We start from the raw sequence: 273,447 nt of genomic DNA on the forward strand, positions 1-273,447 counted from the left end.
ATTACTTCATTTATACTCAGTAATACCCATTAATACTCATTATTACTCATTATTACCTCCTTATTACTCATTATTACTCATTAACACGCATTATTCCTTCATTATTCCTCATTATCACTTATTAATACTCATTATTACTTATTAATACCCATTGTTATGCCATTATTACCCACTGATACTTGTTATTACTTCATTGTTAATCATTAGTACTCATTAGTACTCATTATTACTCATTGATACTCATTATTACCTCATTATTTCTCATTAATACTCATTAGTACTCATTAATATTCATTATAACTCATTTCTCAATTGAAACTCATTGATTTTAAATATATTTTCTGTGGTGTATTTTCATACTGGTCCTGAGTTTTCTCTGTTCACGTCAAGTTGTCTGGAACAATAACGTCATGCACCTTGTGATCTTGATTTCTCTTCTTTTAATTTCTTTTTCTTTTACTCTCTCTTTCTCTCTCCCCTTCATCTCTCAGATGTGAACTCTGAGTCATCCCAGGTCCAGATCTTCTCGTGCTCTGGCTGTCCGTTCTCCATCACCTCTCAGATCTTCTTCCACAAGCACATAAAGAGATGTCACCATGATGAGTATGTCAGACTGTTGAGGAGTGGAGAGATCAGATCAGAGAATCTCATCTCCTCCAGCAGCTCACAGCACCATGGAACCACATTAAGTTCCTCTAACCCAGCTCCCACCAGGAAACAGAGGGAGACAGACAAGCCACGATCAAAACACTGCTCCCAGTGTGGGAAGAGTTTCACTACAGGGAGTCATCTCAGAACACACCAGCTCACTCACTCGGGAGAGAAGCCATTCCCCTGCTCCTAGTGTGGGAAGAGTTTCACTACAGGGAGTCATCTCAGAACACACCAGCTCACTCACACAGGAGAGAAGCTGTTCCACTGCTCTCAGTGTGGGAAGAGTTTCACTACAGGGAGTCATCTCAGAACACACCAGCTCACTCACACAGGAGAGAAGCAGTTCCACTGCTCCTAGTGTGGGAAGAGTTTCAGTTGGTCAGGACATCTAAAGAGACACCAGTGTTGTAAAAAGAGTAAAGAAGTGGAACTTCAGATTCTCTTGATATTGGGACAGTGATGTAATAGAAGTGTAATGTTCCAAACATGACTGATGAGTCTTTCTATAGACACTGTTGAACTATTCTGTTGTCAAAGTACTGTATTATTTTACACACATACATGTATTAATCATATTGTAAAGCAGTGGTCTCCAAGGCATTCCTAGTCAATCGCCAAACATTTCTATAAAACAACTAATGATAAAGCCTTGCATTCCTACTTTTTTTCTGTCTCGCGCTTTTGCCGGTAGGTGCACTTGTTTCAGCTGCCCTGTGTGCCTGGGTAGTCGAAATGTTACCATTTTTAACCATTTCATGTGTCTGAAGGTACAAACTCTGCCTACTCCCCGTGCCCAGTGATCAAATCAAGTGCACCTTGCACCTAATACCGCTAACCAATCAGATTGCTCAGATCACCATGTGTCTGCAGCTTCCTTGTGCACACAGCAAAGTAAATTGATACTGTGATTTCAAAATGTCTAAAACCATGACTAAAGAGAGACTACAGCAAAAAGCTGCTGTTTTTATGAGTGAGTTCATGTTTATGGCCTAGATTCAATCAGATCACGAATTAACCGGCGACAGCCGACACCCGCATAGCTGATGTTTTGGCTGAGATTGAACTGCATTGGAGCTGTCAAATCGGTGAGCAGCTGCTCTTGTGATCATCGTCTGGATCGCGTTAGAAGTTCAGAATGAGAAAGTGTAGGCTATACAGAAATAATGACACTCAAATTGAAAATCATTAAATGGTGTCGATTACATCTCGCATTCCAGTGTTTGAAATTGTAAACAGGGCTGCATGAGATTTCTCTTAATGCGACTTTGTGCCTTCAATGGCAATGTCCACTTTAGGTATAATGCCTGGAGGCTCTTGTGGATTTAACAGCTCAAGTTCCAGCTCCGGCACCACCAAAAGAACCGCTATGCGGATGTTGGCTAAATTAGATCTGACTGAATAGAGCGCTACGTTTTTATTCAGCATTGTCAACACTTTTTATTCAACACTAATAAAATGAAAAATGCACTTAATTAACCCCGCTCGCTGCAACAAGCACTGCAGCTTCAATGAATGAGCAGGAAAGCGTACCGATAGTCTTATTATTATTAGCTGTGTGTTTTTAATTAACTGGTTAGAAGTGTAAGAACAAGATTTACTGTATGAGGCAGAAATAATGCAATGTGAATCGAGTTTCACCATCAGCTGGAAGACCATTTTGGTCAGTCTTAGTGAAGGGGGGAAAGCTGAGGGGCTGTCCGACGGTGAGAGGCAGATTGTAATGAGGTCTGTGTGTAGCTTGTGTAGAGGAGTCAGGCGCAGGACAGCAGATATGAGTAAATAAACTTAATTTACTCAAAATAGGCAAATACAATACAATAAAGCAAGCCCACATAACGGACCGTATAACATACAAACAATCACTCACAAAAAAACATGGGGGAACAGAGGGTTAAATAATGAACAAGTAATTAGAGAAGTGAAACCAGGTGTGTAAAACTAAGACAAAACAAATGGAAAATGAAAAGTGGATCGGCGATGGCTAAAAGGCCGGTGACGTCAATCGGCGAACGCAGCCCGAACAAGGACAGGGACCGACTTCGGCGGAAGTCGTGACAGTACCCCCCCCTCCCCCGCGCTGACACCGAACTCAGGGACGACCCGGAGGACGATGCGCAGAGCGATCCAGGTGGAGACGGTGGAACTCCCGCAGCAACGAAGGGTCCAGGAAGTCCTCCACTGGCACCCAGCATCTCTCCTCCGGACCATACCCCTCCCACTCCATGAGGTACTGAAGGCCCCTCGCCTGACGCCTCGAGTCCAGGATGGCTTGGACAGCATACGCCGGGGCCCCATCGATGTCCAGAGGGGGTGGAGGAACCTCCCGCACCTCAGACTCCTGGAGTGGACCAGCCACCACCGGCCTGAGGAGAGACACATGGAACGAGGGATTAATACGATAATCGGGGGGAAGCTGTAACCTGTAACATACCTCGTTCAGTCTCCTCAGAACTTTGAATGGCCCACAAACCGCGGACCCAGCTTCCGGCAGGGCAGGTGGAGGGGCAGGTTTCGGGTCGAGAGCCAGACCCGGTCCCCCGGTGCGAACACCGGGGCCTCATTGCGGTGGCGGTCGGCGCTCGCCTTCTGTCGCCTCACAGCCCGTTGCAGATGCACATGAGCAGCGTCCCAGGTCTCCTCCGAGCGCTTAAACCATTCGTCCACCGCAGGAGCTTCGATCTGTCTCTGATGCCAAGGTGCCAGACCCGGCTGATACCCCAGTACGCACTGGAAAGGGGAGAGGTTAGTGGAGGAGTGGCGGAGTGAGTTTTGGGCCATCTCTGCCCAATATGACCGCAGAAACCTACCCACATCCTGGTTTACTCTACCCACATCCTGGTGAAAACCTGAGGTGAGGCTGACCGAGACCCCAGACGTTCCATGAACACCCTCCATACTCTGGATGTGAACTGGGGACCCCGATCAGAGACTATGTCCTCAGGCACCCCGTAGTGCTGGAAGACGTGAGTGAACAGGGCCTCCGCAGTCTGTAGGGCCGTAGGGAGACCGAGCAAAGGGAGGAGATGGCAGGACTTAGACCAGGATTGTGGTGTTGCCCGGTGAGGGAGGAAGATCCGTGAGGAAGTCCACCGATAGGTGTGACCACGGCTGTTGTGGAACGGGGAGGGGTTGTAACTTCCCTCTGGGCAGGTGCCTGGGAGCCTTGCACTGGGCGCACACCGAGCAGGAGGAAACATAAACCCTCACGTCCTTGGCCAAGGTGGACCACCAGTACTTCCCACTAAGGCAACGCACCGTCCGACCGATGCCAGGATGACCAGAGGAGGGTGACATGTGGGCCCAATAGATCAAACGGTCGTGGACAGCATACGGAAGGTACAGACGCCCAGCTTGACACTGGGGAGGAGTGGGCTCTGTGCGTAACGCCCGCTCGAAGTTCGCGTCCAGCTCCCACACCACCGGTGTCACCAGGCAAGAGGCCGGAAGTATGGGAGTGTGATCTATGGACCGCTCCTCTGTGTCATACATCCAGGACAGTGCGTCTGCCTTAGCGTTCTGGGAACCTGGTCTGTAGGACAGGGTGAAAACAAAACGGGTAAAGAACATGGCCCTCCTTGCCTGGCGAGGGTTCAGTCTCCTCGCCGCCCGGATGTACTCCAGATTGCGGTGGTCAGTCCAGATGAGAAAAGGGTGTTTAGCCCCCTCAAGCCAATGTCTCCACGCCTTCAGAGCCTTGACAACAGCCAACAGCTCCCGGTCCCCCACATCATAGTTTTGCTCGGACGGGCTGAGCTTCTTCGAAAAGAAAGCACAGGGGCGGAGCTTCGGTGGCTGCCAGAGCGCTGAGAGAGCACGGCTCCGATCCCATCCTCTGATGCTCTCCCTCCACTGAGACTGATCATCAGATGCAGGCACCATCAGTCCAGTAAGATAAAGAAAGCAAATTGTTTCAATTTATGCTCACTCAGCTGTGCCTCACAAGTAATACAACAAATTATCTATAACCAGTGGCTCACATACCTCAAGTTTTGAATTTAATTTTAAAATGGAAGAATAACAGTGGCAAGGCAATTCTAGCATAGCCAGTATGCAGTGATAATGTATTGGGCCTACAGTCTATTGCACAAGCCTCATTGCTACAGAACTGCTTTTAAATTGGTCAATGTTGCATTGGCTTACCTTACATTTTGTTTAATCATGTTTAAAATCATTCTGAGCGGTATTTTAACTCAAAGTGATCTCGGCTTAGAAAAGTTTGGTGACCACTGTTTTAAAGTATGAAAATGTAGAGAATGAAATCATACACAATTTATACATGTACTGTATATAAACAGTAACTAAAATATTTATTGTGAACTGAAATGTATACACCCCAAGTTACAATACCAGTAAAATGTTTGGACACACCCACTCATTCAAGGATTTTTCTTTATTTGTATTATTTTCTATATTGTAGAATAATAGTGAAGACATCAAAACTATGAAATAACACATATGGAATCATGTAGTAACCAAAAAAGTTTTAAACAAATCAAAATATATTTTATATTTGAGATTCTTCAAAGTAGCCACCCTTTGCCTTGATGACAGCTTTGTACACTCTTGGCATTCTCTCAACCAGCTTCACCTGGAATGCTTTTCCTACAGTCTTGAAGGAGTTCCCACATACTATGCTGAGCACTTGTTAGCTGCTTTTCCTTTACTCTGCGGTCCAACTCATCCCAAACCATCTCAATTGGGTTGAGGTCAGGGGATTGTGGAGGCCAGGTCATCTGATGCATCTCTCCATCACTTTCCTTCTTTGTCAAATAGCCCTTACACAGCCTGGAGGTGTGTTGGGTCATTGTCCTGTTGAAATACAAATGATAGTCCCACTAAGTGCAAACCAGATGGGATGGTGTACTGCTGCAGAATGCTGTGGTAGCCATGCTGGTTAAGTGTGCCTTGAATTCTAAATAAATCACTGACAGTGTCACCAGCAAAGCACACCCACACCATCACATCTCCTCCTCCATGCTTCAGGGTGGGAACGACACATGCGGAGATCATCCGTTCACCTACTCTGCGTCTCACAAAGACACGGCGGTTGGAACCAAAAATCGCAAATTTGGACTCATCAGAACAAAGGACAGATTTCCACCGGTCTAATGTCAATTGCTCGTGTTTCTTGGCCCAAACAAGTCTCTTATTCTTATTTGTGTCCTTTAGTAGTGGTCTCTTTGCAGCAATTCGACCATGAAGGCCTGATTCACGCAGTCTCCTCTGAACAGTTGGTGTTGAGATGTGTCTGTTACTTGAACTCTGTGAAGGACTTATTGAGGCTGGTAGCTCTAATGAACATATCCTCTGCAGCAGAGGTAACTCTGGATCTTCCATTCCTGTGGCGGTCCTCATGAGAGCCAGTTTCATCATAGCGCTTGATGGTTTTTGCTACTGCACTTGCAGAAACTTTCAGTTCGTGAAATTTTCCGTATTGACTGACCTTCATGTCTTAAAGATGGACTGTCATTTCTCTTTGCTTATTTGAGCTGTTCTTGCCATAATATGGACTTGGTCTTTTACCAAATAGGGCTGTCTTCTGTATACCACCCCTACCTTGTCACAACCCAACTGATTGTCTCAAACGCATTAAGAAGGAAAGAAATTCCACAAATGAACTTTCAACAAAGCACACTAGTTAATTGAAATGCATTCCAGGTGACTACCTCATGAAGCTGGTTGAGAGAATTCCAAGAGTGTGCAAAGCTGTCATCAAGGCAAAGGGTGGCTACTTTGAAGAATTTGTTTAACACTTTTTTGGTTACTACATGATTTCTACAATGTAGAAATTAGTAAAAATAAAGAAAAACCCTTGAGTGAGTAGGTGTTTCCAAACTTTTGCCTGGTACTGTATAAACATGATACGATTTTAAACCACTTCTAATATGATAATAAATAAAATACATTTTATTATTACATTCAAAATGATTGTATTTCTTTACTCTGGTGTCCCTCTTGTGTATTTAGTGTCAGATATTAACAACTCACCCAGAGGATTCACTTGTCTCCTTCATTCTTATCATTCACTGTTGATTTCCTGATGATGATGATGATGATGGTGATGATGATGGTGATGATGATGATGAAGGTGATTGTGTAGACTCCGGGTAGAAAAGTGTTACAGACAAGCTGGATTCGTTGTAGCTAATAACTCAGCTATTAGAAACTTTGATATAGGGTCTGATTCAATCCGTATCGCTTAAGTTCAGTGCAATAGCGTGATTGAAATGTAAAGGTAATTTCTGTTTGAGCTGACATACGCAGCGTTTATCGTGAATGCTGGTCTCCAGTAATGCTAGAACATTTCAATTTATATCACTCTGTAGCACAGATCATTAACTGCACATTTTGGGAAGGTGTAAAACCAACTGGTGACTGATAATGATCATGTGCATTTCAGCTAGGGAGGTGTTGCATGATCCTAGATAATATATAATATATGCCATTAGCAAATTATTTAATTCAAAGTGACGTCCAGTCATATGTGCATACATTTGGGCCATGGTTGAGCTTGTCTGGCTCAATGGAAACTATAGACTAGACAAACCCTAGCAGACCACATCCTTTGTCTCTCTTCTGCTGCAGAAAGCTGTAACTATATTTTGTGATGTTGACTCCATTTCAGAACAATAGCTAGGCCCCTGTGGCACAAACACCACACACAAACTCACACACAGACACACAACAGGAGAAGGCTTTAATAAACCCACAGTAACGTCTCCGCGGGGGCGTCTCGGTACCAAGCCAGATAACAGATGAGTGTACCTGCCCTGGGGCGGAGAGAGAGCGAGGGGGGAGGTGGGTGGGGGGGGGGCTCTCTCTCTCTCGCTCTCATCTCTCTCTCCATCACTCTCTCTCTCCATCACTCTTTCTCTCTCCATCACTCTCTCTCTCCATCACTCTCTCTCCATCACTCTCTCTCCATCACTCTCTCTCTCCATCACTCTTTCTCTCTCCATCACTCTCTCTCTCTGCATCACTCTCTCTTCATTACTCTCTCTCCATCTCCATCCCTCTCTCTCCATCCCTCTCTCCCATCACTCTCTCTCCATCACTCTCTCTCCATCACTCTCTCTCTCACTCCATCACTCTCTCCGTCACTCTTTCTGTCGCTCCATCTCTCTTTCTCTCCATCACTCTCTCTCACACTCCATCACTCTCTCCATTGCTCTTTCTCTCCATCACTCTCTCACACTCCATGACTCTCTCCATTGCTCTTTCTCTCGCTCCATCTCTCTCTCTCCATCACTCTCTCTCCATCACTCTCTCTCCATCACTCTCTCTCTCCATCACTCTCTCTCTCCATCACTCTCTCTCTCCATCACTCTCTCTCTCCATCACTCTCTCTCTCCATCACTCTCTCTCTCCATCACTCTCTCCCTCTCGTTTTCTCTCCCTCGGTCATTCCCTTCATCAGGAAGAGCCATGACAATAACCACTGCCGTATTTTGAGTAGGATAGACCCAATCACTTTAATACAATTTCATGCTATCTCTGCTTTCACAGACCAACACACACACACACACACACACACACACACACACACACACACACACACACACACACACACACACACACACACGACGCCTGGAATCTGTCCTTCACCAGTGGAGTACACAGGCTGTCATTTCAGACAAACACAGTAGAAATCCAGAGTGCAACCAATCCAATGTAATAAACTGTGGAAGAATGTAATTGTGGTGGACAGCGGGGCAGAGAGGGCTGTGATGGAGATGACTTACTATGCAGAGAGGTGTATCAGACTGGACCTCCTCAAAAATATGAATTTATAAAGCATGTGTGTGGTGTGTGTGTGTGGTGTGTGTGTGTCTCAAATCTGACTAATGTGTCAGAACAGACCCATCTGTTCACCACTCACCCCAGGGTGTGTGTGTGTGTGTGTGTGTGTGTGTGTGTGTGTGTGTGTGTGTGTGTGTGTGTGTGTGTGTGTGTGTGTGTGTGTGTGTGTGTGTGTGACACTGAGAGAGGAGATGGGTGACTATTTTATTGAAAAACAACAATCCCGCAAACATTTTCCACGGGAAAAAATGTATTTATCAATATGCGATTTCCAAACTGGTGGAACATTATGATGGTAGCTGGTGGCAACAGGAATACTCTGGGATGCAGCAAAGTGAAAGGCATAAATAAACATATAGTTATGAGGGACACCTCGTCAACAGGTTATCAACATGCACATTAAACACTGTGGCTTAAACAAGAGTAGAAATCAGTGTTACTCTGAATGTGACAAACCAATAGCCTTATGTGAACTCTACTGAGATAGAAAGAGGGAGGGAGGAAATCTAGGTAACACACAGAGATGGTGAAACATCCTAGTCTCCATAATAACTAAGTGCCGTGTCTGACTGTGACTGGGTTTATATTGAACCACCTCCATTACTGTCTTAATAACTATCCATATCAAAGCTGTGGGCACTGCTCTACTTCACTGACTGTTGGTTGAAGTTTCTCTTCTGAGTCAGTGATACATACAGTTTACTGTGCAGGGAGAATCTCTCGTTTCTGTTAAATGCTGATGAGGAACATGACTCTGAAACCCGCTTTAAATACATGTGCCCAAAATGTAAGTAGATCACTAGCACGTATGAATTTGTTGTGTAGATCTGAAAGCATTGGAAAAGCAATATGTTAATCCCTGATGCTCCATTTTGTCTTTTGATAGGCCAGCTGGAATTGTTGTCATAACGCTGACATCTACTTCCTGTCTGTGTGACACCCTTTCAGTTCAGATCTGTGTAGGGAGTGTCTGTCTAGGGGAAGTGTGTAGGGTGTAGAAGTTAGGGGTTAGTCAATCTGGGATTGGTCAATGAGATAAGAATGGACTGATGAGTTACAGGAGATGACTAGACCATGTGATCTGAACAGGACATATTTTGTTTTACTCAAATAAAAAAAAAGAACATTCAAACAAACATTGAGAAAAATGCAAGGACTCATACAAAACACACTTTTTAAAAAGATAACGATTTACAAAACAATCGGCATTACAAAAATCTAGTCAAATGTTTCAGGAGAGCAGTGCTCGGGTGAAATGACTATCCACATTATTTACATGTTTGCTTCATTTTTGGCCAGATCATTTAGAACACTACCAGATCACACCAATGAAGAAGAATAGCATGGAGAAATGGTTTGGTGGCGGTGACACAGTGATGGTGTAGAATGTAACAAAAAACCACCAGCAGACAGTCTGACAATAGCCTGGGTACCAGTATGTTTGTCCCATAATGCTAATCCTTGCCACTCCAAACATGACTGGTACCCAGGCTAGTCTTGACAATAACTCACAGACACTCAGGATTCTCCACACTGTCAATACGTGTTAGGCAGAGGAATAGCTGTTGTTATCTGTCTCACCTCAGTCTATTCTCATGGTATTGTATTGTTTGAAGTACTACTAGTTGGTATTTGGCAGATAGAGTCCATTATTCATCTATTTGTCAATTTCCAAGACAAGCATTCTCTACGCTATTGGACACGGAAGCTAATCCTGACTGTCCTGTTCTATGCGATAGCTGAAGCTGGAATTTTCTCAGTGACTGAACACCTTGAGTGTGGAATATTCTCTCTCTCTCCTTCTACCTCTCTCTCTCTCTCTTTCTCCCTTCCTCTCTCTTTTCTTTCTCCCTCCCTCCCTCCCTCCCTCCCTCCCTCCCTCCCTCCCTCCCTCCCTCCCTCCCTCCCTCTCTTGCACACTCTCTCTTTCTTTCTCACTCCCCCTCGCTCCATTTTTCTCTCCATTTCCCTCTCCCTCTTTCTCTCTCTCTCCATCCCTTGCACGCTCTCTCTTTCTTTCTCCCTCCCCTTCTCTTTCTCCATCCTTCTTTCTCTCTCTTTCTCCTTCCCCCTGTCTCTCTCTCAGTGCATGCTGGGAGTGATTTGTAGTTGAGAGGCCAGGTGAAGGGCTCTGTCCTAACTTATTTTCTTGATTCTATCTGGTCTTTTCTTAAACATGTTATTTTCTATGGTGGAGGGTTAACACACTGTTAGTTTACCGGTACCTGCTGTTTTTTCAAAGTTAGGGTGGAAGAGGACAGAATTTTAGTTTCCTGGGGTTTGGAAGGTGTGGTGTGCGCGATGGCTTCGCAGCCTAGCGCAGAGACACTGTTGTTACAGCATGGATTCAGGTGTGTTCCTGAGAATGGAGTTAAGGTGGAGGAGGTTCTTCTCGCGATCGGTGAACAGGTAGGAGCTGAATTTATACGTTCCGCATCTAGAATTAAAAAAGCTGTGGTTGATTTCATGAAAAGAGTGAATTTGGTGGGTAGGCTGATGGCTAGTGGAATATTTGTAAGGGATGTGTTGGTGCCAATTTCCTTTCATTCAACTCCTTCGACAAGGGATGTAGTAGCGAATCTGCTTCCGTTGATTACGGAGGATGGTGGTGTAGATGAGGCTGGGTCTAGTCATGTTATAGATGGTGGTGTAGATGAGGCTGGGTCTAGTCATGTTATAGATGGTGGTGTAGATGAGACTGGGTCTAGTCATGTTATAGATGGTGGTGTAGATGAGACTGGGTCTAGTCATGTTATAGATGGTGGTGTAGATGAGGCTGGGTCTAGTCATGTTATAGATGGTGGTGTAGATGAGGCTGGGTCTAGTCATGTTATAGATGGTGGTGTAGATGAGGCTGGGTCTAGTCATGTTATAGATGGTGGTGTAGATGAGGCTGGGTCTAGTCATGCTATAGATGGTGGTGTAGATGAGGCTGGGTCTTGTCATGTTATAGATGGTGGTGTAGATGAGGCTGGGTCTTGTCATGTTATAGATGGTGGTGTAGATGAGGCTGGGTCTAGTCATGTTATAGATGGTGGTGTAGATGAGGCTGGGTCTAGTCATGCTATAGATGGTGGTGTAGATGAGACTGGGTCTAGTCATGTTATAGATGGTGGTGTAGATGAGGCTGGGTCTAGTCAGGTTATAGATGGTGGTGTAGATGAGGCTGGGTCTAGTCAGGTTATAGATGGTGGTGTAGATGAGGCTGGGTCTAGTCATGCTATAGATGGTGGTGTAGATGAGACTGGGTCTTGTCATATTATAGATGGTGGTGTAGATGAGGCTGGGTCTTGTCATATTATAGATGGTGGTGTAGATGAGGCTGGGTCTAGTCATGTTATAGATGGTGGTGTAGATGAGACTGGGTCTAGTCATGCTATAGATGGTGGTGTAGATGAGGCTGGGTCTAGTCATGTTATAGATGGTGGTGTAGATGAGGCTGGGTCTAGTCATGCTATAGATGGTGGTGTAGATGAGGCTGGGTCTAGTCATGTTATAGATGGAGGTGTAGTACAGGTCTTGTACAGGTCTTGTTTCTGCAGGAGACGCATAGTGATGTGGTGAATGAAGTCGATTGGGGGCTCTGGTGGAAAGGGGCAAGTGTGCTGAGCCATGGAACAAATGTTAGTGCAGGGTGGCAGTCCTTTCCACCAGTCTTTTTTTCACTGGGTCTGGCCATAAAAAATTGCTCCTCAAAGGAGGTGTGTAGGGGTAGACTACTTGTAGTAAAGGCAGAAATTAACAACTGGGTTTTGTCCTTGTAAATGTGTATGTGCCTAACACAGGGAGAGAGAGGGTGCTTCTGTTTGGGTGTCTTAGACAGGAACTCTCACAGGTAGTGCCCGAGGAGACTCTGGTGGTCGGCGGGGATTGGAACTGTATGATGGATTTTACGAAAGAAATGGGGAATGGGGAGGAGCCTGTCTTGTGATGTATGGTGTTGTTTTGCATCGTGGGGTAGAGGGTACGTTTTTTAAAGGGGGATGGCACCGGTTGAACCGGGAGTCGGACAGGGGTGTCTCTCTCTCTCTCTCTCTCTCTTCTCTCTCTCTGTTTCTCCCACCCTCTCTCTCTCTCTCTCTCCCCCTCTCTCTCTGTTTCTCCCACCCTCTCTCTCTCCCCCTCTCTCTCTCCTGCTGTCCCTCTCTCTTTCACTCTCTCTCTCCCTCCCTCTCCCTTTCTCTCTCTCTCTCTCTCTCTCTCTCTTTCTCTCTCTCTGTTTCTCCCACCCTCTCTCTCTCTCTCTCTCCCCCTCTCTCTCTCCTGCTGTCCCTCTCTCTTTCACTCTCTCTCTCTCTCTCTCTCCCTTCCTCTGTCCCTCTCTCTTTCTCTCTCTCTCTCTCTCTCTCTCTCTCTTTTTCTCTCTCTGTTTCTCCCACCCTCTCTCTCTCTCTCTCTCCCTCCCTCTCCCTTCCTCTGTCCCTCTCTCTCTCTCTCTCTCTCTCTCTCTCTCTCTCTCCCTCCATCTGTCTCTCTCTCTCCCCCTGTCTCTCTCCCTTTCACTCTCTCCCTCTGTCTCTCTCTCTCCCTCCCTCCGTCCGTCTCTCTCTCTCCCTCCCTCTGTCTCTCTCTCTCCCTCTGTCTCTCTCTCCCTCCCTCTGTCTCTCCCTCTGTCTCTCTCTCCCTCTGTCTCTCTCTCTCCCTCCCTCTGTTTCTCCCTTTGTCTCTCTCTCTCCCTTCCTCAGTCTCTCTCCCTCCCTCCCTCTGTCTCTCTCTCTCTCTCCCTCCCTCCGTCCGTCTCTCTCTCTCCCTCTGTCTCTCTATCTCCCTCTCTCTCTCTCTGTCTCTCTCTCCCTCCCTCTGTCTCTCTCTCTCTCTCTCTCTCTCTCTCTCTCTCTGTCTCTCTCTCTCCCTCTGTCCCTCTCGCTCCCTCTCTCTTCTCTGGCTGTGGTTTGTTCAGTGTGTTGAGTGTGGAATATTCAGCACATCATTTTCATTCAGAGCACATCTCTAAGAGGGTGAGTCACTCTAGCCTCAGCTGAGTCATCCAAAGACCGGAGCCAACACTCAACACCCCCCCCCATCTTTGTCCTTTAGTTCCATCCTACTGACTTCTCTTCCGTCACATGACTATCTGTTTTAACCTCCGCCCCCCCACTCCAGAAGACACAGTCTCAAACACACAGCACTGAAAAGAGGTAATAAATACCTGGAGCATGGCTAAGATCCTATCAGGCAGGTGGAATACACACACACGCACACGCACACACGCACACACACACACACACACACACACACACACACACACAGATGCAGGGCCTGTCCATAAACAGTGCAGACCCAGGTAATATCCATGGGAAAATGAGAGGGTGGTGGTGTTGGTGAAAGAGTGGAGGAAACAGTGAGATCGTAGCTTCTACACATTGTGTATTTGTAGGGAAATCTACCAAAATACAACAGGTCTGTGGAGTGATGCAGGATCCAGGGAATCTCCCATCAAACATACTACGAACAGTAAGGCAGACAGTAGAGGTGTGAGGGGAGAGAGGAACACACACACTGTGCCTGATACCTGAGCTACCTGGATCCCCAGCAGAGAGGCCTGCCTGACACACACACACACACACACACACACACACACACACACACACACACACACACACACACACACACACACACACACACACACACACAGGTGTAGTGGTCTAGTAACTGTAGTGATAGTACTGTAGTGGAAGATACTGAACCCAGAAACCTAGTCTGGTTAGGGTTAGAGGAGAGGACAGGAGGAGAGGATAGGGGGACAGAGGACAGGGGGATAGAGGACAGAGGGATAGAGGACAGTGGGAGAGAGGACAGGGGGATAGAGGACAGGGGGATAGAGGACAGGGGGAGAGGACAGGGGGATAGAGGACATGAGGAGAGGACAGGACAGGGGAATAGAGGACAGGGGGATAGAGGACAGGAGAGGACAGGGGGATAGAGGACAGGAGGAGAAGACAGGGGGATAGAGGACATGGGGATAGAGGACAGGAGGAGAGGACAGGGGGATAGAGGACACGGAGATAGAGGACAGGGGGATAGAAGACAGGAGGAGAGGACAGGGGGATAGAGGACAGGAGAGGACAGGGGGATAGAGGACAGGAGGAGAAGACAGGGGGATAGAGGACAGGGGATTAGAGGACAGGGAGATAGAGGACAGGGGGTAGAAGACAGGAGGAGAGGACAGGGGGATAGAGGACAGGGGGATAGAGGACAGGGAGATAGAGGGTAAAACATCACATCAACATGACGAGGTGTACTGGACAGTTTCTGTCAGTTCAGTTTTTCTCGATCAGTCCATGGTCCACTGTCAGGTGTCCTTTCCTTAGGTCAGTAGGTGGTAGAAAAACATGGGCTTGTTAAAAGCCAAGTCCCCAAATTAAAATAAAACAGTCCAGTAGCAGAGTAATCAATCTCTCCTGTCCTTCTCTCTTCAACTCACACTGTAGTAGATGTTCAATCTCTCCTGTCCTTCTCTCTTCAACTCACACTGTAGTAGATGTTCAATCGCTCCTCTCCTCTAGGACATTGTATATGTTAATTTGCTTTTCTCATTTAGAGGATATTTATGTGCTCCTCGTCCTCTCAGACTTTGTAGTAGATGTTTGCTGGGCTCTGTGGAGGCATCTCCTGTACGATATAAACAGGATGTCCGTAGTCACCGCTCACCTTCTCGTAGTGAGGGCAGTAGTTATTCTCCGTCCGCAGCGGGATGATGATGTCACTGGGTTCCGTCCCGGCTGTGCCCCCGCTGCCAGGCAGCTTGTTCTGATTGGACAGCATGCTGAGTGCCATGGCGGAGGGGTGTGGCTGGGCGTGAGAGTGCTTCTGGACTCTCTTCCTCATCTTGATGAGCAGGATGACGAGGAAGAGGATGAGGAGGAGGAAGATGATGCAGCCAGCTCCGATGGCTGAAAACACAGCAACCTTTGACCCCAGGATGCTGTCACTGCTGCTGGAACCTCCTGACCTGTTGTCCTGGTTTATAGAGTCTGGAGGAGGGAGGGGAAGAGAGAAGGGGAGAGAATGAGAGAGAGGAGGAGAGAGAGAATGAGAGAGGGGGAGAGGGAGAGAATGAGAGGGGGAGAGAGAATGAGAGAGGGGGGAGAGGGAGAGAAAAATAAAGAAAAAGGTGAATTTGTAGAATGCAACCAATTGTGCATTCAGTTCCAGGAATGTTTATGTTTAAAAAAAATATTTAACCTTTAATTTACCTTTATTTTACCTTTATTTAACTAGGCAAGTCAGTTAAGAACACATTCTTATTTACAATGACAGCCTAGGAACAGTGGGTTAACTGCCTTGTTCAGAGGCAGAATGACAGATTTTTACCTTGACAGCTTGGGGATTTGATTCACCAACCCTTTTGGTTACTGACCCAACGCTCTAACCACTAGGCTACCTGCCGCCCAAGCTTAACGAAATGAATGCCTAGAACAACGATGAATTCTTCGCATTTGTTTTAGGGGGATTGACAAGCGCTATTGATGTCATCTAATTTAATTTGTTTAAAATCAAGATGACCCTGTAATGTAATCTGTGGTTAACACCCCACATCACTCAGATGAATAGGACTGACACAGACAAGCCAATAGCCTAGACTACAGAAAGATGTTTCAAACGTCTAGGCCACAGTAGTACAGGGGAGCGACCAGGGGAGCGGCCAGGGGAGCAGCCAGGGGAGCGGCCAGGGGAGCGGCCGGGGGAGGCCGGGGGAGAGGACAGGGGAGCGGCCAGGGGAGCAGCCAGGGGAGAGGCCAGGGGAGAGGCCAGTGTAGCGGCCGGGGGAGAGGCCAGAGGAGAGGCCAGGGGAGAGGCTAGGGGAGAGGCCGGGGGAGTGGCCAGGGGAGAGGCCGTGGGAGCGGCCGGGGGAGAGGCCAGGGGAGAGGACAGGGGAGCGGCCAGGGGAGAGGCCAGAGGAGAGGCCAGAGGAGAGGCCAGGGGGAGAGGCCAGGGGAGCGGCCGGGAGAGAGGCCAGGGGAGAGGCCAGGGGAGATATAAAATCAAATCAAATGTTATTGGTCACATACACATGGTTAGCAGATGTTAATTAATGTGAGTGTAGCGAAATGCTTGTGTTTCTAGTTCCGACAGTGCAGCAATATCTAACAAGTAATCTAACAATTCCACAACAACTACCTAATACACACAAATCTAAAGGGATGGAATAAGAATATATACATGTAAATATATGGATGAGCGATGGCCGAGCAGCATAGGCAAGGTGCAATAGATGGTATAAAATACAGTATATACAGTTGAAGTCGGAAGTTTACATACACCTAAGCCAAATACAGTACATTTAAACTAAGTTTTTCACAATTCCTGACATTTAATCCTAGTAAAACTTCCCTGTCTTAGGTCAGTTAGGATCACCACTTTATTTTAAGAATGAGAAATGTCAGAATAATAGTAGAGATAATTATTTATTTCAGCTTTTATTTCTTTCATCACATTCACAGTGTCATGACGTTGGCCTCTTTGAGTACAGGGAAGACAGTTGACCCCCTCCCCTCTTGCACCATCTCCCAACCTACCTCCCCCCACCCAGGCCCTGTGTGAAAGGGTTGTAAAATTCCAGAGGAGAATCTTACAACCACATGGCCCAGTTGAGACACAGAGGGGTCCCATAGAGAGACACAGGAAATTCTTCCAACTCACAGAATTGGGGAACCGAATGACATTTGTGTTCTGGAGAAGGTATGGAAGATTGGTGAAGAGTCCAGCTACGAACTGGTCCGCTTGGTACAATTTTGTGATACTCAGAAGAGACAATATAGCCATATTACCTTAAAATGGTTTATATAATAGCCTCAGCGATGAGACTTGCACCACATGGTTGTATAGAATGTATTAATAAGGATAAAGCTATTTGTAATACATTGAGATGCTATGTACTGATGTTAATGTGATAGAATTATATTTCTGTACCAAGCTTAACTCAGTTGTCGGCACGCCCCCAGGGACACAGACAGGACCAGGCGTCATTTGACAAGCCTGTTCTATGGTCACTATAAAACTATACCCTGATTTACATTTCTCTAGACCCCGGCCTCCACTCCATTGCGAGTTGGCCAATAGGTTTGACCATCCAAGTACTCTACTGAAAGTGAACTATACCACGTGGTTAACTTTTAGACTATTGATGCTGACAGAATAAGAACAAGTCTTTGATATTAATTATTAGTCTGCAGCTAAGTAAATTATATCATTGAACGCGAAGACCAACGAAACATCCATTCTATGACGACATTAATGAATGTCGCTTTGAAAGATCCATTCTAACCGAGAGAGAGAGAGAGAGAGAGAGAACTCTCCAACGGAACGACGCTCCAACAAGGATCCCGACGACACACTGAGCGTAAATATATATTGATTGCAATTGTTCTCGAATGAGTGAGCGTTCATGTGCAAAGGATTAGCATATCAATTGTTAATATTAATGAACTCTGTAGGGTCTTCTCAGCTGCCCTTTATGACCCATTGTTCAACAAGACACCAGCCATGCCTGTTTTAGCCCACTAGGGCACATTACTCTACCAATTCTTTGTGATGATAATTACTGTTTGTATACTTTCTGTGAATTAATTAGTTTAGTAAATAAATGATTTTAAGACAATTGATGTATGGATGACTCTTAGTAAAGACTGGGTTCGTGCAGATACAACAATTTACGACGTTTGGAATGAGACTGGACGCGAGGTAAAATACACCATTTAAACCAGAAGATAATCGGCCTATACTATAATAGAATAGAATATATATTGTTATAATATAGGAAAGTTATATTAGGAAAATTATAGCTTTGTAATCTGAATATTTTCCTTGGTGCCCCGATCTCCTAGTTAATTACAATTAAACGATTAATCAGTTTAATCGCGTGATAATAATTACAGGGAGTTAATTGATAAACATGTCTTCAGTTTAATGGTACCCCAAAGACACGACAACAGTGTGTCAGAAGTTTACATACACTCAATTAGTATTTGGTATCATTGACTTTAAATTGTTAAAGCTTCCCACAATAAGATGGATGAATTTTGACCCATTCCTCCTGACAGATCTGGTGTAGCTAAGTCAGGTTTGTAGGCCTCCTTGCTCGCACACACTTTTTCAGTTCTGCCCACACATTTTCTATCGGATTGAGGTCAGGGCTTTGCAATGGCCACTCCAATACCGTGACTTTGTTGTCCTTAAGTCATTTTGCCACAACTTTGGAAGTATGCTTGGGGTCAATGTCTATTTGGAAGACCCATTTGCGACCAAGCTTTTACTTCCTGACTGATGTCTTGAGATGTTGCTTCAATATATCCACATCATTTTCCTTTCTCATGATGCCATCTATTTTGTGAAGTGCACCAGTCCCTCCTTTATCAGACCAGAGGACATTTCTTCAAAAAGTACGATCTTTGTCCCCATGTGCAGTTGCAAACCGTAGTCTGGCTTTTCTATGGCGGTTTTGGAGCAGTGGCTTCTTCCTTGCTGAGCGGCCTTTCAGGTTATATCGATAAAGGACTTGTTTCACTGTGGATATAGATACTTTTGTACCTGTTTCCTCCAGCATCTTCACAAGGTCCTTTGCTGTTATTCTGGGATTGATTTGCACTTTTCGCACCAAAGTACGTTCATCTCTAGGAGACAGAATGCATCTCCTTCCTGAGCGGTATGACGAGCCCTCACCTCCTCCCTGTAGGCTGTCTCGTCGTTGTTGGTGATCAAGCCCACTACTGTTGTGTCATCTGCAAACGTGATAATTGAGCTGGAGGCGTGCATGGCCACGCAGTCATGGGTGAACAGGGAGTACAGGAGAGGACCGAGCACGCACCCTTGTGGGGCCCCAGTGTTGAGGGTCAGTGAAGTGGAGATGTTGTTTCCTACCTTCACCACCTGTGGGGCGGCCTGTCAGAAATTACTGGACCCAACTGCACAGGGTGGGGTTGAGACCCAGGGCCTCAAGCTTGATGATGAGCTTGGAGGGTACTATGGTGTTGAATAGTCAATGAACAGCATTCTTACATAGGTATTCTTTTGTCCAGATGGGATAGGGCATTGTGCAGTGTGGTGGCGATTGAGAGGGGGGGGGCACAGTCCTTGTTAGCGGGCCGCGACGGTGGCACTGTGTTATCCTCAAAGCGGGCAAAGAAGGTGTTTAGTTTGTCTGGAAGCATGACATCAGTGTCCGTGAAGTAGCTGATTTTCTTTTGGTAGTCTGTGATTTCCTGTAGACCCTGCCACATACATCTTGTGTCTGAGCCGTTGAATTGCGACTCCACCTTGCCCCTGTACTGGCATTTCACTTGTTTGATTGCCTTGTGGAAGGAATAACTACACTGTTTATATTCAGTCATATTCCCAGACCTATTTCCATGGTTAAATGTGGTGGATCGCGCTTTCAGTTTTGCGTGAATGCCGCCATCCATCCACGTTTCTGGTTAGGGTAGGTTTTAATAGTCACAGTGGGTACAACATCTCCAATGCACTTCTTTATAAACACACTTACCGAGTCAACATATAGGTCGATGTTGTTCTCTGAGGCTGACCGGAACATATTCCAGTCCGCATGATCAAAACAATCTTGAAGCGTGGCTTCCGATTGGTCGGACCAGCGTTGAATGGGTCTCGTCACTGGTACATTCTATTTGAGTTTCTTCCTATAAGACGGTAGGAGCAAGATGGCGTCGTGGGCGGATTTGCCAAAGGGAGGGCGGGGGAGGGCTTTTTATGCATTGCAGAAGTTAGAGTAGCAGTGGACGAGGGTATTTCCCATGCGCGTAGCGCAATCAATATGCTGTTAGAATTTAGGTAGCCGTGTTCTCAAATTTGCTTTGTTAAAATCCCCAGCTTCAATAAATGCAGCCTCAGGATATATGGTCTCCAGTTTGCATATAGTCCAGCGATGTTCCTTGATGGCCGTCTTCGTGTCCGCTTGAGGGGGAATGTACACAGCTGTGACTATAACTGACGAGAATTCTCTTGGTTGGTAAAATGGCCCGCATTTGATTGTAAGGAATTCTAGGTAGGGTGAGCAGAAGGACTTGAGTTCCTGTATGTTGTTATGATTACACAATGAGTCGTTAATCATGAAGTATACACCCCCGCCCTTCCTCTTGCCAGTGAGGTGTTTATCTCTGTCGGAGCGATGCATGGAGAAGCCCGGTGGCTGAACCGATTCCGACAACATATCCCGAGAGAGCCATGTTTCCGTGAAACAGAGAATGTTACAATCTCTGATGTCTCTCTGGAAGGCAACCCTTGCTCGAATTTCATCTACCTTGTTGTCAAGAGACTGGACATTGGCTAGTACTCGATGTACACGTCTACGGAGCCTGGCCAGGTGGTCGCTTCGTCTGCCCCTTCTGCGGCACCGTTGTTTTGGGTCGACTACTGGAATTAGATCCATTGTCCTGGGTGGTGGTCCGAACAGAGGATCCGCTTCGGGAAAGTCATATTCCTGGTCGTAATGAGGTGGTGATGGGGAGGAGAGGGAGTGAGATGGGGATGGGGAGGAGGGGAGGGGAGAGTGAGGTGGTGATGGGGAGGAGGGGCTAGAGGAGGGGAGGGAAGGAGGGTTAATGGAAAAGAGAGTGACTGGGTTACAGTTGATATGAGGAAATCAGTCAATTTAAATGAATTCATTAGGCCCTAATCTGTGGATTTCACATGACTGGGAATAAATACAATGCATTAGGAAAGTATTCAGACCCCTCCACATTTTGTTACGTTACAGCCTTATTTTCAAATTGATTAAAAAATAAATTATCCTCATCAATCCACAGACAATAATGACAAAGTAAAAACAGCTTTTCTGACATTTTGAAATTTATAAAAAATTTAAAACAGAAATACTTTATTACATACAGTGGCAAGAAACAGTATGTGAACCCTTTGGAATTATCTGGATTTCTGCGTAAATTGGTCATACAATTTGATCTGAACTTCATCTAAGTCACAACAACAGACAATCACAGTCTGCATAAACACACAAATTATTGTATTTTCTTGTCTATATTGAATACATCATTTAAATATTCACAGTGTAGGTTGGGAAAGTATGTGAACTCCTAGGCTAATGACTTCTCCAAAAGCTAATTGGAGTCAGGAGTCAACTAACCTGGAGTAGAGCTGCAATGCCCTATAAAAAACAATCACAAAATTTGAGTTTGCTATTCACAAGAAGCATTGCCTGATGTGAACCATACCTCAAGCAAAAGAGATCTCAGAAGACACAAGATTATGGATTGTTGACTTGCATAAAGCTGGAAAGGGTTACAAAAGTTTCTCTAAAAGCCTTTGTCTATAAATGGAGAAAGTTCAGCACTGTTGTTACTCTCCCTAGGAATGGCTGTCTTGCAAAAATGACTGCAAGAGCACAGCGCAGAATGTTCAATGAGGTTAAGAAGAATCCTAGAGTGTCAGCTAAAGACTTACAGAAATCTCTGGAACATGCTAACATCTCTGTTGACGAGTCTACGATATGTAAAACACTAAACAAGAATGGTGTTCATGGGAGGACACCACAGAAGAAGCCACTGCTGTCCAATAAAAACATTGTTGAACATCTGAAGTTTGCAAAAGAGCATCTAGATGTTCCACACCTCAACTGGCAAAATGTTCTGTGGACAGATGAAACTAAAGATGAGTTGTTTGGAGAAAACACACAACACTATGTGTGGAGAAAAAAAGGTACAGCACACCAACATCAAAACCTCATCCCAACTGTAAAGTATGGTGGAGGGAGCATCATGGTTTGGAGCTGCTTTGCTCCTTCAGGGCATGGACAGCTTGCTATCATAGACGGAAAAATGAATTGCAGGAGAATGTTAGGCTATCTGTCCGCCAATTGAAGCTCAACAGAAGTCGGATGATGCAACAGGACAACGACCCAAAACACAGAAGTAAATCAACAACAGAATGGCTTCAACAGAAGAAAATAAGCCTTTTGGAGTGGCCCAGTCAGAGTCCCTACCTCAACCCGATTGAGATGCTGTGGCATGACATCAAGAGAGCGGTTCACACCAGACATCCCAAGAATATTGCTGAACTGAAACAGTTTTGTAAAGAGGAATGGTCCAAAATTCTTCCTGACCGTTGTGCAGGTCTGATCCGCAACTACAGAAAATGTTTGGTTGAGGTTATTGCTTCCAAAGGAGGGTCAACCAGTTATTAAATCCAAGGGTTCACATACTTTTTCCACCCTGCACTGTGAATGTTTACACGGTGTGTTCAATAAAGACATGAAAACGTATAATTGTTTGTGTTATTAGTTTAAGCAGACTGTGTTTGTCTATTGTTGTGACTTAGATGAAGATCAGATAAAATGTTATTACCAATTTATACAGAAGTCCAGGTAATTCCAAAGGGTTCACATACTTTTTCTTGCCACTGTAAGCATTCAGACCCTTTGCTATGAGACTCAAAATTGAGCTCAACTGCATCCCGTTTCCATTGATAATTCTTGAGATGTTTCTACAACTTGATTGGAGGACACCAGTCGTAAATTCATTTGATTGGACATGATTAGGAAAGACACACCTGTCTATATAAGGTCCCACAGTTGACAGTACGTCAGAGCAAAAACCAAGCCATGAGGTCAAAGGAAATGTCCGTAGAGCTCCGAGACAGAATTGTGTCAAGGCACAGATCTAGGGAAGGGTACCAAAAAAATGTCTGCAGCATTGAAGGTCCGCAAGAACACAGTGGCCTCCATCAAAACCAAAACCAATTCAATACATTTTAGAATAAGGCTGTAACGTAACAAAATGTGGAAAAAGTGAAGGGGTGCATCTGTTGGTAACGGAGAAAATAAACGGGCCTCACGATGGGCCTCCGGATCTCGTCACGCCATTTCTGTGCACTCAAATTGCCATCAATAAAATGCAATTGTGTTCGTTGTCCGTAGTTTATGTTTGCCCTTACCATAACCCCACCGGCACCATGGGGCACTCTGTTCAAAACGTTGACATCAGCAAAACGCTCACCAACACGACGCCATACACGTGGTCTGTGGTTGTGAGGCCGGTTGGACCTACTGCCAAATTCTCTAAAACGTTGGAGGCGGCTTATGTTAGAAGAACTAACATTAAAGTATCTGGCAACAGCTCTGGTGGACATTCCTGCAGTCAGCATGCCAATTGCACGCTCCCTCACAACTTGAGACATCTGTGGCATTGTGTTGTGTGACAAAACTGCACATTTTAGAGTTGCCTTTTATTGTCCCCAGCACAAGGTGTACCTGTAATGATCATGCTGTTTCATCAGCTTCTTGATATGTCACACCTGTCAGGTGGACGGATTTTCTTGGCAAAGAAGAAATGCTTACTAACCCGGATGTAAACAAATTTGTGCACAACATTTTAGAGAAATAAGCTTTTTGTGCGGATGGAAAATGTCTGGGATCTCTTTTTAACCTTATTTTACCAGGTAAGTTGACTGAGAACACATTCTCATTTACAGCAACAACCTGGGGAATAGTTACAGGGGAGAGGAGGGGGGATGAATGAGCCAATTGTAAGCTGGGGATGATTAGGTGGCCATGATGGTATGAGGGCCAGACTGGGAATTTAGCCAGGACACTGGGGTTAACACCACTACTCTTACGATAAGTGCCATGGGATCTTTAGTGACCACAGAGTGTCAGGACACCCGTTTAACATCCCATCCAAAAGACAGCACCCTACACAGGGCAATGTCCCCAATCACTGCCATGGGGAATTGGGATATTTATTTACACCAGAGGAAAGGGTACCTCCTACACCTCTTCCGGCAGCATCTGGTTTCCCATCCAGAGACCAACCCTGCTTAGCTTCAGAAACAAGCCAGCAGTGGGATGCAGGGTGGTACGCTACAGGCTATTTCAGCTCATGAAACATGGGACCAACACTTTACATGTTGCATTTACATTTCCATGTATATCAGCAGCTACTGCCAGAAATCTCTCTCAGTCACTCTCTCACTGTCCACACTTTTCTCTCTCTCCCTTCTCTCTCTACCTGTACACACGTCTCTCTCTATCTCTCTCTCCCTTCTCTCTCCCTGTACAGACTTCTCTCTCTCCTTCTCTCTTCTCTCTCTCCCTGTCCACACTTCTCTCTCTCTCTCCCCCCCCTGTCCACACTTCTCTCTCTCATTCTCCCTTCTCTCTCTCCCTGTCCATGTCCATGGGTTCTATATTCTTAAGGTTATTTTTGTTCTTTTAGGTTCAGTTGGGTTCTGTCAGGTTCTAAAGGGGATAGGGTTGTTATCTCACCAGTGTTGCCTGACTCTCCTGCTCCAGGCAGCTGGTTGTCCTCAGGGCTAGGACTGAAGTCTCCTCCCAGACCGTTGTCCTTCCCTCTCTCAGGTTCCTCTGGTAATACAGGGTCTGGTAGAACAGTGTTGGGGTCTGAAACATAGGACCGTGTTAAATATCTCTGTATGATAGTGAGACACAGAGACACACACACATACACACAAGCAGCACACACAGACACCCACTCAGCAGTACACAGACACCCACTCAGCAGTCTACGGGACCGAACACACTGACATGGCAGAATGAGGTTAAGACAGTTATATATTACTTTTTTATTGTAATTCATTATTCATATCTGTAAAAGCCCATAATATGTCTTATTTATACTTCTGGTTTTAACGTTACTGCTGAGGAGAAGAGAGGAGAGGATTGGATAGGAGAGGAGAGGAGAGAAAATGAGATGGGGGAGAGGAGGGGTGAGAAGATGTAAGGTTATGTCAGCTCTGAAGAAAATAGTGTTTGTAGAAGAGACAGTTGGTTATATCTCTAACTGTTGTAGAGGGAATGTTGGTTATCTCTCTAACTGTTGTAGAAGGAACAGATGGTTATCTCTCTAACTGTTGTAGAGGGAACAGCTGGTTATATCTCTAACTGTTGTAGAGGGAACAGTTGGTTATCTCTCTAACTGTTGTAGAGGGAACAGTTGGTTATCTCTCTAGCTGTTGTAGAGGGAACAGCTGGTTATATCTCTAACTGTTGTAGAGGGAACAGGTGGTTATCTCTCTAACTGTTGTAGAGGGAACAGCTGGTTATAACTCTAACTGTTGTAGAGGGAAAAGCTGGTTATATCTCTAACTGTTGGAGAGGAAACAGTTGGTTATCTCTCTAACTGTTGTAGAGGGAACAGTTGGTTATCTCTCTAACTGTTGTAGAGGAAACAGTTGTTATCTCTCTAACTGTTGTAGAGGGAACAGTTGTTATCTCTCTAACTGTTGTAGAGGGAACAGCTGGTTATCTCTCTAACTGTTGTAGAGGGAACAGCTGGTTATATCTCTAACTGTTGTAGAGGGAACAGTTGGTAATCTCTCTAACTGTTGTAGAGGGAACAGTTGGTTATCTCTCTAACTGTTGTAGAGGGAACAGTTGTTATCTCTATAACTGTTGTAGAGGGAACAGCTGGTTATCTCTCTAACTGTTGTAGAGGGAACAGCTGGTTATATCTCTAACTGTTGTAGAGGGAACAGCTGGTTATATCTCTAACTGTTGTAGAGGGAACAGTTGGTAATCTCTCTAACTGTTGTAGAGGAAACAGTTGGTTATCTCTCTAACTGTTGTAGAGGGAACAGTTGTTATCTCTCTAACTGTTGTAGAGGGAACAGCTGGTTATATCTCTAACTGTTGTAGAGGGAACAGTTGGTTATCTCTCTAACTGTTGTAGAGGGAACAGGTGATTATCTCTCTAACTGTTGTAGAGGGAACAGCTGGTTATAACTCTAACTGTTGTAAAGGGAACAGTTGGTTATCTCTCTAACTGTTGTAGAGGGAACAGTTGGTTATATCTCTAACTGTTGTAGAGGGAACAGTTGGTTATATCTCTAACTGTTGTAGAGGGAACAGGTGATTATCTCTCTAACTGTTGTAGAGGGAACAGGTGATTATCTCTCTAACTGTTGTAGAGGGAACAGTTGGTTATCTCTCTAACTGTTGTAGAGGGAACAGGTGATTATCTCTCTAACTGTTGTAGAGGGAACAGTTGGTTATATCTCTAACTGTTGTAGAGGGAACAGGTGATTATCTCTCTAACTGTTGTAGAGGGAACAGGTGATTATCTCTCTAACTGTTGTAGAGGGAACAGGTGATTATCTCTCTAACTGTTGTAGAGGGAACAGTTGGTTATCTCTCTAACTGTTGTAGAGGGAACAGTTGGTTATATCTCTAACTGTTGTAGAGGGAACAGGTGATTATCTCTCTAACTGTTGTAGAGGGAACAGTTGGTTATCTCTCTAACTGTTGTAGAGGGAACAGGTGATTATCTCTCTAACTGTTGTAAAGGGAACAGTTGGTTATCTCTCTAACTGTTGTAGAGGGAACAGGTGATTATCTCTCTAACTGTTGTAGAGGGAACAGTTGGTTATCTCTCTAACTGTTGTAGAGGGAACAGTTGGTTATCTCTCTAACTGTTGTAGAGGGAACAGTTGGTTATCTCTCTAACTGTTGTAGAGGGAACAGTTGGTTATCTCTCTAACTGTTGTAGAGGGAACAGTTGGTTATCTCTCTAACTGTTGTAGAGGGAACAGTTGGTTATCTCTCTAACTGTTGTAGAGGGAACAGTTGGTTATCTCTCTAACTGTTGTAGAGGGAACAGTTGTTATCTCTCTAACTGTTGTAGAGGGAACAGTTGGTTATCTCTCTAACTGTTGTAGAGGGAACAGTTGGTTATCTCTCTAACTGTTGTAGAGGGAACAGTTGTTATCTCTCTAACTGTTGTCATGTCATGCTCTCGGCTCCAGAGTCTTTGAAGTCGTTCAGTGGTAAACATGAGTCTTTCCACTGATGGTTTTATGAGGGACGTGTATGTAGACAGACAGTGTGTGTCTGTGTGTGTGTGCGTGTGTGTGTGTGTGTGTTTACGAAGGCAGTGTTGGCAGACAGAGAGACTATCAGATCAATCTAAACTATCATGTCTTATCTGTATCTCCCCTAAGGCAGAACTGGACCGTGTCTATGTGTGGCGTGCTGACTAAAGGGAAGGGACCTAACAGCCTATCACTTGATTTCCTCTATGGTTTGGCAAAGACAGAGACAGAGGGGTGTGTAGTCTGGCTGAGAGAGAGAGAGAGAAAAAGACAGAGACAGAGAGGTGTGTAGTCTGGCTGAGAGAGAGAGAGAGAAAAAAAGACAGACAGAGGGGTGTGTAGTCTGGCTGAGAGAGAGAGAGAAATAGACAGATAGAGCGAGATAAAAAAGCCCTTAAATTGAAATTGAATTGAGAGAGAGACAGGGTGGAGGAAAGAAAAGAGGGGAGAGCTTTCATACTACTCAACATTGTGGGTGGTGTCTACTTAGTCTATATCTGATTCTTTACCTCCTACTCTACCTCCTCACTTTTCCCCTCCTCCTTCCCCTCCCCTTCTCCCTTCCTCTACCATCTCCCCTTCTCTCCTCCTCCACTTCTCTACTCCTCCCCTTCTCCCCTCCTCCACTTCCTCTCCTTCTCTCCTCCCCTCCTCTTCGCCTTCTCTCCTCCTCCTTCACCTCCTTCTCCACCTCCTCCTCTTCTCTCCTTATTCACCTCCTCCCCTTCTCCACCACCTCCCCTTCGCTCCCTCCTCCCCTTCTCTCCCTCCTCCCCCCTTCTCTCCCTCCTCCCCTTCTCTCATCCTCCTCTACCTCCTCCCCTTCTCCACCTCCTCCCCTTCTCTCCTTCTCCACCTCCCCTTCTCTCATCTTCCTCCACCTCCTCCCCTCCTCCCCTTCTCTACCTCCTCCCCTCCTCTCCTTCTCCACCTCCTCCCCTCCTCCTTCTCCTCCCCTTCTCCACCTCCTCCCCTCCTCCCCTTCTCCACCTCCTCCCCTTCTCCACCTCCTCCCCTCCTCTCCTTCTCCACCTCCTCCCCTTCTCCACCTCCTCCCCTCCTCCCCTTCTCCACCTCCTCCCCTCCTCTCCTTCTCCACTTCCTCCCATTCTCTCCTTCTTCACCTCCTCCCATTCTCCACCTCCTCCCCTTCTCTCCCTCCTCCCTTTCTCTCCCTCCTCCATTTCTCTCTCTCCTCCCCTTCTCTCCCTCCTCTCCCTTCTCTTCTTCTCCACCTCCTCCACCTCCCCCCTTCTCTCCTCTTCCACCTCCTCCCCTTCTTTTTTCTCCACCTCCTCCCCTTCTCTCATTCTCCTCCACCTCCTCCCCTTCTCCACCTCCTCCCCTTCTCTCATCCTCCTCCACCTCCTCCCCTTCTCCACCTTCTCCACCTTCTCTCCTTCTCCACCTTCTCTTCTCTCCTTCTTCACCTCCTCCCCTTCTCCACCTCATCCCCTTCTCTCCCTCCTCCCCTTCTCTCCCCCCTCCCCTTCTCTCCCCCTCCCTCTTCTTTCCCTCCTCCCCTTCTCTCATTCTCCTCCACCTCCTCCCCTTCTCCACCTCCTCCCCTTCTCTCATCCTCCTCCACCTCCTCCCCTTCTCCACCTTCTCCACCTTCTCTCCTTCTCCACCCCTTCTCTCCCCTTCTCCACCTCCTCCCGTTCTCTACCTCCTCTCCTTCTCCACCTCCTCCCCTTCTCTCATCCTCCTCCACCTCCTCCCCTTCTCTCCTTCTCCACCTCCACCTCCTCCTCCCCTTCCTCCCCTTCTCTCCTTCTCCACCTCCTCCCCCTCTCCTCCTCCTCCCCTTCTCTCATCCTCCTCCACCTTCTCCCCTTCTCTCCTTCTCCACCTCCTCCTCCTCCCCTTCTCTCCTTCTCCACCTCCTCCCATTCTCCACCTCCTCCCCCTCCTCCTCCTCCCCTTCTCTCCTTCTCCATCTCCTCCCCTTCTCCATCTCCTCCCCTTCTCCACCTCCTCCCCTTCTCTCCTTCTCCACCGCCTCCCCTTCTCCACCTCCTCCCCTTCTCTACCTCCTCCCCTTCTCTCCTCGTCCCCTTCTCTCCCTCCTCCTCCCCTTCACTCATCCTCCTCCACCTCCTCCCCTTCTCTCCCTCCTCCTCCCCTTCTCTCCCTCCTCCCCTTCTCTCCTCCCCTTCTCTCCTCCTCCTCCCCTTCTCTCCCTCCTCCTCCCCTTCTCTCCCTCCTCCCCTTCTCTCCCTCCTCCTCTTCTCTCCTCCCCTTCTCTCCTCCTCCTCCCCTTCTCTCCTCCTCTACTTCCTCTCCTCCTCCTTTTCTCCATCCTCTTTATAATGATAGCAGTAGTGTAATTACGCTTTTCAGCATTAGTGAGCGCTACCTTGCTATGTTTTGGCTGATTCATAATAGACTGTTTGAACATGAGAGTGTGTTATAGTCTACAGAGGCTACAGACAATCTGATTCGCTCAGGGCTGATCCTCTCTGAAGTGGCGTTTGGCAGACTGAGCATGTGCAGTAGAGTGTTCTCTCTCATCTTGGGACCCACTTCTACTCTGAATGTGCTGACATTTCCTTCGCAAGACAGACGATACGAAAGGCCACCAGCAGGAGGGTGTGTGTGTGTGTGCTGTTTTAAATATTCACAGCGACATCCTGTCATAGAGCTCTGTACAGGAGGGAAGATAGAATCTGTACTTCTACTGCACTGCTTTCAGCCTCACACACACACACACACACACACACACACACACACACACACACACACACACACACACACACACACACACACACACACACACACACACACAGAGAGGCCACACACACACACACAGAGGCCACACACACAGAGGCCACACACACACACACACACACACACACACACACACACACACACACACACACACAGAGAGAGGCCACACACACACACACAGAGGCCACACACACAGAGGCCACACACACACACACACACACACACACACACACACACACACACACACACACACACACACACACACACACACACACACACACACACACACACACACACACACACAGCAGAGATGATATGAATAATGTATGAGGGTATTTGCATGCTAAGATGCTAAGGCCTGTGCTGTGTCAGAATGATTCAGTGAAGTCACTGTGACCATGACACCAATACAGTTATCCTCAAGGTTACACACTGATACACACTGTTAGGGCACTGGAGTTTTACATAGAGGTGAAGAACTGTGCTGCATTCAAGGTGTGCGCCAGGCCTAAACTCGGTTAGTGTCTACAGTACTGTAAATAAAACCTTAAGGAGAGGGGAATGTTTAGAGTGAACACATGTAGGAGAGTTTAGAGTGCAACACCTAGAGAAACGTGTGTATTGTTTGTTGTCAGATTAATCAACCAATGAAGGCGTTTGTTTGTTTACCTTGTCCGACCTTCATAACCACTTTCATGGCCCTGGTCTTACAGACTCCTCCCTCTCTGTTCTCCAGGCCTTCGACTGAACCATTGGATGTGGCTGAAAGAGAGAGAGAGAGAGAGAGAGAGAGAGAGAGAGAGAGAGAGAGAGACAGAGAGAGAGAGAGAGAGAGAGAGAGAGAGAGAGAGATAAATGATTATTACACAAACTCAAACATAGGAAGGAGTAACAAGAGACTCCAACCTTTAAACCCATGATCAATAATTGGGAGTCTCTGAGTGTTCAGAGACGTATGTTACTTCATAAACAAATGATGATGACCAGGCCAGTATCTACATTCAGACATACTGTAATGGAACTAGCCTTCACTGAGCTCCCCAACCCTGAAACCTCCAGACTACCACCGCTCTTCACATAATCGTCTCCTGCACGATTTCTCCTCTTTCTCTGGGGTTTAACTTCTCAGGACAAGGTTAGATTAAAATGAGCTCTTTGAAGACGGAGCTCAAAGCAGCCTGAATAATCTGGCTGAGCAAGAGAGAGAAACAGAGAGAGAGAGGGAGAGAGATAGAGATAGAGAGAGAGAGAGAGGGAGAGAGAGAGAGAGAGGGAGAGAGAGAGAGAGAGAGAGAGAGAGAGAGAGAGAGAGAGAGAGAGAGAGAGAGAGAGGGAGAGAGAGAGGGAGAGAGACAGAGAGAGAGGGAGAGAGAGGGAGGGAGAGAGGGAGAGAGCAACATGCTCTGAGTTATATATCCACTCAGGGACAGCTTAATCCTCCTTTTGTAAACTTACTTCTGTCATTTAAATGTCATTTTCTTCCATACTGACTACAGAGGAACCAGCATAACTGATCTAGAGGACGATAAGTAACCCCAGGGTTGAGATGGGGGTAGAAAGGCCTGTGTCGCTAATAGTGAATCGGCAGTTTTCACCCTTCAAAAAAGCCTTTTAAACTTTCCCTTTAAAATTCCTAGTCAGAATTCCCAATTCCACTCTGAACACTGTACTCCCAAATATTCCATTTGTTAAATAAGAACAATACAAGGTGCACAGTCATTCTCTCTCTGTATCTACAACTGTTTGGACAGGAAACACTGCAGTAGTCTGTTGTATATGAGTTGGTAATCCGAGCTCTTCTCTCTCTGTTTCTACAACTGTTTGGACAGGAAACACTGCAGTATTCTGCGGTAATCCGAGCTCTCTCTCCACCCTGTTTTTAATCCAGATCTGAATAGTCAGATTATTAAAAGAGAATGTTCATGTTCTGTTGTGTGCTGGACGTCGGGGCTCCTTGGACTGTCAATAGAGAGAAAAACACATGGGAGGAACGCACAGCATGGAAGGGACTGAAACACACACACACGCCTGTTTGGCCAGAATATACCTCCTGCTGCCTGTAGCCTCCAGGACTGGTCAGCAATAATAAGACCTGGATGATTCATGACGGAGGCCTGTGAATGTATTCAGCTTTATGTGTGTGTGTGTGTGTGTCTATGTGTGTATGTGTCTGTGTAAATGTGTAAATAAATCAACTTTGATTTGATTTTAAATGTGTACATGTATTCAGCAGCAAGGTCACAGGACTGATCTCATTTAGTTGGACCAGTGAATAAATGGAGAGAGGGAGAGGAAGAGGGAGAGGGAGAGGGAGAGGGAGAGAGGGGGAGAGGGAGAGGGAGAGAGAGACCCCCAAACAAATCATGAGAAAACAAAAAGATAATTACTTGACACATGGAAAGAATTCACCAAAAAACTGAGCAAACTAGAATGCTATTTGGCCCTAAACAGAAAGTACACAGTGGCAGAATACCTGACCACTGTGATCGACCCAAAATTAAGAAAAGCTTTGATTATGTACAGACTCAATGAGCATAGCCTTGCTATTGAGAAAGGCCGGAGAAGGCAGACCTGGCTCTCAAGAGAAGACAGGCTATGTGCACACTGCCCACAAAATGAGGTGGAAACTGAGCTGCACTTCCTAATCTCCTGCCAAATGTATGACCATATTAGAGACACATATTTCGCTCAGATTACACAGACCCACAAAGAATTTGAAAACAAGCAACATTGTGATAAACTCTCATATCTATTGGGTGAAATACCACAGTGTGCCATAACAACAGCAATATTTGTGAAAAGGGCAACCAGTGAAGAACAAACACCATTGTAAATACAACCCATATTTACACTAATTTATCTTCCCTTTTGTACTTTAACTATTTCCACATAATATGACATTTGAAATGTCTTTATTCTTTTCGAACTTTTGTGAGTGTAATGTTTACTATTATTTTGTATTGTTTATTTCACTTTTGTTTATTATCTACTTCACTTGCTTTGGCAATGTTAACATATGTTTCCCATGCCAATAAAGCCCTTGAATTGAAATAAAAATTGACAGACAGACAGACAGACAGACAGACAGACAGACAGACAGACAGACAGACAGACAGACAGACAGACAGACAGACAGACAGACAGACAGACAGACAGACAGACAGACAGTATAGGCTCCACTACCTCCATTACACAACATCTGTATCTTCTATGTCATTAAGTTACTAGTAGAAGGAACCGACAGTCATCTTCTGTAGTGAGGACAACCAAACATAGTTGGAATAGAGATATATTCCTGTTTTGTTTGTTTTAGTGAGACCCAGCTGCACTTATTAGATAGAGAAACAGAGAAACAGGCTAGCACATTAACTAGCAGAATATACTGCACCCTTCAATGAGCACAGACATGGTTGTTTGGTTTGGGTTTATACTGTTGATGATGGAGATAACCCCCTGATGCACACACACTGCACACACTGTACACACTGTACACACACACACACTGTACACACTGTACACACTGTACACACAAACTGTACACACACACACACACACACACACTGTACACACTGTACACACACACACACACACACTGTACACACACACTATACACACTGTACACACTGTACACACACACACACACTGTGCACACACACACACACTGTACACACACACACTGTACATACTGTACACACACACATACGCACACACACACACTGTACACACACACACTGTACACACAGTGGTAGCTGGCAGACTGGGATTAATTCTCAGAAGTGTCTGTCTGCACTTTGACCTTTATCTAATCCCATGACCTAAATCATCGTGATTACTATATCAGATGGAGCTAAATACCCACAGGGTGTATGTAGAAAGTATTTAGCAAAGATAATGAACCTATATATTTTTTCAGAATATAATCTTTGAGAACTAAAAATCACCAAAATAAAAGCTAGATAGTCAGGGAGAATTGAAAATTTAGCAGTATTGATTTTGTTATAATGTTTGAGTAAAGGACACAACATTAGCCATGGCAAAATGCATAGAATTGCAGGAAATTTGCTTTAAAACTGCAACATTTTCTGTCAGCTGCATTGCAAAATGTGTATAATTCAGTGGCAATTTTAGCATGTAAATCTTGGTGGGGCAAACTCCCCCCCAAAAATTGAGATGCATGCCAGCAAAACCACTATGCAACACCATTTTTTTTATTGATTGCATTTTAACGGTGACAAATGGTGCCCATAAACTGTTAGGGCCTACATAAAGCTGTCCCAACAGCAAAGCTTCCTTTTCAGCACCATGGAGGGAATCCTTACCACTGCTACACCTGGCTATCAGCGGAGCCTTGTCTGGCAGCGAAACAGTTCATTCAGCCTCATTTACTGCCTTTTCAAAAAACATAGCTGATGTGTGACTTGCTTAAACAAATGTAGTTTCTACTGACAATTTAGATGTACAAACTATGGAATAAGGGGACAATGAGCAGATAAGAAGCAATCCGTAATTTCGATTAAGACATTAATGAGCGAGCTAGGACGGACGTAGTCAATATAACTACAGTGGCAAGAAACAGTATGTGAACCCTTTGGAATGACATGGATTTCTGCATAAATTGGTCACACAATTTCATCTGTCATCTGGATGACAATTTCATCGTCATCTAACTCAAAACAATAGAAAAATGCAGTCTGCTTAAACAAATAACACACAAACAATTATACTTTTTCATGATTTTATTGAACACACTGTGTAAACATTCACAGTGCAGGGTGGGAAAAGTATGTGAATCCTTGTATTTAATAACTGGTTGACCCTCCTTTGGCAGCAATAACCTCAACCAAACGTTTTTTGTAGTTGCGGGTTCGACCTGCACAATGGTCAGGAGGAATTTTGGACCATTCCTCTTTACAATACTGTTTCAGTTCAGCAATATTCTTGGGATGTCTGGTATGAACTGCTCTCTTGAGGTCATGCCACAACATCTCAATAGGGTTGAGGTCAGGATTGACTGGGCCACTCCAGAAGGTGTATTTTCTTCTGTTGAAGCCATTCTGTTGTTGATGTACTTCTGTGTTTTGGGTCGTTGTCCTGTTTGCATCACCCAACTTCTGTTGAGCTTCAATTGGCGGACAGATAGCCTTACATTCTCCTGCAAAATGTCTTTTCATTTTCCGTAGATGATAGCAAGCTGTCCAGGCCTTGAAGCAGCCCCAAACCATGATGCCCCTCTCTATCATACTTTACAGTTGGGATGAGGTTTTGATGTTGGTGTGCTCTGCATTTTTTTCTCCACACATAGTGTTGTGTGTTCCTTCCAAATAACTCAACTTTAGTTTCATCTGTCAACAGAATATTTTGCCAGTTGCGCTGTGGAACATCCAGGTGCTCTTTTGCAAACTTCAAATGTGCAGCAATGTTTTTATTGGACAGCAGTGGCTTCTTTCATGGTGTCCTCCCATGAACACCATTCTTGTTTAGTGTTTTACGTATCGTAGACTCGTCAACAGAGATGTTAGGATGTTCCAGAGATTTCTGTAAGTCCTTTGCTGACACTCTAGGATTCTTCTTAACCTCATGGAGAATTCTGCGCTGTGCTCCTGCAGTCATCTTTGCAAGACGGCCAATCCTGGGAGAGTAGCAACAGTGCTGAACTTTCTCCATTCATCGACAATTTGTCTTACTGTGGACTGATGAACATCAAGGGTTTTAGAGATATGCCTTATGCAAGTCAACAATTCTTCTGAGATCTCTTTTGTTTGAGGTATAGTTCACATCAGGCAATGCTTCTTGTGAATAGCAAACTCAAATTTTGTGAGTTTTTTATAGGGCAAGGCAACCAACATCTCCAATCGTGTCTCATTGATTGGACTCCAGGTTAGCTGACTCCTGATTCCAATTAGCTTTTGGAGAAGTCATTAGCCTAGGGGTTCACATACTTTCTCCAACGTACACTGTGAATATTTAAATTATCTATTCAATATAGACAAGACAAATGCAATAATTTGTGTGCTATTATTTTAAGCACACTATGTTTGTCTATTGTTGTGACTTAGATGAAGATCAGATCAAATGTTATGACCAATTGATGCAGAAATTCAGGTAATTCAAAAGGGTTCACATACTTTTTCTTGGCACTGTATTTGTTCAGAACTTTTGAAATGTACAATGTACAGTTACAGAATTTAGAACATGGGCCTTTCTTACAGTATTCTCCCTGTACACCAAGTCAGAACCATAGGATAAATAAAGGGGAATATAAGGAGACAATGCAAGTTCTTACAATATTCAATGATTACATTACTCTAAAACAGACTATAGGCTACATGTGTACCACCAAGTCAGAACAGTAGGCAAAATTAAGAGGGGTAAATAGACCCAATTATAAGGGTGAGGCACATGAGCTACTAACAGCTTACTACACAACATACACTTAGTATTACTTTCTTAGCTACAGTATGCATATCTCCCAGGCATATTATATAATTATACAGCAGCATACAAGACATTTTTGGACTCACGTTGTTGTGCTGTGCTCAAAAAAAGTGGCGCGGCGGTCCTTGTGTCACCAGTTTTGTCATCAAAGTCTGGCATTCTCTGGATTTATGGTGATTTCAAGACAACTGGGAACTCGGAAAAAACACGTCAGTGATCTTCAGGTCGGAGCTCTAGAAAGAGTTCCTGACTTGGAATTCTGAGTTGGATGACCATTCAAAATTTATTTTCCCATTCAGAGCTAGTTTTTTCCTAATTCCCAGTTGTCTTGAACTCACTTAAGTCTGAGATTTCCCAGTTCCGATTTTCCAGTTGTTTTGAATGCGGCAGAAGTCATGCTGGATTGACAGCATGACCAATGTATTCAACTTTTTCTGGCCCATGGCATGTGAATGTTTTTCCTTTTAAGCTTGGAAAAGAGACCCTTAAACCCAGACTTGGGACCACACACCCACTCCACCGAATAACAGGCTAGTGATTGCTTTGCAATGCTTTCAGTTAGCCACTGATTCCATCCAAACCCCTTATTGTTGAATTTGCGATTTCCAACTTCTTGTGTAATGTTTATGTCCAATGGCCGATGAGCACCAATACGTTTAATCTATAATTTCTCTTCATATGACAAGGATTGAAAAGGATTCATCAGTAGAATGTCGACGTGATTCATGACGATGACTGCTTGTCTAGCTTGCTAGCTAAGATTTTGAAAGTATGATGTTGACATGATCAGTCAAGTTGCGCTGCTTTTTCTCCTTCAACAAAGGTTACGATTTCGAATGTACCACCGTTTATGCCCAACGAGCTAATGGAGCGTGAGTTATTGCGGTTTGGGAAGTTTGCAAGTTAAATTAAGATTGTCCCGTCGGGTTGCAAACACCCGGCTCTGAAACAGGTTATGTTGTTTCAAACACCCGGCTCTGAAACAGGTTATGTTGTTTCAAACACCCGGCTCTGAAACAGGTTATGTTGTTTCAAACACCCGGCTCTGAAACAGGTTATGTTGTTTCAAACACCCGGCTCTGAAACAGGTTATGTTGTTTCAAACACCCGGCTCTGAAACAGGTTATGTTGTTTCAAACACCCGGCTCTGAAACAGGTTATGTTGTTTCAAACACCCAGCTCTGAAACAGGTTATGTTGTTTCAAACACCCGGCTCTGAAACAGGTTATGTTGTCTCAAACACCCGGCTCTGAAACAGGTTATGTTGTCTCAAACACCCGGCTCTGAAACAGGTTATGTTGTCTCAAACACCCGGCTCTGAAACAGGTTATGTTGTTTCAGCGACAAGTGTTTATGTTTTTAGACTCACCGGAGAAGACTTTGGATTTATCATGTAAAGTCAAGTATGACAACAGACCGTATACCTTATGCTAGTATGGGTATTCAACAGTGTTTTCAGTGTGGGGATGTTGGCCATAAGCGACATGCTTGCCCAAAAAGGTAGAAGGCCGAGGGAGAGAAGCAGGTAGTCCTCGTAACGCCTGGGCCCACTGATGTTGAGAGGTGGGCCGACAGTGGTAGAGGAGCCACAAGCACCTGTTTCTGAGGAACAAGTTGTTTGTGTTGAGGGTACTGAGTTACAGCTTGTACCAGAGGGGAACATAGCATCTGATGTGCAGCAGACAAATATTGTTGTAGGAGGTAAGGATGGATCTGGGGAGCCATTTCCCCAGACTGGTGTGAAGATGCCCAGTACGAGGGATATGGTACAGGAGGCGGTTCAGGTGGAGCTAGTCTCCCAGGTAGTGGAGGAGATTCCCGGTACGAGTGATGGGAGTGTTGAGAGGGTTGTGACAGAGGGGAGTCAGGGGTCTGTGGTCTCAGTTGAGGAGGATCAGGAGAAGGATATGAACATGTCTGATATCTCTGTTGACATGATAGCAGCTGGTGATGACTCAACTTACAATCTAGGTGAGGTAAATGGGTTCCTGGATCAGACTTTTGGCAAATCTGTTGAATTGGCAGATTCTTTTTAATGTTGATAAGTTGATAAGTGAGGTCAGCTGTGGTGTTAGAGAAGACGGTGGGGTTAGACCAGTTGAGTGTGAAGAAGTGATTCCGCTTGAGGAAATCTGTTACTGCTGTCACTGCAGCAAAAGGTAGTGAGAAACATGGTAAGGTTAAGAGAAAATTAGAACAATGATGATGATGATGACTCATAGGGTGTTTTTTTTTGTCTTCGTCTGGTTTCTCTGTGGTTTCTTCTGCTTTTCATTTATCTTTTCTATATGGAGATACTAAGGGTAGGTTCTCTCAATATTAATGGGGCAAGGGACAGGAATAAGAGGGCTTGGGTATTAGAAGTAATAAAACAGAAAAGGCTTAATATGTTTTTTCTACAGGAGACACATAGTGATGAGGCTAATGAGGTTGACTGGGGTATGTGGTGGGAGGGGCAGCATATACTCAGTCATGGTACTATTTTCAGTGCTGGGTGGCAATTTAGTTTTCCTCAGGCTTAGGGGTGACTGTGGTATCTACAACAGAGATTGTCAAGGGTCGGGTTTTATTGGTCAAGGCGGATGTTATGTTTTATTTTTATTTTATTTTTTATCTTAACGCTCCTAATGAGGGTACAGAGCGTATTGCTGTATTTGATCAAATAAAGGAAACCTTAAGACAGTGTGACCAAGGGGGGTGTATGGTTTTAGGGGGGGGACTGGAAATCTACAGTGGATTTTACTGTTGAACGCACTGCTGAAGAACCTCACCTGTAGTTAGCAATTTGTCTGTCTGGTCTATTAACTGAGTTTGAGCTTTCTGATGTGTGGAAAGCAAGAATTGCAAAAGTTAGGCAGTACACATGGCTAAAAGTTAATGAAGGTGGTGTCAGTGCAGCAAGGTTAGACAGGTTGTATGTATCTGATCACTACTGTAGTAGTTAATGAAGGTGGTGTCAGTGCAGCAAGGTTAGACAGGTTGTATGTATCTGATCACTACTGTAGTAGTTAATGAAGGTGGTGTCAGTGCAGCAAGGTTAGACAGGTTGTATGTATCTGAGCTCTACTGTGGTGCTTTCTGATCAGCATATTGTTACTGTTGATATTCACTTGTCATGTCCCCGAAGATCATCACTTTATTGGTATTTAAAAAAAAATTACAACCACTTTGGCACAAATTTCAGAACCTTGATGTCATTTTTCAAAACTCTAGACACAAAACTCACAACCAATGATCAAAATGCACATTTTTCAAAACTAACACTTTTTCCAATTGCTTGGATACAATACACATAAAGCTAAGATCATTTATTCATTGAACTAAAATCACCTGTTCAAAATGACACAACTTAACATCAAAGTATTACCATTTCAAAATGGAAGTTATACATTACATCTGAGATGACTGTCTATTCATTTCATTACAATGATCTAACTATCAATTGTTACAACTGCTCAAAATGATAAGTAACTGTTGCATTACCCTTAATGCATAGTTTTATGGAAACTGACGAACAATATTCCATGTTTAGATCATGAAAGTTTCAGGATAACGAGATCCATTGACACCAATTACCGTGGAACATGAACCAATTGGACTACATTATCTATGGATGTAATATTTCATCATCATTCTTTATCAGACACTGTTTCTCTGGTACCATGTACCACTTTTCCAGACCATTTTTTCAGATTTGACCACTTTATTAGGTACACCTATCTAGTGCTGGGTAGGGACCCCTTTTGCCTCCACAACAGCCTGAATTATTCATGGTGTTGTACGTTAAGAGATGCCCTTCTGCACACCACTGTTGTAAACAGCTGTTATTTGAGCATTTGTGGCCTTTCTGTTAGCTTGAATGAGTCTGGACATTCTCCTCTGACCTCTCTCATTAACAAGGTGTTTTTGACCACAGAACTGCTGCTCACTGAATGTGTTTTGTTTCTCGCACCATTCTCTGTAAACTCTAGAGACGGTAGTGCGTAGAAATCCCAGGAGGGCAGCTGTTTCTGAGATGCTGTGTGTGGCATCAACAATCATACCACGGTCAAAGTTGCTTGGATTATGCATCTTGCCCGTTCTAATGTTTGGTCGAACAACAACTAAAGCTCTCTACTCTATATATTGAGTTGCAGGCTGCCACATGATTCGCTGTTCGAAGGAGCAGGCTATTTGAGTTAACATGCAGGTGCACCTAATAAAGTGGCTGGTGAGTGTATGTATGCAGGCCCTTGTAATTGCTTTTCCAATACTGCCAACTTATTACTGATGATTGATTTCACATTGTGGTATGAGTATATAGTGAAATGAGTGGTATCCACCTACAACAACATAACGATAACATGGAGCTGGCAGGTGATCCAGTCACAAGAGAGGTCAAACAGTGGGAGGAGGAAGACGAGGAAGACGTGGTGGTCAAAGGAATGGCAGGGGACAAGCACCCCTTCTGAGAGGTGGTCGTGGGCCTCGTTTGAGAGGTGTGGGGGAACGTGGTAGAGGACAAGGCCACGGACCAAGACAGCGTCAGCAACAACAAAGAGTGTCCAATGAAATCTGAGCAATAGTTGTACCCCATGTCGTAAATCATGGCACGACAATGATTGAGGCAGCTACAATGATTCAACCAAACCTCAGAAGATCAATCGTGGTCTCAATCATCAGAACTTTCCTCAATGAGAACCGGTAAGTCTTCAGCATGCACTAAACATTAGGCTACTCTCAAATGTCAAATGACTGCATGCCAATGTGTACCACAGAGTAGGTGATGTGACTAAATGTGTTCTTACTGTAAATTTATAATATAAAAAATAGAAGTACAGTAACCAATCCTATGTTTTGTTTTTTACAGTAAGCCAGGTGAGGAACACTGCAGTTGATGTTTTACTGTAGTTTTTATCTTTTTTGTAGCTAATTACTTTTGCTTTGATTCAAAGATTCCTACAGTATGTTGTGATTTTATTGTATTTCATCAATAAATTTCAGATTTTGTTCAATGATTCCACTGTGTCTGTAGTATTCTCTCTACTAGTCCTTTTACAGTGATGTATTTACGTGTAGTACCGTAATGAAATATGTATCGCATATTTTGTACTATAATATTTAATGACTGTACGAACAACTACACAGTGAAACTATCGGTATCTTGTGTGTGGGTGCTCTAAATGAATGTTCCTATGGTATTTCATGATACATTACTTATTTGAACCAATGATTCTGCAAGTGCAAGGTTTCTTTAAAGATATGAATGCACAATGCTGTCACGGTTGTCGTCGGTGAAGGAGGACCAAAACGCAGCAGGTAAGTGCAGGCTCATCTTGACGTTTATTTATTTTCAAAATGAATACCAAAATAACAAAACACTAGAACGAACGAACAACAAACAGTCTGGCAAAGCATAAGGCTCAACACAGAACAATCACCCACAAATAACAAACACACCCTAATATATGGGACTCTCAATCAAAGGCAGATAGACAACACCTGCCTTCAACTGAGAGTCCCAACCCCAATTAACCAAACATAGAAACAGACATACTAGACTAAACATAGAATACCTGAAAACCAAACAGTGCCCAAAAACCCCGGAATACTTAAACCAAATGCCCCTTCAACAAAACACACCACCCCGAACCACATAAAATGAATACCCTCTGCCACGTCCTGACCAAACTACAATACTAATTAACCTTTATACTGGCCAGGACGTGACAGTACCCCCCCCTTAAAGGTGCTAACCCCGGAAGCACCTTAAAAAAAAAAAATAAAAAAAAACAACCCCAAACGACAAAACCATAATTCCCCTCTACTAAAGGGAGGGAAGGGAGGGTGGCTGCCGTCAACGACGGCACTGTGCTACACCCCCCCTCCCCAACCCACCTATATCTGGAGGTGGCTCTGGTTCCGGCCGTTCCAGGCTGTCGGGCCACTCTGGCATCGCCGGGGGGCAGTCGGGCCACTCTGGCATCGCCGGGGGGCAGTCGGGCCACTCTGGCATCGCCGGGGGGCAGTCGGGCCACTCTGGCATCGCCGGGGGGCAGTCGGGCCACTCTGGCATCGCCGGGGGGCAGTCGGGCCACTCTGGCAGTTCGGGACAGTCTGGGCAGTCTGGCAGTTCGGGACAGTCTGGGCAGTCTGGCAGTTCGGGACAGTCTAGGCAGTCTGGCAGTTCCGGACAGTCTGGGCAGTCTGGCAGTTCGGGACAGTCTGGGCAGTCCGGCACAGTCTGGGCAGTCCGGCAGTTCGGGGCAGTCCGGCCGTTCGGGGCAGTCCGGCCATTCGGGGCAGTCCGGCCGCTCCGGCAGTTCGGGGCAGTCCGGCCGCTCCGGCAGTTCGGGGCAGTCCGGCCGCTCCGGCAGTTCGGGGCAGTCCGGCCGCTCCGGCAGTTCGGGGCAGTCCGGCCGCTCCGGCAGTTCGGGGCAGTCCGGCCGCTCCGGCAGTTCGGGGCAGTCCGGCCGCTCCGGCAGTTCGGGGCAGTCCGGCCGCTCCGGCAGTTCGGGGCAGTCCGGCCGCTCTGGCAGTTCGGCGCAGTCTGGCCGCTCCGACGACGACTGTTGACTGGCGGGCAGCTCCGACGACGACTGTTGACTGGCGGGCAGCTCCGACGACGACTGTTGACTGGCGGGCAGCTCCGACGACGACTGTTGACTGGCGGGCAGCTCCGACGACGACTGTTGACTGGCGGGCAGCTCCGACGACGACTGTTGACTGGCGGGCAGCTCCGACGACGACTGTTGACTGGCGGGCAGCTCCGACGACGACTGTTGACTGGCGGGCAGCTCCGACGACGACTGTTGACTGGCGGGCAGCTCCGACGATGACTGTTGACTGGCGGGCAGCTCTGTTGACTGTTGACTGGTGAGGCTGGGTTTACGCACTTGAAGCCTGGTGCGTGGTGCTGGTACTGGGCTTACCAGATATTGAACATATTGAACCTCCAGGCTAGTGCGGGGAGCGGGAACAGGATGAGTCGGACTGGGTTGACGCACTTCCGGGTTCGCACGAGAGACAGGAGCTGGAAACCCAGGGCTATGGAGGCGCACAGTCGGTCTTGATCTTACCTCCTGCATAACCCGTCTTGGCTGGATGGAACTAGTAGCCCTGTACGAGCGGGGTGCTGGTACAGGGCAGACTGGGCTGTGCAGGGGCCTGATGGTAGCCGTGCGTAGAGCGGGAGTTGGGTAGCCTGGTCCTCGGAGGCGTACCGGCGACCAGATGCGCTGCGCAGGCATCCTCCTACCAGGCTGGATGCCCGCTCTAGCACGGCACCTGCGAGGGGCTGGAACAACGCGCACCGGACTGTGCGTGCGTATGGGTGAGATAGTGCGCTCCTCTGCGAAACATGGCGCTCTCCACCCCATACGCTCCTCCATATAACCACGGGTAGCTGGCTTCCGGCTCTTCCTATGCCTAGCCAAACTACCCGTGTGCCCCCCCAAAAGAAATTATTGGGGGTGCCTCTCGTGCTTCAACGCCAGTCTTGTCCCTCGGAAACGTTCCCGGTCCATGCCAGCCTTACTCCTTTTCTCTCTCTCGCTTACCACCTGTCCCCATGGAAGGCGATCTTTGCCTGCTTGGATCTCCTCCCAAGTGTAGGAGCCTTTTCCCTCCAAGATCTCCTCCCAAGTCCATCTCTCTCGTTTGTCCAATTCGACATTCCTCTGCTCCTTCCTCTGCTGCTTGGTCCTGGAAAGGTGGGTGATTCTGTCACGGTTGTCGTCGGTGAAGGAGGACCAAAACGCAGCAGGTAAGTGCAGGCTCATCTTGACGTTTATTTATTTTCAAAATGAATACCAAAATAACAAAACACTAGAAAGAACGAAACAACAACAACAACAACAACAACAACAACAACAACAACAAACAGTCTGGCAAAGCATAAGGCTCAACACAGAACAATCACCCACAAATAACAAACACACCCTAATATATGGGACTCTCAATCAAAGGCAGATAGACAACACCTGCCTTCAACTGAGAGTCCCAACCCCAATTAACCAAACATAGAAACAGACATACTAGACTAAACATAGAATACCTGAAAACCAAATAGTGCCCAAAAACCCCGGAATACTTAAACCAAATGCCCCTTCAACAAAACACACCACCCCGAACCACATAAAACGAATACCCTCTGCCACGTCCTGACCAAACTACAATACTAATTAACCTTTATACTGGTCAGGACGTGACAAATGCAGTGTTTTGAACATTGGACAGCCTGTGTTACAAGTGATGACCATTTTGAGTTTTGTGTCTAGAGTTTTGAAAAATGACCACAAGGTTTTGAAATAAGTGCCAAAGTGATTGTCAAATCTGAGTGAATGACCCCGGACTAGTCATGAACTTACAGGACAAGAGACATGAACTGAGGTCGTTTCTACATGAAAGAGTGAAGGGTGTCTTGATTAGGTCTCGTTTTGCGATCCTCAAGGATATGGATGCTCCTAGTGCTTTTTTTAACCACTAGGACTGTCGACATTACAACGCAAACAGATGGTCTGCCTTCGTCTCCCTGATGGGAAGGTGACCACGGATGACGGTGAGATGCGCCAACATGCCGTGGATTTCTACTCTGCCCTCTATAAGGCGGAGGATTGTGATTCCCTGTGTGCTGAACAGTTGTTACATGGACTTCCTCAATTGGGCCCTGAGCAGAGAGCTGCTTTGGACTCTGACATTACTCTGCAGGAGCTGTCCACTGCAGTTATGCAGCTCTCATCAAGCCGAGCCCCTGGCATTGATGGTTTACCATCTGAATTCTTTGAGCACTTTTGTGGGTCTATTGGGGGATTTTTATGAAGTGGTGTGTGAATCTTTTCATGCGGGTTCTCTTCCTGTATCGTGTCGACGTGCTGTGCTTTCATTGTTACCAAAAAAGTGGGATTTGGCTCTTTGAAAAAACTGGTTGTATTGCTGTGTGCAGAATACTAAATTCTAAGTGTTGCTCAAACAGGTTGAAGTAATATCTGGGGTTGTTGGTCCACAAGGACCAGTCTTACTGTGTACCTGACCACTCTATTGTTAACTTGTTTCTAATAGGAGATGTTTTAGACATTTGTAAACTGTCTGCTGTGAATGTGGGTTTACTTTCTTTGGATCAGGAGAAGGCCTTTGACCTTGTGGACCACCAGTACTTGTTCAAAACAATGAAAGCGTTTGGGTTTTGGGTATGTTTTTTTGTCTTGGATGAGTTTACTGTATGCTGGGGCCTCGTGTATGGTGAAGGTGGGGGGTGGTTTGAGCTGCCCCATCCCCGTCCAAAGGGGCATCAGGCAGGGATGCCCAATTTCAGGGCAGTTATATTGTCTGGCAATTGAACCAATGCTTTGTTTTTTAAGAGCGAGGCGTACTGGTTTCTCTGTGCCAGGTGTAGTGAAGGGTCCCACGATAGCACTGTCTGCGTATGCAGATGACGTGACAGTTTTTATTACAGGGAGTGAGGATGTTAAGGTTCTCTCAAACGCTTTAAAGGTGTATGAGGGGGCCTCCTCAGCTAGAGTTAATTGGGGAAAGAGTGAATCGCTGTGGGCAGGTCAGCTTCAGATGGGGTCTGCTCCACGGTTACCAGGGGGGCTTCAGATGGGGTCCGCTCCACGGTTACCAGGGGGCTTCAGATGGGGTCTGCTCCACGGTTACCAGGGGGGCTTCAGATGGGGTCTGCTCCACGGTTACCAGGGGGGCTTCGGATGGGGTCTGCTCCATGGTTACCAGGGGGCTTCAGATGGGGTCTGCTCCACGGTTACGAGGGGGGCTTCAGATGGGGTCTGCTCCACGGTTACGAGGGGGGCTTTAGTGGGGCAGAGATGGGATGAAGACTTTAGGGGTTTTTCTAGGCTCTGATGTCTTTCAAAAAAATGACTGGGAGGGTGTAGTGGTAAAGGTGTGTGTCAGATTGTATATGTGTAAATTGGTGCTACCCCAGTAGTCTTATAAGGAAAAGGTGCTGGTAGTCAATAACCTAGCTGCCTCTACCCTGTGGCACAGACTAATGATTTTACAGTCACCAGGGGGCCTGATACAAGCTTCAGAGGACCCCTTGTCAATTTCTTCTGGTCTGGACAACAACCTGGCACTGCACAAGGGTGGGCAAGGCCTGGTGGACATTTCTTCTAGGATCATGGCTTTCCGACTTCAAGCAGCCCAGAGACTGTTGTACAGTGACGGTTCTAGCTGGGTCAACACAGCCTACACATTGATGAAGAGAGCGGGCTGTTTGGGCTTGGACAATCACCTTTTCCTCTTAAAGCTGGAGGGGGAAGATTTGTCTGGCCTGACTCCATTCTATGAGTCTGTCATGCAGGCTTGGAGAGTTTTTGTCATGTCCCGTAAGGCCAGCACGCCACCAGGGATGTGACTTTTTGAAGAGCCTCTTTTTTATAACACTGCCATCCAGTCCCAAGCTCTGGGTTCAGCCAGCCTACGTTCATGTCTGTTAGGTGTGGGGTGTACGTTGGAGGAGATCGTTGGAGGAGATGGGAGAAAAAGCCGGGATAAGATCATCGCGCCTACTGAGGAAGGTCGTCGCTGAGGTCTGTGATTCCTTGACAGTACTTCATCGGCAGTATTTGACTGATACTTCCAATTCTGATCGGTGGACAGAGGGTCTAGATGATGTGTTGCCTGTGCTGAATGTTAGTGCTGCGGTGGGGGCATTAGAGGAGGACAGAGGGTCTAGATGATGTGTTCCCTGTGCTGAATGTTAGTGCTCTGGTGGGGGCATTAGAGGAGGACAGAGGGTCTAGATGATGTGTTTCCTGTGCTGAATGTTAGTGCTGCTTTGGGGGCATTAGAGGAGGATGTGGGGATGCTGCTTTCCTTCCACACCCAGGAGCTGGGGGAGTTCAAGGTGCTGGGAAAGAAGGCCATGTACATAATATGTGTTAAAGTTACCCGTGCTTCTTCCTTGGAAGGGGTAAAATCGACAAGGGGGGGGGGGGGTTTGGTCCAGGTGCCTCCCCAAAAGGCTGTTGGTGGTCTTTAAACAAACTGCCTATTGATAAGAGGACAGCTGACCTCCAATGGAGGATAATACATGGATCCATAGCCACCAATATGCATCTGGTACACCTGGATCCTCCTGTTGGGGAGGAGTGTCCATTCTGTGTTGAGTCTGAAACTCTGGAACATCTGATCTTACAGTGTCCCAGGCTGGTCAGGATGATTGACCTGATCATTAGTTGGTTTTCAGCTCTGGGAGAGAGGCAGCTAAATTAGCAATTTGGACGACACAAAAGAACAGTATTCGGGGACAGGGGTCTGTGGATGTGGTGGGCATGCTGGAGGGGATGTTGGCAGCTAGACTGAGAGTTGAGTTTGCCTCTTACAAACTGGTTAATAACATTGGGTTGTTATGAGCATATGGGGTCTTCAGAGGTTGTTGTGTTTAGTTACTGTGGAGGAAGATTTGGTGTTGTGTTTTTAATTGATGTTTAAACATGTTTTGGTTTTTTTTGAGTGTTTATAATACTGTGGGTTCCCAGACCCAATAAAAGTTTTTTTAACAATTAAATTCTCTCTCATTTCTCTCTCTGTCTGCACTTTGACCCTCTTCTAATCCCCTGGCCTAAATAATGGTGATTACTGTATGAGGAGATGAAATACAGCTGAATACTCCCCCAGTGTGTGAATGTGTGAGTGTGTGAGAGTGTGTGTGTGAATGTGTGAGTGTGTGTGTGTGTGTGTGTGGGTGCGTGCGTGCATGCGTGATTGTGCTAAGAGATTAACCAAAATGCAATGGTGGAAAAAGTACCCAAGTGAGTAAAAGTAAAGATACCTTAATAGAAAATGACTCAAGTAAAAGTGAAAGTCACCCAGTAAAATACTACTTGAGTAAAAGTCTAAAAGTATTTAGTTTTAAATATACTTAAGTATCAAAAGTAAATGTAATTGCTAAAATATACTTAAGTATTAAAAGTAAAATTCCTTATATTAAGCAAACCAGACGGCACAATTTTCTTGTTTTTTAAATTTACGTAGAGCCAGGGGCACACTCCAACACTCAGACATAATTTACAAACAAAGCATTTGTGTTCAGTGATTCAGGCGGATCAGATGCAGTAGGGATGACTAGGGATTTTCTCTTTAAGTGCGTGAATTCAACCATTCTCATGTTCTGCCAAGTATTCAAAATGTAACTAGTACTTTTGGGAGTCAGGGAAAATGTATGGAGTAAAAAAGTACATTATTTTCTTTAGGAATGTAGTGGAGTAAAAGTAGTCAAAAATATAAATAGTATAGTAAAGTACAGATATCCCAAAAAACTACAAAATAAGTACTTTAAAGTATTTTTACTTAAGTACTTTTCACCACTATTAAAATGTCTGTATTTTGGGGGGATTTTAAACAACAAATTGACCGACGTAGTTTCTCTAGAGAGAAATCAAATATTTCCCGAGAGAAATCAAGTTTTAGGGGCTCCCGAGTGGCACAGCGGTCTAAGGCACTGCATCTCAGTGCTAGAGGCGTCCCTACAGACTCTGGTTTGATTCCAGGCTGTATCACCAGCAGCAGTGATTGGGAGTCCTATAGGGCGGCGCACAATTGGCCCAGCGTCGTCCAGGCTAGGGTTTGGCCGGGGTAGGCCATCATTGTAAATAAGAATTTGTTCTTAACTGACTTGCCTAGTTAAATAAAGGTTCAATTTAAAATTTAAAAAAGTCAAGAACTTGTGGTAATTAACAACAATGACCATAGTGTGTATGATCAGCATTCCACCTTCCACCTTTGTCCTAGAATAATAATCTGTAAATCTAGAAATAGAACAGCCTTTAACCCCTTGACCCTTTTTTACGTCAAGCAATCAAACACCAACCATGATATTCAGCAGGTAGTGAGAGAGAGAGGTGTGTGTGTTTGTTCTCCCTGGAACTGTTGCTCAGCTATTAGCCAGAGGGGGATTCCTGTTGCTGACGATGGATTACACACACACACACACACACACACACACACACACACACACACACACACACACACACACACACACACACACACACACACACACACACACACACACACACACACACACACACACACACACACACACACACACACACACACGCCCTGTGTTACCACCAGATTAAGGAGGATTTAGAGCTCAAGCACCAACCATTACAGGCCACCTTAAATCCTACCCACAGAGAGCATCATGGGGAATGGAGAGGAGGGATAGGAAGGGGTGGGGTTAGGAGTGAGATGAGGGGACAGGAAGGACAGGAAGAGGTGGAGTTAGGAGTGAGATGAGGGGAGGAGAGCAATAGGGATAGAGAGAGATAATGGGAGAGGAGAGAGAGAGAGAGAGAGAGAGAGAGAGAGAGATGTATGAGGGATGGGGAAAGTTGTATCCCTCTAAAGTAGGGATGGGCAGGAATATTCGAATATCCGAAATGACATTGTCATGACTTCCGCCGAAGTCGGCTCCTCTCCTCGTTCGTGCGGCGTTCGACGGTCGACGTCACCGGCTTTCTAGTCATCGCCGCTCCATTTTTCATGTATCCATTTGTTTTGTCTTGTTCCCTGCTCACCTGGTTTTCATTCCCCAATCAATTCATATGTATTTATTCCTCTGTTCCCCATCATGTCTTTGTGTAGGATTGTTTGTGTTACATGTATTTTGATATTGTGGATATTGTTACGCGCATTACTTTTTGTCTATGTTCCGTGTTTTGGGCACATTTTATGTTATTTTGTGCTGTCATTTTGACCGGAATAAAAAGTGCGCTTGTTCACTACACTCTGCTCTCTTACAATGACATTTGAAACACTTCATTTATTAAAACAGCAAACTTTTGAATGTAGTTCTCATGACCTGGCTACAGTACAGCCTACACAGGTTTCACGCATGCAGCTTGTTGTTGTTGGCACCAGTACAGAGGCTCCATGTGTAGCAACGTGAAGTGGGAGATCTCTAATCAACGCAAAATGGAATTAAAATTTGGTAATTAAGCTAAATGAGAAGGAGTAGGCTACAACGAGTGACTGAAAGGCAGGCTGTTGTTTAATCTGAATGGAATGTTGTAGACAAGGACTGGAAACCGCAGCAAAATAGTCTCAAATAGTCTACTGGCTAGCTAACATCTGGCCATCTTAGCTAGCTTATAGCACCGATTTGATGCAGTAAAGACAGGCACTGCCAGATGGGATGATAGATAACCTATAGCATTTACAAGTTTGCCTAACTAGCCTGAATCAGTGGTTACTTTTTCTTTGTCTCCCTCCAGTGTCACACACACGGCCGGCCCCTGCCTTACTGCCTTACTGCCTTACTGCGCAGTCTGCACTTTTTGGGAGAGGTGGTCTCTCGGGCTGCACAGTATAAGCAAGTGTCCAAGTTTAAACAGAGTAATAAATATTATGATATTATTCGAATAGTGAAATGATTTAAAATGCCCATTCCCTACTCTACAGTAGGATCAAGAGTTTGAGGAGTGTGAGAGAGTGTGAGAGAGTGTGTGTCTGTGAGAGTGTGTCTGTGAGAGAGTGTGTCTGTGAGAGTGTGTCTGTGAGAGAGTGTGTCTGTGAGAAAGTGTGCGTGAGAAAGTGTGCGTGAGAAAGTGTGTCAGAGAAAGTGTGTCAGAGAGTGTGTCTGAGAGAGTGTGTCTGAGAGAGTGTGTCTGAGAGAGTGTGTGAGAGAGACTGTGTGTGTGAGAAAGTGTGTGTGTGAGAGAGTGTCTGAGAGAGAGTATCTGAGAGAGTGTGTCTGTGAGAGAGTGTGTCTGTGAGAGAGTGTGTCTGAGAGAGTGTGTCTGTGAGAGAGTGTGTCTGTGAGAGAGTGTGTCTGTGAGAGAGTGTGTCTGTGAGAGAGTGTGTCTGTGAGAGAGTGTGTCTGTGTGAGAGAGAGTGTCTGTGTGAGAGAGTGTGTCTGTGTGAGAGAGTGTGTCTGTGTGAGAGAGTGTGTCTGTGTGAGAGAGTATGTGTGAGAGAGTGTCTGTGAGAGTGTGTGTGAGAGAGTGTCTGTGAGAGTGTGTGTAAGAGAGAGTCTGTGAGAGAGAGTCTGTGAGAGAGAGTCTGTGAGAGTATGTCTGTGAGAGTGTGTCTGATCATATTACTCCAGTGCTAGCCTCCCTACACTGGCTTTCTGTTAAGGCAAGGGCTGATTTCAAGGTTTTACTGCTAACCTACAAAGCATTACATGGGCTTGCTCCTACCTATCTTTCTGATTTGGTCCTGCCGTAACATACCTACACATTCACTACGGCCACAAGATGCAGGCCTCCTTACTGTCCCTAGAATTTCTAAGCAAACAGCTGGAGGCAGGGCTTTCTCCTATAGAGCTCCATTTTTATGGAATGGTCTGCCTACCCATGTGAGAGACGCAGACTCGGTCTCAGCCTTTAAGTCTTTATTGAAGACTCATCTCTTCAGAAGGTCCTATGATTGAGTGTAGTCTGGCCCAGGAGTGTGAAGGTGAACGGAAAGGCACTGGAGCAACGAACCGCCCTTGCTGTCTCTGCCTGGCCGGTTCCCCTCTCTCCACGGGGATTCTCTGCCTCTAACCCTATTACAGGGGATGAGTCACTGGCTTACTGGTGCTCTTCCATGCCGTCCCTAGGAGGGGTGCGTCACTTGAGTGGGTTGAGTCACTGACGTGGTCTTCCTGTCTGGGTTGGCGCCACCCCTTGGGTTGTGCCGTGGCGGAGATCTTTGTGGGCTATACTCTGCCTTGTCTCAGGATGGTAAGTTGGTGGTTGAAGTATCCCTCTAGTGGTGTTGGGGCTGTGCTTTGGCAAAGTGGATGGGGTTATATCCTGCCTGTTTGGCCCTGTCCGGGGGTATCATCGGATGGGGCCACAGTGTCTCCTGACCCCTCCTGTCTCAGCCTCCAGTATTTATGCTACAGTAGTTTATGTGTCAGGGGGCTAGGGTCAGTCTGTTATATCTGGAGTATTTCTCCTGTCTTATCCGGTGTCCTGTGTGAATTTAAGTATGCTCTCTCTAATTCTCTCTTTCTTTCTCTCTCTCTTTCTTTCTCTCTCTCGGGGGACCTGAGCACTAGGACCATGCCTCAGGACTACCTGGCCTGATGACTCCTTGCTGTCCCCAGTCCACCTGGCCGTGCTGCTGCTCCAGTTTCAACTGTTCTGCCTGCAGCTATGGAACCCTGACCTGTTCACTGTGATTACTATTATTTGACCATGCTGGTCATTTATGAACATTTGAACATCTTGGCCATATTCTGTTATAATCTCCACCCAGCACAGCCAGAAGAGGACTGGCCACCCCTCATAGCCTGGTTCCTCTCTAGGTTTCTTCCTAGGTTTTGGCCTTTCTAGGGAGTTTTTCCTAGCCACCGTGCTTCTACACCTGCATTGCTTCCTGTTTGGGGTTTTAGGCTGGGTTTCTGTACAGAACTTTGATATATCAGCTGATGTAAGAAGGGCAATATAAATACATTTGATTTGATTTGTGAGAGTGTGTCTGTGAGAGTGTCTGTGAGAGTGTCTTTGAGAGTGTGTGTGAGAGATTGTGTCTGCGGTAAATTGTTGACAATTGCTTTGTCCTTACAAAAAACAGATTTTATTTCATTTAATTTTACTTTGCAATAAATTAATGAATTATGTATTTATTTGGCTGCCTTCCTGGTTTGTCTGCCTGCCTGTCACACGTCTTCATGAGCAGTGTCTCTCTCTCTGTGTTTTCTTCATGGGCTGTGTGTCTCTGTGCTTTCTTCATGGGCTGTGTGTCTCTGTGCTTTCTTCATGGGCTGTGTGTCTCTCTGTGCTTTCTTTATGGGCTGTATCTCTCTCTGTGCTTTCTTCATGGACTGAGTCTCTCTGTGCTTTCTTCATGGGCTGTGTCTCTCTCTGTGCTTTCTTCATGGGCAGAGTCTCTCTCCGCACTTTCTTCATGGGCTGTCTTCAGGAGATCTGCCTGTCTATAAATGACAAAACAAAACAAAAAATGTTTAGTTGTTATACATAATCACATTACCTGTGCTGTCAATAAAAACAACATAACAACAACTGAATCTTTATAAACAAATAACAATATTTCATTCATTCCTTCAATACATAAAAAAAATAAAGAATATTACAAGATGTTTGACTCACCTAATCAATGAGACGGGCGTGCCTGTCTATTGGACACCAACAGGTCAAACCTCGTAGGGAAAGTGGAGAGGTAAACTCAAGGTGTTTTCAACAGCCAGTCTGCTGCGATATTTAGATGTTGTTGCAGCAAGAGAGGAGAAGTTGGTCTCTCATAAGTAGGTGGAATGAAAGGGGATTAACGTCTTCACTGCCATCTCGCTGAGTTGCGGGTATTCTCCCCTGTTGAACAGCTAGAATGTGGACAGGTGCATCTCATTAAAGCGAGCGAGCAGGCCTTGATCACAGGACAGCTCCAATAGTTTTTCCTCAACAACCAGTGACAAGCTGTGTCTTTTCAGTGCTGGTGAACAGATTCCGCATTCCACTGCTTTCCTGGACGTGGATCAGATTGTGAGGGGAAGTAATCCTAGAATTTGAGCAAGAGTTTGGATCAGACGTGACCCCATCAATTTATGCATGTGATCCAAGTCTACATCACCCACTCAGCCAGTTAAGAATAGGGGGAACATATTGAAAATGCCTCTATCTACTCGGTCTCTCCAGACACCGAGCATTTTCTTGAAAGCGGAAATCTTATAGTTTGCTATGAAATGGTCACATGCGCATCCATGCATGGATAGGTTGAGCAGAAGTCTCGTCGGTACAGATCCAGATATAACGGTCTCACACTAATTCATGTCCTGTTATATACTCCTTCAGAACACAGAATATTTCACCTGCGGTTGTATTCTGAGGCAACTCTTTGCAAAAAATAAATTGTTCATAAATGTAGCGAATATAAACAAGAAGGGCATTTATAACGGCAGTCATCTCATCTAATTGGATTATAAACCAATTTGAAGCGTGGGCTCTGTCTAAAACCTGTGATTCAATATCATCTGCCATATCCTGGATTGTACGCGTGACAGTGCCATTGGAAATTGGGATTATGCTGATCTTTGAAGCAGCAGTTGGCCCTAAAACCTCTTGGCAAGGATCCACGACTGAGGGCATGACCATCTTTTCAACTATCAAATCAAATTGTATTTGTCACATGCGCCGAATACAACAGGTGTAGACTTTACAGTGCATCAATTGATGGGGTCACGTCTGATCCAAACTCTTGCTCAAATTCTAGGATTACTTCCCCTTTACAGTGAAATAATTACTCTACCAGCCCTTAACCAACAACGCGGTTCAAGAAATAGAGTTAAGAAAATATTTCGATAATAAACTAAAGTAAAAAAAATTATCTAAAAGTAACACAATAAAATAACAATAACGAGGTTATATACAGGGGGCACCAGTAATGAGTCATCATGCAGGGGTACAGGTTAATCAAGGTAATTTGTAAAGTGACTATCCATAGATAATAAACGGAAAGTAGCAGCAGTGTAAAAACAGAGGGGGGAGATCAATGTAAATAGTCCGAGTGGCTATTTGATTAATTGTTCAGCAGACTTATGGCTTGGGGTAGAAGCTGTTAAAGACACTTTTGGTCCTAGACTTGGCACTCTGGTATCACTTCCCGTGCGGTAGCAGAGAGAACAGTCTATGACTTGAGTGACTGTAGTCTTTGACAATTTTTGGGGCCTTCTTCTGACACCGCCTAGTATATACAGTGTCAAGAAAACGTATGTGAACCCTTTGGAAAAACCTGGATTTCTGCATAAATTGGTCATAAAATTAGATATGATCTTCAGAACAACAGACAATCACAGTCTGCTTAAACTAATAACACACAAATTATTGTATTTGTCTTGTCTATAATAAATACATCATTTAAACATTCACAGTGTAGGTTAGAAAAATTATGTGAACCCCTAGGCTAATGACCTCTCCAAAAGATAATTGGAGTCAGGAGTCAGGTAACCTGGAGTCCAATCAATGAGATGAGATTGGAGATGTTGGTTAGAGCTGCCCTGCCCTATAAAAAACACTCACTAAATTTGAGTTTGCAATTCACAAGAAGCATTGCCTGATGTGAACCATGCCTTGAACAAAATAGATCTCAGAACCCACGATTAAGAATTGTTGACTTGCATAAACTTGCATAGACTTATTTTTCTATTATATTATTGAGTGTAGGTTTGTTTTACTCCATGTGTAACTCTGTGTTGTTGTATGTGTCAAACTGCTTTGCTTTATCTTGGCCAGGTCACAATTGTAAATGAGAACTTGTTCTCAACTTGCCTACCTGGTTAAATAAAGGTGAAATAAATAAATAAATAAAAAATAAAGCTGGAAATGTTACAAAAGTATCTCTAAAAGCCTTGATGTTCATCAGTCCAAGGTAAGACAAATTGTCTATGAATGGAGAAAGTTCAGCACTGTTGCTACTCTCCCTAGGAGTGGCCGTTCTGCAAAGATGGCTGCAAGAGCACAGCGCAGAATGCTCAATGAGGTTAAGAAGAATCTTGTCAGCTAAAGACTTACAGAAATCTCTGGAACATGATAACATCTCTGTTGACGAGTCTACGATACGTAAAACACTAAACAAGAATGGTGTTCATGGGAGGACACCACGGAAGAAGCCACTGCTGTCCAATAAAAACATTGTTGAACATCTGAAGTTCGCAAAAAAGCATCTGGATGTTCCACAGTGCTACTGGCAAAATATTCTGTGCACAGATTAAACTAAAGTTTTGGTAGATAGTGTGGTCTACAGCTTATCATGAGGTATTCTACCTCAGGTGAGCAATACCTCGAGACTTCTTTAACATAAGACATCGCGCACCAGCAGTTACTGACAAATAGACACACACCCCCGCCCCTCATCCTACCAGACGTAGCTGCTCTGTCCTGCCAATGCACGGAGAAGCCAGCCAGCTCTATATTATCCGTGTCGTCGTTCAGCCATGTCTCTGTGAAACATAAGATATTACAGTTTTTAATGTCCCATTGGTAGGAAAGTCTTAATCGTAGATCGTCCAGTTTCTTTTCCAATGATTGCACGCTGGCCAATAATACGGAGGGTGGTGGTGGTTTATCTACTCGTCGCCGAATTCTTAAAAGGCACCCCGCCCTCATCCCCATTTTCCTCAGTCTTTTCTTCACACTGACGACGGGGATTTGGGCCTTGTCTTGACAAAGCAGTATATCCTTCGCGTCGGACTCATAAAATAGAAAATCTTTGTCCAGTTCGAGGTGAGAAATCACTGTTCTGATGTCCAGAAGCTCTTTTCGGTCATAAGAGACGGCAGCAGCAACATTATGTACAAAATGAGTTACAAACTATGCGAAAAAACAAACAAAATACACATTTGGTTAGGAGCCTGTAATACGTCAGCAATCCCCTCCGGTGCCATTATTGCAACAGGCTCCAGGCTCATATAGTGATAGAAGTCTGGCACTTTGAAAATGTTATGACAGAATAAGTACGAAGCCTTCAGTAAACTCTCATTGTCTGGGAAACTATTGTGCAGCATTTTGGTTTAGTTGTTCATCTCTTTTTTGTTTAAGAAAATCGTCTGGTTTATCCTTGACATGTGGATACTTTGTTTCTAAATGTCTGTGCATTTTCGATGGCTTCATAGCATCGTTGCTGAGGCAAGTCTGACATATCACACAGAGCTGTTTTGGCAGTTAGCTGTCATTTGAAACAAATCCAGGGAGAGAGCGAGCGAGAGCGAGAGCGAGAGCGAGAGCGAGAGCGAGAGAGCGAGAGAGAGAGAGAGAGAGAGAGAGAGTGTGTGTGCAGGCTGAGCAGCAGCGCTAGCTAATGTGTGTGTTTCATCCCTGCTGCTCCCAGACATTCAGAGCCTGTGCATCCTTTAGCTGCAGGTCTCAGTGTGTCACCTCTCTAGTGAATCACAATAATGTGCTGTTTTATTCTGTTTTATTCTGCTCTATTCTGTTTTACTCTGTTTTATTCTGTTTTATTCTGCTCTATTCTGTTTTACTCTGTTTTATTCTGTTTTGTTCTGCTCTATTCTGTTTTACTCTGCTTTACTCTGTTTTATTCTGCTCTTCTCTGCTTTACTCTGTTTTATTCTGCTTTATTCTGTTTTACTCTGCTTTATTCTGCTTTACTCTGTTTTATTCTGCGCTATTCTGTTTTATTCTGCTTTACTCTGCTCTATTCTCCTTATTCTGCTTTACTCTGTTTTATTCTGTTTTATTCTGCTTTATTGTTCTTTACTCTGTTTTATTCTGCTTTACTCTGTTTTATTCTGCTCTATTCTGTTTCTCTGTTTTATTCTGTTTTATTCTGCTCTATTCTGTTTTACTCTGTTTTATTCTGTTTTATTCTGCTCTATTCTGTTTTACTCTGTTTTATTCTGTTTTGTTCTGCTCTATTCTGTTTTACTCTGCTTTACTCTGTTTTATTCTGCTCTTCTCTGCTTTACTCTGTTTTATTCTGCTCTATTCTGTTTTATTCTGCTTTATTCTGCTTTACTCTGTTTTATTCTGCTCTATTCTGTTTCTCTGTTTTATTCTGTTTTATTGTGCTCTATTCTGTTTTACTCTGTTTTATTCTGTTTTATTCTGCTCTATTCTGTTTTACTCTGCTTTACTCTGTTTTATTCTGCTCTTCTCTGCTTTACTCTGTTTTATTCTGTTTTACTCTGCTTTATTCTGCTTTACTCTGTTTTATTCTGCGCTATTCTGTTTTATTCTGCTTTACTCTGCTCTATTCTGCTTTATTCTGCTTTACTCTGTTTTATTCTGTTTTATTGTGCTTTATTGTTCTTTACTCTGTTTTATTCTGCTTTACTCTGTTTTATTCTGCTCTATTCTGTTTCTCTGTTTTATTCAGTTTTATTCTGCTCTATTCTGTTTTACTCTGTTTTATTCTGCTTTACTCTGTTTTATTCTGCTTTACTCTGCTTTACTCTGTTCTATTCTGCTTTACTCTATTTTATTCTGCTTTACTCTATTTTACTCTGTTTATTCTGCTTTATTCTGCTTTACGCTGTTTTATTCTGCTTTACTCTGTTTTATTCTGCTTTACTCTGTTTTATTCTGCTTTACTCTGTTTTACTCCGTTTTATTCTGCTTTACTCCGTTTTATTCTCCTTTACTCTGTTTTACTCTGCTTAATTCTGTTTTACTCTGCTGTCTCTAAAGTTAAACTCAGCTTTCTGCTACCACACACTATAATCTCTCATGTGGCTTTATACAGGGAAAGATGCTTAACAAAGGGTAGAGCAGACACACATTGAGAAAGATACAGACAGACAGACAGACAGACAGACAGACAGACAGACAGACAGACAGACAGACAGACAGACAGACAGACAGACAGACAGACAGACAGACAGACAGACAGACAGACAGACAGACAGACAGACAGACAGACAGACAGACAGACAGACAGACGCACGCACAGTCAGGATGCAGAATAATGTGTGGGCCTTGGGGAGTGTAGCTAGTCATCTGTCTCAAACAGGAACAGACTGGCGGGTCTTCTCTTCTCTGACACACACACACACACACACACACTTTCTCTCTCTCTCCTCCTTCATCACATCATCCTCTGACCTTCTCTCTGTGCTCCCGACCTACAGACAGACTCCATGCTGTAGGTCACTGACCACTGGATAATACTAATACACATCATCACACTAATGTTGTGATGCTGTAATGTAGGAAAACAAACACAAGAGAAATGAGGACGCACAATAACGCTCACTGAGGGCTAGCTTCCTGTTGACAAACAAACAATAACTCTCACTGAGGGCTAGCTTCCTGTTGACAAACAAACAATAACTCACACTGAGGGCTAGCTTCCTGTTGACAAACAAACAACTCATACTGAGGGCTAGCTTCCTGTTGACAAACAAACAACTCATACTGAGGGCTAGCTTCCTGTTGACAAACAAACAATAACTCTCACTGACGTCTAGCTTCCTGTTGACAAACAAACAACTCGTACTGAGGGCTAGCTTCCTGTTGACAAACAAACAATAACTCTCACTGACGGCTAACTTCCTGTTGACAAACAAACAATAACTCGCACTGACGGCTAGCTTCCTGTTGACAAACAAACAATAACTCTCACTGACGGCTAGCTTCCTGTTGACAAACAAACAATAACTCTCACTGACGGCTAACTTCCTGTTGACAAACAAACAATAACTCTCACTGATGGCAAGCTTCCTGTTGACAAACAAACAATAACTCTCACTGACGGCTAGCTTCCTGTTGACAAACAAACAAACTCATTCTATCTGTTTGTACATTCTATGGATCTAAAGTGATTCACGGTTCCAGTGGAAATAATGAGTCTCTGTTCTGTTGTTTTCATAATAATGGCATCGTTAATATTATCTGCCTAATTCTAAAATGTGGGTTTGTTACGAGGTATTGTCTCATTATTAATTTGTAAAGGGCAGTTTCAGACAGAGAGAGAGGGAGAGGGGGAGAGAGAGAGAGTGTGTGTGTGGGGGGGGGGACCAGCACGCATGTCGCAGTCCTAAGGGAACCACTCCAGCCTGCTAACATGGAGGGAAATTCACTGAGCTGACTACAGCTACCAGGAGACCCCAGTCACGACACACACACACACACACACACACACACACACACACACACACACACACACACACACACACACACACACACACACACACACACACACAGGTAGAAGCCTCACACACACACATGTCAACAGAGCACTGAGTATTGGTCAAATCATGATAGAAATGCCAGGTCAGGACAGGTCAGGTAACAGGAAAGACGCCATCATCACACACCCTGATTACAGCCTCACACACACCCTGATTACATCATCACACACCCTGACTACATCATCACACACCCTGATTACATCATCACACAGCCTGATTACATCCTCTGCTCTCATCCTTGTGTCAGTTACAAATGAAGCAGCACTGATCTAACCCCTGAACTGTAGAAAGAGAGAGAGAGATGGAGAGAGCAAGAGAGAGAGATGGGGAGAGAGGGAGACAGAGAGAGAGAGTGAGAGAGATGGGGAGAGAGAGAGAAAGACAGTGAGAGAGATGGGGAGAGAGAAAGAGAGAGAGAAAGAGAGAGAGATGGAGAGAGAGAGAGCACGAGAGAGAGAGAGATGGGGCAAGAAAGAGCGAGAGAGTGAGAGAGATGGGGAGAGAGAAAGAGAGAGAGGAGAGAGAGAGAGAGAGAGAGAGAAATGGGGAGAGAGGGAGAGAGAGAGAGAGAGAGAGAGAGCGAGAGAGAGAGATGGGGAGAGAGGGAGAGAGAGAGAGAGAGAGAGATGGGGAGAGAGGGAGAGAGAGAGAGAGAGAGAGATGGGGAGAGAGGGAGAGAGAGAGAGAGAGAGAGATGGGGAGAGAGGGGAGAGAGAGAGAGAGAGAGAGATGGGGAGAGAGGGAGAGAGAGAGAGAGAGAGATGGACTAATGATCTAAGGTAGCAGGTAGCTTATACAGCAGTCAGATTCAGTATGAATCATGAGGAAACATACACTACCATTCTGTCCTGGATCATCCATCATACAATACCCCAGTAGCATCCAGCCTGACTACAAACTGCTGAGCCCACTGAAAATACATTCAGACTCATGGAGGCGCTGGTCACAGAAAACACATTGGTTTTGTCCCAAATGGCACCCTATTCCCTATGTAGAGCACTACATTTGAGCAGAGCCCATAAGGTTCTATATAGCTATTAGGGTGCCAGCCATAGAGGCTTATGATGGCTGTGCTGACTGAACATATCTCTCACTCAACCAGTGGATTCTGAAGAATTACATGAACCAATATACAACACAAACACACTTCCATTACATGAGCTGGGAGGACGGAGAAGCAAAGCGCAGAGTGTATGTGTGTGTGTGTGTGTGTGTGTGTGTGTGTGTGTGTGTGTGTGTGTGTGTGTGTGTGTGTGTGTGTGTGTGTGTGTATTCACAGAAAGCGGTTTTGACTCTGGTTGTCATAACAGTATTTATATAGTTATATATTTATTTATAAGGTTTATTTATGTGTTGGCCAGCCAACCACAGTCATCTCCCTCACAGCAACATGATTCTTCACTTCGTTCATCTCAGATTTAATCAACAAACTGTCCTCTAAACCCCACAGAAATGTTCACACCAGTGGTCACAGTTTCATCAACCACTCATCAGCTCAACTAAACTATCATGTTGTGGTTCTCTCTGTTTCCATCCATCCATCCCTCTCTCTCTCTCTCTCTCATTCGCTTTCCCTCTCTCATGTTTCCTTCCCTCTCTCATGTTTCCCTCACTCTCTTTCCCTCTCTCTTTCCCTCTCTCATCTTTCTCTCTCTTTCCTTCCCTTTTTCCCCCCTCTCTCTCTTTCCCTCGCTCTCTCTTTCCCTCGCTCTCTCTTTCCCTCGCACTCTCTTTCCCTCGCTCTCTCTTTCCCTCTCGTGTTTCTCTTTCTCTCTTTCCCTCTCATGTTTCTCTTTCTCTCTTTCCCTCTCATGTTTCCCTCTCTCTCTCTTTCCCTCTCATGTTTCCCTCTCTCTCTCTTTCCCTCTCTTGTGTTTCCCTCTCCCTTTCCCTCTCGTCTTTCTCTCCCTTTCCCTCTCGTCTTTCTCTCCCTTTCCCTCTCTCGTGTTTCCCTCTCTTTCTCGGGCTCTCTGTCCCTTTCTCAATTTCTCTCTCTCACTTGTGCTCTCTCTAGCTCTTTCTCTCTGTGTGCACACCCGCATATGTGTCTTTACTGAACACAGCCCTACACTGGGAGGAGAAGATCTAAATGAACACTGTTGACTTCCATACAGAGATACTGCACACACACACAAAGCAAGAGTGAGAGCGAGAGCGAGAGAGAGAGATAGAGAGAGAGACAGAGAGAGACAGAGAGAGAGACAGAGAACACAAACTCATTCCCCCACTGCACTCATAGCGTGAGAAACAGGAGGATGGAGGGAGAGGAGGATGGAGGCAACCTTGGGAAAATCCTCTGCATTATCATTAACAGCAGACTAGTTCATTTCCTCAGTGAAAACAATGTACTGAGCAAATGTCAAGTTGGCTTTTTAACAAATTACTATACGACAGACCACATATTCACCCTGCACACCCTAATTGACAAACAAACAAACCAAAACAAAGGCAAAGTCTTTGATTTGTTGATTTCAAAAAAGCTTTTGACTCAATTTGCCGTGAAGGTCTGCTATACAAATTGATGGAAAGTGGTGTTGGGGGAAAAACATACAACATTATAAAATCCATGTACACAAACAGTGTGCAGTTAAAATTGGCAAAAAACACATACATTTCTTTCCACGGGGCCGTGGGGTGAGACAGGGATACAGTTTAAGCCCCACCCTTTTCAACATATATATCAACGAATTGGCGAGAGCACTAGAACAGTCTGCAGCACCTGGCCTCACCCTACAAGAATCTGAAGTCAAATGTCTACTGTTTGCTAATGATCTGGTGCTTCTGTCACCAGCAACACCTAGATCTTCTGCACAGATTCTGTCAGACCTGGGCCCTGACAGTAAATCTCAGTAAGACCAAAATAATGGTGTTCCAAAAAAGGTCCAGTTGCCAGGACCACAAATACAAATTTAATCTTGACACCGTTGCCATAGAGCACACAAAAACTATACATACCTTGGCCTAAACATCAGCACCACAGGTAGTAACTTCCACAAAGCTGTGAACGATCTGAGAGACAAGGCAAGAAGGGCCTTCTATGCCATCAAAAGGAACAAAAAATTCAACATACCAATTAGGATCTGGCAAAAAATACTTGAATCAGTTATAGAACCCATTGCCCTTGATGGTTGTGAGGTCTGGGGTCCGCTCACCAACCAAAAATTCACAAAGTGGGACAAACACCAAATTGAGACTATATGCAGAATTCTGCAAAACTATCCTCCGTGTACAACGTAAAACACCAAATTATGCATGCAGTGCAGAATTAGGCCAATACCTGCTAATTATTAAAAATCAAGAAAAGAGACGCTAAATTCTACAACCACTTAATAGGAAGCGATTCACAAACCTTCCATAACAAAGCCATCACTTACAGAGAGATTAACCTGGAGAAGAGTCCCCTAAGCAAGCTGGTCCAGGGCTCTGTTCACAAACACAAACAGAGCCCCAGGACAGCAACACAATTAGACCCAACCAAATAATGAGAAAAACAAAAGATAATTACATGACACATTGGAAAGAATTAACAAAAAAACACAGTAAACTAGAATGCTATTTGGTCCTGTGACTGACCCAAACTTAATAAGGAAAGCTTTGACTATGTACAGACTTGGTGAGCATAGCCTTGCTATTGAGAAAGGCTGCCGTAGGCAGGCCTGGCTCTCAGGAGAAGACAGGCACACTGCCCACAAAATGAGGTGGAAACTGAGCTGCACTTCCTAACCTCCTGCCAAATGTATGACCATATTAGAGACACACAGATCCACAAAGAATTCAAAAACAAACAACATTTTGATAAACTCCCATATCTACTGGGTGAAATATCATAGTGTGCAATCACAGCAGCAATATTTGTGACCTGTTGCCACAAGAAAAGGGCAACCAGTGAAGAACTAACACCATTGTAAATACAATCCATATTTTTACGTTTATTTATTTTCCCTTTTGTATTTTCACTATTTGGACATTGTTACAACACTGTATGTAGACATAATATGACATTTGAAATGTCTTTATTATTTTGTAACTTCTGTATAATGTCATGACTGTCCTGATCAGGTCAGGGTACAGGAGACCACCACCCTACAGATTATCTGCCAAACCCCAACAGAGGAGGAGAGATCTAGGGGTCTGAAGATGTGGGGGGTTTTATGACACCTCACGCCCATAATAAACCTTAGGCCACTGAGAAATTCCTTTGTCCTCTCACTATGGAGAACTGGCCTCAGAACATTAAACATGCAATAAAGGGACTTTGGAACAATGGTTTCCGTCAGCCACAATGGTGGTCATGACGAGAGGTGGAATATGAAAATGTATGTAACTTTTGAATTGTTATTAAAGGTTAAGAGATGACGTTATTATGAAAACATTGTACCTTTAAGAGTTTTCCCAGTATATGCCTGATGTTTATACATTGTACGTTGTGTGGAAAATATCCAAATCAAAGAGAATGTTTTGGTAAAGATGAGATGTGAAGGTAGTGTCTAAAATAGGATTTTAGTCAAAATCTAGGCCTTGCCCCTTCACTTGGTCCGCCCAGAGAATTGCCCTAAAGGCGGTTACGCCCACTTCTGACCCGAGGGTATAAGACAGGAGAGTGAAGAATTAACATATCAGACTAATTGACCCCAAGCTGCAGCGAAGGTCTAACGAAGTCAACGAACCCCAAAACGAAACAAGGTTGAAGACAAAGAAATCTTTTTCTACACGAGCTACGGACGAGTAGCTGTGTCTAAGCGGGTGAATTCAAGCCGAACCACCCAGCCTCCACTCTCCATTGAATCGTGGTATCTACACCGTTCGAGTCCGAAGCTGTGAGCTCTGAGCTACAGAGCTGTCTGTCCTCAGAAGACCGCGAGGGATCAGAGCACTAAGCCAAGAAGGACACTGACATCGTGAGGACAACCAGAGAGTTGCGCCGGAGAAGTGCGTCATTGAGAAGCCTAAACGACCCACGCGGAGCTTCCCACCTGAGACCTGCAACACGTAATTACATCATTATATTCTGACCCATAAGAGCGGCAGTTCGGGGCAAGGCTAGGTTTAAATAAGCATGGCTGACAAATGAACCCAAATGTATATTTCTCTCGTGTACTTTCTTGGTTTCTCTCTCTTCTAAATCCCCATCTTGGGTAACCCGTGACATAGTGTGTTGGCCCGTTATACTAAGTCCTAATCAATAGCTATACTGTGTTTTGTGTATGTGTATTTTTATCATCATTTTAGCTTGCTAGTAAATAAATAATCAACTACGATTGGTGTGGTAAACTCATTGGTGGGACCCGGGTCCGTGCAGATTCCCGGATTATGCGACGTTCAGACATGAGACAAGAGGTTGATTAATTTAGCGACTGTTGTAAAATCGATATTCTGATATCCTTTGAGTTAATTTGGGAAATAGAAACTCAATCAAAATACTGTTCCCATGGTGCCCCAGGTTGATGAGTTAATAATTGCTTGATTCATTGCTTAATTCATTTAATCACGCAATTATAAACCGTTAATCATTCGATGAGCAACAGTCGTCACATTAACTAATACAACGTCACGACAATAATGTATAATGTTTACTGTTAATTTTTATTGTTTATTTCAGTTTTGTTTATTATCTGCTTCACTTGCTTTGGCAATGTTAACATATGTTTCCCATGCCAATAAAGCCCTTAAATTGAATTGAAATTGAATTGAATTGAACTGAAATTGAATTGAAAGAGGGGGGAGAAGGGAGAATACACAAACTCATTCCCCCATTGGACTCATAGTGTGAGAGAGAGGAGGAAGGAGGGAGAGGAGGATGGAGGGAGGGAGAGAAGGGGAGGGAGAGAGAGGGGTATAAAAAGAAGAGGATGTATGGAGAGGAGAGGATAGAGGGAAGATAAAATACAGAAGAGAGAAGGAAGAGGATGGAAGGGAAGGGAGTTGGAAAGAGAGGGGAGGATAGAATACAGAAGAGAGAAGGAAGAGGATGGAAGGAAAGGGAGTTGGAAAGAGAGGGGAGGATAGAGGGAAGATAGCATACAGAAGAGAGAAGGAAGAGGATGGAAGGAAAGGGGGTTGGAAAGAGAGTAGTACACAGCAGGATACTTTTAATAACGTAGAGTGGCGCCGGAGCAGAAGGCAGACATTTTACGTACCCCCAAATGATCGTTTTTTTGTTCGTTTATCTGCGTTTGAAACGTATTTCTTTACTCTTTTTGTGCATAATGTTGCCGTCTCGTACCGTCTCATATGACCGAAAATAACTTCTAGACATCAGGACTGTGATTACTCACCACGGACTAGCAGAATCCTTTTCTTCTTTCACGACTGACGAGCCCGAGGCGGAGGCTATACGGCTCCCTCGGGAACAGGCCCCGAACCCAGTGATCTGCGTGAAGAGGAGGCGGAGAAAGAGAGGCCGGAGAGCGGGCTGCCTTCTGAGAAGTTGGAGGTGATCGAATAAATCCCCACTTCCCTCAATTCTGCTTGAAACATGCAATTTTGGACAATTAAATGGACGAGTTACTGGGAAGATTAAACTACCAACGGGACATTAAAAACTGTAGCATCTTATGCTTCACGGAGTCGTGGCTGAATGACGACAATATCAACATACAGCTAGCTGGTTATACCATTGTCATGACGTTGCCCTCTTTGGACACTGCGAGCACCATCACCCGACCTCTATACTTCTGACACCAGGCTCTGTAAGAGCGGTTGTAAATTCCTACGAGGAGACCCTCTCCTCATGGCCACAGTAGAGAGAGAACAAAGGAGTTCTTCCACCTCACAGAACTGGAGAACCTAACGACATTTATGTTCTGGAGAAGGTATAAAAGATCGGTGAAGAATCCAGCACGAACTGGTCCATTTGGTACAATTTTGTAAAACTCATGAGAGACAATAACGCCACATTACCATAATCATGTTTATACAATAGCCTCAGCTATGAGACTTACATCTAAATGGTTGTATAAAATGAATGAATAAGGATGGAACTGTTTGTGAAATTGTGTAATGTGATTTTGGACTGTTTAATGAAGGAAACTCCAATTCCCTTTGGAGTCTTAACTAAATCAGAGGACCGCCCATGAGCACAGTTATGGTCTGGCATCATGGGACAGCCTTTTTCTGCTCTTCCGAATAAAACCACCACCTAGGATTTCTATCACCAGACCGAGCTTACCTTAATTACGAGATGGCTAAAGGTTGGAGACCATGCATTTCTCTTGATTAACTTTTAACCATACCACGTGGTTAAACTCTTAGACTATCGATACCGACAGAATAAGAACGAGTCTTTGATATTAATTACTAGTCTGCAGCTAGGAATTCGGTATCATTGAATGCAAAGACCGACAACCGCCGAAACATCTGTCCTATAATGACATTAATGAATGTTACTCTGAACTATCCATTCTAACCACGGCAGAGAGAGAGAGAGAGCGGACAAACTCTCCAACAGAAACAAACTTTTCAACAGAGATCCCGACGACACACTGAGCGTAAATATATATATTGATTGCAGTTATTCCCGAATGAGTCAGCGTTCATGTGCAAAGGAATAGCATTTCAATTGTTATAATTATCAACTCTGTAGTGCCTTCTCAGCTGACCCCCACTCCCCTTTTGTCTAAGAAGCCGCCATGCCGGTTTAGCCCACTAGGGCACATTCCTCTATCATTTCTTTGTAAAGATATCTACTGTTTGTTATGCATTTCTGTGAATTACTTAGTTAGTAAATAAATTATTTTAAGACAATTGATGTATGGATGACTCATAGTGAAGACTGGGTTCGTGCAGATAACCAACAATTTACGACGTTTGGAATGAGACTGGCATGAGGTAAATAATAATTCATTAATTCGAAGACTAATTGATCAGATAGTAAAATATCTGAACGTTTTATTAGGAAAAATATAACTTTGTAATCTGAATATTTTCCTTGGTGCCCCGACTTCCTAGTTAATTACAGTTACATGATTAATCAGGTTAATCGCGTAATAATAATTACAGAGAGTTATTTGATAAATATGTCTTCAGTTTTAATGATGCCAAAGACACGACACCATGTACGAGCAGGATAGAACAGCAGCGTCTGGTAAGGCAAGAGGCGGCAGTCTATGTATTTTTGTAAACAACAGCTGGTGCACGATATCTATGGAAGTCTCGAGCTATTGCTCACCTGAGGTAGAGTTTCTCATGATAAGCTGCAGACCACACTACCTACCGAGATAGTTTACATACCACCACAGTCAGAGGCTGGTACTAAGGTAGCATTGAATAAGCTGTACTCTGCCATAAGCAAACAAGAAAACGCTCACCCAGAGGCGGCGCTCCTAGTAGCTGGGGACTTTAATGCAGGGAAACTTAAATCAGTTTTAGCAAACTTCTATCAGCATGTTAAATGTGCAACCAGAGGGAAAAGAACTCTGGACCACCTATACTCCTCACACAGAGATGCATACAAAGCTCTCCCTCGCCCTCCATTTGGCAAATCTGACCATAATTCCATCCTCCTGATTCCTGCTTACAAGCAAAAATTAAAGCAGGAAGCAGCAGTGACTAGATCAATAAAAAAAGTGGTCAGATGAAGCAGATGCTAAGCTACAGGACTGTTTTGCTAGCACAGACTGGAATATGTTCCGGGATTCCTCCAATGGCATTGAGGAGTACACCACATCTGTCCTTGGCTTCATCAATAAGTACATCAATGACGTTGTCCCCACAGTGACCGTACGTACATACCCCAACCAGAAGCCATGGTACACCAGCTGTACCATAAGACCTTTATACAGGTCAACATTCACAAGGCCACAGGGCCAGACAGATTACCAGGACGTGTACTGCGAGCATGCGCTGACCAACTAGCAAGTGTCTTCACTGACATTTTCAACCTCTCCCTGTCCGAGTCCGTAATACCAGCATGTTTTAAGCAGACCACTATAGTGCCTGTACCCAAGAACACTAAGGTAGTCTGCCTAAATGACTATCGACCCATAGCACTCACATCTGTAGCCATGAAGTGCTTTGAAAGGCTGGTCATGGCTCACATCAACACCATTATCCCAGAAACCCTAGACCCACTCCAATTTTCATACTGTCCCAACAGATCCACAGATGATGCAGTCTCTATTGTACTCCACAATGCCCTTTCCCACCTGGACAAAAGGAACACCTACACCTCAGCTCTGTCCAAGATGGCGTAGCAGTCAGACATCTTTCTCCTTCATCTTGTCGTGTCCCATGTATATATCTTTTTATATATTTTTCTTCGCATGTCTTTAAAACATTTTTTTTTCTAAACCTCAACTTCAAAATACTCTCCTGCAACCCGCCTAACCCAATGTGGGGTGGATCTGGGGTTTTTTCTGACTACTAGCTACTAGCTAGTAGTCAGCTAACCACTGCTAGCGGTCATCAGCTAACCGTTAGCTCGGAAAGCTCTCTCCAGTTTGTACAACGCGATTAAAACCAGAGCATACCGGACCTATTTTCTCTCCATATCCCCGGATTCCTACCGCAAGCTCTGAACATTTTCACCTGGATCATCGCAGCTAGCTAGCTGCAATCCGAGTGACTACTCCTGGCTAACGTCACTGTCCCGAAGCAAGCACCAATTAGCCTGGAGCTAGCCCATCTCCCGTCTAGCTGAAGAGGCCCATCAGCCACTCCTGGGCTACAATACCCGGACCCCTTCTACTGCCGGTACTGGGCACGGAACCCCGCCGATCCTTCACAACTGGACTACTGAAGTAATCTGCTCGAGGGTGTACTCAACTGGCTCCTACATCGCGACATCCCCTGAATGCCCATCTGCTAGCCTGCTAGCCGCGGCCCGCTAGCTGTCTAGAGCATATCGGACTGTTAGCTAATAGGCCCGTCGGCCAATTTCTCGGGCCACTATACCTATTTTGAAAATTGGCCTGGGCCCCTTTGACTCAACGAAGCTCTGCTTATCCATCACGACTGGACTACCGACGTATTCTGCCCGAGGGTTTTTTTCCAACAGGCCCCTCCGTCGCGATGTCCCCTGAATGCCCATCTGCTAGCATGCTAGCCGCGGCCAGCTAGCTGTCTAGAGCATATTGGACTGTTAGCTGAATAGATCCATCGGCCAATTTCTTTGGCCACTATACCTATTTTGGCAATTGGACTTGGACCCCTCTGCTACTCGAAACCCTACTAATCCATCACGACTGGTCTATCGAAGTCACCACACGAGGAGGCTAAAACAGACTTTCCTCGGGCGTGACGTCCTTCTAAGGCCCTTCTGCTAGCTTGCTAGCCCCGGCCTGCTAGCTGTCTGAATCGCCGTGTCTCCAGCCAGCCCAACCACTCACTGAACCCTTATGATCACTCGGCTACACATGCCTCTCCCTAATGTCAAGGGAGAGGCATGCCTTGTCCATTACTGAACTGGTTAGTGATTATTGTTATATTTCACTATAGAGCCTTTAGCCCTGCTCAATATGCCTTAACCAACCATTTAGTTCCACCTTCCACACATGCGGTGACATTACCTGGTTTAAACGTCTCTAGAGACAATATCTCTCTCATCATTACTCAATGCCTAGGTTTACCTCCAATGTACTCACATCCTACCATACCTTTGTCTGTACATTACGCCTTGAATCTATTCTATTGCGCCCAGGAACCTGCTCCTTTTACTCTCTGTTCCGAACGTACTAGACGACCAGTTCTTATAGCCTTTAGCCGTACCCTCATCCTACTCCTCCTCTGTTCCTCTGGTGATAAAGAGGTTAATCCAGGCCCTGCAGTGCCTAGCTCCACTCCTATTCCCCAGGTGCTCTCATTTGTTGACTTCTGTAACCATAAAAGCCTTGGTTTCATGCATGTTAACATTAGAAGCCTCCTCCCTAAGTTTGTTTTATTCACTGCTTTAGCACACTCTGCCAACCCGGATGTCCTAGCTGTGTCTGAATCCTGGCTTAGGAAGACCACAAAAACCCTGAAATTTCCATCCCTAACTATAACATTTCCCGACAAGATAGAACTGCCAAAGGGGGCGGAGTTGCAATCTACTGCAGAGATAGCCTGCAGAGTTCTGTCTTACTATCCAGGTCTGTACCTAAACAATTCAAGCTTCTACTTTAAAAAATCCAGCTTTCCAGAAACAAGTCTCTCACTAATGCCGCTTGCTATAGACCACCCTCTGCCCCCAGCTGTGCCCTGGACACCATATGTGAATTGAGTCCCCCCCCCATCTATCTTCAGAGCTCGTGCTGCTAGGTGACGTAAACTGGGACATGCTTAACACCCTGGCCATCCTACAATCTAAGCTTGATGCCCTCAATCTCACACAAATTATCAATGAACCCACCAGGTACAACCCCAAATCCATAAACACAGGCACCCTCATAGATATCATCCTAACCAACTTGCCCTCCAAATACACCTCTGCTGTTTTCAACCAAGATCTTGGCAATCACTGCCTCACTGCCTGCATCCGTAATTGGTCTGCAGTCAAACAACCACCCCTCATCACTGTCAAATGCTCCCTAAAACACTCCAGCGAGCAGGCCTTTCTAACCGACCTGGCCCGGGTATCCTGGAAGGACATTGACCTCATCCCATCAGTAGTGGATGCCTGGTTATTCTTTAAAAGTGTCATCCTCACCATCTTAAATAAGCATGCCCCATTCAAAAAAAATGGAACCAGGAACAGATACAGCCCTTGGTTCTCTCCAGACCTGACTGCCCTTGACCAGCACAAAAATATCCTGTGGCGTTCTGCATTAGCATCGAATAGCCCCCGTGATATGCAACTTTTCAGGGAAGATAGGAACCAATATACACAGGCAGTTAGGAAAGCTAAGGCTAGCTTTTTCAAGCAGAAATGTGCATCCTGTAGCACAAACTCAAAAAAGATCTGGGACACTGTAAAGTCCATGGAGAATAAGAGCACCTCCTCCCAGCTGCCCACTGCACTGAGGCTAGGAAACACTGTCACCACCGATAAATCCACTATAATTTAGATTTTCAATAAGCATTTCTCTACGGCTGGCCATGTTTTCCACCTGGCTACCCCTACCCCAGTCAACAGCCCTGTACCCCCCACAGCAACTCGCCCAAGCCTCCCCCATTTCTCCTTCACCCAAATCCAGATAGCTGATGTTCTGAAAGAGCTGCAAAATCTGGAACCCTACAAATCAGCCGGGCTAGACAATCTGGACCCTCTCTTTCTAAAATTATCTGCTGAAATTGTTGCAATTGCTAGCCTGTTCAACCTCTCTTTCGTACCGTCTAAGATTCCCAAAGATGGGAAAGCTGCCGCGGTCATCCCCCTCATCACAGGGGGAGACACTCTAGACCCAAACTGCTACAGACCTATATCTATCCTACCCTGACTTTCTAAGGTCTTCGAAATCCAAGTTAACAAACAGATTACCGACCATTTCGAATCCCACTGTACCTTCTCCGTTATGCAATCTGGTCTCAGAGCTGGTCACGGGTGCACCTCAGCCATGCTCAAGGTCCTAAACGATATCATAACTGCCATCGATAAGAGACCTTACTGTGCAGCCGTATTCATCGACCTGGCCAAGGCTTTTGACTCTGTCAATCACAACATTCTTATCGGCAGACTCAATAGCCTTGGTTTCTCAAATGATTTCCTCGCCTGGTTCACCAACTACTTCTCTGATAGAGTTCAGTGTGTCAAATCGGAGGGCCTGTTGTCCGGACCTCTGGCAGTCTCTATGGGGGTGCCGCAGGGTTCAATTCTTGGGCCGACTCTCTTCTCTGTATACATCAATGATGTCGCTCTTGCTGCTGGTGATTCTCTGATCCACCTCTACGCAGACGACAGCATTCTGTATACTTCGGGCCCTTCTTTGGACACTGTGTTAACTACCCGCCAGACGAGCTTCAATACCATACAACTCTCCTTCCATAGCCTCCAACTGCTCTTAAATACAAGTAAAACTAAATGCATGCTCTTCAACCGATCGCTGCCCGCACCTGCTCGCCCCCGCCCACCCAGCATCACTACTTTGGATGGTTCTGACTTAGAATATGTGGACAACTACAAATACCTAGGTGTCTGGTTAGACTGTAAACTCTCCTTCCAGACTTACATTAAGCATCTCCAATCCAAAATGAAATCTAGAATCGGCTTCCTATTTCGCAACAAAGCATCCTTCACTCATGCTGCCAAACATATCCTCGTACAACTGACCATCCTACCGATCCTCGATTTCGGCGATGTCATTTACAAAATAGCCTCCAACTCTACTCAACAAATTGGATGCAATATATCACAGTGCCATCCGTTTTGTCACCAAAGCCCCATATACTACCCACCACTGCGACCTGTACGCTCTCGTTGGCTGGCCCTCGCTTCATACTCGTCGCTAAACCCACTGGTTCCAGGTCATCTACAAGTCTCTGCTAGGTAAAGCCCCGCCTTATCTCAACTCACTGGTCACCATAGCAGCACCCACCCGTAGCAGGTATATCTCACTGGTCACCACCAAATCCAATTCTTCCTTTGGCCACCTTTCCTTCCAGTTCTCTGCTGCCAATGACTGGAACGAACTGCAAAAATCACTGAAGCTGGAGACTCATATCTCCCTCACTAGCTTTAAGCACCAGCTGTCAGAGCAGCTCACAGATCACTGCACCTGTACATAGCCCATCTGTAAATAGCCCATCCAACTACTTCATCCCCTTACTGTATTTATTTATTTATCTTGCTCCTTTGCGCACCCCAGTATCTCTACTTGCACATTCATCTTCTGCATATCTACCATTCCAATGTTTAATTGCTATATTGTAATTACTTCGCCACCATGGCCTATTTATTGTCTTACCTCCCTTATCCTACCTCATTTGCACACACTGTATATAGACTTTTTCTACTGTATTATTGACTGTATGGTTGTTTATTCCATGTGTAACTCTGTGTTGTTGTATGTGTCGAACTGCTTTGCTTGATCTTGGCCAGGTCGCAGTTGTAAATGACAACTTGTTCTCAACTAGCCTACCTGGTTAAATAAAGGTGAAATAAAATAAATAAAAATATGTGAGAATTCTATTAAAAGACTACAGCTCAGCGTTCAACACCGTAGTGCCCTCAAAGCTCATCAACAAGCTGAGAACCCTGGGCTAAACACCTCTCTCTGAAACTGGATTCTGGACTTCCTGATGGGCCGCGCCCAGGAGGTAAGGGTAGGTAACAACACATCCGTCATGCTGATCCTCAACACAGGGGCCCCTCAGGGGTGCGTGCTCAGCCCCCTCTTGTGCTCCCTGTTCACTCATGACTGCACGGCCAGGCACGACTCCAACACCATCATTAAATTTGCAGATGACACAACAGTGGTAGGCCTGATCACCGATAACAACGAGACAGCCTATAAGGAGGAGATCACCTGGCCATGTGGTGCCAGGACAACAACCTCTCCCTCAATGTGATCAATACAAAGGAGATGATTGTGGACTACAGGAAAAAGCGGACCGAGCACGCTCCCATTCTCATCGACGGGGCTGCAGTGGAGCAGGTTGAGAGCTTCAAGTTCCTTGGTGTCCACATCACCAACAAACTAACATTTTTTTTATTCCACCTTTATTTAACCAGGTAAGCTAGTTGAGAACAGGTTCTCATTTACAACTGCGACCTGGCCAACGGTCCAATGGTCCAAGCACGCCCTGACAGTTGTGAAGCGGGCACGACAAAACCTATTCCCCTTCAGGAGACTAAAAAGATTTGGCATGGGTCCCCAGATCCTCAAAAGGTTCTCCAGCTGCACCATCGAGAGCACCCTGACTGGTTGCATCACTGCTAGGTATGGAAACTGCTCGGCCTTCGACCACAAGGCACTACAGAGGGTAGTGCGAACAGCCCAGTACATCACTGGGGCCAAGCTTCCTGCCATCCAAGACCTCTATACCAGGCGGTGTCAGAGGAAGGCCCTAAGAATTGTCAAAGACTCCAGCCACCCTAGTCATGGACTGTTTTCTCTGCTACTGCATGGCAAGCGGTACCGAAGCGCCAAGTCTAGGTCCAAGAGGCTTCTAAACAGCTTCTACCCCTAAGCCATAAGACTCCTGAACATCTAGTCAAATGGCTACCTAGACTATTTGCATTGCCCCCCCCTTTCCACACCACTGCCACTCTCTGTTGTCATCTATGCATAGTCACTTTAATTAACTCTACCTACATGTACATACTACCTCAACTAACCGGTGCCCCCGCACACTGACTCTGTACCGGCACCCCCTTGTATATGTTGTTATTTTTTACTGCTGCTCTTTCATTACTTGTTACTTTTATCTCTTATTCTTATCCTTATTTTTGAAACTGCACTGTTGGTTAGGGGCTCGTAAGTAAGCCTTTCACTGTAAGGTCTATCTATACCTGTTGTATTCGGCGCATGTGACTAATACAATTTGATTTGATTTGAGTACATCACAGCTGAGACAGGATGAGTGGTTGTGTTTGTGTGTCTGTGTGTGTGTTTGTCAAGGGGATCAGTGTGTGTAAAGAGATGCGATGCAGGGACAAGATTAATTTAGATGAATACATGAATATGAGATTCATCTCAGAGAGGGTTCTATCGTAACCAGTGGTTACCATTCACTGACCGTGAATATGATAATGAAAGTGGCCTCCCTCTCCCTCTCGATCTCCCTCTCTCCCCCTCTCTCGCTCTCTCCCTCTCTCTCTCTCACCCCCTCTCTCTCTCTCACCCTCGCTCTCTCTCTCCCACCCCCCTCTCCCTCTCAGTAATAATAAAACCAGTACAATAACCAACCTCAATAACCCTGTGCTGCACAAACACACACACGCCCACACAAACTACACGGCTCATCCTTTCAGAATGAGATATCATGACAATGACTAGGAGAGACAACCAGCCCAGCTCTCTCTCTACAGTCAATAGGAGGGCACGGCATACAGCCATACACCAATAGTAAACACCATACACCACTAGTAAACAGGACAACAGCCTCTCCCTCAACGTGATCAAGACAAAGGAGATGATTGTGGACTACAGGTAAAGGACGGACCGAGCACGCCCCCATTCTCATCAACGGGTCTGTAGTGGAGCAGGTTGAGAGCTTCAAGTTCCTTGGTGTCCAGATCACCAACAACTATCATGGTCCAAGCACACCAAGACAGTCGTGAAGAGGGCACGACAAAACCTATTCCCCCTCAGGAGACTGAAAAGATTTGGCATGGGTCCTGAGATCCTCAAAAAGTTCTACAGCTGCACAATCGAGAGCATCCTGACTGGTTGCATCAATGCCTGGTATGGCAACTGCTTGGCCTCCTACCGCAAGGCACTACAGAGGGTACTGCGTACAGCCCAGTACATCACTGGGGCAAAGCTTCTTGCCATCCAGGACCTCTATACAAGGCAGTGTCAGAGGAAGGCCCTAAAAATTGTTAAAGACTCCAGCCAACCTAGTCAGACTATTCTCTCTGCTACCGCACAGTAAGCAGTATCGGAGTGCCAAGTCTAGGTCCAAGAGGCTTCTAAACAGCTTTTACCCCAAAGCCATAAGACTCCTGAACAGCTAATCAAATGGCTACCCAGACCCCTCTTTTACGCTGCTGCTACTTCCTGTTTATTATCTATGCATAGTCACTTTAACTCTACTTGCATGTACATATTACCTCAATTACCTTTACTAACTGATGCCCCAGCACATTGACTCTGTACTGGTAACCCCTATATATATAGCCTCTCTATTGTTATTTTACTGCTGCGGTTTAATTATTTGTTGCTTTTATTTTCAATTTTTTACTTAACACTTATTTTTCTTAAACTTCTTAAAGCATTGTTGGTTAAGGGCTTGTAAGTGAGCATTTCACTGTAAAGTCTATACCTGTTGTATTCGGCACATGTGACAAAACACAATTGATTTGAAACACCATACACCACTAGGAAAAACCACACACCACTAGTAAACACCATACACCACAAGTAAACACCATACAACGCTAGTAAACACCACACACCGCTTGTAAACACCACACACCACTAGTAAACACCACACACCGCTAGTAAACACCACACACCACTAGTAAACACCACACACCACTAGTAAACACCATACACCACTAGTAAACACCATACACCACTAGTAAACACCATACACCACTAGTAAACACCATACACCGCTAGTAAACACCACACACCGCTAGTAAACACCACACACCGCTAGTAAACACCACACACCACTAGTAAACACCACACACCACTAGTAAACACCACACACCACTAGTAAACACCATACACCGCTAGTAAACACCACACACCGCTAGTAAACACCACACACCACTAGTAAACACCATACACCACAAGTAAACACCATACAACGCTAGTAAACACCACACACCGCTTGTAAACACCACACACCGCTTGTAAACACCACACACCACTAGTAAACACCACACACCGCTAGTAAACACCACACACCACTAGTAAACACCATACACCACTAGTAAACACCACACACCACTAGTAAACACCATACACCACTAGTAAACACCATACACCACTAGTAAACACCACACACCACTAGTAAACACCACACACCACTAGTAAACACCACACACCGCTACTAAACACAAGCAGTGTTGTTGACATGGACACACAGGGATAAACCTACTAATCTTGATTATGTGTATGTGTGTGTATGCATATGTGACTGTGTGCGTGGAAGCTCCTATCTAGGGCAGTGCTGATCTGATGTTCCTTCACTGGGGAATTTAACCTTGCCCTTTAATCTCTCTCTCCCTCTCTCTAGCCTTTTATCTCTCTCTCCCTCTCTCTAGCCTTTTATCTCTCTCTCCCTCTCTCTAGCCTTTTATCTCTCTCTCCCTCTCTCTAATCAATCAGTCAGTCAATCAATCAATCAATCAAATGTATTCATAAAGCCCTTCTTACATCAGCAGATGTCACAAAATGCTATACAGAAACCCAGCCTAAAACCCCAAACAGCAAGCAATGCAGAGGTGTGGATGGAGGGATGGAGGGATAAAGGGACAGAGGGATAGAGGGATAAAGGGATGGAGGGATAAAGGGGCGGAGGGATAAAGAGATGGAGGGGTGGAGGGACAGATCAGTCTGTCACCCATCCTGCACCCTGTTCCTCAGGAATTCAATGCTAAGCTGACTAGTGACGATAGCAGGCTTCTTCTTCTTTCCTGTCTGTCTGTGTCTGTCTTTTAAATATAATTTTTTGTTTTGTTACTTTTTTACCCCAATTGGTAGTTACGGTCTTGGGGAAAACACCGTCCAGCTGGCGACCGAGATCAGCTTGCAGGCCTGCCACAAGGAGTCACTAGAGCGTGATGGAACAAGGAAATCCCAGCCGGCCAACCCCTCCCCTAATGACGCTGGGCCAAATGTGCGCCACCTCATGTGACACAGCCTGGGATATCTCTCTCTCTCTCTCTCTCTCTCTCTCTCTCTCTCTCTCTCTCTCTCTAATTGACATGGTTAGTTCATTATTACTTACATTGTCAAAGTATACATATAGAAAAAGAAAAAATATATATTTATATATAAATAAATGGTGGGACCAACAGCAATAATAATAGTAGTAGTGGACATGGGATTACCATTAATAACAACAACAACAATATTAATCAGAATAACAATACATTAACGCAATGGTAGTAGACCAGTGTCAACATGACTGAGAAGACACATGACATGGTATGAAAGACAAAACAAAACAAAACGGGAAATATTATCGACATTACTTTGCACTTTTCACTGGCTGTCCCTCAGGTTGTGGCAGGAGGACACATATTTGGCTGCCAAAACGGCACATTTTGGCTTTTCACCCAATAAATATTAGATTTTTTCTTCATTTTTATAGTTTCAAATTCTTTGTATTCAATTATAATTTTGGGAAAGAAATATTCTCTTAGGTTTGAGTATTTGTCACAGTGTAATAGGAAATGCAGCTCTGTCTCTACCTCTCCCCTGGAGCAGAGTGAGCACAGCCTGTCCTCTTTGGGCAGACAGTTTTGTCTGTGACGACCGGTCTCTATAGCCAGACTGTGCTCACTGAGTCTGTATCTAGTCAGTGTTTTCCTCAGTTTTCTATCAGTCACAGTGGTCAGATAGTCTGCCACCAAGTACTGTCTGTTTAGAGCCAAATAGCATTGAAGTTTACTTTGATTTTTTGTGGTGTCTTTCCAATAGGTGATGTATTTTTCTTTTTGATTTTCTGAGTGCTGTCCTGAGGCTCTATGGGGTTGGTTTGGGTTTGTGAACTGAGCCTCAGAACCAGCTGGCTGAGGGGACTCTTCTCTGGTTTCATCTCTTGATATTGTAGAGCTGTGTGATGGAATGTTTTGGGGTCACTTGTTTTTAGATGGTTGTAAAATTTGATGGCTCTTTTTTCTATTCGAATGAGGAGGGGTATTGGCCCAATTCTGCTCTACATGCGTTATTTGGAGTTTTTCTTTGCACTTGCAATACAGTCTTGCAAACCTCTGCATGCAGTATTTCAATTGGATGTTTGTCCCATTTGGTGAATTCATTATTAGAGAGTGGACACCATACTTCACTGCCATATAGAGCAATTGGTTCTATAACCGATTGGAAAATTTTGAGCCAGATTCTAATTGGAATTTCGATTTTAATTTTCCTTTTAATGGCATAGAATGCTCTTCTTGCTTTGTCTCTCAGCTCATTCACACCCACGTGAAAGCTACCCGTGTTGCTGATATTTACTCCTAGATATGTGTAATTTTTGGTGTGTTCTAATAGAACTGTGTCCAAATAGAATTTATATTTGTCATCCTGATTTCAGGACCTTTTTTGGAATACCATTATATTTGTTTTTTTAGGTTAACGGTCAGAGCCCAGGTCTGACAGAACCTGTGAAGACGATCCGCGTATAGCAGACACTTGATTTCATTGTTGTGTAGGGTGATACCAGGTGCTTCCGATTCTTCTAATATTTTTGCCAATTCATTAATGTAGATGTTAAATAGTGTTGGACTTATTGGGCAGCCCTGTTTCACTCCTCGTCCCTGAGAGAAGAAGTCTGTTTGCTTGTTGCCAATTTTAACCACACATTTGTTTTTAGTGTACATTGATTTAATAACATCATATGTTTTCCCTCCAATACCACTTTCTATTAGTTTATAAAAAAGACCTTCATGCCAAATTGAATCAAATGCTTTCTTGAAATCTACAAAACATGAGTAGATTTTGCCTTTGTTTTGGTTTACTTGTTTGTCAATTAGAGTGTGGAGGGTGTAAATGTGGTCTGTTGTACGATAATTCTTTAGAAATCCAATCTGGCTTCTGCTCAGCACGTTGTGTTCGTCAAGGAAATGGTGTAGTCTGCTATTTATAATACTGCAGAGAATTTTCCCCAAGTTGCTGTTAACGCAAATTCTTCTGTAATTATTTGGGTCAAATTTGTCTCCATTTTTATAGATTGGTGTGATCAATCCCTGGTCCCAAATATCGGGGAAAATACCTGCAGTGAGGATAATGTTGAAGAGTGTGAGTATAGCCAATTTGAATTTGTGGTCTGTGTATTTGATCATTTCATTTAAAATACCATCAGCACCACAGGCCTTTTTGGGTTGGAGAGTGTGTAGTTTTTCCAATAATTCTTCTTCTGTAATTGGGGTATCCACAGGACTCTGATAGTCTTTGACTGCTGATTCAAGGATTTGTAATTTTTCTTGTATATCTTTTTATTCTGGGCTCTTTGTTATATTGCTGTAGAGGTTTGCAAAGTAATTTCTCCACATATCCCCATTTTGGATAGCCAATTCCTCCTGATGAAGTTTGTTTATTTATTCCAATTCTCCCAGAAGTGGTTTGATTCTATGGATTCCTCAATTACATCCAGCTATTTTCTAATGTGCTTTTCCTTTTTTGTTCTTAGGGTGTGTTTGTATTGCTTCAGTGTTTCCCCACATTGAAGGCGTATATTTTTGTTGTCTGGTTCTCTGTGTTTTTGATTAGATATATTTGTCAATTACTTTTTTAGATTTTTGCAATCATTATCAATACCATTTTTCATTTTCTGTTATTTCTGGTTTGCTCTTATGCTTCTTTAGATTAGCCAAGGAGGCTAATATGTCAAATATAAAGTTTATGTTCCAAACAGCCAAATTTACACCTTCGTTGCTGTAGGAGAATGTTAAGGCTAAAAAGTTGTCCAGGAGAGATTGTATTTTTAGGCTACTAATTGCTTTTTGGTAGATGTCTGTACTGTTTGCACTCCATCTATAGGCCTGTTTAGTACCATGTAATTTATTGGGCCGTGATGCTTCATGGTTGGGTTCCGCTCTTCTCAGATGCACTGTGATTTTACTGTGGTCTGAGAGAGGTGTTAGTGGGCTGACTGTGAAGGCTCTGAGAGACTCTGGGTTTAGGTCGGTGAGGAAGTAGTCTACAGTGCTGCTGCCAAGGGATGAGCTGTAGGTGTACCTACCAAAAGAGTCCCCTCTCAGCCTACCACTGACTATGTAGAGAGAGAGTACAGTATAGACATATGAGATGAGTAATGAAAGGGTATGTAAACATTATATGAAGTGGCATTGTTTAAGGTGGCTAGTGATGCATTTTTTCATCCATTTCTACATTATTAAAGTGGCTGGAGTTGAGTCAGTATGTTGGCAGCAGCCACTCAATGTTAGTGATGGCTGTTTAACAGTCTGATGGCCTTGAGATAGAAGCTGTTTTTCAGTCCCACGGTCCTTGCTTTGATGCACCTGTACTGACCTCGCCAACTGGATGGTAGCGGTGTGAACAGGCAGTGGCTCAGGTGGTTGTTGTCCTTGATGATCTTTATGGCCTTCCTGTGACATTGGGTGGTGTAGGTGTCCTGGAGGGCAGGTAGTTTGCCCCAGGTGATGCGTTGTGCAGACCTCACTACCCTCTGGAGAGCCTTATGGTTGTGGGCGGAGCAGTTGCCGTACCAGGCGGTGATACAGCCCGACAGGATGCTCTCGATTGTGCATCTGTAAAAGTTTGTGAGTGCTTTTGGTGACAAGCCAAATTTCTTCAGCTTCCTGAGGTTGAAGAGGCGCTGCTGCGCCTTCTTCACCACGCTGTCTGTGTGGGTGGACTATTTCAGTTTGTCCGTGATGTGTACGCCGAGGAACTTAAAACTTACTACCCTCTCCACTACTGTCCCGTCAATGTGGATAGGGGGGTGCTCCCTCTGCTGTTTCCTGTTTTGTTGACGTTGAGTGTGAGGTTATTTTCCTGACACCACACTCCGAGGGGCCTCACCTCCTCCCTATAGGCCGTCTCGTCGTTGTTGGTAATCAAGCCTACCACCGTAGTGTCGTCTGCAAACTTGATGATTGAGTTGTAGGCGTGCATGGCCACGCAGTTGTGGGTGAACAGGGAGTACAGGAGAGGGCTGAGAACGCACCCTTGTGGGACCCCAGTGTTGAGGATCAGTGGGGTGGAGATGTTGTTACCTACCCTCACCACCTGGGGGCGGCCCATCAGGAAGTCCAGTATCCAGTTGCACGGGGCAGGGTCGAGACCCAGGGTCTCGAGCTTGATGACGAGTTTGGAGGGTACTATGGTGTTAAATCTGAGCTGTAGTCGATGAACAGCATTCTCACATAGGTATTCCTCTTGTCCAGATGGGTTAGGGCAGTGTGCAGTGTGGTTGCGATTGCGTCATCTGTGGACCTATTGGGGCGGTAAGCAAATTGGAGTGGGTCTAGGGTGTCAGGTAGGGTGGAGGTGATATGATCCTTGACTAGTCTCTCAAAGCACTTAATGATGACAGAAGTGAGTGCTACGGGGCGGCAGTCGTTTAGCTCAGTTACCTTAGCTTTCTTGGGAACAGGAACAATGGTGGCCCTCTTGAAGCATGTGGAAACAGGAGACTGGGATAAGGATTGATTGAATATGTCCGTAACTGCGCATGCTCTGAGGACGCGGCTGGGGATGCCGTCTGAGCCTGCAGCCTTGCGAGGGTTAACACGTTTAAATGTTTTACTCACGTCAGCTGCAGTGAAGGAGAGTCCACAGGTTTTGGTAGCGGGCCGTGTCAGTGGCACTGTATTGTCCTCAAAGCGAGCAAAGAAGTTGTTTAGTCTGTCTGGGAGCAAGACATCCTGGTCTCCACAGACCAGTACGTTGCCTTGAGCCGAAAAGTGACTAATTTCCCCCTCTAGAATGGAGAAACTCTCTTCATTGAAGTAGGGTGACTCTGAGGGGGGAATGTATGTGGCACAGAGGAAGATGTTTTTATCAAGATAGCCTCCTTGTTTATTTTTAACCAGATAAAGAATTCTCCTGTTTTGATCAATTCGATTGAATTAATTAGTTCAGATTTATACCATATTAGCATTCCCCCTGAGTCTCTTCCCTGTCTGATTCCTTTTAATTTAGTGGATGATAGGATATTTATTTAAATAAAAAAATATATATATATTTCACCTTTATTTAACCAGGTAAACTAGTTGAGAACAAGTTCTCATTTACAACTGCGACCTGGCCAAGATAAAGCAAAGCAGTGTGACAGAAACAACACAGAGTTACATGGAATAAATGGAACAAGCATGCAGTCAACACAATAGGAAAAAAACAAAGTCTATATACAATGTGTGCAAATGGCATGAGGAGGTATGGCAATAAATAGGCCATAGTAGCAAAGTAATTACAATTTAGCAGAGTAACACTGGTGTGATAGATGAGCAGATGATGATGAGCAGATGATGGTGTGTAAGTAGTGATACTGGTGTGCAAAAGAGCAGCAAAGTAAATAAAAACAATATGGGGATGAGGTAGGTAGATTGGGTGGGCTATTTACAGATGGACTATGTACAGCTGCAGCGATTGGTTAGCTGCTCAGATAGCTGATGTTTAAAGTTGGTGAGGGAAATGTAAGTCTCCAGCTTAAGCGATTTTTGCAATTCGTTCCAGTCACTGGCAGCAGAGAACTGGAAGGAAAGGCGGCCAAAGAGGTGTTGCCTTTGGGGATGACCAGTGAGATATACCTGCTCGAGCGCGTGCTACGAGTGGGTGTTGTTATCTTGACCAGTGAGCTGAAATAAGGCGGAGCTTTACCTAGCATAGACTTGTAGATGGCCTGGAGCCAGTGGGTCTGGCGATGAATATGTAGTGAGGGCCAGCCGACTAGAGCATACAGGTTGCAGTGGTGGGTGGTATAAGGCGCTTGGTAACAAAACGGATGGCACTGTGATAGACTGCATCCAATTTGCTGAGTAGAGTATTGGAAGCTATTTTGTAGATGACATCGCCGAAGTCAAGGATCGGTAGGATAGTCAGTTTTACTAGGGTAAGTTTGGCAGCGTGAGTGAAGGAGGCTTTGTTGCGAAATAGAAAGCCGATTCTAGATTTGATTTTGGATTGGAGATGTTTAATATGAGTCTGGAAGGAGAGTTTACAGTCTAGCCAGACACCTAGGTATTTGTAGTTGTCCACGTATTCTAGGTCAGAACCGTCCAGAGTAGTGATGCTAGTCGGGCGGGCGGGTGCGGGCAGCGAACAGTTGAAAAGCATGCATTTGGTTTTGCTAGCATTTAAGAGCAGTTGGAGGCCACGGAAGGAGTGTTGTATGGTATTGAAGCTTGTTTGGAGGTTAGTTAACCTGTTATGGATAGGGGGCAGTATTTTCACGGCCGGATAAAATACGTACCCGATTTAATCTGTTTATTACTCCTGCCCAGAAATTAGAATATGCATATAATTGTTTGATTTGGATAGAAAACACCCTAAACTTTCTAAAACTGTTTGAATGGTGTCTGTGAGTATAACAGAACTCGAAAATGGGTGTCTGATTATTTCTGGCTGGGTACTCTTCTGACATAATCTAATGTTTTGTTTTCGTTGTAAAGCCTTTTTGAAATCGGACAGTGTGGTTAGATAAAGGAGAGTCTTGTCTTTAAAATGGTGTAAAATAGTCATATGTTTGAAAAACTGAAGTTTTCGGATTTTCGAGGAGTTTGTATTTCGCGCCACGCCCTATCATTGGATATTGGAGCGGTGTTCCGCTAGCGGAACATCTATATGTAAGAGGTTTTAACACAGTGTCCAAAGAAGGGCCAGATGTATACAGAATGGTGTCGTCTGCGTAGAGGTGGATCAGGGAATCACCCGCAGCAAGAGCGACATCGTTGATATATACAGGGAAAAGAGTTGGCCCGAGAATTGAACCCTGCGGTACCCCCATAGAGACTGCCAGAGGTCCGGACAACAGGCCCTCCGATTTTACACACTGAACTCTATCTGCGAAGTAGTTGGTGAACCAGGCGAGGCAGTCATTCGAGAAACCAAGGCTATTGAGTCTGCCGATAAGAATACGGTGATTGACAGAGTCAAAAGCCTTGGCCAGGTTGATGAAGACAGCTGCACAGTACTGTCTTTTATCGATGGCGGTTATGATATCGTTTAGTACCATGAGCGTGGCTGAGGTGCACCCATGACCAGCTCGGAAATCGGATTGCATAGCGGAGAAGGTACGGTGGGATTTGAAATGGTCAGTGATCTGTTTATTAACTTGGCTTTCAAAGACTTTAGAAAGGCAGGGCAGGATGGATATAGGTCTGTAACAGTTTGGGTCTAGAGTGTCACCCCCTTTGAAGAGGGGGATGACCGCGGCAGCTTTCCAATCTTTAGGTATCTCGGACGAAATGAAAGAGAGTTTGAACAGACTGGTAATAGGGGTTGCAACAATGGCGGCGGATAATTTTAGAAAGAGAGGGTCCAGATTGTCTAGCCCAGCTGATTTGTACGGGTCCAGGTTTTGCAGCTCTTTCAGAACATCTGTGATCTGGATTTGGGTGAAGGAGAAGCTGTGGAGGCTCGGGCAAGTAGCTGCGAGGGATTAAGAGCTGTTTGCCGGGGTTGGGGTAGCCAGGAGGAAAGCATGGCCAGCCGTAGAGAAATGCTTATTGAAATGTTTGATTATCATGGATTTATCGGCGGTGACCGTGTCGCCTAGCCTCAGTGCAGTGGGCAGCTGGGAAGAGGTGCTCTTGTTCTCCATGGACTTTACAGAGTCAGCTACAGGATACAAATTTCTGTTTGAAAAAGCTAGCCTTTGCTTTCCTGACTGAATGTGTGTATTGGTTCCTGACTTCCCTGAACAGTTGCATATCACAGGGAGTATTTGATGCTATTGCAGTCTGCCACAGGATGTTTTTGTGCTGGATGTTGTGCTGGATGTTTTTGTGCTGGTCAAGGGCTATATCTGTTTTAGTTCTACATTTTTTGAATGGGGCATGCTTATTTAAGATGGTTAGGAAATTACTTTTAAAGAACGACCAGGCATCCTCGACTGATGGGATGAGGTCAATATCCTTCCAGGATACCTGGGCCAGGTCAATTAGAAAGGCTTGCTCGCAGAAGTATTTTAGGTAGCGTTTGACAGTGATGAGGGGTGGTCGTTTGACCGCGGACCCATAGCGGATGCAGGCAATGAGGCAGTGATCGCTGAGATCCAGATTGAAAACAGCAGAGGTGTATTTGGAGGGCAAGTTGGTCAGGATAATATCTATGAGGGTGCCCATGTTTACGGATTTAGGGTTGTACCTGGTGGTTTCCTTGATAATCTGTGTGATATTGAGGGCATCTATTTTAGATTGTAGGACTGCTGGGGTGTTAAGCATATCCTAGTTTAGGTCACCTAACAGAACGAACTCTGAAGATAGATGGGGGCAATCAATTCACATATGGTGTCCAGGGCACAGCTGGGAGCTGAGGGGGGTCTATAACAGGCGGCAACAGTGAGAGACTTATTTCTTGAGAGATTAATTTTTAAAATTAGAAGCTCGAACTGTTTGGGCATAGACCTGGAAAGTATGACAGAACTTTGCAAGCTATCTCTGCAGTAGATTGCAACTCCTTCCCCTTTGGCAGTTCTATCTTGACGGAAAATGTTGTAGTTGGGTATGGAAATCTCAGAATGTTTGGTGGCCTTCCTAAGCCAGGATTCAGACACGGCAAGGACATCGGGGTTGGCGGAGTGTGCTAAAGCAGTGAGTAAAAAAAAACTTAGGGAGGAGGCTTCTGATGTTAACATGCATGAAACCAAGGCTTTTTCGATTACAGAAGTCAACAAATGAGAGTGCCTGGGGACACGCAGGGCCTGGGTTAGCCTCCACATCACCCGAGGAACAGAGGAGGAGTAGGATGAGGGTACGGCTAAAGGCTAGCAAAACTGGTCGTCTGGTGCGTTGGGGACAGAGAATAAAAGGAGCAGATTTCTGGGCGTGGTAGAATAGATTCAGGGCATAATGTGCAGACAGGGGTATGGTGGGGTGCGGGTACAGTGGAGGTAAGCCCAGGCACTGAGTGATGATAAGAGAGGTTGCATCTCTGGACATGCTGGCTATACTGGGTGAGGTCACCGCATGTGTGGGAGGTGGGACAAAGGAGGTATCTAAGGCATGTACAGTGGTACTAGGGGCTCCGCAGTAAACTAAAACAATGATAATTATCCTAAACAACAGTATACAAGGCATATGTGAGAGAGACATAAAGTGAGGCATAAAGCAATCACAGGTGTTGATTGGGAGAACTAGCTAAGTCAACAACGGGTAAGACAACAACAACAGGTAAAATGGCGATGAATGGGCAGAGAGGGTCAGTTAACTACACACAGGGCCTGAGTTCGGGGCTAGGGCCGACAGATAAACAAAGGTAAACAAAGTGATAAATGAGCAGTCCAGCAGGCATCAGCTATGTAGCCAAGTGATCATAGGGTCCAGTGTACAGCAATAGATGAAACAGGGAAGCCGCTAGGTAGTCGTTACTACGCTGTCCTCTGTTCTCTTTCTCTCCTGCAGCCTGTCCTCTGTTCTCTTTCTCTCCTGCAGCCTGTCCTCTGTTGTCTTTCTCTCCTGCAGCCTGTCCTCTGTTGTCTTTCTCTCCTGCAGCCTGTCCTCTGTTCTCTTTCTCTCCTGCAGCCTGTCCTCTGTTGTCTTTCTCTCCTGCAGCCTGTCCTCTGTTCTCTTTCTCTCCTGCAGCCTGTCCTCTGTTCTCTTTCTCTCCTGCAGCCTGTCCTCTGTTCTCTTTCTCTCCTGCAGCCTGTCCTCTGTTGTCTTTCTCTCCTGCAGCCTGTCCTCTGTTGTCTTTCTCTCCTGCAGCCTGTCCTCTGTTGTCTTTCTCTCCTGCAGCCTGTCCTCTGTTGTCTTTCTCTCCTGCAGCCTGTCCTCTGTTGTCTTTCTCTCCTGCAGCCTGTCCTCTGTTGTCTTTCTCTCCTGCAGCCTGTCCTCTGTTCTCTTTCTCTCCTGCAGCCTGTCCTCTGTTCTCTTTCTCTCCTGCAGCCTGTCCTCTGTTCTTTTTCTCTCCTGCAGCCTGTCCTCTGTTCTCTTTCTCTCCTGCAGCCTGTCCTCTGTTCTCTTTCTCTCCTGCAGCCTGTCCTCTGTTCTCTTTCTCTCCTGCAGCCTGTCCTCTGTTCTCTTTCTCTCCTGCAGCCTGTCCTCTGTTCTCTTTCTCTCCTGCAGCCTGTCCTCTGTTCTTTTTCTCTCCTGCAGCCTGTCCTCTGTTCTCTTTCTCTCCTGCAGCCTGTTCTCTGTTCTCTTTCTCTCCTGCAGTCTGTCCTCTGTTCTCTTTCTCTCATGCAGCCTGTCTTCTGTTCTCTTTCTCTCCTGCAGCTCCTCTCTTAATGTGGTCAGATCGTTATTACTGTTCTGCCTGTCTTTTTGGAGCTCTCTCACCTCCTTTGTTAGATCAGCCAGCTCTCTTTTGAGTCCGTCTCTCTCTTGCAGAACCTCTTTCAGCTGTGTTGCAAGGCTGCTGTCCTGCTCTGTCTGCAACTTGGTTAGGAGCTCCTCTAAGGTGGGGATGCCTGGTTGCTGTTAACACCTTGGTTAGGAGCTCCTCTAAGGTGGGGATGTCTGGTTGATGTTAAGTTAGGGCTAGGGGGCAGTATTTGCACAGCCGGATAAAAAAACGTACCCGATTTAATCTGGTTACTACTCCTGCCCAGCAACTAGAATATGTATATAATTGTTTGATTTGGATAGAAAACACCCTAAAGTTTCTAAAACTGTTTGAATGGTGTCTGTGAGTATAACAGAACTCATATGGCAGTCAAAACCCTGAGACAAATCCTGACAGGAAACTGAAATCTGATGTGTGGATATCACTTCAAACATTTGCCATTGAAACACACAGGGGCTTGCGATTCATTTAGCACTTCCTATGGCTTCCACTAGATGTCCCCAGTCTTTACAAAGTGGTTTGAGCCTCCTACCATCAAAATTGACTGAAAGAGAGGATGTTTACCTTGGTCACAGGGGATGGGCCATTACCATTGTGACGGCGCCCATGGGTACTCTCCCTTTTCGAAACGTTTTGAAAGACAATGCAACCGTCCCAATGGAATATTATTGAAGCCCTGGTTGAAAAAGCCCCTAAAGATTTATGTTATACAACGTTTGACATGTTTGAACGAACTTAAATATATATTTTTTGCTCATTCCTGACGACAAGTCAGACGCACACGGTACATTTTCACTAGCCTTCGGAGCGCGCTAACACTATTGGGACATAAATTATTAACTTTTTTGAACAAAACTACATTTGTTATGGACCTGGGATTCCTAGAAGTGCCTTCTGATAAAGATAATCAAAGGTAAGGTATTATTTACAATAGTATTTTTGATGGTTGATCGTTCCAAGTTGGCTCCAACATGTATAGCCTAGACTTTTCTTCTGGGCATACCACGTCGTTTATTGCAAAGTGTGATTTCCCAGTAAAGTTATTTTTAAATCTGGCAAAGAGATGGCATTCAAGACATGTTCATCTGTAAGTCTTTGAATGACAATATTACATTTTAACAATGTTTTCGAATAGTAATTTTGTAAATTGTAGCGCTGATCATCGGAAGCATTTGAGGGAAAGGATTTTCTGAACGTCATGCGCCGATGTAAAATGCTGTTTTTATATATAAATATGAACTTTATCGAACAAAAAATGCATGTGTTGTGTAACATGATGTCCTAGGAGTGTCATCTGATGAAGGTTGTCAAAGGTTAGTGCTGCATTTAGCTGTGTTTTGGGTATTTGTGATGCATGCTAGTTGCTTTGAAAATGGCTGTGTGATTATTTCTGGCTGGGTACTCTGCTGACATAATCTAATGTTTTGCTTTTGCTGTAAAGCCTTTTTGAAATCGGACAACGTGGTTCGATTCAGGAGAGGTGTATCTATAAAACGGTGTAAAATAGTCATATGTTTTAGAAATTGAAGTTATAGCATTTATGAGGTTTTGCATTTAACGTGACACGATTACACTGGCTGTTGATTAGGGTGGGACGCAAGCGTCCCACTGGCCCAGACAGGTTAACACCTTGGTTAAGAGCTCCTCTAAGGTCTGGATGTCTGGTTGATGTTTACACCTTGGTTAGGAGCTCCTCTAAGGTCTGGTTGGTGTTTACACCTTGGTTAGGAGCTCCTCTAAGGTGAGGATGTCTGGTTGGTGTTTACACCTTGGTTAGGAGCTCCTCTAAGGTCTGGTTGATGTTTACACCTTGGTTAGGAACTCCTCTAAGGTCTGGTTGATGTTAACACCTTGGTTAGGAGCTCCTCTAAGGTGAGGTTGTCTGGTTGATGTTTACACCTTGGTTAGGAGCTCCTATAAGATGAGGTTGTCTGGTTGATGTTAACACCTTGGTTAGGAGCTCCTCTAAGGTCTGGTTGGTGTTTACACCTTGGTTAGGAACTCCTCTAAGGTCTGGTTGATGTTTACACCTTGGTTAGGAACTCCTCTAAGGTCTGGTTGATGTTAACACCTTGGTTAGGAGCTCCTCTAAGGTGAGGTTGTCTGGTTGATGTTTACACCTTGGTTAGGAGCTCCTATAAGGTGAGGTTGTCTGGTTGATGTTAACACCTTGGTTAGGAGCTCCTCTAAGGTCTGGTTGATGTTTACACCTTGGTTAGGAGCTCCTCTAAGGTGAGGATGTCTGGTGGCTGTTTGCTCTCCCTGAGCAGGACCACCTCCCCCTCCAGTCTGGTGAACTCCTCCCTCATGGCAGCCATGGTGGTGAGGAGGGCCTGAGCCTGCTCTGCACTGAGGGGGTCGCTCTCCTCCTGGAGCGTGTCCTCCACTATGGTGGGAAGAGAGGTGCTGGATGTGCCTTTTTTGGTGGGGAGAGTAGGGGTGAGGGTGGTGCTGGTGGAGTTTGTCTTGTGGGAGGGCATGTCACTGGTGGTGTCCTTCTCTCTCTCCACTCTCTCCTTAATGGTCTGAATGTCTGTTTCAAACAGCCTAACGTTACCTTGCACCATGACAGTCCCAGTCTTGTAGAGGTTGATTGTTATTATGGTGCTGTCAGGGTCATCTGTCTTTTAGATTTTCAGCTTCCACCCAATACAGATTCCTTCTTTCTTTATGGATGGGTAGTGAGAGCACACTGCTGAGCGCCATGCATTTGGCTGGTCAGTGACATCACCGTTTTTGTAGAGGTCTGCGAAAAGGGTTTCTGGCCTCCCCTTGTAATGGTCGTCGTACGTAGTGGACCAAGGCGCAGCGGGTTGAGTGCTCATAATGACTTTTATTGAACACAAACAAAACAAGAAAACGATCGAACAAACAGGATTGCAGGCTAAAACACACAGCTATGCAACCACAACCTCCCACAAAAGGACAGGTGAAACAGGGCTACCTAAGTATGACTCTCAATCAGCAACAACGATGTACAGCTGTTCCTGATTGAGAGCCATACCAGGCCAACAAAGAAATACACAGCATAGAAAACCATAGAAATACAAAACAAGAACATTACCCAAAAACCCCGGAACACATAAATCAAACGCCCCTCTTACATAAATACATGGTGCATGTGGGCTCTGCTACTACTGCTGTTGCTGCTCTGTGCCGCTGCCCCGTTGCCATAGCAACCGATTTGTTTGTCTGCTGCTGTTGCTAGCTAGCGCTAATTTAGTTCAAAAACCAGCAAAAAGAGTGACAAATCTTCACACAAAAAAAACAGAAGATATGTTTAAAGTTAGTCCGTGCTCCTTTTTGGTTTATTCACTCAGTTTGGTCGTTTGATGTAGTTGTATTAACTCCCCTTGTTAGGTTTGTTCTAGCTCGTTTCTTCTGGCTAGCTTGTTAGTCTGCTGGCTAGGTCTTTGTTGTGTAGCTAGCTAGCTAGCTTTTTTTCTATTCTGAATGAATAGAGTTGTTGTTCATCACTTCTTGTCTAGAATTCTTTTTCCATTAGAGTGTTTATCTCGTTCTAAAAACAAAAAAATATTAATATATCAGGAGCTCATGTTGAACATGACTCTCTCTCTCGCTCTCTCTCTGACCCCTGCTGAGTCTCAATGACCCCTTAACTTTAACCCGGACCTCTACCCCCCTGAAGTCCAAGGAACTCTTACTCAGAAAGACCATAATCCATACAGAGACCCCATGAGGACTGGCTTTCTGTTTATATAGGAAAGTTCAACCTTGGGAAACCATTTGCTGCTCTCGCTCCCCCAATGAGAGAGGGAGGAAGGGGGAGGGCTACAGGCTGAACTCTCTCTCCCCCACTGAGAGAGGGAGGAGGAGGGAAGGGGGAGGGGGAGGGCTACAGGCTGAACTCTCTCTCCCCCACTGAGAGAGGGAGGAGGAGGGAAGGGGGAGGGGGAGGGCTACAGGCTGAACTCTCTCTCCCCCACTGAGAGAGGGAGGAGGAGGGAAGGGTCCAGGTTGAACTCTCTCTCCCCCACTGAGAGAGGGAGGAGGGAGGAGGGGGGAGGGCTTCAAGCTGAAGTAAATTTTTGTAATTTCAATTTAAGGGCTTTATTGGCATGGGAAAGATATGTTAACATTGCCAAAGCAAAGTGAAATGAACAATAAAAAGTAACAGTAAACATTACACTCACAGAAGTTCCAAAAGAATAAAGACATTTCAAATGTCATATTATGTCTATATACAGTGTTGTAACGATGTGCAAATAGTTTAATTACAAAAGGGAAAATAAATAAACATAAATATGGGTTGTATTTACAATGGTGTTAGTTCTTCCTTGGTTGCCCTTTTCTTGTGGCAACAGGTCACAGATGTTGCTGCTGTGATTGCACACTGTGGTATTTCACCCAATAGATATGAGAGTTTATCAAAATGTTGTTTGTTTTCAAATTCTTTGAGGATCTGTGTAATTTAAGGGAAATATGTGTCTCTAATATGGTCATACATTTGGCAGGAGGTTAGGAAGTGCAGCTCAGTTTCCATCTCATTTTGTGGGCAGTGTGCACATACTGTAGCCTTTCTCTTGAGTGACAGCTCTGCCTACGACGGCCTTTCTCAATAGCAAGGCTATGCTCTCAATAGCAAGGTTATGCTCACTGAGTCTGTACATAGTCAAAGCTTGGGGTAAAGGAAAAAGAGGTAGAGTTTTTCTCCTACTCTTGGCTCAACTTTATAAAGATTTATTCAGTACTCACATGTGATGTAGTAATTCATATTCTTCTTAAACTCCAGGCCCATATAGTTGGGACTAAACTCCTGGAACTTGATGGTGAACTTTATGTCCTTTTCTGGCTTGTTACAGTTGACCAGTACGTTGGGGTCCATGACCGTGCTGCACCCCTCCGCCTGCTCCCTCCTGACCAGGTACAGCTTATAGAACTCATAGTCTCGTCCTGGCTCAGCCTTGGGGCAGATAATGTCCAGCTTGTCCCCGATATCTGGGTAGATGACCAGCCCTCTACCTGACAGGAACCTGAGGAGAGGAGAAGAGTGTTAATAAGATATCTGGGTAGATGACCAACCCTCTACCTCTACCCGAACAGGCTCTCATTAACATCGATGGGGCTGTAGTGGAGCGGGTCGAGAGTTTCAAGTTCCTTGGTGTCCACATCACCAACGAACTATCATGGTCCAAACACACCAAGACAGTCATGAAGAGGGAACGACAACACCTTTCCCCCTCAGGAGACTGAAAAGATTTGGCATGGGGCCCAGGATCCTGAAAAAGTTCTACAGCTGCACCATCGAGAGCATCCTAACCGGTTGCATCACCGACTGGTATGGTAACTGCTCGGCATCTGACCGTAAGGTGCTACAGAGGGTAGTGCGTACGGCCCAGTACATCATTGGGGCCAAGCTTCTTGCCATCCAGGAACTATATACTAGGCGGTGTCAGAGAAAAGCCCAAAAAATTGTCAAAGACTCCAGTCACCCAAGTCATAGAATTTTTTCTCTGCTACCGCACAGCAAGCGGTACCGGAGCGTCAAGTCTAGGGCCAAAAGGCTCATTAACAGCTTAACAGCCAAAGAATTGCTAAACAATTAATCAAATGGCCACTGGACTATTTACATTGACCCCAAGCATACTTCCAAAGTTGTGGCAAAATGGCTTAAGGACCACAAAGTCAAGGTATTGGAGTGGCTAAAAAAGCGTGTGCGAGCAAGGAGGCCTACAAACCTGACTCAGTTACACCAGCTCTGTCAGGAGGATTGGGCCAAAATTCACCCAACTTATTGTGGGAAGCTTGTGGAAGGCTACCCGAAACATTTGACCAAAGTTAAAAAATGTAAAGGCAATGCTACCAAATACTAATTGAGTGTATGTAAATGTCTGACCCACTGGGAATGTGATGAAAGAAATAAATAATTCTCTCTACTATTATTCTGACATTTCACATTCTTAAAATAAAGTGGTGATCCTAACGAACCTAAGACAGGGAATTTTTTACTAGGATTAAATGTCAGGAATTGGGAAAAACTGAATTTAAATGTATTTGGCTAAGGTGTATGTAAACTTCCAACTTCAACTGTACATGTACAAATTACCTCGACTAACCTGTACCCCCGCACATTGACTCGTTATCGGTACCCCCTGTATATAACCTCGTTATTGTTATTTTATTGTCTTACTTTTTATTATTTTTTACTTTAGTTTATTTGGTCAATATTTTCTTAACTCTTTCTTGAACTACACTGTTGGTTAAGGGCTTGTAAGTACGTTTTTCACAGTACACATGATGTATTCGGCACATGTGACAAATTAAGTTTGATTTGATGTCTGTAAATGCCTCCACATGGTACCCTGTTCCCAAGAATGGCCATTAGGAACCTGGTCAATGGTAGGCTTCGAGGGGACTCCTATGGTAGGTACACATATAGCCCATCTCTTGGCAGTAGTACTGTAGACTACTTGATCACTGACCTCAAACCAGAGTCTCTCAGAGCGTTCACTGTCAGCCCACTGACACCCCTATCACAGCAAAATCACAGTCTACTTGAACAGAGCAATACTCAATCATGAGGCATCAAAGCCAAAGGAACTGAACAATATTAAGAAATGCTATATATGGAAGGAATGTAGTTTGGAAACCTACCAAAAAACAATTAGGCAACAACAAATTCAATCCCTTTAGGACAACTTCCTGGACAAAACATTCCACTGTAATAGTGAAGGTGTAAACTTGGCAGTAGAAAATCTTAACAGCATATTTGACTTCTCAGCTTCTCTATCAAATCTAAAAAATCTCAAATAGAAAACCGAAGAAAATGAACAACATTGACAAATGGTTTGAGGAAGAATGCAAAAATCTAAGAAAGAAATTAAGAAACCTGTCCAACCAAAAACATAGAGACCTGGAAAACCTGAGCTTATGACTTCACTATGGTGAATCCCTAAAACAATACAGAAATACTCTACGGAAAAAGAAGGAACAGCACGTCAGAAATCAGCTCAATGTAATTGAAGAATCCATAGACTCTAACCACTTCTGGGAAAATTGGAAAACGCTAAACAAACAACAACACGAAGAATTATCTATCCAAAATGAAGATGTATGGGTAAATTACTTCTCCAAACTTTTTGGCTCTATAACAAAGATCAAACAGCAAATACATATACATGATCAAATACAAATCTTAGAATCAACTATTAAAGACTACCTGAACCCACTGGGTTCTCCAATTACCTTTAATGAACTACAGGACAAAATAAAAACCCTACAATCTTAAAAGGCCTGTGGTGTTGATGGTATCCTCAATGAAATGATCAAATATACAGACAACAAATTCCAATTGGCTATACTAAAACTCTTTAACATCATCCTTAGCTCTGACATCTTCCCCAATATTTGGAACCAAGGACTGATCACCCCAATCCACAAAAGTGGAGACAAATTTGACCCCAATAACTCCCGTGGGATATGCATCAACAGCAACCTTGGGAAAATCCTCTGTATTATCATTAACAGCAGACTCGTACATTTCCTCAGTGAAAACAATTTACTGAGCAAATGTAAAATTGGCTTTTTACCAAATTATCGTACGATGGACCACATATTCACCCTGCACACCCTAATTGATAAACAAACAAACCAAAACAGGGCTTACAGCAGCACCTAGATCTTCTGCACAGGTTCTGCAAGACAAGGGCCCTGACAGTAAATCTCAGTAAGAAAATAATGGTATTCCAAAAAAGGTCCAGTTGTCCAGGACCACAAATACAAATTCCATCTTGACACCGTTGCCCTAGAGCACACAAAAAACGATACATACCTTGGCCTAAACATCAGCGCCACAAGTAGTAACTTCCACAAAACTGTGAACGATCTGAGAGACAAAGCAAGAAGGGCATTCTATGCCATCAAAAGGAACATAAAATTCGACATACCAATCAGTTATAGAACCCATTGCCCTTTATGGTTGTGAGGTTTGGGGTTCGCTCACCAACTAAGAATTCAGTAAATGGGACAAACACCAAATTGAGACTCTGCATGGAGAATTCTGCAAAAATATCCTCCTTGTACAACATAAAACACCAAATAATGCATGCAGAGCAGAATTAGGCTGATACCCACTAATTGTCAAAATCCAGAAAAGAGCCGTTCAATTCTACAACCACCTACAAGGAAGTGATTCCCAAATCTTCCATAACAAAGCCATCACCTACAGAGAGATAAACCTGGAGAAGAGTCCCCTAAGCAAGGAAAGCTTTGACTATGTACAGACTCAGTGAGCATAGCCTTGCTATTGAGAAAGGCCGCCATAGGCAGACCTGGCTCTCAGGAGAACACAGTCTATGTGCACACTACCCACAAAATGAGGTGGAAACTGAGCTGCACTTCCGAACCTCCTGCCAAATGTATGACCATATTAGAGATGCATATTTCCCTTAGATTACACAGATCCACAAATTTGAAAACAAACAACATTTTGATAAACTCTCATATCTATTGGGTGAAATACAACAGTGTGCAATCACAGCAGCAAGATTTGCGACCTGTTGCCACAAGAAAAGGGCAACCAGTGAAGAACTAACACCATTGTAAATACAACCCACATTTATGTTTATTTATTTTCCCTGTTGCACTTAAACTATTTGCACATTGTTACAACACTGTATATAGACATAATATGACATTTGAAATGTCTTTATTCTTTTGGAACTTCTGTGAGTGTAATGTTTACTGTTACATTTTATTGTTATTTTCACTTTTGTTTATTATCTATTTCACTTGCTTTGGCAATGTTAACATATGTTTCCTATCCAAATAAAGCCCTTTGAATTTAATTGAGAGGGTGGGGAGAGAGAAAGAGAGTGGGGGGGAGAGAGAGAGAGGGGGGGAAGAGAGAGAGAGAGGGGGGAAGAGCGAGAGAGGGGGGAAGAGAGAGAGAGAGGGGGGGGAGAGAGGGGAGAGAGAGAGGGGGAAGAGAGAGAGAGAGGGGGAAGAGAGAGAGAGAGGGGGAGAGAGAGAGGGGAAAGGGAGAGAGAGAGGGGGAGAGAGAAAAAGTTGGGGGGAGAGAGTGGGAAGAGAGAGAGGGAGGGGAGAGAGAGAGGGAGGGGGTGAGAGAGAGGGAGGGGAGAGAGAGAGAGGGGGAGAGAGGGGGGGTGAGAGAGAGGGAGGGGGAGAGAGAGAGAGGGGGAGAGAGAGAGAGAGGGGGGGAGAGAGAGGGAGGGAGTGGGAGGGAGGTGGGGAGGGGGAGAGAGAGGGAGGGGGTGGGGAGAGAAAGTGTTTTCTGTATCCCCTGATGTCCTGTTAAACCATGAAGGATCAGTATAAACAACAAATGCTTCTCGGTCCTCTAAATCCTCAAATCTGCTGCCATGGTCAGATCTCATCTACTGATAGTAACGCTACTGCTCGTGACCACAAACACACACACACACACACACACACACACACACACACACACACACACACACACACACACACACACACACACACACACACACACACACACACACACACACACACACACACACACACACACACACACCGTCAGGCTGTCTGGTTTAATGTGCTGGCTAACTGGGACTGTACCCTGTTGACATTATAAACCCAAATAGAGTCCAGAACAATGGTTCAGCCTGTCTGGCCCGAGCAGACTGCACTCTCAGCTCTTTACTCTTTATCACAGGGTCAAGGTAAGGGTTCAGGCTTTTCAAATTACAGATTGTGTTTTAACATTTTGTCATTCACCTCTCCTCTCTGGTTCTATTGCTTGCTATACTGTACAAGGCCATTACCCCAGAATCCTGGCATCATCATGAGAAAACAGTTGATCATTTTAGAGGTCTGTGGAATCTACCCACTAAAAGAAAGGAATGAACTCGAACCCAACATGAGCGTCCTGACAGTGACTGTGTCCCTATTCCCTATGTAGTGCACTACTTTTGACTATGTACATACCCAGCGTGCGACAGAGCTGCAGGAGTTGTGACCCGTTTTTGTCTGTTATGTTGTCATAGTTGTGCCTAGGGGGGCATATGGGGGAGGGAACGCTGTCACCTCCAGGCAGGTGCTTGTCCCCCTGTGTGCTGAGGGTGTCAGGTTCTTGTCCAGTTCTGGCATTAAGGTCGCCACAGACTAGTACATGTTCCTGGGCCTGGAAATGATTGATTTCCCCCTCCAGGATGGAGAAGCTGTCTTCATTAAAGTATGGGGATTCTAGTGGGGGGATATAGGTAGAACACAGGAGGACATCTTTCTCTGTTGAGATCATTTCCTTTGGAATTTCTAGCCAAATGTAAAATGTTCCTGTTTTGATTAATTTAATAGAGTGGGTTAGGTCTGCTCTATACCAAATTAACATACCCCCTGAGTCCCTTCCCTGTTTCACACCTGGTAGTTTGGTGGATGGGACTACCAGCTCTCTGTAACCTAAAGGGCAACCAGTGGGTCCGTCTCCTCTGTACCAGGTTTCTTGTAGGATGACAATGTCTGTATTTACGATTTCTTTGGTGAAGTCCAGGCTCCTGCTCTTTAGGCCAAAGGCAGATGACCTCAGGCCTTGGATATTCCAGGATGAGATAGTGAAGGCTTTGTGTTCCATAAAGTGTCCAATGTTGTTGGTCGTGTGGCTTGGCCTCAGGCCAGTAAGTGTGAGCAGAACCTGCTGAGCATCTGGTACATGCTATTGGCTTGGGCTAGTGTAAGAGTGGGGGTTGGGCCTGTTTGCCCGCTCACGGCCTGGGCGTATGTGTGTCTTCCATGTTGAGGCCCTCTTTGCGGGGGTGCGGTGCATGGGGTGGGCAGGAGGGGCAAAGGTCTGATCTGAGGGGGCCTAAATGGCATGGTTGACTTGGGGGGTGTTGATTGGTTGGGGTGGGGGTGTGGATGTGGCTGGTGGTGTTGTGGTCTGGATGTAGGTCCTCTCGGCATGGGTCCTCTATGTGTCGGTCCAGGGGGGGTCCCGCAGGTCTGGGAGAGTGTCTCGCTGGTCTGGGCGGGGTGTCTATTGATCTGTTGCTCCTGTGTGAAGTGTTGGGGCTGCGTTTGAGCAATGTCCTTTGGGGTCCGGGCGAAGGTGGGCACTGCTGCCTTGTATAGGTGGACCTGGTCATAGAGGCTGTTCGAGTCCAGGGTGGATTAGTGGGCCTGGAAAACATTTGGTTTTGTGGCACAGTCACGGGAAATACTTGCATTTACCCGCTGTATGGTAACAGGGTGGAAGTCTTTTCGTGGTAGCAGGGTGGAGATAACCACTTGTGCATTGGGGAAAGTAGAAGAAGCTATTTCAATCACTCCCTTCAGTGCAATGGCCACCCTTTCCTGCTGTGTTCTCAGGTCATTTGTGCCTGTGTGTATTATTATGTGGCTAGGTGACCCTAGTTGGTCCTCAGACAGAAGGTCTATGGTGCGCTGGGTGTTTGGACACCAGCATTTAGAAACACTGTGTTTGGGAAAAATGATTTTTTCTTCTATATATTACCATTTCATTCCATAAGGAGTACAACCTGTGTCTTGTGTATGTCCTCAGTGGGTGTGTGGGGAAGGGGGGGGGGGTTGTCAGGAGGGCAATCAGGGTGGCTGACGGGGGGGGTGCTCAAGGGGGTGGGATCCCCTGGGCTTGGGGTTCTTCATTTGTCTGTTCCGCTGTGATGTGAAGACTATGGTCTGGTGTGGACTGTTCTGCTGTGATGTGGAGACTATGGTCAGGGTCTGGTGTGGACTGTTCTGCTGTGATGTGGAGACTATGGTCAGGGTCTGGTGTGGACTGTTCTGCTGTGATGTTAACACTATGGTCAGGGTCTGGTGTGGACTGTTCTGCTGTGATGTCGACACTATGGTCAGGGTCTGGTGTGGACTGTTCTGCTGTGGTGTCAACACTATGGTCAGGGTCTGGTGTGGACTGTTCTGCTGTGATGTGGAGACTATGGTCAGGGTCTGGTGTGGACTGTTCTGCTGTGATGTGGAGACTATGGTCAGGGTCTGGTGTGGACTGTTCTGCTGTGATGTGGAGACTATGGTCAGGTCTGAGGTGGACTGTTCTGCTGTGGTGTCAACACTATGGTCAGGGTCTGGTGTGGACTGTTCTGCTGTGATGTCGACACTATGGTCAGGGTCTGGTGTGGACTGTTCTGCTGTGATGTGGACACTATGGTCAGGGTCTGGTGTGGACTGTTCTGCTGTGATGTGGAGACTATGGTCAGGGTCTGGTGTGGACTGTTCTGCTGTGATGTGGAGACTATGGTCAGGGTCTGGTGTGGACTGTTCTGCTGTGATGTGGAGACTATGGTCAGGGTCTGGTGTGGACTGTTCTGCTGTGATGTGGACACTATGGTCAGGGTCTGGTGTGGACTGTTCTGCTGTGATGTCGACACTAAGGTCAGGGTCTGGTGTGGACTGTCCTGCTGTGATGTGGAGACTATGGTCAGGGTCTGGTGTGGACTGTTCCGCTGTGATGTGGAGACTATGGTCAGGGTCTGGTGTGGACTGTTCTGCTGTGATGTGGAGACTATGGTCAGGGTCTGGTGTGGACTGTTCTGCTGTGGTGTCAACACTATGGTCAGGGTCTGGTGTGGACTGTTCTGCTGTGATGTGGACACTATGGTCAGGGTCTGGTGTGGACTGTTCTGCTATGGTGTCAACACGATGGTCAGGGTCTGGTGTGGACTGTTCAGCTGTGATGTCAACACTATGGTCAGGGTCTGGTGTGGACTGTTCTGCTGTGATGTCAACACTATGGTCAGGGTCTGGTGTGGACTGTTCTGCTGTGATGTCAACACTATGGTCAGGGTCTGGTGTGGACTGTTCTGCTGTGATGTCAACACTATGGTCAGGGTCTGGTGTGGACTGTTCTGCTGTGATGTCGACACTAAGGTCAGGGTCTGGTGTGGACTGTTCTGCTGTGATGTCGAGACTATGGTCAGGGTCTGGTGTGGACTGTTCTGCTGTGATGTGGAGACTATGGTCAGGGTCTGGTGTGGACTGTTCTGCTGTGGTGTCGACACTATGGTCAGGGTCTGGTGTGGACTGTTCTGCTGTGATGTCGACACTAAGGTCAGGGTCTGGTGTGGACTGTTCTGCTGTGATGTCGACACTAAGGTCAGGGTCTGGTGTGGACTGTTCTGCTGTGATGTCAACACTATGGTCAGGGTCTGGTGTGGACTGTTCTGCTGTGATGTCAACACTATGGTCAGGGTCTGGTGTGGACTGTTCTGCTGTGATGTCGACACTATGGTCAGGGTCTGGTGTGGACTGTTCTGCTGTGATGTCGACACTATGGTCAGGGTCTGGGGTGGACTGTTCTGCTGTGATGTAGACACTATGGTCAGGGTCTGGTGTGGACTGTTCTGCTGTGATGTCAACACTATGGTCAGGGTCTGGTGTGGACTGTTCTGCTGTGGTGTGGAGACTATGGTCAGGGTCTGGTGTGGACTGTTCTGCTGTGATGTCAACACTATGGTCAGGGTCTGGTGTGGACTGTTCTGCTGTGATGTGGAGACTAAGGTCAGGGTCTGGTGTGGACTGTTCTGCTGTGGTGTCGACACTATGGTCAGGGTCTGGTGTGGACTGTTCTGCTGTGGTGTCGAGACTATGGTCAGGGTCTGGTGTGGACTGTTCTGCTGTGGTGTCGACACTATGGTCAGGGTCTGGTGTGGACTGTTCTGCTGTGGTGTCAACACTATGGTCAGGGTCTGGTGTGGACTGTTCTGCTGTGGTGTTAACACTATGGTCAGGGTCTGGTGTGGACTGTTCTGCTGTGATGTGGAGACTATGGTCAGGGTCTGGTGTGGACTGTTCTGCTGTGATGTGGAGACTATGGTCAGGGTCTGGTGTGGGCTGTTCTGCTGTGATGTGGAGACTATGGTCAGGGTCTGGTGTGGACTGTTCTGCTGTGGTGTCGACACTATGGTCAGGATCTTGTGTGGACTGTTCTGCTATGGTGTCAACACGATGGTCAGGGTCTGGTGTGGACTGTTCTGCTGTGATGTGGAGACTATGGTCAGGGTCTGGTGTGGACTGTTCTGCTGTGGTGTCGACACTATGGTCAGGATCTTGTGTGGACTGTTCTGCTATGGTGTCAACACGAAGGTCAGGGTCTGGTGTGGACTGTTCTGCTGTGATGTGGAGACTATGGTCAGGGTCTGGTGTGGTCTGTTCTGCTGTGATGTGGAGACTATGGTCAGGGTCTGGTGTGGACTGTTCTGCTGTGGTGTCAACACGATGGTCAGGGTCTGGTGTGGACTGTTCTGCTGTGGTGTCAACACTATGGTCAGGGTCTGGTGTGGACTGTTCAGCTGTGATGTCAACACTATGGTCAGGGTCTGGTGTGGACTGTTCTGCTGTGATGTCGACACTAAGGTCAGGGTCTGGTGTGGACTGTTCTGCTGTGATGTCAACACTATGGTCAGGGTCTGGTGTGGACTGTTCTGCTGTGATGTCAACACTATGGTCAGGGTCTGGTGTGGACTGTTCTGCTGTGGTGTCAACACTATGGTCAGGGTCTGGTGTGGACTGTTCTGCTGTGGTGTCGACACTAAGGTCAGGGTCTGGTGTGGACTGTTCTGCTGTGGTGTCAACACTATGGTCAGGGTCTGGTGTGGACTGTTCTGCTGTGATGTCGACACTAAGGTCAGGGTCTGGTGTAGACTGTTCTGCTGGCTTCTTTGTGGGGGTGGCCACATTTCTAGTAGGTAGTTCTCTGTCACATGCCATCCCCCTCACCCTCTCCTCCAGCAGTCTGATCCTCTTCTCTTGTGCGCTGTTCTTCTCTGCTCTTGCTTTTTATATTGTTGACGTTGTCTTACCACAGTCCAGAGTGCAGATATGTCTCTCTCCACCTCCAGCTCTCCGGGTCTGGTTAAGGGGGTGTTGTTGTGCTGGACTGTTGTCTGGGTCTGTGCTGACTGGAGTGTAATCACCTGCTGTTCCAGCTCCACCTGCCTTACCTCCAGCTGGGTAAATGTATCCTTCATTTCAACGAGGGAGTAGTACTCTGTGCTGGGAGGTTGACTTTCCGCTTGGGGTTGCTCGTCTGTGGGTTTTATAATGAAGAGGTCTGGTCTGACCTACTCGGGGTGGGGCTATCTTTCTCAGGGAGAGCTTCTCCTATCGAGCTAATTCTTTGATTAGGTGTAAGTCCAGCTGAAACTGTTTGGGGTTGCCATGTACCAATACTGTTCCAGACATAGAGATTTATATTAGCTGACTCAGAGTCCTCGTTGTCTAGTATCCTGAGTTTCCACCCCTCGTTAACACCCCCTCTATTAACAGAGGGGTTCTGTGCTTATGTAGCACTGTGCCATGCCAGGGGATGGTCTGGTTAATATAGCACTGTGTCATGACAGGGGATGGTCTGTGTTAATATAGCACTGTACCATGCCAGGGAATGGTCTGGTCAATATAGCACTGTGTCATGCCAGGGGATAGTCTGGTTAATATAGCACTGTGTCATGCCAGGGGATGGTCTGGTTAATATAGCACTGTACCATGCCAGGGGATGGTCTGGTTAATATAGCACTGTGCCCTGCCAGAGGATAGTCTGGTTAATATAGCACTGTGCCATGCCAGGGGATGGTCTGGTTAATATAGCACTGTGTCATGCCAGGGGATGGTCTGGTTAATATAGCACTGTGCCATGCCAGGGGATGGTCTGTGTTAATATAGCACTGTGTCATGCCAGAGGGATGGTCTGTGTTAATATAGCACTGTGCCATGCCAGGGGATGGTCTGGTTAATATAGCACTGTGTCATGCCAGGGGATGGTCTGTGTTAATATAGCACTGTGCCATGCCAGGGGATGGTCTGTGTTAATATAGCACTGTGTCATGCCAGGGGATGGTCTGTGTTAATATAGCACTGTGCCATGCCAGGGGATGGTCTGGTTAATATAGCACTGTGTCATGCCAGGGGATGGTCTGTGTTAATATAGCACTGTGTCATGCCAGGGGATGGTCTGTGTTAATATAGCACTGTGCCATGCCAGGGGATGGTCTGGTTAATAAAGCACTGTGTCATGTCAGGGGATGGTCTGGTTAATATAGCACTGTGTCATGCGGGGATGGTCTGGTTAATATAGCACTGTGTCATGCCAGGGGATGGTCTGGTTAATATAGCACTGTGCCATGCCAGGGGATGGTCTGGTTAATATAGCACTGTGCCATGCCAGGGGATGGTCTGGTTAATATAGCACTGTGCCTGGGGATGGTCTGGTTAATATAGCACTGTGCCCTGCCAGAGGATGGTCTGGTTAATATAGCACTGCATGCCAGGGGATGGTCTGGTTAATATAGCACTGTCTGGTTAATTACCATGCCAGGGGATGGTCTGGTTAATATAGCACTGCATGCCTGGGGATGGTCTGGTTAATATAGCACTGTGCCATGCCAGGGGATGGTCTGGTTAATATAGCACTGTGCCAGGGGATGGTCTGGTTAATATAGCACTGTGCGCAGGGGATGGTCTGGTTAATATAGCACTGTGCCAGGGGATGGTCTGGTTAATATAGCACTGTGTGCCAGGGGATGGTCTGGTTAATATAGCACTGTGCCATGCCAGGGGATGGTCTGGTTAAAATAGCACTGTGCCATGCCAGGGGATGGTCTGGTTAATATAGCACTGTGTCATGCCAGGGGATGGTCTGGTTAATATAGCACTGTGCCAGGGGATGGTCTGGTTAATATAGCACTGTGCCATGTCAGGGGATGGTCTGGTTAATATAGCACTGTGTCATGCCAGGGGATGGTCTGTGTTAATATAGCACTGTGCCATGCCAGGGGATGGTCTGGTTAATATAGCACGTGCCATGCCAGGGGATGGTCTGGTTAATATAGCACTGTGCCATGCCAGGGGATGGTCTGTGTTAATATAGCACTGTGCCCATGCCAGGGGATGGTCTGGTTAATATAGCACTGTGCCATGCCAGGGGATGGTCTGGTTAATATAGCACTGTGCCATGCCAGGGGATGGTCTGGTTAATATAGCACTGTGTCATGCCAGGGGATGGTCTGGTTAATATAGCACTGTGCCATGCCAGGGGATGGTCTGGTTAATATAGCACTGTGCCATGCCAGGGGATGGTCTGGTTAATATAGCACTGTGTGCCAGGGGATGGTCTGGTTAATATAGCACTGTGCCATGCCAGGGGATGGTCTGGTTAATATAGCGCTGTGTCATGCCAGGGGATGGTCTGTGTTAATATAGCACTGTGTCATGCCAGGGGATGGTCTGGTTAATATAGCACTGTGCCATGCCAGGGGATGGTCTGGTTAATATAGCACTGCATGCCAGGGGATGGTCTGGTTAATATAGCACTGTGCCTGGGGATGGTCTGGTTAATATAGCACTGTGTCATGCCAGGGGATGGTCTGGTTAAAATAGCACTGTGTCATGCCAGGGGATGGTCTGTGTTAATATAGCACTGTGCCAGGGGATGGTCTGGTTAATATAGCACTGTGTCATGCCAGGGGATGGTCTGGTTAATATAGCACTGTGCCATGCCAGGGGATGGTCTGGTTAATATAGCACTGTGTCATGCCAGGGGATGGTCTCGTTAATATAGCACTGTGCTGCCAGGGGATGGTCTGGTTAATATAGCACTGTGCCATGCCAGGGGATGGTCTGGTTAATATAGCACTGTGCCATGCCAGGGGATGGTCTGGTTAATATAGCACTGTGCCTGCCAGGGGATGGTCTGGTTAATATAGCACTGTGCCATGCCAGGGGATGGTCTGGTTAATATAGCACTGTGCCATGCCAGGGGATGGTCTGGTTAATATAGCACTGTGCCATGCCAGGGGATGGTCTGGTTAATATAACACTGTGCCATGCCAGGGGATGGTCTGGTTAATATAGCACTGTGCCAGGGGATGGTCTGGTTAATATAACACTGTGCCATGCCAGGGGATGGTCTGGTTAATATAGCACTGTGCCAGGTATAGACGTGCCAGGGGATGGTCTGGTTAATATAGCACTGTAGCCAGGGGATGGTCTGGTTAATATAGCACTGTGCCAGGGGATGGTCTGGTTAATATAGCACTGTGCCATGCCAGGGGATGGTCTGGTTAATATAGCACTGTGCCAGGGGATGGTCTGGTTAATATAACACTGTGCCATGCCAGGGGATGGTCTGGTTAATATAGCACTGTGTCATGCCAGGGGATGGTCTGGTTAATATAGCACTGGTGCCAGGGGATGGTCTGGTTAATATAGCACTGTGTCATGCCAGGGGATGGTCTGGTTAATATAGCACTGTGCCAGGGGATGGTCTGGTTAATATAGCACTGTGCCAGGGGATGGTCTGGTTAATATAGCACTGTGCCAGGGGATGGTCTGGTTAATATAACACTGTGCCAGGGGATGGTCTGGTTAATATAACACTGTGATGCCAGGGGATGGTCTGGTTAATATAGCACTGTGCCAGGGGATGGTCTGGTTAATATAACACTGTGTATGCCAGGGGATGGTCTGGTTAATATAGCACTGTGCCAGGGGATGGTCTGGTTAATATAACACTGTGCCATGCCAGGGGATGGTCTGGTTAATGTAGCACTGTGCCAGGGGATGGTCTGGTTAATATAGCACTGTGCCAGGGTGGTCTGGTTAAATAGCACTGTGCCAGGGGATGGTCTGGTTAATATAACACTGTGCCAGGGGATGGTCTGGTTAATATAGCACTGTGCCAGGGGATGGTCTGGTTAATATAACACTGTGCCATGCCAGGGGATGGTCTGGTTAATATAGCACTGTGCCAGGGGATGGTCTGGTTAATATAACACTGTGCCATGCCAGGGGATGGTCTGGTTAATATAGCACTGTGTCATGCCAGGGGATGGTCTGGTTAATATAACACTGTGTCATGCCAGGGGATGGTCTGGTTAATATAGCACTGTACCAGGGGATGGTCTGGTTAATATAACACTGTACCAGGGGATGGTCTGGTTAATATAGCACGTGCCAGGGGATGGTCTGGTTAATATAGCACTGTGCCAGGGGATGGTTTGTGTGGAAGATGAGGTTGCTGATGTTCCCATTTTTATAATAGTTAACAAAAAGTGTCTCTTGATTTTCCATAAGGAGCTTCATTTTGTGATCTTTTCTTGCCTTATCATTCTTTACATACACAGGGTACTGTATTTAATTACCTCTGAACAGCGGGAGGCAGCTTCTAAGGCCTCTCCATTTAGTTGGAGTAGACTGTGTGACTCTCCTGCCATTGTTGGGCTAAAGAGCTTTGACACCTCTCACTTGAAACGTCAGTGCTAATTGAAGTTGTATCAAGCTTGGCATCCTTAATTTAGCATTCAGTCCTTCTAAAGTCATGTTATGTATTTTTCTTCTTGGCTTTTGGAAATAAAATATAGCTTCAGACTAAAAATGACTCACTCAGTTCCATGTTGGATGGTGTTTTCAGGTTTCTGTTGTTTTCCAGAGCATTTGCTGTATAGCGTTGGAATAATAATCTTTGGTAGTTGTAAGCCTTCCAGGTGATTCCATAATTCTGTCCAAAATCAGGTTGTAGGTTTTGAGTGAAGGTTATGTTGCAGAGGGTAGCATCCTATGTATGTTCCTGGCAAAAAAATCTAATTTTATCTAACTCTAAATCAATCTTTTTATTAAGAACATGCTGAAAAATGCAGGAGCTCATCTGATCATGACCTCTCTCTCTCGCTCTCTCTGTCTGTCTCAATTCAATTCAATTCGAGGGGCTTTATTGGCATGGGAAACATAAGTTAACATTGCCAAAGCAAGTGAAGTTCCACTCACAGAAGTTCCAAAAGAATAAAGACATTACAAATATAATTTTATGTATATATAGTGTTGTAACGATGTGCAAATGGTTAAAGTACAAAAAGGAAAATAAATAAACATGAATATGTTTAGTTCTTCATGTTTATTTCTTCACTGGTTGCCCTTTTCTTGTGGCAACAGGTCACTGTCCTGGGGCTCTGTGGGGTGTGTTTGTGTTTGTGAACAGAGCCCCAGGACCAGCTTGCTTAGGGGACTCTTCTCCAGGTTCATCTCTCTGTAGGTGATGGCTTTGTTATGGAAGGTTTGGGAATCGCTTGCATTTAGGTGGTAGTAGAATTTAACATCTCTTTTCTGGATTTTGATAATTAGTGGGTATCGGCCTAATTCTGCTCTGCATGCATTGTTTGGGGGGATATTTTTTGCAGAATTCTGCATGCATAGTCTCAATTTGGTGTTTGTCCCATTTTGTGAATTCTTGGTTGGTGAGCGGACCCCAGACCTCACAACCATAAAGGGCAAAGGGTTCTATAACTGATTTAACCATTTTTAGATAGATCTCAATTGGTATGTCGAATTTTATGTTCCTTTTGATGGCATAGTATGCCCTTCTTGCCTTGTCTCTCAGATCATTCACAGCTTTGTGGAAGTTACTACCTGTGGCGCTGATGTTTAGGCCAAGGTATGTATAGTTTTTGTGTGCTCTAGGGCAACGGTGTCTAGATGGAATTTGTATTTGTGGTCCTGGCAACTGGACCTTTTTTGGAACAACATTCTCTCCACCCCCCCTCTCTCTCCCCATCCCCTCTCTCTCTCCACCCCCCTCTCTCTCCCCATCCCTCCTCTCTCTCTCCACCCCCACCTCTCTCTCCCATCTCTCTCCACCCCCCTACTCTCTCTCTCCCCACCCCCCTCTCTCTCTATCCCTTCTCTCTCCCCATCCTCTCTCTCTCCCCCATCCCCTCTCTCTCTCCACCCTCTCTCTCTCCCCCATCCCCTCTCTCTCTCCACCCCATCTCCTCTCTCTCTCCACCCCATCTCCTCTCTCTCTCCACCCCACCCCATCCCCTCTCTCTCTCCACCCCATCTCCTCTCTCTCTCCACCCCATCTCTCTCTTCCCCATCCCTCCACTCTCTCTCCCAATCCCCCCTCTCTCTCCCATCTCTCTCTCCACCCCCTCTCTCCCTCCACCCGTCCTCTCTCCCTCCACCCGTCCTCTCTCCCTCCACCCGTCCCTCTCTCTCTCAGAGTGTGTACTCCCTGCCACCTTATGTACATTCTATCATCACTCAGCTCATTAGACTTCTAAACGACTCCCTGTCAGAGAGAGAAACAGAGAGAGAGGAGATTCCCAGCCTTCATTCCTATTCTATTTGGATAGAGACATTACCAGATGTCTTCATGTACTAGGAGTGGGAGGAATAGAAAGGATAAATCCTAAATGAGATGTTATAATGATCAGAATGGACTCTGTGTTAATGTGATGAGATGTTATAATGATCAGAATGGACTCTGTGTTAATGTGATGAGATGTTATAATGATCAGAATGGACTCTGTTAATGTGATGAGATGTTATAATGATCAGAATGGACTCTGTTAATGTGATGAGATGTTATAATGATCAGAATGGACTCTGTGTTAAGGACTCCATCAGTCGCTAATTGGATCTACAAGATGCACTCGTGAGGCATAAACAAGTTACCATAGCAACATGAGGCTTTGAAGCTGACCACCCCTCTCTACCCTCCTCTTTCGCTTTCTTTCTCCTTTGTCCTGCCCCCCCATCTTTCCTTTTCACCCTTCCTTCATTCATTAATTCTTTCACACACATGTGCGTGTACCAGGGTTTCCGTTCGGAAAATTTGGCGCCGGACATAATGACCGTCAAGATTTTAATTTACCTGACATTTGGGAAATTTACCAGACATCCATATGCATTGGGTGTGTATAGTATTAGGGCATCCTCCCACGGTACTCAAAATCACATTTACATTACTGTCATTCATCTTAACAGAATAGAAATTAGCCTGTAAAGTAGAACCATGTGCTTTATACCAACATGAAAGGTTGTATGGAATTAACGTAGCAGGTTAGGAGAATTAACGTAGCAGGTTAGGAGAATTAACGTAGCAGGTTAGGAGAATTAACGTAGCAGGTTAGGAGAATTAACGTAGCAGGTTAGGAGAATTAACGTAGCAGGTTAGGAGAATTAACGTAGCAGGTTAGGAGAATTAACGCAGCAGGTTAGGAGAATTAACGTAGCAGGTTAGGAGAATTAACGTAGCAGGTTAGGAGAATTAACGTAGCAGGTTAGGAGAATTAACGCAGCAGGTTAGGAGAATTAACGTAGCAGGTTAGGAGAATTAATGCAGCCGGTTAGGGGGATTAACACAGCAGGTTAGGAGAATTAATGCAGCAGGTTATGAGAATTAGGTAAAGGTTAGGAAAAGGGTTAGGGTTAGCTAAAATGCACATAAAAAATCTACTTTTGACGTTCATTTGACAAAAGCTGTGTCCCTTCTAGCCATGACCGGGCGCGCCCCACTCCCCATCCCATCTAGACATGACCGGACCAGCCCACTCGCCATCCCGCTGCGATTCAGCACCACAGCAGTGGAAAGAGGACACTCTAGTAGGCCACAAAATGAAGAAATTAGAAAACTGATGTTGGACAATCATATTCAATATTTAAATAAACAAAATTCATTAGGGATAGTTCACTGGGAGAAAACTTACTTTACAATGTTCGTGTGAAAACCCGTGCCATGGGTTTATGAAAGCACTTGTTTCCACACCTCAAATGATATATCACGCTTTTTACAGTTCTACTGGACGATGTTAATACATGTTATGTTTATTGTAATTTGAACTATCATGGGGTCGTGACTCGTGTCATGTGTGATATACATGGCTGATTGATAACAACTCTGTTTCCTACTGTAAACCGTTGGTTGCCTAGTGATTTATAACAACTCTGTTTCCTACTGTAAACTGTTGGTTGCCTAGTGATTTATAACAACTCTGTGATTGCTACAATGTAACTCCGATGTGAATAGGTGGCAATAATGTTTAGTTTCCAAGTACTACTGAATAAACTCAACTGAAATGCACTAATTGCACATTACACATATCATTCATTACCTTACTCTAGTCTACAGTATCAATGAATTCCAAATAAAGCAGATGAACAGCTGAAGAAAAACAGAAGGCATTAGAAACAACATTAAAAGTCCTGAGAACAAAATTAACTACAGATTATAGTGGGGGGGATATAGGTAGCACACACAATGACATTTTTCTCTGTTGAGATCATTTCCTTATTTATTTCTAGTCAGATGTAAAATGTTCCTGTTTGACTAATTGAATAGAGTGGGTTAGGTCCCTGGGCCTGGAAATGGTTGATCTCCCCCTTTAGGATGGAGAAGCAGTCTTCATTAAAAGATGGGGATTCTCTCTCTCTCTCTCTCTCTCTCTCTCTCTCATACACATCAACCCTGTCTCAGAATTGCCCTGTAGAAAGTATGGTGGGTTTTTCCTGAGCCCCCACCACCAGCCCCTGCCCCGCCCCCAGGCCCCGCCCCCAGCTCCCAGCCCCCGCCCCCAGATCCCAGCTCCCAGACCACGCCCCCAGCTCTCAACCCCCGGCCCCAGCTCGAGACAACCCTGATATTACCCATTCTGGGACAGAAAACATCCAGCGACAACCCTGACATGGCTCAATGAGAAAGCCCATATGAATCTGAATGAATAAGACCATATGACTATTAGTATGAGTGTGTGTGGTGTGTGAATAATGCCCATATGAGGCAGAATCTCAGCCTGTGAAGCAGCGTGAACAGCCCATATATCAATTAGAATCATTAGCATTGTTCAGACAGTGTCACGCCCTGACCATAGAGAGCCCTTGTTTCTCTATGGTGTAGTAGGTCAGGGAGTGACTAGGGGGTATTCTAGTTAAAAATGTCTATGTTGTGTTCTAGTTTTATTTTCAATGTTGGTGTTTTGTATGGTTCCCAATTAGAGGCAGCTGGTAATTGTTGTCTCTAATTGGGCATCATATTTAACCTGTTGGGGCTAGGGGGCAGTATTTGCACGGCCGGATAAAAAACGTCCCCGATTTAAACTGGTTATTACTCTTGCCCAGAAATGAGAATATGCATATAATTAGTAGATTTGGATAGAAAACACTCTAAAGTTTCTAAAACTGTTTGAATGGTGTCTGTGAGTATAACAGAACTCATATGACAGGCCAAAACCTGAGAAGATTCCATACAGGAAGTGACCTGTCTGACAATTTGTTGTCCTTCAGTTGCATCTCTATCGAAAATACAGCATCTCCGCTGTAACGTGACATTTTCTAAGGCTTCCATTGGCTCTCAGAAGGCGCCATAAAGTGTAATGGGGTATCTGCTGTCTCTGGGCGAAGAACAGCAGGAGAATTTGTGAGTGGTCAGCCTGGGAACAGTGACACTGGAGATGCGCGTTCATGAGAATTCTCAATTTTTTTCTTTCAGCCTTTGAATGAATACATCGTAGCCCGGTTGGAATATTATCGCTATTTTACGAGAAAAATTGCATAAAAATTGATTTAAACAGCGTTTGACATGCTTCGAAGTACGGTAATGGAATATTTTGAATATTTTGGTCACGAAATGCGCTCGCGCGTCACCCTTCGGATAGTGACCTGAACGCACAAACAAAACGGAGGTATTTGGATATAACTATGGATTATTTGGAACCAAACCAATATTTGTTGTTGAAGTAGAAGTCCTGGGAGTGCATTCTGACGAAGAACAGCAAAGGTAATCCAATTTTTCTAATAGTAATTCTGAGTTTGGTGAGGGCCAAACTTGGTGGGTGTCAAAAAAGCTAGCCGTGATGGCCGGGCTATGTACTCAGAATATTGCAAAATGTGCTTTCGCCGAAAAGCTATTTTAAAATCTGACACCGCGATTGCATAAAGGAGTTCTGTATCTATAATTCTTAAAATAATTGTTATGTATTTTGTGAACGTTAATCATGAGTAATTTAGTAAATTCACCGGAAGTTTGCGGTGGGTATGCTAGTTCTGAACATCACATGCTAATGTAAAAAGCTGGTTTTTGATATAAATATGAACTTGATTAAACAAAACATGCATGTATTGTATAACATAATGTCCTAGGAGTGTCATCTGATGAAGATCATCAAAGGTTAGTGCTGCATTTAGCTGTGGTTTTGGTTTTTGTGACATATATGCTTGCTTTGAAAATGGCTGTGTGATTATTTTTGGCAGGGTACTCTCCTGACATAATCTAATGTTTTGCTTTCGCTGTAAAGCCTTTTTGAAATCGGACAATGTGGTTAGATTAACGAGAGTCTTTAAAATTGTCTTTAAAATGGTGTAAAATAGTCATATGTTTGAGAAATTGAAGTTATAGCATTTTTGAGGTATTTGTATTTCGCGCCACGCGATTCCACTGGCTGTTGACTAGGAGCTATTTTTCCCACCTGTGTTTGTGGGATATTGTTTTGTGTTTGTGCATGTGCACCACGTAGTCACGTTTCGTTGTTCGTTTATTGATATATTTTGTTTTGCGAAGTTTCACTTTGGAATAAAGATGTGCCACTCTATACACGCTGCGCCTTGGTCCGCTCATTACGACGAACGTGACAGACAGACCAATTAGCCTGCAACTACAGCAACTTGCCAACTACAGCAAATTGCCAACTACAGGACCGTGGCAACTACAGGACCGCGGCAACTACAGGAATGTGCCAACTACTGGACCGTGGCAACTACAGCAAATTGCCAACTACAGGACCGTGGCAACTACAGGACCGTGGCAACTACAGGACCGTGGCAACTACAGGACCGTGGCAACTACAGGACCGTGGCAACTACAGGGACCGTGGCAACTACAGGACCGTGGCAACTACAGGGCCGTGGCAACTACAGGGCCGTGGCAACTACAGGGCCGTGGCAACTACAGGGCCGTGGCAACTACAGGACCGTGGCAACTACAGGACCGTGGCAACTGGAGCCAGAGCCAGATACACTATTCTCCTGTCCACACACACACAATCACAGGTACTGTATTCTCCCCTCTAACAGCTCCAGTAATTATCTCTCCATGACAAGTGTTTTGTCACCAATTATCACTTCACTGCTATTATCTACTATGCCAATGTGTCAACCCTGTTGTACAATACAATACATGGAAACCCTTTCTATATGATGCAATATATGGAAACCCTTTCTATTTTCTATATAATACAATATATGGAAACCCTTTCTACTGTACAGACCTGAACCATACAGGTTATCCCTAAACCGACCTGAACCATACAGGTTATCCCTAAACCGACCTGAACCATACAGGTTATCCCTAAACCGACCTGAACCATACAGGTTATCCCTAAACCGACCTGAACCATACAGGTTATCCCTAAACCGACCTGAACCATACAGGTTATCCCTAAACCGACCTGAACCATACAGGTTATCCCTAAACCGACCTGAACCATAAAGGTTAACCCTAAACAGACCTGAACCATAAAGGTTATCCCTAAACAGACCTGAACCATAAAGGTTATCCCTAAACCGACCTGAACCATAAAGGTTATCCCTAAACAGACCTGAACCATAAAGGTTATCCCTAAACAGACCTGGCAGTGTTTGTTCTATTTATAAAGGTTTTTCTTCCATTTTTCTGCTCTTACATTGTTTCAGTGTATTATATTCTGTGTTTTGTTATTAGTGCTTGTTCCAAATAAATCTAACAGCATATAAACACCCTGACGCTCTATAAACACCCTGACGCTCTATAAACACCCTGAATCTCTGTAAACACCCTGAATCTCTGTAAACACCCTCACGGTCTATAAACACCCTGACGCTCTGTAAACACCTTGACGCTCTGTAAACACCCTGACGCTCTGTAAACACCCTGACGCTCTGTAAACACCCTGACGCTCTGTAAACACCCTGAATCTCTAAACACCCTGACGGCCTATAAACACCCTGAATCTCTGTAAACACCCTGAGGGCCCACAAACACCCTGATGCTGTACAAACACCCTGAGGGCCCACAAACACCCTGACGCTCCATAAACACTGTGACAGCCTACAAACACCCTGATGCTGTACAAACACCCTGATGCTCTACAAACACCCTGATGCTCTACAAACACCCTGATGCTCTACAAACACCCTGATGCTCTACAAACACCCTGACGCTCTACAAACACCCTGATGCTCTACAAACACCCTGATGCTCTACAAACACCCTGATGCTCTACAAACACCCTGATGCTCTACAAACACCCTGAGGGCCCACAAACACCCTGATGGCCTATAAACACCCTGAACCACAAATGACACAGCCCACACTGTCAGACACAGCCCACCCACACTGTCACAGACACAGACACAGCACTACCCCAGACTGTCACAGACACAGACACAGCCCAGACTGTCACAGACACAGCCCAGACTGTCACAGACACAGCCCAGACTGTCACAGACACAGCCCAGACTGTCACAGACACAGCCCAGACTGTCACAGACACAGCCCAGATTGAATACACTGTATGGTATCTGTTGCTTTATAAGTGTCAATACAGACATTCTCTCTGCCTTCCCCATCTCCCTCCCTCAATATCTCTGTCCCATCTCCCTCTCCCTCCCTCAATATCTCTGTCCCTCTCTCCCTCTCCCTCCCTCAATATCTCTGTCCTAAACTCCCTCTCCCTCTCTCAATATCTCTGTCCCCATCTCCCTCTCTCAATATCTCTGTCCCCATCTCCCTCTCCCAATATCTCTGTCCCCATCTCCCTCTCCCTCCCTCAATATCTCTGTCCCCATCTCCCTCTCCCTCCCTCAATATCTCTGTCCCCATCTCCCTTCTCCCTCAATATCTCTGTCCCTCTCTCCCTCTCCCTCTCCCTCCCTCAATATCTCTGTCCCCATCTCCCTCTCCCTCTCCCTCCCTCAATATCTCTGTCCCCATCTCCCTCTCCCTCCCTCAATATCTCTGTCCCCATCTCCCTCTCCCTCCCTCAATATCTCTGTCCCCATCTCCCTCTCCCTCCCTCAATATCTCTGTCCCCATCTCCCTCTCCCTCCCTCAATATCTCTGTCCCCATCTCCCTCTCTCAATATCTCTGTCCCCATCTCCCTCTCCCTCCCTCAATATCTCTGTCCCTCTCTCCCTCTCCCTCCCTCAATATCTCTGTCCCCATCTCCCTCTCCCTCCCTCAATATCTCTGTCCCCATCTCCCTCTCCCTCCCTCAATATCTCTGTCCCTCTCTCCCTCAAGCTCTGTATCTCTGTCTCTCTCTTTCTTTCTCCCCCTCTCTCTACCTCTGAGCCTTTATTTTCCTCTATCTATCTCTGAGGTAGAGGTAGAGGATTCTGTTATCTCACTCTAGTTGGCATGCAGTGAAAATCCCATTCAGCGTGACTCATCTCATCCCAAACAGTCCCAAACTGACAGTACACACACACCAAACCAACAAACACATAACATTAATGTGACCTGCCTCAATCATTATCACGAGGAACAGCTTTCCTCAGGTAAACACAGAGGGAGATAATATATATGGAGTGAGGAGGGAGGGGATAATAGGGAGGGAGGGAGGGAGGGAGGGAGGGAGGGAGGGAGGGAGGGAGGGAGGGAGGGAGGGAGGGAGGGAGGGAGGGAGGGAGGGAAAGGAAAGCGAGAGAGGAGAGTTTGGGTCTGTTTCAGTCAGAGAGTATAGTCTTGGTTGCGAGGTCTCCCTGTGAACCTCACACACAGAGAGCTCATTCTTCCCCCGTTCCTCCTCCCATCGCAGCAACACACACACCCTCACACTCTCTTTTTCACGCACACGCACACACACACTCAGCCAGCTGCCTCCCATCACAAAGGCTCAGCTACAGATGGACACTGCATGCTCAGTAAAGATCTCTCTTCTCCGCAGGCGTCAGCCAAACCAGCCTAGCCACAACCACTCAGTGTGTGTGTGTGTGTGTGTGTGTGTGAGAGAGAGAGAGAGCGATAGAAAGAGAGAGAGACAGAGTATACCAGAAGGCTCAGAGGGAGGTAGGTTCTGGATTGGGGTGGATTCCCTCAGGGCAGCGAGTTGGACCCAGATCCAAGGTTCTAATCAGACCACAGCAGCCAAGAGAGAGAACAGGATAGCCTTGCAGGGAGGAACAATAGCATCTCTCAAATTCACTGGACAACATTTCACTCCCAGAAAAGAAAGAAAGAATGATAATGATTATCAAACCTTCACAGCTGTATGGTGAAGCAGAGGACATCTGCACTACAGTGTGTGTGTGAATGTCCCAAAGTGCACCCTATTCCCTATATAGTGCACTACTTTTGACCAGGGCTCAGGTCAAAAGTAGTGCACTATGTAGGGAATGGGATTCAATTTGGGACGTTGACCATGAGATGGGCCAACACAGGCATCTGAACAGTCTGAAACTACTTCTGAGGGAGAACAACTTTCTGCAAGTGTCAAATCAATGAAGGACACTGGCAAAGCCCTGGTTACTTCTCAACCAGTCCAACAATCAATGAAAATGAGAATTATTTTCATACCATACGGATGTAGGATCCTAATTTGATCCAGTTTGCTACAGCAGGAAAATAATCCTGCAGCAACAGGAAATGTGAATTATTATGTGGATTATAATTAATGGTCATTTTTGTAAGGGTTGATACATTTTTCATGAGGGAAAATCAAGTCTGAAATTTCTAAGTGGAAACTACAAACTTCAGAAGCCTTTTTAAACCTCAAATACACAACAAGTTTTACATTTCCTGCACTCTAGGAAAGTTCTCATGCAACAGGGTGATAAGATTAAGATCCTACATCTGTACATGGAACAGAGAGGATTGTGTTAGTCAGAGCATTTATATGTGGGTTTGACTGTGGATGAGACCTCCTGTTTCAAGTTTTAGGGGGAACGTTTTGTCTTCAAAGCAAAATCAATATTTCATGGATGTGTGTGTAAGGTATACCGTACGTGATAGTTAAACAGGTGTTAACAGAAGCCAGCTACAGCAGTAAAGCTTTGAGTGTTGGAGACAAACTAAAACCTGTTGCAGAACAGAGAGAGAGAGAGAGAGAGAGAGAGAGAGAGAGAGAGAGAGAGAGAGAGAGAGAGAGAGAGAGAGAGAGAGAGAGAGAGAGAGAGAGAGAGAGAGAGAGAGAGAGAGCTAGGAGAGAAAGAGATTCTGCAAAAATGTCCTGTGTACAACGTAAAACACCAAACAATGCATGCAGAGCAGAATTAGGCCGATACCCGCTAATTATCAAAATCCAGAAAAGAGCCGTTAAATTCCACTACCACCTAAAAGGAAGCGATTTATAAACCTTCCATAACAAAGCCCTCACCTACAGAGAGATGAACCTGGAGAAGAGTCCCCAAAGCAAGCTGGTCCTGGGGCTCTGTTCACAAACACAAACACACCCCACAGAGCCCCAGGACAGTGACCTGTTGCCACAAGAAAAGGGCAACCAGTGAAGAACAAACACCATTGTAAATACAACCCATATTTATGTTTATTTAACACAAACACAAACAGACCACACAGAGCCCCAGGACAGCAACACAATTAGACCAAACCAAATCATGAGAAAACCAAAAGATAATTACTTGCATTAGAAAGAATTAACAAAAAAACTGAGCAAACTAGAATGCTATTTGGCCCTAAACAGAGAGTACACAGTGGCAGAATACCTGACCACTGTGACTGACCCAAACTTAAGGAAAGCTTTGACTATGTACAGACTCAGTGAGCATAGCCTTGCTATTGAGAAAGGCCGCCGTAGGCAGACATGGCTCTCAAGAGAAGACAGGCTATGTGCACACTGCCCACAAAATGAGGTGGAAACTGAGCTGCACTTCCTAACCTCCTGCACAATGTTTGACCATATTAGAGACACATATTTCCTTCAGCAAGATTTGTGACCTGTTGCCACAAGAAAAGGGCAACCAGTGAAGAACAAACACCATTGTAAATACAACCCATATTTATTTTCCCTTTTGTACTTTAACTATTTGCACATCGTTACAACACTCTATATAGCCACAATATTATTCCTTTGGAACTTCTGTGAGTGTAATATATATAAATAAGAGAGAGAGAGAGAGAGAGAGAGAGAGAGAGAGAGAGAGAGAGAGAGAGAGAGAGAGACAAGAGAGAGAGACAAGAGAGAGAGACAAGAGAGAGAGACAAGAGAGAGAGACAAGAGAGAGAGACCAGTACAAATTGGGGAGGACGGGCTCGTGGTAATGGCTGGAGTGGAATTTGTGGAATTGTATCAAGTACATCAAACACATGGTTTCAGGTGTTTGACGCCATTCTATTCACTCAGTTCCAGCCATTATGATGAGCCGTCCTCCCCTCAGCAGCCTCCACTGACACAGCGAGACTGCAATTTATAAACTGTGAACAAGTTGTTCAGTAAGTAGTTCCTCTTCCTAATAAAGAGTCGCAGAGGGTGCGTTAAAACTCCGGGAGCATGTTTTACAGTCTGTTCCTCTTCCTAATAAAGAGTCGCAGAGGGTGCGTTAAAACTCCGGGAGCATGTTTTACAGTCTGTTCCTCTTCCTAATAAAGAGTCATTCTGCAGGTATTTCTTTTCCTTTTCACAAACCAATAGTTTACATAACCTGCCTGCAGTGCTGCTGGGGTACATGGTGCTCTAGAACACGTTCTGCCCTGTAGCCATCCCCCGAACTCTCACACACACACACACACACACACACACACACACACACACACACACACACACACACACACACACACACACACACACACACACACACACGACCTCTCTCTCTCTCACACACACACACACACAACCTCTCTCTCTCACACACACACACATACACAACCTCTCTCTCTCTCACACACACACGACCTCTCTCTCTCTCTCTCTCTCACACACACACACAACCTCTCTCTCTCTCTCTCACACACACACACAACCTCTCTCTCTCTCTCTCTCTCACACACACACCTCTCTCTCTCACACACACACAACCTCTCTCTCTCTCTCTCTCACACACACAACCTCTCTCTCTCTCTCACACACACACACACAACCTCTCTCTCTCTCTCTCTCTCACACACACACACACAACCTCTCTCTCTCACACACACCACACAACCTCTCTCTCTCACACACACGACCTCTCTCTCTCTCTCACACACACACGACCTCTCTCTCTCTCTCACACACACACAACCTCTCTCTCTCTCTCTCACACACACACAACCTCTCTCTCTCTCTCTCTCACACACACACACACAACCTCTCTCTCTCTCACACACACACACACACAACCTCTCTCACACACACACACACACACACACACACACACACACACACACACACACACACACGACCACTAACACACACCTGCTTTCAGGACAACTATGAAGGACAGATTCCTTATAGCCATACCTAGCCTTCCCCCTACACACAGAGGCACATTACCCTGCCTCTCTCACAGACATGTCCATACCTAGCCTTCCCCCTTCACAGAGACACACACTACCCTGCCTCTCTCACAGACATGTCCATACCTAGCCTACCCCCTTCAGAGACACACACTACCCTGCCTCTCTCACAGACATGTCCATACCTAGCCTACCCCCTTCACACAGAGACACACACTACCCTGCCTCTCTCACAGACATGTCCATACCTAGCCTACCCCCTTCACACAGAGACACACACTACCCTGCCTCTCTCACAGACATGTCCATACCTAGCCTATTCACAACCCTGCTCTCTCACAGACATGTCCATACCTAGCCTACCCCCTTCACACAGAGACACACACTACCCTGCCTCTCTCACAGACATGTCCATACCTAGCCTACCCCCTTCACAGAGACACACACTACCCTGCCTCTCTCACAGACATGTCCATACCTGTCTTCCCACACGCATGTTCCCACTGGTCTCTCTGAGGAACATGTATGACCTGGGGGAGATTCTCACGTGTTCAGAAACTCAACCCAAGGACACTAAATCTCTCTCCTTGTAACAGTGTACTAACCACTTGATAAGGGCTATTTAAGGTGTTATTCTAAGCTATTCTGTCTGTACCAACCCATAGTCATTCTGTCTGTCTGTCTGTACCAACCCCATAGTCATTCTGTCTGTTCTGTCTGTACCAACCCATAGTCAATCTGTCTGTCTGTCACAGTACACCAACCCATAGTCAATCTGTCTGTCTGTCTGTACCAACCCATAGTCAATCTGTCTGTCTGTACAGTACCAACCCCATAGTCATTCTGTCTGTCTCTGTCTGCACCAACCCATAGTCAATCTGTCTGTCTCTGTCCACAGTACACCAACCCATAGTCATTCTGTCTGTCTCTGTCTGTACCAACCCATAATCATTCTGTCTGTCTGTCTGTACCAACCCACAGTCATTCTGTCTGTCTGTCTGTATCAACCCATAGTCATTCTGTCTGTCTCTGTCTGTATCAACCCATAGTCATTCTGTCTGTCTCTGTCTGCACCAACCCATAGTCATTCTGTATGTCTCTGTCCACAGTACACCAACCCATAGTCATTATGTCTGTCTGTCTGTCTGTCTGTCTGTACCAACCCATAGTCATTCTGTCTGTCTGTCTGTACCAACCCATAGTCATTCTGTCTGTCTGTCTGTACCAACCCATAGTCATTCTGTCTGTCTCTGTCTGTACCAACCCATAGTCATTCTGTCTGTCTCTGTCTGTACCAACCCATAGTCATTCTGTCTGTCTCTGTCCACAGTACACCAACCCATAGTCATTCTGTCTGTCTCTGTCCACAGTACACCAACCCATAGTCATTCTGTCTGTCTGTCTGTACCAACCCATAGTCATTCTGTCTGTCTCTGTCTGTACCAACCCATAGTCATTCTGTCTGTCTCTGTCTGTACCAACCCATAGTCATTCTGTCTGTCTCTGTCCACAGTACACCAACCCATAGTCATTCTGTCTGTCTCTGTCTGTACCAACCCATAGTCATTCTGTCTGTCTGTCTGTCTGTACCAACCCATAGTCATTCTGTCTGTCTGTCTGTACCAACCCCATAGTCATTCTGTCTGTCTCTGTCCACAGTACACCAACCCATAGTCATTCTGTCTGTCTCTGTCTGTACCAACCCATAGTCATTCTGTCTGTCGTGTGTCTGTACCAACCCATAGTCATTCTGTCTGTCTGTCTGTACCAACCCCATAGTCATTCTGTCTGTCTCTGTCCACAGTACACCAACCCATAGTCATGTCTGTCTGTCTGTACCAACCCATAGTAATTCTGTCTGTCTCTGTCTGTACCAACCCATAGTCATTCTGTCTGTCTGTACCAACCCATAGTCATTCTGTCTGTCTGTACCAACCCATAGTCATTCTGTCTGTCTGTACCAACCCATAGTCATTCTGTCTGTCTGTACCAACCCATAGTCATTCTGTCTGTCTCTGTCACTGTACCAACCCATAGTCATTCTGTCTGTCTCTGTCCACAGTACACCAACCCATAGTCATTCTGTCTGTCTCTGTCTGTACCAACCCATAGTCATTCTGTCTGTCTCTGTCTGTACCAACCCATAGTCATTCTGTCTGTCTCTGTCTACAGTACACCAACCCATAGCCATTCTGTCTGTCTCTGTCTGCACCAACCCATAGTCATTCTGTCTGTCTGTCTGTAAGTAACCAACCCATAGTCATTCTGTCTGTCTCTGTCACAGTACACCAACCCCATAGTCATTCTGTCTGTCTCTGTCCACAGTACACCAACCCATAGTCATTCTGTCTGTCTCTGTCTGTACCAACCCATAGTCATTCTGTCTGTCTGTCTGTCTGTACCAACCCATAGTCATTCTGTCTGTCTCTGTCTGCACCAACCCATAGTCATTCTGTCTGTCTCTGTCCACAGTACACCAACCCATAGTCATTCTGTCTGTCTCTGTCCACAGTACACCAACCCATAGTCATTCTGTCTGTCTCTGTCTGTACCAACCCATAGTCATTCTGTCTGTCTGTCTGTCTGTACCAACCCATAGTCATTCTGTCTGTCTCTATCTGTCTCGGTGTCTCTCTCTGTTTCGGTGTCTCTCTCTGTCTCTGTCTCTGTGTCTCTCTCTTTCGCTCTCTCGGTGTCTCTCTCTTTCTCCCTCTCTGTCTCGGTGTCTCTCTCTCTTTCTCTTTCTCTGTCTCGGTCTCTCTCTAGATCTCTCTTTCGGTGTCTCTGTCTCGGTGTCTCTCTCTTTCTCTCTCTCTGTCTTGGTGTCTCCCTTTCTCTCTCTCTCTGTCTCGGTGTCTCTCTCTTTCTCTCTCTCTGTCTTGGTGTCTCCCTTTCTCTCTCTCTCTCTCTCTGTTTCGGTGTCTCTCTCTTTCTCTCTCCCTCTGTCTCTCTCTCTAGCTCTCTCTCTCGGTGTCTCTCTCCAGCTCTCTGTTTCGGTGACTCTCTAGATCTCTGTCTCGGTGTCTCTCTAGATCTCTGCCTCGGTGTCTCTCTCTAGATCTCTGTCTCGGTGTCTCTCTCTAGATCTCTGTCTCGGTGTCTCTCTAGATCTCTGCCTCGGTGTCTCTCTCTAGATCTCTGTCTCGGTGTCTCTCTCTAGATCTCTGTCTCGGTGTCTCTCTCTAGATCTCTGTCTCGGTGTCTCTCTCTAGATCTCTGTCTCGGTGTCTCTCTCTAGATCTCTCTCTGTTGCGGTGTCTCTGTCTCGGTGTCTCTCTCTGTTGCGGTGTCTCTGTCTCGGTGTCTCTCCCTTTCTCTGTCGCGGTGTCTCTCTCTTCGGCTCTCTCTGTTTCTGTGTCTCTGTCTTTCTGTGTCTCTCTCTTTCTCTCCGTTTCTGTGTCTCTCTCTTCAGCTCCCTCTCTCTGTTTCTGTCTCTCTGTCTTTCTGTGTCTCTCTCTTTCTGTTTCTGTGTCTCTCTCTTCAGCTCTCTGTCTCGGTGTCTCTCTCAAGCTCTCTCTCTGTTTCTGTGTCTCTCTCTTTCTGTTTCTGTGTCTCTCTCTTCAGCTCCCTGTCTCGGTGTCTCTCTCTTTCTCTCTCTCTGTTTCTGTGTCTCTCTCTTTCTGTTTCTGTGTCTCTCTCTTCAGCTCCCTGTCTCGGTGTCTCTCTCTTTCTCTCTCTCTGTTTCTGTGTCTCTCTCTTTCTGTTTCTGTGTCTCTCTCTTCAGCTCTCTGTCTCGGTGTCTCTCTCAAGCTCTCTCTGTTTCTATGTCTCTCTTTCGGTGTCTCGGTGTCTCTCTCTAGCTCTCTGTCTCTTTGTCTCTCTCAATTCAATTTAAGGGCTTTATTGGCATGGGAAACATATGTTAAAATTGCCTAAGCAATTGAAATAGATAATGATAATCATCTGGTAGTTTTAGGAACTTTGCTGCTGTTATCTTTTACTTTGTCTTCACTGAGAGGTTCCGACCAGCTTGTCAGAGCTGAAGGATTTCTGCACAAGATTGATGACTGGAGAGATGGAGGAGTGGGAGAGAGAGAGAGAGAGAGGTGGGAGAGAGAGAGAGGTGGGTGAGATAGGGGGGAGAGAGAAAGAAGAACAAAATACAACCCATATTTATGTTTATTTATTTTCCCTTTTGTACTTTAACCATTTGTACATCGTTACAACACTGTATATATACATAATATGACATTTGAAATGTCTTTATTCTTTTGGAACTTCTGTGAGTGTAATGTTTACTGTTAATTTTTATTGTTTATTTCACTTTTGTATATTATCTCCCTCACTTGCTTTGGCAATGTTAACTTATGTTTCCCATGCCAATAAAGCCCCTTGAATTGAAAGGAGATAGAGGGAGGAGATAGGGAGGGAGGAGTGGTAAAGGGAGTATGTGTGGAGAATTGAGATACACAGCAGCCCATAACTGCATCCCAAATGGCACCCTATTCCCTATGTAGCCCTATGGACTCTGGTCAAAAGGAGTGCACTATTGGGTGTGATTTGTGACGCAGCCCATCTGTCAGGAACACTTCGATTGGCCTAATAAACACTACAACACTGGTCTAATCTCTCTCTTTTTATCTACCCTCTCTTTCTGTCTCTCTCCCCTCGTTCTCTTCCTCTCTCCTCTCTGTCTCCCTCTCGCTCAGTCTCTCTCTCTCTTTCTGTCTCTCTCCTCTCTCACTCAGTCTTTTACTTTGTCTACACACACACACACACACACACACACACACACACACACACACACACACACACACACAGTACCAGTCAAATGTTTGGAAACACCTACTCATTCCAGGGTTTTTCTTTAGTAGTACGGTTTTCTATATTGTAGAGTAATAATGAACACATCAAACTATGAAAGAACACGTATGTGGCCGACCGGCTCAAATTGGTCTTATGTAGCAAAATTTGAAGTTGTGTTTTTTACATTGGATAAAAGTAGAGACTTTTGGTATATCATACACTACAGTTGAGGAGCAATGGGAAAGTAATTCTGCTTTGAAAGTTGATAAACTTGTAAACTCACTTTTGAGAAAATGGCCTTTGAATGTTTTGGTACACCTACTGGAGAGCTCTTCATTGTCTACACCCATTCAGCATTGTTCACACCCTCTTAAGCTTTAGACCCACCCATCTCTTTAATCAACCAGGTTCAATGTTAGCTAGCTAACATTAGGCTATAGCTAGCTAACATTAGACTATAGCTAGCTAACATTAGGCTATAGCTAGCCAAGCAAATGGCTCTGAGATACGAATAATAAGATCAAACACGTGACGTTAGCTAGCGAGCCAGCCAGTACACTTTAAGTTGAAATGAAACCACTTTCTTTCAAAATTAGAAACGTGTAATATCTGAAAATATAGCTAGCGAGACTATCTTACCCGTATACATAATGGATGGCTGTGTCTACTATTGGCTGCCATGGTTGCCCTTAGTTTGAAGATGTAATCTGGAAACAGGTGTTTTCTCCATCTCCTTAGCTTCCATACTCTAATTCCACTGATTTCAAAACTCGGTCCTCCAGAAAGTGGACAGCAACACTTATGCAGTTTTACTACACAATAAAAACAAATTAAAAGCTGCGTTAGACAGGATTACCTAGACATACTGACCAGCTCAAACAGTCAGAAGTGTTCTATATGGCAGACCAATCCAAACTCATCTTTCAGCATGTACAGCCCACTCGTTATCTAGTTGCTAAACCAACTAGGCTCGTAATTTAACAATTGTATTCATATTTACAGATGGCATACAAGTTTGTTATGAAGGCACATGAAAGTTCACATGTCCCAGAAGGTATTTCTGCCCCAAAAAAACGCATTTAGATTTTTCTTTTACGTTTACGTTCAAACGGCTCTCCTGTGAAGTAGTGACCCGCGACATAAGCCAAGTTTTCTGAAACAGGTCACATATGGAATCATGTAGTAACCAAAAAAGTGTTAACCTCTCTAGGCTAGGCGGGACGAATTCGTCCCACCTACGTAACAGCCACTGCAATCCTGTGGCGCGATTTTCAAAACCTTAAAAATCCTATTACTTCAATTTCTCAAACATATGACTATTTTACAGCCATTTAAAGACAAGACTCTCGTTAATCTAACCACACTGTCCGATTTCAAAAAGGCTTTACAACGAAAGCAAAACATTAGATTATGTCAGCAGAGTACCAAGCCAGAAATAATCAGACACCCATTTTTCAAGCCAGCATATAATGTCACCAAAACCCAGAAGACAGCTAAATGCAGCACTCACCTTTGATGATCTTCATCAGATGACAACCCTAGGACATTATGTTATACAATACATGCATGTTTTGTTCAATCAAGTTCATATTTATATCAAAAACCAGATTTTTACATTAGCATGTGACGTTCAGAACTAGCATACCCCCGCAAACTTCCGGGGAATTCGCTAACATTTTACTAAATTACTCACGATAAACGTTCACAAAAAGCATAACAATTATTTTAAGAATTATAGATACAGACCTCCTCTATGCACTCGATATGTCCGATTTTAAAATAGCTTTTTGGTGAAAGCACATTTTGCAATATTCTAAGTACATAGCCCAGGCATCACGGGCTCGCTATTTAGACACCCGGCAAGTTTAGCACTCACCATAATCATATTTACTATTATAAAAGTTTCATTACCTTTTGTTGTCTTCGTCAGAATACACACCCAGGACTGCTACTTCAATAACAAATGTTGGTTTGGTCCAAAATAATCCATCGTTATATCCGAATAGCGGCGTTTTGTTCGTGCGTTCCAGACACTATCCGAAATGTGTCTGGAACGCGCATGGCGCAATTCGTGACAATAAAATTCTAAGTATTCCATTACCGTACTTCGAAGCATGTCAACCGCTGTTTAAAATCCATTTTTACGACATTTTTCTCGTAGAAAAGCGATAATATTCCGACAGGGAATCTCCTTTTCGGCAAACAGAGGAAAAAATCCCAAAGGCGGGGGCGGTCGGGGTCACGCGCATAAGCCAGTGTCCCTTGATCGGCCACTTGAGAAAGGCGATAATGTGTTTCAGCCTGGGGCTGGAATGACGACATTCTGTTTTTTCCCGGGCTCTGAGCGCCTATGGACGACGTGGGAAGTGTCACGTTAGAGCAGAGATCCTTAGTAAATGATAGAGATGGAAAAGAAGTTCAACAAATGGTCAGACAGGCCACTTCCTGTAAAGGAATCTCTCAGGTTTTGACCTGCCATTTGAGTTCTGTTATACTCACAGACACCATTCAAACAGTTTTAGAAAATTTAGGGTGTTTTCTATCCATATGTAATAAGTATATGCATATTCTAGTTACTGGGTAGGAGTGGTAACCAGATTAAATCGGGTATGTTTTTTATCCAGCCGTGTCAATACTGCCCCCTAGCCCTAACAGGTTAAACAAATCAAAATATATTTTATATTTGAGATTCTTCCAAGTAGCTACCCTTTGCCTTGATGACAGCTTCCCCCTTCAGTGAATTACTCTCTCTGAATCATGTGATTTAGATTCCCCATCAGTGAATAACTCTCTGATCATGTGATATAGATTCCCCTTCAGAGAATTACTCTCCCTGATCATGCGGTTTAGATTCCCCTCCAGTGAATTACTCTCCCTGAATCATGTGATTTAGATTCCCCATCAGTGAATAACTCTGATCATGTGATATAGATTCCCCTTCAGAGAATTACTCTCCCTGATCATGCGGTTTAGATTCCCCTCCAGTGAATTACTCTCCCTGATCAAGTGATTTAGATTCCCCTTCAGAGAATTACTCTCCCTGATCATGTGATTGTGATGTACATTGGGGCTCTGGGGATGTAACAGCCATGAAATGGACTACACTATATATACAAAAGCATGTAGACAACCCTTCAAATTAGTGGATTTGACGGGAGCTTTATGAAATGGGTTTCTAGGCCGAGCAGCGGCACACAAGCCTAAAATCACATTGCGCAATGCCAAGCGTCGGCTGGAGTGGTGTAAAGCTCGCCGCCATTGGACTCTGGAGCAGTGGAAACGCTTTCTCAGGAGTGATGAATCACGCTTCACCATCTAGCAGTCCGACGGACGATTCTGGGTTTGGCGGATGACAGGAGAACGCTACATGCACGAATGCATAGTGCCACCTATAAAGTTGGTGGAGGAGGAATAATGGTCTGGTGTTGTTTTTCATGAAGGGAAATCAACTCTACAGCATACAATGACATCCTAGACTATTCTGTACTTCTGATTTTGTGGCAACAGTTTAGGGAAGGCCCTTTCCTGTTTCAGCATGACAATGCCCTCGTGCACAAAGCGAGGTTCATACAGAAATGGTTTGTCGAGATCGTTGTGGAAGAACTTGACTGGCCAGTACAGAGCCCTGACCTCAACCCCATCGAACACCTTTGGGATGAATTGGAACCTAAGATGGCGCCGACAGAGAGGGCTGCCTCGCTTCTAGTCCTTAAGAAACTTACAAGCATTTTGCTACACTCACAATAACATCTACTTACCATGTGTATGTGACCAATAAAATATGAATTGATTTGAATGATGACCGCGAGCCAGGATAATCACCCAACATCAGTGGCCGACCTCACTAATGCTCTTGTGGCTGAATGGAAGCAAGTCCCCGCAGCAATGTTTCAACATCTAGTGGAAAGCCTTCCCAGAAGAGTGGAGTCTGTTATAGCAGCAAAGTGTGGACCAACTCCATTTTATTGTCCATGATTTTAGAATGAGATATTCTGCAAGCAGGTGTCCACATACTTTGGTCATGTAGTGTATCTTCTCTAGGTCAAGGGTCACTAATGACACAAACCATTACAGCATTTCTAAGCTGTAAAATGTAAACTCAGCAAAAAAAGAAATGTCCCTTTTTCAGGACCCTGTTTTTCAAAGATAATTTTTAAAAATCCAAATAACTTCACAGATCTTCATTATAAAGAGTTTAAACACTGTTTCCCATGCTTGTTCAATGAACCATAAACAATTAATGAACATGCACCTATGGAATGGTCGTTAAGACACTAACAGTGTTCCCTGTGGCTCAGTTGGTAGAGCATGGTGTTTGCAATGCCAGCATGGTGTGTGCAATGCCAGGGTTGTGGGTTTGATTCCCATGGGGGGCCAGTACAAAAAAAAACAAGAAATGCATTAAATGAAATGTATGCATTCACTACTGTAAGTCGCTCTGGATAAGAGCGTCTGCTAAATGACTAAAATGTAAATGTAAACAGCTTACAGACGGTAGGCAATTAAGGTCAGAGTTACTAAAACTTAGGACACAAAAGATGCCTTTCTACTGACTCTGAAAAACCCCAAAAGAAAGTTGCCCTGCTCATCTGTGTGAATGTGCCTTAGGCATGCTGCAAGGAGGCATGAGGACTGGATGTGGCCAAGGCAGTAAATCACAATGTCTGTACTGTGAGACACCTAAGACAGTGATACAGGGAGATAGGACAGACAGCTGATTGTCCTTGCAGTGGCAGACCATGTGTAAGAACATCTGCACAGGATTGGTACGTCTGAACATCACACCTGCGTGACAGGTACAGGACGGCAACAACAACTGCCCGAGTTACACCAGGAATGCACAATCCCTCCATCAGTTCTCAGACTGTCCGCGAGAGGCTGGACTGAGAGCTTGCAGGCCTGTTGTAAGGCATGTCCTCACCAGACATAGCTGGCAACAACAGTGTGTGTGTGTGTGTGTGTGTGTGTGTGTGTGTGTGTGTGTGTGTGTGTGTGTGTGTGTGTGTGTGTGTGTGTGTGTGTGTGTGTGTGTGTGTGTGTGTGTGTGTGTGTGTGCGCACAAACCCGCTGGACCAGACAGGACAGGCAAAAAGTGCTCTTCACTGATGAGTTGTGGTTTTGTCTCACCAGGGGTGATGGTCGGATTCACGTTTATCGTCGAAGGAATGAGCGTCACACCGAGGCCTGTACTCTGGAGCGGGATCGATTTGGAGGTGGAGGGTCCGTCATGGTCTGGGGCGGTGTATCACAGCATCATCGGACTGAGCTTGCTGTCATTGCAGGCAATCTCAACGCTGTGTGTTACAGGGAAGACATCCTTTTCCCTCATGTGGTACCCTTCCTGCAGGCTCATCCTGACATGACCCTCCATTACAATGCCACCATCCATACTGCTCGTTCTGTGCGTGATTTCCTGCAAGACAGGAATGTCAGTGTTCTGCCATTGCCAGCGAAGAGCCCGGATCTCAATCCCATTGAGCACATCTGGGACCTGTTGGATCGGAGGGTGAGGGCTAGGGCCATTCCCCCCAAAAATGTCAGTGAACTTGCAGGTACATTGGTGGAATTGTGGGGTAACACCTCACAGCAAGAACTGGCAAATCTGGTGCAGTCCATGAGGAGGAGATGCACTGGTGGCCACACCAGATACTGACTGTTACTTTTGATTTTGACCCCCCCTTTGTTCAGGGACACATTATTCCATTTCTGTTAGTCACATGTCTGTGAAACTTGTTCAGTTTATGTCTCAATTGTTGAATCTTGTTATGTTCATACAAATATTTACACATGTTAAGTTCTCTGAAAATAAACGCAAATAAACGCAGACGTTTCTTTTTTTGCTGAGTTTATAAGAGCTGAAATGTAGATGTGATGTTAATGAAATGTAGATGTGATGTTAATGTAATGTATAGCGGGGGAAGAAAGGCTGGTTCATCTGTCTGTTTCTACTGACGCTGTCGTCTTATGTATTTATGGAGGATGTGATCACGACTGCATGAACACTTCTGACATAAATGGGGCCAAAACGTTGTGGTCCAATCTGCTAGCTCTCTCAGGGATCACTAGTCTATTTGCTGAATCAATCCTCTGAAAGATGAAAAAAAGAAGTTGTTTGGCTTACAGAGAAAATAATAATATGTACCTATTATGAAACTGTTCATTTGACTCTCAAATCCTTCTGATAAGTCATCGCTAACTGATAGGCTTTCCCAAAGTCTCTGCCTCTGGTGTGAACACACACAAACACACTCCTGCTATGATGTCACAGTTAGTCTATTCAGAGGTGATTCAGATGTGAATGTGGGTTACTCTTTACATGGCATTGATAGCACACACACACACAAGCATTTGATGCTGTCTACCTTGCAGCCCTCCTCAGAGGCTATGTCACTCCATATGTAAAATGACTGCCAGAGGCTATGTCACTCCATATGTAAAATGACTGCCAGAGGCTGTGTCACTCCATATGTAAAATGACTGCCAGAGGCTGTGTCACTCCATATGTAAAATGACTGCCAGAGGCTATGTCACTCCATATGTAAAATGACTGCCAGAGGCTATGTCACTCCATATGTAAAATGACTGCCAGAGGCTATGTCACTCCATATGTAAAATGACTGCCAGAGTCTATGTCACTCCATATGTAAAATGACTGCCAGAGGCTGTGTCACTCCATATGTAAAATGACTGCCAGAGGCTATGTCACTCCATATGTAAAATGACTGCCAGAGGCTGTGTCACTCCATATGTAAAATGACTGCCAGAGGCTGTGTCACTCCATATGTAAAATGACTGCCAGAGGCTATGTCACTCCATATGTAAAATGACTGTGTCTCAATGCTGGCAGTTGTCCCTCCCCCTTGTTTTCATTTTAGCCAGAGAACTCTGTCAGACTGTATTGGGAATGATATCTCTCCATGTAGTAGTCTCAGTGTCTCATAAAGTCTCTCCATGTAGTAGTCTCAGTGTCTCATAAAGTCTCTCCATGTAGTAGTCTCAGTGTCTCATAAAGTCTCTCCATGTAGTAGTCTCAGTGTCTCATAAAGTCTCTCCATGTAGTAGTCTCAGTGTCTCATAAAGTCTCTCCATGTAGTAGTCTCAGTGTCTCATAAAGTCTCTCCATGTAGTAGTCTCAGTGTCTCATAAAGTCTCTCCATGTAGTAGTCTCAGTGTCTCATAAAGTCTCTCCATGTAGTAGTCTCAGTGTCTCATAAAGTCTCTCCATGTAGTAGTCTCAGTGTCTCATAAAGTCTCTCCATGTAGTAGTCTCAGTGTCTCATAAAGTCTCTCCATGTAGTAGTCTCAGTGTCTCATAAAGTCTCTCCATGTAGTAGTCTCAGTGTCTCATAAAGTCTCTCCATGTAGTAGTCTCAGTGTCTCATTAGCGACTGGAGGGCTCCATTACAACAGTTATCTGACCACCATCTTCACACACACACACACACACACTAAACTTAATCCCCACAAGCCTCTTCAGCCAGAATGCGATCTCCAACCAACCTTCCCCAATGTGTGAGTGGTGCGTGTGTGTGGTGTGTGTATATGTGTGTGGTGTGTGTATGTGTGTGTGGTGTGTGTATGTGTGTGTGGTGTGTGTATGTGTGTGTGGTGTATGTATGTGTGTGTGGTGTGTGTGTGTATGTGTGTGTGTGTGTATGTGTGTGTGGTGTGTGTATGTATGTGTGGTGTGTGTATGTATGTGTGTGTGGTGTGTGTAGTGTGGGTATGTGTGTGTGGTGTGTGTATGTGTGTGTGGTGTGTGTATGTGTGTGTGTGGTGTGGGTATGTGTGTGTGGTGTGTGTGTGGTGTGTGTATGTGTATGTGTGAGCAGCTGTGCCTTTGTCATGCCGTGTGCTTCTGGGTTGAGCCGCATTATTCAGAGACACTTGACCAGCATTGAATGGCTTCTGCAGTCTGCACTGGGAGTGCACAGATACCCTAATAGACACACACTCCCAGTCCCCTCCCAAGCCCACTGCCAGAGCCTCTCGTCTTCAAAGCCTCATCACAGGATGTATATCTAATGCTGAGAGAAGAAGTCTACTGACAGGAGACCTCATCACAGGATGTATATCTAATGCTGAGAGAAGAAGTCTACTGACAGGAGACCTCATCACTGGATGTATATCTAATGCTGAGAGAAGAAGTCTACTGACAGGAGACCTCATCACAGGATGTATATCTAATGCTGAGAGAAGAAGTCTACTGACAGGAGACCTCATCACAGGATGTATATCTAATGCCGAGAGAAGAAGTCTACTGACAGGAGACCTCATCACAGGATGTATATCTAATGCTGAGAGAAGAAGTCTACTGACAGGAGACCTCATCACAGGATGTATATCTAATGCTGAGAGAAGAAGTCTACTGACAGGAGACCTCATCACAGGATGTATATCTAATGCTGAGAGAAGAAGTCTACTGACAGGAGACCTCATCACAGGATGTATATCTAATGCCGAGAGAAGAAGTCTACTGACAGGAGACCTCATCACAGGATGTATATCTAATGCTGAGAGAAGAAGTCTACTGACAGGAGACCTCATCACAGGATGTATATCTAATGCTGAGAGAAGACGTCTACTGACAGGAGACTGCTTTCAAGCAACGTCTACAGACCTCCAACGTCTACAGCCACACAGTCGTGGGTGAACAGGGAGAACAGGAGGGGGCTGAGCACGCACCCTTGTGGGGCCCCAGTGTTGAGGGTCAGCGAAGTGGAGATGTTGTTTCCTACCTTCACCACCTTGGGGTGGCTATCCTGCTATGCCCTCAGAAGAACCATCAAACAGGCAAAGCGTCAATACAGGACTAAGATTAAGTCTCACTACACCGGCTCTGATGCTCATCGGATGTGGCAGGGCTTGCAAACTATTACGGAATACAAAGGGAAACCCAGCCGCAACCTGCCCAGTGACGCGAGCCTACCAGATGAGCTAAATGCCTTTTATGTTCGCTTCGAGGCAAGCAACACTGAAGCATGCATGAGAGCACCAGCTGTTCCAGACGACTGTGTGATCACACTCTCCGCAGCCGATGTGAGCAAGACCTTGAAACAGGTCAACATTCACAAGGCTGCAGGGCCAGAAGGATTACCAGGACATGTACTCAGAGCATGCGTGGACCAACTGGCAAGTGTCTTCACTAACATTTTCAACCTCTCCCTGACCGAGTCTGCAATACCTACATGTTTCAAGCAGACCACCATAGTCCTTGTGCCCAAGAAAGCATAGGTAACCTGCCACTACGAGTGGGTGCTGCTATGGTGACCAGTGAGCTGAGATAAGGCAGGGCTTTACCTAGCAGAGACTTGTAGATAACCTGTAGCCAGTGGGTTTGGCGACGAGTATGAAGCGAGGGCCAACCAACGAGAGCGTACAGGTCGCAATGGTGGGTAGTGAATGGGGCTTTGGTGACAAAACAGATGGCACTGTGATAGACTGCATCCAGTTTGTTGAGTAGAGTGTTGGAGGCTATTTTATAGATGACATCACTGAAGTCGAGGATCGGTAGGATGGCCAGTTTTACGAGGGTGTGTTTGGCAGCATGAGTGAAGGATGCTTTGTTGCGATATTGGAAGCCGATTCTAGATTTAATTTTGGATTGGAGATGCTTAATGTGAGTCTGGAAGGAGAGTTTACAGTCTAACCAGACACCCAGGTATTTGTAGTTGTCCACATATTCTAAGTCAGTGCCGTCCAGAGTAGTGATGCTGGACGGGCGAGCAGGTGCGGGCAGTGATCGATTGAATAGCATGCATTTAGTTTTGCCTGCGTTTAAGAGCAGTTGGAGGCCACGGAAGGAGAGTTGTATGGCATTGAAGCTCGTCTGGAGGTTAGTTAACCTGTTAGGGCTAGGGGGCAGTATTGACACGGCTGGATAAAAAAACATACCCGATTTAATCTGGTTACCACTCCTACCCAGTAACTAGAATATGCATATACTTATTACATATGGATAGAAAACACCCTAAATTTTCTAAAACTGTTTGAATGGTGTCTGTGAGTATAACAGAACTCATTTGGCAGGCAAAACCCTGAGACATTTTCTGACAGGAAGTGGATACCTGATGTGTTGTATTACCTTTAAACCTATCCCATTGAAAAACACAGGGGCTGAGGAATATTTTGGCACTTCCTATTGCTTCCACTAGATGTCACCAGCCTTTACAAAGTGTTTTGAGTCTTCTGGAGGGAGATCTGACCGAACAAGAGCCATGGAACGATGATGGCCCATTAGACACCTGGCGCGCGAGTTCATGTTGGGTACCCTCGTTCCAATACGTTATAAAAGAGTATGCATTCGTCCACCTTGAATATTATTCATGTTCTGGTTAAAAAAGGCCCTAATGATTTATGCTATACAACGTTTGACATGTTTGAACGAACGTAAAATATATTTTTTCCCCTCGTTCGTGACGAGAAGTCCGGCTGGCTTAGATCATGTGCTAACAAGACGGAGATTTTTGGACATAAATGATGAGCTTTTTTGAACAAAACTACATTCGTTATGGACCTGCGATACCTGGAAGTGACATCTGATGAAGAGAATCAAAGGTAATGGATTATTTACATAGTATTTTCGATTTTAGATCTCCCCAACATGACGTCTAGTCTGTATCGCAACGCGTATTTTTCTGGGCGCAGTGCTCAGATTATTGCAAAGTGTGATTTCCCAGTAAGGTTATTTTTAAATCTGGCAAGTTGATTGCGTTCAAGAGATGTAAATCTATAATTCTTTAAATGACAATATAATATTTTACCAATGTTTTCTAATTTTAATTATTTAATTTGTGACGCTGACTTGACTGCCGGTTATTGGAGGGAAACGATTTCCTCAACATCAATGCCATAGTAAAACGCTGTTTTTGGATATAAATATGAACTTGATAGAACTAAAAATGCATGCATTGTCTAACATAATGTCCTAGGAGTGTCATCTGATGGAGATTGTAAAAGGTTAGTGCATCATTTTAGCTGGTTTTATGGTTTTGGTGACCCTGTCTTTGAATTGACAAAACATTACACACAACTCTTGTAAATGTACTGTCCTAACATACTCTAAATTTATGCTTTCGCCGTAAAACCTTTTTGAAATCGTAAAACGTGGTTAGATTAAGGAGATGTTTATCTTTCAAAGGGTGTAAAATAGTTGTATGTTTGAAAAATTTGAATTTTGACATTTATTTGGATTCAAATTTGCCGCTCTTGAAATGCACCTGCTGTTGATGGAGTGCACCACGGGTGGCACGCTAGCGTCCCACCTAGCCCATAGAGGTTAACACAGTGTCCAAAGAGGGGCCAGAAGTATACAGAATGGTGTTGTCTGCGTAGAGGTGGATCAGAGAATTACCAGCAGCAAGAGCAACATCATTGATGTATACAGAGAAGAGAGTCGGCCCGAGAATTGAACCCTGTGGCACACCCATAGAGACTGCCAGAGGTCCGGACAACAGGCCCTCCGATTTGACACACTGAACTCTATCAGAGAAGTAGTTGGTAAACCAGGCGAGGCAATCATTTGAGAAACCAAGGCTGTCGTGTCTGCCGATAAGAATGTGGTGATTGACAGAGTCGAAAGCCTTGGCCAGGTCGATTACTACGGCTGCACAGTAATGTCTCTTATCGATGGCGGTTATGATGACATTTAGGACCTTGAGCATGGCTGAGGTGCACCCATGACCAGCTCTGGAACCAGATTGCATAGCGGAGACGGTACGGTGGGATTCGAAATGGTCGGTAATCTGTTTGTTAACTTGGCTTTGGAAGACCTTAGAAAGACAGGGTAGGATAGATATAGGTCTGTAGCAGTTTGGGTCTAGAGTGTCACCCCCTTTGAAGAGGGGGATGACCGCGGCAGCTTTCCAATCTTTGGGAATCTCAGACGATACGAAAGAGAGGTTGAACAGGCTAGCAATAGGGGTTGCAACAATTTCTGCAGATAATTTTAGAAAGAGAGGGTCCAGATTGTCTAGCCCGGCTGATTTGTATGGGTCCAGATTTTGCAGCTCTTTCAGAACATCAGCTATCTGGATTTGGGTGAAGGAGAAATGGTGGGGGCTTTGGCGGGTTGCTGTGGAGGGTGCCGGGCAGTTGACCGGGATAAGGGTAGCCAGGTGGAAAGCATGGCCAGCCGTAGAGAAATGCTCGTAGAAATTCTCAATTACAGTGGAGTTATCGGTGGTAACAGAGTTTCCTAGCCTCAGAGCAGTGGGCAGCTGGGAGGAGGTGCTCTTATTCTCCATGGACTTTACAGTGTCCCAGAACCTTTTTGAGTTAGTACTACAGATTGCAAATTTCTGTTTGAAAAAGCTAGCCTTAGCTTTTCTAACTGCCAGTGTATATTTGTTCCTAACTTCCCTGAAAAGTTGCATATCGCGGGGGCTATTCAATGCTAATGCAGAATGCCACAGGATGTTTTTGTGCTGGTCAAGGGCAGACAGGTCTGGAGTGAACCAAGGACTATATCTATTCCTAGTCCTACATTTTTTGAGTGGGGCATGCTTATTTAAGATGGTGAGGAAGGCACTTTTAAAGAATAGCAGACATCATCGACTGATGGGATGAGGTCAATGTCATTCCAGGATACCCCGGCCAGGTCGATTAGAAAGGCCTGCTCACAGAAGTGTTTTAGGGAGCGTTTGACAGTGATGAGGGGTGGTCGTTTAATCGCAGACCTATTACGGATGCAGGCAATGAGGCAGTGATCGCTGAGATCTTGATTGAAAACAGCAGAGGTGTATTTGGAGGGCGAGTTAGTTAGGATGACATCTATGAGGGTGCCCGTGTTTACGGACTTGGGGTTGTACCTGGTAGGTTCATTGATCATTTGTGTGAGATTGAGGGCATCAAGCTTAGATTGTAGGATGGCCGGGGTAACCTCTTACATCTAGACGTTCCGCTAGCGGAACACCTGCTCCAATATCCAATGATGGGCGTGGCGCGAAATACAAACTCCTCTAAAATCCTAAAACTTCCATTTTTCAAACATATGACTATTTTACAGCATTTTAAAGACAAGACTCTCGTTAATCTAACCACACTGTCCGATTTTAAAAAGGCTTTACAGCGAAAGCAAAACATTAGATTATGTCAGCAGAGTACCCAGCCAGAAATAATCAGACACCCATTTTTCAAGCTAGCATATAATGTCACAAAAAACAAAACCACAGCTAAATGCAGCACTAACCTTTGATGATCTTCATCAGATGACACTTCTAGGACATTATGTTATACAATGCATGCATGTTTTGTTCAATCAAGTTCATATTTATATCAAAAACCAGCTTTTTTACATTAGCATGTGACGTTCAGAACTAGCATACCCCCCGCAAACATCCGGTGAATTTACTAAATTACTCACGATAAACATTCACAAAAAGCATAACAATTATTTTAAGAATTATAGATACAGAACTCCTCTATGCACTCGATATGTCCGATTTTAAAATAGCTTTTCGGTGAAAGCACCTTTCGCAATATTCTCAGTAGATAGCCCAGCCATCACGGCTAGCCATTTAGACACCGACCAAGTTTAGCCCTGACCAAACTCCGATTTACTATTACAAAAGTTTGATTACCTTTGTTGTCTTCGTCAGAATGCACTCCCAGGACTGCTACTTCAATAACAAATGTTGGTTTGGTCCAAAATAATCCATCGTTATATCCAAATAGCGGCGTTTTGTTCGTGCGTTCAAGACACTATCCGAAGTGTAAATAAGGGTCACGAGCATAGCGCAATTCGTGACAAAAGATTTCTAAATATTCCATTACCGTACTTCGAAGCATGTCAACCACTGTTTAAAATCAATTTTTATGCCATTTTTCTCGTAAAAAAGCGATAATATTCTGACCGGGAATCTGCGTTTAGGTAAACAGACGAAAGAAAACAAAGCATTCTGTCGACGCGGGCACGAGCCTGAGTCTCACAGTACTGTAACCAGCCACTACCCAAACGCGCTACTTTTTTTCAACCAGAGCCTGCAAAGCCACGAATCAGCTTTTTGCCGCCTTCTGAGAGCCCATGGGAGCCGTAGGAAGTGTCACGTAACAGCAGAGATCCTCTGTAATGGATAGAGATAATCAAGAAGGGCAAGAAATTGTCAGACAGGGCACTTCCTGCATGGAATCTTCTCAGGTTTTGGCCTGCCAAATGAGTTCTGTTATACTCACAGACACCATTCAAACAGTTTTAGAAACTTTGGAGTGTTTTCTATCCAAAGCTAATAATTATATGCATATTCTAGTTTCTGGGCAGGAGTAATAATCAGATTAAATCGGGTACGTTTTTTATCCGGCTGTGAAAATACTGCCCCCTAGCCATAACATGTTAAGCATGTCCCAGTTTAGGTCACCTAGTAGCACGAGCTCTGAAGATATATGGGGGGCAATCAATTCACATATGGTATCGAGGGCACAGCTGGGGGCAGAGGGAGGTCTATAGCAAGCGGCAACAGTGAGAGACTTGTTTCTGGAAAGGTGAATTTTTAGAAGTAGAAGCTCGAATTGTTTGGGTACAGACTTGGATAGTAATACAGAACTCTGCAGGCTATCTTTGCAGTAGATAGCAACACCGCCCCCTTTGGTAGTTCTATCTTGGCGGAAAATGTTAGCGATAGAGATTTCAGGGTTTTTGGTGGTTTTCCTAAGCCAGGATTCGGACACGGCTAAGACATCCGGGTTGGCAGAGTGTGCTAAAGCAGTGAGTAAAATAAACTTAGGGAGTAGGCTTCTAATGTTAACATGCATGAAACCAAGGCTTTTACGGTTACAGAAGTCAACAAATGAGAGCACCTGGGGAGTGGGAGTGGAGCTAGGCACTGCAGGACCTGGATTAACCTCCACATCACCAGAGGAACAGAGGAGAAGTAGGATAAGGGTACGGCTAAAGGCTATACGAACTGGCCGTCTAGCACGTTTGGGACAGAGAGTAAAAGGAGCAGGATTCTGGGCACGATAGCATAGATTCAAGGCATAGTGTACAGACAAAGGTAAGGTAGGATGTGAGTACATTGGCGGTAAACCTAGGCATTGAGTAATGATGAGAGAGATATAGTCTCTAGAGACGTTTAAACCAGGTGGTGTCATCGCATATGTAGGAGGTGGAACAACATGGTTGGTTAAGGCATATTGAGCAGGGCTAGAGGCTCTACAGTGAAATAAGACAGTAATCACTAACCAGGACAGTAATGGACGAGGCATATTGATATTAGAGAGAGGCATGCGCAGCCAAGTGAACATATGGGTCCAGTGATTGGTTGGGCTGACTGGGGACACGGCGATTCAGACAGTTAGCAAGCCGATGCTAACAAGCTAACAGTTAGTAGGCCGGGGCTAAACAAGCTAGCAATTAGCAGACCGGGGCAGGCAAGCTAGCAGTTAGCAGACCGGGGCTAGCATGTTAGCCTTTGGGGGACGTCGCGATGGGGGTAAGTCTGTTTTTGCCTCTTCGTGCGGTGACGTCGATAGACCAGTCGTGGAATTAGTAGGGTTCCAAGTAGCTCTAGATAGCTAGCAGGCCGGTTAGCAGAATTGGCCTTCAGTGGACGTCGCACCTGAGGGGCCTGTTGGAATCCTCGGGCAGATTATGTCAGTATTCCAGTCGTAGAGGATCGGCGGGTTTCCATGCCCCGTACCGGCAGTAGAAGGGGTCCGGATATTGTAGTCCAGGAGTGAGCTCCGGTGGTAGCACAGGAGCCCTGGCCGAGCTAGCTTCAGGCTAATTGGTGCTTGCTCCGGGATGGAAACGCTAGCCAGGAGTAGTCACCCGGGATTGCGGTTAGCGGTTAGCAAAGATCCAGATGAAAATGTTCAGAGTTTGCGGTAGGAATCCGGGGATATGGGGGAAAAAATATATATGAAATAATAATAGGTCCGTTATGCTCTGGTTTGAGTCACGTTGTATGAACTGGCGAGAGCTTTCCGAGCTAAAGGTTAGCTGATGACCGCTAGTAATGGTTTGCTGACTGATAGCTGGTAGGTAGTTAGCTGGCTAGCTTCAGTTGAGGGATTCCAGATCCGAAGTAAATAGAAATACTTTAGAAAAAAAACAGATCCACGCCACATTGGGTGAAGCGGGTTGCAGGAGAGTATTTAGAAGTTGAGGTTTAGAAAAATATTTCAAAAAAGATATGCGAAGAAAAAGATGTAAAAAGATATATACAAGGGACACGACAGGACAAAGACGTCTGACTGCTATGCCATCTTGGAAAGTAGTGAAGTGCTACACTGAATCGTTACCGGTACCCCCTGTATATAGCCTCGTTATTGTTATTTTATTGTGTTACTTTTTTTATTTTTTATTATTTAGTAAATATTTATTGAACTGCATTGTTGGTTAAGGGCTTGTAAGTAAGCATTTCATGGTAAGGTTTTTGTACCTTACGAATACCTTTTGTATTCGGGCGCCTGTAACAAATAAAATTTGATTTGATTTGAAATGGCACCCTATTCGCTATGTAGTGCACTAACTATATAGGAAATGTGGGATACAGACCTAGCCAGTCTGCCTACAGACCTCCTCCAATGTTACAGACCAAGCCAGTCTGCCTACAGACCTCCTCCAATGTTACAGACCTAGCTAGTCTGCCTACAGACCTCCTCCAATGTTACAGACCTTGCCAGTCTGCCTACAGACCTCCTCCAATGTTACAGACCTAGCTAGTCTGCCTACAGACCTCCTCCAATGTTACAGACCTAGCCAGTCTGCCTACAGACCTCCTCCAATGTTACAGACCTAGCCAGTCTGCCTACAAACCTCCTCCAATGTTACAGCCCTAGCCAGTCTGCCTACATACCTCCTCCAATGTTACAGCCCTAGCCAGTCTGCCTACAAACCTCCTCCAATGTTACAGACCTAGCCAGTCTGCCTACAGACCTCCTCCAATGTCACAGACCTAGCCAGTCTGCCTACAGACCTCCTCCAATGTTACAGACCTAGCCAGTCTGCCAACAGACCTCCTCCAATGTTACAGACCTAACCAGTCTGCCAACAGACCTCCTCCAATGTTACAGACCCAACCAGTCTGCCTACAGACCTCCTCCAATGTTACAGACCTAGCCAATTTGCCTACAGACCTCCCCAACACTACAGACCTAGCCAGTCTGCCTACAGACCTCCATGTTACAGACATAGTCAGTCTTCCTACAAACCTCCTAGCTATAGACCAACCAGTCTGCCTACAGACCTCCTAGCTATAGACCAACCAGTCTGCCTACAGACCTCCTAGCTACAGACCAACCAGTCTGCCTACAGACCTCCTAGCTACAGACCAACCAGTCTGCCTACCTCCAACCCCATAAAAACCTTCCAAGGCTAATGGTTATGCTTCCCTTCATTTCCAATCCATACATCATTAAGACACTATGCCAGTTGTATTCAATAAGGAAGGCACTATGCCAGTTGTATTCAATAGGGAAGGCACTATGCCAGTTGTATTCAATAGGGAAGGCACTATGCCAGTTGTATTCAATAGGGAAGGCACTATGCCAGTTGTATTCAATAGGGAAGGCACTATGCCAGTTGTATTCAATAGGGAAGGCACTATGCCAGTTGTATTCAATAGAGAAGGCACTATGCCAGTTGTATTCAATAGGGAAGGCACTATGCCAGTTGTATTCAATAGGGAAGACACTATGCCAGTTGTATTCAATAGGGAAGGCACTATGCCAGTTGTATTCAATAGGGAAGGCACTATGCCAGTTGTATTCAATAGGGAAGGCACTATGCCAGTTGTATTCAATAGGGAAGGCACTATGCCAGTTGTATTCAATAGGGAAGACACTATGCCAGTTGTATTCAATAGGGAAGGCACTATGCCAGTTGTATTCAATAGGGAAGGCACTATGCCAGTTGTATTCAATAGGGAAGGCACTATGCCAGTTGTATTCAATAGGGAAGACACTATGCCAGTTGTATTCAATAGGGAAGACACTATGCCAGTTGTATTCAATAGGGAAGGCACTATGCCAGTTGTATTCAATAGGGAAGGCACTATGCCAGTTGTATTCAATAGGGAAGGCACTATGCCAGTTGTATTCAATAGGGAAGGCACTATGCCAGTTGTATTCAATAGGGAAGGCACTATGCCAGTTGTATTCAATAGGGAAGACACTATGCCAGTTGTATTCAATAGGGAAGACACTATGCCGGTTGTATTCAATAGGGAAGACACTATGCCGGTTGTATTCAATAGGGAAGACACTATGCCAGTTGTATTCAATAGGGAAGACACTATGCCAGTTGTATTCAATAGGGAAGACACTATGCCAGTTGTATTCAATAGGGAAGGCACTATGCCAGTTGTATTCAATATGGAAGGCACTATGCCAGTTGTATTCAATATGGAAGGCACTATGCCAGTTGTATTCAATATGGAAGGCACTATGCCAGTTGTATTCGATATGGAAGGCACTATGCCAGTTGTATTCGATAGGGAAGGCACTATGCCAGTTGTATTCGATAGGGAAGGCACTATGCCAGTTGTATTCGATAGGGAAGGCACTATGCCAGTTGTATTCGATAGGGAAGGCACTATGCCAGTTGTATTCGATAGGGAAGACACTATGCCAGTTGTATTTGATAGGGAAGACACTATGCCAGTTGTATTTGATAGGGAAGACACTATGCCAGTTGTATTTGATAGGGAAGACACTATACCAGTTGTATTTGATAGGGAAGACACTATACCAGTTGTATTCGATAGGGAAGACGCTATACCAGTTGTATTTGATAGGGAAGACGCTATACCAGTTGTATTTGATAGGGAAGACGCTATACCAGTTGTATTTGATAGGGAAGACGCTATACCAGTTGTATTTGATAGGGAAGACATTATATCAGTTTTATTTGATAGGGGAGATGTTATGCCAGTTGTATTTGATAGGGAAGACATTATATCAGTTTTATTTGATAGGGAAGACATTATATCAGTTTTATTTGATAGGGAAGACACTATACCAGTTGTATTTGATAGGGAAAACATTATACCTGTTGTATTTGATAGGGAAGACACTATACCAGTTGTATTTGATAGGAAAGACAGCATCCCCGTTAGCACATTTTGTTGCCACTCAACTCTACAGCACCACTAAGCAGATGCTTATTCCTCCAACAAATATATTCAGAAATCCATCTATATGTATAATGGGGATTTGACTTATTGCATATTGCACATTCTAAGATCTGACATCCCCATTCTTGAAATGCATGAGATGCTACAATCTAGAACACATCAATAAATAGAACTAATAACAACACAAAAAGAAAAGCAGTCAAGCCTGAACTAAGGAGAGAACATAAGTCTCACTGAGATGAGAGGGAGGATAGGAGATGGAGGGGAGAGGAGGGGATGGAGGGAGTAGAGGAGAGTAAAGGGGAGAGGAGATGAGAGGATGGAGGGAGGAGAGGAAAGGGGATGGAGGGAGGAGAGGAGAGGAAAGGGGATGGAGGGAGGAGAGGAGAGGAAAGGGGATGGAGGGAGGAGAGGAGAGGAAAGGGGGAGGGAGGGAGGAGAGGAGAGGAAAGGGGAGGGAGGGAGGGAGGGAGGAGAGGAAAGGGGATGGAGGGAGGAGAGGAGAGGAAAGGGGATGGAGGGAGGAGAGGAGAGGAAAGGGGATGGAGGGAGGAGAGGAGAGGAAAGGGGATGGAGGGAGGAGAGGAGAGGAAAGGGGAGGGAGGGAGGGAGGGAGGGAGGGAGGGAGGGAGGGAGGGAGGGAGGGAGGGAGGGAGGGAGGGAGGGAGGGAGGGAGGGAGGAGGGAGGGAGGGAGGGAGGGAGGGAGGAGGGAGGGAGGGGAGAGGGATTAGAGGATAAATAACAACACAAAAAGAAAAGCAGTCAAGCCTGAACTAAGGAGAGAACATAAGTCTCACTGAGATGAGAGGGAGGATAGGAGATGGAGGGGAGAGGAGGGGATGGAGGGAGTAGAGGAGAGTAAAGGGGAGAGGAGATGAGAGGATGGAGGGAGGAGAGGAAAGGGGATGGAGGGAGGAGAGGAGAGGAAAGGGGGATGGAGGGAGGAGAGGAGAGGAAAGGGGATGGAGGGAGGAGAGGAGAGGAAAGGGGATGGAGGGAGGAGAGGAGAGGAAAGGGGAGGGAGGGAGGGAGGGAGGAGAGGAAAGGGGATGGAGGGAGGAGAGGAGAGGAAAGGGGATGGAGGGAGGAGAGGAGAGTAAAGGGGATGAGGGAGGAGAGGAGAGGAGGGGATGGAGGGAGGAGAGGAGAGGAAAGGGGATGGAGGGAGGAGAGGAGAGGAAAGGGGAGGGAGGGAGGGAGGGAGGGAGGGAGGGAGGGAGGGAGGGAGGGAGGGAGGGAGGGAGGGAGGGAGGGAGGGAGGGAGGGAGGGAGGGGAGAGGGATTAGAGGATAAATAACAACACAAAAAGAAAAGCAGTCAAGCCTGAACTAAGGAGAGAACATAAGTCTCTCTGTAAGACAGAGGAGAGGGAGGAGGAGAGGAGGGAGGGAGAAGAAGAGTGGAGAGGACAGGAGGGAGGAAGGGAGGGGGGGAGGGGACGAGAGGGTTGAAAGGGATGAAAGGAGAGGGAGGGAGGGATGAGAGGAGAGGAGAGGAGAGGAGAGGAAAGGAAAGGAAAGGAACCATGCGCTCTCACCACTGGTGTCCCCCAGGGCTCTGTTCTAGGCCCTCTCCTATTCTCGCTATACACCAAGTCACTTGGCTCTGTCATATCCTCACATGGTCTCTCCTATCATTGCTATGCAGACGACACACAATTAATCTTCTCCTTTCCCCCTTCTGATAACCAGGCGGTGAATCGCATCTCTGCATGTCTGTCAGACATATCAGTGTGGATGACGGATCACCAGCTCAAGCTGAACCTCGGCAAGACGGAGCTGCTCTTCCTCCCGGGGAAGGACTGCCCGTTCCATGATCTCGTCATCACGGTTGATAACTCCCTTGTGTCCTCCTCCCAGAGTGCTAAGAACCTTGGCGTGATCCTGGACAACACCCTGTCGTTCTCCACTAACATCAAGGCGGTGACCCGATCCTGTAGGTTCATGCTCTACAACATTCGCAGAGTACGACCCTGCCTCACACAGGAAGCAGCGCAGGTCCTAATCCAGGCACTTGTCATCTCCCGTCTGGATTACTGCAACTCGCTGTTGGCTGGGCTCCCTGCCTGTGCCATTAAACCCCTACAACTCATCCAGAACGCCGCAGCCCGTCTGGTGTTCAACCTTCCCAAGTTCTCTCACGTCACCCCGCTCCTCCGCTCTCTCCACTGGCTTCCAGTTGAAGCTCGCATCCGCTACAAGACCATGGTGATTGCCTACGGAGCTGTGAAGGGAACGGCACCTCCGTACCTTCAGGCTCTGATCAGGCCCTACACCCAAACAAGGGCACTGCGTTCATCCACCTCTGGCCTGCTCGCCCCCCTACCTCTGAGGAAGCACAGTTCCCGCTCAGCCCAGTCAAAACTATTCGCTGCTCTGGCACCCCAATGGTGGAACAAGCTCCCTCACGACGCCAGGACAGCGGAGTCAATCGCCACCTTCCGGAGACACCTGAAACCCCACCTCTTTAAGGAATACCTAGGATAGGATAAAGTAATCCCCCCCCCCTTAAAAGATTTAGAAGCACTATTGTAAAGTGGTTGTTCCACTGGATATCATAAGGTGAATGCACCAATTTGTAAGTCGCTCTGGATAAGAGCGTCTGCTAAATGACTTAAATGTAATGTAATGTAATGAAAGAGAGGAGAGGAGAGGAGAGGAGAGGAGAGGAGAGGAGAGGAGAGGAGAGGAGAGGAGAGGAGAGGAGAGGAGAGGAGAGGAGAGGAGAGGAGAGGAGAGGAGAGGAGAGGAGAGGAGCAGACAGTTTTCATGAAAAATAAACAGCAATTGTCTATCAGTGATCTAATTGCGATTGGAAATCTCTGTTACAACACAGCCATGTCCCAAAGTGGTTTGAAGGTACTGTGTGTTTGGTGATCATATTCTCAGAGTCTGACAGACACAAACACAGCAGGGGGCAACAGCAATATGGGTAGGACCCAAAACACACGTCACAGATGAAACAGACTGGCTCGCATGCCGAGAACCAGGTATGCTGCGCTACGCACACGCACACACACACACACACTATATATTCTTCCTCAGTCGATTCAACATAGCAAGATGAGTTACTAAAGTGGAAACAGAAGACCCCTGACCGGCAACAACATGGAGCTCTCTCACACACACACACACACACACACACACACACACACACACACACACACACACACACGGCTGCTTTGGAGCGGCCTTCCTGACATGTGCAGGCCAGACTCCGACAGTGACATCTCCATTCATTTTGGAATTCACAAAGACACACACACACAGAGAGAGACAGACACACACACAAACACACACCACAGTGCAGAATGACCAGAGCAGAGCAGTCTGTGTTTAGCAAGGCATTAGACCAGATTACATTTAGCTGTAGTTCCCTATCTGATGTCATTGTTGGCTTTCCATTGTCTGATGGATGGGTCTAACACACACAATAAATTCCTCTGAGTCTTTCCAGAAACTAGTTGATTGATTGCTGGTTCCTGTTGTGTGACTGGTCTGTGTCCCGCGGAGCAGGAATTATAAACCAGACACAACAGCATGGAAATCCCCCCAACATCTGACTCCATCAATCACACTATCAAACTAATTCAATTAGACAGACACAAATCCCGCTGGCTTACGGCCCCTTATCCCACGGTCCGGAGACTAACTCAATTCACACACAATTCCATACATGTAGCAGGAAGTCCCCTTTTTTCCATTGCTAATGTCTCTCAATATCAAGAAATACAGAGGAAATGGTTCTATTCTCTTCTGGAAAAGAAAGGAGAGCTACAAAAGACAACAGGAGACAGAAATCTGTAGATATGTGTGGAATTGTCTCCTTCAGGTTTCCGAGGTACGAGAGAGAATGCAGGGCTGTGTGTGTGTGTGTGTGTGTGTGTGTGTGTGTGTGTGTGTGTGTGTGTGTGTGCGTGCGCGTGTGTGAGTTAGGCCTCCCAGAGAGCAGCGATTAAGGTGTCAGTCACAGCTGTCACACGGAGCTGAGTGGAGAGCGTTACCCAGCATGCCTTTGGCTGGGCGTTGGGCTGAGACAAGGATGGTCACAGCAGGACTCCCATCAGTCTGGTCTTCCCACTCCTCGCCGTGGCGGACCGAGTGGATGGGAGACTGTGTGTGTGTGTCGGGCAGGGGAATGGGTCATGCTGATAGTTTGTATAGATGAGTCTGAGCCTGGTGGAATAGGTTAACAGGGGCACACACACACACACACACACACACACACACACACACACACACACACACACACACACACACACACACACACACACACGCTTTTTGGGCAGTGTGCCCCGACTCCCATGGACAAAGAAATCCTGTGATATATCTAACGTACAACTCTCACACACAACTCACAACTGACACTCACACATACACACACATACAACTCACACAAAATTCCTGAAAAAATATTAATGGAAAAATATCGTTTTTTCCTCTCTGCCCCTAATAGTAGTAAAGTCTCCTGCTATTTCCATGCTCCACTAATGATCCCACTGTTCAAGTATGTGTGTAGTGTGTGTGGTGTGTGTAGTGTGTGTAGTGTGTGTGGTGTGTGTGTAGGTGTGTGTGGTGTGTGTGGTGTGTGTGGTGTGTGTGGTGTGTGTGGTGTGTGTGGTGTGTGTGTAGGGTGTGTGTAGGGTGTGTGTAGGGTGTGTAGGGTGTGTAGGGTGTGTGGTGTGTGTAGTGTGTGTAGTGTGTGTAGTGTGTGTAGTGTGTGTGGCCCTAATGTACTCCATATCTCCAGTCTGATGGATTAGGATGTTAGATAATTAATGGAGGATTGTTACAGCAGCCGTCCATCTGCCTCTCTGACATACTTACACTGACTCCTCAGAGACACAGAAAGAAAGAGTGAGAGGGGGGAGAGAGGGGGAGGGGTGAGAGAAAGAGAGGGGTGTGAGAGAGAGAGGGGGAGAGAGAGAGAGAAGAGGTCCATCAGTACTCTATCACTCTCCACTAGCCAAGCAAGACTAGTGTCCATCCTGAAATGCTTGCATTAAGTTCAGACTTGAGTCCAATACTTGAGGAATTTGATATGAATGACACAGGGACAGAGAACGTAGTAATTTGATATGAATGACACAGGGACAGAGAACGTAGTAATTTGATATGAATGACACAGGGACAGAGAACGTAGTAATTTGATATGAATGACACAGGGACAGAGAATGTAGTAATTTGATATGAATGACACAGGGACAGAGAACGTAGTAATTTGATATGAATGACACAGGGACAGAGAATGTAGTAATTTGATATGAATGACACAGGGACAGAGAATGTAGTAATTTGATATGAATGACACAGGGACAGAGAATGTAGTCTCCATTCTAGCGATGTCATCAGACAGACATCCAGTAAACTTGTCATCTAGTAGAAGAGGACACATGGAAACTACACCCCCCTTTGTCCAGGTGCCTCTGATGACCACATCACTAAAGCCACACACACACAGCCACACACACAGCCACACACACAGCCACACACCACAGCCACACACACACAGCCACACACACATACAGCCACACAGCACTAAAGCATGTCCAGCTGTCCCAGATAGCTCAGACACAGTCAACCTTCAAAGCACCAGTAACTCTCCAAAACGAATGCTCCATTCCATAGGGAAAACCCTTCTGAAACCAACAGTCTCTCTCATAGTGCTCCATTCCATAGGGAAAACCCTTCTGAACAACAGTCTCTCTCATAGCGCTCCATTCCATAGGGAAAACCCTTCTTAACAACAGTCTCTCTCATAGTGCTCCATTCCATAGGGAAAAGCCTTCTGAACAACAGTCTCTCATAGTGCTCCATTCCATAGGGAAAAGCCTTCTGAACAACAGTCTCCCTCATAATGCTCCATTCGATAGGGAAAACCCTTCTGAACAACAGTCTCTCTCATAGTGCTCCATTCCATAGGGAAAACCCTTCTGAACAACAGTCTCTCTCATAGTGCTCCATTCCATAGGGAAAAGCCTTCTGAAACCAACAGTATCCAATAGAAGCTTAAAGCCACAATAAGATCAGTAAACAGTAAACAGCTGGTGTTGTCAGCCGGTCAGGAAGTGGATGTTAGCTGAGGAAGCTAGATAGATGTACAGTTACTATGTCTGATGAGTCTATACTGCAGGCATACTAAACAGATAGAGAACTATGAAGAAGCTAAAAGAGGTAATATGTTTGATTCTTAATAAATGATAAGTATTATACACCAACTATAGACGCTGACACATTGCTCTGTCAATATTCATATCTCTTAAGTTAACTTCAGTAAGACAGAAATCCATTTTGGTTCCTCTACCCCTCCCCTAGGTAAACACAGCGATCAGGCTGTTCCACCAGGCTACCCCTCCCCTAGGTAAACACAGCGATCAGGCTGTTCCACCAGGCTACCCCTCCCCTAGGTTAACACAGCGATCAGGCTGTTCCACCAGGCTACCCCTCCCCTAGGTTAACACAGCGATCAGGCTGTTCCACCAGGCTACCCCTCCCCTAGGTAAACACAGCGATCAGGCTGTTCCACCAGGCTAACCCTCCCCTCCTTCTAAGTTCTAATAAGTGGGTATGAATTCTTCTGCAGGGTGGCTGTATGGCTTTATGGCTGTGGGTCTGTTTGGCTGTGGATCTGCAAGGCTGTATAGCTATGGGTCTGTTTGCCTGCATGGCTGTATGGCTGTGGGTCTGTATGGCTGCGGGTCTGTATGGCTTTATGCCTGCATGGTTGTGAGTCTGGATGGCTGTATGGCTGTGGGTTTGTATGGCTATGGGTCTTTATGGCTGCATGAATGTGGGTCTGTATGGCTGTATTGCTGTAGGTCTGTATGGCTGTATGGCTGCATTGCTGTGGGTCTATATGGCTGTATGGCTGTGGGTCTATATGGCTGTATGGCTGCATGGCTGTGGGTCTGTATGGCTGTGGGACTGTATGGCTGTATGGCCGTATGAATGTGGGTCTGTATGGCTGTGGGTCTGTATGGCTGTATGGCTGTACGGCTGCCTGGCTGCCTGCCTGCCTGGCTGTGGGTCTGTGGGTCTATATGGCTATATGGCTGCATTGCTGTATGGCTGTGGGTCTGTATGGCTGTGGGTCTGTATGGCTGAATGGCTACATGGCTGTGGGTCTGTATGGCTGTGGGTCTGCATGGCTGTATAGCTGCATGTATGTATGGCAGTGGGTCTGTATGGCTGTATGGCTACGGGTCTGTATGGCTGTGGGTCTATATGGCTGTGGGTCTGTTGGTCTGTATGGCTGTGGATCTGTATGGCTGTATGGCTGTGAATGGCTGTATGGCTGTGAATCTGTATGACTGTGGATCTGTATGGCTGTGGATGGACCTACTCACTGCCACAGTCATACTCTGGACCTAGTTTTGTCCCATGGAATAAATGTTGTGGATCTTAATGTTTTTCCTCATAATCCTGGATTATCGGACCACCATTTTATTGTGTTTGCAATTGCAACAAATAATCTGCTCAGACCCCAACCAAGGAGCATTAAAAGTCGTGCTATAAATTCTCAGACAACCCAAAGATTCCTTGATGCCCTTCCAGACTCCCTCTGCCTACCCAAGGACGTCAGAGGACAAAAATCAGTTAACCACCTAACCGAGGAAGTCAATTTAACCTTGCGCAATACCCTAGATGCAGTTGCACCCCTAAAAATTAAAAACATCTGTCATAAGAAACTAGCTCCCTGGTATACAGAAAATACACGAGCTCTGAAGCAAGCTTCCAGAAAATTGGAACGGAAATGGCGCCACACCAAACTGGAAGTCTTCCGACTAGCTTGGAAAGACAGTACCGTGCAGTATCGAAGAGCCCTCACTGCTGCTCGATCATCCTATTTTTCCAACTTAATTGAGGAAAATAAGAACAATCCGAAATTTATTTTTGATACTGTCGCAAAGCTAACTAATAAGCAGCATTCGCAAATGGAGGATGGCTTTCACTTCAGCAGTAATACATTTATGAACTTTGAGGAAAAGATCATGATCATTAGAAAGCAAATTACGGACTCCTCTTTAAATCTGGGTATTCCTCCAAAGCTCCATTGTCCTGAGTCTACTCAACTCTGCCAGGACCTAGGATCAAGGGAGATACTAAAGTGTTTTAGTACTATATCTCTTGACACAATGATGAAAATAATCATGGCCTCCAAACCCTCAAGCTGCATACTGGACCCTATTCCAACTAAACTACTGAAAGAGCTGCTTCCTGTGCTTGGCCCTCCTATGTTGAACATAATAAACGGCTCTCTATCCACCGGATGTGTACCAAGCTCACTAAAAGTGGCAGTAATAAAGCCTCTCTTGAAAAAGCCGAATCTTGACCCAGAAATTATAAAAAACTAATCGGCCTATATCGAATCTTCCATTCCTCTCAAATTTTAGAAAAAGCTGTTGCACAGCAACTCACTGCCTTCCTGAAGACAAACAATGTATACGAAACGCTTCAGTCTGGTTTTAGACCCCATCATAGCACTGAGACTGCACTTGTGAAGGTGGTAAATTACCTTTTAATGACGTCAGACCGAGGCTCTGCATCTGTCCTCGTGCTCCTAGATCTTAGTGCCGCTTTTGATACCATCGATCACCACATTCTTTTGGAGAGATTGGAAACCCAAATTGGTCTACATGGACAAGTTCTGGCCTGGTTTAGATCTTATCTGTCGGAAAGATATCAGTTTGTCTCTGTGAATGGTTTGTCCTCTGACAAATCAATTGTAAATTTCGGTGTTCCTCAAGGTTCCGTTTTAGGACCACTATTGTTTTCACTGTATATTTTACCTCTTGGGGATGTCATTCGAAAACATAATGTTAATTTTCACTGCTATGCGGACGACACACAGCTGTACATTTCAATGAAACATGGTGAAGCCCCAAAATTGCCCTCGCTAGAAGCCTGTGTTTCAGACATAAAGAAGTGGATGGCTGCAAACTTCCTACTTTTAAACTCGGACTAAACAGAGATGCTTGTTCTAGGTCCCAAGAAACAAAGAGATCTTCTGTTGAATCTGACAATTAATCTGGATGGTTGTACAGTCGTCTCAAATAAAACTGTGAAGGACCTCGGCGTTACTCTGGACCCTGATCTCTCTTTTGAAGAACATATCAAGACTGTTTCAAGGACAGCTTTTTTCCATCTACGTAACATTGCAAAAATCAGAAACTTTCTGTCCAAAAATGACGCAGAAAAATTAATCCATGCTTTTGTTACTTCTAGGCTGGACTACTGCAATGCACTACTTTCCGGCTACCCGGATAAAGCACTAAACAAACTTCAGTTAGTGCTAAATACGGCTGCTAGAATCCTGACTAGAACCAAAAAATTTGATCATATTACTCCAGTGCTAGCCTCCCTACACTGGCTTCCTGTTAAGGCAAGGGCTGATTTCAAGGTTTTACTGCTAACCTACAAAGCATTACATGGGCTTGCTCCTACCTATCTTTCCGATTTGGTCCTGCCGTACATACCTACACGTACGCTACGGTCACAAGACGCAGGCCTCCTAATTGTCCCTAGAATTTCTAAGCAAACGGCTGGAGGTAGGGCTTTCTCCTATAGAGCTCCATTTTTATGGAATGGTCTGCCTACCAATGTGAGAGACGCAGACTCAGTCTCAACCTTTAAGTCTTTACTGAAGACACATCTCTTCAGTAGGTCCTATGATTAAGTATAGTCTGGCCCAGGAGTGTGAAGGTGAACGGAAAGGCTGGAGCAACGAACCGCCCTTGCTGTCTCTGCCTTGCCGGTTCCCCTCTTTTCACTGGGATTCTCTGCCTCCAACCCTATTACAGGGGCTGAGTCACTGGCTTACTGGTGTTCTTCCATGCCGTCCATGGGAGGGGTGCGTCACTTGAGTGGGTTGAGTCACTGACGTGGTCTTCCTGTCTGGGTTGGCGCCCCCCCCCTTGGGTTGTGCCATGGCGGAGATCGTTGTGGGCTATACTTGGCCTTGTCTTAGGACGGTAAGTTGGTGGTTGGAGACATCCCTCTAGTGGTGTGGGGGCTGTGCTTTGGCAAAGTGGGTGGGGTTATATCCTGCCTGTTTGGCCCTGTCCGGGGGTATCATCGGATGGGGCCACAGTGTCTTCTGATCCCTCCTGTCTCAGCCTCCAGTATTTATGCTGCAGTAGTTTATGTGTCGGGGGGCTAGGGTCAGTCTGTTACATCTGGAGTATTTCTCGTCTTATCCGGTGTCCTGTGTGAATTTAAATATGCTCTCTCTAATTCTCTCTTTCTGTCTTTCTCTCGGAGGACCTGAGCCCTAGGACCATGCCTCAGGACTACCTGGCATGATGACTCCTTGCTGTCCCCAGTCAACCTGGCCGTGCTGCTGCTCCAGTTTCAACTGTTCTGCCTGCGGCTATGGAACCCTGACCTGTTCACCGGACGTGCTTGTTGCACCCTCGACAACTACTATGATTATTATTATTTGACCATGCTGGTCATTTATGAACATTTTAACATCTTGACCATGTTCTGTTATAATATCCACCCTGCACAGCCAGAAGAGGACTGGCCACCCCTCATAGCCTGGTTCCTCTCTAGGTTTCTTCCTAGGTTTTTGGCCTTTCTGGGGAGTTTTTCCTAGGGAGTTTTTCCTAGCCACCGTGCTTCTTTCACATGCATTGCTTGCTGTTTGGGGTTTTAGGCTGGGTTTCTGTACAGCACTTTGAGATATCAGCTGATGTACGAAGGGCTATACAAATAAATTTGATTTTGATTTGTGGATCTGTATGGCTGTATGGATGTATGGCTGTTGGTCTGTATGGCTGTGGGTCTGTATGGCTGTGGGTCTGTATGGCTGTGGGTCTGTATGGCTGTGGGTCTGTATGGCGCTGTGAATCTGTATGACTGGATCTGTATGGCTGTATAGCTGCATGGATGTATGGCTGTGTGGCTGTGGGTCTGCATGGCTGTGGGTCTGCATGGCTGTGGGTCTGCATGGCTGTGGGTCTGCATGGCTGTGGGTCTGTATGGCTGTGGGTCTGTATGGCTGTGGATCTGTATGGCTGTATGGCTGTGAATCTGTATGACTGTGGATCTGTATGGCTGTGGGTCTGTATGGATGTAGTGGCTGTGGGTCTGCATGGATGTGGGTCTGCATAGCTGTGGGTCTGCATGGCTGTGGGTCTGCATGGCTGTGGGTCTGCATGGCTGTGGGTCTGCATGGCTACGGGTCTGTGTGGCTGTGGGTCTGTATGGCTGTGGGTCTGTATGGCTGTGGGTCTGCATGGCTATGGGTCTGCATGGCTGTGGGTCTGTATGGCTGTGGGTCTGTATGGCTGTGGGTCTGTATTTCAATGTTTGGTTTGTTAAATGTGATCTGCCACTCCATTTTTATACGCTGAACAAAAATATAAATGCAACATGAAACAATTTCAAAGAATTTACTGAGTTACAGTTCATATAAGGAAATCAGTCAATTGAAATAAATTCATTAGGTCCTAATCTATGAATTTCACATGACTGGGAATACAGATATGCATCTGTTGGTCAGAGATATCTTTTTAAAGAAAGGTAGGGGCGTGGATCAGACAACCAGTCAGTAACAGGTCTGACCACCATTTGCCTCATGGAGTGCGACACATCTCCTTCACATAGAGTTCATAAGGCTGTTGATTGTGGCCTGTGAAATGTTGTCCCACTCTTTTTCAATGGCTGTGCGATGTTAATGGATATTGGCAGGAACTGGAACACACTGCCATACACGTCGATCCAGAGCATGCCACACATGCTCAATGGGTGACGTCTGGTGAGCATTCTGGCCATGGAAGAACTGGGTCATTTTCAGCTTCCAGGAATTGTGTACAGATCCTTGTGACATGGGGCCGTGCATTAACATGCTGAAACATGAAGTGGTGGCGGATGAATGGCACAACAATGGGCCTCAGGATCTCATCACGTTATCGCTGTGCATTCAAATTGCCATTGATAAAATGCAATTGTGTTCATTGTCAGTACCATAACCACAATGCCACTATTGCCACTGACATTTAATTATGTGGCAACAGCTCTGGTGGACATTCCTGCAGTCAGCATGCAAACTGCACGCTCCCTCAAAACTTGAGACATCTGTGGCATTGTGTTGTGTGAAAAAACTGCACATGTGTACCATGCTGTTTAAACAGCTTGTTGATATGCCACACCTGTCAGGTGGATGGACTATCTTGGCAAAGGAGAAATCTTCACTGACAGGGATGTAAACAAATTTGTGCACAAAAATGGAGAGAAATCATTTTTCCATACGCACAAAAGCCTTATGTGATCTTTTATTTTGGCTCATGGAACATGGGACCAACACTTTACATTTTGCATTTATATTTTTCTTCAGTGTAGATGGTTAGCAATATAATATACAATAGTCTTGAGTGGCAACAAATCTGCACAATAGCTGATTCGCTTTTCATACAGCCCCTCTTTTCCCATACACCCCCTCCTTTCCATACACCCCCTCCTTTCCATACACCCCCTCCTTTCCCATACTCTTTTCCCATACACACCCTCCTTTCCCTACACCCCCCTCTTCCCATACATCCCCTCCTTTCCCTACACCCTCTCTTTTTCCATACACCCCATCTTTTCCCATACACCCCCCTCTTCCCATACACCCCCTCCTTTCCTATACACCCTCCTTTCCTAACAAAACCCCTCCTTTCCCATACACCCCCTCCTTTCCCATACTCTTTTCCCATACACCCCCTCCTTTCCATACACCCCCTCTTTTCCCATACACCCCCTCCTTTCCATACACCCCTCCTTTCCATACACACCCTCTTTTCCCATACACCCACCCCCCTCTTCCCATACATTTCTAACACACCCCCTCTTCCCATACACCCCCCTCCTTTCCTATACACCCCCTCCTTTCCCATACACCCCCTCCTTTCCCATACACCGCCTCCTTTCCCATACACCGCCTCCTTTCCCATACACCGCCTCCTTTCCCATACACCGCCTCCTTTCCCATACACCGCCTCTTTTCCATACACCCCCTCATTTTCCCATAAACCCCTAATTTTCATACATTCCCTCTTTTCCCATACATCCCCTCCTTTCCCAACACCCCATCTTTTCCCATACACCCCATCTCTCCATACACCCCCCTCTTCCTATACACCCCCTCCTTTCCCATACACCCCCTCCTTTCCCATACACCGGTCACCATATTGGGTTGCTTTTCAACAGGAAAAGTAAAGAAATCACTAGAGGACGTCTTTAATGTAGCCAAAGATTATAGGGTCCCACTCCCCTGGGAAACACTGACCAACACTTTGGTTCTTACCCTGTCACAATAACACTTCTATAACAATCCTATTAGTATTCTAATTCCTAATTCTATGAACGCCTCCCTGACTTTTTTATTTGTTGTCATATTTACCAACTGTATTCAATGTGCCCGCTATTATCCACTAGGAACACTTGTTGAATCAACGTTGTTTCCACTTAATTTCATTGAAATTACGTTGAACCAACATGGAATAGATGTTGAATTGACATCTGTACCCACTGGGTACATTCTAACTATTTAATTAGAATAATCATTCTATATCCATGATTCCAACAGTTCACCCAAGTGTTTTGATCTATATCGCAAGTCAAATCGCATTTGTAATATTTGGTTAAAAATAACGTCTAGATTTTTTGCCCATATCGTGCAGCCCTATGTGGCAGTGTGGAAATGATCTCAAATGAAATCAACTTTTATGTTGAAGTTGAATTGAACAGTATAAAACAATCAGAATGGAGAAAGACCCATTGAAATAATTTAGAACGTATGTGTTGCCACCCTAGGATCACTCACTACTCATAAAGTACCCTGGGATCACTCACTACTCATAAAGCACCCTGGGATCACTCACTACTCATAAAGCACCCTGGGATCACTCACTACTCATAAAGCACCCTGGGATCACTCACTACTCATAAAGCACCCTGGGATCACTCACTACTCATAAAGCCCCCTGGGATCACTCACTACTCATAAAGCACCCTGGGATCACTCACTACTCATAAAGCACCCTGGGATCACTCACTACTCATAAAGCACCCTGGGATCACTCACTACTCATAAAGCACCCTGGGATCACTCACTACTCATAAAGCACCCTGGGATCACTCACTACTCATAAAGCACCCTGGGATCACTCACTGCTCATAAAGCACCCTGGGATCACTCACTACTCATAAAGCACCCTGGGATCACTCACTACTCATAAAGCACCCTGGGATCACTCACTACTCATAAAGCACCCTGGGATCACTCACTACTCATAAAGCACCCTGGGATCACTCACTACTCATAAAGCACCCTGCGATCACTCACTACTCATAAAGCACCCTGGGATCTCTCACTACTCATAAAGCACCCTAGGATCACTCACTACTCATAAAGCACCCTGGGATCACTCACTACTCATAAAGCACCCTGGGATCACTCACTACTCATAAAGCACCCTGGGATCACTCACTACTCATAAAGCAAATGTAGAACTTTTATTATTAAAAAACATAAAATACTGTCATAATATAAAAACTATTGTGAAATGATATTTTGGCCATATTGCCCAGCACTAAGTGAATGTACTGAAGGTTTGAATATCATCGATCAACCATTACCCAATTTTCCAAATGACATCTCTCTCTCTTTCTCTCTCAGAGCAGCCAAGCATGTCCTCTTCATGTACATAAGTCCATTGCAGAGCACTGAAGCCCACCCTGAACGACTGAGATGTTTAATCTCAATGGAATCAGCTGTATAAATAAAGAATATTGTATAAAAGCACCAGCTCAAAGACACCTAATAAACACAAGATAGGGTAGTGCACTATATAGGGAATAGGGTGCCATTTGAGACAAACATATAGTTTCCTGCTGCATGTCAGCTTGGCAATGGTCAACCGAGCATTCAGCATGCTCTGTACATTCTCCGTATTTATTCCATTAGCTGTAATCTATGGAGGTTAGCAGAGAGAGGAGAGGAGAGGGGAGGGAGAGGACGAGGAACTATATAGGCCGTGAGGTGAGCAGTAGAAAATAGACAAAAGGAACATTAGGAGTTTTGTTCATCTGCCCCTGGCATTGACATAATGGACGCTAGAGGTCAGCCAGAGTAGAGGTCAGTCAGTGATACTGACCCATTGACATAATGGATGCTAGAGGTCAGCCAGAGTAGAGGTCAGTCAGTGATACTGACCCATTGACATAATGGATGCTAGAGGTCAGCCAGAGTAGAGGTCAGTCAGTGATACTGACCCATTGACATAATGGATGCTAGAGGTCAGCCAGAGTAGAGGTCAGTCAGTGATACTGACCCATTGACATAATGGCCACTAGAGGTCAGCCAGAGTAGAGGTCAGCCAGAGTAGAGGTCAGCCAGTGATACTGACCCATTGACATAATGGATGCTAGAGGTCAGCCAGAGTAGAGGTCAGTCAGTGATACTGACCCATTGACATAATGGCCACTAGAGGTCAGCCAGAGTAGAGGTCAGCCAGAGTAGAGGTCAGTCAGTGATACTGACCCACTAACCAAAGACCAGACTTGACATTGGTGGTCACAAAAATGCCCACTGTTATGCTGGTGCATCTCCAATCACAATAAGTTAGGACTACTTTATAATTATGAATGTCATGAGTCTGAAGCTAAATCATGAACCTGTGATGTTAACAATTAATACATTGTACTTCTTTGTACTTCTGTATAGCACTTTGTGACATCTGCTGATGTAAAAAGTGCTTTAAAAATACATTTGATTTGATTTGCGCATTTACCAAAAGCTGCAGAAATGTATTTCAATACACAGGCCATGTGATGTGGGTGTAAAGAGAGAGACTCAGTCGGTGAGTGATAAATATTACCCGAACACATTATTTTACTGCCAGTAGCCTCGAGACGGTTCTCTGAAACTATAATTAGGAAAGTGTGCGCAGGCAGCAATAACTTGCTCAGCGCGTGCACAGGCAAGGCTTTCTCTCTCGCCAGGGCATGTTCAGAGTTCGAGACTAACTGGGGAGACATTTTATTTCCCTGAGTGAATTGTGCGAGCTGGGAGCTAGCCTACAGTACACCTTGACACCCGTTCGCCGGTGGCTTTTTTCCCCTCTTCTCGTTCCGCTGCCTGCGCGCGCTGTTCATTCTACCATAAATTGAAGCGCTGGAGAGGAAATTACTGCACACACTGGGACGCTGTTATAGCTTAAAGCAGGGGTCTTCTACCCTTTCTTGCCCAGGGACCCCCTCCCAGACCAACCGCTGACCCAGGAACCTAAATCATATATTAGCTTAAAAAAAAGAATGAATGTCTTATCAGGTGAATGAAAAGGCAAGGAGAAGTAATCAACATTTTAAATGAATAGATTTGGTGGATAGTTTTTCATTATTTTTACCTCCTACATTATAATTGGAAGAGGAAGTGTAAACTCTAACATAGCCTATTAGCTAGAAAGGTAACTCCAAGCACACTTTCGCTAAAAGCAGCTGTTTAGCTGGTTAAAACAAAGTGAGGGCTACTTGCCGCCCTCACTGCTAGCGGGTGCTTTTTCAAAGTGGGTGTAATTTGCTAATATTGGGAGTTGAGAAATGAAGTTGACATCATTAGAAAGAAGATATTCTCCTCGTTTCTACTGTATGTAGGCTATATAATTCAAAATTCGTTTACTATGTTGTTGCCAGCAATATCCATAAACATTTCAATTAAAAACATATAGGCTATTTTCGCTGACCACCTGGTTGAATACCGCTGTCTTAAAGATTTAATCCTTAGTTGCTACATGATTCTTTTTAATGTATAAACAGGGATGGAATTTATGTATTTTCGGCACTGGCCAGCAGGGTTAGTAGACTGCAATTCCTACTAGCCTGGGTCCAATATATGTGACATGCAATATTTGACAATACTAAATGTCACTAGCCAGGCTAGCGGGCTATCTTAATGTCTATCTTAATGTCCATTGATTCTTGAAGAATATAACTTGTAAATGCCTCCTGAGTTTAGTTCCGCTGTCGGTCCCCATCAGAACACAACATGCCGCCTACGCTTGTTTTACTTTTACGCCAATGTTTGTAAACAAACTAAACAAGACTCAAAACATGGTTTATACTATCATTTTGATATAATGGATGGTCAGTCCTTGCATCCATAGCTCTGACTATGAATTTGAGAGTGGTTACATTTCTCCAGGCCCATCGTAGCTTTAAGGAATGTGCCAAATATACAATGCCATCCATAACATATTGGTCTGACTTCTAATAGCATTTCTGACATGTAGACTAGGCCTAGATTCACCTCCAATCTCAAGACAAAACTTTGGGTAAGAAATGTCGTTTTCAGGGCAATGCGCGTCGTGGGTGCCAACTTGATGTGTCATCATCATTAGAAAAGAGCGAATTTGAAGACAGTTTTTAACTTCCCCTTCACACACAAAGCGAATTTGCCAAATCTGACACTGTATTGAATTTAAATGTGACACTTACTTGGCATTCTGAGTGCTCCACATTATCGTTTCCAGTGATTTGGCGTCAGAAGGTAACGTCGGCCTAAATACGACAATAAAGATCCAGAGGTAACATTTCCAACACGCGACCCCTGCCATTCTCACAACCGGGAGATAGAGTGAGCCGGTGAGAGCACAGGACCCGCCGTGCGCGTGGCGGGGCAGTAGCCGCTATCTACGGCTTTTTTCTGTGGCTTGTGTGTTTGTCAGTCGGGTGCATATGAGGTCGATGTTAGATACATGTCTCTCTGTCCGATGTGTCTTCAGATCCCCGTTGAAACCTCCGCTGTCCTTGGTTGAACCGTCCGCAAAGCGCTCGTGTCAACAGCGGTTGGCTCTAAATTACGGTTTTGAGAGGTTCAAGGCGGAATGAAAGCCAATGTGATACCGTTGACTTGCAGCTGAGAAACGGGGGAAGTTCTTTCTTCACGTCTTTGTCCCTAATGTCACACCGATCCAGTCCCTCGTTAGATCAGGTAACCTATGCCGAGGTTTCTTTGCAGGCTATTATTGCGGTCAGAAGGGTAGCCTAACGGCCGATGCCTTTGTCAGATGAATACCATCACTCAGCAACGCTCTCTGTATCTGTCGCTTTACTTCCTAGAATAGATGACAACACGCATCCATCAGTCAGAACTCACTTTATCCGTCTCTTCTCCTCATCCCAGCCTTCTCCTCTCTTCCCCCAGAGCAGGGGAACTGCTGTGACTTAATGTAGTAAATATTTCCTATTCGTCCTAGATAGAACATGTGAGAGGTCCAATTGGGCTGGAGCCTGTGTTCCTGCATGCACTGCCCGGATGCCCACCACGCAGCAGTAGGCCGGGCGTTAGCAATGTCCTCTTTGTCCCTGAGTCTAGAGTTATTTATTGTCCAGTAGGCTAGTAGACGCGGGACTCATAGTTAGAAGTGGTCTAGTCTACCACGGGTCAGGACTTGCTCTCTGTCTCTCTCTCGTTCACTGCTTGGAACCCGACGTCCCCCGCTTTGCGCCTCTCCTTGAGCTAAACCGTAACCTGATGCCCGGGCGCGCGGTAGACAGCCTACCATATCATCCGCCGCCACCAATCAGATTGCTCGGTCCGGAACTCGGGCATCGATGTGTGTGTGTGTTCCGGTCCATTACCCCAGTTCCTTAGCTCTGAAAGCCATTTAAAACTCCCCTTTAAAATAAATGTGTGTGAACATAGCAAAAGTAAACATGTTGGCTAATGCGATGATTTATCCATTAGAAATCACATAGGGAAACATTTGTAGAATAAAAATTATTTTAAAATCTTCAGGCTATTTCAAGCATGTTTTATTCAAAAAGAGTGGTGTGAATTGATCCCCTGAATCTCAGTCTAGGCATCAGTCCAACTTCATGGGAACCTATTGTTATACACAATAGGAACAGTGTTACCTAACTGGCGGGCTGCAGCCCCCAAGTTTTCTGAGAAAAAAACTATCTGTTCCAAAGTATTCATATGGCTAAAAGAGCTATATGTGATCATATACAAATGTAAGCAAGGTTTGAAATGATTATGTTTTAGTCAAATATATCTGTTTTGTGTTTCTTGTGGTCAATTTGCAGTCATGTTCGGCCCCCTGACCATCCACTCAAGAAGAACATTGGTCTGCGGCTGAATGTAGTTGAGGATCCATTGATGTTGAGGAAGAAATGCTGGACACTTAATTGATCATGCCCATATCTGTGCCTCCTGTGTGTGTTCACTATAGGTTTGAGCTCATGCATTTGTATAATCAACATTGCCCCCTAACGGTTGAGGAGAGATCAATCAATAGATCACCAGAAGACAACAGACTAACACGAGAGCAGAAAGATAGCAGGCATTTACAGGTACATGATCATATGTTTGGGGAATTAGTCATTGTATACTGGAGCTAGACTCCATAGATTTGTATTGTAGGTCTTCTACAGAGGGGCAAATCAAATTCACAGCAGGGCTGGAACAAGAGGACCTTTGACCACTGGATGGGTCCCCAACGGCACCCTGTTGACCACTGGATGGGTCCCCAACGGCACCCTGTTGACCACTGGATGGGTCCCCAACGGCACCCTGTTGACCACTGGATGCGTTCCCAACGGCACCCTGCTGTTCCTAACTCCCTATGGACGCTGGTCAAATGTAGCGCTCTATGAAGGGAATAGGCTGAAGTTTGGGACACAGACCTGGTCCACATGAACAGAAGTCTGCGGTTCCTCAACACTCATTAACACTCAGAAAACACCCATTAACACTCAGAAAACACCCATTAACACTCGGATAACACCCATTAACACTCGGATAACACCCATTAACACTCATGTACACTCATTAACACTCAGAAAACACCCGGATAACACCCATTAACACAGAAAACACCCATTAACACTCGGAAAACACCCATTAACACTCGGAAAACACCCATTAACACTCGGAAAACACCCATTAACACTCATGTACACTCATTAACACTCAGAAAACACCCATTAACACTCGGATAACACCCATTAACACTCGGATAACACCCATTAACACTCATGTACACTCATTAACACCGGATAACACCCATTAACACTCAGAAAACACCCATTAACACTCGGAAAACACCCATTAACACTCGGATAACACCCATTAACACTCGGATAACACCCATTAACACTCGGATAACACCCATTAACACTCATGTACACTCATTAACACTCAGAAAACACCCGGATAACACCCATTAACACAGAAAACACCCATTAACACTCGGAAAACACCCATTAACACTCGGATAACACCCATTAACACTCGGATAACACCCATTAACACTCGGATAACACCCATTAACACTCGGATAACACCCATTAACACTCATGTACACTCATTAACACTCAGAAAACACCCGGATAACACCCATTAACACTCAGAAAACACCCATTAACACTCGGAAAACACCCATTAACACTCGGATAACACCCATTAACACTCGGATAACACCCATTAACACTCGGATAACACCCATTAACACTCATGTACACTCATTAACACTCAGAAAACACCCGGATAACACCCATTAACACAGAAAACACCCATTAACACTCGGAAAACACCCATTAACACTCGGATAACACCCATTAACACTCGGATAACACCCATTAACACTCGGATAACACCCATTAACACTCGGATAACACCCATTAACACTCATGTACACTCATTAACACTCAGAAAACACCCGGATAACACCCATGAACACTCAGAAAACACCCATTAACACTCGGATAACACCCATTAACACTCGGATAACACCCATTAACACTCGGATAACACCCATTAACACTCGGATAACACCCATTAACACTCGGATAACACCCATTAACACTCATGTACACTCATTAACACTCAGAAAACACCCATTAACACTCAGAAAACACCCATTAACACTCATTAACACTCAGAAAACACCCATTAACACCCGGATAACACTCGGATAACACCCATTAACACTCATGTACACTCATAAACACTCAGGAAGCAACCATTAACACTCATGTACACTCATTAACACTCAGAAAACACCCGGATTAACACCCATTAGCACCCATGTACACTCATTAACACTCGGATAACACCCATCAACACCCATTGACATTCGGATACCACCCATTAACACCCATTGACACTCAGATAACACAAACTATGACATCATCACTGCAGAGAAGTGGCCAAGGCATGAGGTCAGCAGTACCAGAGTGAAGATATTCTAGTTTATTGCTTTGCCTATTCCTCTGAAAAAACCTATCCCAGCTGTCACTGGCCAGTCTCCGTAGCCTGTATAGAAGGTTGATGTCTTACAGGTAACGCACTGTTCTTCACGTTGCAACGCTGCTCGTAGTCATATTGGTTTGTGCAATACAAGCTGTGTTGTAGAAAGTTGTTTGCTAATCATCATTCTGCTCAAGACTGGAGTAGACAGATCGCTTCAAGTGGTTCAAGAGGAGCAGCCATAAATTACATTAACATCAGGAAAAGTAGCCTGAGAGAATCGCTCATTATTAAAAACTCTTGGTTAGCAACTCTTACTACTTGGTTAAAGCTTGACGTTTCGACAACAATGGCCTTCATCAGACAGGACAGGACAGACAGACGGACGTGTGAGTGGAGCCTCTCGAAATGCGGAGGATCAAATGGTCAACCCCTCGTTATCTAGAGGAGAGGATAATGGGTAGGATGTGGCCGACTTGTGACTCTCCCCTTCTAGCTGCAATCAATACCACACACACATTAACAACTGGAGAGGAACACACACACACACACACACACACACACACACACACAGTTGTTATCCTGGGGTTATGAGGCTCTGAAATTGTTGCTACGGTGATTCATTCAGCTTCTATTTCACCACAGCCACAATAAGAGTCAAATTAAACCACTTCCTGTTTAGAAAAAGTCTGAAGTCCTCTCTCACAGACTCACTCATAATTTCTTCAGGAAGTATCCTTTTCATTTTACTGAGTCAGAGAAAACTATAGTACCACCCTAAAAAATTAACCGATTCATATTTGCTGTAGGAAATGAATCAGACAGCCTCCTCTCTATCTGATCTCACATCAATGTGTTTTACACAAACTAATGTCCCTCCTTTGCTGGCTTCATGGCCTGAAGGATTGATCCCATTCTAGAGGAAGACTCACTCAGGCCTGAGGTCTTCTAGAGGAAGACTCTCACTCAATAAGAGTCAAATAGAGGAATAGAGGAAGAGGAAGAGTGAGAGTCTTCCTCTAGAATGGGATCAATCCTTCAGGCCATGAAGCCAGCAAAGGAGGGACATTAGTTTGTGTAAAACACATTGATGTGAGATCAGATAGAGAGGAGGCTGTCTGATTCATTTCCTACAGCAAATATGAATAGGTTAATTTTTGAGGGTGGTACTATAGTTTTCTCTGACTCAGTAAAATGAGAAGGATACTTACTGTCGTTAGGTCACTCGGGCTACTTACTGTCTGTTGTTAGGTCACTCGGCCTACTTACTGTCTGTTGTTAGGTCACTTGGGCTACTTACTGTCTGTCACTAAGTCACTCAGGCTACTGCTGTCTGTCGCTAATTCACTCAGGCTACTGTCTGTTGCTAATTCACTCAGGCTACTGTCTGTCGCTAGGTCACACTCACATTTTAGATTGGGGTTAGTGAGTGAGAGTGCGAGAGAGAGAGAGAGAGGTTTCAGCAGAAGACAGAGGGACGGAGGGGTGTGTGTTTGTGTCGGAGAGAGAGAGAGCGGTATCTTAGCTGTCTGAACCCACTTGTTCCCATCAGCTGTCAGGTCACAGTCCTGAGTCCCTGGATTAACGTGTCACTGTCACTGCCTGTCTCACTGATGTCACGCCGGGACAGAACACAAAACACACCCAGGGACTCTAAATGTGAGGTTTTAATAAGAAGCAAAAGATGAAGGGCTCTCTTAGGTTCAAATAACTTTATTATTTTGGGTAAAAAAAAGTTAAACTCCAGGCCACACTTAAATGTCTAAAACTAGACAAGTATCCATTATAATGGACCTATATATTTATATAAATTATAATGGACCTATATATTTTCAAATAACGGCCCTTTTTATGGCCGCAAATTGATTTTGACAAACAAATCAGTCAAAAACAAATCTGTGCAGTCCTCTGTAGAATTTTGAAAGCCCTCAAGCCAAACAGTTTGCCCACCACTGGTCTACACAAAGCAGCAGTTCTCTGAGAGGAACCTATATCCAAGCTGTGACCTTACCCTCCTGTCCTCCTCCACTCCCACATGCCCTGGGTCAACTCCTCCCCCTCCTCTGTGAGTGTAGGGGGGTCTGACCTTAGTTCAAGCCCTGACCTCTACCCCCTGTGCTTCACCTAAGCCTCTCCTGGACTTAAAATCTCACCTAGGCCTGTTCTGGTGACAGGATCCATCCACACACTAGTCTATCTGCCAGCCTTACACAAGGAGGAGAAAAGTAGCTAATGCCAGTTTCACTCATTTACCAACTACAACATCTCTATCACTAGTTCAGTCAGTCGTTCACCACACCTTCCATCGCTCTAGCTCTGTCAACACAGGGGACAATGACAGGTAGTCAGTTGTTCACCACACCTTCCATCGCTCTAGCTCTCAGTCAACACAGGGGACAATGACAGGGGTAGTCAGTCGTTCACCACACCTTCCATCGCTCTAGCTCTCTGTCAACACAGGGGACAATGACAGGTAGTCAGTTGTTCACCACACCTTCCATCGCTCTAGCTCTCTGTCAACACAGGGGACAATGACAGGTAGTCAGTCGTTCACCACACCTTCCATCGCTCTAGCTCTCTGTCAACACAGGGGACAATGACAGGTAGTCAGTTGTTCACCACACCTTCCATCGCTCTAGCTCTCTGTCAACACAGGGGACAATGACAGGTAGTCAGTTGTTCACCACACCTTCCATCGCTCTAGCTCTCTGTCAACACAGGGGACAATGACAGGTAGTCAGTTGTTCACCACACCTTCCATCGCTCTAGCTCTCTGTCAACACAGGGGACAATGACAGGTAGTCAGTCGTTCACCACACCTTCCATCGCTCTAGCTCTCTGTCAACACAGGGGACAATGACAGGTAGTCAGTTGTTCACCACACCTTCCATCGCTCTAGCTCTCTGTCAACACAGGGGACAATGACAGGTAGTCAGTCGTTCACCACACCTTCCATCGCTCTAGCTCTCCGTCAACACAGGGGACAATGACAGGTAGTCAGTTGTTCACCACACCTTCCATCGCTCTAGCTCTCTGTCAACACAGGGGACAATGACAGGTAGTCAGTTGTTCACCACACCTTCCATCGCTCTAGCTCTCCGTTAACACAGGGGACAATGACAGACAGGAGTGGATTGAACACACCACCGGTATCCCACGGTGGGATTTTCTAAGAACAGACATACAGTGGAATCCCTGACCTCTTCCTGCTTGTCTTCAGACTCAGTAAAACCACCTCTCTATAATGAACAGAAATGCATTGATTCTTAGATTTAACTTTCACCTCCACGTCTGCTCTGATCCACAAACTTTAAATTTTCAAATCCGTGACAGGTCTTTATGCTTGTTCTAATTTTTTATTGTTAGAAAATTACTTTATAAGCTACTTTCCATACTTGTCTGCCAGCCTGTCTGAGGCCAGAGAAGAGACTAGTGAATGATTATTCTCTTTTCTCTGCGCTGACAACACCAGCGAGATTACAACTGATTACTTCATGAATGATTTAACCAGGGAATTAGAATCCTATGGATTTAACCCTTTCAGGTGCAGCCTACAGACCAAATGTTACAGGCTTTATTTTAACCCTAACTGATTGTAAATCCATGAAATTACAGAAAGGTGATGCACATTAAAGTGTTATTTCCGGGAATAGAACAGAGAGTAACTGTCAGGCTGTTGTTATTCCAACTGACCCACACTTAACCCAGTTCAGACCTCCCATGACCTGCACAGCATCCACTGAAGTCCACTGACCAGGCTTCAGATTTATGGTCTGAAGGTGTGTCTCCCAAATGGCACTCCTGACCTATATAGTGCCTTTGGGCCCTCGTCAAAAGTAGTGCACTAAATAGGGAACAGGGTGCCATTTGGTATGCAGCGGGGGGGCCCATGAGATTATTAGGAGTAAATATAAGCCATATCTCTGGCCTCTGCAGCTGGAGGAACTGCCAGGCTGGGATTTAACCCCTCAGCCCTGACCCTCTCAACAAGCACCAGAGCAGGGCAGTGAGACTGATTATAGACGTTCACGTACACACACACACTAGAGAAGGGCACTGACAGGGATCACGGACATGCACCACGTGTTTGAGAAAGTTCAGGGCTGAGAAAGGAACCCTTTTAGTTTCCCTACACAGCGGTACTTTGTCATTCTGAAAGGAGGGATGACGAGAGAGCGAAGTCTGATGTGAGGATAGACCTCTCCAGATCTTTCAGACAAATACCGTATAGATGGGAACCCTTCCCTTCATCCCCCTTTCCTTCCCTGCACCATTCACCAGATCACAGGCAGCAGCCATAGTGAATAGTGCTGAATGGATCCCTTCCCTTCATCCCCTCTTTCCTTCCCTGCACCATTCACCAGATCACAGGCAGCAGCCATAGTGAATAGTGCTGAATGGATCCCTTCCCTTCATCCCTCTTTCATTCACCCCTTCCCTCGTTCCCTGCACCATTCTAACGAGCAGCCATTGATCTGAGGTTCTCTTCAGCTCTGTCTAATATAGAGGCCTCCACAGCCTTTCATCTCCTGCCAGACTCTCTTTTATGATAACAGCCATCGACTCCATCGCCCCCAACCCTCTCGACAGACAAACGGATAGCTCCGAGCACGGGGGAGCTGTGCTCTGCATAACTTGTAACTATAGGTAGGAGATTGACAAACACAGGAGTAGCACGATGTAGAAAGATGGGAGCGCTACATGGAATGACACAGTAGTTAGAATATCAAAAGTGGGAAATTAGCGCTTTTGATTTTCTGCTTGTGAATCTACACTGTTGAGTAGCTAGGCACATACACTTAAAGGCAAAAAACAGGCGGATCAACCCATGAACAGGAACACACCAGCTATATCACCCTATTGCCTATATAGTGCATGGGGCTCTGGCCAGAAGTAGTGTAGGGAATAGGGTCCTCTCATTTCTGAGGAGACACCACCCTCTTGTGGCGATGAATAGCTGTGGTTAAATATACTCAAACAACGCAAACTGCTTACATAGATCACATCATTCATGTTGAGTTGGTTTACTTTTATTCAAAAAGTGACTGTCTCCAGGCAAGTACAAATCTGAGAGGGAGTGGCAATAGGATGGGGAACAAACAGCACAGAAGTGTGTGTATATTATATGAGGAAATTCAACATACATAAAATGGCCAAAAAGGAAAAACACAACAAATGAAAATAAAGCTTGATGTTTGTTTTATATACAAGAAGGCTCAAATAAAGAAACTATACCAATGTAGTGGTAGTAAGTGACAAAACAAAAGCCACAGTCATTTTTACTCCAAAATATTTACTTACATATAATAATAATAATAATTAGGTAAAACACACAGGCTGCCTGTATCTACTTCATCGACATCACATCTGGACCATCTGTTTTCTGTTGTTATAACAACCCCAATAATCACCTTTCATGGCTACCTGACATGGAAGAAGATTAGTAAGAGAAAACGATTTAGGACCTGTCCAGAAACGACCCCTAACACCCTAAACTCTAGTCTCACGAGGCCATCCTTCCAAATGTAGTCTACAGAAGCTTTCCGGGGCTACCTCAGCCCTAACCCCTAGGCTTTCCGGGGCTACCCCAGCCCTAGGCTTTCCGGGGCTACCCCAGCCCTAGGCTTTCCGGGGCTACCCCAGCCCTAGGCTTTCCGGGGCTACCCCAGCCCTAGGCTTTCCGGGGCTACCCCACCCCTAGGCTTTCCGGGGCTACCCCAGCCCTAACCCCTAGGCTTTCCGGGGCTACCCCACCCCTAGGCTTTCCGGGGCTACCCCAGCCCTAGGCTTTCCGGGGCTACCCCAGCCCTAGGCTTTCCGGGGCTACCCCAGCCCTAGGCTTTCCGGGGCTACCCCACCCCTAGGCTTTCCGGGGCTACCCCAGCCCTAGGCTTTCCGGGGCTACCCCAGCCCTAACCCCTAGGCTTTCCGGGGCTACCCCAGCCCTAACCCCTAGGCTTCCCGGGGCTACCCCAGCCCTAACCCCTAGGCTTCCCGGGGCTACCCCAGCCCTAACCCCTAGGCTTCCCGGGGCTACCCCAGCCCTAACCCCTAGGCTTCCCGGGGCTACCCCAGCCCTAACCCCTAGGCTTTCCGGGGCTACCCCAGCCCTAACCCCTAGGCTTTCCGGGGCTACCCCAGCCCTAACCCCTAGGCTTCCCGGGGATACCCCAGCCCTAACCCCTAGGCTTCCCGGGGCTACCCCAGCCCTAACCCCTAGGCTTCCCGGGGCTACCCCAGCCCTAACCCCTAGGTGCTAGTGTAAATCTGCAGTGATTTGATGGGTAGTAGTTTCACCTTCTCCCTGATAAAACTAGTTGGGATAAAGCCAAATTGGATACACCTTACTTATCCATTCCTATCAGATATACACAGGTGCCTAGAGGTATAGGCATATAATTACTAGAGTGGGGGAGAAAAAAATCTACACTTAAACCAGAGCAATTATATTCTAGCAATACTGTTTCTATGGGGCAGTTTATTGGACAGGGCAGTTGATTTCCTTCCACTACTGCATGTTTAAGGCCGAGGCATGGAATGATTACAAAGTAGATAGATTTACCCTCAGTAGACAAAACATTTAATTAAAACTTATGGATGACATAATAGTTCATGTCACATGTAAGCTTTGTCTAGCTGCCAGAGTGCTGCTGCTGTTGAGAACTGTCCCAAATGGCACCCTATTCCCTATATAGTGCACTACTTTTGACCAGAGCCCATAGGGAATATTTGTCCTGGTGAGGGCACCAGGGTGCCATTTGGGATGAAAACAACCTTTCTATAGGATTATAATGACTGGCTTTAAGTTCTCTATACAGTTTTATATGGTGGAGTTTCGCAACAGGACATTATTATTACTCATGATGTTGAAAACCTTAAAGCTGATATTTCACAAGTCACATTTATTTTTTTCATAATGAGTCTTATCCAAACTAATTTACACGTAGGAAAACAAAAAAAAGGTAGAAACCCCAAAACATCATAAAGACGAAGAAAAACAAAAATACAAACGTAAAAATCTTCCTCGCCGCATGACTACACATGCTTTCCATTTTAAACAGTTTTACACATTTATGAAACCTTAACTTATGTTGAACATTTTAATTTAAAAAAGCACAGTTATAAAATCAGCACCGATTCATATATAACTTTATTTAAAATTTAGAGAGCCATTTCAACCCTAAATATGCTGGATTTTCTGGAGAAATGTATTTTCTGTCTATTAACATGCTGCTTGCTTGTCTCCGACTCAGCACAGTGGTGGCACTACCAGAGAGAAAAATCGCCTCGCTGTCCGTCGGGAGAGTTGTTTCTTCAGATAGGGAGGATCCAAATCTTTGGGTAAGCTTCAGGACTTGTGCGACAGCCTAGTTCCTTGTTAAACACTGGGTCTTCGTCCCAAATGGTACCCTATTCCCTATATAGTGCACCACTTTTGAGACGCACCCTGGGCCTCTTCACAGCAACTACGGGGTCCTCAGTCAGACTGTATTCAACAACCACGGAATAGAAACACTACCCACACACAGGGTTGGATATGACGGACAGACCTTCTGGTCCAAACGTTGCAAGAAACTATACTGAAGGATGTACAACAGTGTGGCTTTATTTCTACTCGTTTCATATGAAGGAATCTGCACTTGGAAAACGGTTGGATGTGTGTTGCTGCATCCATGACTCTTACAGCTGATCTACTCAACAGGTTACCAACTGAACCACCAGCAGTCGCCGTCACAACCACAGAACCAACAGATTCTACTGACAGTCCAACATGGAGGAAAGGAAAAGTAAAAAACTGAAAATAGCATAAAGACCATGTCCATCCACTACTACCACAGCTAGCTACCTTTCCTACTAATAATCTGTTTCTAAACAACTACACCGCACCGGGTCATTCACTATACTAGCATAGAGACAGGGTTAGAAGACATTTCAAAAAACTAAAAGGTTATCTTACAACTCATTCCATCTCCATTTGGAAGAAAAATAAAACGTTCTAGAATTATAGAACTTCCTTCAGACTAATCGTCTGGAGGATTATTCTAGGTTTGGAACTGGTTTGCCACTAACTGAAAGGTGAAAGCTTACCCAAGGATTATAAAAAGTATTTTGTTTTCATTCAGTCCCCTCTGAGCGAGCAACACTGTGTGTTAGACCATGGAGGATAAACCAGAGAAGACTTCTGATCTGCAGCTTAACGTCTCCATAAATACACTATGCCTCTCCTCTTCGTCTACAAATACCAGTTTAAAACATGGACACTCCAAGGACCTGCAGAGAGAAAAGGTGTCATTACACATCTGTAAAAGCACTTAGCAACAACATCTTAGGTTTTACTAGTGAGGCTGAACCGCACTTTCAGATCTCACCTTGACTACGGGAAGTCTGGAGAACTTCAGTATTGGACTGTGTTTGAATGTAGCGCTAGCTGTCAGTGCTTGTATTTGATTTGATCCGAGTAGAAATTAAGCATTTGATTGGCTCTAGGGAAAATTGTTTACCCAAGAGATTCATTTCCTTGTTTTAGCTTTTTGTTTTCCTACCGTGTGGGACAAAGTTTCAGTAGCCTATGCGGCGTTAGTTTGCATCTTATGCATGCTGGCTGCGTCACTAGACCCCACCCCTTTTCATCATCATCATCATCTTGTGGAGAACTTCCCAGGTTTCCACCAGAAAAAGCGAAAGGAATGTATTCAACCGGATCAGTATTCCGCATTTAACCCAACAACTCAAATCAGAGAGGTGCTGCCTTAATTCACATCCTAGGCGCCTGGGGAGCAGTTAATGGGGGAATATGCCTTGCTCAAGAGCAGAACGGCAGATTTAACCACATTTAGGGCAACAAATTACCACCAATCACGCAGTGCGGATAGAGCAGCTTGCTATGGAGGGGGCAAGCTGTAGCTCAGTGAGTTGTTTACGTGCTTGATGGAAAGAGAACCGTCGGGTGCTAGATGCAACTGAAATTGAGGGTGAGGAGAGAGAGGGTGGAGGAAGAGGCTTGAAGTGCTGAGCATCTTGTTATGACCTGCATTATCTGAATTAGGCCCACAGAGAAGTGGCTTTGAGTTGGCTTAACGTTGGACCAGAGCTAGCTAGCTAACAAGCTTGTGTGCAAAAACATGTCTTACCTTACTGTCGTTAATAAATCTAATGTGAACCGTGATAAGGATACTATAGTTAACTAGCACTGAAAAAAATTTATCCATTACCCTAATTAAAACATTTCTGAACCACGCTTGTAACATCAGTAGCCTGCGCTTCGGAGGGGCAGGTAGTCCCTGGCATGCAGACACTGGAAGAAGTTTGAGTTATTAACCGGTTCTCATGCTTTTAAAATAACAGTAATGTTCCAGAACAGTATAGTTCACATTCGTTCCCGGTTCTGATTCTTGAAAAAGTATTTTATTTTCCATGGGGTTTTCTGTCCCTGAACCGGTTCTAAACCCTGCTATAAAGTAGTGTGTTCTGTATGGCCAGGGCTGTAAAGTGCTACCAAATATTTTTCTGTGCAACCAGAATGTTTTAATTGATAGATCTACGCTGTTCCATTGTTTCCGAATGCCCCAGAGAAACAAGCGAGTGCAGATTCGTGGGTCGTTCTAAAACTACTTGCGCTTCGTTAAGTATTTGTTTAATCTTTGTTCGGTCATGTAACCTCATTAGTTAGCTAACCATCTGGTAACTTTAACAGTATATGCAAACATTTTGGGTCACAGAAAGGAAAAGGGATGGCTTCTCAGGAGATCTATGATCATAGCAATGAATGACAGATCTTTTGTATGTAGGCATCACAAACCGGACATTTTTAAAGAGACAATTATCAGTAGGAAAACTGTGCTTTTACACAATGTAGAAACCTAATATTCCACAAATGACTTTGTAATTTCAATGACATGTATTCGTGTCAACATTATAGCTTTAATAATGTCTTAAAACCTCTAGGGTAGGGGGCAGTATTTTCACGGCCGGATGAAAAACGTACCCAAATTAAATGGCCTACTACTCGGGCCCAGGAACTGGAATATGCATATTAGATTTGGATAGAAAACACTCTGAAGTTTCTAAAACTGTTTGAATGATGTCTGTGAGTATAACAGAACTCATATGGCAGGCAAAAACCTGAGAAGAATCTAACCAGGAAGTGAGAATTCTGCTGCTTGTAGTCCTTTCAAGTCATTGCCAATGGAACACACAGTGAGCTAGGGTTCATTTTGCAGTTCCTAAGGCTTCCACTAGACGTCAACAGTCTTTAGAAAGTTGTTTGAGGCGTCTGTGATGAACAGAGACCGAACAAGAAGGCTGGGAAGTTGTAGACCCATCAGTTCATTGGCGCGCGTTCATGTGTTCCAAAATGTTTTTCAAGACACAGGAACCGTCCGGTTGGAATATTACTGAAGTTTCACGTTCAAAAGGCCCTAAAGATTGATGCTTTACAACATTTGACATGTTTGAACGAACGTAAATAGATAATTTTTTTTTTTACTTTTCGGCACGCTTCCTACATTTGGAGTTGCTGAACTGAACGCGCGAACAAGGAGCTATTTGGACATAAATTATGGATTTTTAGCGAACAAAACATTTACTGTGGACCTGGGATATCTGGAAGTGCCTTCTGATGAAGATCAAAGGTAAGGGCAATATTTCTAATGCAATTTATGATTTTAGATGACTCCAAAATGGCGGCTTTCTGAGCGCAGTACTCAGATTATTGCAAAGTGTGCTTTCCCAGTAAAGTTATTTTGAAATCTTTCACAGCGTTAGCATAAAGGAGATGTTCATCTATAATTCTTTGAATGACAGTTTAATATTTTATCAACGTTTATGACGAGTATTTTTGTAAATTGTAGCGCTGATTCACCGGCAGTATTGGAGGCAAAATATTTTCTGAACGTCACGCTCCGATGTAAAATGCTGTTTTTAGATATAAATAGGAACTTGATCGAACAAGAAATGCATGTATTGTGTAACATGATGTCCTAGGAGTGTCATCTGATGAAGATCGTCAAAGGTTAGTGCTGCATTTAGCTGCGTTTTGGGTATTTGTGATGCATGCCAGTTGCTTGGAAAATGGCTGTGTGGTTATTTGTGTCTATGTACTCTCCTAACATAATCTAATGTTTTGCTTTCGCTGTAAAGCCTTTTGGAAATCGGACAACGTGGTTCGATTCAGGAGAAGTGTATCTATAAAATGGTGTAAAATAGTCCTATGTTTGAGAACTTTGAATGATGACATTTTGTGGTTTTAAATTTGGCGCTCTGATTTTTCACTGGCTGTTGAATAGTGTGGGACGATTGCGTCCCACCTCCCCTAGAGAGGTTTACAATAATACAGTTTAGTTTTATTTAAAATGTATTTTTAGCGTCGGGCATTCCCAGGCTGTCTCCCGTCCCAGTACTAACCAGGCGTTTTCAGGGTGGTATGGCCACAAGAGTACATATCTGTTCTCTGTGAATTAGGTCCCTTGACTCATCTCATAACTCCTCAATGGGCCCAGGAGAGGTGAAGGTCATGCGTCCTCCCAAACATGATTCGCCTGACCGCCTACTACTTATCACACTGCTCGCTACACCCAGATGTAAGCCGCACCAACGAGTCGGAGGAAACACTGTTCGACTGACGACCAGAGTCAGCTTTGCAGGTGCCCCAGCCCTGTCACAAGGTATCAGTAGAGCACGATGAGCCAAGGAAAACCCCAGCAGCCAAACCCCTACCCCGGACAACACCAATTGTGCGCCGACCTATGTGGCTCCCGGTCACTGCTTGTGACACAGCCTAGGATTGAACAGGCTGTATGTAGTAGTGCCTCAGCACTGCGGGGCAGTGTTTTGAGCGCTGCGCCACCCAGGAGCTCGTTACATATTAGTTTCTAGGGAACAATATGTGCTTTAGAAGACATAGGCTTTAGCTCAATCAATTAAAAGAAAATCTTATCTTCTGGTGCTCCTAAATTTCATGAGGTGCTCCTAACTTTAAGTTGGGAGCACCAGTATTACCAATGAAAATGTTAAATTTAGAGCGCTGTGTATGTATAAGGAAGAGTATTACTATAAAGTAATAATGGTTTATGAGTATAAGAGAAGAGAGTTACTTACAGACTCATCCATGATGGAACCAGGGTCAAAGTAGTCTGGTTTCAGCTCTGATCTTTCTCTCCTGTTCTTAGAGGGGGGCTGGAGAAAGGAGAGATACAGATTGTGATCATGATACACTGAACAAAAAAATAAAACTTGACATGCAACAATTTCAAATATCTTACCGAGTTAGTTCATATATTGAAATAAATGATTTTGCATGACGGAATACAGACACGCATCCGTTGGTCACAAATACCATTCAAAAAAGTTTGGGCGTGGATCAGAAAACCAGTCAGTATCTGGTGTGACCACCATTAGCCTCATGCAGCACAAAACATCTTCGCATTGAGTTGATCAGGCTGTTGATTGTGGAATGTTGTCCCACTCCTCCTCAATTGCTGTGTGAAGTTGATGGATATTGGCGGAAACTGGAACACACTGTCGTACATGTCGATGCAGTGGATCCCAAAACATGCTCAATGGGTGACGTCTGGTGAGCATTCTGGTCATGGAAGAACTGGGTCATTTTCAGCTTCCAGGAATTGTGTACAGATCCTTGTGACATGGGGCCGTGCATTAACATGCTGAAACATGAAGTGGTGGCGGATGAATGGCACAACAATGGGCCTCAGGATCTCGTCATGGTATCTCTGTGCCATTGATAAAATGCAAATTGTGTTTGTTGTCCGTAGCTTATGCCTGCCCATATCATAACCTCACCGCCACCATGGGGCACTCTGTTCACAACGTTGAATCAGCAAACCACTCGCCCACACGATGCAATATACGCTGTATGCAATCTGCCCGGTACAGGTGAAACCGGGATTCATCTGTGACGAGCACACTTCTCCAGCGTACCAGTGGCCATCGAAGGTGAGCATTTGCCTACTGAAGTCGATTACAACTTCCAAATTCTCTAAAGCCAGGTGTACACTACACAATTTTGGCCCGATTGATCAAAATCTGCAATGCTCTTGTAGTGTGAGATGTGCAACGACATGTTTTGAGAACGGTGATCAGCGATATCCAATGAGAAGAAGCCACAGACAACAGCGATGTTTCGCGTCACCCAGAATGTGTCGACTCTTGAGAAGGAGCACCGACTACTACTAGCATGCGTTTGTACTTGCCTTTAATCTAAGCTTCAAATTGTTTTAGGTCTGAAGTTCACAAGCAACGTTAATCGATTCAAAATGTTGGCAAGATACAGTATTTCAACTGTGTGGCCAGCGTGAATGTTAAAAACATTTGAGGCTGCTTCAAGCTACAGCTCCTTGTAGCTATGTTAAATCTAACCACATCACATTGTTTTTGCGAGACAGTATGGTATCGACAATCCTCTTGTAATGTGTGACCCCCGTCTGTACCACATTGTTTAATGTGCGCACCACTAAGTTGGCAAGACCAAATAAACTACAGGAAAGATGGTCGTTTAACGTGAGAGGTTTAGCAATGTTAGGATTGTGAAAGTTGTTTGTAGTGTGGAGGCGGCTTATGGTAGAGAAATTAACATTCAATTGTCTGGCAACAGCTCTGGTGGACATTCCTACAGTCAGCATGCCAATAGCACGCTCCCTCAAAACCTGAGAGATCGTGGCATTATGTTGTGTGACAAAACTGCACATTTTTTAATGGCCTTTTATTTTCCCCAGCACAAGGTGCACCTGTAACGATCACACCGTTTAATCAGCTTCTTGAAAAGCCACATCTGTCAGGTGGATGGATTATCTTTGCAAAGGAGAAATGATCACTAACAGGGATGTATACCAAATTCTGCACAACTTAAGAGAAATAAGCTTTCAGAGTATATGGAAAATATCTGGGATCTTTTATTTCAGCTCATGAAACATGGGACCGACACATGTTAATATTTAGTGTTTCTTGACAGATCTTTGTGGATCCCCACATAATTCGCTGGAAAAGGTAAAAAAAATCGAAAGTCATATGTAGTAAAAGGTCAAAGGTCTCACCAGGTCAATGTCCATGGTGTCAAAGTCCATGCCCTCGTTGAGGTCTTCCATACGACCCTCTGATGACATCATCACATCTTCTACGATAGGCTCCTCATCCTCCTCCATCAGCCCTGTACCACGCCGACTACACACACACACACACACACAATAATTAGTACAGTCAAACAACCATCAATATAGAGTAGCTGTAAATCAACAACTGGTTAGTCCACAAACCAATATGAAAAGGAAGTAGCTCTTACATGGCCTGTTGCAGGTTGGTCCTGAGATTGGGGTTAGGGAGGGATGGTGTGTGTGTGTGTTCTTACATGGCCTGTTGCAGGTTGGTCCTGAGATTGGGGTTAGGGAGGGATGGTGTGTGTGTGTGTTCTTACATGGCCTGTTGCAGGTTGGTCCTGAGATTGGGGTTAGGGAGGGATGGGGTGTGTGTTCTTACATGGCCTGTTGCAGGTTGGTCCTGAGATTGGGGTTAGGGAGGGATGGGGTGTGTGTTCTTACATGGCCTGTTGCAGGTTGGTCCTGAGATTGGGGTTAGGGAGGGATGGGGTGTGTGTTCTTACATGGCCTGTTGCAGGTTGGTCCTGAGATTGGGGTTAGGGAGGGATGGGGTGTGTGTGTGTTCTTACATGGCCTGTTGCAGGTTGGTCCTGAGATTGGGGTTAGGGAGGGATGGGGTGTGTGTGTGTTCTTACATGGCCTGTTGCAGGTTGGTCCTGAGATTGGGGTTAGGGAGGGATGGGGTGTGTGTGTGTTCTTACATGGCCTGTTGCAGGTTGGTCCTGAGATTGGGGTTAGGGAGGGATGGGGTGTGTGTGTGTTCTTACATGGCCTGTTGCAGGTTGGTCCTGAGATTGGGGTTAGGGAGGGATGGTGTGTGTGTGTGTTCTTACATGGCCTGTTGCAGGTTGGCCCTGAGATTGGGGTTAGGGAGGGATGGTGTGTGTGTGTGTTCTTACATGGCCTGTTGCAGGTTGGTCCTGAGATTGGGGTTAGGGAGGGATGGGGTGTGTGTGTGTTCTTACATGGCCTGTTGCAGGTTGGTCCTGAGATTGGGGTTAGGGAGGGATGGGGTGTGTGTTCTTACATGGCCTGTTGCAGGTTGGCCCTGAGATTGGGGTTAGGGAGGGATGGGGTGTGTGTTCTTACATGGCCTGTTGCAGGTTGGTCCTGAGCTTGGCGTAGTTCATGGTTCTCTCCTGCTGCTGACGAACCTCCTCCTGCTGCCTCTGAGCCAGCATCCACGTCACCTGGGTACTACAAACAGGTCAGACAGCCGGTCAGACAGCCGGTCAGACAGCCGGTCAGACAGCCGGTCAGACAGCCGGTCAGACAGCCGGTCAGACAGCCGGTCAGACAGCCGGTCAGACAGCCGGTCAGACAGCCGGTCAGACAGCCGGTCAGACAGCCGGTCAGACAGCCGGTCAGACAGCCGGTCAGACAGCCGGTCAGACAGCCGGTCAGACAGCCGGTCAGACAGCCATAGTGGTGGTTCAGGTAGGTACATGTCAAAATAGAGATGAAAAGAGAGAGAGAGACAGAGACTTACTTGTAGTCGATGGGTGTCTGGTGGAGTTGAGGGGTTTGGGGGAGTGTGTGAGGGTGTGGCTGCTGCTGGGAGTCTGAAGGGAGGGCGTACACTGCCATGTAGCTGTCGTCTCTCCCCCGTTTGGCCTCCCCCCCCCTCATGTCCCCTGGTCCTCTCATCATGGTAGAGGTGAGGTGGGGGGAGGGCATCATCACTGGAGTCTGCATGCTCTGGTGCTGCCACGACATATCTGTACTGCTGCTACTGCTCTCCTCAGCTAGAGAACACACACACACAACGTTAAACACACGCGATTGTGAAAGGGTTGGATGACTAAGAGATGCAGGCTAGGTGATTTCAGCCATCTACACTACAACATCTACCTACCAGGGGTAACAGTGTTTACAGTGGGAGTTGACCTCAGACTGGGACTGTCCTCTCTAATATGGCCATGTAGTGACCACAGTCTGACTTCTAGACCCTGGTTCTGCAGTTACCTTCAGGAAGTCTCCTCTTGGCTGCAGCGATGGTAGCAGTGGGTGTAACAGCCTTGGTCTTCTTGGATCTGACCGACGACCCTCTGGAGGAGTAGCCAGAGACAACAGACATGGTGTCATCGTCCCCGCCAGCCTGCAGGGAGTTCCTGTAGGAGATGAGCGGTAGCCAGCAGTCGTCTCTCTGGAGGGCCATCTGGAAGGTCATGAACCTCTCCAGATACATGTGACTACAGGGGAGAGGAGAGGTGTTACACAAAGCCATCTGGATGGTCCTTAAAGTCATGTGTCTGGGAGGGGACACAGTCCTCTGCTTCATGATATCATACGACATATCAGACTAGTCATTACTTACACAGCTATCAGCTATGACACACACAAAGGTACATGTGTCTGATTAGGAGAGGCAGAGGAGTGTACTCACACAGTCCTCTTGTCCTGCCTCATTAGTTTGGAGGAAAACTCAGAGAGGATGTCTAGGAAGGCCAGGTGAAGAGGAGGGTTTCCTTCTCCCTGGGGACTTGGCTCCTTAAACGCAAACTCTATACCATCCCTGAAGAGAGACAAGAGGGAGAGAGCGGTGGGAGAGGTAGGGAGAGAGAATTTTTGTTCAGAAAAAGTAGGTATCTAGCAGCACATGTAGATGCATATATTAACTAGTCCTACGTACAGCTCACATCCATCATATGCTAATCATGTTGAAAAGCTATGAGAAAGAGATCAGAAGAGGAGACTGACTTGTGCAGCATGGCGATAGCATCTCGTGTTTTCACCTGGTCCAGACCGAAGGTGAGAGAGAAACGTCTGGCCAGCTCCTTGATCCCACAGAACGCTGAGGACGAGCGGTCAAATCCTGTCCCCAACTCTGACAACATCTCATGGAATAACTGGAGGACAGAGAGAAGAGAGGGGGGGTGAATACATGTGTGGAATAAAGAGATGGTTCTTTCAATGGGATTTGTTCCAGAAAGGCTGGCATGCGGTCTGGAGATCGGAAAGTTAAAACCAAGATCTAGCTTGAGTAAAACAGTGTGTGTGTGTCGTACCTGTTGTAGACTGAGGATGAGGGTCGTGGTGTGTGTCGTACCTGTTGTAGACTGAGGATGAGGGTCGTGTGTGTCGTACCTGTTGTAGACTGAGGATGAGGGTCGTGTGTGTCGTACCTGTTGTAGACTGAGGATGAGGGTCGTGTGTGTCGTACCTGTTGTAGACTGAGGATGAGGGTCGTGTGTGTGTGTCGTACCTGTTGTAGACTGAGGATGAGGGTCGTGTGTGTGTGTCGTACCTGTTGTAGACTGAGGATGAGGGTCGTGTGTGTGTGTCGTACCTGTTGTAGACTGAGGATGAGGGTCGTGTGTGTGTGTGTCGTACCTGTTGTAGACTGAGGATGAGGGTCGTGTGTGTGTGTGTCGTACCTGTTGTAGACTGAGGATGAGGGTCGTGTGTGTGTGTCGTACCTGTTGTAGACTGAGGATGAGGGTCGTGTGTGTGTGTCGTACCTGTTGTAGACTGAGGATGAGGGTCGTGTGTGTGTGTCGTACCTGTTGTAGACTGAGGATGAGGGTCGTGTGTGTGTGTGTCGTACCTGTTGTAGACTGAGGATGAGGGTCGTGTGTGTGTGTGTCGTACCTGTTGTAGACTGAGGATGAGGGTCGTGTGTGTGTGTGTCGTACCTGTTGTAGACTGAGGATGAGGGTCGTGTGTGTGTGTCGTACCTGTTGTAGACTGAGGATGAGGGTCGTGTGTGTGTGTGTCGTACCTGTTGTAGACTGAGGATGAGGGTCGTGTGTGTGTGTGTCGTACCTGTTGTAGACTGAGGATGAGGGTCGTGTGTGTGTGTGTCGTACCTGTTGTAGACTGAGGATGAGGGTCGTGTGTGTGTGTGTCGTACCTGTTGTAGACTGAGGATGAGGGTTGTGTGTGTGTGTGTCGTACCTGTTGTAGACTGAGGATGAGGGTTGTGTGTGTGTGTGTGTGTGTGTTGTACCTGTTGTAGACTGAGGATGAGGGTTGTGTGTGTGTGTGTGTGTGTGTGTGTGTGTGTGTGTGTGTTGTACCTGTTGTAGACTGAGGATGAGGGTTGTGTGTGTGTGTGTGTGTGTGTGTGTGTGTTGTACCTGTTGTAGACTGAGGATGAGGGTTGTGTGTGTGTGTGTGTGTGTGTGTGTGTGTTGTACCTGTTGTAGACTGAGGATGAGGGTTGTGTGTGTGTGTGTGTGTTGTACCTGTTGTAGACTGAGGATGAGGGTTGTGTGTGTGTGTGTGTGTTGTACCTGTTGTAGACTGAGGATGAGGGTTGTGTGTGTGTGTGTGTGTGTGTGTGTGTGTGTGTGGATGTGTGTGTGTGTGTGTGTGTGTGTGTGTTGTACCTGTTGTAGACTGGGGATGAGGGTTGTGTGTGTGTGTGTGTTGTACCTGTTGTAGACTGAGGATGAGGGTTGTGTGTGTGTGTGTGTTGTACCTGTTGTAGACTGAGGATGAGGGTTGTGTGTGTGTGTGTGTTGTACCTGTTGTAGACTGAGGATGAGGGTGTTGTGTGTGTGTGTGTGTTGTACCTGTTGTAGACTGAGGATGAGGGGTTGTGTGTGTGTGTGTGTTGTACCTGTTGTAGACTGAGGATGAGGGTTGTGTGTGTGTGTGTGTGTGTGTGTGTGTGTTGTACCTGTTGTAGACTGGGGATGAGGGTTGTGTGTGTGTGTGTGTGTGTGTGTGTGTTGTAGACTGAGGATGAGGGTTGTGTGTGTGTGTGTTGTACCTGTTGTAGACTGAGGATGAGGGTTGTGTGTGTGTGTGTGTGTGTGTGTGTGTGTGTGTACCTGTTGTAGACTGAGGATGAGTGTTGTGTGTGTGTGTGTGTGTGTGTGTGTGTGTGTGGTGTGTGTGTGTGTGTGTGTGTGTGTGTGTGTGTGTGTGTTGTACCTGTTGTAGACTGAGGATGAGGGTTGTGTGTGTGTGTGTGTGTGTGTGTGTGTGTGTGTGTGTGTGTGTGTGTGTGTGTGTGTGTGTGTGTGTGTGTTGTACCTGTTGTAGACTGAGGATGAGGGTTGTGTGTGTGTGTGTGTGTGTGTGTGTGTGTGTGTTGTACCTGTTGTAGACTGAGGATGAGGGTTGTGTGTGTGTGTTGTACCTGTTGTAGACTGAGGATGAGTGTCTTGGCACATTGGATCTTGTCTATCTGTCTGGTCTTAGACATGGTCTCCTTGATGATGTCACCGTAGTCATTATAATACTAGAGAGAGGAAGAGGGTTCAGCCACAAGTCAGAGTCTCCTTCAGGAAAATACACGACTTCTGATACTTTGCAACCAAGCAGGACCTGGAATGACTCCGGTAATGATCTGGTGTTGAGGTTAAATGAGTGTCACAGGCACAAAGAGGTGACAACCATAGAATGTATAGAACTGGCGTCCCCGTTCCAGTCAACGATGGGATAACGTGTGGACTGACAACCATTACGAGTCTACCCATGACTTTAACAGTGAAATTGCCAGGTTAAGAGATTCCAAGTAGTTTCTATAGATAATATATTTATATGGTTATAACTGTGTCAAGACAGCTGAGTGTTTCTACATTTTTACCCTCATGTACTGCTTAAAGATGTCAGTGTAACAGCGAGGTATTTACAGGTCATTCTTACCCTCATGTACTGCTTAAAGATGTCAGCTCCAGTGTTCATCTCTACTACGTTATAGATGATAAGTTTACAGTAGGCTGCCAGGAGGTTACGTCTCTTATGAAGAGCTTCTATCTTCGCTGCCTCGTCATCCTGCTGGCCATCTGTAGAGATACAACAGATTGTGACTGGCTGTGTAACAGAGCTATTATGGGGAGCTTCTATCTTGCTTGTCCATTTAAAGAAAAGGTAGAACCAGGGACACACGGCCCGTCACAAGGCCAGACAGTAATGTCATTCCTTTAGCAGGGTCTTGTTGGTTAGCGATAGACAAACAAGCTATTTTCAAGTGCAAATACGCAATCCTACTGGAAAAGTGTGCAGCGGTGTGTGGTTAGCAGTGTGTGTACCTGTGCTGCCGTTGTCATCGTCCTGGTCTATGAAGACATGGTGCAGTATGAAGGACAGTAGTTCTGTCTGTAGCGAATCATCAGGACTGTAGACCAGAGGCTCCAGCTGCTCTCTGCCTCCTGAGACCATCTGATGACTAAAGACCAGCAACACATCACACAGGATGGTGAACGCCTGGGGGGAGAGAGAAATGGACTGTTGGTTATCAGTGGTCTGCCTCCTTGGCCACGTCTTCCTCATCTCAATGGGGTTGCACGGGGATTCTGAGAATTTCAGGTTTGAAAATAAGCGGATTTAAATAGCTGCTACAGGACAGTACCTGTTCCTTGACGGTTGTGTTGACGTTGGTGAGGTAACGTTGACACATCAGACAGAACATCCGCATCTGTTTCCTCAGGCTCACCATGTCCTCCTACAAAACAATATCACATGATCAAAACACACACGTCCTCCTACAAAACAATATTACATGATCAAAAAACACACACACACACCCTCCTACAAAACAATATTACATGATCAAAACACACACACACACACCCTCCTACAAAACAATATTACATGATCAAAACACACACACACACACACACACCCTCCTACAAAACAATATTACATGATCAAAACACACACACACCCTCCTACAAAACAATATTACATGATCAAAACACACACACACACCCTCCTACAAAACAATATTACATGATCAAAACACACACACCCTCCTACAAAACAATATAACATGATCAAAACACACACACACCCTCCTACAAAACAATATAACATGATCAAAAACACACACACACACCCTCCTACAAAACAATATTACATGATCAAAACACACACACACCCTCCTACAAAACAATATTACATGATCAAAACACACACACACCCTCCTACAAAACAATATTACATGATCAAAACACACACACACACACCCTCCTACAAAACAATATAACATGATCAAAACACACCCTCCTACAAAACAATATTACATGACCAAAACACACACACACACACCCTCCTACAAAACAATATTACATGATCAAAAACACACACACACACCCTCCTACAAAACAATATTACATGATCAAAACACACACACACACACTCCTACAAAACAATATTACATGATCAAAACACACACACACTCCTACAAAACAATATTACATGATCAAAACACACACACACCCTCCTACAAAACAATATTACATGATCAAAAACACACACACACCCTCCTACAAAACAATATTACATGATCAAAACACACACACACACACACACACACACACCCTCCTACAAAACAATATTACATGATCAAAAACACACACACACCCTCCTACAAAACAATATTACATGATCAAAACACACACACACACACACACACACACTCCTACAAAACAATATTACATGATCAAAACACACACACACACCCTCCTACAAAACAATATTACATGATCAAAACACACACACACACCCTCCTACAAAACAATATTACATGATCAAAACACACACACCCTCCTACAAAACAATATTACATGATCAAAACACACACACACACACACCCTCCTACAAAACAATATTACATGATCAAAACACACACACACACACCCTCCTACAAAACAATATTACATGATCAAAACACACACACACACCCTCCTACAAAACAATATTACATGATCAAAACACACACACACACACCCTCCTACAAAACAATATTACATGATCAAAACACACACACACACCCTCCTACAAAACAATATTACATGATCAAAACACACACACACACACACACCCTCCTACAAAACAATATTACATGATCAAAACACACACACACACACACACACACACACACACACCCTCCTACAAAACAATATTACATGATCAAAACACACACACACACCCTCCTACAAAACAATATTACATGATCAAAACACACACACACACCCTCCTACAAAACAATATTACATGATCAAAACACACACACACACACACACCCTCCTACAAAACAATATTACATGATCAAAACACACACAGACACACACACACACACCCTCCTACAAAACAATATTACATGATGAAAACACACACACACACACACACTCCTACAAAACAATATTACATGATCAAAAACACACACACACACACACACTCCTACAAAACAATATTACATGATCAAAACACACACACACACACACACCCTCCTACAAAACAATATTACATGATCAAAACACACACACACACACACACCCTCCTACAAAACAATATTACATGATCAAAACACACACACACCCTCTCCTACAAAACAATATTACATGATCAAAAAACACACACACACCCTCTCCTACAAAACAATATTACATGATCAAAACACACACACACACCCTCCTACAAAACAATATTACATGATCAAAACACACACACACACCCTCCTACAAAACAATATTACATGATCAAAACACACACACACACCCTCCTACAAAACAATATTACATGATCAAAACACACACACACACCCTCCTACAAAACAATATTACATGATCAAAAACACACACACACACACCCTCCTACAAAACAATATTACATGATCAAAAACACACACACACACCCTCCTACAAAACAATATTACATGATCAAAAACACACACACACACACACACACACACCCTCCTACAAAACAATATTACATGATCAAAACACACACACACACACCCTCCTACAAAACAATATTACATGATCAAAACACACACACACACACCCTCCTACAAAACAATATTACATGATCAAAAACACACACACACACCCTCCTACAAAACAATATTACATGATCAAAACACACACACACACCCTCCTACAAAACAATATTACATGATCAAAACACACACACACACACACCCTCCTACAAAACAATATTACATGATCAAAACACACACACACACACACACACCCTCCTACAAAACAATATTACATGATCAAAACACACACACACACACACACACCCTCCTACAAAACAATATTACATGATCAAAACACACACACACACACACCCTCCTACAAAACAATATTACATGATCAAAACACACACACACACACACACCCTCCTACAAAACAATATTACATGATCAAAACACACACACACCCTCCTACAAAACAATATTACATGATAAAAACACACATCCTCCTAGATTACATACACACGAGTGAACCATCATAAGACTTACTTTATAAACCTTGACTAACTCCCCAACCCTAATGCCATTTTCCTAGCTAGTAAATAATAGTGAAATGAATAAGAAGGTTCTGAGCTGCCAGCCAGTTGAGAAGTGAGTTGCATACCTTTCTGTGGCTGCCCTCCGAGACCTTGGCCAAGTACCACAGGACAACGTAGTGGGTACACTGTAGAGCATGGACCACTATCTGCTCTGGCATGTCTCCGTTCTCAATGCCCGTGTTGAGCAACTTGAAGTTACTGCTGAACAGATCCCACTGGGACAGGTCATGGGCACTGGGGGGAGAGAGAGAGAGGTTAGAGAGAGGAGAGGTTAGGGAGAAACAAGAGGAGAGGAAAAGAGAAACAAGAGGAGAGGAAAAGAGAAACAAGAGGAGAGGAAAAGAGAAACAAGAGAAGAGGAAAAGAGAAACAAGAGGAGAGGAAAAGAGAAACAAGAGGAGAGGAAAAGAGAAACAAGAGGAGAGGAAAAGAGAAACAAGAGAAGAGGGAGAGAGAAACAAGAGAAGAGGGAGAGAGAAACAAGAGGAGAGGAAAAGAGAAACAAGAGGAGAGGAAAAGAGAAACAAGAGGAGAGGAAAAGAGAAACAAGAGGAGAGGAAAAGAGAAACAAGAGGAGAGGAAAAGAGAAACAAGAGGAGAGGAAAAGAGAAACAAGAGGAGAGGAAAAGAGAAACAAGAGGAGAGGAAAAGAGAAACAAGAGGAGAGGAAAAGAGAAACAAGAGGAGAGGAAAAGAGAAACAAGAGGAGAGGAAAAGAGAAACAAGAGAAGAGGGAGAGAGAAACAAGAGAAGAGGGAGAGAGAAACAAGAGAAGAGGGAGAGAGAAACAAGAGGAGAGGAAAAGAGAAACAAGAGGAGAGGAAAAGAGAAACAAGAGGAGAGGAAAAGAGAAACAAGAGGAGAGGAAAAGAGAAACAAGAGGAGAGGAAAAGAGAAACAAGAGGAGAGGAAAAGAGAAACAAGAGGAGAGGAAAAGAGAAACAAGAGAAGAGGAAAAGAGAAACAAGAGGAGAGGAAAAGAGAAACAAGAGGAGAGGAAGAGAGAAACAAGAGGAGAGGAAGAGAGAAACAAGAGGAGAGGAAAAGAGAAACAAGAGGAGAGGAAGAGAGAAACAAGAGGAGAGGAAAAGAGAAACAAGAGGAGAGGAAAAGAGAAACAAGAGGAGAGGAAAAGAGAAACAAGAGGAGAGGGAGAGAGAAACAAGAGGAGAGGGAGAGAGAAACAAGAGGAGAGGAAAAGAGAAACAAGAGGAGAGGAAAAGAGAAACAAGAGGAGAGGAAAAGAGAAACAAGAGGAGAGGAAAAGAGAAACAAGAGGAGAGGAAAAGAGAAACAAGAGGAGAGGAAAAGAGAAACAAGAGGAGAGGAAAAGAGAAACAAGAGGAGAGGAAAAGAGAAACAAGAGGAGAGGAAAAGAGAAACAAGAGGAGAGGGAGAGAGAAACAAGAGGAGAGGAAAAGAGAAACAAGAGGAGAGGAAGAGAGAAACAAGAGGAGAGGAAAAGAGAAACAAGAGGAGAGGAAAAGAGAAACAAGAGGAGAGGAAAAGAGAAACAAGAGGAGAGGAAAAGAGAAACAAGAGGAGAGGGAGAGAGAAACAAGAGGAGAGGAAAAGAGAAACAAGAGGAGAGGAAAAGAGAAACAAGAGGAGAGGAAAAGAGAAACAAGAGGAGAGGAAAAGAGAAACAAGAGGAGAGGAAGAGAGAAACAAGAGGAGAGGAAGAGAGAAACAAGAGGAGAGGAAGAGAGAAACAAGAGGAGAGGAAGAGAGAAACAAGAGGAGAGGAAGAGAGAAACAAGAGGAGAGGAAAAGAGAAACAAGAGGAGAGGAAAAGAGAAACAAGAGAAGAGGAAAAGAGAAACAAGAGGAGAGGAAAAGAGAAACAAGAGGAGAGGAAAAGAGAAACAAGAGGAGAGGAAAAGAGAAACAAGAGGAGAGGAAAAGAGAAACAAGAGGAGAGGAAAAGAGAAACAAGAGGAGAGGAAAAGAGAAACAAGAGAAGAGGAAAAGAGAAACAAGAGAAGAGGAAAAGAGAAACAAGAGAAGAGGAAAAGAGAAACAAGAGAAGAGGAAAAGAGAAACAAGAGGAGAGGAAAAGAGAAACAAGAGGAGAGGAAAAGAGAAACAAGAGGAGAGGAAAAGAGAAACAAGAGGAGAGGAAAAGAGAAACAAGAGAAGAGGAAAAGAGAAACAAGAGAAGAGGAAAAGAGAAACAAGAGGAGAGGAAAAGAGAAACAAGAGGAGAGGAAAAGAGAAACAAGAGGAGAGGAAAAGAGAAACAAGAGGAGAGGAAAAGAGAAACAAGAGAAGAGGGAGAGAGAAACAAGAGAAGAGGGAGAGAGAAACAAGAGGAGAGGAAAAGAGAAACAAGAGGAGAGGAAAAGAGAAACAAGAGGAGAGGGAGAGAGAAACAAGAGGAGAGGAAAAGAGAAACAAGAGGAGAGGAAAAGAGAAACAAGAGAAGAGGAAAAGAGAAACAAGAGAAGAGGAAAAGAGAAACAAGAGGAGAGGAAAAGAGAAACAAGAGGAGAGGAAAAGAGAAACAAGAGGAGAGGAAAAGAGAAACAAGAGGAGAGGAAAAGAGAAACAAGAGGAGAGGAAAAGAGAAACAAGAGGAGAGGAAAAGAGAAACAAGAGAAGAGGAAAAGAGAAACAAGAGGAGAGGAAAAGAGAAACAAGAGGAGAGGAAAAGAGAAACAAGAGGAGAGGAAAAGAGAAACAAGAGGAGAGGAAAAGAGAAACAAGAGGAGAGGAAAAGAGAAACAAGAGGAGAGGAAAAGAGAAACAAGAGAAGAGGAAAAGAGAAACAAGAGGAGAGGAAAAGAGAAACAAGAGAAGAGGAAAAGAGAAACAAGAGAAGAGGAAAAGAGAAACAAGAGGAGAGGAAAAGAGAAACAAGAGGAGAGGAAAAGAGAAACAAGAGGAGAGGAAAAGAGAAACAAGAGGAGAGGAAAAGAGAAACAAGAGGAGAGGAAAAGAGAAACAAGAGGAGAGGAAAAGAGAAACAAGAGGAGAGGAAAAGAGAAACAAGAGGAGAGGAAAAGAGAAACAAGAGGAGAGGAAAAGAGAAACAAGAGGAGAGGAAAAGAGAAACAAGAGGAGAGGAAAAGAGAAACAAGAGGAGAGGAAAAGAGAAACAAGAGGAGAGGAAAAGAGAAACAAGAGGAGAGGAAAAGAGAAACAAGAGGAGAGGAAAAGAGAAACAAGAGAAGAGGAAAAGAGAAACAAGAGAAGAGGAAAAGAGAAACAAGAGAAGAGGAAAAGAGAAACAAGAGGAGAGGAAAAGAGAAACAAGAGGAGAGGAAAAGAGAAACAAGAGGAGAGGAAAAGAGAAACAAGAGGAGAGGAAAAGAGAAACAAGAGAAGAGGGAGAGAGAAACAAGAGGAGAGGAGAGAGAGAAACAAGAGGAGAGGAAAAGAGAAACAAGAGGAGAGGGAAAGAGAAACAAGAGGAGAGGGAAAGAGAAACAAGAGGAGAGGAAAAGAGAAACAAGAGGAGAGGAAAAGAGAAACAAGAGAAGAGGAAAAGAGAAACAAGAGGAGAGGAAAAGAGAAACAAGAGGAGAGGAAAAGAGAAACAAGAGGAGAGGAAAAGAGAAACAAGAGGAGAGGAAAAGAGAAACAAGAGGAGAGGAAAAGAGAAACAAGAGGAGAGGAAAAGAGAAACAAGAGGAGAGGAAAAGAGAAACAAGAGAAGAGGAAAAGAGAAACAAGAGGAGAGGAAAAGAGAAACAAGAGGAGAGGAAAAGAGAAACAAGAGGAGAGGAAAAGAGAAACAAGAGGAGAGGAAAAGAGAAACAAGAGGAGAGGAAAAGAGAAACAAGAGGAGAGGAAAAGAGAAACAAGAGGAGAGGAAAAGAGAAACAAGAGGAGAGGAAGAGAGAAACAAGAGGAGAGGAAAAGAGAAACAAGAGGAGAGGAAAAGAGAAACAAGAGGAGAGGAAAAGAGAAACAAGAGGAGAGGAAAAGAGAAACAAGAGGAGAGGAAAAGAGAAACAAGAGGAGAGGGAGAGAGAAACAAGAGAAGAGGGAGAGAGAAACAAGAGGAGAGGGAGAGAGAAACAAGAGGAGAGGGAGAGAGAAAGAGGAAGAAACAAGAGGAAGAAGAGGGAGGGCCTTACTTGTGGAAGGCTGTGATTCTCTTGAGAGTTGACATGACCTGGTAGGCATCATCATCATCAGGCTCTTCACCCTGAACACAGAGACAGATCAGTATCAACTACACACTATCTGGTCCACTCACCCCAATAGATGAAAAATGTATAGACTGGAGGTCCTCCCTCTCTGAGTTCTCTCCTCCCCCTCGCTCACCCCTTGTATGAAGTCCTTTATTAACAATCTGTTGAATTTGTCCACCAGTTCATTCCCGTTTTCCTCCCTCATCCCTTCCCCTCACCTCTTGTAAGAAGTCTTCCAGCAGTGTGTTGAATTTGTCCACCATTTCATCGAGCAGCTGTGACCGGGCGATGTCCACTCTGTTAAAGATGGTGAACTCCTCGTTGCTGAGAGCGTGGTAGGTCTTCGAGCATGCCTCCAGCACCTCTGTGTCTGTGTGTTTCTCCACGATCTCCCTGATCTGACGCAGCAACGCCTCCAAGTGCTAGAAGAAGAGGGAGGGAGTCGGGAAATTTGTTTTACAGATTTCTTGCAGTGTTATGCATTTGATATTTCATGACGTTTGTACTGTCATTTTGTCAAGTTGAACAGTGCTTGAATTAGACTACAGCGTAGGGTCGGGGGTTAGAGTTCGAATTAGACTACAGCGTAGGGTCGGGGGTTAGAGTTTGAATTAGACTACAGCGTAGGGTCGGGGGTTAGAGTTTGAATTAGACTACAGCGTAGGGTCGGGGGTTAGAGTTTGAATTAGACTACAGCGTAGGGTCGGGGGTTAGAGTTTGAATTAGACTACAGCGTAGGGTCGGGGGTTAGAGTTTGAATTAGACTACAGCGTAGGGTCGGGGGTTAGAGTTTGAATTAGACTACAGCGTAGGGTCGGGGGTTAGAGTTTGAATTAGACTACAGCGTAGGGTCGGGGGTTAGAGTTTGAATTAGACTACAGCGTAGGGTCGGGGGTTAGAGTTTGAATTAGACTACAGCGTAGGGTCGGGGGTTAGAGTTTGAATTAGACTACAGCGTAGGGTCGGGGGTTAGAGTTTGAATTAGACTACAGCGTAGGGTCGGGGGTTAGAGTTTGAGTTAGACTACAGTGTAGGGTCGGGGGTTAGACCTTCTCTAGTCGTCCTGTGGTGTAGATATCCAGGTCAAAAAACTGAGGGAGCTGCAGCAGGTTGGTCACCTTTTCTGAATCTATGGAGTACTGAAACAAAGAGAGTTGGCACACTCACACACAGTACTGCAGGCAGGGGAAAAGACTAGAACACAGGTTTATTACAGAGGCTAGTGGGGGTGAAGGTGTAGTGTCCTACTTTGGCCAGCAGAGGAGGCAATGCCACAGCAAACAGCTCTGTCATTCTGGTCCTGTCATCTAGCTGGGTCTTCTTCTCCTTCGCTGTCATCACCTGGGGGGGGGGGGGGAAATAGTTGCTGTTTCTCTTTTGCTAAGTGGAAGGCAAGAAAAATAAGAAGAGAATGTTGATGCCCAGTCTAAGGTCTCTCACCCTCTTCCCGGTTCCACGGCCTACGGGCGGGTGGCACTCTGCAGCCTGGCGCACCGTACACAGCATTATCTCTATGAGAGCCGTCTCCTGTCTGTCTGTCAGGGCTACACACACCAGATACATTAGAGACCACATTTAGGGGTTATGGGTCAGAGGTCAAGAATAGAGGTCAGAGATCATACCTTCCTCCCCTGGCACGGGGTCGTCCAGTAGCAGGCTGGTCATACACTCCCAGTCCTTCAACAGGTCTGCTCCACTCTCCCACAGAGAGTCCACCAGGTATGCTGCATGTTCATGGAGCTGAAAAATGCAGAGACGGGCAGAATGCGGGTGGGTGGATTTTCCCCCCAGTGAGTGTTGTAAGTATGTTGCATGTTTATGGAGGTAGAGAAAGAATGTGTGTGCGTGTACCTCGCTCTCCAGGAAGAAGAAAACAGTAGTTTTGATGAGGTTGGCGTTGGGGCTTTGTCTTCCTCTCCTCTTGGGGGCGCCCTCCTCTTCCGGCTCCCGCGTACTGAACAGTCTGGAGAGAAGTTACTAGTATTAGATATAGAAATATAAAACTATATCAAAGTATATAAACCTCAGCTGACATTTGCCCAGACTACATAAAACAGACAAGGAATATGTCTACGCCAGAAGAAACAGATCCCAGATCAACAAACCTCCCTCTCCTTCTGCTGCTTTCTCAAGTTCTCATGCCTGTACTCTCCTCCTCACACTCCCTTTCTCCTCCTGCCTGCCCCCTTCTCTTATCCTAACCTCTCTACCTTCCTCTCTTCAGCTCTGCTCGCTCTCTCTCTGTTCCAGGGAAGAAACCAGACATGGATTTTTAGCATGACAATTGGCAGGACAACATCTTGAGATGAAACAATATTTTGTAAGTGTTTTGATTGATTGATCTGACTTAAGAGAAAATACATGATAGAAGAAAGTGTGACAAAGGATTAAATAAAAATAAAACAAATCCTACTTCTTGAAGAGGAACTCCCCGGCTGCTATGGCGACCGGTCGGTGGGCGGAGTAGACCAGGTGATAGACGCTCTCACAGTCCTCCGGGCTCAGTACCTCATCTGTACTACTGTAACACACACACACACAGTACAGATTAAACACACATTAAAACACACCTCCATATCCACTGGGATAGCTAATCTGTAGCAACTTACTGTAGTACCAGAGTGAGCAGTTTTATTGCTTGTACTGCGACATCATACTCCTTGTCTAGAGTCATGGAGACAATGCGGTCCTGTGAAGAGAGGAGATTAATGACAAAGAGTTCATATTTAGCTGAAATACTTCTACTCAAATTAAACAGGACATAGTAGTGGGTTAGCCAGAAAATACACTACATGGCCAAAATAATGTGGTCACACATTTGTCGAACATCTCATTCCAAAATCATAGGCATTAATATGGAGTTGGTCCCCCCCCTTTGCTGCTATAACAGCCTCCACTCTTCTTGGAAGGCTTTCCACTAGATGTTGGAACATTGCTGCAGGGACTTGCTTCCATTCAGCCACAAGAGCATTAGTGAGTTCGGGCCCTGATGTTGGGGGATTAGGCCTGGCTCGCGTTCCAATTCATCCCAAAGGTGTTCGATGGGGTTGAGGTCAGGGCTCTGTGCAGGCAAGTTCATCCACACTGATCTCAACAAACCCTTTCTGTATGGACCTCGCTTTGTGCACGGGGGCATTGTCATGCTGAAACAGGGAAAAGCCTTCCCCAACTGTTGCCACAAAGTTGGAAGTACAGAATCGTCTAGAATGTCATTGTATGCTGTAGCGTTAAGATTTCCCTTCATTGGAACTAAGAGGCCTAGCCTGAAACATGAAAAACAGCCCCGGACCTTTATTCCTTCTCCATCAAACTTCTAAGTTGGCACTATGCATTCGGGTAGGTAGCGTTCTCCTGGCATTTGCCAAACAAAGATTCGTACGTCGGACTACCAGATGGTGAAGCGTGATTCATCACTGCAGAAAACGCGTTTCCACTGCTCCAGAGTCTAATAGAGGCGAGCTTTACGCCACTCAGGCAGACGCTTGGCATTAAGCATCTTAGGCTTGTGTGCGGCTGCTCGGCCATGGAAACCCATTTCATGAAACTCCCGACGAAAGTCTTGTGCTGACGTTGATTCTAGCAGGGCAGAAATTTGACAAACTCTATTGCTGAAAAGGTGGCATCCTATGACGGTGCCACGTTGAAAGTCACTGAGCTCTTCAATACGAGTCATTCTACTGTCAATGTTTGCCTATGGAGATTGCATGGCTGTGTGCTCAATTTTATACACCTGTCAGCAACAGGTTGTGGTTGAAATAGCAGACTCTGCTAATTTGAAGGGGTTTCCACATACTTTTGTCAATGTAGTGTACCTACTCAAAACCAACAGGGCATAGTAGTGGATTAGTTATAGTGCATCCAGTATGGTTGAGTGGTTGTCAGACATGGTGTTGTGTGGGGCTCAGTTGGTATAGCATGATACTTGCAACGTTTAAGTCCCGCTGAGCACACCCATATGAAAATGCATGAACGCACTACTGTAAGTCGCTTTGGATAAAGAGTCTGCTAAACGGCAAAGAAAGTTACGAAAGTTTAGCCTCGAGGTAACCAGTTGTAGTGTATTGATGTGTCCACCAGGTGGTGCTCTGACCTTGAAGCGGCTGGTGAACAGCTCCAGTCTGGTGTTCAGTTCTCTGTTGTAGTAGAGACCCTGCAGCGCTGTCAAACATTTCAGACGCACCTCGCCTTGCTACACACACACACGTTGGAATTACAAACAAACAAACAAATATATATATATAAACTCATTAGAATTGCACACACTCCTAACTCAAACACCTTGCTAACAACGCATACACACTCTCTCGCTCTCTCCTCACCTTGTCGTGCATGGTCCAGCCTACGTATTTCAGGTAGCTGTCATTGAGGAAGGCGTCACTGTAGAGTTTCATCCACATTCCTATCTCCTCTATAGTGATAGCTCTGATCTCTGCTATGGCATCACTGTAACACAACACACAACCGTCATCATATCTTCTATACAGAGGGAGAATGTATCTACGATCATTTCTGTGATGGAACAATGGACAGGCCACGTACCGATATCTGTGTACAAACACACCCTTGAATATAGCATTCATCATGTTTTCAATTTCATCCTGATTTTCTTGAAGCTGAAATTAGAACGAGGAATCAGTAAGAAAACATTTTGATCAGGGTTCACCAGGCTAGATGGACGTGATTATTCACCAAGAAGAGCAAGACAACCAAACACCACAGAAGAGACAGCTAGTATAGTTATCAAGACAACCAAACACCACAGAAGAGACAGCTAGTATAGTTAGCAAGACAACCAAACACCACAGAAGAGACAGCTAGTATAGTTATCAAGACAACCAAACACCACAGAAGAGACAGCTAGTATAGTTATCAAGACAACCAAACACCACAGAAGAGACAGCTAGTATAGTTAGCAAGACAACCAAACACCACAGAAGAGACAGCTAGTATAGTTAGCAAGACAACCAAACACCACAGAAGAGACAGCTAGTATAGTTATCAAGACAACCAAACACCACAGAAGAGACAGCTAGTATAGTTATCAAGACAACCAAACACCACAGAAGAGACAGTAGAAGAAAAACAACCAAGCACCAGAGAAGAGACAGCTAGTATAGTTATCAAGACAACCAAACACCACAGAAGAGACAGCTAGTATAGTTATCAAAGCATTGTGGTGTATAATTAGTGAAATGTTGTAGTAGTAGGAGCCGGCAGATGGAAGCCCAGTGGGACATAGTGTTATGTAAGCCAGGACACAGCCATTGATGCCAGCTCAGCCACAGGGCCTAGTAGTATGCATGCGCGTGCCTGTCCATCCCTCCCCGCGCGACCGCCCCTCCGAACTGACTAGTTATGCTCATCAGGCATGTCTTCACATATCCTCATCTCTAAATTGGAACACAACTCTTGTTAGGCTGCTGTAAGTGGGTAATGTGAGTGTTTTATGAAGCAGGTTCTCAGAAGCAATGAGATCAGTCAACACTAAAGAAAATGTGAGCCAAACTAACCTTAAACCAAAGGCCCAAGAAGCCTTACACAGTTCCCCAACAAGGACCCCTAACCCAGGAGGAGCCTAACACTGACCTCATCCCTCTCACCTCTTTGCGTTTCTGCAGCAGTAGCTCCAGCCGGTCGTTGGCTCTCTTAGCGACCATCTTGTTTCTCTCTGTCTCATACTGCCGCTGTGTGTTGTCCATGTTGATGCTCAGGTTCAGAGCTACATTCACCAGGGCTGTCATCAGTTTCATAGCTACACACACACACACACACACACAGTTAATCAGCGTACCCGTGTGCCCAGGGAAGACGGAAATAACCGACCAATACAGACAGACATATCCCCTGACCACACCCATTCTCTCTCCCTTACCTGCCAGTGTGCTGGTGTGCCTGAAGGCTCGGACCTGTGAGTCCGACAGTCCGGTGAGGAGCGATATGACCGTGTCCATGAGGTACTCATCATAGATGATGCTGTACTGACACTGTCTCACCAAGACAGCAATGAACTCACAGAAACTGCCCTTAAACTTCTTCCACAGTGGGCCTGCCATGGTCAGAGGATAGTCTCCGCTGTCCTATAGAGTGGGAGGAGGAGGAGGGTGGAGAGAGAAAAGGTTTATGGGAGTTATGGCTTTACTATTGCATGCAACTCAAAAAGAGCGTAATGACATTTAAAACTGAACCAATCAGCTGGTACATTTCAGGTGACCGACAAAACTTCAACCCAGAGTGATGCACCTACCACGTCTCAGACACACAAAACCTACCTCGTCAAACTCCTCTGTCATCCTCCTGATGATCTCAGAGTTCTGCATGTTTCGGAACATCTCTCCACTGACCACTCCTTTACAGCCAGAACACTGGATGAAGAAGTTGATCAGGTCTAGCAGAGCCATGTCCCTGTCGTTTTTATACGCCTCAATCCAGTCATCCACCACAGACTGCAGCCAGGACAAACAGCAGAGATAGACAATAAGTACTACAACTAAAACAAAGTCCCCGAGGGTCAACTCTAATAAAGCTGATCTGGTCATTAGACAATCAAATAAACTATTGGCCTGTTAAAGCCTACCTACTGGCCTAGCCAGTTCTGTGTGTAGGCTCTCATTCATTGTCACACACACACACACACACACACTAACCTGCATGGCGCTCTTGCCCATCTTGACAACCTCAAACAGCATTAGGTTCTCCATGCCATTCTCCTGGTAGTGGCCGTTCATCCTCCCTGCTCCTCCTACTCCCTTCCCTCCTTTACCCTTCTCTCCTGCCGCCTTCTTCCCCTTCTTACCCCCCTGGGATGGGAGGGAAATCAATAAAGGGTTAAACAGCATAATGCTTACTAATATGGCCAGAGACAGTAGCTCGGGGAAGAGGTTACACTACTATATGTTGAGGAGCTCGGGGAAGAGGTTACACTACTATATGTTGAGGAGCTCGGGGAAGAGGTTACACTACTATATGTTGAGGAGCTCGGGGAAGAGGTTACACTACTATATGTTGAGGAGCTCGGGGAAGAGGTTACACTACTATATGTTGAGGAGCTCGGGGAAGAGGTTACACTACTATATGTTGAGGAGCTCGGGGAAGAGGTTACACTACTATATGTTGAGGAGCTCGGGGAAGAGGTTACACTACTATATGTTGAGGAGCTCGGGGAAGAGGTTACACTACTATATGTTGAGGAGCTCGGGGAAGAGGTTACACTACTATATGTTGAGGAGCTCGGGGAAGAGGTTACACTACTATATGTTGAGGAGCTCGGGGAAGAGGTTACACTACTATATGTTGAGGAGCTCGGGGAAGAGGTTACACTACTATATGTTGAGGAGCTCGGGGAAGAGGTTACACTACTATATGTTGAGGAGCTCGGGGAAGAGGTTACACTACTATATGTTGAGGAGCTCGGGGAAGAGGTTACACTACTATATGTTGAGGAGCTCGGGGAAGAGGTTACACTACTATGTTGAGGAGCTCGGGGAAGAGGTTACACTACTATGTTGAGGAGCTCGGGGAAGAGGTTACACTACTATATGTTGAGGAGCTCGGGGAAGAGGTTACACTACTATATGTTGAGGAGCTCGGGGAAGAGGTTACACTACTATATGTTGAGGAGCTCGGGGAAGAGGATACACTACTATATGTTGAGGAGCTCGGGGAAGAGGTTACACTACTATATGTTGAGGAGCTCGGGGAAGAGGTTACACTACTATATGTTGAGGAGCTCGGGGAAGAGGTTACACTACTATATGTTGAGGAGCTCGGGGAAGAGGTTACACTACTATATGTTGAGGAGCTCGGGGAAGAGGTTACACTACTATGTTGAGGAGCTCGGGGAAGAGGTTACACTACTATGTTGAGGAGCTCGGGGAAGAGGTTACACTACTATGTTGAGGAGCTCGGGGAAGAGGTTACACTACTATGTTGAGGAGCTCGGGGAAGAGGTTACACTACTATGTTGAGGAGCTCGGGGAAGAGGTTACACTACTATGTTGAGGAGCTCGGGGAAGAGGTTACACTACTATATGTTGAGGAGCTCGGGGAAGAGGTTACACTACTATGTTGAGGAGCTCGGGGAAGAGGTTACACTACTATATGTTGAGGAGCTCGGGGAAGAGGTTACACTACTATATGTTGAGGAGCTCGGGGAAGAGGTTACACTACTATGTTGAGGAGCTCGGGGAAGAGGTTACACTACTATATGTTGAGGAGCTCGGGGAAGAGGTTACACTACTATATGTTGAGGAGCTCGGGGAAGAGGTTACACTACTATGTTGAGGAGCTCGGGGAAGAGGTTACACTACTATGTTGAGGAGCTCGGGGAAGCGGTTACAATACTATGTTGAGGAGCTCGGGGAAGAGGTTACAATACTATGTTGAGGAGCTCGGGGAAGAGGTTACACTACTATATGTTGAGGAGCTCGGGAAGAGGTTACACTACATATGTTGAGGAGCTCGGGGAAGAGGTTACACTACATATGTTGAGGAGCTCGGGGAAGAGGTTACACTACTATATGTTGAGGAGCTCGGGGAAGAGGTTACACTACATATGTTGAGGAGCTCGGGGAAGAGGTTACACTACTATGTTGAGGAGCTCGGGGAAGAGGTTACACTACTATATGTTGAGGAGCTCGGGGAAGAGGTTACACTACTATATGTTGAGGAGCTCGGGGAAGAGGTTACACTACTATATGTTGAGGAGCTCGGGGAAGAGGTTACACTACTATATGTTGAGGAGCTCGGGGAAGAGGTTACACTACTATATGTTGAGGAGATCGGGGAAGAGGTTACACTACTATATGTTGAGGAGCTCGGGGAAGAGGTTACACTACTATGTTGAGGAGCTCGGGGAAGAGGTTACACTACTATGTTGAGGAGCTCGGGGAAGAGGTTACAATACTATGTTGAGGAGCTCGGGGAAGCGGTTACAATACTATGTTGAGGAGCTCGGGGAAGCGGTTACAATACTATGTTGAGGAGCTCGGGGAAGCGGTTACAATACTATGTTGAGGAGCTCGGGGAAGCGGTTACAATACTATGTTGAGGAGCTCGGGGAAGAGGTTACACTACTATGTTGAGGAGCTCAGGGAAGAGGTTGTGATGTGTATAACTTGGGTAAGTCGTACCTTTCCTTTGGTTGGGTTGATACTGACATCAGGAGCCTCAGAGAAGTCTGTGTCTGAGGAGAAACGGGTGTCCGTATCCCTGGCAAAAACACACACACATATTAGAAACAGTCTGCTGCATGCTGGTTGACACACACACACACACACACACACAATGGAAGTAGTCACTTACTGAGGATAGTGGAACTCCGACGGTAACTCTGGTGCCGCTATCATTTCTCTAACATGTCTGATCCAAATGAAATAAGAACAGACCTCAGATCCTCAGTGTCCTCAAGGTAGCATAGGACCTGGAGGAGAAAACAGAAGAGAATGCATGGGTATTGGGCTTACATTCAGAGAAGACAGGAGAGAGAGGAGTTGTATAACCAGCGGGTGAACTTCTTCACCATACACATTGGATCCTCTTTGAACAGGCCTCAATATCTGCCAGTGGCTCATCACTGAGAAAAAATAAACAAAAAATATTGCTTTCACATGGTAACAGGGGGCGGGCTCTATCCCCCCTGTCATGCTCAGCTGTGAGCTCATTGGCTCTCTCGCTCTTTGGTTTCCAGGAAACATCACCCAGGGCTGGACATAGGAACGTCCCCCATGACCATATAAAGGAATGTCAGCTCCACCCTCCACTAGAGACGCCAGTAGACATATACAAGGCATAGCAGCGAGAGTGGTATACTCAACCATCATTAACAAAATTATTATATTCAAGATCACAAATATTATTTTATATAGACATTTTTTTTTACGAATCAACAATTTTGTCAATACTAGTATGTCATCAAGACGGGTGTGTTGAACTACAGGAGGCCAAAGTGAGTCTAGGACCGACCCTATGCTGGGTGTGTCTCATTGACAGTCGGTGCATACTGTACTATGAAAGATTACAATAGAAGTGTGTCCAATCAGAAAATGAATTGTAAAGACCAACGAGAAATTAATTGCACTTGACTGTACAATAAAACTGCTCGTGTCTGTACATACAACCAGTTTTTTTTTTTGTTGCCGGATTACAGGTTGATTAAAGTTTTGCGGGGGAGAAGTGGGGCATCTACCCTCACTAACCAGTGAGAAGTATAGAATGAGAAATAGGTGGATTCAAACTCAACTTTAAAACGCTACTGTATCTAGCTAAGTACTTGAGAGAATATCCCATGGGCTCGAATTAGAACGCGTGAATTCCAATACACATTTGACTTATTTAATTTAATCTAAAAGCCATCCTTGCATGCTAAATTCATACATAATGCATACAGATACAACTGTATTGCAAAGCAATAAAATAGTATTAGCAAGTAACATCCTGTGTATCTTTGCTGGCTGGTTGACTTAGACGCGAAGCCTTGATGATGGGGACTGAAAAAGTGGCGCCAAACCCGGGTCCCTGAGCAACACAAAGCGCGTAAAAAACTACATTATCGATAGCTGCCAACGTCGAAATAACCAACAGAGAACATACTGAACTAGGCTAGCTACCATTGGCTAGGTAGTGTGACAGCCGCTCTAGGGCTTGCTCAGTGACGGTCACTGTCAAGAATAGACACCGGTATCCTGGCGAGTTATTGCCCGGACTGGCTTGCTGAAGAAGCTAGCTAGCTAAACACCAGCTGTCATCAGAACGTCACCCTTAACGTTACGTACATTAAAATAACAACTTGCCTTCCGTGGATAACATTCCACCAAGAGTTTAAATTGTATCATTCAAGTAACGTCAGTACCCACTTTTCTGTAAGCTAAGTAGCTACAGTACATACAAGGCAAAAACACTCGTAAATATATCTCCATCTTAACTGGGTAGCTAACTGACGTTAGCTTAGCATAGCTGCAGCTACCATTCTCCATCTTGTTAAGTTAGCTAGCTAGTTTCCTTGCTAGTTAGCCAACTAGCCATGTTAGCGCTCCGTCCTAGACCGCTGGCTGCAATCGAAAGGAGTTCGGATAGCCAGCCATCTTCTCAATAAAACAGTGGCTATTTAGCTAGTTAGCTAATACCATGTGGCCCTCAAAGTTCGTGTAAAGATCTAAATTAGCATGTTTATGCAACCCACTTGTTGTGGAACAACAATACAACCATATAGTTACATAAAAACACCTCGTCCTTACGTCCTCCATCTTGCCTCCGGAGTTTCGATACTGTAACATTACCTAGCTAACGTTAACTTCCAAGTGGAAAAACATTTAATGGACGTAAACAAACACTTTGTTGCATATTAGCCTAGCTAACTATCTAACTACGTTTCAATGAAGTGGGTCTTCTTTTCGGTGTGAGTTACACAGATTCACGATAAACTAGACAAAAAGTAGCCAACAGCGGCTAGCTTACGACTTCCCATGGCTAGCAGTCTCCGTAGGTCTAGCCTGTTAGCTAGCATGAGAAGCTAGCTACCAACAAAATTGCTACAAACCAACTAACTTCGAGATTTCACTCCGCCATTTTATAACTTACCCCGTTATTCAATTTATTTCCAAACGTGTCACTGCTTTGTTGAGTCGCTATCTGTTCTTGTTTTGATATAACCAAGATTTCCGCAAATGAGTTTGAAACTGGCGGTCAGAGGCGGTTTTGGACGCTCTCTCAGTTTCACCCCGCCACTTGCTCCGTACTAGGGTTTGTTGTTTCGACAACGAGGGGGGAGGAAAACTCCTGGTGCACAGCTGCCCTCTAGCGGCCAGAGGAAATACGTCCGTAGCTCCGTGACGATGGGAGATATGACATCTAGCGGTTATTTACAAGGTGTGCAGCTGCCAGCTACCAGCAAGTACCTGACAGGTAGGGGTGGGGATGGCCCTACCTCAGAGTTTCTGAACCCAGAGGCGCAACATCAAATCAAATCTAATTTTATTACTCACATACGCATGGTTAGCAGATGTTATTGTAGCAAAATGCTTGTGCTTCTAGTTCCGACAGTGCAGCAATATCTAACATGTAATCTAACAATTCCACAACAACTACCTAATACACACAAATCTAAGTAAAGGAATGGAATACAAATATATACATATAAATATTTGGATGAGCAATAACAGAGCGTCATAGTCAAGATGCAATTGATGGTATAAAATACAGTATATACATATGACATGAGTAATGCAAGATATGTAAACATTATTAAAGTGGCATTATTAAAGCGACTAGTGATCCATTTATTAAAGTGGCCAATGATTTCAAGTCTGTATGTAGGCAGCAGCCTCTCTGTTAGTGATGGCTGTGTAAATGTCTGTTGAGATAGAAGCTGTTTTTCAGTCTCTCGGTCCCAGCTTTGATTTGATGCGCCGCCTGTACCGACCTCACCTTCAGGATGGCAGCGGGGTGATCAGGCAGTGGCTCGGGTGGTTGTTGTCCTTGATTAACTTTTTGGCCTTCCTGTGACACCGGGTGTTGTAGGTGTCCTGGAGGGCAGGTAGTTTGACCACGGTTATGCGTTGTGCAGACCACACCATCCTCTGAAGGGCCTTGCGGTTGTGGGCGGTGCAGTTGCCATACCAGGCGGTGATGCAGCCCGGCAGGATGCTCTCGATTGTGCATCTGTAAAAGTTTGTGAGGGTTTTAGGTGACAAGCCACATTTCTTCAGCCTCCTGAGGTTGTAAAGGCGCTGTTGCGCCTTCTTCACCACACAGTCTGTGTGGGTGAACCATTTCAGTTTGTCCGTGATGTGTACGCCGAGGAACTTTCCACCTTCTCCACTGCTGTCCCGTCGATCTGGATAGGGGGGTGCTCCCTCTGCTGTTTCCTGAAGTCCACGATCATCTCCTTTGTTTTGTTGACGTTGAGTGAGAGGTTATTTTTCTGACACCATGCTCAGAGTGACCTCACCTCCACCCTGTAGGCTGTCTCGTCATTGCTCTCAGACAAACTAAACAACTTCTTTGCTCGCTTTGAGGACAACACAGTGTCACTGCAAAATCTGCAGGCTCTCCTTCACTGCAGCCAACGTGAGTAAAACATTTAAACGTGTTAACCCTCGCAAGGCTGCCGGGCCCAGACGGCATGCCCCAGCCGCGTCCTCAGAGCATGTGCAGACCAGCTGGCTGGTGTGTTTACGGACATATTCAATCAATCCTCATCCCAGTCTGCTGTTCCCACATGCTTCAAGAGGGCCACCATTGTTCCTGTTCCCAAGAAAGCGAAGGTAACTGAGCTAAATGACTATCGCCCCGTTGCACTCACTTACGTCATCATGATGAGCTTTGAGAGACTAGTCAAGGAACATATCACCTCCACCCTACCTGACACCCTAGACCCACTCCAATAGGTCCACAGACGACGCAATCGCAATCAGATGGCACACTGCCCTAACCCATCTGGACAAGAGGAATTCCTATGTAAGAATGCTGTTCATCGACTACAGCTCAGCATTTAACACCATAGTACCCTCCAAACTCGTCATTAAGCTCGAGACCCTGGGTCTCAACCCCACCCTGTGCAACTGGGTCTTGGACTTCCTGATGGGCCGCCCCCAGGTGGTGAGGGTAGGTAACAAAATCTCCACCCCGCTAATCCTCAACACTGGGGCCCCACGAGGGTGCGTTCTCAGCCCTCTCCTGTACTCCCTGTTCATCCATGACTGCATGGCCATGCACGCCTCCAACTCAATCATCAAGTTTTCAGACGACACTACAGTGGTAGGCTTGATTACCAACAATGACGAGACGGCCTATAGGGAGGAGGTGATGGCCCTCGGAGTGTGGTGTCAGGAAAACAACCTCTCACTCAACGTCAACAAAACAAAGGAGATGATTGTGGACTTCAGGAAACAGCAGAGGGAGCAGCCCCCTATCCACATCGACGGGACAGTAGTGGAGAAGGTGGAAAGTTTTAAGTTCCTCGGCGTACACATCATGGACAAACTGAAATAGTCCACCCACACAGACAGCGTGGTGAAGAAGGCGCAGCAGCGCCTCTTCAACCTCAAGAGGCTGAAGAAATTTGGCTTGTCACTAAAAACACTCACAAACTTCTACAGGTGCACAATCGAGAGCATCCTGTCGGGCTGTATCACCGCCTGGTATGGCAACTGCTCTGCCCATAACCTAAGGCTCTCCAGAGGGTAGTGAGGTCTGCACAACGCATCACTGGGTGCAAACTATCCGCATTACAGGACACTTACACCACCCGATGTCACAGGAAGGCCAAAAAGATCATCAAGGACAACAACCACCCGAGTCACTGCCTGTTCACCCCGCTATCATCCAGAAGGCGAGGTCAGTACAGGTGCATCAAAGCGGGTACCGAGAGACTGTAAAACAGCTTCTATCTCAAGGCCATCAGACTGTTAAACAGCCATCACTAAACATTGAGTGGCTGCTGCCAACATACTGACTCATTTCTATCCACTTTAATAATGAAAAATTGATGTAATAAATGTATCACTAGCCACTTTAAACAATGCCATTTTATATAATGTTTACATACCCTGCATTACTCATCTCATATGTATATACTGTACTCTATAGCATCTACTGCATCTTGCCTATGTCGTTCGGCCATCGCTCATTCACATATTTTTATGTACATATTGTTATTCATTCCTTTACACTTGTGTGTATAAAGTAGTTGTGAAATTGTTAGTTTAGATTACTTGTTAGATATTACTGCATGGTCGGAACTAGAAGCACAAGCATTTCGCTACACTCGCATTAACATCTGCTAACCATGTGTATGTGACAAATAAAATTTGATTTGATTTTAATCAAGCCTACTACTGTTGTGTCGTCTGCAAACTTGATGATTGAGTTGGAGGCGTGCATGGCCACGCAGTCGTGGGTGAACAGGGAGTACAGGAGGGGGCTGAGCACGCACCCTTGTGGGGCCCCAGTGTTGAGGATCAGCGAAGTGGTGATGTTGTTTCCTACCTTAACCACCTGGGTGCGGCCCGTCAGGAAGTCCAGGACCTAATTGCACAGGGCAGGGTTGAGACCCAGGGCCTCTAGCTTAATGATGAGCTTGGAGGGTACTATGGTGTTGAATGCTGAGCTATAGTCAAAGAACAGCATTCTCACATAGGTATTCCTCTTGTCCAGATGGCATACGGCAGTGTGCAGTGTTATGGCGATTGCATCGTCGGTGGACTTATTGGGGCGGTAAGCAAATTGAAGTGGGTCTAGGGTGACAAGTAAGGTGGAGGTGATATGATCCTTGACTAGCCTCTCAAAGCACTTCATGATGACAGAAGTGAGTGCTGTGGGGCAATAGTAATTTAATTCAGTTACCTTTGCTTTCTTGGGTACAGGAACAGTGGTGGCCATCTTGAAGCATGTGGGGACAGCAGACTGGGATAGGAAGAGATTGAATATGTCTGTAAACACACCAGCCAGCTGGTCTGCGCATGCTCTGAGGACGCGGCTAGGGATGCCGTCAGGACCGGCAGCCTTGCGAGGGTTAACACTTTTAAATGTCTTACTCACGTCGGCCACAGAGAAGGAGAGCTCACAGTCCTTGGTGGCGGGCCGCGTCAGTGGCACTGTAATATCCTCAAAGCGGGAAAAGAAGGTGTTTAGTTTGTCTGGAAGCAAGACGTCGGTGTCCGTGGCGTGGTTGGTTTTCTTTTTGTAGTCCGTGATTGTCTGTAGACCCTGCCAAATACGTCTCGTGTCTGAGCCGTTGAATTGCGAGGAACGCTTGCAAAACAGACCAAGCTGACCAAGCCAGGGTTTGAGAAGTCAATGAGAAAAGTGAACAATTCTTCTTTAGTCTTAAGTAGTTGATCATGTTATGATTCCAACGTCGTGAAAGTGACAAACTGACAAAAACAACTTTATATCGAAGGACCGTTAGACACGATGATGCGTTGATGCGCATGAGCTTAGTTAGCCAATGTCATCAAGACATCGCCTACAAGTGTGATGAGGGATTTCTATTGGAGAAGCATTTCTGCCTATCTTTATACTGTACATTCTTTGCCCCTGCAGTCAATGGTGTGGCCGCAGCTCAATACTTGTAGAATCTCAATGACATTTCCTTGACTCCTCTTGTCCTCTTTCCTCAAAATCCATTAGAGGAGAAAGTCAGAGGGGAGGGACATCTGGAGTCAATGAAATCCAATTGAGATTATCTCATTGTGGGAGGAAAAAGCTTCCCCCTCCTTCCTTGTCTCGTGTCCTTCATTAGAACTGTTTCAGAATCTGAAGACATAATTAGTGTAAGAAATGGCAGATACAGTTGAAGTCGGAAGTTTACAAACACTTAGGTTGGAGTCATTAAAACTTGTTTTTCAACCACTCCACAAATTTCTTGTTAACAAACTATAGTTTTGGCAAGTCGGTTAGGACATCTACTTTGTGCATGACACAAGTCATTTTCCAACAATTGTTTACATACAGATTATTTCACTTATAATTCACTGTATCACAATTCCAGTGGGTCAGACGTTTACATACACAAAATTGACTGTGTCTTTAAACAGCTTGGAAAATTCCAGAAAATGTCATGGCTTTAAAAGCTTCTGATAGGCTAATGGACATCATTTGAGTCAATTGGAGGTGTAGCTGTGGATGTATTTCAAGGCCTACCTTCAAGCTCAGTGCCTCTTTGCTTGACATCATGGGAAAATCAAAAGAAATCAGCCAAGACCTCAGAAAACAAATTGTAGACCTCCACAAGTCTGGTTCATTCTTGGGAGCAATTTCCAAACGCCTGAAGGTACCACGTTCATCTGTACAAACAATAGCACACAAGTAAACACCATGGGTCCACGCAGCTGTCATACCGCTCAAGAAGGAGACGCCTTCTGTCTCCTAGAGATGAACGTACTTTGGTGTGAAAAGTGCAAATCAATCCCAGAACAACAGCAACAGACCCTGTGAAGATGCAGGAGGAAACAGGTACAAAAGTATCTATATCTACAGTAATACGAGTCCTATATCGGCATAACCTGAAAGGCCACTCAGCAAGGAAGAAGCCACTGCTCCAAAACCCCCATAAAAAAGCCAGACTACGGTTTGCAACTGCACATGGGGACAAAGATCGTACTTTTTGGAGAAATGTCCTCTGGTCTGATGAAACAAAAATAGAACTGTTCGGCCATAATGACCGTCGTTATGTTAGGAGGAAAAAGGGAGAGGCTTGTAAGCCGAAGAACACCATCCCAACCGTGAAGCACGGGGTGGCAGCATCATGTTGTGGAGGTTCTTTGCTGCAGGAGGGACTGGTGCACTTCACCAAATAGATGGCATCATGAGGGAGGAAAATTATGTGGATATATTGAAGCAACATCTCAGACATCAGTCAGGAAGTTAAAGCTTGGTCGCAAATGGGTCTTCCAAATGGACAATGACCCCAAGCATACTTCCAAAGTTGTGGCAAAATGGCTTAAGGACAACAAAGTCAAGGTATTGGAGTGGCCATCACAAATTCCTGACCTCAATCCTATAGAAAATTTGTTGGCAGAACTGAAAAAGCATGTGCGAGCAAGGAGGCCTAAAAACCTGACTCCGTTACACCAGCTCTGTCAGGAGGAATGGCCAAAATTCACCCAATTTATTGTGGAAGGCTACCCGAAACGTTTGACCCAAGTTAAACAATTTAAAGGCAATGCTACCAAATACTAATTGAGTATACGTAAACTTCTGACCCACTGGGAATGTGATTAAAGAAATAAAAGCTGAAATAAATAATTCTCTCTACTATTATTGACATTTCACATTCTTAACATAAAGTGGTGATCCTAACTAACCTAAAAAATGTTATTTTTTACTAGGATTAAAAGTCAGGAATTGTGAAAAACTGAGTTTAAATGTATTTGGCTAAGATGTATGTAAACTTCCAACTTCAACTGTACCTATGTTTTTCTTCTATTATAGAAGTGGGGATGAAGGAAAGCAAACAGGGAGGAAGCTACTTTCAACTACTGAGATGACCCCAAAGATGGTAGTCACTAATCTATATACCAATATTTCTGCCTGGCCTTCAAGAAGATAACTATTTTATTCTGCACTTCTTTATCTAAGTGTTAGTAGCATACATGAATGTAAAGACAAGACACACCTCAATTTTTTTAACATTTATTTTCCAGTCAAACAAGAGTTGCACTGAAGTGCTAAGGAAAGATTCATTTCCGAACAACACGATTTAAAAAGGGGTATAATATTTGGACGTGATCTCTAGAACTAAATCAAATAATTAAGTGGATATGTCAGTTATGCCGTTGTATCTAAATAATGGAAATTGATCCAAATCTACAATTCATCTATTTATTCACACAGAGCACACATAATGAATCATAAAAGAGTCCCACGCTGAAAGCATACTAGTTGGCCTAAGGAACATGCAGTAAGTTTGGGAACCCTCAGGACCTCTACTTCTGAAACATGTCATTTGCAAACTAACAAGAAACACATGACTTGCAAACCAATAACGAAAGCCCAGTCAACAACTTCATAATTTTAAGAGAAATATGAAGAAAACATGGAAATGGCATGATAGTCTGAATAAAGAAAATACACACAAGTAGATGAGATTGTTTGAAAAGGCACTGTTGATAGCTGCAATGGTAGATCATGGTACTGCACAGCGGACCTATAAATGAAAATGTACGCACTCACTACTGTGGATAAGAGCATCTGCTAAATTACTAAAATGTAAGTATCAGAACTGTGGGTAGATGGAGTACAGCAATGGACAAAAAGTTGCATGTATGACTCACGTCAGGGACAACAGTAGCATTTTATCTAATCCTAACCTTCACCTTTTTCTCCTAACCTGCTGCGTAATGTCACTTCTGTCCATAGCTGTACTCCATATAGTCTCAACCTTAGTTTCCCATCTTGGTATGAAGATTCAGAGGCCCATTGCCTCTTGGGTATTGTCGTGTGAACCACCCTGATACGTCACATAACAAGGAAGTGTCATCTATACAACAATCATTGAAAAATAAAATCCCCACACTTTCCATGATTGTTCATATTTACAGTGGTCCTCCTCAAATATAATATTTCTCTATGTACATTTTGTAGTAGGAAAGCCTGTGTTTAGAAAATCATTGAGGTGATAAAGCAGCATTGCCATTTAAAAGAGTTATCCTCCTGGGCCAGCATTCATTAAGCATCTCAGATGAAGGCTGCTGATCTAGGCTCACTTTTGCCTTTTAAATCATAATGAGTAAGAGATGGGACCTGATCCTAGGTCAGCACTCCTACTCTGGAGACGACAATCCCTGACACCAGGTTGCATGTTAGGAGATGTATGTCTTGATCTTCTGTGTGATGGCTGCACAGCAGATGGGACACTTGCCGAGCGCCTCGGAACACTCCTTGCAGACGACCAGGTGCCCACAGGGGATGAAGACAATGCAGATGTCTCTGTCCATACACACTTTGCACTGTTTCTCCCTCTGCAGCTTCCGTAGTTTCTCTAAGGGATCCTCATCTGAAATAGGGGAGAAACATCAGTAGGTAACCGAGCACAATAAAGTAGGTAGAATACTGACCAACACAGTTTGATTCTGTTACTTCTATAGCCAAGCCTCACGTAGGCCTACAGTGTGAATAGCATTGTGATGCTATTGTGATGGATTGGAATATGCAGATGGGTAAACTACGTCAAATTGCAAAACCCTGTAGCTCTATTCAGGAATTTTTGACATATCCTGTAAACCTCATTACCAGTTTTGATAGAACAATGCCCTGATATAATGATACTATCCAGCATTGCTAACTGTGAGACACATACCATGGTTCTCTGCGGTCTCTGCGTCGCTGTCAGGGCCTCTGTTAAAGCAGTCCTGCAGCAGAGTCTCCAGAGTGGAGTAGCCTGTCCCAGCCCTGCGTATCCTCTCCAGTATAGTCCTCTCTACCAGGGCAGGCTCCAGACCCATTTCTACCGCCCTCTGGGCCATAGCTGACCTCAGCACCTCTGCACAGAGAGATGGAGGACATTGAGCCTGTTCCAGTCTGTGTCAGAAATAGCACCCTACACTATATACACGTAGAGTGCCTTCGGAAAGTATTCAGACTTTTTGCATATTTTGTTAGGTTACAGCCTTATTCTAAAATGGATTCAATTGTCCTGCCCCTCAATCTACACACAAAACCACATAATGTCAAAGCAAAAAAGGGTTTAGAAATGTTTGCTAATTTATAAAAATAAAAAAATATATCAAATTTACAGTCTCAAATCAAAAGTTTGGACACACCTACTCATTCCAGGGTTTTACTTTATTTGTACTCTCTACATTGTAGAAAAATAGTGAATACATCAAAACTATGAAAACACACATGGAATCATGTTGTAACCAAAAAAAGTGTTAAATCAAAATATATTTTATATTTGAGGTTCTTCAAATAGCCACCCTTTGTCTCGATGACAGCTTTGCACACGCTTGGCATTCTCTCAACCAGCTTCACCTGGAATGCTTTTCCAACAGTCTTGATGGAGTTCCCACATATGCTGAGCACTTGTTGGCTGTTTTTCCTTCACTCTGCGGTCCAACTCATCCCAATTGGGTTGAGGTCGGGTGATTGTAGAGGCCAGGTCATCTTATGCAGCACTCCATCACTCTCCTTCTTGGTCAAATAGCCCTTACACAGCCTGGAGGTGTTTTGGGTCATTGTCCTGTTGAAATACAAATGATAGTCCCACTAAGTGCAAACCAGATGGGATGGCGTATCGCTGTATTGCACCTACTCTGCGTCTCAAAGACACGGCAGTTGGAACCAAAAATCTCACATTTTCCACCGGTCTTATGTCCATTGCTTGTGTTTCTTGGCCCAAGCAAGTTTCTTCTTCTTATTGGTGTCCTTTAGTAGTGATTTCTTTGCAGCAATTTGACCATGAAGGCCTGATTCACGCAGTCGCCTCTGAACAGTTGATGTTGAGATGTGTCTGTTACTTGTTAACTCTGAAGCATCACAATTATTTGCACTGCAATTTCTGATGCTGTTAACTCTAATGAACGTATCCTCTGCAGTAGAGGTAACTCTGGGTCTTCCATTCCTGTGGCGGTCCTCCTGAGAGCCAGTTTCATCATAGCGCTTGATGGTTTTTGCGACTGCCTTGTCTGACCATGTCTTGAAGTAGTGATGGACTGTCGTGTCTTTGATAATTTGAGCTGTTCTTGCCATAATATGGATTTGGTCTTTTACCAAATAGGGCTATCTTCTGTATTCCTTCCCTACCTTGTCACAACACAACTGATTGGCTCAAACGCATTAAGGATAGAAATTCTACAAATTAACAAGGCACACCTCTTAATTTAAATGCATTCCAGGTGACTACCTCATGAAGCTGGTTGAGAGAATACCAAGTGTGCAAAGCTGTAAAGGCAAAGGGTGGCTACTTTGAAGAATCTCAAATATAAAATATATTTTGATTTGTTTAACACTTTTTTGGTTACTACATGAGTCCATGTGTTATTTCATAGTTTATGTATTCACTATAATTCTACAATGTAGAAAACAGTAAAAATAATGAAACTCTGGTGTGTGCAAACTTGACTGGTACTGTAAATATTCAGACAATTTACTCAGTACTTTGTTGAAGCACCTTTGGCAACGATTACAGCCTTGAGTGTTCTTGGGTATGATGCTACAAGCTTGGCACACCTGTATTTGGGGAGTTTATGCCATTCTTCTCTGCAGATCCTCTCAAGCGCTGTCAGGTTGGATGTGGAGCGTTGCTGTACAGCTATTTTCAGGTCTCTCCAGAGATGTTCAATCAGGTTCAAGTCCAGGCTTTGACTGGGCCACTCAAGGACATTCAGAGACTGGTCCCGAAGCCACTCCTGCCTTGTCTTGGCTTGTGTGTTTAGGGTTGTTGTCCTGTTGGAAGGTGAACCTTCATCCCAGACTGAGGTCTTGAGCGCTCTGGAGCAGATTTTCATCAAGGATGTATTTTTCTCTGCTCATTTTTGCCTCGATCCTGACTAGTCTCCCTGCCGCTGAAAAACATCCCCACACCATGATGCTGCCACCAACATGCTTCACCATAGGGATGGTGCCAGGTATCCTCCAGACTGGTCACTACCATAAAGGCCTGATTGGTGGTGTGCTGCAGAGATGGTTGTTCTTTTTGGAAGGTTCTCCCATCTCAACAGAGGAACTCTGGAGCTCTGTCAGAGTGACCATCGGGTTCTTGGTCAGCCCCCCCCGATCGCTCAGTTGGCCAGCTCTAGGAAGAGTCTTGGTGGTTTCAAACTTCTTCCATTTAAGAATGATGTGATGTAGGGGGAATTTTGGGGGGGACTCTTCCCCAGATCTGTGCGTCGGCACAAACCTTATTCTAGACAAATCTAGTCCAATCAATTGAATTTACCACAGGTGGACTCCAATCAAGTTGTAGATACCTCTCAAGGATGATCAATGGAAACAGGATGCGCCTAAGCTCAAATTCGAGTCTCAAAGCAAAGGGTCTGAATACTTAAGTAAATAAGGTATGTTTATGTTTTAATACATTTGCAAACATTTCTAAAACAGTTTTCACTTTGTCATTATGGGGTAGTGTGCAGATTGCTGAGGATTTTCATTTATTTAATCAATTTTAAAATAAGGCTGTAACATAACAAAATGTGGAAAAAGTCAAGGGGTCTGCATACTTTCCGAAGGCACTGTATCTACACCACTCCCCCCTTTTTTGTCTAGTTCCAAAACGAATAAATAAAAAGTGAAAGGGGCACAACTTTTTTATACCTGTTCCGTGACTTGAACATCCATTCAGGTGACTTGAAGCCTGGAAAAATCAATAGAAAGAAAGAATTTGATATGGTAGGAGTCATGTAAGGATAGGTACAGTTTAATATGTTTGACCGCAGGTTTAGGGGTTAGAGGTCAGGGTTAGGAGGATGAAGTCTTTGAGACTTACAGCATTGTTCCAGCCAGGACCTTGTAACTGAACGCTACTGACGAACTCCTGTCCTTTCTCTGCCAGCAGAAAACGACACCTGGATTAAAACATGACACTCAACGTTAGTGACGTGCATATGGTTGTTTACTTTCTATTGAGTGTGAGTGACGTGTGTTTTTACCCCGGATAGTGTTTGGCGTGCTCCTCCCAGGGATTCTCGTCCGGCTGCCAGCCCTTCAGACCTCCACCACAGCAGAAACACACCACACGGTCTGGAGCTCCTGCACCAACACAGACACACACAAACTGGTTAGGATATGTCCCTGGTCCCCTCCTCCCAGGCCCTTTTACCACTGAGTAGCAGGTAACTACATTTTGAATTGTATTTGTTAAGTTACTTTTCTCACAGCCAAAGCTCTAATCTACCCCGCTCCCAGGTCTCACCTGTGTTGTAGAAGCCTGCTCTGGCCAGCCTCTCGTGGTCAATAGGGTGCTGGATTCCTGCAAAGCTGCCTAGCCTCTCCTCAAAGCTCTGCATGGGGACCCAAGGACCCGGGCGTGGCCTGGTCTCCTCCACCTCCCCCTCTCTCCCCGCCTGAGAGGGGAGGTTCCCCACATCATGCCCCAATATGAAGAAGCAGTAGGGGAAGTGCTTGGAGTGCTCCCCCCATGCCGTGTCCCCAGGCTCCCAGCCCCCCAGCATCCCTCCACAGCAGAAGCACTGCACCCGGTCGCTCTCCCCCAGATAGAAGAGCCCTGCCTGGGCCAGCTCTCTAGGCCGGACCGGGGATGTGGAGGGCCACGGGTCTAAGGTGTTGAACCGGGAGTCTTCGCTGACCATGTGCGGGACCATGGGGTAGGTGGTCTCATCCACCACCTCTCCCGTTCTCAGGCGGAACTCCATGTCCTCGGCGTCTTCGTTGTAGTGGGGTTCGTTGGTCAGCATGGCACCTTGAAGAGAGTTGACCCTGGAACGATGGGTGCAGCTCAGGAACTTACAGTTGGGGGAGACCTGAAACATTACAATAGTAGTATGATAATTTGGTAGAAACAGGAGATAACGTAAAAATATATATATTTTTAAAAATAATAATGTTTTGCACACGTGTCATCACCCTTCTCATGCTTACCTCCGCGTGCCTCTCTGCGGGTGTGTCCCCTCCACACCAGTTCTCAACAGTTTTGTGGCAGCTGAAGCAGCGCACCTTGTCAGCCTGTCCTGTGAAGTAAAACCCAGCGCGGGCCAGCCTTTCCGCTGACACCTGCTGGGCCAGGGGGGAACCCCGGAACGAGTCCAGCCGCATGTCCATCATGGACCAGTCTACTGCGTGGTCTGACTCCAGATCACTGTCTCTCCCAGGGCCTGACATCACGACACAGGGACAGGGCTACCTGAGATGGATGGGCTGGGGGGAACAAACAAAAGTCATTTCCACCATGTAAATACATAAGTTTGACAATAGAGAGCATTGTATTTCCTAAAGTGGCACTAGATGGCAATATGCACATTGCTATGGATATTGAGATGCTGTGCCTTTAAGACAGGAAAGAGTGTGTGGTCACATGGAGGCGTTGGCTGTTACATGTGAGGGCTGGGGAGGCAGGAACAGGCTCTTTAAGATACGTTCTCACACTGCCGGGCCGCCCTGCTCACCACAGGAATACAGAGAAATACGCAACGACCCACACAGCCGAATGTAATCAACACTTATTATTTTAAGTGAGCACTGGGCTCAGTTTTCCTTTCTTTCCAATTATCTGCTCTTTAAAACAAAGCTCAGCATTTTGTAGGAAAGGAGTTACGTAACGCCTACTTTGCGATGTGAATCAATCAGCCCTCTCTAAGTAGTGTGTTGCAACACGATCAGTACCCAGCCTTATCAATGTTACGGTACTAACACACCACAAATCCCCAACAGGGAGGATGAGGAACCGGTCAGCTAGAACAATCAGCTATTTCACCTCAGGCTGTATTCACCAATCAAATATTATCCAATCCCATCACTATTCCTGTTGTCAACATTAATGCAATCAATTACATACAGTACATGGCTGCCATGCCTTGTGTTAGGCTAGATAAGTTGGCTATAGCAGCAACAGACAGCCACCCAGGCTACCAACCATAGAATTACCATTTATATGGAATAGAATTAGGCTACTGTCTGTGCTAGCAAACAACCAACCAATATTGGTTATGTTGGTTGTAATATTTTGTATACCAGCCATCCCCATTGCAGCAAGCAAGGCTTGCTTCAGAATGAAAAATGCACTTAGACTGGAAGTTGTCATGGTTTCAAAGGCAGCACTCTCACACTATAATGAAAATGTCCCTTGGCAGATTGCTGTGAAAACAGACATGTAGATGACTAAAAATAGACGTGATGATGATGTCCAAGGAAAGTTTGCTGTATCCACTCCTCCCCATGCTCTCTCTGACGGCTCCAAAAGGCATCATGTGGATGCTGTCATCATCAACAGGCCCCTGAGTATAACATATTCTTGACTCTGAACTGGCTATGTGTTCATGATTGTATAACTAGAACTGCACTGCAGCACTTGTCTTTGTGGCTGAGGCCCATCTGTTACTGACCAGAGTTGAGCCTTAATCCCAATGCACAGGAAGGATATGTGGATAGATAGATGGCACCACTTGGTCGAATGACAGCAATAGGCTGATCATACATGTACGCAAAGTGTATGTCAATGGTTCTGGGAGACCTTTTCGGCACAGTAGCGCCGTGTCCGCGGTTCAAACTCCACTCTGACTCAATGTTCTCACTCAATGCAACAGTCAGACGGACACGTGGGGGGTGGGTGAGGTCCATTGGGCGGCCACGTACATTCTGGAAAGTTCACAAGCTCTTGTTTGTGTCTATAGCAAGACAAAAGTCCCAAACATAAACATAGGTTGACGTGAATCGCAATGTGCTGCCGATTGACCTGTTTGAGAGTTGGCACAGTTGAGTACTCTGCTGGGCATGGATGCGCACTCTCAGGTATTACATTCTTCCAATGTTAAGTATGACATAGTTAAATAAAACACACGCAATAACGAAAACTAACTAGGCAAACATTATCTGTCTATAGTGCACTGATCAGTCGATATTGAGCTGGTTCGCCATAGACAGTAACGTAGTACAACAGACGAGCCGTCAACCATAACAGTTGAAAATACATCGCAAAGACATAACCAATACGCATACCTTGGAAAAGCTTGGATGTCAACTTGTGCCTGTGAGGTCTCGGATGATGCCTGTCTCCTTTCCAAATAAGACAGATCACCAGTATTTTTGACCAGACTATTTGACCCTGGTTTCGGGAAGTAAGTTCAGCGTTGGTGTTGTTCTGCGCACCACTACAGGCGCAGCCACCTGACCACCATAGCGGAAATGTATAGTTTATGACGTAGAAAAAGGGAAGGTATGGTATGTTTGTGTGACAAGACCAAGATGGCGGCTTGACCTTACGCTTTTTATGTTTTTACCGAGCTCCGCACCAAACTTCAGAAATATTGTGAGAAAAAAAATGGTTAACTGTCATTACTATTACTGGTTTTATTTGTTCAAGATATAAGAACTTTCCTGTGACTGGAATAATAATTGGATAATTTATTTCGGCATGTTCATGGGAAGTCGTGACAAAAAAAGAAAGATAGAAGCTAGCCGTTCTATTGCTAAGCAACAAGAGAGGAACGTGCTTATAGACAACTGCCATATCTACGCTTGGCCTGTGGATAATATGCTGTTGAAGATGACGAGTTCCCCTCTTTACCGGTTCCTCCGTGCAAACCTCCACCCTGCAAAAAAACCAACATGGACTCAGATCGTGGCTACTACCCTCTCTTTACTCATCAACTCCAAGTCTGACTCCATTGAAGAAATAGTAGGCGCGAACACCATGGTAATCGAAGGCTTGAAACAGACTGTGGAGTTTGCATATGGTGAAATCAAGGATGTGAAAATGAGTGGCTAAAGTTGAAAAAAGTGTGGAAAAGGTGGAACAGAATAACAATGTATACCATAGACGTCTCACTGATCTGGAGCAATACACAAGATGGAACCTGAGACTCTAGGTGGAGAATGGGGATGTGCGACGAAAGGCTACCCGCATCTGCCAATAAATTATGTCTGCAGAGAATAACGAAAGTTGGTGATACCATCGACGTTGTGCATCGCCTCGGCAAGAAGCAACAGCAAAACGATTCAAGACCAAGGGGTATCATCATCCTCCTCTTCACTGCCAGATTCTACAGGGATGTTGTCTGGAAAGCTGCTAGGAAGAACGCCTTCCTTCAGAGCCATGGTATGCGTTTCGCCGAGCATCTCAGCCCGGAGGACATAGAAAGAAGGAACAAGTTGTGGCCAACGATCAAGAAAGCACGAAATGAGGGAAAGGCTGCTTAGGACGAGGCTTCATCAACGGTTCGGAAATACGTATTCCTCCCTAGAATCTCACCAGAAGGAACAGATTGATGGTTTCAGCCATGGTATTCTCATTTTCCTTGTACTGATTTAACGTTACCAAACAAGCCCCAGGTGACAATTTTTTCGGAATACTCCGGTACCTCAATAATTTATTAGTTTGTTCTTGTATGACCAGACCAGAAGAAGGCCTATTTTGTTTACAAATTCACGAAGACGACTGAAAGTTGTATTTTTTTGTTATGCATACAGTAACTAAGATACTGTTTTAAAGGGGCATACATGTCTGCTCTGACTTTACACGGTTATTGTTCTATTTAGTTATTAATACTTATTTCCAAGTGAAAAAGGTCCTAGGAATGTGTATATGTAAAACATGTTTTATTCTTTATTTTTTTATGATCAGTTTTCATATGCACTTAAAATAGTAGGTACCCTTTTATTTTTTTAATTATTATTTTGTATTTTATTTTTATTTCTCAGAATACTCCCTGATTACACTAAAGAGGGTTTTTAGTCTCTCTTACTACAGAGAACCCTTGGTGTGGTCTTGAACATAATCTTCAGTTGAGTTCAATTTCAAAAGCCGAATAACAACTAGCTCAGAGTTTATGGTTTAAGCTAATTTCACTTTAAGTTGACTTAAATGGTGCAGATCTCGGTTCCTTATGGCTTACATTCACTGCTTCCACGTTATTGACTCATCCTACAGTTTATACTTTCATATTATATTTGTTGTTTTATCTTTGTCTATAGTTTCTCTTAATGCTAGGGGGTTACGAAACAATGTGAAGCGCAAGGCCGTATTTTTTTGCCAAACAATTTAGAGCTTTTTTCAAGAGTCTCACTCAATTTCTGCTGATGTCAACTTCTGGAGGTCTCAGGGGCAACGATATTTGGCTTTCCCATCGATCTGAACGCTCCGCTGGGGTCACAACAATGAAAAATACCTTTGGTGGAAATATTCTACACTCAGAATGTGACCCCTTTGGTCACTTTATTTGTCTTGTGATCAGTTACAATGACATTACGCTCATTACTGTAAACTTCTACGGGTACAACACCAAACATGAGAATGATGAGTTGCTTGAATCTATAGAGAAACATATACTTGTCCCAATTCGTTATTATTGATAGGAAGGCACTCTAACATTACTATAGATAATTCAACTGATAGATGGCCACCAGGTAGTCCAACCAGTCAGAATTTGGGTTTAATACTTTTTATGGAAAAGTTTGCTCTTACTGATATGGAACGAACTGCAAAAATCTCTGAAGCTGGAGACTCATATCTCCCTCACTAGCTTTAAGCACCAGCTGTCAGAGCAACTCACAGATCACTGCACCTGTACATAGCCCATCTGTAAAAAGCCTATCTACCTACCTCATCCCCATACGGTATTTATTTATTTATCTTGCTCCTTTGCACCCCAGTATCTCTACTTGCACATTCATCTTCTGCACATGTACCATTCCAGTGTTTAATTGCTATATTGTAATTACTTCGCCACCATGGCTTATTTATTGCCTTAACTTACCTCATTTGCACTCACTGTATATAGACTTTTTGTTTTCTTTTGTTCTACTGTATTATTGACTGTGTTTTGTTTATTCCATGTGTAACTCTGTGTTGTTGTATGTGTCAAATTGCTATGCTTTAACTTGGCCAGGTCGCAGTTGCAAATGAGAACTTGTTCTCAACTAGCCTACCTGGTTAAATAAAGGTGAAATAAAATAAATAAATACAAATATATGGAGAGAGGTTTCTGGCTGACAGATCATTCACTTGGAGTAACAAAACAGGTTCCAGACAGTCCAGAATAGATTTTTACAAATATTTGTACTACTCCCCTCACAGACCATAGGGCCATTTACATTGATATCAAAATATTTACCCCTGATACTAACCTTGGTAGCGCATCCTACTGGAAGTTAAATAGCTCATTATTAAATAATGATATAGTTAAGTTTGAGGTTAAAGATCTGCTCTCACACTTTTGGGAAAGGGCTTGTGAAGAAAAATCTTATTGCAAGAACTGGAGCTTTAAAGAGCTTTAAATTTGAGATGTCCAAATACCTTAGAAAATTGATTGAGTTACAAAATAAACTGGATAATATATATAGATTAAATCAACTGATAATATATATAGATTAAATCAACTGGATAATATATATAGATTAAATCAACTGGATAATATATATAGATTAAATCAACTGGATAATATATATAGATTAAATCAACTGGATAATACATATAGATTAAATCAACTGATAATATATATAGATTAAATCAACTGGATAATACATATAGATTAAATCAACTGGATAATATATATAGATTAAATCAACTGGATAATACATATAGATTAAATCAACTGATAATATATATAGATGAAATAAACTGGATAATATATATAGATTAAATAAACTGGATAATGCTTATAGATTAAATCAACTGGATAAAATATATAGATTAAATCAACTGGATAATACATGTAGATTAAATCAACTGATAATATATATATAGAATAAATAAACTGGATAATACATATAGATTAAATAAACTGGATAATATATATAGATTAAATAAACTAGATTATATATATAGAATAAATAAACTGGATAATATATAGATTAAATAAACTCGATAATATATATAGATTAAATAAACTGGATAATATATATAGAATAAATAAACTGGATAATATATATATATATATAGATTAAATAAACTGGATAATATATATATAGATTAAATAAACTGGATAATATATATAGAATAAATAGACTGGATAATATATATAGATTAAATAAACTGGATAATATATTAATTAAACTGGATCATATATATATTTGGTATGATCCAATTTATGTGTGTGTATGTATGTATCTATGTATGTAATATATATATATATATATATATATATATATATATATACTGTAAGTTGACTTATATATATACACACATACAGTTGAAGTCGGAAGTTTACATACACTTAGGCTGGAGTCATTAAAACTCGTTTTTCAACCACTCCACAAATTTCTTGATAACAAACTATAGTTTTGGCAAGTCGGTTAGGACATCTACTTTGTGCATGACACAAGTTATTTTTCCAACAATTGTTTACAGACAGATTATTTCACTTATAATTCACTGTATCACAATTCCAGTGGGTCAGAAGTTTACATACACTAAGTTGACTGGGCCTTTAAACAGCTTGGAAAATTCCAGAAAATGTCATGGCTTTAGAAGCTTCTGATAGGCTAATGGACATCATTTGAGTCAATTGGAGGTGTAGCTGTGGATCAGGGGCAAAAATCTGATATCAACTTTGGAGGGGACAATTACATTAAATTTTCTCAAGAGCAATTCCTGAGGGGGACACCAAAAGTAGTGCTGTAACACATAGCCTACATTGTAATATGGTAAATGTATATTGAGGAACCAAAGAAATAAGGTGTTTGCCGTACTCCTAACTACCGGTACCCAAAACTACACAACTAATCACAACAGCAATACCATTGCCTTTAACAAATCTTAGTTCAGTCACCAGTTTAAGTTGAGAGTGGGGGTATCCATGGCATTTTCCAATTATGTTCCTATTTTACAAGTAAAACAAATTGAGAACCTTTCATAATGTTGCCAAACAAAGACTCAACAAACTTACCTGAGACTCCCTGTCTCTGCCAGTCTGTCCCAAACTCTGCTGTCTGTGTGCCATCTGTTGCCTGTTCTGCCTAATGACATCATTGTGAAACATTTCCATTAGAATTTCATTTCTTTCTTATGAACATTTTATCAACTAGTCTTTGAGATATTACTTTGCGTTTTGGTGTACTGAAAAATACTCTGATGTCCGTCTTTTATTTTTCTGCCATTTTTCTACCTGGCTGGCTGGCTACACACACACAAAGTGTGTAGGTTATTTACAGTAGGAGATGGGCTTCTATCATCTTATCTTTTATCATTCTATTTGGGCTTCGATCTAAAAGGTAGCTAGCAAATGTGAAACGGATTAAAATGACAAGAGTTGACAGCTGTATGAGTTCACCATTTACACAACATATGCTGCAACCTTTTGTAATTTTAATAGTTTGTTTCATATTGGCTGGCTTCCAACAATAGCTGAATTTGCAAAGCTAGTGAGCACCAATTCCGTTTCAGTGGTGTTTGCTATAATCTTTGCTACCCAGGTTAAACAAAGGTGAAATAAAATAAATAAATAAAAGTTCCCTTGCGACAATTTAGCTTTTGTAACGAGACCATTAAATATATTTAAGACAATGGTAGAAGAGAGTGTAGTTCTGTTCAGTTTGGACTTCAGTTTATCGCTAACCTTATCACAGGGACTTTGAAGCACTAATTTACATCATCTGCATGCTGATCTTGGAATAAATTGACGATAGCAAAGATTCCATCTTTGACGAGGCCACATAAATGGAATAGGTACTAGCTAGCTTAATAGTTCATATTTGCGCGCTAGCTCTGCATATTCAGCTAGTGTGTGTGCGCGATTGACTGGATTAACCTCACGTCAGTTACGTTCATTGAGTGCCTTTCAGACAGTAGATACGACCCCTCTGTTACCTTGCCAACTAAGGAACTGGCAGTGGATCAAACTATTGTGAGGCAAAGGGTGGGGGGGTCGCAATCTTTTGAAACTTAAAAACGCGCTATTAAGTGTCTATAATCAGCACAATTGCTTTCATTGCGTATTATTAATATGATTTAAATTACATAGTTATGTTTCAGTGATATATTGGAGGGGACAAATCATATTTTTCCCAGGATGGGGGGGGGTCGTGTCCCCCCCCGTCCCCCCGGGATTTCCGCCCCTGCTGTGGATGTATTTCAAGTCCTACCTTCAAGCTCAGTGCCTCTTTGCTTGACATCATGGGAAAATCAAAAGAAATCAGCCAAGAACTCAGGAAAAACAATTGTAGACCTCCACAAGTCTGGTTCATCCTTGGGAGCAATTTCCAAATGCCTGAAGGTAACACATTCATCTGTACGAACCATAGTACACAAGTATAAACACCATGGGACCACGCAGCCGTCATACCGCTCAGGAAGGAGACGCCTTCTGTCTCCTAGAGATGAATGTGGCTCAGTTGGTAGAGCATGGTGTTTGCAACGCCAGGGTTGTGGGTTTGATTCCCACGGGGGACCAGAACAGAAAGAAATGTATGCATTCACTACTGTAAGTCGCTCTGGATAAGAGCGTCTGCTAAATTACTCAAATGTAAAATGTAATGTACTTTGGTGCGAAAAGTGCAAATCAATCCCAGAACAACAGCAAAGGACCTTGTGAAGATGCTGGAGGAAACAGGTACAAAAGTATCTATATCCACAGTAAAACGAGTCCTATATCGACATAACCTGAAAGGCTGCTCAGCAAGGAAGAAGCCACTGCTCCAAAACCGCCATAAGAAAGCCTGACTTCGGTTTGCAACTGCACATGGGAACATAGGAAATTTGTGGGCAGAACTGAAAAAGCGTTTGCGAGCAAGGAGGCCTACAAACCTGACTCAGTTACACCAGCTCTGTCAGGAGGAATAGGCCAAAATTCACCCAACTTATTGTGGGAAACTTGTGGAAGGCTACCCACAACGTTTGACCCAAGTTAAACAATTTAAAGGCAATGCTACCAAAAACTAATTGAGTGTATGTGAACTTCTGACCCACTGGGACTGTAATTGGTCCATTCAACAACAGAGTGATACGAACCTTGTTTCAGCAGGATTTTGCATAGCTTATGTCATGCATTATTGGAACGGTTTGATTGATAATATCTGTTAGAAAAAAGTTTGGGTGTTGCCACACACATTCCTGCTTTTTCCTTTAAAATGATTCATAAATATCCTGCCAACCACTATATGAAGTTAAATAAAAACAAACTCAAATTGTACCTTTTGTAATGACCACCCAGAAACGGTGTTGCATCTTTTTTGGCATTGTATTCATGTAAGGGATCTGTGGCAAGACATCAGTAGATTTATAATTGAACACATTTATGAAGATTTTACACTATTATGGAGAGATGTACGACTTGGATTCTTTACCTACGATAGAAATAAGTTGAAACAATTTTATGTAATTTCATTTCATCCTTTTGGTCAAATTTCATATTCACAAATATAAATTTAAAAAACCAAACACCACATTTTCTTACCTTACAAAACGAAATTGAACTATATTTTAAGACAAATACTCTACTAACAAAACAGCTGTTACACTTATAATTCTATGTATGTCCCTTAAGGTCATTGTGTAATGTGATATTGTACCCCCTAGCCCAATTGTCCTTTGTAAATTCTTTATATATACTTGTGTTCCTCATGTACTTTTTGTATTGATTTGTTATTAATAATAAAAAAATAAAAATAGGTACGTGTGTGGGGGGGGTTACGTTGGGAAGCATGACTAATTGGCTGTTTTGATGAGAGTTGTTTTGATACAACAACACAAAAATGGATTTGGGGTTCAACAGTTGCGCAATGATAGCAAACACGATGACAGGTTATGACAGTAAAAGCATAAACATGAAAAAGTTTCACGCCAATATAGAGAAAATAACAAAAGCTGAGAGAAAAATGTACATCCTGGCATTTACCAGTAACACGTGCCATTTCGGAAACTTTGGGGGAAAAAAACTTTATATTGGAGTTGTGCCAGTCATTCACATGCGTATTTTCCCTGTCATTGGCTAGAATAGTCCCACCTGATCTTGCCGCACTTCCTTTTTTGAGGACATGTATTTCCATTGTTAAAGCGGTCACTTGACCATTTTGTCAATCTAATAGATCATCTTTGGCTATACATTAACTTTCAATAAGGGACTTTAAACAGCCGAGGCTGCTTTATCTTTTTCTTCATCCTATCAAAAATGTTTTTTTTCTATGCTCAAATCTATGCTCAAATCAATTATCCATATTTTATGTCTCCCAAGGCTACACACACAGAGCCAAGAGAGAGATTGTATCATCCCTGACCAAAACAGAAGTAATATGGGAAGGATATGGACATTTCTGTGGTTTTAAAGGGGAAATGGCACAGATCCTTCTTTCTAAAACCACCCAGACTTTCTGTGACGTTTACACGTTAGGCCTATGTGACATCGGAAATGTGATATTGCCATTTAATTCCATATTTGGAGTTGTTCATTAATCTAAACATCCTCTTACCTCTAAATGTATTTTTATGACCGATTCATTGAACTCAAATAGCCTATAATAATAATTTATTACATTTTATAGTGCTTTTCATAGACTAAAAGCATTTCAAGAGCAAAAAACAAACAAGCAGTATACTGTATCATGACAGGTCAACCAATAGAGGCCAAGTCTTTGAATGCTGCATCCTCTGCAGATGGAGAGGGTCAGTTCAGGGCTTCAGCGGAGACAGCTGGTCAGAGGATGGTAGATGATATTGATGGAGTCTTCTGATGATCTTGTAGAGGGCAAGTCTGGGAACCAGCCTGACTCTTACAGCCAACCTCTTCCACTCTGTGTAACACCACTTGGGTGATGTCTCAGCAGCTCTGGGGGCCAGAAAGCTCACAACACAAAGTTCAGAATAGTAGCCAGTCGTCCTCACTATGAGCCCTCTGCATAAGCTCTGTCTCCCAGTCCTCTCACGCTTTAGGCGACTCCTCAAATGATGTTAGCAGAAGATCAGAAATTGGCAGCCAGGTGAAACAAAAAAGATGGTACTCTGTCCAGATGCATTTTTCAAAACCAGACATTAGCTAAATTAGCCAAGCCAAAGAGTGTTAACCTATCAGTCAATCTGCAAATACGTGGTTCAAAAATCCCAGATATAGGCAATAAAAACTCAAATGTTATCGAAAAACTAAAGCGCTGATTAAAAATCAACAATTAAAATCACCTAAAAAGTATTAAATATGTACACATTCACAGGAGCTCTGGTCTGCAACCTGGCTGCAACCTGGTCTCAGAGCATTTCATATTATTCTGTACGTAAATCTGTGATTCTCAATTTAGTGTGATACTGTATGTTACGTTTCATATGGTATATATTCATTTTTGAACATCCATCACCCATTTCATATGATATGTTACGAATTACAATTCATATTATATGTTATGAATTTGTTAAATATACAATATGTTATGAATTTTCAAAATGTTTTATATGTTACGATATCTAGCTAGGCTAGGGTTAGTGTAAGGTTAGTGTAAAGTTTAGGAGTTATGATAAAGGGTTAAGGTTAAGGTCATGGGAAGGGTTAGCTAAAAGGTTTAAGGTTAGGGGAAGGGTTAGCTAACATGTAAGTAGTTGCGAAGTAGCAAAAAAGTAGTAAATTGTTAATTAGCTAAAATGCTAAAGTTGTCCATGATGGACATTCAATCTCGCAAACTTTGAGTTGCTAGACGTTAACATTACGCCCACCCATCCACCCTGACCAACCACTCTAATTTTGTTTTGCCTTAAGAAACAATCTGTCTTATGTAACCATACCAAACATAATATATGATAATACTTTTAGTGTCCCGGATTTATGTGTACTACGTTGCATCTAGTCTATGAGACCAGGCTGAGGCTGCTACTAGGGTGCCATGACAACTATAGAACTCGTGTGCTTTGACATAGGCCTGAAATATGGAAATCGTGATTATTTAATCTTCTGATTTAATCAAGCCTATTGTTTTCCTGTTCTATTTTGGAAAGAAGTTTAAGTGACAAGCTGATGGGACTATGGACTATAGGTGACAAGCTGATGGGACTATGGGCTATAGGTGACAAGCTGATGGGACTATGGGCTATAGGTGACAAGCTGATGGGACTATGGGCTATAGGTGACAAGCTGATGGGACTATGGGCTGTAGGTGACAAGCTGATGGGACTATGGGCTGTAGGTGACAAGCTGATGGGACTATGGGCTATAGGTGACAAGCTGATGGGACTATGGGCTATAGGTGACAAGCTGATGGGACTATGGGCTATAGGTGACAAGCTGATGGGACTATGGGCTATAGGTGACAAGCTGATGGGACTATGGGCTGTAGGTGACAAGCTGATGGGACTATGGGCTATAGGTGACAAGCTGATGGGACTATGGGCTATAGGTGACAAGCTGATGGGACTATGGGCTATAGGTGACAAGCTGATGGGACTATGGGCTGTAGGTGACAAGCTGATGGGACTATGGGCTGTAGGTGACAAGCTGATCGGACTATGGGCTATAGGTGACAAGCTGATGGGACTATGGGCTATAGGTGACAAGCTGATGGGACTATGGACTATAGGTGACAAGCTGATGGGACTATGGGCTGTAGGTGACAAGCTGATGGGACTATGGGTTATAGGTGACAAGCTGATGGGACTATGGGCTATAGGTGACAAGCTGATGGGACTATGGGCTATAGGTGACAAGCTGATGGGACTATGGGCTATAGGTGACAAGCTGATGGGACTATGGGCTGTAGGTGACAAGCTGATGGGACTATGGGCTGTAGGTGACAAGCTGATGGGACTATGGACTATAGGTGACAAGCTGATGGGACTATGGGCTGTAGGTGACAAGCTGGGACTATGGGTTATAGGTGACAAGCTGATGGGACTATGGGCTATAGGTGACAAGCTGATGGGACTATGGGCTATAGGTGACAAGCTGATGGGACTATGGGCTATAGGTGACAAGCTGATGGGACTATGGGCTATAGGTGACAAGCTGATGGGACTATGGGCTATAGGTGACAAGCTGATGGGACTATGGGCTGTAGGTGACAAGCTGATGGGAATATGGGCTATAGGTGACAAGCTGATGGGACTATGGGCTATAGGTGACAAGCTGATGGGACTATGGGTTGTAGGTGACAAGCTGATGGGACTATGGGCTGTAGGTGACAAGCTGATGGGACTATGGGCTGTAGGTGACAAGCTGATGGGACTATGGGCTATAGGTGACAAGCTGATGGGACTATGGGCTATAGGTGACAAGCTGATGGGACTATGGGCTATAGGTGTCAAGCTGATGGGACTATGGGCTATAAGTGACAAGCTGATGGGACTATGGGCTATAGGTGACAAGCTGATGGGACTATGGGCTATAGGTGACAAGGTGATGGGACTATGGGCTATAGGTGACAAGCTGATGGGACTATGGGTTATAGGTGACAAGCTGATGGGACTATGGGCTATAGGTGACAAGCTGATGGGACTATGGGCTATAGGTGACAAGCTGATGGGACTATGGGCTATAAGTGACAAGCTGATGGGACTATGGGCTATAGGTGACAAGCTGATGGGACTATGGGCTATAGGTGACAAGCTGATGGGACTATGGGCTATAGGTGACAAGCTGATGGGACTATGGGCTATAGGTGACAAGCTGATGGGACTATGGGCTATAGGTGACAAGCTGATGGGACTATGGGCTATAGGTGACAAGCTGATGGGACTATGGGCTATAGGTGACAAGCTGATGGGACTATGGGCTATAGGTGACAAGCTGATGGGACTATGGGCTGTAGGTGACAAGCTGATGGGAATATGGGCTATAGGTGACAAGCTGATGGGACTATGGGCTATAGGTGACAAGCTGATGGGACTATGGGTTGTAGGTGACAAGCTGATGGGACTATGGGCTGTAGGTGACAAGCTGATGGGACTATGGGCTGTAGGTGACAAGCTGATGGGACTATGGGCTATAGGTGTCAAGCTGATGGGACTATGGGCTATAAGTGACAAGCTGATGGGACTATGGGCTATAGGTGACAAGCTGATGGGACTATGGGCTATAGGTGACAAGGTGATGGGACTATGGGCTATAGGTGACAAGCTGATGGGACTATGGGTTATAGGTGACAAGCTGATGGGACTATGGGCTATAGGTGACAAGCTGATGGGACTATGGGCTATAAGTGACAAGCTGATGGGACTATGGGCTATAGGTGACAAGCTGATGGGACTATGGACTATAGGTGACAAGCTGATGGGACTATGGGCTATAGGTGACAAGCTGATGGGACTATGGGCTATAAGTGACAAGCTGATGGGACTATGGGCTATAAGTGACAAGCTGATGGGACTATGGGCTATAGGTGACAAGCTGATGGGACTATGGGCTGTAGGTGACAAGCTGATGGGACTATGGGCTGTAGGTGACAAGCTGATGGGACTATGGGTTATAGGTGACAAGCTGATGGGACTATGGGCTATAGGTGACAAGCTGATGGGACTATGGGCTATAGGTGACAAGATGATGGGACTATGGGCTATAGGTGACAAGCTGATGGGACTATGGGCTATAAGTGACAAGCTGATGGGACTATGGGCTATAGGTGACAAGCTGATGGGACTATGGGCTTTAGGTGACAAGCTGATGGGACTATGGGCTGTAGGTGACAAGCTGATGGGACTATGGGCTATAGGTGACAAGCTGATGGGACTATGGGCTATAGGTGACAAGCTGATGGGACTATGGACTATAGGTGACAAGCTGATGGGACTATGGGCTGTAGGTGACAAGCTGATGGGACTATGGGTTATAGGTGACAAGCTGATGGGACTATGGGCTATAGGTGACAAGCTGATGGGACTATGGGCTGTAGGTGACAAGCTGATGGGACTATGGGCTATAAGTGACAAGCTGATGGGACTATGGGCTATATGTGACAAGCTGATGGGACTATGGGCTATAGGTGACAAGGTGATGGGACTATGGGCTATAGGTGACAAGCTGATGGGACTATGGGTTATAGGTGACAAGCTGATGGGACTATGGGCTATAGGTGACAAGCTGATGGGACTATGGGCTGTAGGTGACAAGCTGATGGGACTATGGGCTATAGGTGACAAGCTGATGGGACTATGGGCTATAGGTGACAAGCTGATGGGACTATGGGCTATAGGTGACAAGCTGATGGGACTATGGGCTATAGGTGACAAGCTGATGGGACTATGGGCTATAGGTGACAAGCTGATGGGACTATGGGCTATAGGTGACAAGCTGATGGGACTATGGGCTATAGGTGACAAGCTGATGGGACTATGGGCTGTAGGTGACAAGCTGATGGGACTATGGGCTGTAGGTGACAAGCTGATGGGACTATGGGCTATAGGTGACAAGCTGATGGGACTATGGGTTATAGGTGACAAGCTGATGGGACTATGGGCTGTAGGTGACAAGCTGATGGGACTATGGGCTATAGGTGACAAGCTGATGGGACTATGGGCTATAGGTGACAAGCTGATGGGACTATGGGCTATAGGTGACAAGCTGATGGGACTATGGGCTATAGGTGACAAGCTAATGGGACTATGGGCTGTAGGTGACAAGCTGATGGGACTATGGGCTATAGGTGACAAGCTGATGGGACTATGGGCTATAGGTGACAAGCTGATGGGACTATGGGCTGTAGGTGACAAGCTGATGGGACTATGGGCTGTAGGTGACAAGCTGATGGGACTATGGGCTATAGGTGACAAGCTGATGGGACTATGGGCTATAGGTGACAAGCTGATGGGACTATGGGCTATAGGTGACAAGCTGATGGGACTATGGCCTATAGGTGACAAGCTGATGGGACTATGGGCTGTAGGTGACAAGCTGATGGGACTATGGGTTATAGGTGACAAGCTGATGGGACTATGGGCTATAGGTGACAAGCTGATGGGACTATGGGCTATAAGTGACAAGCTGATGGGACTATGGGCTATAGGTGACAAGCTGATGGGACTCTGGGCTATAGGTGACAAGCTGATGGGACTATGGGCTGTAGGTGACAAGCTCTGCTCGAACAACGGCTATATTATGACGCACCTTAGAACTTGTAAATGTGCGCCAGAAGAGTACTCTGTCCTAGACCTATCCAAAAGGCCCGAGGATGCGCCTCAAGCTGCGGAACCTTCTACAGTTCATGTGGAACAGGAGCTCCAACAGCGGGCCCCAATGTGTGCCATATATCCGCGACATCAGACAGCTGCAGAGCGAGGGCTCCCACCGAGTTTATCTCGGTGAAACCGAGTTTCCAGAGGGTCTGATCACCGGTGACATCTCCGCGGCAACGAACGCCTCAAGCAGCAGACACAGCTGGAGCGTCCACGCGGGAGGTCAGAGAGGATGGGTTCCATGGAATTACAGACTACTGTTCCACTGTAGCGGTGTCTCCTCACTGCAGCCTTCAGGGGAAATATTTGAAGAGTTGTGTGGCAGTTTAAGGGAGAACTACGGGAAATGTGCGATTGTGGTGAACAATCATAGCTGGAAAGGTGACGATTGTAACTCGGTTTTCGCGGGGAACGTTCATCACCTGCCTGAGGCCCCGGTGGATCTCATACCTATGAGCTGCTGCCCAACGGTGGCGCGCGCGTACGGGCACGAGCTTATTCAAATCCCGTTCCAGTGCACGCACCTAAGCCCTCTGAACAGCGCTTGGTCCACGGTGAAGTGGTTTGCGACCAACGACGGTGGGAAGTATTCGGAGACCATTTACGACCGTGACACTCTACATAAATACGTCTATTGGAATGAACTGATGGAGGGAGCTCTGAAGAAGATGACCAAGAGGAAATGGGAGGAAGCATTGTCTCGAGTTAGGAAGAATGAGAATCATTACCTAAATGACAAGCAGTGACAACGGGTTAATTCAGACTATATAAAACAGATGCATATGACATTGGCTAAGGGACTTCTTTTGTTTCTTGGTAAAAGTATAGTTTCCATGTATTGTGAGGTTAGTGCTATGGTCTCTGCCAAACGGTCTGAACCTTTATGGCGTAGGATAGTGTGCTCACCCCATACTGCAATGTTATTGATTCAAGTATGGTTCCTGCTCCTCCTCAATCACAACTGTACATTATCAAATGCTATGACTCATCAAGATTCACAACCAAAATAGAATTTAATAAAACTTGTTACAGATTATCAATGTATTTGGAATCAAAGGAATGCAATGAATTTACAACCAAATCACATGTTCAGACAGTGAAACGTGTTTTAAATAGGCCTGGATATTAACATACACTACCGGTCAAAGGTTTTAGAACACCTACTCATTCAAGGGTTTTCTTAATTTAAAAAAAAAACTATTTTCTACATTGTAGAATAATAGTGAAGACATCAAAACTATGAAATAACACATGTTATCACCCTTTACCTTGATGACAGCTTTGCACTCTTGGCATTCTCTCAACCAGCTTCATGAGGTAGTCACCTGGCATGCATTTCAATTAACAGGTGTGCCTTGCTGAATGTTAATTTGTGGAATTTCTTTCCTTCTTAATGCGTTTGAACCAATCAGTTGTGTTGTGACAATGTAGGGGGGGTATAAAGAAGACAACCCTATTTGGTAAAAGACCAAGTCCATATTATGGCAAGAACAGCTCGAATAAGCAAAGAGAAACAACAGTCCATCATTACTTTAAGACATCAAGGTCAGTCAATACGGAACATTTCAAGAACTTTGAAAGTTTCTTCAAGTGCAGTTGCAAAAACCATCAAGCGCCATGATGAAACTGGCTCTTATGAGGACCGCCACAGGAATGGGAGACCCAGAGTTACCATTGCTGTAGAGGATAAGTTCATTGTGTTACCAGCCACAGAAACTGCAGCCCAAATAAATGCTTCACAGAGTTCAAGTAACAGACATCTCAACATCAACTGTTCAGAGGAGACTGTGTGAATCAGGCCTTCATGGTTGAATTGCTGCAAAAAAAACACTACTAAAGGACACCAATAAGAAGAGACTTGCTCGGACCAAGAAACACGAGCAATGGACATTAGACCGGTGGAAATTTGTCCTTTGGTCTGGAGTCCAAATTGGCTATTTTTGGTTCCAACCGCCGTGTCTTTGTGAGACGCGGTGTTGGTGAACGGATGATCTCTGCATGTGTGGTTCCCACCGTAAAGCATGGAGAAGGTGGTGTTATGGTGTGGGGGTGCTTTGCTGGGGACACTGTCTGTGATTTAGAATTCAAGGCACATTTAACCAGCATGGCTACCACAGAATTCTGCGCCGATACACCATCCCATCTGGTTTGGGCTTAGTGGGACTATCATTTGTTTTTCAACAGGACAATGACTCAACATACCTCCAGGCTGGGTAAGGGCTATTTTGCAGATGGAGTGCTGCATCAGATGACCTGGCCTCCACAATCCCCTGACCTCAACCAAATTGAGATGGTTTGGGATGAGTCGGACTGCAGAGTGAAGGAAAAGCAGACAAGTGCTCAGCATATGTGGGAACTCCTTCAAGACTGTTGGAAAAGCATTCCAGGTGAAGCTGGTTGAGAGAATCCCTAGAGTGTGCAAAGCTGGCATCAAGGCAAAGGGTGGCTTTTTGAAGAATCTCAAATATATTTTGATTTGTTTAACACTTATTTGGTTACTACATGATTCCATATGTGTTATTTCATCATTTTGATGTCTTCACTATTATTCTACAATGTAGAAAATAGTAAATATAAAGAAAAACCCTTGAATGAGTAAGTGTTCTAAAACTTTTGACCGGTCGTGTATGTAGACGAGGTGATTCATTTAATCAAAGTTGTTAAGACACCAACTTATTGCATCTTTAAAAAAAAAGCTTTATGCTGCATTTCTAGAACAGTTTCAAATGTCATACAACATAGGGTCCTCTGGAAAGTAGCTGTAGGATATTATCATGGTCAGTCTGAGATACCTCCAGTCCAGTCAGAATTGCTCTTTCCTCCAACAAAAATGCTGCCATACAGTCTGTATCTCAATAGTCCACAGTACCCTCCTCATATCCCAACTCTCTTCTCCTCGTCTCCTTCATCTACACTGATCTGTAACTGGAATGGTTGAAAATCAACACCCCCCCGGACTGGAATATAGAGGATTGGTCAAAACAATATGGCAAAGTTCATCCTGTTTTCTCAAATCAGTGCAGATGGAGAGATGAGGAGAATGGATGGAGAGATGAGGAGAATGGATGGAGAGATGAGGAGAATGGATGGAGAGATGAGGAGAATGGATGGCGAGATGAGGAGAATGGCTGGAGAGATGAGGAGAATGGCTGGAGAGATGAGAGGAATGGATGGAGAGATGAGAGGAAGCCCATTTAGACCACTGTCGACTGGATCTTCTCGCTGCTTCAGTGTGTGGTCAGGTGGAGCAGACGTTTCCTCCTTCTACGATCCTCCTCAGCAGTGTGGCCAGACCTCCTTTAGAGATCTGTAATGGCGTCTTCTCCTCCTTGTTCTCTATGTAGATGCTGGCTCCGTTCTCCACCAGGAGTTTCGCTGCTTCCACACGCTCCTCATCACACGCCAGGTGGCTTGGGGAGACAGAAATATTTAGCATGGAGTATAAACAGTATAAAAAGTGTAGAAAATAGCTTCAACACACATCTAGAATACACCTTCAATACACACACACACACCAGTGCTTACAGTGCAGTGTTTCCCTCAGAGTCCTGTATGTTGGTTGAAGCGCTCTGTTGAAGCAGCAGCTGGATCAGACGGCAGTTGCCCTTGGTTGAGGCTCTGTGTAGGGGAGTAGACTCCAGCTTATCTGTGACATTAGGGTCCGCGCCACTCTCCAATAACAGGAGGGCGATCTGTGAAGAAGACAAACCATGTGCATTACCAACCAACATAACGTTACAGTTATTTTCTGCTTTAATAGCTGCATAACTATTGTAGCAAAGCCAGGGGAACACAGTTGGTTCTGACAGGGATTGAACTAGCAACATTCAATCCCAAGACAGACATACTAGCCATGTGCCAACTAACTAACGCACTTGAGGAAATCAGATCCAGTGTTGGTGTACCTCGTATCTGTCCTTGGAGGCAGCGTAGTGCAGAGGGGTGCAGCCGTTCTGGTTGACTGAGTTCAACTGGGCTCCTTTGTTAATCAGTGACTTCACTATCTCCTCTCTGCCTGCAGATGCTGCGATGTGGAGGGGAGTCCAGCTGGCCTGGGGATAAGGACAAGAGTCTCAGATGGACAGTAACTTCTTCTTCTAGGATAGTAATATAGTGATAGAGGGAGTAACTGAGCAGGCATGAACCACAGGCTCAGTGGTTAGAGTGTATCTCCTGTAACATACAGGTCCAGAGTCTCCAGATTGGCAGAGGCTGTAGAAATAGACTTGCATGTAGGGGAAACTACTACCAAAAGATACTTATAACCAACTCATCTACTCACCTGTGCTACTACACTTACAACATCAATTGAAGGCCAATTTAAGATCAAATTATTGCAATGCAACAACTCAATATAATTTTCCAATGTTGCAGACAATGACTTTGCAATATTTACATCATCTTGCAGGTTGACTTCCACCCCCAGATCCAGCAGGAATGCTACGATCTTGATGTGTCCTGCCGAGCATGCCCAGTGGAGAGCGGTCCTTTGGTCCTGGGAGATCGGAGGAATAAGGAAGGGGACATGTGGATGTATCAGCAAATACACACTACATGACCAAAAGTATGTGGACACCAGCTCGTCAAACATCTCATTCCAAAATCATAGTGCCAGCTTTACAGCTGGCACTATGCATTCGGACAGGTAGCGTTCTCCTGGCATCTGCCAAACCTAGATTCATCTGTCTGCCTGCCAGATGATGAAGCGTGATTCATCACTCCAGAGAACGCGTTTCCACTGCTCCAATGGCGGCGAGCTTTACACCACTCCAGCCGAGGTTTGGCATTGCGCATGGTGATCTTAGGCTTGTGTCTTGCTGATCGGCCATGTAAACCCATTTCATGAATTTTCCAACGAAAAGTTATCGTGCTGACGTTGCTTCCAGAGGCAGTTTGGAACTCGGTAATGAGTGTTGCAACCGAGGGATAGACAATTTTTACACGCTTCAGCGGTCCCATTCTGTGAACTTATGTGGCCTACCACTTTGCGGCTGAGCCGTTGTTGCTCCTAGAAGTTTCCACTTCACAATAACAGCACTTTCAGTTGACGGGGCCGCTCTAGCAGGGCAGAAATTTGACAAACTCACTTGTTGGAACGGTGGCATCCTATGACGGTGCCACGTTGAAAGTCACTGAGCTCTTCAGTTAGGCAATTAACGTTATATTGCAATTTTTTGTCTATGGAGATTGTATGACAGTGTGCTCGATTTTATACACCTGTCGGCAACAGGTGTGGCTTAAATAGCCGAATCCACTCATTTGAACTGGTGTCCACATACTTTTGTATATATAGTGTAGCAGCTAACTGACTGCTGCCTGAAGCAGCGAGCTAACGTTAACTGGTTATTCAATTCAAGTGATGATCATTTACCTGGTCCGTTTTGCAAGCGAGCGATTTATCCGTTAAAATGCATGCCTTTAATTTGTCAAATTCCCCAGTGAAGGCTAAATTACAGACCTCCACATTTGAAACAGTTTGCTCCATTACAAACGATAGCTAGCTCAACTCACTATGCGGCAAATTGAACTGAAATAAACAGCAACATGATTCAGGAAATTACCTAGATTCTATTTCCGGGTTAAGTGCGGTTAAATCAAGGTTTTAGAATAAAAGCCTCCAGCAGCATGGTGGGAATTTTGCTCCACTATTTGTGGAGGGACCGGAATAGCAGCGCTTTGGAAAATGTTTTAAAAATGATGGGAAAAGGGAAATCTTCCCTGTGGCTCAGTTGGTAGAGCATGGTGTGTGCAACGCCAGGGTTGTGGGTTCGATTCCCACGGGGGGCCAGTACAAAAAAAAAATGTATGTAATGTATGCATTCACTACTTACTGTAAGTCGCTCTGGATAAGAGTGTCTGCTAAATGACTAAAATGTCAAATGCAAATTGCAAAAAATGCAATTTGGGATTTTCAACACATTAATGTTTCCTATAAACAGAAGAAGTGATGCAGTCAGTCTCTCCTCAACTCTTAGCCAAGAGAGACTGGCATGCATAGCAATGAAAGTAAAGTTCATTGCAAAGGACTTTTATTTTGAAGAAACATTATCTATAACCAGCGGAAGTAATTACATCACTCGATCGTCCACATAAAAATTATGTTGAATCACACTAATTTTCATAAACATCGTGGTTTTGAAGTTGCATTCTGTGGTATTTGATATATCTCGCAAATGTAGAAATTGCCTGTCCATTTGACGAGGAAAGACAACGAAAACAACTCTACAGCTATGGCTGCAACAATTGTAAGTTTATCGACTAGCCAGCTAACTAGAATAAGCTAAACTCGTGTTCTTTATTGTAGCTACGTTTTTAGTTATTAGGTTATATATTTGTAAAGCTACCTAGTTACACAAACCCTAAATGCGGGACACTGTTCACAAAAGCCTGATACTGTGGGATTATCCCACCAATGCAGCTAACGAGATTGGACAGAGAAGGCGGGTTTGAATCAATGATTTATATATGACGTTACACCATTAGTTTGGACCAGCAACCCTGCCAGTTGTGATATTATATACTTTCTTTGTCCCTGAGAGGAAATTTGACTTGCCGCTGCTTCCACATAAATACGTAGAATCAATTGACACCCACACAAGTAAATAACTCCATGCCAGGCTGTAGGAAGGCCTACCGGCACTGGAGCTGCCACTAACCTACATCATGGTGTAGTGCCATCTACATTTCAGGAATTTAGCAGACGCTCTTATCCGGCGCAATTTACAGGTCCTCCATGGGAATTGAACCCGCAATCCTGGCGTTTCAAGAGCCATGCTCTACCAACTGAGCCACACAGGACCACCTACCTATAGACCTTCATCGTGGTGAACTGCCACCTACCTACAGGCCTTCATCATGGTGAACTGCCACCTACCTACAGGCCTTCATCATGGTGAACTGCCACCTACCTACAGGCCTTCATCATGGTGAACTGCCACCTACCTACAGGCCTTCATCGTGGTGAACTGCCACCTACCTACAGGCCTTCATCGTGGTGAACTGCCACCTACCTACAGGCCTTCATCATGGTGAACTGCCACCTACCTACAGGCCTTCATCATGGTGAACTGCCACCTACCTACAGGCCTTCATCATGGTGAACTGCCACCTACCTACAGGCCTTCATCGTGGTGAACTGCCACCTACCTACAGGCCTTCATCATGGTGAACTGCCACCTACCTACAGGCCTTCATCGTGGTGAACTGCCACCTACCTACAGGCCTTCATCATGGTGAACTGCCACCTACCTACAGGCCTTCATCATGGTGAGCTGCCACCTACCTACAGGCCTTCATCATGGTGAACTGCCACCTACCTACAGGCCTTCATCATGGTGAACTGCCACCTACCTACAGGCCTTCATCATGGTGAACTGCCACCTACCTACAGGCCTTCATCATGGTGAACTGCCACCTACCTACAGGCCTTCATCATGGTGAACTGCCACCTACCTATAGACCTTCATCATGGTGAACTGCCACCTACCTACAGGCCTTCATCATGGTGAACTGCCACCTACCTACAGGCCTTCATCATGGTGAGCTGCCACCTACCTACAGGCCTTCATCATGGTGAACTGCCACCTACCTACAGGCCTTCATCATGGTGAACTGCCACCTACCTACAGGCCTTCATCATGGTGAACTGCCACCTACCTACAGGCCTTCATCATGGTGAACTGCCACCTACCTACAGGCCTTCATCATGGTGAGCTGCCACCTACCTACAGGCCTTCATCATGGTGAACTGCCACCTACCTACAGGCCTTCATCATGGTGAACTGCCACCTACCTACAGGCCTTCATCATGGTGAACTGCCACCTACCTACAGGCCTTCATCATGGTGAACTGCCACCTACCTACAGGCCTTCATCATGGTGAGCTGCCACTCAGTGACATTCTTACAGTGCAAGCACACAACTACCTCTTGTGCCATAATTTGATCTGAGGAAGACTGCCCACCCCTGGGTTACAGGGAGACCAATCATTTCAGCTCAAAGGCCACATCGGGATTTCAAAATTTAGGGAGGCCCGCACAGATTTTTCTGGGGACCAATTTGTTTGTCAAAAGCAATGTACTGGTGAAAAAAAGGCCAGTTATTTTAAAACTGATATGTCCATTTATAATTTCTACAGGCTTTATAAACTGATATGTCCATTATAATTTCTACAGGCTTTATAAACTGATATGTCCATTATAATTTCTACAGGCTTTATAAACTGATATGTCCATTTATAATTTCTACAGGCTTTATAAACTGATATGTCCATTTATAATTTCTACAGGCTTTATAAACTGATATGTCCATTTATAATTTCTACAGGCTTTATAAACTGATATGTCCATTATAATTTCTACAGGCTTTATAAACTGATATGTCCATTATAATTTCTACAGGCTTTATAAACTGATAGGCCCATTATAATTTCTACAGGCTTAATATCTAGTTTTAGACATTCCCCTGCTGTTACCCATGGCTCTGTAACAGCAGGGTTGCTATGGTTTGACACAGATCCTATTTAATAAAATTTGTTCTAATATGTATTTCTATGGTCTGACTATTCCCCCTAAAAAATCAAATCTAAGGCATATATCTGTATTGACCAAGTTGTTAATGGCTGTCATTCAAAATCAATCACACCTCTTGTCCCTTCTCCAGGATTTCAGGACCCGCGTTGATGCGTCATGCAGGTATTCCGAGGAGTTCACCAACATATATTATGACTGCATGGACAAGAAAAGGAGGGTAGGTACTGATTCACCTGGGCTCTGTGTGAATGCATTGAACCACACTGGTACAAACACCTCCCTCGGGAACCCTACTTTGGAAAACACTTCTTTGTGAGCGTCTTGAAATATCTCAACTGTAGCTAGATAGCTAACTCCTTACTGTTGATCTTCACCCAGAACTTGATACGGCTCTACTTGGACAAAGCAACCCTGGTCTGGAATGGGAATGCTGTGTCAGGGCAGTCTGCTCTTGGGGACTTCTTTCAGTCGCTTCCCTCCAGCGAGTTCAGTGTCCAGACTCTTGACTGTCAGCCAGTGCACGGTGAGATTCTTTCCCTAAATTTTTATTGGGATTTCTTCAGTTACAATGTAAACATGAGATGTTATACATTCAAAAAACATGGGAACATGTTTTAAAGTAGAAATGACTCATATTAAGTATAAATAATCAGACAATAGAGAAACAGAATGTGATCTTGCATGATCAGGATGGTGAAACGAGGCCACCGCCACTCCTTATGTTCCCATACAGAACAGGCAACCCAGGGCCAGACCACGCTGTTGGTGGTGACAGCAGGACAGGTGAAGTTTGACGGACAAAAGCAGCGTTACTTCAATCAGAACTTTCTCCTCACAGCCCAGGCTTTTCCCACCAGTGACCAGCCTGTCTGGAAGATCGCCAGTGACTGTTTCCGCTTCCAGGACTGGAGTAGCTGAGGCCTACTTTTATCTGCTTTCAGGGTCGTACTCATTAGGGCACACAATGGCAACGGACTACAAAAAAAGCATTTTATTTTTTATTTAACCAACAGACAAGTCAGTTAAGAACATTCTTATTTACAAGGACAGCCTACACCGGCCAAACCCAGACAACGCTGGGCCAATTGTGCGCCGCCCTATGAGACTCCCAATCGGTTGTGATACAGCCTGGATTCAAACCAGCGTGTCTGTAGTGACTCCTCTAGCACTGACATGCAGTGCCTTAGACCACTGAGCCAGGGGGTCTGTAGTGACTCCTCTAGCACTGAGATGCAGTGCCTTAGACCACTGAGCCAGGGTCTGTAGTGACTCCTCTAGCACTGAGATGCAGTGTCTTAGACCACTGAGCCAGGATCTGTAGTGACTCCTCTAGCACTGAGATGCAGTGCCTTAGACCACTGAGCCAGGGGGTCTGTAGTGACTCCTCTAGCACTGAGATGCAGTGCCTTAGACCACTGAGCCAGGGTCTGTAGTGACTCCTCTAGCACTGAGATGCAGTGTCTTAGACCACTGAGCCAGGGTCTGTAGTGACTCCTCTAGCACTGAGATGCAGTGTCTTAGACCACTGAGCCAGGGGGTCTGTAGTGACTCCTCTAGCACTGAGATGCAGTGTCTTAGACCACTGAGCCAGGGGGTCTGTAGTGACTCCTCTAGCACTGAGATGCAGTGTCTTAGACCACTGAGCCAGGGTCTGTAGTGACTCCTCTAGCACTGAGATGCAGTGTCTTAGACCACTGAGCCAGGGTCTGTAGTGACTCCTCTAGCACTGAGATGCAGTGTCTTAGACCACTGAGCCAGGGGGTCTGTAGTGACTCCTCTAGCACTGAGATGCAGTGTCTTAGACCACTGAGCCAGGGTCTGTAGTGACTCCTCTAGCACTGAGATGCAGTGTCTTAGACCACTGAGCCAGGGTCTGTAGTGACTCCTCTAGCACTGAGATGCAGTTTCTTAGACCACTGAGCCAGGGGGTCTGTAGTGACTCCTCTAGCACTGAGATGCAGTGCCTTAGACCACTGAGCCAGGGTCTGTAGTGACTCCTCTAGCACTAAGATGCAGTGTCTTAGACCACTGAACCACTCGGAAGTCCAATAATCACACAATAGACAAGTTTCAGTCTGTTTGGTACCTAATGAGTACAACCCTGCTTTAAGATGGTGTTTTTTATGCCAGTATCTACCAGTCTTATAGTAGTTGGTAAATATGCCCTTTCTTTGAAGTTACACTGTGTATGTTAATGAAGGTACTGTGTACCTAAAGTCTTTTGTAATAAAATAAATACAACAAAGTAGTCAGAAATACAAAAATGTTTTATTTACCACCAAAGCATGTGACCCCTGGAATGAAAACTGTTTACGAAGACATGTCAATATCTTACTAGCCTCATAACATTACTTTCAGTATTCAGGTAATGAAACAAAATGCTATTTCCCATGTGGTAATTGTTCTAGTCAATTTAAATGTGCACTGAATTACAGTGGGATGTAAACCTGTGTTCCGATTCTAAGAGAGTGGGAGTAAAGTTATGGCAGCCTAATGAACCGCGTGTCCTCAGCCTAATGAACCGCGTGTCCTCGGTCAGCCTAATGAACCGCGTGTCCTCTGGGGTTCAGCCTAATGAACCGCGTGTCCTCGGGGTCAGCCTAATGAACCGCGTGTCCTCTGGGGTCAGCCTAATGAACCGCGTGTCCTCAGCCTAATGAACCGCGTGTCCTCTGGGGTTCAGCCTAATGAACCGCGTGTCCTCTGGGGTTCAGCCTAATGAACCGCGTGTCCTCTGGGGTTCAGCCTAATGAACCGCGTGTCCTCTGGGGTTCAGCCTAATGAACCGCGTGTCCTCTGGGGTTCAGCCTAATGAACCGCGTGTCCTCAGCCTAATGAACCGCGTGTCCTCTGGGGTTCAGCCTAATGAACCGCGTGTCCTCTGGGGTTCAGCCTAATGAACCGCGTGTCCTCAGCCTAATGAACCGCGTGTCCTCAGCCTAATGAACCGCGTGTCCTCAGCCTAATGAACCGCGTGTCCTCTGGGGTTCAGCCTAATGAACCGCGTGTCCTCAGCCTAATGAACCGCGTGTCCTCTGGGGTTCAGCCTAATGAACCGCGTGTCCTCTGGGGTTCAGCCTAATGAACCGCGTGTCCTCAGCCTAATGAACCGCGTGTCCTCTGGGGTTCAGCCTAATGAACCGCGTGTCCTCTGGGGTTCAGCCTAATGAACCGCGTGTCCTCTGGGGTTCAGCCTAATGAACCGCGTGTCCTCTGGAGTGAAGGTGGATACGGTTTAAACAATTCATAATCATCTGGAGATCAAACTAATACATTCGACCTGGGGGAAAACATGCCGAATAATATATTTATACCTTCCCTGAGTGACACATGCAAAACAAACCAAATATCATGTTTAATAGGGTAAGAATGTATTGAAAAGTAAAACGGACAAGCATTGAGATTTGAACAATTCAGTTTATCAAAATATGACTTGGCTCTTCTCAATGGATGGATGTAACATTCTTCATAAATAACCAGCCACTGGGAAGTGAGAGCTCTGCAAGGCACAGTAATGTCACTACTGCCATCTTACCACTAGAGGGCAGCAGAACTATATCATTGACCAAATCGATGAGCAACAACGTATTTACAGAACACAGAGAGAGCATACACAGAGAAAGAATACACAGATATTCCAAAATACATTGTTACAAAACGGGTACAAACAGCTTAGTTTGGAATGGTAGGTAGACGCTGACTGTTGGAATGGTTCCATTTCCTCAATGTTCCGTTTGTTGGTGAAAGTTGAGGACTTTCTACAGTTAGGACTCATCAGTGTCTTTTCCTAATGACAACGATGCAGGGCAGAACTGGACGCGCTCAAACTGGTTAATAGGGGTATTCTTTCCACCCACGCCCACCAGCCTGGGTACCTAACGGCTTCCACGCCCACCAGCCTGGGTACCTAACGGCTTCCACGCCCACCAGCCTGGGTACCTAACGGCTTCCACGCCCACCAGCCTGGGTACCTAACGGCTTCCACGCCCACCAGCCTGGGTACCTAACGGCTTCAACGCCCACCAGCCTGGGTACCTAACGGCTTCCACGCCCACCAGCCTGGGTACCTAACGGCTTCCACGCCCACCAGCCTGGGTACCTAACGGCTTCCACGCCCACCAGCCTGGGTACCTAACGGCTTCCACGCCCACTAGCCTGGGTACCTAACGGCTTCCACGCCCACCAGCCTGGGTACCTAACGGCTTCCACGCCCACCAGCCTGGGTACCTAACGGCTTCTCTATTGAACAACACTACAGCTGCATCCCAAATTACACTCTATTCACTTTGTAGGTAACTACTTTTGAACAGGGCACATAGGGCTCTGGTCAGAAGTAGTGGACTATATAGGGAATAGGATGCCACAAGATAACACGTCAGCTGAAGCAGAAACGTGACTGGCACCGACTGAGACTACATAAACTAACAGCGGAATGTTGGTGACTTTGGCTCAGGTCAGGGGTCGCCAACCCTACTACTGAACTCCAGCCCTGCTCAAACTAACACCAAATTCAACTAATTGGCTGCTTGTAACCAAGACCATGATTAGCGGAATCAAATCTGTTAGAGCAGGTTCTGAGCGAAAGCCTGCACACCCTTCATCTCTCAAGGTCTGCACCCCAAGTAGAACCCTATTCCCTACATAGGGCTCTGGTCAAAAGTAGTGCACTATTGGCATTAGGTGAAGTTGTAGGTCATTACATTACGGCCTCCCATACATCCTCTCTATGTGCTGGAGGTAGTGGTTCTTTAACTCTTTCCTCTTCAGCTTGAAGGCATCAGTCACCATGCCTGTCTCAGGGCTCTGTGCTGAGCTGGACCTTCACTGGGATCTCAAACCTCTGGAGTTAAACTAGAGGAGGGAGAAGGAAGGAAGGAGCGAGAGAAAGGTCATTACAATCTGAGACATAGCCATGCTTCCATTAACTTGTCCATAGATTTTTGTCTACATTTAGAAAGTTTGTATAGAAATTTTACTAAACAATGTGTTTCAATGATCCTGTTAGGCAAATTTGCATTCATAAAGCGGCGACAGCCTGCATAAGGCCCAACAGTGGCGGTGCCATAATACCCATAAAACCTAGCGGTCAAACAGGGAAAGATGATTGGAATCTGTGTGTAGCTGGAAAGGTAGGATGACTGACAATAGTGAAGGTGAACAGGTCATGGATTAGGTGACAGGAATGGAGGAGACCGAGGCAGGAATTCCTTTAACCACATATTTACTGGGTAGTTTGTCTGTGCTGCATAACAAAGGAAACAGAATAACATGTATCCAATCAAATTCATAATCACAAAAGTCAAATCATAACATTCATTGTCATTATTAACCTAATGAGGTAATTCAGCAATTCAGTTCAATAGGAATTCAATATGAAGCAGAATGGAGTTATTTAGGATCATAAGTATTCATCATAACCATGAGAATGAATCTATCAGTTATCAATTATTCAATCTATAATCTCAATCAATTTGATATCAGAATTGATCAATTCAGCAAATAATAATAATTTCATATTTCATCCTTCCAGGTTAGTCTTCATATGTACATGTCATTTCATTACATTTTAACCATATATCAATGGCATAATTGGCCTGTGATGATCTGTAGGGCCATGAACATCGTCCATGACATAACACAACACTGATCATATAGTTCTGCTCACTGCAGTGGTTAGAGGTCAGAAGTTAGAATGGATCAGAAGCACCCGTATAGGCTGAGAGACTTGAGATAGCTGGAGTTAGAAGTTGCTAGTAAGCACAGATCTAAGATCACCTCACCCTCTGCCAATGTAAACATCTACCATTAGGGGCTGAGAGGTAAAACTGATCTCAGAGGCTCGGGCTCACCTGTTAGTCATTTAGCAGACAATCTTCTCCTCCTATTTGAATAGAGGAAGTGCGCTTCCTTGTTTATTTTAGGTCAGCTAGAGCTGGGTGAAGATAATGTGTTGCAAAGAGAGGTAGTTTTATGTAAACCGTGAAGACATTTAGAAGACATGGAGCTTCATGTGAACTGAGCGCAACAATAGGCATAAGTAGCACTGTGACCGGTGTGTGTGGGGCACTGTGACGGGTGTGTGTGGGGCACTGGGACGGGGTGTGTGCGGCGGCACTGGGACGGGGGTGTGTGCGGCGGCACTGGGACGGGGGGTGTGCGGCGGCACTGGGACCGGGGTGTGTGCGGCGGCACTGGGACGGGGGTGTGTGCGGCGGCACTGGGACGGGGGTGTGTGCGGCGGCACTGGGACGGGGGTGTGTGCGGCGGCACTGGGACGGGGTGTGTGCGGCGGCACTGGGACGGGGGTGTGTGCGGCGGCACTGGGACGGGGGTGTGTGTGGCACTGGGACGGGGGTGTGTGTGGCACTGGGACGGGGGTGTGTGGGGCACTGGGACGGGGGTGTGTGGGGCACTGTGACAGGGTGTGTGGGGCACTGTGACGGGCGAGTGTGGGGCACTGTGACGGGGCGCGTGTGGGGCACTGTGACGGGGGCGCGTGTGGGGCACTGTGACGGGGGCGCGTGTGGGGCACTGTGACGGGGGCGCGTGTGGGGCACTGTGACGGGGGGGGTGTGGCACTGTGACGGGGGTGTGTGGCACTGTGATGGGCGTGTGTGGCATTATTTCTGCATTCTAGTGATAGAACTAGAAAACTGACATTTCCGACTTGCTAACTGGTTGAAGTTATACACGGGCTGCGTTCAACCAGATAGCAAGTCGGACATTTCAGAGTTTCCTAGTTCCGATTAGTTCCGAACCTGAGAGGAAATGAGGAGAGGAGCCTTATCGATGCCAAGGATCCAGAGACAAGTAGGGGCTCACTTTAGGCTGATGCCGTCTGGTTCCAGTCCACTCAATCCAAACAGAGTAGGCCTAATGTTGGAACAGAAAATAAAAGGTATTAATATGTGAAGAAAAAGGGTTCGTGAAAACAGGGAGAGCAGGGATGGTCAGGTTGGATATCAGGGATGGTCAGGTTGGATATCAGGGATGGTCAGGTTGGATATCAGGGATGGTCAGGTTGGATATCAGGGATGGTCAGGTTGGATATCAGGGATGGTCAGGTTGGATAGCAGGGATGGTCAGGTTGGATAGCAGGGATGGTCAGGTTGGATATGTCAAAATAACAAGAGGTCTAGAACAGGTAGACAAGAGAATCCTAACCTAATGATCTTATTGATAGATCTAACCTGACCATCCCTGATATCCAACCTGACCATCCCTGATATCCAACCTGACCATCTCTGATATCCAACCTGACCATCCCTGATATCTATCCCTGATATCCAACCTGACCATCCCTGATATTCAACCTGACCATCCCTGATATCCAACCTGACCATCCCTGATATCCAACCTGACCATCCCTGATATCTATCCCTGATATCCAACCTGACCATCCCTGATATCAACCTGACCATCCCTGATATTCAACCTGACCATCCCTGATATCCAACCTGATCATCCCTGATATCCAACCTGATCATCCCTGATATCCAACCTGACCATCCCTGATATCCAACCTGATCATCCCTGATATCCAACCTGACCATCCCTGATATCCAACCTGATCATCCCTGATATCCAACCTGATCATCCCTGATATCTATCCCTGATCCCAGGTTGGATAGCAGGGATGGTCAGGTTGGATATCACGGATGGTCAGGTTGGATATCAGGGATGATCAGGTTGGATATCACGGATGGTCAGGTTGGATATCAGGGATGGTCAGGTTGGATATCAGGGATGGTCAGGTTGGATATCAGGGATGGTCAGGTTGGATATCAGGGATGGTCAGGTTGGATATCAGGGATGGTCAGGTTGGATATCAGGGATGGTCAGGTTGGATATCAGGGATAGATATCAGGGATGGTCAGGTTGGATATCAGGGATGATCAGGTTGGATATCAGGGATGGTCAGGTTGGATATCAGGGATGATTAGGTTGGATATCAGGGATGGTCAGGTTGGATATCAGGGATGGTCAGGTTGGATATCAGGGATGGTCAGGTTGGATATCAGGGATGGTCAGGTTGGATATCAGGGATGGTCAGGTTGGATATCAGGGATGATCAGGTTGGATATCAGGGATGGTCAGGTTGGATATCAGGGATGGTCAGGTTGGATAGCAGGGATGGTCAGGTTGGATAGCAGGGATGGTCAGGTTGGATATCACGGATGGTCAGGTTGGATATCAGGGATGATCAGGTTGGATATCAGGGATGGTCAGGTTGGATATCAGGGATGGTCAGGTTGGATAGCAGGGATGGTCAGGTTGGATAGCAGGGATGGTCAGGTTGGATATCAGGGATAGATATCAGGGATGATCAGGTTGGATATCAGGGATGGTCAGGTTGGATATCAGGGATGGTCAGGTTGGATATCAGGGATGGTCAGGTTGGATATCAGGGATGATCAGGTTGGATATCAGGGATGGTCAGGTTGGATATCAGGGATGGTCAGGTTGGATATCAGGGATGGTCAGGTTGGATATCAGGGATGGTCAGGTTGGATATCAGGGATAGATATCAGGGATGATCAGGTTGGATATCAGGGATGATCAGGTTGGATATCAGGGATGGTCAGGTTGGATATCAGCGATGGTCAGGTTGGATATCAGGGATGATCAGGTTGGATATCAGGGATGGTCAGGTTGGATATCAGGGATGATCAGGTTGGATATCAGGGATGGTCAGGTTAGATCTATCAATAAGATCATTAGGTTAGGATTCTCTTGTCTACCTGTTCTAGACCTCTTGTTATTTTGACAAGAGGGTAGTTGACTAGTACAGTATGTCAGGAGGCTCCATTAAAAAGGGAATGGACTCCCAATCAAAATCCTATTCTCCCTAACCTGGGGCGGCAGGTAGCCTAGTGGTTAGAGCGTAGTGGTTCGTTCTTAACTGACTTGCTTAGTTAAATAAAGGTACAATTAAATTAAAAACCCTTACCCAACCCCTTACTCTAACCCTGCAACTAACTTCTAACCCTAAATTATAACTTTTTACAAGTGAGAACCGGCAAAAACCGGCATTCTCCTGGCATCCGCCAAACCCAGATTCGTCCATCGGACTGAATCGTGATTCATCACTCCAGAAAATTCATTTCCACTGCTCCAGAGTCCAAAGGCGGCGAGCTTTACGCCACTCCAGCCAACACTTGGCAAAGTGCATGGTGATCTTAGGCTTGTGTGCGGCTGTTCGGCCATGGAAACCTATTTCTTGAAGCTCCCAACGAACAGTTCTTGTGCTGATGTTGCTTCCAGAGGCAGTTTGGAACTCGGTAGTGAGTGTTGAAACCGAGGACAGACAATTGTTACGCACTACGCGCTTCAGCACTCCACAGTCCCGTTCTGTGAGCTTGGGTGGCCTACCACTTCACGGCTGAGCCATTGTTGTTCCTAGACATTTCCACAGAGCAGCTCTAGCAGGGCAAAAATTTGACAAACTGACTTGTTGGAAAGGCGGCATCCTCTGACGGTGCCACGTTGAAAGTCACTGAGCTCTTCAGTAAGGCTATTCTACTGCCAATGTTTGTCTATGGAGATCGCATGGCTGTGCACTTGATTTTATAAAACTGTCAGCAACGGATGTGGCTGAAATAGCTGAATCTATTCATTTAAAATGTCAATGATCTGCATACGGATTACGCTTTTATTAAGATTACAGTAGCCAGCTAGCAAATAATACCCTGTTTACATGGCAAGCTCGAAACATCCTTATCTTCAGCCGCCAAGCCCGGTCAGTCGATCCCTCTTGCCAGAACGAATTGACCGACAGTTACCTTTTGTGATCTCTGCCAGTAAGGGAACCCGGAAACAATACATCATCTGATTCCATATTCCTGGGCCAATGAGCTGGCAAAGCAGGATTCTTACTTCCTGCTTGGTGCTTCTAGGTTCTTTTTTAAAGGGGTTGTATTATTGAATTGATATAATTTTAGGTTATTAAATTACTTGGATTTTCAGTGGTATACCGTTGGTTGCATGAATAAAAAGCGAGGTAATGTCAAACACATTCATTGTATCGTGTATGTTACGAGAGCTGTGGACAACTTTGTATCCAAAGTAAGTTTCTGCAGCAAACAACTCAATGGGTATTCATTCACAGACATTTTCAGGGGTGATAGTAAGGCGGTATGGTCCAGTACGGCGTTCCACCAAAATAAATAGTGGGGGTACAGTGTAACGGCAAAACAATTAATACTACATGCCCCAAAAGCTATAGTCTATTACACAATGATTTAACATTACTGCATGTCAGCTGCATAAAAATGTGCTTATTGGCTGGAAACTGGGTGGTATAAGACCCAAATTGCATTGTGGTTTGAGTAGAACACTACATTTTGTCAAGATGAGTGGCCGAGACCGAGGCGTGTGTGGACAACCATGGAGGCCTAATGACAATCCCACAATGCCATTACAATACACCAGGTGTTTTAGAACTGCTGTCTCTTTCTATTCATCAAATTGCGGGTGCATACACCTTCTCCCTTCTGCAAACACTGTTGGGGTTTGGATGCTGGAATTATTTTCTGAGTGAACTAATGTGCACAAGTAGCCTACAGGACCGCCTTTGTTAAGTGATTGTTTGACAAGCAGATGAAAACATCATGACCGGTTGTGTTTCTGCCACATTAAAATGCATAGGCGGTGTGTCCATAAGGCTAGGGGAAGCTAAGCTTTCCCTAAAGTAAACGGAATTAAATTGGCAAAATGATATAGCCTAATTAGCTGACTCCTAAAATAGTCTACTACAGCAGAAAGCATGATTTGGCCACAGAGGATCATTAGCTTGTTAAAAAGAAGCGGTGGATTGTTTTGAATCGCATAGCCTACATTCAGAAGGGCCCACAATTCTTGTTCTGTGGGTTTTATGGCGGACTACAACCCAAAAAGGTGTATTGCCGCCACCAACTGGACGGGTGTATTGCCCCCCCATTAAAAAAAATAAAAAAATCCATAGTAATAGTGAAACTAACTTAATCCACCCTAAAAAAAAAAGAGTACATTGCCAAAACAAACAAAACTCCCACTTCTTCCTTCGTTTAATTCTCCATATCCCCCTTCTCAGGCTCTAGGACCTGAGAGGTTGGTACGGCTTGTTCCAATATTCCATGTAACTCCTTCGCTGAGAACTCTTTCAGTCCGAGGAACCGCTCCGCCGCATCCACTATGATTTCTATCTTCCTGGACCTTCCCTCCACCTTGGCAGTGCCATTAATTACCACAGCTATAAAGGCCACAAAGTCCACCTTAACCTTTAAATGTCAGGATCCTGCTGGTGAAAGGAAACACCTGCAGCCTGCAGTGAAGGTCTATCCACCACCATAGACTCTTCTGGTGCGCCATTCAAACTCTCAACCTTTTTCCCAGCTGCAGCATATGAAATGCTCTGTACAACCCTGACTTTGGACACCTCATTCTCTTTCACCGTTGTGGGGCGTTAGAAAGACGTGGCTTCATGGTTCCCACCACCATTTCAACATGTCACATATTCATCACTTTTATAACATATATGATCTTTTCCACAACTTGGACATCTCTGCTTCTCCCTTCTGCAAACACTTGCTACATGACCAAAATCTTTACAATGATCCCACTGCGTTGGTCTTGGGATAAATGCTCTGACTCTGTAGTTTATATACCCCAACTGCACTGGAGTAGGGAGAGACTCCATATCAAAAACCAAAAGAATAGATAGACTCTTCACTTTTTAAACCATTCACCCGACGTGCTTCAAATCACTCCAGGAATATTTTTCATCTCTTGAAAATCGAATTCCCACGAGACGCCAGATAATCCCCTTGAGGGGTGCCCTGTTCCGAAGACACACACACAACACTTCAAACTTATCAAATAGGTTAAGACACAGCGCACGTTCCTTCTGATCCTCAGAAGCACAAAAAATATAAACAAGCCCTCCTCTCGTGATCCTCACAGCATTCACTTTACCCAGCATTCTGCACCAGTTTGGATAACTAAAATGGTTTATTCAGGGTTGGTACTCTGCTCAGCTGCTCATTAACAAACAGTACACCTATTAGATACGAAGGGTCATTCTCATCACTGTACACTACTTTGCTCCGTTTTCCATTATTTAGGGCAATACTCCAATTCTCCTTGATTATACCGCTATTGTATTCAGAGTCCACTTCATCATGCGCTTCTGCCATCTAACCCCACAATCTGTGCAGAGCTGCAAAAACATTTTGCAACAGACCAAAAGATTTGCAACAGTCTGCAACTAATGAATACACCCCAAGTTCTCTCATCCGAACAATATTATTGAAAAACGAATAAGTGGTAGACAGCAAGACAGAGGATACCATCCAGTGGATCTTTTGGATACTAGCAGACAGCACCCTATTCAACTACATGATAAACCAATACATTACACTACCATAATAAACCAATACACATTTGAGAGATCGTAAGGGTGAATGTCTGTTAGTTGGTGCATGGGAAAGGCTCTCGTACCCCTTGTCTGGCTTTGTCTTCACTGTACTGGGAGGCCACTTCACTGAAGCGAACCCCGGACTTCAGTTTCTCCATCGCCTCCATGCATTTAACATGTTTCTCACACAGGATATGTCTGAGCTGGGCAATACATTAAAACAACATAGTTAGCTGTCTATGCTCAAATGAGACGTTAGCTAGAATGTGTGGCATTGCATAGACTCGCTACCTGCCTTAACAGAAGTGCCTCCTTTTATCGTCTTCTCTTCCTTTTTTCTTTGTCTCCTCCACCTGAATGATAACGTTCAACATAATAACATGACTAACATGGAGATAGCTACCTAGCTGCTAGCTAACTGCACACAGGCTGTGTTGTAAAGTTAGCTAGCTAGTTAGCATGTTTCTCAATCCAACATGCCTAGTCGATTTAGTGAAGAATAAAGTAACCTTTGCCTCCCTTGCCACCAAGGTGGCATTCTTGAAAATACCCTTTACATAAAATGAATGGACAACTGGAAATATAACTTCCAGATAGCCATCTACTACAAGACACGCTTTGTCGTGCTGTTTCTGCTTTATCATAAATGTGCGCTTAACTGCGCGGAAGTAAACGAGAAATTGCGCATGCATCATCCAGTTTAGATGTTTTGAACAATACTAATTTCCTATACGCACCGTTTAATATTACATCGTTTTCCCATGCATATTGATTTTAAAAGGCTATTTATGATGTGTGCTCACCGGGTTTCCTTGGGGTAAATTACAATGTTATTAAGCTTCACTGGAAAAGTTTCTAAACACAACAGCATTTTCGACCAATAAAAACCCCTGTTATTTCTCCGGTGGGCTGAGCCAGACGGTTACTATGGGAATCAGACTAAACACAAGGTTCAAGGTGACTTTTGTTTTTGTTGTGCGAGATTTTCTCTGATACAAGTACTTGTACTTCACACCAAGACATGGAATGTAACTTTTTTTAAATCTCATTAATTGAGATGGCTGATAACTAATGAACATTTTAGTAACGATAATGGAATTGTACAAGAAGATTCTGTGTCTGGGAAGAGGTGGAGCAGCAGAAGTATTCCTGATGAAACACGCGGAGTCTAAGAAACTGCATGCAGTGAAAAGAATACAAGCAGACGACTCTCGCAAAACAAAGACCAAAGACGCCATCCTACAAGAAGCTGAAATCATCAGGAAGCTGAATCACCCTCACATAGTGACCTGCAGCGAGGCTGTCTTTGACTCAAATGATGGATACATCTATATAGTCATGGACTACTGTGATGGAGGGACACTGGATGACAAAGTCAAGGAGAGAAAGACAGGGGACTATTTCCCAGAGTGGATGATAATGGAGTGGTTTGTACAGGTTACCATGGCAGTCAGCTACATTCACTCAGCTAGAATCCTCCACCGGGACATCAAAACCTCCAATGTGCTTCTAACTAAGAGAGGCGTGGTAAAGGTGGGGGACTTTGGGATATCCAAGATAATGACCAACACAGTGGATATGGCTCGTACCTGTGTTGGTACCCCCAGCTACCTGAGTCCAGAGCAGTGTCAGGATGTCCCATACAGTTCTAAGTCTGATGTCTGGGCACTGGGATGCTTGCTGTATGAGATCTGTGCTCTCAGACCGCCGTTCGCTGCCTCCAACCTGCTCAGTCTGCTCTATAAGATCATCAGAGGAGAGTACAGCCCTGTTCCCCAGACCTACTCAGACAGCATCACCTCTCTGGTCCAGATACTGCTCTGTCCGGTGCCTGAGGACAGACCTAGTGCTGGAACCATACTGGACACGACCTATGTACGGGAACATCTCAGGGAGTTTGTCAAGCACAGGGAGATAGAGTTAGCAGTGTATGATAATGTAGACTTGAGATCCATACCCCTCTCTAGTCGGGTCTGTGAGTCTGTGAGAACACCTGGCTCTGTGAGTTCACCTGCAGATAAGACCATGGCCGTGACTGCAGAATGGAAGGAGGACAGCAGCAGTGACAGTAACTCTGGTACTCTGATTACATGCTTAACTCTTGCATTGTTTAGGCCCTATTGTGTTTGTATGCTGTCTTTGGTGCTTGTGTGACACTCTCTCTCTCTCTCTCTCTCTCTCTCTCTCTCTCTCTCTCTCTCTCTCTCTCTCTCTCTCTCTCTCTCTCTCTCAGGACCACTTCCACTCACACCTTCCTATACAGGGGAGGAGGGGGACAGTACAGAGCCCTGTCCCAGTGATAATGAGGAGGTAGAGGGTGATGTGGACAGCGTAGGTCAGTCTGACTACTCTGAGGACTTTGATGGCGACAACAGCTTGTCTTCCATAGAGGAACACAGAGAGGACGAGGCAACCTCTACACCTGTTAACCCTGTCACAGAGGATGTCTCTATGGAAGATAATGGTACATCTGATAGAGACAATTAGGCCTAATAAACAATGTGTTGGTCACTCAAAAGTTGTGTGCTAGATCCTCATAGATAATCCACTATAATCCATTATAAAGGGTTACAGTTCAGTACTTTAATCAACCATTCACGTCTGTGTACAGTGACCCCTGAAGCGGAGGACCCTAGTGAGTACCCTGATGACTTTGAGGAGGAGGAAGACGAGGATGTGATGATGGTGGGCCACTATGCTGGCGCTGCTCTGGAGCTCCCTGCAGAGGGTGATGGGGAGGAGTTTCAGCTGAGGGACGCAGGGGGCGTGGCTGTCACGCTGAAGACTCTGAGAGACACCTATATCATGGGTAAGTGTGTGTGTGTGAGTGTGTATGTGTTTGTGTGTGCCTGCCTGTGTTGTTGAGTGTCTATGTGTGTCATTGCAGAGGTCATCGGCCCCTCTCTCTACGAGCAGATCAGCGAACGGTCTCAGCCCTGAAGACCAGCAGCCACACTTTAAACACACGCTGGGGACCTGACCACCTGGAAAACTGCAATCTCATATTCACTCTCAACCAAGAGGGTAAACTCAAAACATTTAAATGGTGGAACCAACCTCCAAACCTGGACTTGATGCACCATGACTTTACCTGTAGGCCTACAATGCCGCAAGTTTATGTTGGGGAATGATTTGTCATCCATCATGGTTCCTAACATTGTAAACAGAAGAGGGTGCTATCAGGCTTTTCATTGAAACTGTGGAGGGGAAAATACCCTGAGTTACTGTGGCAGTTCACAGCCCAAACTGATTTGAGGTTTCACGACACCGGTAGCAAGTTCAAAGATTAGAGGAGATACCACCTTGAAGTGTGAACATCTGTGGGAACACCCTCCTTCAAAATACCTTGAAGTGAAGTAAGCAGAAATCTGAAGGGGTTTTTATTTGTTCCCTCCCGGAAGCAGTGGAACTGTAGAAGGTGCTTGAAAAATAAAGAAAATGGATTCACTTATGATGTCAAGTAGAAACTTTCCTTATTTATCTATTTAATTACTTCCATGTAAATGCATTTCTATGTTGTCTCAAAATGTTTTACTTCATGTACTACTGAAGAAGAAATCCCATAAATTTTTACTGAAATGTTTGGCAATATGCTAAACTCAGCAAAAAAAGAAACACCCCTTTTTCAGGACTCTGTCTTTCAAAGATAATTTGTACAAATCCAAATAACTTCACAGATCTTTATTGTAAAGGGTTTAAACACTGTTTCCCATACTTGTTCAATGAACCATAAACAATTAATGAACATGCACCTGTGGAACGGTCGTTAGACACTCAGAGACGGTAGGCAATTAAGGTCACAGTTATGAGACCTTTCTACTGACTCTGAAAAACACCAAATGAAAGTTGCCCAGGGTCCCTGCTCATCTGTGTGAACGTGCCTTAGGTATGCTGCAAGGAGGCATGAGGACTGCAGATGTGGCCAGGGCAATAAATTGCAATGTCCGTACTGTGAGACACCTAAGACAGCGCTACAGGCAGACAGGTGTGGTGGCTAATTTCTGCATTACCAAATGAGGAGAAACAAACTTCACACACCAGTCAGAGTTATACTTATACTACATCTTTAATAATAAGAGCTTTGCAATAGCACTTGACTTTCAATGATGCGCCATCTCTAATGAACCATTGAAAGTGACAACACAAAAGTACAAAGATCTTTTATAGCCAAGATACACCCCTCTCAACCTACATGATGAACAACAGATACATAGAATGGTCACAAGGTTAAGATTTGTATGAAAGATATCTATAAAACATAGCAGACAGCAACTGCTGTGTCAACAGTTTTCATTGTATAGACCAGTGTCTGGTCCTCCTACTCCAAACTGGAACCATCTCTCCCTGGTACGGTATAGAACAGAACCATTAGCTCATGTTCTCTGGAATGCTCTTCAGGCTTTATTACCTAAAGACATCGTAAATCTCCTCTGTCAGTGCTATCTCATAGAGGCCCATCCTCAGTAGAACACACACACAATAGTTAAGAATACTCTATTCTGTCGAATAAAACAACCATTATAACATAATCTTGCAATTTTCCACGACACAGGACGGACAGCTGATCGTCCTCACAGTGGCAGACCATGTGTAACAACACCTGCACAGGATCGGTACATCACACCTGCGGGACACGTACAGGATGGCAACAACAACTGCCTGAGTTACACCAGGAACGCACAATCCCTCCATCAGTGCTCAGACTGTCCACAATAAGCTGAGAGAGGCTGGACTGAGGGCTTGCAGGCCTGTTGTAAGGCAGGTCCTCACCAGACATCACCAGCAACAATGTCGCCTATGGGCACAAACCCACCATCGCTGGACCAGACAGGACTGGCAAAAAGTGCTCTTCACTGACGAGTCGTGGTTTTGTCTCACCAGAGGTGATGGTCGGATTCGCGTTTATCGTCGAAGGAATGAGCGTTACACCGAGGCCTGTACTCTGGAGCGGGATCAATTTGGAGGTGGAGGGTCCGTCATGGTCTGGGGCGGTATGTCACAGCATCATCGGACTGAGCTTGTTGTCATTGCAGGCAATCTCAACGCTGTGCGTTACAGGGGAGACATCCTCCTCCCTCATGTGGTACCCTTCCTGCAGGCTCATCCTGACATGACCCTCCAGCATGACAATGCCACCAGCCATACTGCTCGTTCTGTGTGTGATTTCCTGCAAGACAGGAATGTCAGTATTCTGCCATGGCCAGCGAACAGCCCGGATCTCAATCCCATTGAGCACGTCTGGGGCCTGTTGGATCGGAGGGTGAGGGCTAGGGCCATTCCCCCCAGAAATGTCCGGGAACTTGCAGGTGCCTTGGTGGAAGAGTGGGGTAACATCTCACAGCAAGAACTGGCAAATCTGGTGCAGTCCATGAGGAGGAGCTGCACTGCATTACTTAATGCAGCTGATGGCCACACCAGATACTAACTGTTCCTTTTGATTTTGATCCCCCCCTTTGTTCAGGAACACATTATTCCATTTCTGTTAGTCACATGTCTGTGAATCTTGTTATGTTCATACAAATATTTACCCATGTTAAGTTTGCTGAAAATAAACACAGTTGACAGAGAGAGGATGTTTCTTTTTATGCAGAGTTTATGATAGAGGAATCTTTATCAGCACATTCGTCTGGTCTGTCATTGTTCTGCTGAGTTTGAAACAACCAGCAGAGATGTAGGTAAGGTAATGCCTGTTAGACACCCTAATCTATTTGTGTTCCATAGCATGGGTCGCGGGGTTGCAGAAATTGTTTCAGAGGATAGCTGCACGTCCCAAATGGCACTGTATTCACTATATAGTGCACTACCTATGGGCCCTGGTCAAAAGTAGTGCACTATATAGGGAATAGGGTTTAATTTGGGACGTAGCGTTGTTTCAGAGTATGAGATGTTATCTCTGCTGTCTCATGATTTCCTGTCATAACCCAGAAATGTTTTCCTTTGCATCATATTCTCATCGAGATCCATTCACACATCTCCATGATGAGAGGACATTCAGCAACACTTGGAGGACAATGGAATTAAATGAAAAAAGCGTGTTTATTGCTAAACATAGGCCGAAACACGCTGGTTCTTTCACCTTCATCAGGTTTTTCTTTGAAGCCAAAACATGCTGGTTCTACGTTTAGCAATAAAGCTGTTTTTTATTCAATTCCATTGTCCTCTGTGTTGCTGAATCTCCTCGCTCCTTCGGTTTGCTCCTCAATTCTTGCACCTTGGTTGGAAAGCGAGGCGACAGCAGTGATCCCTTCCCTTTGCACATCTCCATGAGGACAAACACCCGCCCAGACACAAACATCTTGCACTTAATAATAATGATCAACATTTCATACAGCGGGAGGGAACAACATTCTGTCCTGCCCTCTACTGGCCAGAGAGGAAATTAGCTTTCCAACTGTTGGAAGTTATGCAATGGATTGCGCTACATTTGGTTAAAAGTCAGCCTGCGACCATTTTAGAAAATCCCCTAAAAGCACACAGTAATAAGCCCCTCCCATGTGGTTGAATCAGGAGTTTCATGTCTGTCTTCACACCTCATAGGCTTTATTTAGCTCAGCTGTGACCAACTGGAGCTAAACAATTAGTATCACTTGTTCCTCCTACGTACACACACATATAGATGACATAGGTCACCAGTAAGGGCTGAAAGATCTGGATGAGTCCCAAATGGCATCCTATTCCCTATATAGTGCACTACTTTTGACCAGGAGCCATAGCTCTCTGGTCTAAATCTGTATAGGGAATAGGGTGCCATTTGGGACTCAACCAGATCTTTCAGACCTTACTGGTGACCTGTGACCTATGTCTTCTGTCTCAGCTTGCTCATCATTGCATTATGGAAAGTTGGAAAAACCGGTGGGCAGAGGTGTAAAAAGTACCCAGTTGTCATACTTGAGTAAAACTAAAGATTTCTTAATAGAATATTACTCACATAACAGTGACGCAGTAAAATACTACTTGAGTAAAAGTTTTAAAGTATTTTTTTCAGTATACTTAAGTATCAAACGTAAAAGTATAAATAATTTCAAATTCCTTATATTAAGCAAACTAGACGGCACTATTTTCTTGTTTTTGTTATTTACGGATAGCCAGAGTCACACTCGAACACTCAGACATCATTTACAAACAAAGCATTTGTGTTTAGTGAGCCCACCACATCAGAGGCAGTAGAGATGACTGGGGATGTTCTCTGTTTAGTGAGTCCACCAGATCAGAGGCCGTAGAGATGACTGGGGATGTTCTCTGTTTAGTGAGTCCACCAGATCAGAGGCAGTAGAGATGACTGGGGATGTTCTCTGTTTAGTGAGTCCACCAGATCAGAGGCCGTAGAGATGACTGGGGATGTTCTGTGTTTATTGAGTCCACCAGATCAGAGGCAGTAGAGATGACTGGGGATGTTCTCTGCGAGATGACTGGGGATGTTCTCTGTTTAGTGAGTCCACCAGATCAGAGGCTGTAGAGATGACTGGGGATGTTCTCTGTTTAGTGAGTCCACCAGATCAGAGGCAGTAGAGATGACTGGGGATGTTCTCTGTTTAGTGAGTCCACCAGATCAGAGGCAGTAGAGATGACTGGGGATGTTCTCTGTTTAGTGAGTCCACCAGATCAGAGGCAGTAGAGATGACTGGGGATGTTTTCTGTTTAGTGAGCCCACCAGATCAGAGGCAGTAGAGATGACTGGGGATGTTCTCTGTTTAGTGAGTCCACCAGATCAGAGGCCGTAGAGATGACTGGGGATGTTCTGTGTTTATTGAGTCCACCAGATCAGAGGCAGTAGAGATGACTGGGGATGTTCTCTGCGAGATGACTGGGGATGTTCTCTGTTTAGTGAGTCCACCAGATCAGAGGCCGTAGAGATGACTGGGGATGTTCTCTGTTTAGTGAGTCCACCAGATCAGAGGCAGTAGAGATGACTGGGGATGTTCTCTGTTTAGTGAGTCCACCAGATCAGAGGCAGTAGAGATGACTGGGGATGTTCTCTGTTTAGTGAGTCCACCAGATCAGAGGCAGTAGAGATGACTGGGGATGTTCTCTGTTTAGTGAGCCCACCAGATCAGAGGCAGTAGAGATGTTGCATGAATTGGACCATTTATCTGTCCTGCTAATCATTCAAAATGTAATGAGTATTTTTGGGTGTCAAGGAAAATGTATGGAGTAAAAAGTACATTCTTTTCATTAGGAATGTAGTGAAGTAAAATAAAAAGTTGTCAACAATATAAAAAGTAAAGTTACCCCAATAAACTACTTAAGTAGTACTTTCCACCACTGCCGGTGGTAGGTGGGGGAGAGGATGGTATTTCCAGGTAACATTTTGATCTCCTACGTATTTTGAATAATGAGATATTTTAACAATGTATTGATCTAAGAAGTGAACACAGCAGCTCCCTCTATTGTTTGGGAATTTCACACACTTTGATGTGATATTATCCATCCCCGTCCTATAGTTCTATCTTCTCTATCAGTGGATATATCTCATGGTGAGGTCTGTGTGATAAACACAATTACGTGATGGTTCAACAAATACATGGGTTGTGAGCGGAAATGTCTTGCAGGACTCATATCATCACACCATCTGTCCTCTTTGAAGTTTCCCGCAGACACACACACACACACACACACACACACACACACACACACACACACACACACACACACACACACACACACACACACACACACACACACACACACACACACACACACACACACACACACACACACACACACACACACACCTGCAAGCATAGTGGAAAAGTGCTGTATTAGAGACGAGATAGAGAGGATGAGATATGGACTGCCTGTAGTGCATAGCTGTCGAGTCAGGAGAACTAGGAATGGCTTCCTATCATCACACAATCTCACATCAGAAATATCCCCCTCAACCCATATTCTGTACCTTGCCACTCATCTCTCTGCCCACACACTGATGGTGTGCAGACATATGTAAAGAAAAAAAACACCTTCTGACTGTTGACTGGAACTTAAGGCACCTTTCAGATTCCAACCACTTTTAGAACCAAGTCGTCACATTTAATAGGAATAATGATTACGTTAGAGATCAGACTTTAAACCTAACATCATCTCAGCACCCAGAAGAACCAAATCAACAACTCAAATTTGATGTTAAATATTCAATGACAAATCAATTCAATGTCAGCCACAGAAATCAGGTGGTGTACATACCAACATATTGGGGCATACTCCATTCAGATACATTGAATTGTGTTGTAATGTAATTAATGTATTTTTTGAATGACCTCTTACTATGTGGCCTAGCTAGAGAATGGTCTTTTGGTTTGAGGGAGGGTGAATTCTCTCTAGGGGTGAGGCAAACCCTGTACAAACCACAATTTTAAAAAGGCCTTTAATAAAGTCTGACTGAAATTAATATATGTATGTTTTATTTTGTTGTCTCTTATTCAATGGGTAAAAGTAATGTATAGCAACCCCAGGTGTAAAATAGTAAATAATGGCTACTACTGTTGTAACTTCTGCTTCCAACTCACAGTCAAACACATTGATCCCCTGAACGCAGCTCACTCTCCAGATCCCAATCACCTGAATTCTGATCACCTGTTCACACACCTGTATGTCATTTACACACACTATTTAGTTCAGTTCTTTGCACCCCATCATTGTGAGGTATTGTTTGTTTTTGTTACACAGTCTATTTGGAGCGTTGTTTATTTCCGTATTAGTCCTCCCGTGTATCATAGTTTTTGGCAATCCTCACTAACGATGCCTTTTTGCCTATTCCCTGCCTGAACTTTTGCCCATCTGATTTCCTGTCATCAAACTCTTGCCTGATCTCCCGGACTACGTCATTAGCCTTTCCCCTGCCTGTACTATTACCTGTTTGGGCTCCCTGTGTATGACCTTCTGCCTGTCCCTGGACCCAGCTACCTGCCTCCTCCTGTGGTCCTTTACAAATAAACACCTACTGCGCCCTGCGCTTGAAACCAGCTTCTGTCTCCCATTATATTCATTACAACTGTCAAAAAGACTTAAACAAGGGTGTCCACTGTTACCATATGTATTCATTATGGCCATTGAAATGCTAGCTATTAAAATCACATCAAATAAAGACATTAGGGGATTAGCCTTAAACCTCCCTCCCCCCCCCAAAAAATTTTTTTTTTCCAAAGCTTGAAATCCAAGGTGTCCATGTTTGCCAATGACTCAAGTTTTATATTAAGTCCACAAGCTGGATCCCTGCAATGTCTCATTGCAGATCTAGATGATTTTCTGGCCTGAAACCCAATTATGATTGAATTGTATCATATTACGTATTGGATCTTTAAAAGACAACTTTTACATTACCCTGCAGTTTACCTATAAAATGGGCTGATGTTGAAGTAGACATACTTGGTATTCATATCATAAAAAATATTCATGAGCACTCCACAATGAATTTCAATAGAAAATGTGCACAAATAGGCAAGATCCTGCAACCATAGAGAGGCAAATACCTGTCTATTTAATGAAAAATTACACTGATTAAATTTCAGTTTACTCACTTATTTATGGCACTGTGTACTCCTGATACTTGTTTTTCAAATCATATGAGCAAAAAATATTTATCTTTATCTGGGATGCTAAACCAGACAAGATAAAGCGTGCCTATCTATGTAATGAATTTGAACTGGGTGGGCTGAGATTATTACATTTTAAAAGCTTCACTTATACAAAAGTTTTACTTAAACCCAAAATGGTTCTCAAGTAGATTACTAAAAGAAGCTCATCCCTTGTTTAAAAATTGCATTTTTGCAGATTGCCACTGTAACCAATGTGAAATGGCTAGCTAGTTAGCGGTGGTGCGCGCTAATAGCGTTTCAATCGGTGACGTCACTCGCTCTGAGACCTTGAAGTAGTTGTTCCCTTTGCTCTGCAAGGGCCGCGGCTTTTGTGGCACGATGGGTAACGATGCTTCGAGGGTGGCTGTTGTCTATGTGTGCAGAGGGTCCCTGGTTGGAGCCCAGGTAGGGGCGAGGAGAGTGACGGAAGCTATACTGTTACACCACTTCTCAATTGAAAATGAAACCATGTTCAGGTTTCTCCCTTTTTCAAACAGGCAACAGGCAGAGCTGGTTACAATTTCATCCCATGGAAAGGAAGGAACAAATATTACAACAAATAATATTCCAACCCACATAGAAATCTGAAGAGGGTGGCAAGCAGAGATAGGTGGGATGGGATGAGGGAAAACGAGGGTTGGAATATGGAACTGGAGATGAGAGGGAATGAAGTTTCTGAGTGAGGCACGCATTGGATGGTTGAGCGTTGGGCCAGAGGCCGAGAGGTTGCTGGTTCGGATCCCTGAGTCGACTGGGTGAGGGATCTGTCGATGTGAGCTTGAGCGGGGCACTTGATCTGATTACTTCTGTGAATCACTCTGGATTGGAGTGTCTGCTAAATGACTAAAATATTATGTAAATGTTGAGTGGCTTCACTGCAGGTGAGTTGTATGTTTTAAAATTCAGTAAAACATTTTTTAAACACTACCAAGGATGGGGAACACCTGTTGTCATACCCATATTATTTTTATGAACTTCAATATCTTTCGACCGCTGTGGTTTCCCCATAGGACCATTATTGTTATCACAAGATGATAACCATAAATCTATGTAGATTATCACCGGTAACCACGGTGACGTAGACCTGTCTGGGCCTCTCCACCCTGGTCTCTTATCTGCAGTCAGAGGATCTTATTTCACTCAGAGAGAAAATGGTCACCACAGCTAGCCTAACGTGACTCACAGCTCTCTGGGCCTTTTTACCCTGCTCTGTTATCGCCTACATCACTGATGATCCAGGGGGTCCCCTGTGGGTTGGCAGCAACACTGAAACTATGATGTCACCTTCAGCCATGCCGGACATCCTCAATTAAAAAGAGCAGCGGTGCTATTTCTGCTGTGCTGTGAGAATGAACATTGTGGCACAGTGGCTGTGTCCCAAATGGCACCCTATATAGTGCACAACTTTTGACCAAGGCTCATAGGGCTGTGGTCAAAAGTTGTGCGCTATATAGGGAATAGGGTGTAATTTGTGAGGCAGCACATATCTCTGGGTCGGAGAGCCAGGCTGTATAGTTAGGCCTACTTTATGTCTCAAAAGAAGGCAGACCTGGGTTTAAATAGTTTCTGAAATCATTTAATATATTTTATCTGTGCTTGATTGAACTTGCCTGGCTCAATGGACTGATAGAGTGATGGGGACTGATGAGCGCTACAGCAGTCTCACAACTCAAATCGCTGGTTGAAAACTTTTCTGCCCCTCCCAAAAGATAGAATTTGTAGATAATTGGCCCTATTTCTGGGACTCACCCACAAACAGGACCAAGCTTGACCTGCTGATGAGTGACGGACTCCATCCTAGCTCGAGGGGTGCTTGCATCTTCTCAACGTAGACAGGGCTCTAACGCCACTTACCCCACAATGAGATAGCCAGCCTGCCAGCTTACCAGTCAGTGTAGTCAGCTCAGCTATCCCCACTGAGACCGTGTCTGTGCCTCAATCTAGGTTGGGCTAAACTAAACATGGCTGTGTTCGCCTTGGCAATCTCACTGGAATAAAGACCTCCATTCCTGTCATTATTGAAAGAGATTGTGATATCTCATCTCAAAATAGGGTTACTTAATGTTAGATCCCTCACTTCCAAGGCAGTTATAGTCAATGAACTAATATCTGTTCATAATCTTGATGTGACTTTACTGAAACATGTCTCAAACCTGATGAATTTACTGTCTTAAATGAGGCCTCACCTCCTGGTTACACTAGTGACCATATCCCCTGCGCATCCTGCAAAGGTGGAGGTGTTGCCAAGATTTACGACAGCAAATTTCAATTTATATAAAAATAAAATGACTGAGTTTTAATCTTTTGAGCTTCTAGTCTAGTTACTCAATCATTTTTTATAGCTACTGTTTACAGGCCTCCTGGGCCGTATACAGCGTTCCTCACTGAGTTCCCTGAATTCCTGTCGGACCTAGTAGTCATGACAGATAATATTCACATATTTGGTGACTTCAGTATTCACATGGAAAAGTCCACAGACCCCAGGCTTTCATCGACTCAGTGGGTTTTGTCCAACATGTTTCCGGACCTACTTATTGCCACAGTCATACCCTGGATCTAGTTTTGTCCAGTGGAATAAATATTGTGGATCTAAATGTTTTTCCTCATAATCCTGGACTATCGGACCACCATCTTATTACGTTTGCAATCACAACAAATAATCTGCTCTGACCTCAACCAAGGATCTTCAAAAGCCGTGCTATAAATTCTTGGGCAACCCAAAGATTCCTAGATGCTCTTCCAGACTCCCTCCGCCTACCCAAGGATGTCAGAGTACAAAAATAAGTTAACCATCTAACTGAGGATGTAAGTGTAACCTTGCGTAATACCCTAGATGCAGTTGCACACCTAAAAACAACAAACATTTGTCACAAGAAATTAGCTCCCTGGTATACAGAAAATACCCCAGCCCTGAAGCAAGCTTCCAGAAAATTGTAACGGAAATGGCGCTCTACTTGGAAAGAGCTTGGAAAGACAGTACCGTGCAATATCGAAGAGCCATCCTATTTTTCCAACCTAATTGAGAACAATCCCACATTTATTTTTGAGACTGTCGCAAACAGTGGAGGCTCCTTAGAGGAGGAAGGGAAGGACCATCCTCCTCAGTGAATTTCATAAACATTTAAATTGTAAAACATTAAAAAGTTCTACTTTTTAGATACAACTATTCTAAATATAATCACGTCACCAAATGACTGATTAAAACACACTATTATGCAAAGAAGGTCTACAGTAGCCTCAACAGCACTCTGTAGGGTAGCACCATGGTGTAGCCAGAGGACAGCTAGCTTCCGTTCTCCTCTGGGTACATTGACTTCAATACAAAACTTAGGTGTCTCATGGTTCTCACCCCTTTCCATAGACTTACACAGTAATTATAACAACTTCCGGAGGACATCCTCCAGCTTTTCAGAGCTCTTGCAGCATGAACTAACATGTTGTCCACCCAATCAAAGGGTCAGAATGAATCTAGTACTGAAAACATAAGCTACAGCTAGCTAGCACTGCAGTGTATAAAAATGGTGAGTGATTGATGAGAGAAAGACAATAGTTGAACAGTTTTGAAAAAAATGTATTTCTTCCAAAATGAAGGAGAAGCAAAAGAGAAAGAAAGATTTGTTCTCACTTTTCGCTTACTTAGCTAGCACATGCAGCTAGCTAGTTTAGCCTACTGAAACTCCCTGCTCAAACAGAGGTATGCTATAAGCATTCCCAAGAGAGGATAGCGTTCACTTCAGCAGTAATGAATTCATTAACTTCAACGAAAAAAAATCATGATCATTAGAAAGCAAATTACAGACCCCTCTTTGAATCTGAGTATTTCTCCAAAGCTCAGTTGTCCTGAGTCTGCATAGAACTGCCAGGACCTGGATCAATGCAGACAAGTTTTTTAATCCTGTATCTCGACACATTTATGAAAATAGTCATAGCCTCTAAAGCGTCAAGCTGCATACTGGACCCTATTCCAACTAAACTACTGAAAGAGCTACTTCCTGCGCTTGGCCTTCTTATGTTTAAAGTAAATGCCCCCCTATCCACCGGATGTGTACCAAACTCACTAAAAGTGGCAGTAATAAAGCCAAACCTTGACCCGGAAAATGTTAACATGTTAAGAACTCCAATTCGTCTCAAACATTTTAGAAAAAGCTGTTGCGTAGCAACTCACTGCCTTCCTGAAGACGAATAATGTATACAAAATGCATCAGTCTGGTTTTGACCTCATCATAGCACTGAGACTGCACTCCTGAAGGTCGTAAATGACCTTTTTAATGGCGTCAGACCAAGGCTCTGCATCGGTCCTCGTGCTCCTTGACCTTAGTGCTTCTTTTGACACCATCGATCACCACATTCTTTGGAGAGATTGGAAACTCTAATTGGTCTACACGAACAAGTTCTGGCCTGGTTTAGATCTTATCGGTCTGAAAGAGTTCGTCTCTGTGGATGGTTTGTCCTCGAACAAATCAATTATACATTTCGGTGTTCTTCAATGTTCCATTTTAGGACCACTATTGTTTTCACACATACTACCTCTTGGTGATGCCATTCGGAATGCGAGACCCAGATGCAGACACAGGAGGCAGATGGTTTATGTCTTACAATGTTTATTAATCCAAAAGAAGTAGGCAAGAGAATGGTCGTGGACAGGCAAAAAGGTCAAAACCAGATAAGAGTCCAGGAGGTACAGAGTGGCAGACAGGCTTGTGGTCAAGGCAGGCAGAATGGTCAGGCAGGCAGGTACAGAGTCCAGAAACATGCAAGGGTCAAAACCGAGAGGACTAGAAAAAGATGAAATGCAAAAAAAGCAGAAGACCAGGAAAACCGCTGGTTGACTTGGAAACATACAAGACAAACTGGCACAGAGAGACAGGAAACACAGGGATAAATACACTGGGGAAAATAAGTGACACCTGGAGGGGGTGGAGACAATAACGAGGACAGGTGACACAGATCAGGGTGTGACACATAAGGAAGTGGATGGCGGCAAATGTTTTACTTTTGAACTCGGACAAAACAGAGATGCTATTTCTCAGTCCCAAGAAACAAAGAGATCTGCTGTTGGATCTCGCAATTAATCTTGATGGTTGTACAATCGTCTCAACAAGAACTGTGAAGGGCCTCAGTGTTACTCTGGACCCTGAGCTCTCTTTTGACGAACATATCAAGAATTTTTCAAGGACAGCTTTTTTCCATCTTCCTAACATTGCAAAAAATCAGAAGCCTTTGTTCCATAAATGTATGCTTTTGTCACTTCTAGATTAGAGAACGCAATGCTCTACTCCCCGGCTCCCGGGATGAATCACTAAATAAACTTCAGTAAGTGTTAAACACGGCTGATAGAATCTTGACCTGAACCAAAAAATGTATCATTCATACTATTCCAGTGCTAGCTTCTCTACAGTGGCTTCCTGTTAAGGCTAGGGCTGATTTCAAGCGTTTACGTCTAAGCTACAAAGCATTACATGGGCTTGCTCCTACCTATCTCTCCAATTTGGTCCTGCCGTACATACCAACACGTACGCTACAGTCACAAGATGCAGGCCTCCTTATTGTCCCTAGAATTTTGGTGGGCTATACTCAGCCTTGGGTGGGGTTATATCATGCCTGGTTGGCCCTGTCCGGGAGTATCGTCTCAGCCTCCAGGATCTATGCTGCAATAGTCTATGTGCCGGGGGGCTAGGGTCAGTCTGTTATATCTGGTGTAATTCTCCTGTCTTATCTGGTGTCCTGTGTGAATTTAAGCATGCTCCCTCTAATTCTCTCTCTCTCTCTCTTTCTCTTTCTCTTCTCTCCTAGGACCTGAGCCCTAGGACAATGCCTCAGGACTACCTGGCCTGATGACTCCTTGCTGTCCCCAGTCCACCTGGTCGTGCTGCTGCTCCAGTTTCAACTGTTCTGCCTGTGGCTATGGAACCCTGACCTGTTCACCGAACGTGCTAACTTGTCCCGGATCTGCTATTTTCAACTATCTCTCTCTCTCTCTCTCTCTCTCTCTCTCTCTCTACTGCACCTGCTGTCTCGACCTCTGAATGCTCGGCTATGAAAAGCCAACTGACATTTACTCCTGAGGTGCTGACCTGTTGCACCCTCTACAACCACTGTGATTATTATTTGACCCTGCTGGTCATCTATGAACATTTGAACATCTTGAAGAACAATCTGGCCTTAATGGCCATGTACCCTTATAATCTCTACCCGGCACAGCCAGAAGAGGACTGGCCACAGAGCCTGGTTCCTCTCTAGGTTTCTTCTTAAGTTCCTGCCTTTCTAGGGAGTTTTTCCTAGCCACCGTGCTTCTACATCAGCATTGCTTGCTGTTTGGGGTTTTAGGCTGGGTTTCTGTATAGCACTTTGTGACATCTGCTGATGTTAAAAAGGGCTTCATAAATATATTTGATTGATTGAGTAGCCCCAAATCTGCAACCCTGCCCTGCAACCCCACAAATCTGCCATTCCAGGCAGGCCAGAGCAAAGGCTCAAACTATTTTAATTATTGAGAATAATATTTGAACCCAGATCTGATAGGATGATGTTTCTGCTTGATTCTATATAGCTTCAGCCTATAGCTATAGGATGATGTAGTTGCATTAACCAGCGTGAGGCTCTACCACTACACAGACATATTAGTGATTTAGTGTAATCATTCTAGACTTGGTTATGGGGGTGTGTATGCATAAGTGTTAAGCAATTACATAGCCACTCTGAGGGCAAATGAAATTAGCACAAACACAAGTAAACACACATCACAACAGAAACACATTACACAGAATGCCTGGCTGACCCCAGCTGGAGATGGAAGGATGGGAGAGTGGACAATTTAATCATCAGAATTTGTAAAAATAATGAATAGAAAATGGGATCATTTATTAGAGCATGCTAATGGTGACATACTGTACATGTATATGATTAATGTACAGGAAATGTAGCTGTAGTATTAACTTCAGTGTGCACTATACACATGAGATATAGTCAGACTCATGGAGGAGATGTGTGAGTGGGTCTAGACGTGAATATGCAAATGATACATCTAGTTCTGACAGGAAACCTGATTTAAACAGCAGAGATAACCATCTCATAGCCTGCTTCCCAAATGGCACCCTATTCCCTATATGGGCCCTGGTAGATGTAGTGCCCTGTAAAGGGAATAGGGTGCCATTTGGGACATTTTCTAAATTTGTCACAGATTTCCATGTGTTCTGACCATGTTCATGAAGCATGCAATAATCCAAGACTCTATAGGCAGTAGATTCCTTTACCATTTGAATGATGGGTTAGGGTTAGGGTTAAGGTTAGGGTTAGGGTTAAGGTTAGGGTTAGGGTTAAGGTTAGGGTTAGGGTTAGGGTTAAGGTTAGGGTTAGGGTTAAGGTTAGGGTTAGGGTTAAGGTTAGTTATTCAAATCTTGTCCCAACAGAAAATTCTAAGAAAATACACCTAACCCAGCGTCAGCATGAGCAGTGTGGCTGAGATGGTAGTCCCTGATAAGGTTTCTTTGACACTACAGAAACTCTGCTTCACACAGGGTATTATTAGTCCACTCCTCCTCACACACTAGAGAAGGCGGAGAAACCCCACAGCTTCTTCACTGGAAAGCAGTGGAGGCTGCTGATGGGAGGACGGCTCATAATAATGGCTGCAACAGAGTGAAAGGAATGAAACCCATGTGTTTGATGTGTTTGATACCATTCCACTGATTCCACTCCAGCCATCACCATGAGCCCGTCCTCCTCAATTAAGGTGCCACCAACCTCCTGTGATGGAAAGTTACTTTTACACTGGCTTGACTGACAGCTTGGGTGTTTCCGTAATGGCACCCTATTCCCTATATTGGACACTACATTTGACCAGGGACCATAGGACTCTGGTCAAAAGTAGTGCCACTATGTAGGGAATAGGGTGCCATTTCAGATGCAGCCCCATTGTGCAACTTGCCTGACCTAGAGTCATTTCATGGTAGATTTATCTCATGGGCAGATGTGCAATATGGTTTCAAGCATGGTCAGAGTGCTTCAAGCACGCTTGAGAGGCATAGAAAAAGTCTGTCTGTGCAACCAGATAAATATAGAATCATTTAATCTCACTGACAACCACTTCCTATAGTAGCCCAGAACTCAAGCTGAATCTCTGGGTCATCTCGCACAAGAGGCCAGAGCTCCACATCCACAAAACCCCTCCTTAAAACGTTTTTGCAACCTGTCAGAGCCTATATTTGATGAAAGCTAAGTGTAATATATTGACTCTCCATAGCTTTTCCAGTGCACCATCTCTCTCATCATGCGCACACACACTCTAAAAAGACATCTGTTGGTCTGGAACGAGAGAGCAGCAATTCTAACATCTTTAATAGATTTTCATTTAACAAGTCGGCATTTTGTTAACACATATATGCTCCTGGA

General features: G+C 44.9%; 7 protein-coding genes, 1 long non-coding RNA gene and 1 other non-coding gene across 23 annotated transcripts; 4 read left to right on the top strand and 5 right to left on the bottom strand.

The window, feature by feature from the left end:
- Nucleotides 1-14,550: 14,550 nt before the first annotated feature.
- On the bottom strand, nt 14,551-163,173 carry LOC106612232 (ephrin-B1). Its single transcript, XM_045724164.1, has 5 exons — nt 162,125-163,173; nt 93,379-93,656; nt 30,643-30,735; nt 24,683-24,817; nt 14,551-15,428 (listed from the first exon to the last, which is right to left on the bottom strand). Exons 1-5 carry the CDS (start codon nt 162,241-162,243, stop codon nt 15,022-15,024), a joined length of 1,032 nt encoding a protein of 343 aa, XP_045580120.1. The 5' UTR covers nt 162,244-163,173; the 3' UTR covers nt 14,551-15,021.
- A 7,722-nt stretch (nt 163,174-170,895) lies between these two features.
- LOC106612163 (cohesin subunit SA-2) lies at nt 170,896-205,172 on the bottom strand. Of its 2 annotated transcripts, none has more exons than XM_045724165.1 (33): nt 204,955-205,172; nt 202,681-202,798; nt 202,509-202,587; nt 200,025-200,177; nt 199,650-199,823; nt 199,253-199,457; nt 198,981-199,132; nt 197,920-197,993; nt 197,700-197,823; nt 197,471-197,569; nt 195,990-196,069; nt 195,794-195,901; nt 195,232-195,343; nt 195,003-195,120; nt 194,821-194,924; nt 194,629-194,721; nt 194,430-194,519; nt 193,599-193,802; nt 193,324-193,394; nt 189,307-189,475; nt 186,294-186,386; nt 185,974-186,148; nt 185,588-185,727; nt 185,079-185,180; nt 182,690-182,838; nt 182,376-182,504; nt 181,955-182,181; nt 181,479-181,734; nt 181,079-181,186; nt 179,930-180,056; nt 177,978-178,055; nt 172,084-174,152; nt 170,896-171,434 (listed from the first exon to the last, which is right to left on the bottom strand). In XM_045724165.1, the coding sequence occupies exons 2-32, from the start codon at nt 202,722-202,724 to the stop codon at nt 174,129-174,131; spliced, it is 3,861 nt and encodes a 1,286-aa protein (XP_045580121.1). In that variant the 5' UTR covers nt 202,725-202,798; nt 204,955-205,172; the 3' UTR covers nt 170,896-171,434; nt 172,084-174,128. The 2 variants fall into 2 exon arrangements, with proteins under 2 accessions (XP_045580121.1, XP_014068574.2); XM_014213099.2 differs by having other exon boundaries at nt 172,051-174,152.
- Nucleotides 205,173-211,495: 6,323 nt separating this feature from the next.
- On the bottom strand, nt 211,496-219,687 carry LOC106612162 (E3 ubiquitin-protein ligase XIAP). The gene is made up of 8 exons (XM_014213097.2): nt 219,487-219,687; nt 217,414-217,689; nt 216,728-217,295; nt 216,465-216,564; nt 216,302-216,380; nt 216,130-216,169; nt 213,176-213,358; nt 211,496-212,872 (listed from the first exon to the last, which is right to left on the bottom strand). The coding sequence occupies exons 2-8, from the start codon at nt 217,651-217,653 to the stop codon at nt 212,679-212,681; spliced, it is 1,404 nt and encodes a 467-aa protein (XP_014068572.1). The 5' UTR covers nt 217,654-217,689; nt 219,487-219,687; the 3' UTR covers nt 211,496-212,678.
- Nucleotides 219,688-233,556: 13,869 nt separating this feature from the next.
- LOC106612129 (uncharacterized protein C21orf140 homolog) lies at nt 233,557-234,306 on the top strand. The gene has a single exon (XM_014213018.2). The coding sequence runs from the start codon at nt 233,557-233,559 to the stop codon at nt 234,304-234,306; it is 750 nt and encodes a 249-aa protein (XP_014068493.2).
- A 1,854-nt stretch (nt 234,307-236,160) lies between these two features.
- On the bottom strand, nt 236,161-239,140 carry LOC106612161 (26S proteasome non-ATPase regulatory subunit 10). Of its 3 annotated transcripts, none has more exons than XM_014213096.2 (5): nt 238,932-239,140; nt 237,957-238,055; nt 237,466-237,612; nt 237,076-237,252; nt 236,161-236,970 (listed from the first exon to the last, which is right to left on the bottom strand). In XM_014213096.2, exons 1-4 carry the CDS (start codon nt 239,043-239,045, stop codon nt 237,082-237,084), a joined length of 531 nt encoding a protein of 176 aa, XP_014068571.1. In that variant the 5' UTR covers nt 239,046-239,140; the 3' UTR covers nt 236,161-236,970; nt 237,076-237,081. The 3 variants fall into 3 exon arrangements, with proteins under 3 accessions (XP_014068571.1, XP_014068568.1, XP_014068569.1); XM_014213093.2 differs by having other exon boundaries at nt 237,086-237,252; nt 238,932-239,139; XM_014213094.2 differs by lacking the exon at nt 237,957-238,055 and having other exon boundaries at nt 237,086-237,252; nt 238,932-239,137.
- A 448-nt stretch (nt 239,141-239,588) lies between these two features.
- On the top strand, nt 239,589-243,278 carry LOC106612158 (NTF2-related export protein 2). 2 transcript variants are annotated; one of them, XM_014213089.2, is made up of 4 exons: nt 239,589-239,805; nt 242,222-242,308; nt 242,470-242,614; nt 242,825-243,275. In XM_014213089.2, the coding sequence occupies exons 1-4, from the start codon at nt 239,791-239,793 to the stop codon at nt 243,007-243,009; spliced, it is 432 nt and encodes a 143-aa protein (XP_014068564.1). In that variant the 5' UTR covers nt 239,589-239,790; the 3' UTR covers nt 243,010-243,275. The 2 variants fall into 2 exon arrangements, with proteins under 2 accessions (XP_014068564.1, XP_014068565.1); XM_014213090.2 differs by lacking the exon at nt 239,589-239,805 and adding an exon at nt 239,832-241,438 and having other exon boundaries at nt 242,825-243,278.
- Nucleotides 243,279-245,440: 2,162 nt separating this feature from the next.
- Nucleotides 245,441-255,410, bottom strand: LOC106612159 (uncharacterized). 11 transcript variants are annotated; one of them, XR_006771077.1, is made up of 6 exons: nt 254,777-255,205; nt 254,569-254,688; nt 248,850-248,964; nt 247,941-248,023; nt 247,235-247,333; nt 245,441-246,942 (listed from the first exon to the last, which is right to left on the bottom strand). It is a non-coding gene; the product is annotated as an uncharacterized protein (transcript). The 11 variants fall into 11 exon arrangements; XR_001330237.2 differs by adding an exon at nt 255,289-255,410 and having other exon boundaries at nt 245,441-248,023; nt 254,777-254,838; XR_001330238.2 differs by adding an exon at nt 255,223-255,287 and having other exon boundaries at nt 245,441-248,023; nt 254,777-254,838.
- Nucleotides 249,109-250,029, top strand: LOC123744673 (uncharacterized). Its single transcript, XR_006771078.1, has 3 exons — nt 249,109-249,177; nt 249,714-249,933; nt 249,991-250,029. It is a non-coding gene; the product is annotated as an uncharacterized lncRNA (long non-coding RNA).
- Nucleotides 255,411-255,419: 9 nt separating the features above from the next.
- LOC106612157 (serine/threonine-protein kinase Nek4-like) lies at nt 255,420-257,945 on the top strand. The gene is made up of 4 exons (XM_014213088.2): nt 255,420-256,562; nt 256,719-256,949; nt 257,097-257,294; nt 257,373-257,945. The coding sequence occupies exons 1-4, from the start codon at nt 255,557-255,559 to the stop codon at nt 257,423-257,425; spliced, it is 1,488 nt and encodes a 495-aa protein (XP_014068563.2). The 5' UTR covers nt 255,420-255,556; the 3' UTR covers nt 257,426-257,945.
- Nucleotides 257,946-273,447: the final 15,502 nt, after the last annotated feature.

The sequence above is a fragment of the Salmo salar genome, chromosome ssa09 (assembly GCF_905237065.1).
Source record: "Salmo salar chromosome ssa09, Ssal_v3.1, whole genome shotgun sequence".
NCBI lineage: Eukaryota > Metazoa > Chordata > Actinopteri > Salmoniformes > Salmonidae > Salmo > Salmo salar.

Coding starts and splice junctions, on each gene's coding strand:
- LOC106612232 (XM_045724164.1), bottom strand. CDS start 162,243: ATGGCAGGGGTCGCGTGTTGGAAATGTTACCTCTGGATCTTTATTGTC. Junction 93,657..162,124: donor TGGAGCACTCAGAATGCCAA/GTAAGTGTCACA, acceptor TCCTCTCCTCAG/GTTCCTGTCAGGTAGAGGGC. Junction 30,736..93,378: donor TATGAATTACTACATCACAT/GTGAGTACTGAA, acceptor TCTCTCTTTCAG/CCACATCCAATGGTTCAGTC.
- LOC106612163 (XM_045724165.1), bottom strand. CDS start 202,724: ATGATAGCGGCACCAGAGTTACCGTCGGAGTTCCACTATCCTCA. Junction 199,824..200,024: donor TGGGCAAGAGCGCCATGCAG/GTTAGTGTGTGT, acceptor TCCTGGCTGCAG/TCTGTGGTGGATGACTGGAT. Junction 195,902..195,989: donor CTGCTCACTCTGGTACTACA/GTAAGTTGCTAC, acceptor TGTGTGTTACAG/TAGTACAGATGAGGTACTGA.
- LOC106612162 (XM_014213097.2), bottom strand. CDS start 217,653: ATGTCAGGCCCTGGGAGAGACAGTGATCTGGAGTCAGACCACGCAGTA. Junction 217,296..217,413: donor CCGCAGAGAGGCACGCGGAG/GTAAGCATGAGA, acceptor GTAATGTTTCAG/GTCTCCCCCAACTGTAAGTT. Junction 212,873..213,175: donor AGAGACCGCAGAGAACCATG/GTATGTGTCTCA, acceptor CCCCTATTTCAG/ATGAGGATCCCTTAGAGAAA.
- LOC106612129 (XM_014213018.2), top strand. CDS start 233,557: ATGCGCCTCAAGCTGCGGAACCTTCTACAGTTCATGTGGAACAGGAGC.
- LOC106612161 (XM_014213093.2), bottom strand. CDS start 239,045: ATGGAGCAAACTGTTTCAAATGTGGAGGTCTGTAATTTAGCCTTCACT. Junction 237,613..237,956: donor AAGTCAACCTGCAAGATGAT/GTAAATATTGCA, acceptor CCTTATCCCCAG/GCCAGCTGGACTCCCCTCCA. Junction 236,971..237,085: donor TCTGAGGGAAACACTGCACT/GTAAGCACTGGT, acceptor TGTCTCCCCAAG/CCACCTGGCGTGTGATGAGG.
- LOC106612158 (XM_014213089.2), top strand. Junction 242,309..242,469: donor GCATGGACAAGAAAAGGAGG/GTAGGTACTGAT, acceptor ATCTTCACCCAG/AACTTGATACGGCTCTACTT. Junction 242,615..242,824: donor TGACTGTCAGCCAGTGCACG/GTGAGATTCTTT, acceptor GTTCCCATACAG/AACAGGCAACCCAGGGCCAG.
- LOC106612157 (XM_014213088.2), top strand. CDS start 255,557: ATGAACATTTTAGTAACGATAATGGAATTGTACAAGAAGATTCTGTGT. Junction 256,950..257,096: donor TGTCTCTATGGAAGATAATG/GTACATCTGATA, acceptor GTCTGTGTACAG/TGACCCCTGAAGCGGAGGAC. Junction 257,295..257,372: donor GAGAGACACCTATATCATGG/GTAAGTGTGTGT, acceptor GTGTCATTGCAG/AGGTCATCGGCCCCTCTCTC.